Source organism: Centroberyx gerrardi, chromosome 11, assembly GCF_048128805.1.
Source record: "Centroberyx gerrardi isolate f3 chromosome 11, fCenGer3.hap1.cur.20231027, whole genome shotgun sequence".
Lineage (NCBI taxonomy): Eukaryota > Metazoa > Chordata > Actinopteri > Beryciformes > Berycidae > Centroberyx > Centroberyx gerrardi.
In genome coordinates this window covers 22,826,588-23,103,633 of record NC_136007.1, presented here as the reverse complement: position 1 = coordinate 23,103,633, position 277,046 = coordinate 22,826,588, and the positions used below count along the sequence as shown (strand labels likewise).

The following is a 277,046-nucleotide window of genomic DNA, read 5'->3' as shown; positions in this document are numbered from 1 at the left end:
GACTACCAGACAGCCTCCTAGTCTATTAGTGGAGCACAATCTGGTTTAGTCCATAAAAGATAAAAGGGAGGGCAACAAATGTGGCAGCCACGCAAACACAACCTACTATCTCTCTCTCTCTCTCTCTCTCTCTCTCTCTCTCTCTCTCTCTCTCTCTCTCTCTCTCTCTCTCTCTCTCTCTCTCACGCACGCACAGTCGTAGGTCTGATTCAATATATGGCTGCATCTGGTAAAGTGGCCCCAGGCTGACTCATGTGCTCTCTTCCTGGAAGCAGAACAATAAGGGCAGACAAAGGGACCAGCAGGGTGATTCATGGCCGATTTATCAATTCTCATCCAAAAGTACCAAGATGAGCCTACTGTACACACAATATAAGTGGTTGTCTAAAGCACTATGTACAGGTTGATAAAGTCATTAACATCTTCACTTTGATTGCCTTACTACTCTACAGCATGTTGTAGAAATGAGATGGGCACGATGGCTTTAAAGTGGACACAATTATTTACAGTCCTTTTACATGCCTTGTCTATAGCGCATTGCTATTATTGCACAACAGTCTGTTAAAAGTAATAAATATAGAACATCATATAAATAAAGATAATAAATAGGTAAATGAGACCTTACAGAAATAATCCAACCTTTGTGTTGGTGTTACAGTACAGTCACAACATAATCAAAGTAACACAGCTTAGCCAAACCAAGGGTTGATATAAAGTGGCTCTACGGTTGTAAGACTTTAAGGTTCTAGTGGAAGAAGAACAGAAGAACTTAAGGCCTCGCTGAGGAGAATTAGTGCCAGCAGCTTCTTCTCACATGCTGAGGAGCTGCTAAAAACCCATTATGGATGCCTTAACCACACTACAGCATACACACACTCTCACACACACCAGCAAGCACCTACCTTAAAAGAGAACAAACCCGGATGTCACTATCAAATGAAAAGCGTTCAAAAGCAAGTAAATGGAAGTCCAAGTTCAACGTAAATATGTTGCTACGAAAACAATATAGAAACCCAATGGAGGCCGATACTTTGGCACCCCACGCTTCAGATAATGGTGGGGCATCGGCCTGTAGGGGCCTGGAGGGAGAGCAGAAATGAGGGAAAGGAGCGGTGGGAGCTTTGAGGGAGCGCTGGGGCTTCTGAAGGAGAAGGCGAGAAGCTGCGGGGACGGGAGCGCCGGCCTTCACTCCGTCTTGCCCTCCGACTGCTTCTCCTGCTGCTTGCGCTTGGCGTAGCTCTGGGCCATGGAGTTGACAATGGAGCAGACAAAGAAGCATACCATGATGACCACAATCTTCTCGAAGAGCCACGACAGCCAGTTCTCCTCCTGCCAGGAACCACAGAGAGGACAGAGAGAGAGGAGAGAGGAGAGGAGCGCTCGGTCAGCAGGCTGAGGGCCACCACCCCCCGACAACACCCCCACAACCCGACTCCCCTCCGGTCCCACTCCTGATGCCGAAGGCTAGGTGGGGATCCAGCTCCATGTGCAGGACAGATAGAGATCAGGGGTAATAAAACACGCGGCAGCCCCCGCCGTCCTCCCTCCTAACGCCCCCACTGACCCCAGCCTGCAGCCTGCCTCCACCAAGTTAAATTGCCTCGCTTCTCTCCTGTAACTGCAGGAGGCTCAAGTTACAAGAAAAAAGGAACATTGTTCTAGAAATGCCTTAATCTCTCGTTGTGCAACTCAAAGTCTATCCTTTTCTTTTTTGTTTTTCTTCTCCCTTCTAGTAAGCGCATGAGAGAAGAGGTGAAAAAAGAAAACCGTTTTCAATGAATCACTTAGAGCGAGAGCGAGGGAGAGAGGGAGGGAGCGAGCAAAAGAGAGGAAAAAAAGCTTTCAAAGAGAGATAGGGCTACAGCTACAACTGGCTCTTTTTGTTCTAGACAGGGGGGTTTTGATGGATTGTCATTGGCGGGGGGCCCCCGCCCCGGTCTACAGTCAGTGCTGGGTTCAGGCGGGGCACCGAGCGCGAGTGTGTGTGTGTGTGTGACACAAGGGGAGTGACCACACTCACACACACACTCCCAATTGCTAAGATGGAGCATGAGTCAGCACGCCCCGCGCTACAGTAGTACAGTTCAATACGGCGAGCGGAGCCAGACCCCACACTGGCCCCTCTCCTCCCCCCCCCTCCCCCCTCCCCCCCCCTCCATCCCTCCCTCCCCTCCAGCCCGCCCAGTGCAGCGCTAGCCCACTCTGTCATTCTGCCACTGGCCCTAAACAAGCCTCTGTAATCTACAGTATCACTACAGATTATAGCATCAGAAAGATCTACTGGCACGGTACCAACACTAACTCCTCTAAAAACACTACGGCAAACAGGGAAACATATGAAATGAAACAAATAATACTAATCAAAATGTTGAATTAAAAGGAAGCGGCACAGGTAACGGGGGCTCGAAAATAGAACTGTGAGAGCGAGAAAAAAAATGGGTCAGAGATAAAAAAAAAAATTAAAAAAAAGGAAGACAGAGATAAAGAGAGGAAGGGGAAAAAAAGTAGAGGGAAAGAGAGGGAGCGAGGGTGAGGCAGAAGTGAGGGGGCCGCATTCTTCTGTTGGCGCTCACACGTGAATGAATAGAGGTTGTGAGAAAAAAAAAAAAAAAGGGGGGCTGTGAGGCCCCCTGTACTTACGGCTGGGATCCCCTCTCCGGAGCGATGGTGCAGCTTGGCCTTCTGGGCCTGCAAGTACTCCCTGAAGGGCTTCTGCAGTGCCGCACCCAGCACTGGAACAGCACTGCCTCCACCAACACACAGAGAGAGAGAGAGAGAGAGAGGGAAAAAGAGAGGGAGGGAGGGAGGGAGGAAAAGGAGGGAAAGAGGGAGGGAAGGAAGAAGAGAGAGAGAGAGGGAGGGAGGGAGGGGGGGAGGAGGAAAGGAGGGAGGTGGGATGGAGGGGAGGGGGGGGGGGGGGGGGGGGGGGGCGACACAAATCACGTCACATCATTGTTACTCACCAGCCCAAGGGCAGCAACAAAGGGAGGCATGCTGTCCTACCTCCTGTACAGTGTCGCTCTCCCCCTGCTCCCTCTCTCCGAGTTGAGAGAGACAGAGAGAGAGACAGAGAGAGAGACGAATGCGATCCCTTCTCTGCTCATCCCCACACACACACACACACTTTCACACACACACACACACACAGAAAAAAAAAGTACAGAATGTACCACAGCTATACTAAGTAGTGCGGCTCAAAAAAGGAAAGAGGAAAAAAAAAATTGAAAAAGAAGAAGAGAGGAAAAAAGTTGGCTTGTCCACATACGGCAGCAGCGGCGGCGGCGGCAGCGGCAGCAGTAGACACCCACATTCTCCCGCTCTGCTCTCTGTCTCTCCCTCTCTCACACATACACACACTCAGGCTCACACACATACTCGGCTCCCTCTGCCTCGCTCCCTCTCTCACACACACACATCGGTGAACCCGTTCAACTCCCCTGCAGTGCCTCCTCTGCCGCTGCAGCGAGGAGAAATGAATGACTTCTCAGAACTCTCACATTTATCACAGGCGGTTCCTGTAAGAACTGGTTTCAGCCAATTAATGAGGAAGTGAGTCGTACCCGAGCTGTGTCATCACTGGCTGAGATCTGGGGGGGATGGCCCACAGGGGGAGGGCGCTCCTGTAAGACGGCCCATATTAGGAAACCCTTTACAAGATTTAGCCACCAACTACAAGCATACTACTCACCCCCCCCCCCCCCCCCCCCTTCCACTCACACACACACACACACACACACAAAGAAAAAAAAAAAAGCGAGAGACTGAAGAGAGAGAATGCCCTAGAATAGCGAATCGGTGGCCCATCCCTAGGCTGGAGTTAGTGATTAATCACTAAACAAATACATACTAAAGAGCTTCACTTATGCTCTTTTGTGGCTATACACAGTCAATTACATCCCGTGAGCTATTGTTTCAAAGCATTCCTTATGCTCCACTTATACGTCTGTCTTTTGTTAATGGTGGGGAGGCATCATCAAAGCTCAGGGACACATCAAAGATCTTAAAAGCAGGTTTGCGTGGGCAGGGTAATGTCACATACTGTTGAGTTTATAGCTGATAACTTTCTCTTTAGGAGTCATTTCCGCACAGCACACACACACACACACACACACACACACACGTACGCACACCTATCTCATGGTGAGAAGAAGAAAAAAAAAGATTGTGTTAAATGAATGAGTTTACAACAGGGAAGCCTTTTTCTAATGATTAACTTCATACCAAGTAATGGATATCCTGCATGTGAATGGGCATAGAACAGACAGGAAGTCTAACAGGAGAAGAATGAGACGGATCGAGCTTTAAATTACACAATAGAAAATGGCCAAAAGACACACGTATCAAAAATCAACCGAGAACTTTTTTGGAGGGAAAGGAGCCTCTCCTATTCCCTTCCCCCACTCCACAAAATTCTGAAGATTTCCATACACAGAAACTCACCAAACTAATTTAAATACATAAACAGCATCAAAACCAGTTATTTATCTGCACAGGGAAGAGAAACATTTGAAACTATGCAAGAAATACACCAATTCAGCAGATTAAAGCAAACTGGCGAGAACAAAGAAGCAGAGAAGCAGTTTTCAGAAATGGCGGGCGAATCATCCCCTACACGATGAGCAATACTGAGTCATGAGCCTGGGCGAATCAACCAACAAAGAGGCACAAACCTAGCAGTCAAAAACACACTTTTAATACCTCAGGACCGTCTCCTGGTCTTTCTGCTAAAAAAACTGCTGATTTTGAACTTTTTGGGGATTTACTTTCACTTTCTGCAAAACTGTGAAAATGTTGGATTTGAGTATTTCTACTGTAATTGTGTGCATAATTTACCCGTAAGTACCTGAAAAACTGTGTTGAAGATGTATTTTGTGTGAAAGAAGTTCAGCAAGGATATCTGTCTTAGTTTGAGAGGAGCCTAACTTCCTGTTACCTGGAGTTTATGTGAGAAATCTGTGTGATTTGAGCATGCATGAAATATTTGTAATAAATGGTATTGTCTTGAGTAACTGCTGTTGTAAAAGTTGCTGTTACTGTTCAGTAAAAGTTTGGAAATTTAAAATTCTCTAATTTGTCTCTTTCTGGGTTGTGTTGGTGAGGGAGGGAAAAGCTAGTAGCAGAATTTTTTTACAGCCATAAGAAGCTGTTACTTGGTAAACAATTTGTCCGCACTATTTACCCAACAGCTACTGAACAAACCTTAACAACATGCATTTTGAAATCCTGTGCTTTATGGTAAACAGTAACAGAAAAATCTTCACTTTCGCCTTATTTTCCTAAATGAGACTCTGAAACATTGTGGCCCTCAGAAACAGAGAAATAAAACAATTTGAACAAAATAATTTACACTAATAATAATAATTTAACACTTTTTTGAAAATGAGAATGTCTGATTTTCACACTGTAAAGACTCTTGTCCAATTTCTGTATTAATCTTAAAGTCTCATTTATATTAAAAAGTGAGCTTGCTTCCATTCTATGCAAGCACATCATGGTATTGCTCACTAAAAATACTGCTGTAGAAGGGTTTGCATATTATTTGAGTCTTGTTCTTGATTAACAATTTAAAATGTACTCATGCCATCCTTGATAAAAAAATGTGCTTGTGATTACATTAAATCTACAGTTTTTGTGTTCAAATAGTTTTTTCTTCCATATAAATGTGACGGGAAAAGGGAGAGAAACTGACCTTGGATCCTAACATTGACTATGTGATATTTCAAAAGACAAATTATTTCATTTATTTCATAAGATAATCCTCCTTTTTTTTGTGGGTTTGCCTTCAAAAAACACAAATGTACATAATAAATCTATCATGAATTACAAAAACCTTGCAAGTTAATTACCCTGAACAGATCTATATAAAATGCATTCTTCTCACTTTCTTCTTTTAAAAATAAGAAAATGATGGGATAGTTAAAAAAAAATACTAATAATAACAAATAAAACGTAGGAGTCTTAAAATGTAGGTGGTTTTTCAGTCATAAAAATCATGCATGTGTGGATCCTATCAAACTTTATAACTGTTGTTCTCCAAGTGATTAAATTACTTCCAGAAGTTGTGCAAAAAAGCATAAAAGGATAAAACTTGCCTGGGTTATAAAAATGATGTGCCTGTTCTCAGTATATATGACTAATTATCCACATTATATCAGTACAGCATTATATTTGTATAGCTGTGAATATTCTTAAACATAGCCTCAGTGCGTGATAATTAATTTATTAGTGGCAGTCGTAGGTGACACACAGGCTCCTAGATATTTAGAGAAAATGATCTCAGCTCTATCAGCTGACACATTTCCATTCAGTCACTAATAATCAAATGCATTTCCTTCAATAAAATTAAATATATGAGCCAAAAATGAAGTCTCTGAAAGCTATATTAGATGCAGCAATTCCACTGTTATTGATTCATTTATCAGATGTAATTAACAATCTCTTAAAAACTATAGTGTTAGACATTAACAAAATTCAAGCAAAGGGTTTTTAAACAAAATCAACATGCAAAATCAAGAGCAAGTCCGTAACATTATTGGCTATATGTGGCAACTGGCAAGTTTAAACAGCAGCTCTGCACTCAAACAGCTATGGAGTTTTATTATTTGTTGGTACAGGTAGAAAACTGTGCTTGGATTCCTTGGGGATAAAGATAAAAGTTCAAAGTTGTTCAAATAAAACACAGAAAGCAGACAGTGAGTTGACATGTACTTCCCATACACACTTACTGTCTTTGTTCAACTTCTGTGCCATCCAAGCATGCAAAATTGCTTTTTTCTAAAAGGAGAATACCACTTCATTCAAGAAAATATGCTTCTTTTAGCCAAGGACAGTTTAATCAATATTTTTGAACATGAACAACTCTCCCCCAAAGCTACAGTAGAAACCACAGGACCAATGCTATCTTACGATCGTAGGTACCAGTCACTTTTTCCATTTTTCCAATTCATTCTCGATGGAATGGAATGAGTACATCTGTGCAACATCACAGATTTCCCAAAGAAAACTGTTGAACTATTTGCATATATTTGAGTAGTGAAATTGCAGGGGGTTGCCCTTTAGTGAACTATACACTAATTCTGCATGTAAGAAAAATGTAGGTGCATCAAACCAGTGAGGCACTGTATTTCAGTATGAGATTCTATTCTGAGGTAGTGAGGAGACCTGACTTGGTATTAGCTCAGTATCATCATCATCATATTATTATTATCATCAACACACACACACACACACACACACACACACACACACACACACACACACACACACACTCATGTTTTATGTCCACATAACAAAATAATGCTAAATATTGAGGATGCAGATATTTTTACATCTCCCCCTCCACAAAAGATTTGATCGTACCACAAACTGACAGTCAAATCCTCACTGAGCTTCCTAAGGATGAAGCATAAAGTATGAAAATATTCCCTGCATGCCAATCAAGGACTTTACGGGACTCTCCACACCTCGAGGTAGCAGACAGACATTGCTTGGGAAGAACAAAGATGTCTTGGTTAAATTTTGCAACCAACCAGGATATGGCACCTCCATGGAACAAGCTGCGCTTGCCATTGTCTGAAATGGTGCACTAATGTCTGCCCATTAACCAGGAAAATAGGCTACGTTGATAAGAAACCAGGAAAGACATGAGGAGGAGATCTGCTACAGCCAGACAAGGAGATATGGAGGGGAAACCCCACGCCTCTGTTTCCTGCACCAAGTAGCCTTCTCATTGCTGGGAGCGGCGCATGAATGAAAGGGTTAATTTGTGAGCGCCATCTCACTGTCTCATTTTTTAATGGGCTATCATTTCCTGCTGCTGTTCACACAGTATGGAGCACGTTTGGGCGTCCTGTGTTCGTTTGGTGAAGCCTGAATTCCACAAGCCTCGAGTCAGAGGCGACCTTTGACCTGTCTGCCCCTTCTGAAGGCTGCCAGCCGCAGCTCACCCTGCCACCTCTGACTGCACTCTAACACACACACACACACACACAGAATGCACACTTTCACGTGCTTTATGCTAATGCGCACTGAGGCACATGAAATCACAAATACAAACACACACGCGCGCACACACACACACCCTGACGACCTGGGCAGGAGATGATAGAGAACAAGGGCTCACATGACAGCCAAACCCCGGCCAGGTCCAACTGGTTACGACATCATCACAACAACTGGCTTAAGCAATCGCTAGTGTTACCCAATGCTCCACAGGGCCACAGTTCACACCTAACATAACAGCACTGACACTGCAAGACACACACACACACACACACACACACACACACACACTGGGGTTAGGCAGTGCTCTGACCTGAGGTACTGGAACACTGACCTCTATGCCATCCATGTGCAAAACATTGATGGTCTCACTCATTTCTTATAATCAACTCCTGGCTTGATAAAAAACAATTTGCTACGATGTTCACTTTTATTTACTGCTGGAATAATGGAATAATGGAATAATGGGAAGAAGCCAGTGTGAGCTGCAAACAGCCCCTGTGTGAATTTAGCAGTGAGGAAAATTCTCATTCACGTGCAAAGCCATGTAGAAAGGTAATATCTGTGTGTGTGTGTGTGTGTGTGTGTGTGTGTTCCTCCTCCAGTTGAACCGGACTCTTTCCCAATGACTTCACCACTAAAGCATGGAGCCCACTCCTGGACGGAGATCCCCCTGCCCAGGGTGTTTATCACATCCCTGCTCCACAGCCATCTGTGTCAGCCTGCGCACACACACACACACACAAACACACACACACACCCACACACGAGCTCGGACACATGCTATCCTCTTGGGTGCCTGCAGTGCTGCCAGGAAATCAGGGGCACCAATTATAGCAGTCTATTATTCCTCTCACTTCCCAGACGGCCACATAAAACAGCCCCCGCCCGACCCTCCAACCCCACCCCAGCCACCCCCCACCCAGGTCTAGGCCTGGCCTGCATGCCCACACGGACCCTCTCGGCCTGGGTGTGGAGGTGTGGGGCTGCTGGGTCACTGGGTGAGCAGGCCTGGACCTTTACACGGTGAGAAGGGGTGGGTCAGTGAGTCAGATGTGGCGACAGATCCAGACAAGCCACGCTGCTACTTATAGTAGAGCCAGAGCCACAGGCAGGCTGGAAATAGAGGAGGAAGAAGAAGAAGAAGAAGAAGAAGAAGAAGAGGGGTAGGGTGCTGCTGGCTATCCGGGGAATCTCCATCCATTCTGTGATGTCATGCAGGGAGGAATGGCAGCCGTATGGAATCTATGGTAACATGGGACGACCTCTAGCTCAATAACTACTGACCCTGGCCATAACATACCACGTCTATTTCTACTTCAATGTAAACTTTATTAGTCCCAAAACACAAGCTCACAACAGACAAAATATACAGAAAACATATAAGACATGTTGAATGGATAATGTGACTGAGGAGTTCATGGCATAAATAAGAACCCGAGTCTGTGTGAAGGTCTATTGTTCCCATAAACACGATGTATGTCACTAAATCAACTTGTAGGGTACAGTACAGTACAGTACACTGTGCAACTGTATGGAATGTGTGTGGTTCATATATGCTGTGACTGGTTGCTCTGACAACCACATAGGTTACTACGTACCCGTCAAAAGCCACAACATGCCGTCTGTCTTCCGCTACAAAAAAACACTGTGTTCTACTTATGCTGCCGTATAGGTGACTGCTCTACAAAACAACAAAGGAGAAATTCTGCATACATATGGCCAGTGAGGTAAATTCATGCAATTTTTTCTGAGTCATTTTGTGAATAACAGAAGCAAAATAGCAAAATAGTCAAAAGTTGTGATTGTTACTTTATCCACCTTGTGATCAATCCTAGTTATAGGCTTGCAATTCAGTTTGCACGATGTACAGATTGTGGTTAGGATGCAGCTAACAGACAAGTGAAAGTTCTTTACATCCCTTTGATGTTCGCACGTCAAGCTGCAACTGAGCTCGCTGCAAGTGTAGCAAACAAGTTTGCCAGAATTACTGCAAATAACAAAATACTACATTATCTCCCAATAAAAAAAAATGATACTGACTGTGAATGTGATTTAGGATCCCACTGCAGCCTAGTCATAAGATTTGCAATACAATAAATTCTGTTCACAGCAGTGAATCTTTGAGGTTCAAGAAAATGAAATAATAAGCAAATGATTTATGCATCTGGAAAAAAACAAATAAAACATGGCCTCCTCGTAATTAGGATTTATGGTTTATGGTGGATTTCAGGCCGAGGCCTAACACATATTATCTACGAAGGACAATGCTGAGCGCATTTACGGTAAGAATCATGAACGACGCTCATTACTCTCTCTCCTCCCTCTCCATCACTTGTCATTGTTGTGAATTGGCCTGATGGGGGACAATAGGTCTGTTTTGGCTGAGGTGTGGCGGTGGGAAGTGGGGGGATGGGGTTGGGGGGGGGGGGATGTTCGGATGGCTGCCCGGTGTTGTGGGAAGGGCCGGCGTCTGAGTCAGGACCTGTCTGGGATGACTCCTCTGGCAACACACACACACATACACAAACACACACTCTTGACAACTGTTGAAAGCAGGACATCATGCATTACAACGACGATGATGGGATTTACCAAACAATGCACTGCAGTGGACGATGCTGATTAAGAGCTGGAGGTCACATGGTGCTCCCCTGATAAATGAGCCCCTCTAGAAATGAATCAATGGCGTACTGTTTCCTAAAAAAAACATACAATACATACAAGTCGGTTGCCATCCCGATGAATAAATACATTAGTAACTTCATAACCTTGGCCCGAGCTCGTGGTGGAGTGATTTGATGAGCGAGCAGCATGTGTAGTATGGCACAGAGTGTGAGACTGGAGACCAAAACAAATGAATCAGGGATGAATAAAGCAGGAAGTCCTGGGATTCACACTGAACCCGAGAGGCACATAATATGACACCAGACCTGGAACACGCATCTGACCTCTCTCTCTGTGCCTCTCTCTGCCTCTCTCTCTCTCTCTCTCACACACACACACACACACATATACACATTTACTCATCAAAGCTATAATTACATTCAGATCGCTGTGTACCCCTTCAGAGTCCCTCAGTGTGCTATTAACCGCAGAAGTAGGCCTACAGTATACGATCTGGACAATAAGTCATCTTGAGCGATTGAATATTATTCTAAATGGCTGTGGTAAGACCTTTTGGCTTGGGGACAAACCTCTCTCTGACTGTTACTGCCCCTATATTTCTGTCAGTGCTCGGGGGCCAAGGTAATCAGAATGGGAGCGGGGGAGATGAGAAAACGGGACGCCCCGCCGGGCCTCGCGTTAAACTTAACGACGCCGTATAAAAAGGGAGTCGGCCACGATCTGCCACTCCATCCCTCACTCCCCCTGTCCTGCCCCACTCCCCTCTGATCCCGTCGTCCTAAATGAGGCGTCTGACTGCGTTCGGCCCGGCGGAGAGCGGGGCACGGGGGGAAAGGCCTGATCAATGCCATCTTTGTCGGAGGGCTTCTCAGGTGACCAGAGCTCCCTGTGACTAATAGAATCAAAAATACTCCCTTTTCCGCAGATTGGGTTAATGGGAAGAATTCGCTCATATGGCTCAAAGGGGGCTATTTATAGGAGCAGCGAGGTCGCCCCGGTGGAAATGGTTAAAGGAATACATCGACAAAAAAAACAAAAAACCTCCTCAATCAATTTACCATTGTGCAACAAGAAGATTGGTAGCGGTTTCACTCTGGTATGCTCAATATTTAGTCTGCTACAGTGCATTATGCTGACACTTGTGAGATGACATTAAGTAAGCTTGTACACACTGTGCTTCAGCATGCACTGCAGTACACTTCATAAATATTTAACACAGGCATATACAGTATATAGCTTCATTCCAAAATGAGATATCCACCATTTGAAAACACTGACACCTACTCTAGCAAAATGATTGCTGGTATTAAAGTTAAGTCCATTATGGGTAACTATTAAAGTTAGGAAGCATCTTAAGACCTTTACTTACAAAATGGGTATGTTTTTGAGGATAGAATCATCTGCATTTTTGAAATATTGATTGGGGAAATTTAGGAAGCACATTTTTTTTTCTACAATGGATATATGGAATATGGGATTAAACACTTCATGTCTACAGTATTCATTATATTTGTCCCGCTTATTTGTTACACAAAGAGACATTTGTTGATCAAAGCTTGTTTGTTCCAAGTTGGCACATTCCTTTTAACACAGTATGAAGTTAAGCGGTGACAGAGAGGACATAAAAATCCCTCCTTGCTATTTGACTTGGATTTGATTTCAAGAAGTAACATCAGGCCACCAAGTCACCTTCAACCCAGACAGCCCCACATTCAGTATGAAACAAAACTAGTTTCTATATGAGCCAGGCGCATGGCGCTCAAAATTCAGTGGAAACTAGCAGTGACAGACTTTGTGCTGGTAACGGACTCCTGCCTGGGAGATGGACTCACATGGAAATGGGTGCATTCTCATGGAGAGGTGCAGGGCGGACCCCCCCCCCACCGGGGCCCGTACCCCGCCGATACACCGGTTGCTACTGGATTACCTTTTCAGGGCTCGACTCTTCCTCTCTGCATCTCAATGGCTTTCTCCCCAAGAGCCTAACAGCACCGGCCCCTCCCTTGACACATCAGTCTGAGGGATTTCTCAAGCACAATACAAGACAGGGAGAGAGGCTGATTTGATGGGCCTCAATCAAGATGATGGATTACTGAGTACAGTCATTTAAAATACTGGTGTGAAGCCAGAAGGGAAGATACAATGAGATGAAACTGTAACAGGAGGGGAGGGGGGCCTTCAATGCATTCATTTTCCCTGTCTCTCTCTCACTTTGTCTCTTTTTCCACACTCTCTCACGCACATACACAGCTCTCAACTGATTTCTCAAGCTTTCCCCTCTCCCAGATAGGAACTACTGTAACCCCGATCCCCACCACATCCACCGCTGACAAGGTGCAGACACACCGGAGTCCTGCAGACGGTGAATCAGCACCTCGACACCCCGGCAACGCAACCGGCCTCATCATCGCCAGCGCTGTTCTCATCATCATCATGTTTTGTTTTGTTTTTTTATGTTCTCACTTATCATCTCATCTGGCTGCTGAATATGTGGCGTAAACCAGGCCGAGCCAACAAAACTCAGCCTAAACACAGCCACTCGCAACAGATCAAAGGAGGATGAGGGGTGGGGGGGTATCTGTGCGAGGAGGAATTTATATCCTATCAAGGCCCAGACAGCATGATGAACACAGGAAAGCTCTCTGTTCCATTACTGCATGCGATGTGTGTTCGGGGCTCTTCCTGCTGTATATCATCACCTTCGCTGACTGACGAAGCCCCGACCGAGATAAGAGCAGAGGAGGACAGGGAGGATCGGGCACACTCAATCCCGGATGACGTCAAGTTTATGACAGCTTCGCCCGGGAAAAGCCTGAGTGTATGTGTGTGTGTGTGAGAGAGAGTGAGAGTGAGAGTGAGAGTGAGAGATGAGTCTGCTTGCCCTGCAGGTATCACAGTAGCAGTAGAACCTGGCTCCGAAGTGTAACTAGGGTTCCCACACCCATTTAGACGATCAAAGGATTTTCAATTACTTTCAAGGTGTTGTTTGATGAAATTCAAATATTCAAAATTGGCATGTTTTGGGGTAAGACAGGACACTGGTCAAAATTAGACATCCACAGGTCTAATTTCCATTGTAAGGTTTTCCTCAGAATGTGAAGTGTTGATTGAGACAGTGAGGTCCAGAGAGCTGAGGCTTAATGGTGAATTTGGGTGCTATATTCTAATAAACAAAAATCAAGTACTTTCAAGGCTATCCGTTCATTTTCAAAAACCTTTAAGGCTTTATTTTATTTTCCCCAAATCCACAAACTTGCAAGGATTTTCAAGGCCCCTGTGTAACGCTTTTATTTATTATATTATTATTTATTATTATAATTTTTGACTTTAATAAGACAGTGAAACGCCTTGTCATATAACTGCTTCAGATCTTGATCAAAGAGCTGCTGGATATGAGTACGGTGAATTTTCCTCTAACCTAAACAATGACTGGACACGCATCACCATTCTTGAAGAGGAGACATCTGTACATTAGTCACAGGACGCAAGAAACCTAACAAGTCTCATCAGACACGCAACTCTGTCCGACCTGCTTATCAGCGTTTGTTATCAGCCCAAAAGGGATCTGCGGAGGGTTTTATTGTGGCTTTATGGCACTTCAAAGCCAATCTATCTTCATTTATATCCCGGCACTGCTGACAGAAGGCTATAGATTTAACCTTAAATGCTCTAAATCCTAGGAAAACAGGAGTGAAACCAAATTGCCAGAAATACAAGAATCTATTCCCACAATACACATACCCAGAGGTTCTACGTCAAGTTTAACATTTCTCACACCCTATCTTTTTTGGTCCAAATCCTAATGTATCCTCACAGACTGTAATTTCAAAAACAGTTAAAAAGGGAAGAACACTTCGGTTGATTGAACAGCTGTCAAAGCACATGGCTTCTTTTTCCACCAAACCTGATATTTATTTTTTTTGTCTAGCTCTCCAGAGGAACATCAGAGAGAGAGAGAGTTGTAAATTTATAATGGAAATTTGAAGTCACTCGTGTTCTCCTTGTTGTACTCGGGATGCAAAAAAGATCGTTTGCCTATTCTCTACATTTTATTTCCAGCTATTAAAAAAAGTCGGCCGTTTGTTGTTAACAGAGGTGATGAAAATGACTGCTGACAGTTTTAGGGCCTTGTGACGTTTAAGACTAAGACCCAAACTCTCCTATGAGACTGGATCTAGGTAACAGTTTTTTTTTCCATTCGTCATTCATAGAAAAACTGATTCCCTGAATAAAACTGCTGATGAATGAGTGAGAAATTTCAGTGAAAGTTCATATGATTAGTATTAATCCATGCCAATATCTAGGAAGCAGAAATATGCCCAAATATGCCCATATCTGGAAATAAGATCATTTGTACGATTCACAGAGGCGGAGGTAATATGAGCAATGATGTACAACTGTGATTACCACATAGCTATTTTTTAAAGTGCCACAGTGTTGCAATACACATTTTTTAACAAAATCTTAGGAGATCTTGGGAGACTCCCTGTTGAGTAAATGAGGAAATCATCCTTCATCGCCCGTTCTGAAAGACATTACAGGAATATTAACCCAACATTAAAGGATAACAAATTTTGAACATAAACTACTCTACACTATGAATTTTCCTCCTGACAATCACACTACAGCATCTGGTAGCCAGTATTTAAGTTTCTTTTTAATCTCTGTACCTTGATTAGCTCATGAGCTTTACATCTTCACGTCTATGATAGGAAATACAGGTACTAATCAAAAATACAATAACTTTAGAAATAGCTAAGAGGCACCTGCATACACACACACACACACACACACACACACACACACAGAGATTATTTTTGTTGTTGTTCTTATCGCTGAAAGTACATGTTTTCACTATTATTGAAACTTACGGGTTGGCTTTTTGCAAGAATATCTCATAAAAGGTCACGCTAGTATTTGAAAGTGGGGGATTTACCAGGTAAAATCACTCTCTTTAAGTTTTGAGCCAACGGTTTGCATCCTTCTGTTATGCAGAAGTTCAGAGGGACTCATATTGAAAGGCTGTATCTTGTGTGTGTGTGTGTGTCTGTGTGTGTGTGTGGGTGGTTTAATTAATTTATGAGCTTGTAATCCTTGTTACATCAAGAATAAGCCTCTACATGTTCAATAACTGGATGATGTTTCAGCGTTTTGCAATGATTCAGTATTTTATAGTTTGATATTTCATATTCTTCTGCTGCGAACACTTCAGCTCCTCAGTGCTGCCAAGTCACTGCCCTCTGAGAGGTTCCAGATACTGACTTCTGTGTCCTACTAATGTGCCAACCAGCTCACCTGACAAGCAAAGAGCAGGAAATGAATTGTGCAGTACTGTATTATGTCATGTGAGAATGAAATCACCAGGACCAAAGTCCAACGGTCACTTCATTCGCCAACAAAAGACAAGGCTATTCCCTCATTTCACAGGATAAGAGACTAAATCCAAAGCCAACCAAATGAAAACAAACTCAATCTAAATATTAAAATCCCATTTAACACAATTCATAGCATTACCAAATCCAAAAGGAAAAAAGTTCAATTCAAAGTGAGCCTTATTATAACAGTGATTTCAGGTGAAACCATCCAAAAACACTCCACTATAAAACATCTGCCATGTGCTGTTCATTTACTCAAAGGCATTTTGATAGCTAAAAAGTTATAAAATATGATAGCCAACACCAAATAGCAAATATATGATTTAAAAAAAATATATATATATAAGAGTTCAAGTTTTCTAAATGAATCATAAAACCTTTCTTGCAGACATGGCTCTAAATCTTGTAGTGTACTGAAACACTGTACTGAACCATTCTGAAAAGACATTATTTATTCTAAGAATCTGTTTATGCAACACCGAGAGATACTAAAATTTTGTTTTAAAAAGCTTGATATAAAATCTTTACAAATAAAAAAAGAGTAAAGGGTAAAGCAATTTCCTTTGCGCTTCCAACAAAGTCAAGGTTTTACACGCTTCGATAAGATTCCCAGAAAGCACAGAATACTGTTACATTTCACTGCTAACAATAGTTTAGAGGAAGTAATATTTTAGAGACAATCTTTAGAGAAGGTGTGAAAAGCCAAACAAGACACATAGAGAACTTGTAGGCTTGATTAGTATAACTGACATTTGGAAAATAAAAAAAAAAATTGAGAGGGCATGCAAAGGACAAGTGTGTGTGTGTGTGTGTGTGTGTGTGTGTGTGTGTGTGTGTGTGTATATGCAGTGGGTAGGGGGAGATGTATGTGAGTCAGTGAGTGGAGATTTATTTTCAGGTGACTACATGGTTAACATTGTGCGTCTGCGCTTAAGGGGTTAACTTTTTAAAGACTGTCGCCCATTCATAAGGTGTGTGATTGTGTGATTGTGAGTGAAAGGGAGAGACAGCGAGAGAGAGAGAGAGCGAGAGCGAGAGCGAGAGAGACAGAGTGAATCGACAGTGAAGGTGGAAGGGCCTCAGTCAGGAAGGAAGCGGACGGTTGACAGGTTGTAATGAGGGAAACTTCCCTTCGAGAACAACCAGGCTGTGAGTCACACTGAAACTTGTCAATAACCAATGATCTGTCGCCTTGTGTCTGCAGCTCAATGAACAGTGACAGGGAGAGAGCTTTCACAACCTGACACACACACACACACACACACACTTGAATACAATGAATAAAATGTAACTGTAATGATTTGTAAAGCTTGCACTAACTTGGCTTCATTGATCACAGATCTTTTTGAGTGTGAAACCTGCCTGAACCCATTTAATGTGGCCGGTGTTTAGACTGGATTTGAGTGTTGTCTTTAAAAAAAATTACATGGGAGAGGAAAGAGCAACTTTTTTTTGGTAGCCAGCTCTGACCAAAGCCTTCCAAAATTCGTTTTAGAAACAAAGGAAACGTGAAAAAAGAAAACATGGCAAGGAAGAGAGCTGATGCAATCTCATCGCCCGATTTCAGCACAGCAAGTGGATGTGTGTGTGTGTGTGCGCGCGCATGTGTGTGTGTGTACAGTACATAATAAGCAACGCTCCCACCAGCAGCAGGTGTGTCAGGGGCATTTTCCAGCTGCAACCCCTGGCACCTCTACAAGGACACCCATCAGCACCAAACAGCACCCAAAAAGCACCCAAAAGCACCCATCAGCACCCACGCCCAGCTCCGAGGCTCAGTCACCTTGATTCCATTATTCTCAAGCAGCCCAGAGGGTGTGTGTGTGTGTGTGTGTGTGTGTGTGTGGGCGTGGAATTTTACATTTTGTTTTGTCTTTTTACTGAAATGTGTTAGGCCTCACTGGTTTTGGGTAACATCTGCACCTTCAAAACCAGTAAACGGTGTCTGGTGGCTTCATGTGAACAACTTTTAATCCATCTTGCTCCGAAGTATTAAGTGACACCAAATAGTTTATTCAGCGCTACACTGATGCTACTGAGTCACGTACTGCACGCCCGCTGCAGCCTGTTTTTCCAGACGGGACTGCAAACACCGACACACAAATCAATACCCATCGCGGAAACTCTTGTCACCGGAAACTCAAATACTTCTTTCTTCCCTCCAACAGAGGAGACAGGCCAATAAGCGTAAGCGAGCTTGCCAGAGCGGTCTGACACTCGCGGGGCTGAGCGGGGCCTTTAAGTTTATGGGATGGAAAAAGGCCACATCATGTCGACCCACTCATAAAGACATCTTTTAAATACTCAGAAAGCAGCTCTCTCTTTTGGCCGGCGCTCCTCATGAGCTCGAGCAGCAAATAAGCGATTGGCTGGAAGGTGACGGCGGCACGGCGGGAGAGATGAAGCGAGGGGAGAGGGCAGGTTTCTGTGATAGACAAGAGTTCATCTTGTCCTGTGAAGCAGCCTGTACATGTCCGTGCCCATAGTCCTCCAGTGGAAAAATCCAAGCCATTAATCACCATGTAGGCCATTAAACCTGACTTGAGGAGCCAAAAGGAGAACAAAATGTGACGAAACACCCTGTTTTCAAGGTCTGGCAAAAAAAAAAAAAAAAAGGATTTCAAAGAGGATAACGCAACCAGTCATCCTCCAAAATCACCATGTTTAATTCAAAGCCGCTCCCTCGCTCCGTGTGACCTTCATCAGAGTCATAGAGAGAGGAAGAGGAGGAGGAAGGTTTTCCCACAAAGGGACATAAATTACCTCAATGCCACATTACCACCCAAAAGGTCTGTCAACCGTCAAGTTCTGAGTTAACCCTTTCATGTGTTCATACACCCCACAGGGTACTTTTGGTGAGCGCAAACACACAGGCACACACACACACACACACACACACACACACACACACACACACACGCACGCACAGAGACCCGATGAGGCTTACTCACCCGATGAGGGAGACCATCTGCTCCACTATGTGCCTGCTGAAGGTGACGATCACAAACAGTTTCTGTATGACAAAGACACACAGAGAGAGAGAGAGAGAGAGCGGATCAGCCACTGAACCACGAGGTCACTGTTGGGGTGCAGTGCAGGGCAATGCATGCATCATAGTTTGATCAGTCATTTGCCCCCCTCCACACCACACACACACACACACACACACACACACACACACACACCCATATGCCCAAACCCTGACTGGCAATTTTAGCCTAAAAGCAGCCATGAAGAGGCCCTTTTGTCATGGAGGGCTCGGAACAAAAAGTCTGGGCTCCATGACACATCACCAACACAGTCCACTATAGGTCAGTGGCTATCGTCAGAAGGGTGTGTGTGTGTGTGTGTGTGTGTGTGTGTGTGTGTGTGTAAAGGATGGCTGGATGGATGGATAGAGGGGTTGGGGAATCAAAGGAGATGTGTCACTGCTTCAGAGGGGGGCTGGAAGCCGGCTCCTGTCCAGTCTGATTCCTGCTTAGTCACTGGGCCAGAAGGGACAGACGGGCGACTGGCAGCCATTCCGGCTCAAATCAGCCCCGTGTCTTCCCGGAGGGGGGCAGCTAATTGAGGAGATTTTTCAAGGGCTATTACTTTACTTCTGAGTCGCTGGAGGTTACTGTATCATTTTGACAGATAAAAAATACTGTTTGATCCAGTAAAATGTAGGCTGTCCTCAACGTGCCGTTAGAAGGCTTTAATGGTCCCATATTATTCACTTTTCATCATTTTGTTTTCAAATATTCTAGAGCCCAGCATGAGAAAAATATTCTTCATGATGTTTTGCAAATAGATGTAGTTTAGTTAAAAGGGTATTTATTGAATGAATTTCATAATGCTGGACCCTGGTTGGTCGACAACACCGTCTCCTCTGATTCAAATGAGGTAAATCTGGAGGCTTTCCAGTTCAAATACTGCAAACTGGTCTGACTGGAAGGATGTTATCAGTTGTTTAATGAGGAGAGACAATCAGGACCAAGACCAGTTGTGATGACCTGACGGGAGTTAGTCTAGTAAAGAGTATGGATTTTGGAAAATTCAATCATTTAAAATTTAACACCTCAAGAAAAATCGAAATTAATTAACAATGACTACATCAAACAGCTTCAATAATATGCAGTATGTATATAAAGGAAAAAGAGGAACGTTTGAATTCCTCTAAATGATCAGTGCTTCACTCCATTGTTCTTTGTGAGGTTGTGTGATGTGTCACCCAGGTCACAGGTTAACAACTGTGTGCAGTTGTTAAGGCTGAGGACTTCCTCATAGGTTGAACTGGCTGAATACCAATATCATTTGGGCAGAACTAACATCAGGACAAAGACTCACAGTTATAAGTTGGCCACAGCGCAAAAATAACTCAACTTATTATTGGCATTTGCAACAACAACAAAGCTTGACATTTACTATTGTAGGCTGTCTGTGCCTCGCAGAGAATGAGATAGTTCAATAGGCAAATCAATGCTATGATACAGAGGAACACTTGATATTAGCTCAGTGTGTGTCTGATCACCCGGGACACAGGAGCGCTGCATTAACACACTGCGGGGTGATACAGCACGCAAATTCAAGTGTCAGCTGAGACAGGCATTAGCAATGTTCATGACATATTTTGTGGTTTTGTGTTTTCAATTAAATTCTGTGTAATATTACATAAATAAAGTACTTGAGTTGTTTTTGACCAATTTCGTTTTTTTACTCTTACTCATCCCTTCCCACTTCTTAACTTCTACTTCACCAAGACTTTATCCATGTAATGTTCCGTGTACCTGGATACTGATTTTGTGCATTGTGCCCACATCTCCTATGAATACACTCAATACTGATCTGCTGGTCTCTCAGCCCACATAGAGCGGACAGCTGGGCAAGATGGGGAGAGGGGCCGGCAAGATGGCCGACACAGGAAGGCTGACTAACCTGCTTTAAATCTGTCTGCTCGGAAACTGGCAGTGACATGGTTTTGACTCGCACATTTCAGTTAACTGATTGTGCCAAGTTTGCTTGCAGATAGTGCCGATAAGAGCTGCATCACAGTCATACCCATTTTCTCACACATGCAAACACACACACACACACACACACACACACACACAAAGGGAAGCATTAAATGACTTAGTTCTCAATAGTTTACGGAAATAGACCCTTCATAATTAAAGGCCAAGAAGTGAATTCATAAGGATGTGGAAGTCAGGACATCCCACTGTAAATCGCTGTTGTTTTCACTGAACTGACACTGCGTAAATACTAGATTAAAATGTCAGTAGGTGAAATGACAACACTGTAACTTCTGCCACACAAAACATTTCCCCAGGAAGCACATTTGGTGAAAATGTCACTCCAGCAATATATCTCACTTTCACCTTTGCCCCATGAAACTGCACTGCCGCTCACATATAAAATCTCTTCTGTGCTCAACAAAATGATCTATCACAAAAAAAGGGCCCAAATGTGTCTTTCCATGACACCCATTCAAAAATCATCCATCATCTTCAAGTGAACCAGTGCGTCACAAAGCAGGTGATATTAACCGTTCAATAGCAGACATTCAGAGGTGAAGCTTAATGAGCATAATGGGCTGAAGCAGCGCAGAATAAAAAGCTTCTCCTTGGAGACTGGTGAGAACACACCTGAACTGCAGGTACAAACCCGGATCAAAAACACGCTTTGAAGCATTGAGGCTGCTGCTTACGCCCACACACTTACACACACACACACACACACAAACACAAACACACACAAACACACACACACACACACAAGCCTCGAAATCCCCTTTTGTTCCCTCTCGGCCCATGAGGGAGAGAACGTCACCTGTTCTCCAATGCGCTTTATTCTATTATGTTCCCCTTCCCTGTTGTCTCCTCACACACCGCAGTAAATAAACAACTCTGAACACCAGCAAGATGGCCCGAATCATTTGAGCGTCCTGCATTAGATTCAGACCTAGCCTTGAGGAAAAATACACAAAAGCAGCTAGGAGGGACTGGGGCCCTCAGCCCCACCGGAGAGCCGGGTGCAGAAGTCTTTCTTTCCCTGGCTGTTGTATTGTCAGGGAGGGACACACCTCTGTCAGGGGGGGCCCCCTGGGACCCCTGGGTGTAATCTGGTCCTGTGCCACCCACGCTACACTCTCTCTTCACCCCCCTCCTTCCTCCATCACCTCCCACAGACAATGTTTATCTGCTCCAACTCGCACTCACTAAGTTAACCCCCCTCCTTTCTTTATTTTGGTCAATGCAGGACAACGCTCTCTGGGTAAAGCTGCGACTACGGGTGAGGCCGAATGGAAAATGTTTGTTTTTTTAGCCCTTCATCTTACTGTTACAATAGGCAAATTCCAGTAAGTCGGTCCCATGTCGTTACTCACTGACATACTGCAGATTCCAGGACACAAATTGAGGATATTCTAGGATTAGGAGAAGTTGTGGTGATGTTGATTCAAGCAATTTCTTGTTCTAGGGTTACAAAGTATCTCTGTGCAGAAACTATGATGGGGATCGAAGCTGAGTTCCATCAATCTCAAATTCACATATTTCTTTTTTACAGTGCCTTATTTATGCTTTTCCTAAATATTAAATCTACTGTAGTCTACCTAGGAGTCTAGTGTACTGTATACTGTACTGTAGCTGCTGCAGCTGCATTCACAAAATGGTTGACTCCCTCTACTTTGGCTGCACAAAATGGCCTCCTTAGTTCCAGTTGAGTACAGTACAGGGAGATGCTGTGCATGAGTTTCCTTCACTATCTAACATGCTGCTCATTCAAAACAATATGGGAGATAAGTGCAAACCCTCAAACTCTTGTGCAAATAACAGTTTTGCTCTTTTTCTGCAAAAACAGTCCAGGGAATAGAAAAGATGATGGAAAAATACAGACTATGGAGTTGTGCTTTACTGTACTCAGTGTCAACTGCTCTGACATTCTGATGAACAGTTAGATATTAAAACAAACCCTGTCATTATTTACATGAATATATAATCCTTAAAAGAAACTCACCTGAATGTGCATTTTGATGACTGCTTTCCCGATGAGCGTTGCACCAAAAAAGGTCCAGAAGGGAACCAGAAAGTGGCCACATGTTATTCCTGCCAGGTCAAACAGGGGATTGGGAATCTGGAAAAAGGTTTCAGATGATTAGACTTTAGATTGTATAAATTCAGATCAAGAAGAAAAAAAATCTATAATTTTATATAGAGGACAACATCACTGTGATGCAACATAAAAGTCCATGTAGCATTTTTGCTTTGGCAAAAATCCCTTACATATATATATATATATATATACATATATATATACAGTATATCTGTATTGTAACAGCGATATCTAACTCATATTGATAGTGCCACAAGAATATCTGAAACCAATCAAATGCATTTCATATTGTTTCATTTTTGGTGACATATTTTAAAATTCAGCATCGTCATTCCCTTTGAATGATAACATGATTGATGATATGACAAAAATGATTTAACTCATATCTCCTGGTAAGGGGGATAAGTGGATTTTATAGAATAAAGTGAATGTGTGATTTTACTCACAGAAGCACAAGCTAAAATCCCAAAGAATCCGACCCTCTGGATGAGTTTCTGCACTGCTAGTTTTGCTCTGGTGGCAAAGTCCTGAAAAAGAGCAAAAAGAAGGAAAATATATAACAAATTATTCATTAGAGACTTAGTGATGTTTAGCTCAAATGGATCACACTGTACTTCCATAATTTACTTTACATAATTAACTAAACATCCTTTATTTTCAGGACACTTCTAAAACCTTGCAGTGACTGATTTGATAATTTCACTACACAGCACAAGTTATAAAAATCAGTTCAATAACCTTTCTATTGGTTATTGTGCAGTTTATATCAGATATATATCCCACTATCACTCATAATAATTCTATTATTTGTTACTACTGGCCCTTAGATTCAAATTGTTCAAAATGATTACTGGTGGCTGGCATTTCATATGATAAATTATTTACAATTCATTTGTGATAAACATCAGATGGACAGAGAGAATTTGTTTTGATTAGATTAAACAATAAGGCTACTGAAAAATAACTAAGGGTCAATTAAACCTAAAAAATATATTTTTCTCAGTATTTCTGTGGCAGAGGAAATATCAGAGAGGTGTGTGAAATCAATTCATAAAACCTGCTGCAATGTTATCACTGAAGTGATTACAAAAGATGCAAGATTTGAGACCTATTACCACTAAAATTTAAAATTAAAAACGAATAAGGGAATTTAGGCTGATATTTGGTATTCCAAGAGCTGCTTTTAAGATTTCTCCATCATCTCTGACTGTTGATATTTAAGTTCATTTATCAAACAATGGAGGTGTGCTGTCATTAAATTTTTCCATTTCATATCTAAAAATACATTGTTGCACAAATGAAACGAATAATGAGTCAATAAGCAGTTTATACAGTCTCTCTATCTTTTAATGAGTGCAAAGGTGCAGCAGCCACAACAGGAGTATTTTCAGCATCCTAAATTTGCCCTCAACAAAAACTATTTCAACACAGCTTCAACCAATTATTTAGTAAGATGCCCACTGATAAACTAAATAATTAGACTCTCAGAAATTAGGATTAAAGCAGTCCAAACCGTTTACAACTTGAAAATATATTTATTTTAATGGATTGGACACTGGAGGGATTTTCACTTAGTAAAACTCCAAATCTGCGCTAAACCCATCCATGTGTATGTGCTTTTAAATTTAATCTGCAAAATTTCAAGACTTTAGCATGCAATTATCTATGCATTTGCACTTTATTAATTCAACTTGGTCCATTTTTAACTCAATAAAAGTGTAAAGTCTCTGTATACTGTGAGATGAAGAACATTTGGTATGGAAAAGCCTGACTGTTTGTGCATTTATCACACAGACCATCAAATCACCTGCTAATAAACCACTTCTTCAAGGAAAAAAAAAAAATTATTCAATTGATGGAATGAAAAAGGTGTGTTTTACAATTAAAGCAAGTGCTTTTCCAAATCCATGACCATCTTGTCAGCAAATAAATCTCTCCAAGTTCACTGCAAAAAATACACTGATTCACCTGACATGTAGCTAATCTAAATAATTTCAAGGCAAATTTCTAAACATGCTTTTTCATTCTGGGAAACTAATAAAGTAGCTTTAGTGTGCCTGTATCTTACCTCTGGTGCATAATTCCTTTGTCATTGGGAATGTGAGAACAAGACAAGAGACTTTGGTCATTCCAATGACTCACAAATTCTTACTTATTCTGCTGCTTTGCCCTATCCGGCCTGACAGCTCCACAAAAGCCTCTTTTCACAGCAATGACATGGATTTTTCCCCAATATACCTTTTCTGGGAAGAGGAGCCTTAATCTGTTTGGATCTTACCTAAACTAGTTCTGGGAACTCAGTGGGAATGCTATAGAGATTGATTCTCCTGATCTGCTGCTGGATGGTTCATACCGTTTGGATGATACATTCAATATCTAGGTAAATTATAAAATGATTACTTCCATACCATGTTTATTTTGTCATTCTTAAAATAAATTAATTGTTTTAACTGTGTGTGCGACTGGGTGGTAATCAGAACTCTAAAAATGACAATGGTAAAATAAATTCAAGGTAAGTGTATTTCTAAAACATTCACTGCATTGGTTATACTATATTTTGCAGGCCTTAATATGCCAAAAAAAATCTGATCTATTGGTAGTAAATAATGCAGACTTAACAGCCAAAACCCTGCACAGTGGCTTTTATTCTTTTAGTTTTTATTTTTACTCTATTCCTAATTTTTATTCTACAGAAAGTGTCATAAACAGCAAGAGGGATACACTTGCCTTGCAAAGTTAATAAAGTTACTGTGTTAATACCACTTCTTTTTGGTAAATTGTGAAGTTCTCAATTTATTTATCTTATTAAATATACTTCATATTTGATGAAGCATGTGTTTTATACAACTTAGGCGATGCTTTATTAAGGCAACCATTATATCTCTTTGGTATCTCTATACAAATAAATATACAGTACATCCTTGTAACAGACATATGCTCAAAAATATGATAATTTAATGCCCAAAATTATATTTCATCATCTTGTGGTGTAACATATCTACATATGACAGTGTACATAGACAATATGAAACAAGACATGTGGATAGATCTAGACAGAGTAGATGCTCTGCAGTAAAAAACATCCTTCACTACCTTTTAGATTACACTTCATCTCACATTTCTCATCATAATAGTTTTAATGCACATAACCTCATATGATTTAATGGTAACTCAAAATATGGGTCTCAATTATTAGTATATGAAGAGTTTCGTTCCAAAATGAGATACACAAAAAAAATTTTAAATGACACCCACTCTCCCATATTGACTGCTGGCATGAAAGTTTAGCACAGTTAAGTTAGGAGTCATCTTACGACACTTGCTTATAAAATAGTTAATTTTTTGAGGACAGAATCATTTATGTTGTTCAAATATTGCCTGATGAATGGTAGGTAGCAAGAGTTTTCAGAAATGGATATATAACGTTTTGGAATGAAACCCTTCATTTGTAATTGTCGGTGGTCAGTGGTCTGTATTCAATCATTCTTGTAAGTCTAAATACACTAAATGGATGTTTGCTGAATGTGCAGCAGATTTGCCCCATGAAAGCACATCGTTTTCATCTAAAACAATATCAAATCAGCAAGAAACTAATAAAAACCATATTTTGACTCATATGCACAGCCAAGAAAAATGACTTTTCTTTGTAAATTGCTGTGTATAAGGCCTCTGTTTCTGAAACATAATGGTAAATCAAAATGTGAGGTGTGGGAGTGGGGGGGTGGCAACACATGATCCTACCTAATATGGTCAACAAAACCAGTACAGTACTGACAACATTTTTTACGGGGTGCAACCCAGCAGACAGGAAATTTGAGAGACATGGGAGGTAGCCTAATAAGGAGGTGGGGGGGTGAGGGTGGGGGGGGTGGCCTCAATCTGATTGGTTCAAAATTTGAATTTCTCCCTCCAATGACGTCCAATCATGAAGGTTTCTCCCAGGACAAGCCTGCTAGTTTAATTCTAGCCTCGTGTCCTTGTGCATGTGTGTGTGCGTGCGTGTGCGTGTGTGTGCGCGTGTGTGTGTGTGTGTGTGTGTTTTCAGCTGGTGGGAGACTGGGCTGGTCGTCTGAGGGAAGGAATGTGTATGGTCGGTTTACAGCTGAACCGCTGAGGACTGTGTCTGCGCCGGCAACACCTGACAACCGCCGGTGTTTGCGGACCGGACCGGAGCCGCGGGGAGCCAATCGCAGCCCACGTCTCGCCCCGCGAATCCCATTCGCCGTCTGACATCGTGACACTCGCATTGTTTACATTAAGTGCAGTTAAGCTTTTGGCTCATTCAATGAGAGCGGGAATGAAAATATCACCGTGGCGTGAACAAAGGGTCCCAGAAGAGGTGAGGGGAGGGTGTAAAGGGTGTGTGTGTGTGTGTGTGTCTGTGTGTGTGTGTGTGTGTGTGAACTTGTGACACTGTGATTTACTATAGTTGGACTATGTACTTGGACTCTCCCTCTTTTCTGCATTTCTGGACCAGGGAAGCGTCTATCTTGGATGGCTGGGGTTCAGACATCCAGACTCTGTTGTTGGCGGCTTATGGAAAATCACCATCTTTGCCAGGCAGCTCGCCAAGGGCTGACTGCCACCCCCCCCCCCCACCCTCCTCCCCCCCCACCCCACCCCTCCCCCCCGCCCCCGTCACCGCCGGCCTGCAGGGCTGGGCTTAGCAGCAATTACATTTGGGAGATCTTGTCAAGGGTGCAGCGTCATTAAAACCATGGGAGCTTTGGTTCCAGGTTTGGCTGCTCGGCTCAGATGCTTTACTCAGCAGTCTGCGCAATGACCCCACATGGAGCCGACCTCTGTGGGAACAATACATACTTAGATTTGATCTTCTGTTTATGTGTTCAGATTTTTTTTTTTTTTACTTCTGGTGGTCAGATCAGCCAACTCCTCATTTGAATTAGCAAATCATCGCTGCCCTTCAGAAACCACATTTCTCATTTGTTCGTTTGTACACAGCATGTTTCATGAGCATGTTGTGTACATGTGCTACTTTCAAAAAAAAAAAGATGTAAGGTTTACAATGACAAAATGTACTGAACATGAAGGCGTACATAAGGCATGTCCTGTGTGTTTTTGGTTGAATAATAGTGAATATACTGTAGATAAATGAGTCTCAATATCTGGTTGGTCAGTCACAAGATTAGCGCTAATGGAATGATGTCACAATGATGATTAATTGAAGATAAGATTGAAATCTTATTAGGCACATGACCTGAAATGACATTCAGTCTATCAGCATGGGAGCATAATACGACAGCTTCATATTTAACATGATAGTTTGAATATCAACGGTTACCGTTGCCAGAGTGATGACAACAGTTAATGGAAAAATCCAGAGGAAAAACCGGAGAGATGACAGTTTTCTAACATGTGTAATGAGAGAGCAGCCCCACTGTAAATAGCATTAACAGGAAAATGGAAGTTTCTATATACAAAGTGGCACCTTGAGTTTGTGAATGTACACATTCAATGTCAGTTGACAGTTGACAGTCACTCCACTGATATAGGGAAGATATTATTTGAATGTAGGGGGTTTTGTGTCTTTTTTTTGCTCCTTTGTTTTCCATCTAAATGTATTATTGAATGTTATATCTGTTTATTTTTGATTGGTTGAAAACTTGCTTACAGCGCTGTCTCACAAAAAAAGGACATACTTGTCAGCGGACTTTCCCTATGAAAAAGTTGGCAAACCAAGAACTTTGTTTTCGGTAGGCTTTCATAGTGCTGATGGGGTACGGAGTTCAAACAGAGACAAAAAGCAGGCAGCGACAAAGCACTCTGCTCCATGTGGAAAATTAAAGTGTCAGACGAGGAAAAATCTATGCATAGCCTATATACAAGTCAACACCCACGCACATTTTTTTCTCTCCCTCTCCCTGTGTGTTTTTTTTTTTTTCTCAATGAAAGTCTTTCACACAGAAGACACACATCTCCGGAGCGGTCGCGAGCCCCCCGACACCAAGACGGCTAAAGTTCATCTCATTAACTCCTCACAGGCCCTCGCCCTCTCGCTCTCTCTCTGGCACAGGAAGCCGAGTGATTAAGGACTCCTGACGCAACCAGAGCTACGGTCCCTTTCTAGAAAAAAAAAAAAAAAAAAAATTCAAATCTATCCGGACACACACGCAAAAAAATGCACCCCTGAGTCCACGTTGACAAATTCTTTAACAAGCTGTGGTTAAAGGGAAGCTGGTTTTACTCTGACTCACCCCCCTCCTTTCAAACAGTTTACTGGAAATAAAGGGGGAGGAGGAGGGAGGGGGCACTTTCAGAGAAGTCACGTGACGGGGCCGGGCAAACCACAGCACAGAGAGCCTTTGAGTGCAGTAGGCCAGGGGGGGAAGGCAGGCATACGCCCAGCGCAGATGGCTCTGATTTGAGTTACAGGAGATACGATCCTGGGAGTTGGCAATCAAGAATTCACAGCCTGTTAACCCTTTCCGCGCCAGACGAAAAAATAAAAAATACACCGCAAGCCAGGAAATGACTTCATTATCAAGTTACAAGCAGTCATGGACTCCATCCATGCAGGATCCTCCGAGATGGTCTATGTCTAAACCGAGGACCCCGAGTGCTCTTGTGCCGAGCTAAAGATTTAAGTGTGTGGGGGGGGGGGGAGCTGATGTTCATGACATCAGCGTCTGGAGCCGTTAGAAAAGGCATGACTTCATTATTCTTGAATAGCCGTGTTGAATGAATGAGAAGAGAGGGGAAAAAAAAACAAAAACGAGTGCTCCGCCGCTGTGTATCACGTGCGCTTGTGGCAGGAAGTTGGCACGTGCTGGCTGAGAGAAATACCAGCGGGTTTAAGTCAAGCTGCTGGCACCTAGAAGCCCCTATGACTTGAGCCGAGGGGAGGACAAAGTCAGCATCTTAATCCAGCTCTGCTGCCAAAGGGGTGGGAGGCGGGGGGTGGGTAGGGTCACACCCTTAACGACAAAATTTTAACCACTTCCTGTCTGAACGATCCAAGACACCCCCCGTGACACAATTCCTCCAGTCCGATCCCAGTGGATTTCCAGTCTATTTCTACTTTGGGTATGTTCTGTCAATGAAAACAAAGATTTCAAATAAATCCACTGACTGACCTCCATGTCCGCTCTAGGAAACGTGGAAGGTGTAAAAGCAAAATCAGGTGCGAGGAAATCAGAGAGGTGTCGCGGGGTTTCCTCGCGCGAACCCCCAAGCGCATCCGAATGATGGTTAAAAAACACCGAAGAGAGGGAAAAAACGGTTCCGTATGCTGCAGCTCCGCGCCGGGCTGCGAGCAACCTGCCACCAGATGCTGTCCAATCACATAGAACGCACATACATACACAAGGCTGCCAGACCAGATATCATCAGAGAGAGAGAGGGAGAGAGAGGGAGAGAGAGAGAGAGAGAGAGAGGGGGGGGGGGGGGGGAGAGAAAGAGAGAGAGCAATGCACAGTGGGAGGCAAAGTGAGAAAGAATGAGAGCATAGGAAGGGAGGGATAGAGAAAGAAACAGAAAGTCAGAGAGAGAGAGAAAGAGAGAGAGAGAGAGAGAGAGAGAGAGAGAGAGATGCACATGCAGCGTCACTTCAGCGCTCCTTCCTTCAGGCGGATGCGAGATGAGCAGGCGATGCTCCTTCCACGTCACGCTGTTTGTTTGGAGAGGACACGCGCAGGATCTCTCCCTGCTCATCGAAGTGGAGATGAGCAGGGAGACAGAAGCCTCTCCTCCCCACGCCAGCCGCCTGTCCCGCTCCTCCGCACGCTCCGTCTGCTGTTTTCTCTGGGTTTTCGGTGGGAAGCGCCACTTTATCAGTAGGTCTGGTGATGTCAGAGCTCCCGACTCACACATGTGGTCTGAACACCCGGGCTGCGGGCGGTGCCAACCTATCCAGATGTCCGTGGCGTTAGTAATAGCGGACCTTTACAGTAGGTGCTGTGCCCCTACCCATTGTTAAACCAGTGCCACGGCTCCTTCTCGCACGATCGCCAACATTTTTCTGATTCGCCCCGACCTGCTGTATCCGTTTCAATGTCACACTCACCATGTCAAACGGTTGTTCCAGTTGGTGTATCGGCACGTCTGTTAAACTATACCGACCATGGGAGAGATTGCTTGATGCGCTATTTACCTTTGAATATTTCTCCCTTTTTTGCACACGCACCTCCGCAGGACCTAATGAATCATTCGTCAATATTGGCGCTTCTGGGGACCCATAGTCATCACTGCTCTCTCACGTTGAAATTTTGAAAACCTTACCTAAAGATCATTCATACACACCAAAAAAATATCCATCTTAAAAAGTGTGTAAACATTGTTTTTAGCCGATACCCACCTAATACAGAATTTTGACAGATGCAAAAAAGTGTTGTGGGGAGCAAGAGCGAATAGCGCGGTGTGTCTGTGATATCGGATCACCCATCTTTACTCGGGGGGCGGTAACAATTTTCTGATCGCAAAGCATTCGAAGCTGCCAAAGGCAAAATATGTGCCTTGATATCACTGACTGAGCTGTGGCTGGATGTGCAACACGTGAAAGTTTCAGCCCATAGAGAGCAGTGCAACGACGATTTTCTGCCCCTAGAAGCAGATGAAGGACTGAACTTGAAAAATTTTGAAATTAAGTACAGGATTAATGCTATTCACCATATAGAAGCCATACGACCGTGGTTACAGCTCATAAAACGTGATTTAGTGCTGATTTGCTCTTTAAGAAGTAACTTATTTCAGGGGCTGCGTTGTAAAATCTCTCTTTTTAAATTAAAAAACAAGGGGAAAAAAATCAGCCAATGAGTTGTCTCTCAGTTCTAACACATATGGCCTAGTGGACTGAGGCAATATTTTTTTTTATTTTGAGTCCAAGGACATTCTTTTCAAGTAATTTTGCCTTTTGTAATTACTGAATTATCAAAGACAGTGTGCTGAGAGTAGATCCTCATCTCAGCTGCTGTTGGAAGCTGACTGCTGCTAATCGCATATTGAGATGTGTCTGCTAAAAAGGTAAATATACCCTCTAATCACTCATTAACACCTTGATTTCTGACAAAAAAAAAACACCCAGGGAATAGATTCTTTAACAAATTTAATTCCAAAACAATCTGGTATGGTCAGTCTATTTGCAAATATAAGAATCAGTGAGTCCATCGCAAAGTTCAAAGCCATGTTTGGATGTGGACGTTTGACTACACTTGACGTGTCTAACTGTTTGACCTACATTGTTGGGAAAAGAAATGCATTCCTGAGGATGAGGACTGTGTCAGTAGAGACAGGTTAGATTAAGCCCCGACAAAACCACCCGCTTGTTCCTCTACATTCCTCCTCCGTTCATATTCTCAAGGCGGGTGGAAAAATAAATATTTACAATGAGCTGTTAGGCATTGTCGAAACATTTGCAGGGGTGTTTAATATGAGAATGCTATTTTCCAGGGAATTACAAAACTTGGGGGCCGGAAATGGTAGGAACATTTCCCTTGAGTGCATCATTGCTACTCACTTAGTCAGAGCGTTGTGAAAGCACTTGATTCCCGCTGTACTGTTGAGGCATTGAGGTGGGGCTTGGTGAGTGGTTAAAACACACACACACACACACACACACACAAATAGGGAATTTGACACACAAGATTTCACTTCAGGGTGTTTGCAACGGCTGATTGAGAAAAAAGCGTGAGAACTGTGATGCTAAATGACTGTTAGCGACGAAAATGAAAGCAATTACAAAGGAAACGGTGTGCGAGTGATGGAGCGATAAGGAAATGAGTGCAAAAGAGCAGATAGGTGAGCAGATAAGTGAAGTGAGTGGAAGTGGAAGGGGCTCAGGGGAGAGGCAGAGGATGATGAAGGTGAAGGATGAAGGGCAGAAGCTGACGGTGGGAGGAGTGTGTCACCTGTGCAGACTGGGCCTGGTCCAGCATCTCCTCAAACTCCTGGTAGTCCTCGTCGCCGGGATCGGCGCCGGACAGCCGGGCCGCCCGGGCCATGAAGTAGGGAGGCAGCTCTCCTATGGCTGTGCCGGCACCCTGATCACACACATACACACACACACACACACAGATAGATCGATCCTACAGGTTTACTACAGGTCATCTGTTAGTGTTTACAATATTACCTAACATAGATATCATCCTGCCTCTCCAATGTTACAAAAAACAGATGACAGAGAGAAAAGGCCCGAGATGGAGAGAGAGAGAGAGAGAGAGAGAGAGAGAGAGAGAGAGAGAGAACGAGAACGAGAAAGGTCAAGTCACAAGGCCAAGAGGGACACAAAATTTTACTTACATTTATATTTACTTACATTTAAACTCATTTTTATAGACTTGTTTTTATGTAATTATCGTTTTTGACCTTCCCTTTTTATGATTCTTGCCTTGCTTTTATATTTCTTACCTTGGTTTTATTGCTACTCCTGGTGATTTTATCTGTTTTTTTAATCCTCTGTAAAGCACTTTGTAGTTGTGTTTTGAAAAGTGCTGTATCATTAAAGATTCTTCTTCTTATAATTATCATAATTATTATACTAAGCATGTTACAGCGGGCCCTGGGGGGGTTTAACAGAACAACAATATCAATAACCACTACCCAAAGGAGCTTGCGGGGCTTGACGTCTGGGGTTGTACGATCAGAGCGCTTAATGGGAATAAAACGGAAAGGATTTAAGAGTAAGAAAATCCCACAGATTATTAGACGATGATGGATATATATAAAACACAAGGCTGGGGAAGGTGAAAAACCAGATGCCGCTTCTGAACAGCATATCAACACACCACAACACTAACTATGTGCTCAAATCTACTTTTAACATGTGGAATGCAGTATTTCTGGCAAATTTAGGATTTAGGATGTGCTAACAAGGAACCAAGATATCAATATCCAACAGCCGAAAGGCGCTTGTAGCCGCAAAGCGCGGAGCCTGTGTGATTGAGGGGAGCTTAACGGGAGGAAAACGGAAGTGATTTGAGGGGAATAAATCCTCAGCGCTTGGTCGGTTCACCAAGTTCATACCGCCAAAACACGAGGACGGGGGTGGGGGGTGGGTGGGGGGGGGGGGGGGGTGAGGGGGTGAGGGGGGGCTGAGGGCTACAGACTTAATTAACACAATGAAAACACCAGCCAAGAAATGTAGTGTTTTGGAGTTGCTCACAGCTCATTACGGTAATGTTTCCAGGCACAGGGAAGGGTCGGGGTGGAAGGGGGGGGTGTGATGGAAGATGTTGAAGATACTGTTCGTACAAGTTCAAATTAAAGGTGGCATTCGGATGATTTAAAGCCCCTCTCACCTCTCTAACAAGTTACCACGAGTAGAGAGAAATCAATCAGCCGTCATAGGGCACTACTTTGAAAATCGGGTGTCTAGGTCAGACACAAAAAAAAAAATCACAGCTTGAACCCTTCTCCCAGATGAACATACTTAGCTAATCGCGGTCACACTACTTGCATGTAGCTGGACGGTTTAGCCAGAAGATGATTAGTGGGTAGTTAGCAACCATGGCAGCGACAACAAGCCCAAACAACCGTTCTCTGGAGGCGGTGCTATCCCAAAACCTGGCAGACTGCATCTTTAATCTGGACACCCTGTTCCCTTATTAACACTGCAGTCTTTGATGAAATCTGCCAGTTTTCTCTCATAATGGAGACGTGCCTTAATCTCCCAGGCAGCTGCTCCATTCAATAGCTCTGCCTCTGTTTGCGAGCGTGCACGTGTGCGGGCGTGTGTGTGTGTGTGTGTGTGTGTGTGTGTGTGGCGGTGAAATTTGTCCACCTGCACTGTGGTGTTGTTTGAAGTGGACCACTTAAGGGGCCTGCAGTGGTGGATAGGGAGGCTTCAAGAGGGAACCGTGAAAGAGAAGAGGGAGAGAAGAAGTAAGAGAAAGGAGACAGAGGAGGTAGGGAGGGAGGGAGGGAGGGGGTCGGGGTTTGGTGGAGTGGGGTGTCATCACCACCCACCCGTCACTGCATATCCAGAGAGGAGGGGGTCGGGGGGGGGAGGGGGCAGGAGAAGGGGAATGCTGGGTTGGCGTGGGCGCTTTGAAGCCATGGGCGCAACAGGTGTCGCCAACTGTAGCGCTGACAAGCCTCAGCCGGGGCCGTGCCAGGCTGGGGTTATGGGTGTGTGTGTGTGTGTGGGGGGGGTGAAGCCAAGGGGATCGGGTGGCACATACACACACACGCACACACACGTCCCTTCCTCCACCTCAGAGGAAAGCGCCGCTGCTGGTGTGGCCACAGTTTGGCGCTCAAAACACACCACTGACCCGCAGCGCTGAGACTCAAAGTCACCCCAAAGTAAAAGCCAGCAAAAGCTGACATGCTGGTCCAATAAATCAAAACATGCAGGGCTTGATGTTGTGTGCACGGCCTGGGTGCGGGCATGCGAGTTGGAGGGCGGATGTATGTCTGTTGGCAGACGGTGTGTGTCTCATATGAGGAAAAAAAAAGGCGGCACAAGGATAGAAAGGTGAGGAAAATCCTCCAAAGTGAGGCTGTTTTGCTGGTTCTCTACAAAGCTGGCTAGAGTTAGGACTTGGGTTTAGGGTCAAGATTAGAATTAGGGTTGGTAAGGGTTAATTTCTGGCATGTAGTGGAGAGGGTTTAGATTAAGATTAGGGATTAGGGAATGAATATATCAATGGAAGGTCCTCACTAGTATTGTAATACAAACATGCGTGTATAATGGAATGATGGTCCAATAAATCAAACAAAACCTTTATTTTATGTGTACAGTATGTGTGCCTGTGTGCGAGTTTGAGTTTGTAGTGTGTGCATCTGTGCGTGTGCATGTGTGTGTGTGTGTGTGCGTGTGTGTGTGTATATGGTTAATGTGTTGCAAACAATAAGGAAGCAATGAGGCCAGGTGCTGGAAAGCCTGCCTGGTTCCTGTAAAGCCCTCAGCGGTGAAGAACTAGCCGAGCCGATCTGTATTTCCCCTCGCTTCAGCCCCTTCCAGCATGAGCACAGAACAGGGAAACAGATAACAAAGAACGATAACCCATATCATGTGTCAGTGACCAAGTTCTCTTTTCTCAAAGTTTGGCTGTTTGCAGTCCGCCTCAGTACTGCTTGCAAATTGGGAGGGAAACTCTGAGAAAAAAAATAAACTGAGACTGACTATAAGAATGGACAAGAAAGGAAAGTTGGAAAGAGGCTGATAGTGGAGTATTACCACTGAATCTGTGTGTGTGTGTGTGTGTGTGTGTGTGTGTGTGTGTGTGTGTGTGTGCGCGTGTGTGTATGACAGCTCTACAGTAGCACACACCATTGTCAGTGGTTTCATGGCAACTCTGAGACATGCCTGAGTCATTGATAAGCCACCAGTCACAGTCTGAGTGTAACTAGACACCCAGGTACAAGGTTGCTCTTTGTCTGAGCCCAAAGGACCAGCTAGAGCCCGAGGAACTTTGACATTATTTTAATATGTTATTTTTACAAGTTGCCATCACAATGCGTTGAAAACATGTCACTTCTGGCCCTTAAAAAAGGCTTAAAAGTTAAAGACTGAAAGTGTTTAATCTGTGTAAAAATACTACGGCTGCAGAGAAGAGAGACTACAAGTATCTTTTTCAGGTCCTCGGCAGCCACAAGACTGGTTAGAGGTGTGAAACCACCAACGCTACAGGGGGGGGGGAATTCATGGTAAGGCGCTGGGGTTTTCCGAAGTAACTGAATTGTCAATGAATACACTTGCAGCAATTTTAAATACACCCACGGTGTGAATACTGTCTTGTATCCAGTTTAAATGGAACGTTCTTCATGACCACTGGGGCCAGTGCAATGCAACATTTTGAGCAAGGCAGTATGAATAGATAGTGGCCTGTGATACGGATTCTCAAAATGGGGTGAAGGGTCAAAGAACGGAATAATAGTTTGACTGCAGAAGTTAGTACAATGAGAGAAAGTAAAGGAATGGGTCAAAGTTTTCACCTTTTCCACTGTTATCTCCCTACTGTATAGACTGTAAAAATTTCATAATTCATATGCGTATCTATTTTAGAATCCCTGGCATGAAAAGTTTGGAGAACCCCTGCCCTTGGAAAACTGGGTCTCTCAAAGCCTACAATTGTGGTGATTTTCATGTTTTGATTTTCATGTTGAAGGATTACATGTTCTTCTATGGGTTGAGAAAATTCTACAACCCCTTGGTCTAATGAAACCCTTTTAAAACCCCACTGGATAAACTCAAAAATGCATGGTGGTCAATATGAAAACAAGGCTGTTTTTCTTAGTTCCTGAGAAGCTGACATTTGGGAGATACAAGGTTTTCACCTGACAGTGAAAATATTTAAAAGCACACTTAAGTACAATACAGCTCCATTGTGGCGAGTGTGCAAGGACACTGTGACGAATGCTCATAAAGCCTAAAATCTGTGCAGATCACGCACCAGACTGCTCTTTAGCTATGAAGGCCTGTGCACAGCCAGTGTGTGGCGGACACTCACCCACATGCACGCCTCCAGGCGGACTTTGGAGATGATGGTCCACAGAGAGATGCTTCCCTGGAGGGCTGCGGACCCCGCCGCCCCGTCTGCCCCCGCAGCCTCCGCGCCCACCCCCGCTGCCTCGGAGCCCGGCGCCGGCACCCCCTCGTGGGGGCAGATGATTTGGTCCGGGTAGGGCGGCTCGGGGAAATCCACCGAGCCGCATTCGTAGGCCGCCAGGGTCACCGCCGCTATGTGTGGTCCCTGATGAAACGGAGTGAGAGACAGAGAGAGAGAGAAAGACAGAGACAAATAGAGAAAGAGGCACGTGAAGAGAGAAAGGAGGGAAAAACAAAGTGGGAGTCAGTGCACCTGTTGGAAGTAGTTTTGAGTCAGAGGAAGATCCCTACAGCATGGGCAGAAAGTGATATGATGACACCAGTGAGTCAAATACTGATCAATAACATGAAGACTAACGTTCTATATGTGGGCAAAGTATCTCGGCTATGTCATATCTACACACACACTATCTAGTTCCTCCAGCAGTGGAACTTTTCCTCTGCTCTTCACTGTAAATTAGATGCTTCATTAGCATGAGGGGGTGAATGTGTCCCATATCTCCCTTTCTGCATGATTCAAATAGGGCTTTTTGAGTCGAGGATCAGAGGAAAGGTTATGGAGGAACGTATAGGAGGAAAATGACAGAGGTGGAGTGTTATGCAAACGGCCGCTTCCTGCCATTTCACAACATACAGGAGAACAGAAGAACTTAATCAAAGTGTCAAGGGACAAGGACGGGAGGGCCTTGGGTGGAAAAAGATCAAAGATGAAACAAAAGCTGGGTGAGAGAAACCAGTGTGCGTGCATTCACACACCACACACACACACCACACACACCGAGATGCACCTGGTCAAAGACACATAAAGACAAAAGACTGTCAAGCTGAAAATATGTAGTGCTGTTCCAGTGACACAGAGGTTTGAAAGCCTGCTCCACCCCACCGCCCCGGGGGTTACATGCACACACACACACACACGACTGTAGACAGGTGTGCATCACTGCGTATGTGTGCCTACAGGAGGGCCATGCAATAATAATGAAGAATGGCAGAAAAAAAGTGTCTATCAGAAGACGACTCCTATCATAGGGAATTTATCAGTAACGTTGGGACTACTCTGCTTTTTTTTTTTTAATCCAAGTAGCCAGTGGGAATGATAGACAGATGAATGAGCATACATCAGGCCACTGTCTTTGATGGGGCCCTGTCTGGTTTACATTTCTGGCCCCTGTTTATTTAGTCTTTTTAATTATGCTTCCAGTGAGAAAACAGAGGAATAGAAGGAAGGAGGGGAGGTGCAGGGTGGATTTCTGGTGTGTGGTGAAAGTTTGTTGAGCTGCCAGCTTCGTGTTCATGACTCGGCAAGCCCCGACACAAGACATCCAGTATCCACAATGCCACAGTGTAGAGAGACTCCTCGGGCCACACACACACACACACACACACACACACACACACTATTACCCCCAATTACATACAAATACTGAAATGGACATATCAGCAGGGTAACTCTACCCTGCAACACACTACTGACAAGTCAATTACCAGTGTCAATCATTTTAAGACTCCTCTAATTGCACCTCTATTACATTAAACACAGCCAATTTATCATTCCCTTTCTCCCTTCCTCATAAATGTTCTGATAATTTATTATTAATAAGGCAGAATTTCTCTTTAACTCAACTATTTTGGAAGGTAATTTAATTTCCTATTGAAGTCACAGGTCATAACATGAGTGCTGGCTTGCTGAACAGAGTTGGGTTGGTACCTAATAGGTATTAAACATAAATGTACATCAATCAATTCCTAAGAAAACTAAGCTATTCACCTTATATACTATTTATATTTTTGTATGACCTACTGCACATTTTGTATTTTCTAAAAATTCCAATAAACAAAGTTGTGAAAAAAAAAAGAAAACTAAGCTATTCCTGCTGCACACTTGTCAGTTATCAAAGTTATTGTCTGAAAGGAACAAGGAAGCTATTTCTACATGTGGCCGCTGCTCAGTTTACACTGACTCATTATGTCTGAAAGGTTGATAGCATCGTCTGTGAGCAGAATATTTGATAGTTTCAAAGTGAACAGGATCCTATGAGGAGGAAAAGGTCAAGGACTTTGCATTACCTCATGCTACACACTTAATGATATAGGCGGATCTGAAACGGTGGACAGAGATGATCAAATAAGTCAATAACTCCAGCGAAACGCTCTAACCCCTTACAAACAAAGGCAGGTCCATACAGTGGGCCAATGTAAACGCATGCTGTGTACTCAGCCCGTTTCGCCGTGTGTTTACACTCGTGCGTGTGTGTGTGTGTAGGAGGGGTGCTCCCAGTGACGCACGTTCTATCGCTTCGAGTCACAGGGGCAGTTTGGCATTACGAAACGGAGCGCCAAAGCAATCTGGCAACCCCAGGGTGGGGCTGGCACTTCCGGAGCTGGGACAGGGCAGGACAGGACATGACAAGACAGGACAGGCTGGGGGGGGGGGGGGGCAGGACAGTAGTGTGTGTGTGAGGCAACAGGAAACAGCAATGTCTTCGTCTCTAGGACAAGTGCACTCCCTCTAGATGACACGAGATTTCTGTACAAATCACTAAACAGGCGGGGTCAGGGGTTTAAAGCTGGGGCTAGGCTACTGTGGTAGATTCATCAGTTTGAGTGAGATGCACTTATTTCTAGATTAATAACTTTAAAAAAAATCTGAGAGAAAATGTCTCTGTTGTCTAAATACATGTTTTCCCACAAAAGCAGGAAAAAAAATGAGAAAATCTTTGGTGACCCAGAAGGAAAAGGCAGGAAACTCCCAGGACTGACCTAGTCAGACTGGATACTCCCCAGCCTCATCTCCGCCCCGCCGACTCTCCACTGGGATCACACTGCCCTGACACACAAACACACACACACACACACACACACACACACACACACACACACACACACACACACACACACACACACACACACACACACACAAAGAGAGACTCCTCAAAGAGAGAATCTATGTGTGGCCAAGAAAGGCTATATTCCTCTGGCTCACGCCTTCCAACTCTAGCTCAGGTATGTTTACCAAACACACAGAGACAGCCTGCCAACAGAGAGCGCTGCGTGACTCTCAGTACCTGCTCTCTCTCTCTCGCTCTCTCTCACGCGCTCTCTCTCTCTCTCTCTTTTAGAGAGCTAATGCTGTGTCACTGCTTCTCACCTTACACAAAAGCCCAGTCCTCTCATGTTGTCCAGGTGACTCACCACTAATCTGCAGCCCGGCCCTCAACAGTCAGATAGCTGCCTCTGTCTCATTAGCTCGCTCTCTCATGCATGTGTACACACACACACACACACACACGCATGGACACACAAACACACATGTTCCATCTCTTAGGAAGGAGTGGTAGATTAACAGGAAATTAATTACAAAATACACACAGGGAAGGAAGTATTCGTCTCTTTAAGAAAACACATTGTCCCACCTCATGAAACTTTTACCATAAACAAGGTAATGGTCAGGGCCAAGGTGTGTGTGTGTGTGTGTGTGTGTGTGTGTATATACTGTATGTGTGTTGAGATAAATGTCCCACCTTCTTACTGTTTCTACTTTGAGATCTGCCTAGTGTTGATGATGCCAATAAAATCCTCCCCGGCGCTGACAGAGGCACGAGGCTCCGCTCTCCGGCCTGATGGGATCCACAATGGAGGCAACATAGCTAGCATTCCTGTGGCGGCGTGCGGAAACCAACGCCTGGCCTCCAAAACGAGTGGGATCCCCAGCCCCGGGGATGTGAACATCAACACAGACTCTGAGGAGACACACACTCTGGATCCAGGACTAAAGTATATGTGTGTGTCTGTTGACAATATATCACTGTAAGGAGCGGTAGGTTCACCTCAAAATGAACATTCAGTCATTATCTACTCATCCTCATGCCAGTCAAAACTCCACTGAGGTTTGTAGGACCATCGAACACACAGTGAGTAGCTCCATCTCACCTTCTCCCAAACTACTGAAGTTATGGGCAACATCTTTTTACAGCTCCAAAAAAATGCATAAAATGTCAATTAACTTCTCCAAACAGCTCATATAGCATAATCCATAAAGCACAAAAGTGTTTTGTAGCCAAATGAATGCACTGTGGGTCCAAAAGTCCAATATTTACCTCATTATTTGGAGCGATAATAGCTGAAGTTCAGGAGCAGGACCACACCTCAAACCTGCCTCTTCCTGTCATCTTCTCCAAAAGCCTACCTGCCTTTGTTCTCGTCTTCCACACCCCTCCCACCCTCCTTCCCTTTCTCTTGCTCCTCTCTCGCTCCTCTCTCTATCATTGGTCCTTGGGGAGTCCACCGCGCCCTTGAGCTACACCGCAGCCGACTCCAGGCCGAAAATCAGAATTTGCATTCAGTGATGGTGTGGTCCCTAGCTTGTGAACTCTATATTTTCCTCACTGACAATGCTCTGGTCACATGCTACTGTAAAACATAGAGATAATGAGGTAAATATTGGACTTTTGGACCCACAGTGCAAACGTTTGGCTACAAAACACTTGGATTATGCTGCACAAGCTGTTTGGAGAAATCTGATGGACATTTTGATGGACTTTTTTTGGGGCTGTGAAAAGATGGCCCTGTGAACTTCAATAGTTTGGGAGAAGGCTTAGATGGAACTAGGCTAACTCACTGTGTTTGGTGACCTGACGAGCTTCAATGGAGTTTCCACTGACTTGAGTAGTGAGTAGATAATGACTGAATTTTCATTTTGTGGTAAAGTATTCCTTTAATCTTTGTTCTAGACAAGACACAGGGAGTTAAGCACGGCAGTAAAGATGATCCTCCATATTAAAGCACACGCACTGACTGTGGAAATGGCACGAAGGAGTTTCCTCTCCGTGCCACAGCAGAACAAAGTGTGAGTCAGTGCGCCCACATAAGGAGGATGTGAAAGCTGGTTGGCCAACAGCCGCTGCTGAGAACCTGCTACTGACAAGGACTGTCAACCATCTTGTCCGGTCCACAGGATTCAGCACCATTGTTACAGTAGTCTAGGGTTGCTAAATTCTTGACACATAAAACAATACTTTCCTTTGTGTATGACCCTGTGCATAACTGTGGAATTCTTATTTGCATAAATTGGACAGACACACACGCATAGTGTGCGCAGTGTAGGCGTGATGATTTGCATTGCAGTGTAGCTTTTAGAAGCGCAAGGCGGGGGCATTTTTACATTTTTAATTATAGGATAACTGCTGGTTCATGCTTCACGCCGAATCAGACGCAATGGAGTGCGTGTGGTCAGAATGACGTCATTTGGCCACGCACCGTCTGAAATTTTAAACAACGTGAGCAGGATTGGCTGAACAAAGGCACAGGAACTAGTTGCCCGATTCCGGTGGGGTTTCTGTCTTGTTGGGTGGTGTGGAGAGCTGAATTTTCCCACAGCGCCACTGAAGTGCTGGAGTTTTCAGGCATGCGGTCGTCATGAGAAGCGCGAGCAGCATGGATGCCAAGGTATGCCGACAGCACGTCTGTGCTCATATGGAGCTCCAGCCCGTCTAGCCATACAGAAAGCATGAACCTAAGCCTTAAAGTAATGAAAAAGCTGATGAACAAGCAACAAGTGGCGGTGCATTGCAGTCTTGCAATAGGCTACATTTTAAATGCCTAAAGATCAAGGTAAAAAAGATCGGCAAGGGAATTTCCACCATCCCCTGATGCATTAGTTTAATTGCCCAACCCTAGTAGACATGGTCCATAATCGTCCCAACCACCACGGTCATGGCGAGGACTGCTCTTGTTAGTTTATGGTGGCAGAAGTAGTTGCTTCTGAAGCCCCAAACCAGACCGTAATGGCTCACCATAAACTGACCAGTGCTCAGTGACCACGGCCACAGGACGGTCCAGTCATTAACAGGTCGCTGTGGTTGTCAAGGGCCATTTAAACACATTAGACATGGTCCGGCTAGCATAACCTGTTAACCGCTCCTTACAGTGGGATATTGCTAGAGGCAAAGTAAGGCAAACATTGGAGGTTACTTCGTTATGAAGAAGCCCTGGTCAGGATCTCTGAGGGAGGTAGGAGAACGTTGGATTGAGGCCCATGGTGGAACAGAGCCGGGGGGGGGGGTTTAGAAGTGGGTGGTAATGTGCACACACACACACACACACACTCTGACTGCAAGATGCTGGAGGTTGGAGGGGCTAGTCCCAGTGATTTATCCATGTGGCTTCACCATATGACTTCATCTTCAGAAACCTCTCCCTGACTAGCAGACAGACGCACTCACTCTGACCCCCCACTGAGAGAGAGGGAGAGATGAACTATTCGCTCTTTTCATCCCAAAGCCTCTTAGTTTATAGGAAATGTGTCTCTATAGTTTATATGAAATGTGTACATACTTTTAGATACAGCAGCAAATTAAAGATTTTTTTTGCAAGGAGAGAAAGACAGTTTATTCACTTTGCTGCTACTTTACACTGTACACATGCTATGGTACAGTGTAGAACTCAGGGAAATTGTGTAAATATGATGCATTCATTTGCAATGATTTTACTGAGTAGGACTAAAATAACAGTTTTTGACATTATTATTGAGTGATACATTTCATTGATGAGTGATAAAACACATTTGTTGGAATAAGTTGCTTTATATTTACTACGGTTGAATGATTAATGTAATTCTACTTGTTAATAAGCTCATTTGTTCCTGTTAACCGTGTCTCAGATCATGATATGACCGGCAAAATATTTGCTCAAATGTGTATGAGGCAAATAAGAAATCTTTGAACCAAACATTTTTATGTAGTACCTTCATTTCAGTGTCTAAGGACACGAGAACACACAATGAAATTAACTTGCTCAATGATTCACTTATAGTAATATAATAATATTGTATATATATAATATTATTATTATTATTATTATTATTATTATTATTATTATATAATATAATATATATATAATATTGTGTATTAAAAAAATGCATTTTAGCGTTATGCAATTAATTGACTGCAAGATTTTTACATACAATATCAGAATACCATAATTTTTTACAGTGTTCCATAGCAACAAGGTGAATAGAGTGTCTTAAAAAACAACTTATGGTTACAGAGAAAGCAACAAAATGTGCCTACACTCTTTGCATGAATAATAGAAGCACAAATAAATCTATTTTTGATCTTCTTTGAGTGTATTTAATTTTAGCCAATTGAGGAAAGCTAACTGCCAGGGTAAAGTCAATGTAGACAGCAAAAGGAGGCTGATGCAGCTACAACTCAGACCCACCTCAGGGTGTGTGATAGTGTGACGGATATATCAAAAGAGTTGGGTGACCTTTATGGAAGAATCCCATTACATAGTTCTATGTCAAAACACCTAAACACCTGCAAACTGAACAAGCTTGGACAGCGCACCAGCCTCATATACGGACACTCTGCCTACACAAGCTCCCGCTCTCCTTACCCAGTGACGCCGTTAGGCTGGGAGCTGCTGATGTTCTCCATGCCAGTCTGCCAGCGCTGGTCTGGTTTGGTCTGGTCTGGTTTGGCTTGTTCTGGCAAGGTTGAGTGGTGCCATTCCAGACCGGCTACACACTAAGCCCACTCTGGTCTAGGATTTGCTTCCTGTGGGCTCTGTGTGTGTGCGTGTGTGTGTGTGTGTGTGCGTGTGTGTGTGTGTGTGTGTGTGAGGGAGTCTTGCACAGTGAACGGTTATTGTGCTTGGTATTAAGAGGACTCCTGGGGCCTCCAAGACACAGACAGACAGACGCATGCCTGGGATGGCTGAGGTGTGACAGTTAAGATTGAGACGCTATTAGAAACACCACACACACACACACACACACACACACTCCCATTTACACATCTCTCTGGCATTCATCTTTGACAGAGTTTGGTGTAGATTAGTAAGTCACAAGACATTTGGGCAGATCCATGTCTCCAACCTTATGAGGAAGAGAATGAATTAAAATGAAAGGAATTGTACCACTTGCTTTTTTTTTTGACAAAGGAAGTAAAACCCTTTTGTGCTATTTTGTATGTAAAGTTGACCAATTCCCCTCACAAGCAGCTGCGTCATACTAACTCGTAACTTACCAGCAGTGTGTAAACTTTCCAACCAACGTATCTTTATGGTATGTAAGTAATACTGCCTGTTCACTAGGGGGAGGATCAAACACTGGTGATAAAGCTCTGACACACTATCTAGATGTAGTTAAAAATGAATGGCTTCAAATTGAATTTAAGAGGTGTTGAAGTTAAAGCAAGGGATCCGTTACCGTCAGCCAGTGGTGAGTCAAGAGTAGATTTTCAGCTTTTCAAAGGGCTACTGAACTTGATCCCGATGTGTCACTCATGTTCCCGGTGACGCGCAAGGCATCAATTCTCACTTTGGTGAATAGAGGAACACTTATGCGATGCCCAAATCACCTTTGACACAGAAAGCGAACAGCAAAATCGTCAGTGTTAAAAACCAACGCTATGCCAGTGTTTATACAAGTCCACACCCATCAGAGTCAATTCAACACTTTCTGAAGAGCCGCCCCGGAGCCATATCAGCTATGAGTGGACAAACACATCTCCAATCCACACTTTGCAACTCCAAATAACTGTCGCTGAAAAATCAACACTGGAAAATTTGCTGAGTGCATTAACTTTACACACACACACATACAGTAGGTCACACAGACAGGCAGGACTGTGTGAGTCACGGCTCTAACAAAGAGACCAGGTTTCTGTCTATGTGAACGTGAAGGGGAACCATTGTTTGTTTCTGAGGCTGTAGAGAGGCTTGTCGCTGACGGTAAGCCTTGCTGCTGCTACAGCCACACAATGGACAGGTGAGCAGGGGGCAGGGCAGTGTCCTGCCACACACACACACACACACACACACACACCGATCCTTTGTCCGATATACTGCCACACTGTGACCGAGTTTCCCTCACTCTACTGTATGTGTGTAGACATACAACTCAACTCACCCACATGTTCTCAGAGTGTGAATGTGTGGGTGGACTGTACTTTACAATATAACGACATCTGTGCAAGTGAACTTTATGGGCTTGAACAGCAGTGTGTGTGTGTGTGTGTGTGTGTGTGTGTGTGTGTGTCCTGGAATGCCTGCGACTGTGATCGTAACAATAATCCAAGACCGAGGGGACAGTGTGTGGAAGCCACACTCTCAGACCTGCTCGGCGCTCACAGCGATAGTTGGCGCTAATTAAAGCTGTGCTGCTGGTAATTGCCAAGAGCCAAAACTTAATTTTAGGGGGTTTGCTGGGGAAAATCTGTATATTCTACACAAACCTCCTCTGCAACCTGTAATTTAGTCATCCTAAAAGAAACCAAATATAGAAAACTACAGAATGTTTCTTTATTTAGATGAGCCACTGGTTTATTTTTTGAAAGACAAGGGGTTGTAAATCATGAGTCATAAACAAGCTACAAACATGGCTTGATTTTTTCTAATCCTGCACGAATGGACAGCGTTTTTCCCCAGCGGCTCCTGGACATTTATGATCCCAGAAAGATACAGCATGTACACCTCTCACTTCTAAAACTGCTGAAAGCTGATGGAGAGAGGGGGGAAAGGAAAGACTACCCTGGTTGCTATTATGTAAACAGCAATGTGCACGGCTTCAATTATAATGACTTTAATTCTTTGTTGCTGTTGATTTAACGTTGAGCACAACAATTTTCAAGCTGCCCATAATGACTTAATGGCAACAGCCATTACTGAAAGTAATTTAATGGTGGATGACTCAGATGAGCTCTCTTCTAAAATATTTACAGCATTCCCCGGCTTTCAAGAGTCACACTCATCACTAACCCCTTCTCAGTTAAAAGGGGATTTATGGAGAGCAGTGACACTAGTTGTCACTAGAAAACAAATGCTTCAAAACTTGAGTGGGGATTAAAGCCATTCCAACTCATTATTGTGATCTTTGTGATCGCCATGGCTGATATATGCGCAGGTGCAGGACTCTGTGTGTGTGTGTATGTGTGTGTGGGGTTGTGTGTAGAGTGATCCTCGCCTCCACAGACTCTGTTGAAATGAGATCTCGCCATTGTTCCTGCATGATTTTTTTGTTTTCAGGGTCTGTATTGTAGCACCCACCCACTGCCTCCTCCCTCAGAGCGGTTGGATAAAAAACACTTGATGATGTGCCAGGAAGTGTGCTTTTTTTTTTCTCTACGCCTGAGTTGCAGGGTTTTATCTTTCTCCAGTAACCAGTCCTGTCCGTGTACAATGATCTTCCGCAGTCTCAGTGGGACGCAAAGAGGAGAGGAGACACAAGGGCAGCAATTGCCCATGTCAGGGAACAGGAGAGCTGCCACTTCTGTTCTGCTCTCATTGACCAGGATGGTCAGCACTTTACTGGCTCTCCACCTTCCTCTACTGGTGGCTCTGCAGTACTGCCACAACACAACATTAATTGCATTACACCCAACCACAATGAGTGTACGCTGTTTATAGGTGACATGCATTCAAGCATTCGCTGCATCGGCAGAGGAAAATGTGGCCACACACTTAACTGGAGGAAATGAAAGAATTAGCCTCAATCAAACAGTTAAATCCTTGAAAGGAGAAAGAAAAAAGGACAGATGCATGATGACACTTGGGGAGGGTCATGGAAAGTCATATGACAACACAGAGTCACATGATGTCATGTGAGTAGAGCGCTTTGTGTCAATGGAGTACTAGCGAGCCTTTACAGGGCCTGAATAGTGAATAACCTACTTCTATTCATGCCTTTCCACCTCTAACACAGAGGAGGAAATTACCAGAGGGCAGCTGATGCAGTATTACCAGAATATCTGGAGCATCATCCAATGTTACTGTTAGGTTTTTACGACTCACTGTGTACTGCTCTGTTGTGATTTCTTCTCAGTTTTTCATCTCTTTTCATTTATTCCAACTGCAGTAAAAAGCTGAAATACTGAGTGCATTGTCAAACAGTACTTATAAATAACCATGAATCAACTGCTTGGTAAGAGTTCAAGGCCGTCAAGCACTCTTCTATTTTCAAGAAGTTTATTTGCTAGAACGTCATGTTATGATCCTTCAGCTGTAGCCTTGAAATGAGAACAAAAACACTAATACTTGAATACAATGATACAAACTGATGCAATATTATACTGCATCAGTTTTCAACCAACCCCTGAACAAGACTCCTTAACAACAGAGTGGCTGATTCACACTCAAAGACTACTGGCACCCTCTGCTGACCGTTCATGGTGACGGCCTGGATTAGTCTACTCTAGATGACAACTGGGTCAGTTTACTGACAATTAAGAAATCAAGGAAGAAATCACTTAAAAAATACAAAGGGTATAATAATTTTCCATCAATGGCAGAGCTAGTATTATTATTGTTATGTGTAGTTGCCACAAAGCTTGATCTTTATTCCAGTATCCAGTATTTACTAATCCTTCGACCTTGGTGCCAGCCTGGTTTAGTTCAGTTTAGAGAAAAATAACAGCAATCTGACCCACTGTTAGATACAGTAGATTTCACCACTACCAGTGGCATATGTGTGATTTCTCCAATGGTGTACCTGTGTGCCACTTGCAGGGTAATTGTAGTTGTCAGTTGTAGTTTGACTGTCCACTGCTGACATAGGAGTCAGGCTGTACAGTTGGCCTCCTAAAGTCAAGAGCTGGTAAACACCCAGGCCCACTTAGGTCCTCACTTTCTAGGATATTACAAAGTCTTAAGGTGAGGATGGCAAAGAGTGGCAGAAAGCCCAAGGTGTTAGTGTTAGACATTGTGAGGACATCTTATCAAGTGTTTTGGACTTGCTTGTCCCAGTTATAAATCACTGACCCTGTCCTAGTTTCCTCAAAACAGGGCAACATGTCTGTTGACGTCACTCCAGTTATTTTTTTCTTTCATTGAATATAAAAAGACAACAGCCATCTATTGTCTTTTCGGTCTTGTATGCTACACCATCCAGAACATCCAGAAATCTACAAAAGCACTCAACAATCCCAATGGCCTCTTTAAACAGCCCTCTATAAAAAAGAAGATGCATAATTACACTTATGAGGTCAGTTTTGTGCCTCCTACCAGCCGTTCAGCTTAACAGTTGAGGATAGGAAGCAGATCCTAGATCAGAGAGGGTTCCCTCTATAAAGAAATAGAGTTCGACTGATACATTGGGCCAATATTATGTGGCCCGATATATATGGATATGAGCCAGTCAGTGTTGTCCACCTCCAAAATGATGGAGGTTTCTCCCTGACCACAGCTAGTGAATATGTTTATATTATTTTTATTTATATCTCAGATGTCTGACCAGAGAAATCATTCCAGTGTGGTGTGAGAGGATTTTACTCTACAGCTTCAGGGGTGGCAGTCTGTAAAACCTGCAATGAAACCTGCCATAAGCAACCTTAAGGAGCTGCTAACCCACCTACAAGAATTTCAATATCCTGGGTTTCAATGAGAGGTTTAATGTCTCATGGTCTAAATGCTGTTTCAGAAGCTTTTCACCCTGACAAGAATAAAATCCTTGGAGAAACACAGAATATTTGTAATTGTTTGGGCACAAAAACAATGAATATCACCACAACACATCGGCACATCAGCTATCAGTAGCTTCAATCTAAAAATATCTGCATCGGTATCGGCCTTCAAAAACCCATATCAGTCGAGCCCTATAAAGAACACACAACAGCCGCCCCGGCTCCATCACCACCCTTCATGAACCCAATGACATTACAACCTGCAGTAGCCGTCATGCTCACTAGATGGTGACATCCTACTTGAAAACCTTCAAAAAAAAGTAAGTTGGGCCAGAACATGGAGAGTAGAAAAAAACCCCTCCTCAGATTACATTTGGGAGCACCAGAGTTTGGCTTTCCACAGCACCAGAATGGAGGACACGCACTTAACAGTTTCCAGTTCAGCTCCACTGGGCAAGGGGACACGAGAGCGACTGCACAGACAGATGGACTCAGAGCAGTAAAGACAAGCAGATGTTTTGGGACCCTGATCGCCAGTACAGCCCCACCACCCCCCCCCCTCCTCCTCCCCACCTTCAATACTGAGCAGCAACACTCAGAAAGAGAGACAAGGAGCAAAGTAGAAAGCGAGAGAGAGGAAAGGAGGGAGGGAGGGAGAAGGCGAGGAGGAAGTAAGGCAGGGAGTGTAAGCAGAGGAGAGAGGCAGAAAAGGAGAATGAGTAAGGGAGGGAGGGAGTGAAAGAGAAAGTGAGAGTGAGCGACACAGTGGGGAGCAGGAGAGCTGGGAGGAGAAAAGAAAGAGAAAGAGAAGAGAGGAGGGGGCAGGGGGGAGTGTTTTTATCCTCATGTGCACTCAGTCAGAGGGGTCAGTGAGTGCGCTTGTTCCTGGACGGCCTGTCAAAACAGCGCAGCTACCACAGTGCCTATTCAACACCGCCCCGTTCTGACACGCACGCGCACAGACCCATACAAACACGCTCGCTCACACACACACGCACAAGTGCACGAGGAGCCTCCATAAGCTTTTAATAATGCTCTTATTAGAGCCTTAGCGACAAGCCAACAACAGCATCAACACTGCCTTTGAGACCTGCGTCAGTGCACCAGCATCCACCGCAATTACATTTCGGCTCAGTCATAAACATGCACAGGCAAGTAAGTAGCTCCGGTGTGAGCGTGCAGGCGACTTGTAATGGAGAGTCGCAGAGGGAAATGTTTTCTTACCAGGTAGAGGAGGAAGGTGTGCAGGCCGGTGCCCAGCCCCACCGAGGACAGAATGCCCAGGCCGACCCAGTAGGCGCTCCACAGCACCTTCTTCTCCATGTAGCGCACGTACTGTGGAGGCCAGAGAGAGGGACGGTCAACCACATGGCAGAGACACATGCACCGAGCGAGAGGAAAACAAGGGGGGAGAGAGAGAGAGAGAGAGAGAGAGAGAGAGAGAGAGAGAGAGAGAGAGAGAGAGAGAGAGAGAGAGGGAGGGAGGGAGGGAGGGGGAGAGAGACAACAGACAGAAAGATAAAGAGAGACGGCAGGGCCGGAGTGAGAGTAGGTACGAGAGTGAAAGTGTGCAAAACAAAGAGGACTTTAAAGGGTGGGAGAGGGCAAGTGAGTGGTAGAGAAAGAGAGAGAGAGGGAGAGAGATAGAGAGAGAGAGAGAGAGAGAGACAGAGCTTGTTGTTAAGGAGTTTAGAGGACGGAGCCGTAGGGTAGGAGTGTTCAGTACACTGACAGAAGAACAGCATCATTATTCTTTTTGGTGGCAGCCAGCTCTTACACAACTAGTAAAGTGAGGCAGGCCAAAATCTCTCTCTCTCTCTCTCTCTCTCTCTCTCTCTCTCCCTCTCCCCTCCTCTTCCTCTTTCTCCGCTACCACTATCACTCTATCACTCTCCTCACGCCAGGGCAGGTTGTTTTAAGGAGGAAGCATGGAGTGTGTAGATTACGGGAAGAAGGGAGGGAGGGTGGGTTTGCGGGGGCTGTTTCTGACGGAGGACTCCATTTCCCAGGGAACCCGGCAAAACAAAAACAGCACACACTGTTTCTCTCACTGCTGGCAGAGCGCTGGGAAGTGCAGTGCCAGCCATGGCCAATTGTTTTGTGTGGTTGCTGAGAACTGATTACGCAACTCAGGACTCGCCGTTTAAAGTTGAAAAAGAAAAAAACTATTTATGGCTGTAGGTTTCAAATACTATGGCTCATGGCAGGAAAAACACTGAGTAAAAAAATAGGGAGGGGTTCTTGTGAGATCTACAGGATAGTCTGCCGTGGTTTACACACAAGTAGTTTGCTCAGTTATCTGGGGACATCGGCAATTAGGGTAAAACTGAACTGTTCATAGGCTTCTGAAGACTAAGCCTTGTGAAAAGTTAATAATTAACCCCACTTATCCCTCTCAAGGGGAGTTTTCTGCGTACTATCATGATAGACGGTTGCACTACCAGTCGCACTGAATCAACACTGCTACGATAGGACTTAAGTATATAATCAGTGATGTGGTGGTAAATTAAAAGGTGGGTAAACTATGACCTCCAGTCGATGATCATCATAAGGCAAACAACCACCAATATAAACATTAATTTATGCCTTTTCCCCCCTTAAAAGACCCAAACGTCATATGACTTACATCAGTTTTACACTACTTCCAATAATGTTTACTATACAAGGACCTCATAAAGATTAATGTCAGGCTAAAAAGGTCGGTCAACTCTATACAATCATTTATATCTAAATATTTATTATACATGTATAGCATTCATTCACCTTCTGGTGTGTTCCTTCAATACGGTAGGCAATGGAGAGGAGGATCAACAGGACCAGTAAGCCAAATGCTGTCTGTCTTTGCTGCCAGAGCCTGGGTAGAGGAGAGGAGAGGAAGAAGAAAAGAGAATGATGGAGGCAAGGGGGCAGAAGGACAGACGAAAAAAAGATTAGAAGTATTGGAAGTATGAGCGTGGAAGTATTAGAAGAATGACTGGAGTGTGTTTAACTGGGTGTTTAAGCTAAGGATTTAACACTCCCCATCCTAGGGCTGGGCGATTAATCGAATTTTATTTTCGATTACGATTTTGGCTTCCCACGATTATGAAAACAAGAAAATCGAGATAAAACGATTTTTGTGCCTCATTCCGTTTAGCAATGTTGCTCTCGTTTTGTCTTGTGTTGTAAATCCAGCGCACCCCTTTCCTCCGCAACGGTGCGCTCCGCTCCGCCCCTCCTCCAAAGCCCAAACATGCTGTGGTATAGTTTCAGCTGGAGTCGGTAACAGAGAGCCGGCCGGCGCGTTTCTCCGTTTATTTTTAAACCTTCCTTGGTAGAAGATGACAGAAAGAGAGCCGTTGGTCGACAGGAAAGGTAAAAAAAAAAAATCATTGGTGTGGAAACACTGTACAGACCCACGGTGCGTGTTCAATTGCACTGAAGCACTGCGACATGGTTAAATTACCTAATTCCACTAACGTTACGTAAATACCACGAGGTAACGTTAAAGTCACCTACCGTTAAAGTCTGTAGGGCAGCGAAGACAAGTTACTGTCTACAAATCCCCGTTACTGACTGTGGTATGTTAAGTTTCACTTTTGTTTTCACACCGCGAGACCCCAAATTACAGACGTGATGTGATGCGACATCAGTCAGTCAGGTGCCTCTGTTACCTGACTAAGTGACTGACTGAAAGAATATAGAGATATAGTTTACCAATATGTTGAATATTTTGCAGTAGGTTGTGACAGTGCACTACAACATAGTCGGTGTTATTTATTTTTTATATATTATTTATTTTAGTTATTTATTTATCTCATTTTTTTAACTTTTATTTATTTATTTATTTGCATTTATTTCTTTGTTTTTCAGTTCAATTATATTTAAAGTTCAAAGAAATCCAATGGTTTTTTTTTAAAAGTTCAATAAATGCATGATGTTCCCAAAGTCAATGAGTAATCGTGTTAAATAATCGTGATCTCAATATCAATCAAAATAATCGTGATTATGATTTTTGCCATAATCGTGCAGCCCTACCCCATCCCCAAACTGTCCAAATCTTGTTCAACTTACCATTTACTGGATTGAATAAGGAGCTAATTAAATCGCTATACTGAATCAAGATCAAATGCTGAAACATATCTAAGTTCTATATGAAACTACATGCTTTGACAGTTATCTCCATGTCCTGTTGCACTTCAGTTATTTGTGAATATACTTTACTATCTCAAAGCCAGAGATGAGAAAGCAGAACTTGTTCTGCTTCCCTTTATTTTGTTTTTGTAGTAACAAAAAAAAAAAAGAAGAATGTGAGTAAGACACTACCAAGCACAATTATTTGACGAGTAAAAACAAAACATTTCCTGGTTGTCACAAAATATAGGTTATAGCAAACATCCTGAGTGTCCACAAAAGTCAGTCTCCTATTCATTGTCAATGGAGAAACTGGTTCCTGTGCATCTTTATCATACACTGGAAAACTGCTCCTCAGGTTTCTCACTTTGGGAATGGCTTATCTATCTTCACAGATTTAAACTGATCTCTCTAATGCTCTCTAGAACTATTTATGCGAATTCTCGAGTGGAATGGTATTCCACTTTTATTGTTTATAATCATCATATTTGAGCACAATTTGCATCTGAATACACATGAACAATCATGCTACAAAACAATAATGCATAATATACAGTGAGCTCAAAAAATATTTGGACTGTGACACATTTTTGAGGTTTTGCCTCTATACTCTTACTACTTTGGACATAAAACGACACAATCACTATGGTGTTTAAATGCAGACTGTGCTTTAATTTGAGGGTAGTCATACTGGACGGATTTTTACAGAACTACAGCCCTTAATGTGCATGCCCCCCCCTCCCCATTTCACAGTCAGTGTGTCTATTTCCATCTTAAGTAAAACAAGTATGGCGAGTAAGTATGTTGCTGTCCTATTACTTTCAAAGCTCACTGTGCATACGCTCTAAATTATAAACCACTTCTATCAACATACAGGATAAACTGGTAGACTAAGCCGTAGCGTATTAGCATGGCTCCCCCTGCGGTAGTAAAAACAGCATGTGTTTTGAGGGTGGGTGAACAGCAGCTTCTCTCAGGCTGAACACTGCTCGTGGTGCTTGTGGCTCACCACATCCTCTTGTAGTTTAGAAAATAAACATGTTGTCCTCACACAGCTAACCGCAAAGGCCTCCCCGAGCGTACACCCTGACCTTCTTCTGGGCCCCTCTATGTCAACAAAGACTATTAGGTGAGTATAAAGCATGTTGTGCAGCACAGGGCTGGGAGAGTTCGTCATCAAAGAAAACACTGACGTACTCTGGATCGACGCCGGTGCTTTACTGTGTGTGGGAGCGGTAACATCAGGTAACGTCATCAGTCAGCCAGGAATAACTGGGTTAAGCTGCAAAAGCAACAGAGTGCTGTGGCTGTGTCGTCACCTTGTCAGCTCTAACACCAGTGACAACGCAGGGCAATGGCAAACAGTGATAAACAAATCTTGTGGTGTCTCTTCTAAGTCGAGTTAGAGGTTTCATTAGGCCAACAACTGAAGACTAAACTATGAGGGAGGAGACGTCTGGTTTGATAGCAGTGAGACGATCAAGGTCACCTTCTGTCTGGCACTTTGTGTTTGTGTGTGTTTGTGTGTGTGTGTGTATGTGTGACAGAGACAGAGAGAGAAAGAAAGAATGAAAGAAAGAAAGAAAGAGAGAGAGAGATGAACTATGAAGCTATTTCTTCACAACCATCATCTTCCTGTGTTTGTTGAAGAATGATATGAAGAACTAACACCTTTTACTTCACACGTAAAACTATACACACACCAGATAAACACTGCATATCTGCTCTAGTGTAGCTTTGGCATCGTTAAACAACTTAAAGGGGAAGTTCAGAACAAAACGAAAATGCAGTCATTACCTACTCACACCCTTTTCAGTCAGTAGGACCACCAAACACAGAGTAAGTTATCCTCTGTAGTTCCATCTCAGCCTTCACCGAAACTATTCAAGGTTTTTAGAGCTCTAAAAAAATGTCCATCAAATATCTCCAGACAGCTTGTGCAGCATAATCCAAGTGTTTTGTAGCCAAACAATTACACTTTGGGTCAGAAAGTCTAATATTTACCTCATTCTCTCCTATAAGTCGCTTGCTAAATTACTCTGTGTTTGGTTTTCGTGCAAACTTCAGCAGAGTTTCGACTGACATGGGGGTGAGTAGTTAATAACTGAATTTTCATTCTGAGGTGAACTATTCCTTCACTGACCAATATATCAATTTCATTGCAACATGACATGCAGCCATTCAAGTGGACATGTTATTAAGAGGGAGAAAACTGTTCAATCCACAGAACCAGGCCAGTGTTTGGAAGTGTGGGGGAGTGGGGCGTCTCACCTCCATATCCACTCTTTGAGGGAGTTGAGCAGCTCCAGAATAAAGTAGTGCAGCGTGAGCAGAGGTTTCTTCCATAACACCAGGGTCTCTCGCTCCTCCCTGTCCCTCTGCTTCCTCTCATCCACAGACAGCACCGAGCCTGGCCACACAGCATGGATATTACATGCACACACACAGCCAGGCACACACAAAAACACACAGAGAAACATTATGGGAAAATTATCATACTGACATTATTTCGAAAGATGTTGCAATTGCAGCATCAGATGCAATAATTAGTATTTCAAGTACCATTCCTGGACTGAAGTACATTTCTCTCATTTTAAGATGTAGATACTGCATTCTTTCATATTCTTATATCAACATGAGTTCAATATGTTGCTCAGTACTAAGTTATATATGTTTATTACCCATCAGCTGTCCGTTGTGCTGTTCCTTGACCCCTAGACGCCTCTGAGGTAGATCGCCTTCTGCCCCGCTCTCTGCCATCGTTAACTAGGGAAGGAGGGCTGCCGAGAGAAGAGATAGGCCTTCAACGCACTTCAACGCACTTCGACACACTCTCCATACTCTCCACAAGCACACACACTGCTCACCAACACACAAACTGACACGAGCCCAACGCAAAAGCAAAAGTCTCACCCACACACCTCACACTCAAACACATACACATAAACTCACACACAGACCAGCGGGTAGTAAAGTGTTGCCCTAGTGCTGTGTGCTGCAGATTACTGGTAACCCAATCAGGGTTGTGCATGGCCTGATGATGCCCGCCTCTGCACTCTGCCTGCCACCGGCCTGCCAGCCCGTTGACTGCCTGCTGAGTACTTAAATTAGCCTCAATGTTGACACTAAGGGCACATGCGAGTCTTGTTAATTTTCCTATCTATACACTCAGGCCGAAGTCCACCTCCCTTGGTGGCGAGGAGAGTTACACAGTGGAAGGAACAGGTATCATAAATAAGGGGTGAAATTGATATGGACAGCACATGGCAATGCTCGCTGTAATAAGATCTTACTTTTTGGTTTTAGAGAGTAAAATCATGCACATTGTTTTCTTTGCATTTTGATTGTTTTATCATATTATCATACAGTACAGAAACTGCAGGAGGCTGGTGTGAGATACAAGAGAGAGATTCAAACTCATTCATACACACACACACACACACACACACACACACACAAGCACACGTGTGCGCGCACATATACGCACAAACGTACAGTACATGCATGTGCAGAGAGCGTGTCACTACAGAGCCTTGGGTCTCTCAGGAATCTGTCAGTGAGAAGTGAGATGGGGACTCTGACACGGAGGTATGCAGCTCACCATCTGGTGGAATTGTCAGTGTCTCACACACACACACACACACAAACACACTCAGAGCCTAATCCCTCTATCCTGTGCCCTAGCTCTGGGCCTCTGGCTCCAGTTTCCATACATCCAGGCCGGGCTGTCAGCCTACAGACACAGCACAGCACTGATTTTACAAGAGCCCATGATGGCTCTTTAGAACCTTTAGGAATTTACTAGATATATTCTGAGGCCTGCGAGGGGAAGCTGGCTCCGTGCCTCTCCCTTTGTGAGAAATGATAGCCACTTGAAAGGCAAGTGATGACTTGGAAGAGATCCAGATTGTTGCTGCAATAGAAGCGACATTTCCAAAATGTTTATCCGGCCAAAGTGGGCTAGGGATCTGAAAAGGTTGAAGACCACACTAGCTAGATACGCTCAGGTGTCAAGTGTTTTCCCCAAGGACGCACAGATGCATGCACATGCATGCATGCACGCACACACATAAACACACACACATACACACACAGAAGCACTGAACAATGAGGTTATGAGGATATGAGCAGACTGATTGAGGCTATGAGCAGACTGATTCGTGCAACTTAGTGCCACTCACTTGCAGAAAAATAAAAAGCTCTACTCAGACAATTAGGCTAAACTGCAAAGCATTTGGAGAGTTGCTCTAGATCTTCTCAGGGAACAACAAACAGAAAAGCTATTCATCGCACAATTTTTACCTTGATGTGCGCATGCTCAACAAAGAAAGCACTGTGCCCATGCTTCCTGCACAGTGGCATTTAATACTTCCTATTATTTTTCCTTTAGCACAGAGGAAAACAATGCATAGCGCAACAAAAGGGCTCGACAAAGTGCGTCAGTGTCTACTATCCTGTTTGCCTCACTAATGATGGACATTGGTGCCAAACAGGGAATTTGGTGCAAAACAGGAACCAACACCACCTAGAATACAAGTGTGTCCTTTACAATGAGCAACACCTGTTTTAATGTAATGTATTACTCTATACAATAAATGTCTAGTAATAGTGTCATAACAACAATAGTATGGCTTGTGGTAGATATACAGAAGCGCACAAGTGCTCCAGGACTCGATTGCGCAATCACTTCCTCCAAAACAACAGACTACACCAGACCTGTTGAGTAGCCAAGCTCGTGCTGGGAACAATAAGAAACTCAGCACAAGGCAAATAAACTGTAGGATGAGAAATTTAATAAGTTACAACAAATACTCAACTGTCAAGCAAACATCACCCCAGTGCATTGGAGAGAGATTAGAAGTTCATGAAGAGTAAAACAAAGCTGGGTTCTAAGTCAGCAGCCTGTTTTTTCAATGCATTATGCAGAGAAAGTAAACTCACCGTTCAGCTGGTGTTTAATCCACAACGTGCTCTGCGCTCAGATAAAACTCTGGTGGAGCCCCAGTGGCAATGTAGGGCAAAAGTATGCTACCCATGAACTGCATCATAACTTGAGTGCGGGGTGTGGTGATGGAGGGGGCCAGCGAGGGATAGCGCACTGAGAGAGGACTGTCGGGGGAGGGGAGAGCAGACTGACAGAGAGACACGGGCAGACAAGAGACGTAGGGAAATGACAGAAAGAGAGAGAGAGAGAGATCTCATCAGTTGCCTGCTCGAACCTCCAGAGAACCAGTCTAATTAAAAAAAGTCTATAAATAAGTGGATCATTTTCCTGGAGCGCACTTCTAACGCTTCTCAGTCCTCAGTAGGTTTCACATAGAAAGTGAGCGGCATTGGGGCAAAGAGAACTCGGCTTGTTCCAAAAGTGAGAGAGACACCCCAGGACATCGCGTTTTTCAGGTCAGAACTAGAGACTGAGGACTTCAACTATATCGCTGTGAGGAGTTTTAGTGTCACTGTGTTTATCGGGGGGTTAAAAAAAAAGGTTTTGAAGTGAGAAAAGTATTTCAGAACACATTTGGGCCATTGCTCTCCACCAGGTCACTCTATTCCCACCGATGGAATTTGTTTTCTGATAGGTGTGAGGCGCATAATGAGTGCCCGTAACACTACGTTTCCTGCAGTTCCTGCTGGGTGATGCCAGCTTGACGGCCTATTCTGTATGATCTGAACGCAATTCAGAGTTTCTGCGTCTCTGTCTCCTGGGATATTGGTAAGAAGAATCAGTAGGAGTAGATTTCAGGTTGACAGAGCCTTTTGTGTCATTTCTCTACATCATCTGAGGCTATTCATGACATTGCTGGTAGAAATATTCTTCAGCAAGTGGAAAACTCGCACATCCAAAAAGGTTTGTCCAGGTGGAGAAAAGCAGTAGACTCAACAATGAAAAAAACGTAATCAGAAGAAGGTCCAGTTGGACTGGAACTTTACTCTACAATTAAAAAAGGTGTTGCATTGCAAGTAGCAGAGTGCAGGAGTTTTTTTCATAGTAGAAATATTCCACCTTAAAGTACAAGACATTAGGGATGGGATGATGTATCGAAATTCAATATATCGCAATACAAAATTGTGACAATATGCATCGTGGGGCAGGAAAATGAAATGAATGAATGATATATTAGCTCCATTTTATTCTGCTGTAGTAATCACAAATGAGACGCTTGACCATCACAATTTCACAAGCTTTCCATCCAAATTCTATTATTTTTACTTTGTAATGACATTTTAAAATTATTTACATTTTAGCAAGCCAGTGCCATTGCTAGAAAGATCTGTCTCAGAAATAAACATAAGTCTGCACAGTCAGACTGATTGTTGTCATTGAACTTTTATTTATTGCATATCAAATTGTATCGTGAGATGAACATACCGTCCCATCACTACAAGGCACGGGTAACATTCTGTGTTCAGCACGGCCTCTGGCAGCAGAAGTCATAGCAGAGAAGTTAGATCAGTAACTCTCTGTCTCGACCTGTAATATAAGAGTGCTGAAAGGTCATTGAGTAATTTATGTGGGAGAGGCATCTGGATAAAAAGAAAGCAACTGTCGACCTGCAGACTGATGCAGCAGACAGTGATGGGTACTGAAGCTGCACTCTGCAATAAACTCTGCAGGACAGAGTGATAAATTCTCCCTGGCAGTTTAAGGACAGAAGCTGCAGCGTGTATGTGACGCCACAGAGGAGTCTAATGTCACCTGAGCCACACTTTTGTTATTTTCAAGGGCAAAACAAGACTTGCTATACCAAAAGCCAAGTTTAACTCTAACTTTTTAAATGAAGATATCAAAAATAGCTTTTTGGGTGGCCTAGTGGTTAGAGACACGATCCTTCAACATGAGGACCCAGATTTAAGCCGCCATATTGGCAAACATCCACCCGGCTGAAGTGTCCTTGAGCAAGACACTGAATCCCTACCGACTCCACGGACGCTGTTCTGTAGCTGACCCTGACCTTTGACCTTCATGTGGGGGGGGCATAAGAGAAGAGAATTTCCCATCAGGCATCAATAAAGTGTCACGTTATTATACCGTCATTCATGCACACTGTCACGACTATCAGGAGCAGCAGTCAAACAATTTTCAGTGTTGAAAAACTGTAAAGACAGACAATAACTATCAATGACCGAAGAGTCACAGCAATATCTCAACATTATAAGAGGAGGTTTATCATCATAAGTATATCAATTGCCTGATAACAATATCCAACACACTGAGGAAAAAACACAATGCTGTACCTTTTGTCACTGGAACAGTAGCTTCTTGGTTCTGCCCCACTGACAAAAGATATATATAGCCTACTTTCCTGAGAGAAAACCAAGAGGTCAAAGAAAACTATCCCGATATTATTTTCACAGTAAGCCTTAATGAAAGCAGACCTCTATATTTTTCCAATAATTCACTCATAACTCCCTGCTTCGTGCAATGAAAACAACATATACCTGCATATACCTGAGGCAATAACGTAAATTAATCATGTTCAAGTACATAACCTTGGCAAAAACAGCCATCCATAATTTAATTCAATACACAGCACATGCAAAGGAACAAGAAAAACTCCTCTGTCACTTCTCAGCCAACCGACTTTCAGCAGCTGTCTCAGCAGAGGCATGCCAGTTCACAGTCAGCAGACTATCTATAGGCTGGATCTTGGCAGCTCATATCCATGCTGTGCCAGGTCATGTCAGGCAACACTGTTAATTCATGCAATACTAATTTACATCAAGCCTACCTGCCGAACATGTGAGAGGAGGAAAAGTAGAGAGCTCTCACTCTGCCCCGATTTCTGGATACTGAAAATGTCATCATGAAACTGGCCTATCCGAGTCTGCTCTCAATATATAGAGGGCTTTCAGGTGACATGATGCACCCTCTGGTGGCCATGTTGGAAGTCCTCAGCTCTTGGTCAACAACAGCTCAGAACTGCTGATTGCATTTCTTAATTTAAGACTTGGTGGTCTCTACAGTATGGAATAGACATGGTTAATATCTGAGCTGTTTTTGACTGGAAACTGATCACTTCATCACTGATACAGCTGACTGACTTTGTATTGAGATGTCAGTTTGTTCGCTAACTAGCTAGCTAACCATTTTATGTGGTCAGCTCACCATCACTGTCTTATTAACACATCTGATTTGAGCAATAACATTACCTAGGCAATACCTACCTAGCATTAGTAGTAGTGGCTAGTAGTTGTGTAGATTAACATTGGTTGCTTCGCTGAATTAGCCTGCTAGCTAGTTAGCTAGCTAAGAAAAACAAAAGTACTGTAAATTTGTAAACAAATCTTCCTCCATTTCACTTTTAGGCTTACAGTATTACTGAATGGACCTACACCCACACCATGATTATCTTTTTCAGGTATCTATTTGCATAAAGCCAGTTCTCCAATGGCTATGGCACAAGCATGGTGTCTGGGAAATTTATGGTGCAAGTTCGAATCCAACCCAGAACATTTGTTGTGTGTCATCCCCCTCTCTCTCACAGTTTTTTCTGACTCTCTTAACTTTAAACAGTTTAATAAAGGGAAAGAAATTGCCAAAAAAAATAATCTTCAACAAAAAAAACATCTAAGGTTTACTGTACCAAATTACACCCAATAGCAGGAGGATTATGCTGCATTCCATTGGAAGTCGGAGGTCGGTAGTTCTGAGTTGGAACTACCGACCCCCGATCTAAATGCGTTCCAGTGCGTCTTCTCGGGAAACATGGACGCAACAGCCTTTGCCCATTAACGTTAACGGTAGCTATTTGACAGCTCTAGTTATGTTAGCAGGCGAGTTCATACAGCAAAGACTTCTATCTACTAACGAAGCACAAGTTAACTGAATTACGTTACAAATGGAAACTACAAAGTTGTTACAACACGTTTGCATAACACAAAAACTACATATCAAGTAAAATCAAGTTTTATTAAGTACGGATTGATGCTGTGACATCAGCTGTGTTTATGTCGGAGAACTCGTGCGAAAATAATTCCGACTGGGAACTCCGACTTGAACTACCGTTCCTTTGCACTTTTCCGTGTTGGAAGTCGTTTTTCTCCGAGTTCCGAGTACCATGGAATGCAACATTAATCCATGACTTGCAGTGACATCATTGTTGTGTTGGCACCGCCATATTGACTCCTGAACAGCATTCCATTATGACTACAGACTGTACAACAAGCATACATGAACAAGCAAACGTTTCACCTGACTGCAGAAGAAAAGGAAGATTTAAAAAAAGATTTAAGTTCTTGAAGGATGTGACCCATGATGTGACCCTTACCTTCTGCCTCCAACATGGCTGCCACCACTAAAGTCTGAAGATAAACTCCCAAATCTGCATTACTTGATAACATAGCGATGGTAGGCACATTCTCTCAGTAACTGTGTATGTTTTTAAGACTCAAACAAGGGAGTCAGTATGGCGGCGTCAATAAAACAGTGACGTCACTGCAAGAGACAGGAAGGTGAGACAGATTTTCACCATTGAGTGAGTATCTTCCTAAAAAAACGATCTTTGCTAGCAAGAGTCAGGTGCGAGACGCAGCGACGCCTATCTAGTTTTATTGGTACAAAACAATTAAACGAAAGAAAAACATGGCAGACTTAATATTTTATCAGTTTGTGTTTTCAGTTAATGACGTCATGAAGCAGCGTACACCCACATGCATGTAATTTCCCTCTTTGTTACCTTTACCTTCACTGTCGGGCTGTGTGTCTCTCTAACTCCGCAGCCTGAAGCAAACCAGGAAACAGACACAGACGGTTTTTCATGAATCCTGTCCTTCCGTTAACGCACATTTCGGGTGGCAGTTTGTTGTGCAGTAAACGAAGTAATAAAACACCTGCGTTTGACGGTGAAGGTAGGAGAAATGTTATTACGCAGCTGTCCATATTGCCCGTCTCTTACCTAACAGCCCGCTCCCTCCCTCCTCCCCCCGTGTGCCTCAAAGCCACAAGAAAAGGTCTGCTTGCTTTAGTGGCGTTGTATTGTACTGCTCCCCCTTTCTTTTATTTTTGTAGCCAATTTAATTCAGTGATTGATTAATTGATTGGTTGAGCAATCTCGTCAATTCTGTTTATTCATTCATTTAGTAACGAATTTATTTATTTACTCACTGACTTGTGCTGTTTATTTATTTGTTTGTTTATTCGTTTTACTCGTTTGTTTATATGGTTGTTTTTTTAATTAATTATTTTAATTTGAGTATGTTCATACATTCAAATTAAAATAGCATACATAATTTTAGCGCTTTTTCATACAACTATGAACTATTACATAAATATTACATACAACTATTAACTATTACATATATAAGTACTTTGCACAGAATGTTAAATTTATAGGTTATTTTGTTAATAGTAATATGCAATATTTTCTTTCGTGTATCGTGACGTCATCAGTAGGGGACCAAAAAAGAAGAAGAGAGGCAGATGAAGTTGCTAGCACGTTGGACCGGCAAGCAGGTATGAAACAAGTTTTATAAAACGGTTAATCTAAATTCTTCCACCAAATTGGCACTTGCGGGACGTGAAATGCAGTAACAAGTGTCTAATAACCTGTGAAATAATATCCTCTGTCCTGTAGCAGCGTCCTCGGGTAGGAAAGTGAGCGGTCTCGGTGCTAGCTAGCAAGCTAACTAGGCTAGTTTTACATACAAGTGACATCCTAAAACAGTATTATTAGATGAATTATTGAACTAGGAGATACCTGCCGTGTTTATAATGCCAGTAATAAGCCTAACTAGCTCGGTAATCTCTACCTGCGATTTTCAATGATGCTGAAGTCTTTAAACTTGTAACCAAGAAGTTAGGTTGTGAGACTTTGCTGTTTAGGCAACTGGGTTAATTAGACAGATAAGTTAGGAGCTGTAAAACAGAGATTCACACATATTTGCTCAGATCTAAAATCCCTGACATGGTGGAATGAAAATATGGGTACACTACGACCTCGAGTCAGAGATACTTATCAGGCAAGCAACCACCAATATAAACAGTTATACTTCCAGGAAAGCCTTTGTTCAAGATTCAAGATTCAAGATTAACTTTATTGTCCCACAAAGTGAAAAATTTGGCTTGGGCTTTCACCCATGCTGCAGCCGTAAAAGACAAAACATTCCACATACAAAAAACATACAAAGATGTTAGTAAATAAAAACATACAGCAAGGTTCCTAAAAGCACCTATAGACAAACAGAAGAAACAAACACATCAATAAAAGCAAAGATCTGCCCAAATCTCCAGTGTCCATCTTGGCCTTGTCCTTTTCTTATCTGTCGCTATTTAAAAGTTTTATTGACACAGGGATAAATTAATTTTTAAATCTATTTAACCTGCAACAAGGGACTCTGAACCTCCTCCCAGAGGGCAGTAGCTGATACTCAGTGTGTAGAACATGGGATGGGTCAGTAACTATCCTATTGGCTTGCCTTAGAGTAGCCTGTTCGTAAGTAAACTGCAAGGATGGATGCTGTCTTACCCCTATAGTCTTCCATGCAGTCTGCATCAATCGGACCAGTTTGGACTTTAGTTGCACGGAGAGGTTACCAAACCAAGCTGTGATGCCGTATCTGATAAGGCTCTCTAAGACTGCCTGATAAAAGACTAACATACATTTTTGATCAACACCATGAACTCTAAGTCGATGCAGGAAGTGCAGTCGTTGTTCTAATCTGCAACAAAGACTGTCCACATGGGTGTTCCAGCAGGTTAATGAGTTGTCAATAAAAACACCAAGGTATTTGTATGAGGAGACCTGTGAGATGGTTTCATCGTGGATGACCACAGGCCTGTGGTCGCCAACTCCCCTGGGGTCAAACACCATCTCCTCAGTCTTTTTAACATTCAAGACAAGGTGGTTATCATCACACCATTTTACAAACCTTTGTATCTCTGACTAGTAGTCAGATAGATCGCTATCCTTTTTCATTAAAGCTAAGATGGCAGTATCATCTGAGAATTTAATGATGTGATTGTTAGGGTTATAGCTTCTACACTCGTTAGTGTATAAGGTAAAAAAGGACAGGTGTACTGACACAACCCTGGGGGGCTCCCGTGCTCAAGGTTCTAGGTTCTGAGAGAGCACCATTAACACTGACCTGTTGTTTACGATTGGTTAAAAACAAGTGGTACCATCCAATAATGAGAGGGTGGACATTAAGGTCATTCAGCTTCTTAATTAATAGATGCGGCTGTACCGTATTAAATGCTGAACTAAAATCTACAAATAAAAGACGTACATATGAGGTAGGATCCTCTAATTGCTTAGATATAAAATATACCATGGCTACGGCCGCATCGTCCGTACCTCTATTACACCTATAGGCGAACTGAAAAGGATCTAGTGAGCAGCTGACTTCTGTTTTCAATAGGTTGATAATGATTTTCTCGAAACACTTCATAACTACTGAAGTCAAAGCAACTGGACGGTAGTCATTATTTTCCTTACAGCATGCTTTTTTTGTTTGTTTTTGTTATCTTATGTTAAAAACATATCTTTATATAACTTGCATTGTTACTACTTCCTATGACGTTTACCCTGAATTTTCCTCGTAAAGATTTATGCCAGGCTAAAAAGGAGGATAAAGTCTATTCAAATATTAAGATGAGTAAACTGAATTTAGGTGTAGTTTAGGAATTAAGGCAGGACTTTAATTTATTACAGACAATGTTAAGTCTCTGTCACAATCTCTTTTTGCCTATATCCAGTCAAACTGTATTAGCTGTATGTATTAGGTGACATCCCTCTGGTTCTGTTTTACAGGTTTAACAGAACATGGATTCCCTATACGGCCCGTTGGCTTTGGGCATCGTGGCAGGATTGGGCTGTGGACTTTGCCTCGGGTGGCACTTCCGGGCTCGCTTTGGCAAGTCATCCAAAAGCCTCATAACGGCGGTGGGGAATGGCACCGGCGACGCAAGCGTGATGGGAGAAGGAGGGGAGTTCAAGATGATTCTGGTGGTCCGAAACGACCTGAAGATGGGCAAAGGGAAGGTAGCCGCCCAGTGCTCCCACGCCGCCGTGTCGGCCTACAAGCAGCTCCACCGCAGGAACCCCGAGCTTCTCAAACAGTGGGAGTACTGCGGCCAGCCCAAGGTGGTGGTGAAGGCCCCCGACGAGGAGAGCTTGATTGATCTTCTGAGCCACGCCAAAGAGGTGGGGCTTCCTGTCAGTCTGATCCAGGATGCAGGGAGGACACAGATCGCACCGGGGTCACGCACCGTGCTGGGAGTGGGACCAGGCCCGGCTGATCTAGTGGACAGAGTCACGGGACACTTGAAGCTCTACTAGATTTAAATGCCATTTCTTTGTTGTAACTATCTGTAATTTAAACTAAGTTGGGCTGCAATGAGTTTGTATTTTTATATAAGAACATGAGCTATTAGACATTGATTTCATTAAAAGTCCAAAGTTGATTTTTGTGTTGTCATAATGTTTTTATGCATTTAAACATTACCATTAGAAATCAGCCAACCCTTACTTGGAACAGTGGTTTGTTTTGCATATTACTCACATATTTCTCCATGGTGATGAATCTTTCCTGGAGCTAAACATATCCAAAACAAAGGATATGATCATAGATTTCAGAACTCATGCTTCAATTTATGATACTACGATCATTAAAGACCAGGCTGTGGACTGTGTAGAAAGCTACAAGTATCTTGGGACAGTCATAGACTCTAAATTGACCTTCGAGAAGAATTGTGAGGCAGTGTGTAAAAAGGGACACCAGCGTTTGTTTTGTCTCAGAAAACTGTCCCGTTTTCACATTGATAAAACCATGACGACCCTCTTTTATCTGGCTTTTATTGAATCAATCTTGTCTTTTTCCCTTGTGTCATGGTTTGGTAACCTGTCTCTGCAAAACAAAAATTCTCTAAACCAAATTGTCAAGTGGGCTAGTAAGCCTATAGGTGAGTCTCAACTCAACCTATCAGTTCTTTACTCCACACAGCTGCAGCGTGAGGCGAGCTCTATTCTTCAAGACTGTTCCCATCCTTTACAGAGCGAATTCCAGCTCCTTCGCTCCGGCCGTCGGTCTGTGGCCCCGAGGTGGAGAACAAAACCATACAGAAATACTTTTGTACCTGCAGCCATTGCACTACTAAACAAAGCTAGCACGAGATGATGCACTTTGCCCATGCATGGCACTTTAAGCTTTTGAGGGAGTGTGTGTGTGTGTAGAAGCACTTTGTCATGACCTTCTTAGGAGTTTTTATATTTTAATACTATTTTGAAATTATTGTTTTAAGTCTTTCAATAGAATTGTATTGAGTTAATGTGATACACAATTGTGTCTAATGATAAAATGCAAGTACTAATTAAAATCCCACAAAATGAAATCTGAACAAATTAGGGGATATTGTTTGAGAATTAGTTTTTCATACTTGCAGGTGCGATGAACATCTATTTGATGATTGTGTGTTAGCAAATAGTTGATATCAATTTATGACTGTTGTGATATTTTTTGCATATTGCCCAGCATCACATATAGCATAAAGATACTAACTGGTAATGACTCAAACTCAGTCGATCAGACTCACTGAAGACCACTTGTTGCAGTTTGCTGCACTTCTGGATTTGTGCCATGAGATGGTGCCACTATAACATCAACATGGGTTCAGTGAATCTGAACTGCAGCTTCATGTATGTGTTAAACTGATAGTACTATAAATAATTAACATGTTGAGCAAGTAAATATAAAATGACAGCATATGTAAAAAAAGACAAGACCAGACTTTTCTTGACAAACAAGAAGCTTTTATTTTAAGTGGAAAACAAAACCGCCGTTTCATTCATTATGATCCTGATTATGCACAATCAACTATCTTTTAAGTGCACACTTCAATCTAAAGTAATTTTAGATAAGAATATAAGGTCAAGGGAGTTAATGATTGATTTCCTGTATACACGCAAGCCTTTGATAAAAACTCCAAATTACCACAGTCCTGTGATATTATTTCTGAATTAGATCAGAGTGGGTCAACTGAAAAGGAAAAATGGAAACCCTTAGCAGGACATCAGGGGTATTAGGTTTTTTAATTCTCTCCTGTACACTCAACAGTGACCTAAAACTCCACAATATCCAGCATGAACAAACCGCAGCACAAAGAGGGGGCGTGGGGCAGGTTAGTCAAATACATACAGGTCTGCAATCCCTCCTGAGATGGAATGGTCCCACACAAGAGCAATATTTAAAGCACATGGAAAGGTCATCTGAATGCAAATTTGTTTCCACACAGTCCAACTGAAGATTCCTGCATAGGCTTTGTTGGGAAGGATAAAAGATTTTTTTTGGAAATCGTGTATGTCGTGTTAAAATACTCTCTTGGGTTTTCTTGTCAAGAAGCAGCCCCCTCCCCAAGTGTGTAGGGACATGACTGGTATGACGTAGTGTTTCTGGTTTGTGGTCAAGGAAGCGGCAGTCTCATGTTCAAATATAGAAGAACATTGTAGCATTTCTTTTTTTGTTTCTGAATATACAATAATTAAATGCATTTTACAGTCGGACAGAAGAAGCTGCTCACACACATCAAAATGAAGAGGTTCTACATTAATTTCTTCTCACTACAGAGTGCAAATCAGATGCTTCACAACAGACCTTTTTTTTTTTTTCTTTTAAATTGAGAAGAGGACTTGCTCTTCCCACAAGCCCCCCATTGTACATAAACCATTTCCCATTCAAATAAAATAGACAAAAAATAATAATCTAGTAAATACGGAATGTGAAAAATTAATCCTTGTGATTCGATCTTTTTCTTTGACAATAGAAATAAAATGGAGTCCTTCATGACAGTTTCAAAGGAAGAAAAAAAAAGTAAAAAAACAAAAACAAACTGCTTGTCGGTATTATCCCCCCCAGTGGAGGGCAGAAAGACAATAATGGGCTGGTGAAGGACTGTGGGAGAGATGGATGGATGGTAGCTCCAGCCTGCACGTGGAGGAGAGAGGGGGGTGGGGGGGCGGGGCTTTACATGCCATAGCCAAAGCCTGGCTGGGCCGGCGGCGGCTGACCGTATCCTGCAGGCGCCTGGTACCCGTAGCCGTAGGCTTGCTGAGGGGCCACAGGTACGCTGGGGCCGGCTGTCAGCATCAGCTGGGGTGTGCCTGCAACACGCACAGAAAAACAAAAGGTTTAGACGTAAAATCAGCAGCACGGTCATTTTTCTTATCAGGGTTACGATCATGGCCTTGATGCTGAATTCCATGACTTTTCGTAACTAACTCGGATCGCTTCCATGACCTAAAAAAATGTTATTCCTTGCTGGTTTGTTAATGTTTTTCAGCTGAGAAAAATTCTTGCAGGGTGAACAGTCTGGTTTCCACTCAAGTTGGCCTTGCAGCTGAAAACCACCGTCTAATGCAATGAATGTGTTAAATAAGATGTGAAATCCATTCTGGTATATTCCTGTGTAGTGACCCATTTGTAAAATTCCCTGATATTCCCTGACTTCCCCAGAGAAATGTATCAAATTCCCTACCTTTCCCTGTCTGGAATACACCTATCTAAATTCCATGATATTCCAGATATTCTGAGCAGTGGGAAGCCTGTATAATCTAGGTGCCAAAAAGTGTCATATGAAGAAACACAGCTACTGCTGTGATGGGTATTAAGCAGTTCAGGGTGGCAAGCAGTTTTTCTTACCATAGACGATGGGTTGTGTCTCTGTTGCCTGCTCCTCCTCTTTCCTTACGGACTCTGAGGTTTCTAACTTATCTACCTGCAAGGCAAACAAATAAACAGATTCAGAATAAAGCCAGGACAGAATAACAAGTAAATGGCATGCTAAAGGAGTTCAAATCAACAGTTACTAGTAGTTGAGCTAATAAGTGATGGATGGGACCATTCCACACAGGAGGGGCGTGTCAACAACCAAGTGGCTTTTCTAACAGGTAGGAGGCTCCTGTGGGCCAAAACCCTCTGTCAGCACATTTCACCCAGTCAGACAAAGCCAGGCAAAATAAAACTGTTAATTGGCAGGAAATAAAAACAACCTGAGGTGATTGGTCAATTCAACCACCAGTTTTTACTTACGCTTTTCAGCGTTTACGGACATGGTATATACAGATCTATTTGTAGAAAGGCTCTCACTTAAATCTTACCCTAAAGGTCCATTTCTATTATTTAAAAATCTTATTATTTGTTTATTCATTTATTAGTATTAAATTAAATATATAAATATATATATATATATATATATAAAAATAAAAATATATATATATATATATACATAAAATATATATATATAAAATAAATAAAATAAAATGTTTGGTGGGGTTAGGGTTAGTGCGGGTTAGGGCGTTATCTATCTACAAATAAAAATACATAACAAAACAGAAAGATCTGTATGTAGTGATCAAACCCATTAATCTAAGGGATATTGTATTATAAATTATGGTATTCTTGTGAAATTACCCTTCCTGACTCTTTGATGCTTTAAAATCAGAGCACACAGGCCATTAAAAATAAAACCATTGTTTCCATTTGTTCTGGATATTAACTGTTTGGGTGATCTGACTGCAACAACAAAAGTTGCCGCTTCTTCTTCAGAAAACTTGAGTAGGTATGACAGATGCAGCAATAAGCAAAATGCATACGGTCCGGGTTATTTCTAAAGTTAAAATAAATGCTTGCTCAGCAGTGCACTTCCACATCCTGCAGATATTCATTTAATCAAGTAGGTTCAGCTCCATCCACACCTCTGGGTATAAACATTAGTTCTGTGATTCCAAGTTCTTTCCACACAATTTCAGCAACGCAGCCATTAAAAGGACAAACAGTCCCATGCTAGTTGTGTTACATAGCTGGCAACAGCGTGCATAACAAGAGGCAGAGGTACTGAGGCAGTGGGGGGGGGGGGGGGGAGGGCAGCCCAAGGTGCTCACTACAGTTGCACTAGCCTAGCTTCTCAGTGCTGCTACTGAATGGCAGGGGGTTCACACATGCTTGTTTCAAAAACCAGACATTTCAAAATGTGCATTTGCTGTTTTTTAAAAACACATACAGCCTCTCTGTGTTGTACAGTCAGTAGCTGTGAGAAAATGCACTTTTCAGCAACAGCACAGAAGACAATGACAATGTATTGTCATATCTTTGTCAATGGTTCTCTAGTGTTTCAGCTTCAGTAGCCAACACCTGGGCACAATTAATAATAACACTTCCATGGTTTAATAAGGTAAAAAATAAAATAATCACAATAAAATCTATTTGGAAAAGTGCATTTTCTTAAAAAAACCAAACTCCTGGCTCCAGGCTTTTTTACTTAGTTTTGTCTCTGTTGCAGTCTCCTACTGGTTTACAGTCCTTTTAGCAAGGTCAAACAAAGATGCTGTCTTAAATAATATTAAACGCCTGGTTTACACCTGGCACAAACATGCATCTAATATTCAGACTGTCTTGATATGATTTAGCTGGATTACAATCATATTTATTACTAACAGATTGCCGCACACAAGATTTCTCTCAGCAATCTCTTTTTGACAAGTTTGTTAGTATCCAAGCTTCTTGAGACCTGTTTGATTTGCATGTGCTTCCTGGTTGGATCAGCATGCTGAAGTTTAGTGTCATACTTGGTACATGTGTCTATATTGGATATGTAGATTGCATTTACACTTTGTTGTTAATGTGGCCCAATGTGTTTCTGACCACCTCCAGAGCTGGTTTGGGTGATCAGATGCGTATTCGATGCATTTACACACAGATTTGATGCATTTTTGCTTCATGTGAATACAATCTGATATCCCAAGATGCAGATTAATGCCAGGTGTAAAGAGGGGTCTTAGTCTCACTGTGGAGGAGTATCAAGTATTCTTTAGAGTGAACAGGATCACCAGGACTAGACACCAACAGCAGACTGCCACAGTTGGTTTAATCTCCTCAGACTAAAAGTTTCATAGTGACTGCACGTCTAGAATGTCGCAGAACAACTTCAGTGTCTCAGTTTGAAACTGGACACTACCCAGTGAGTGTGTAAAAGTAACTGTGTAATGTGTGGCAAAACTAAAACCATGCACACTCAAGACTGCAGTCTTCCAGGCTAAAATGATTCAAAAATCAAAAACAAGGAAGCAGAGGAATTTACTTTCACCTTTTCCTTAATTGCATCAACCTGGAAAAGAAGAGGCGTAGCTTAGAAAATAAAATTCAAAATCTTTTCCCCATAAAGAAAAATGGCATAGGTGGCAAACAGAGGCCACCAACAGAATGTATACCGATTATCTGCAGTAGAAAGAGAAATCAGTAGTCTTTTTGCTGACCAGTGTTTTTCTTGATTTACTTCCTGAAAATTTTGGCTTTGTGTTACTTCATTCTAAGGAAAGTCCTTGTATCTTCATATTGTGAAGACGGTTTAATTGCATCACACTTGAGTGTTTGCCAACATGCTGGCTGTTACAATTATTTGCAAAAAAAAAAAGGAAGGCAATGCAATATTAACAGAAAAGATGGCAGAGGACATCAACTCTCCATTGCACATCAGCACTACAGACACATACTTGGGCTGTGTGATGGTATTCAGATTTGGTCTGATCACTACTCTGATCCTCTTTGAATGGATACACGTAGTGTTGTACAGGGATATGGTTTGACCCGCTGCATTTATACCAAAACCAATTTATTCCACCCTGAGCAAGACTTAGCTGACCCACCTTGCTGAGGTACTCCCTCATGACCTGGATGAAGTATGGCATAGAAAAGTCCATGATGTTGTGCCTCCAGGCGGTCTCCAGCACCACGTCGGGCCTCAGCAGGTCATAGCAGGTGAACAGGCAGGCAGCAAAACACTCCTTCTTGTCCTCCTGTAGGAACCAGGACAGCAGCTCCTCTGCCAGTTCTGTGTCCTTGGACTCTGACGCGTACTGCATGGCATCCTGCAGGGGAGATACAGCATGGACAGGGTCAGGGATGGTGTAAGGTGGGGGAAAATGGGGAGTGATGGCTGCTACATGATCAAAATCTAAATGGTAGCAGCATGGTAAAATCAGGAGTAAATCTAAGCATTACATCAGAAAATAATAGTGAAATTTAATGGGGAAAAGCACCTTGTAGAGCTTGTCCTTCTTGCAGAGCTCCACACTCTGTTTCCAGCGGTTGTTGCCCTTGAAGAGGTATGCAGCGATTCTCCTGAACTCGATCAGCTCGTGCTTCTCCAAGCGCTGGGCCAGCGAGATGTTGTCAAAGTTATCATAGGCATCTATCGATGTCCTCAGTGCCTAAGATGAGTGAGGAGGGACAAACGGTGGATATTAAATCAAAGAGTAATTAAAGTTATGGAAGAAAATTCAATGAAACTGCTTTGTGAAGGGCTCTTACCTGATAGTCCTCCTCTGTGATGAAGAGGTTGTTAAGTGCTTCATTGACTGATTTGTTGTTGTGGTTCTGTACTGACCGCAGGTAGGGCTTGACCAGAGGCAGCTGTTTCACCTGTGGACACACATGCACATCGGTCATCTTAGTTCTAAACAGCAGAGACAATGCATCATATCATACAATTTATTAATTCAGAGACAGGCTGAGGTGTACCTTGTTGAAGAAGTTGACAGCGCGGGAGTGGTCCAGTCTGGGAGATAGCACTATGAGCAAGTCATTCAGTAACAAGGGCTTGAACTCCAAATAGAATTGGATGGCTTTATAGTACAGCTCCACATTGGCCACCTACACAGGGGGCAGAGGGAGAGGAAGATTCAGAAACTACATTCAGGAAGCATAAGCATAATAATAGGTTATTAGAATAAGAATAAGTACAGATTCTGTCCCACAGCACATTTGTGGCAATGATGAAGTTTGTTCTGAATACAAAAAGAAGAATGTGAAATTTTGCAGCTAAGGTGTGAAGATAAAATTTCACAACAATACAAGTTTTACTTTCCAATTAGAATTCATTATTAATTAGATACTGCTCAATAAAGAATAGACATGACAGATAATTTGTAGAAGTGCTGTATCAAGTGCTGTACACAGTGATTTAAAGCACAGAGGTCTAGAGGTCTGAAGTGTCTCACTCCTGACTAATCTGAATTTGCGTTGTGATGACGACATGGGAAAAAAATCCAAACGATGGTTGGTGAGAGACAGAGTAGACCAACTGTGAGTAAATGTGTAGTCACAACAAATCCAACTGTACCTTGGTGATGATGTCTTTGAACTGGCCCTCCTTCCAGGCGTCTGTGGGGTGGTTCATCATGGTGATGATGGCGTTGTCGAACTCCTCGTACTTGTCGTACAGGAAGACCAGCTCGGCCCACAGGTGGGCCTGCTCTGCCGCCCTCAGGACCTTTGGGATGTTGACTCTGGACCAGAAGAGCTCCAGATGCTCCCTCATCTTCTGGGGCTTGAACTTGGAGTAGAGGATGGCCAGCTCGGTGAACATGCCCATGTGAGCGCGCTCCAGGCCCAGGGCGGCCTCCAGCATGGTGATCAGCTCCTCAAAGTAACCGCGGTCCTGGGAGAGAAGAGAGGATTGGATGTTATGTATGTGTGTGAGATTTTATAGAAACTGTACAGTGTATAGTTTTGGTATTGTCAAACATGATTATGTGCATTACTGATATGGATTAGGGAACAAATTAAGGCAAAAACTGAGTTTAGTATTTCCATTCCTATTTATAAGGCAAATTAAATGTAAACACTGTACAATTCTGTGTGCTGTAGTGTACTGAAATAACTTGTAATAACATGTAGACATGCACAATGAAAATGCACAACTTAAATACACACTAGTATTCAGGCTGAGCTCCAGCAGATTTAACCACAGGCTGTTGGAAAACATCCAGCTGTTGTCTAGTCAGGCTACGTCCGAAAATTTGCTGTGTTACCACAGCATTTTAACACTGAATGGCAAAGCTTACAGATTACGTTACTTTTGAGTTCATGTTGCTCTTTTGCTTTTGAATCCAAAATGTGACCACACATCTGCCTTGAGATTTGCTGGTGGTGGCTTAATGGCGGCCACCATTATTATCATTATTATTATTATTATTATTTCACGATAAAATTACTGTTTATGTGACACCTAAGGGAGAAGAGGTCTTTATAAAAATTATAAACGAGACCTGCAATTTTGTACCCTCTTTTCACCCAGCCCAATGTGTGTGTGTGTCTCAATTTTTCCATCTTACTTGGTAGTAGTTAATGAGCTCCTCCAGCTCGTCGGCGTGCACCACGATGTGGAGGCCACACATCTGGGCCAGTCTGAACTCCTTTCCGTCCACGCAGGCAAAGCACACCTCCTTCCAGGTGCGGGTGCTGTTGGCCTTGCGGGCGCCGTCCACAGCGGCCTGGTACTCTCCCAGGTGCACCAGAGTTGAGGCCAGCCGGCCAAAGTTGGACACGTTGTTGTACAGCAACTTGGCTGCCTCATACATTTTCTCGTCATAGCAGCGGTCACCGACCTATGTTTTGAATAAAGACATGCTGTTAGATTTTTGACCAGACAACTAAGCTGCAGAGGGATTGTATGGGAGAGAGGCTTACCTGTTGGATGTGAGCATTGTTGGGTCCGTTGATGAATTCTTCCAGTTCAGCCAGGCGGTTGGTCTTGGCCAAGGCAAAGATCAGCTCTGTCTCCACGTAGGACTCGCGGGCCTTCTTACGAGCCATCTGTAGGAATTTCACCAAGTCCTCCCAATTACCTGAAACACGGTACATAGATAGTTGTATTACATTGTTGGGGTTTAACCTTTTTTTTTGTAGAAAAAGCGCTGCTTCAACTGTATTTTATGCTGCTAAAAAAAAAAAAAGGTCACACATTGTGTGCACTTTTTTCTCTTTAAGGACTAGCTGCAGTAGCTGCCACTATCAGCAAACAGAACATGGGTACAAACACTTCAGACACTACAAACACATCAGAAACACAGCCAATGTGCTCCATACTGACTCTTTATGATCAGAATGACAACTACTACCAGGTTTTTCTAGCGCTACTTTCTGCATTTTCATTCTTGTTGCTGATATCATAAATCATCATAAGTCATCTGCCTACATAGTGTCAAACCCTGCCTCCAGTTCATAGTGATTAATCAGCTCACAAAAAGTGAACCGATTGCCTTTAGAAAGACCTCTGCTCTGCTAAAAAGAAGGCAGGCTCAGCACTTTCTTGAAAGCAGATGCTTTCCATCCGCCTCATGGCCACTCCCCCACTTACTGTATTGTAATGTAAAAAAGGTACTGGCAGTTGAAAAAAGTGGAATAGTGTGATCACAGCCTTAGACAATAAGGAATAAACTCTCATCCTTCCCCACTGCTTTTTCTCCACCCCCTTTTTCAAGTTGTGCCAAACCAGTCTGTTCCCCCATCCTTACCACTCTGATCAGCAGCCTGTACCACCTCCATGTATGCAGAGGGGTCATCGGCCTTGATGTAGGAGTCAATGGCCTCCTTAACCAGGCCCTTCTGCAGCTGAGCCTTGGCCAGCTGGCTCCACACAGCCGGCTCATTGCAGCGCTCCGCAAACTCATAGGCCCGGTCCAGGTTGCTAATATGCTCAATCAGCACCTGGGAACCAAAAACAAGGGAGATCATAAAGTTATACTAAGGACTGCCTCAAAACAACACAAAAACAAAGAAAATGGCTGATTCAGAACTTCTATCGAGACGGTATTGGGCTAGTTGGTAAAGAGCAAATGGCTGACCTGCACAGCAGAGGTGTTGACGTCAAACTTCCTGAAGATGGCGAAGGCCTCCTCAAAGAGCTCGTTGCTGATGGCGATGTTAGCGATGTCAGGGGCGTCATAGTTGTCTAGCCTGTTGATGTACTCCATCACACGGGTGCGGTCGGCCTTGATTGCTGTCAGGATCAGCAGGTTCTGCAGATTTCTGTGGGACAGAGGAGAAGACCAAGAGCATTCAGCACATTTTGAAATGACACACTTAACATACTAAAAAAAGTATCTCATTCTCTTGGTCAAGAGACGTAGCTGCTGAGCACCTGTGTTCACTGAAGACGGAGTTGTCCAGCACAATCTTCTCCAGCAGTTCAATGAGCTCGTTGGGCAGGTCGGCGGTCATGAAGGCCTTGACTGTGACCGATACTTCCTCTGGGTCCTGGGTCTCTGACAGCGCTGTCTGGACCACCTGAGAACAGAGACGAGGAAACAGAAGGTTAGAGCGGCACCAGACAGGTGTACTGAGCCGAATGAACACTTGTCTGGTCTATCCTTTACCTGGTCGATAAGTGGTCGTCTGAAGGGGTTGGTCTCCAGCAGCACGCTGGCCCACAGCTCAGGGTCTTTGCGGCGAACCAGGTAGCGAGACAGGCTCTTGAACAGGGAGTTCTCATTGCAGACCTGGAGAACAAAACAGACAAATCACAATGCTTCCTGCTACACTGCGGCAATAGATCCAAAAAAAAAAAATAGAGGTAGAGAGGGATATAGGTAGAGGCAAACAGCGAGAGACACTTGGATATAGAGATAGAGACAGACTGGTACATCAATCCATCCTCACATTGATGAGTTCCTGGTCACACTGTCCTCTCTCGTAGGCCACACAGGCCAGGTGGGGGTCTCTCTTCTCGCAGTACTTTCCCACCACACGGCTGTCATAGTAGGGGTTCTCCCTCAGGAAGCGCTCGGGGTTGTTGTTGCTGTCGATGTAGATCTTGGCCAGGGCATTATGGGTAGCGGGCTCCTCACAGCCTTCATGGATGCGAGCCTCCAGCCAGGGCAGCAGCAGCTTCAGTCTATGAAACAGAGAGGGGAAAGGATGATGAGATTCTCTACGGCTGCTCAAACAGCTTCTCAGACCTGGGTTGAACAGAAGTCAAATTCTTAGTGTTTGTTTTATCCTTCTTGGAGCAACAGATGGATGAGGTTTCCCACCATGGGACCAGTGTTGGGCTTGGTACTCAGAAATAGTAAAAGATTACTCATTACTTGTTATTCGTTTCAAATGTAATGCTATTACTTCACTTACTATTGCCTAGAAACAATAATTCGTTATACGACTCGTTCTATTACTTTTTCATCACACCTACAAAACTGACAGTTTCATCCTCCTCTTCCTCTCTCAGCTTCAAAAATGAGGATGACTCAGTCACCTCTCCTGTGAATGATCAGGGAAACCAAATAATGTTCATCGCCAATGTTCTTGGCACCCTTTTGCTTGATGAAAATCAAAGTAGTGGGAATACTTCCAAACAGAGAAAGGAAACTTTTACTGCTATTTTTTTTTATCTAATCTAGGTTACTGTGAGAGAACGATGACTTCTGAGGAGAATTAATTTTCAATCTCATGTTTATAGGGGGTGATAACAAAAGTAATGACTTAGCTTTTTTGATCGGTAACTGTAATATTAATAAAACTGACATGGTAATTTGTTACATTACTTGTCAACTAATAATACGACTGTAGTGTGTTATTAAGCAAAGCACAAACTTCCCTACATTGCACCCTACAGTCCAATAGTGTCAGATAAATTGCCTGTCACAGAATAGTGTAATAAACTGACTTTCAAGTAGTCCAACTTTCTGGCACTCATTATCCTATTTGGCAAATTCCACCCATCTGGTGTGCCAAGCAAATTAAAAAAAAGAAAAGAATTTGTAAATTCTATTTCAGCCAGGTTGACACATCTGCGCTCCTGATGATGAACCATTTCTAAGTTCAGTTCAAACTCAGGAATGGAAACACAAAATTACTCGAGAGTCTATTTTGATTAAATATTTTTTTTTGCTGTAGTGTTTAGGGACATGAGGGTGGCAGGATGCAGCACCTGTTCCTCTTCTCCACCTCGGCGACCAGTTCATCAGTAGAGAACTGTCCCCTGACAACCAGGATCAGGCTCTTGATCACATCCTCCGAGCAATCCACGTCCAAGAGACCTCCGATCACCACGGGCAGACGGCTGGGGTTCACCTAGGACACACGCAAATCAATCTCATTAATGTTAGCTTTGTAACATCGTCTGCAATAGAAGGATGCAATGTAATTGTGATGATGCCCTAAAACTGTTCACCGTCGGGCCTTACTTTCTGGACATAGATCTCGATGTACTTCTGCAGGTTGTTGCGGTACAGGTAGAGGACCAGGTCGTGGACAAAGTCGAAACGGTCGCAGACGATGATCAGTGGTAGCTGGTCGGTGAGTTTGGCCTCCTGTCCATCACACACAGCGGAGGGAGAGAGGCCACAGTCAGCAAGACAGCACAACCAAGGAGGACACCTCCACACAAGTCACCAAACACCACAGTCAAACCTGATGTACAAGGATTGGTCTTTTACCACTGGAAAATTATGGGTATTCATGGTTTAAATATCCAAGACTTACAATTACTTACAATTACTGCCAAAGACAAAAAGGACCTGACTTTTATGTGGCTAAATTAGACTTATTTTGGAGAACTATGATGCAGGTTTGACTGTATTGTCGTAGGCCAGTGTAACTACTCGTGTACAATGGCAAAAGTAAATATATCAGAATCACTGAAAATGAAATTGAGATATCATTTTCCAGTTATATCAATCCTGCTCGAGTGATTCCAAAATGACACAATATCAAGAAAAACAAAAATAAAAGGTTTCTCAACTATGGCAAATGGAGAGACGTCACTTTTTTCAAGAGAGGCTAGAGGATGATTAAGTACTGCAAAATTAGTTTGTTTTACTGCAGGCTGAGCTGAGGAAGAGAGAGAGAGTGTAAAGAAGTAAAAGGAGACATAAATTCCCCATCATTCTGAGGCTAGAAGCCAAGTGCAGCTTTCTCACTCATGAGTATAGGCAGAGGACTCCCAGTGAAGGCTGTACCAAGGTAGGCCAGGCAGACACTAGACAGCACTGACCGCTCGAAACACTGACCACTAGTCCTCCGTACCACAATGCTCTGCTGCACTATGGGTGTTGCTGAGACACTGCTGCCATCCACACTCCTACAGGATTAACAAACTGGGATTGTGCACCTCACCGCCCTGCTTCAATATCGACCGGGAACATGCTGCAATGACTGGAGAAAGGCTCCTATTACGGGACTTCACACTACATACACGGACACCTGTAATGTCTAATAGCTCTCACATATGGATTACAAGACCCTTGCTTGTGGGCCCTACATTTACATTCACCATCGACTACAATCACACACAAAACATCTAATGAATGACTAGGACTAGTTCAAGCACTGAGAATATTGGGTGCACCCCAGTGGGTGTATGGCTTGTGGTGTATAAGCCCATACGCCTCCATACAAATCCCAGTTTTAATCCTGTGCCTAAAGTCAGGGGTAGGGATGAAAAGAAAATAGAGGGTGGGAAAGGTCCTGTGCTGAGGGGTGGGATAGATTTACCTGATACATGTCCTGCCATTCCAAAGACAAAAGGGGAAAAGCACAAAAGATAATATCTGCCATCAGGATGGTTGACGTGAACATTTTTAACCAATACAGGCAAATGAATGCTTGTTGGGAATGTGCTAGTGATATTATTATTATAGTGATAATATTAAAATCCGGAAATGAGGATTCCAAAACTGCAACACTAAAAGTTTTTGCTGCAAGCAAAATGTGATGTAAGGTAATTCTGGTAACTAAAATGTCACTATCATGGCTCAGATAAGATATAACACTCAGGAAAAAGCAACAACAGTAGCAGAGTACAGCTTCCCACACACAAATATGGGTTAACACAGCAAAGAGCACAATACAACAGAAAGAAGTGGATTGAAGAGGAGAGAGTGTGTGAGAAAAGAAAAATAAAGGACCAGGTAAAGGAGGAAAAGAGCTGTTAAAACTTTGTTTTCAGCGTGTGACCCTCTCCCTTCAGATCTCTCCAGCTGACCCTGCAGCCGTACCTTGAGGAAGTTCTTGACGCGCTCTGGGTCATAGCAGTTGCTCTCTCTACAGATCCTCTCCACCTCTTTGATCTGGCCCGTCTTGCAGGCGGCCTGGATGTACTTGAAGTGAACCTCAGGGTCCTGACTGAAGTTCACAATGGAGCCCAGGAAGTAGAACAGACCTGAGAGACAGAGACATTCAGTTATAGTCAGTTACAAAAGATGTGGATGAAATATACAAAATGACATGAAAATTACACAAAATAATACTAGCTAAACTAGCTTTTATCTCTTTGTAAAAATAAACCACACATTTGTGTATATGTATACTGCATCCTCCACCAATCTAATGATAAAAATATTTAATTGCTGAATCCATAATACAACCTGAAATATCACTGTCATTGCCATTAATGCAGTTTATGTCTTTCCCAAATAGTTTATTGAACGGTTAAGCTCCATTATCTAAGTAGTAGTAGTAGAGGAGCTGCAGCCATTCACCCCCAGGCATTTCTACACAATCAATTGATTGTCCTGCCTCTGCTGTGGCCTACTTGGCTAATTGATAGTAAGGGGACATCTAGTAACTACAGGGGCAGGAGGGAAAGGGGTGCGTCGGTGAAGCTGAATGACAAGTCACATGCCACTCTAATGTTTAGCCTGAGAACAGAAATATTTTGGGTGAATTGCCCTGTTGTACACACGTTATAAATAATGTTACAGTGGTTGTATTAGCTACTTTACAGTATTTCGTGCCTCTAAGTGTTTATTTATGTTAAGTCTTATGACCAAACATGCCTTAAGTGTCTATGAAATTCCAAAAAGACTTGTATTCAGTGGATTATTGTTTTTGTTTAACTAAAAAAAAAGACTTAAATAACAAATAAAGCAGTGCATGCCAGAACAGAGTTTGGGATCTCACCCTCAAAGCTCTTGAAGGACTCAAAGAGCTCTGTGAGAGACTGTGTGGACAGCTGTTCGTGGTACTTGGAGGCCACCTGGACACAGATCTGCAGGTTCTGGCGGATGTTGGCCGACAGCATGGCTCTGAGGCACTCCAGAGAGTCCTCCACTGACAGGGAGCCGAAGAAGTTCACCAGCCACTGGAGGGGGGAGGAATGGTGAAAGTTAGCCCAAGTCATAGGAGGTACACTATGCATATACAGTAAGTAACAAGCATGGAGTTTGAGTCACTGATTCAAATCCTTCTACAAGCTATGAAAACCCACTCTCCTCTTCCTCAACAACTGTTGTTAAGGTGCCCTCGAGCATGGCACCTGTACCAAAACAACTCCAGTAGCTGGCAAGTAGAAGACTGTTTTACTTGACTGCTTCCACGTGTAAATGCATGTAACCCTCTGCCTCTTCCTGCATTTCACTGTGTGAAAACCCCATAATTCCAACTTTTGGTTTCATTTCACGTCAACTGAAGGATTACATGGTCCTTTATGGGTTGAGAGAATTCTGCAACCTTCCAGCTTATGAAACCCTTTCAAAAGCCACTGGATAACCTCAAAAATGCAAGCTAAAAATAATCCTGTTTTTCTCAGTTCCTGAAAAGTTTACATTTTGGAGATAAAAGCTTTTCACCTGACAGTTTGCTCCCTCAGGCTACTGCTGTAAATAAGAATGTGCCCTGGCTAGATGTGGGTTTCAAAGTGAGAGAGTGAAGGAGAAGCACTGAGAGTACAAGAAAGTTTATCTGACCTGGTCTCCTGATAATATATAATATAGTAAGAGTTGCCTAATTTACAAAGGCCATTAAAGTCTTCTAGAGCGGCCTACCTCTGGGTTGAGAAGGTGTGTGTGCACCACAGCACGCTTGATGTCGTATAGGTCAGTGTAGTGCTCCAGCGCCCTCTGCAGGAGGCCAGCCTTCTCACACAGCTGGGCGATGTGGGCACGATCGTAGTTGGTGAACATTTGGTTGCCCAGGATAGCATCAGCAACCTACACCAACGAGATGAAGCATTAGAAAAAATAAAATGTTGATAAAATGTAGGCCAGATTTGTTGTTTGCATGTCTTTGAGTAAAGTATGTCTGGATGCGTCTACCTGTGGAGCATGCATGAGGTTCATCTCCAGCAGGCGAGTCTGCAGTGGTCCCTCTGAGGGTCTGTTGTTCTTCAGGGCATCCAGGAGGAAAGAGGTACACTGCTGGATCAGGTTGTACTCCATGAACACATCCACAATCTGGACAGACAGATACACAGACACACAGGAGAGAACTTAAAATCCTGAGAGGAAGAGAGAGTACGTGGATTTGTGGATACGGAATTGCTGCTATCCTGACAAAGACATTACTTGTCGAAGCTTTTCTTATGTACTGAATAAAGTACTACTGCACTCAAGCTATGAATACACGACAGCTACCTCCAATTTAAACTTTACACTCCTGCCACATACTCCTGGAGTTACACACCAGTTATGCACCAGTGACAGGATCAAACTTGACACAGATGCAATAAGACCACACACTGTTTTGAACCTGCTCAAAACCCAGTTACAACAAAAAGTGAAAATTTGTTATATATAACACATTTTAGGCAAGTAATGTTTCTTCTTCCAGTGATCCAAGGGAGCCTCATGCAGTGTGTTATATTCTTAAACCTGCTGTTATCTGCCAGTACAGCACTATTGGCAATGCAGAGTGCTGCGTCAGGAGTTGGAATTTGCAGTGCAGGGAGCTTGCAATGGCAGGCAGCAAGAGGTGCATTTCATTTGCACTACAGGCTATCTTAGGTGTATAGATGTTGGCATATGTTATGTTGACTCAGTCAAATAGTTTGTCTAAGTGCAGGAAAATCTTTGGTTCGATTCTGCTAGCTAATTGCAGATGGGAGAAGACAGTGCAGCTCATAGTATAGGCCACAATATTATCTTAATTTAGAAAATTACAGTCAGGCTTGATCCAAACCCCTAAAACTTTCTGTACGATCCCAATCTGCCGTATGCTTGTGGGGCTACAACCTTTTTGTGAACCCAAATCCAACTAAATTAAGTGAACGAAAACCTGATCACGTTCCGTCAGTTTAAGGCATAAATGTCAAGCTCTACCACAGAGGCCATTTCCACTCTTTAAGGATATGATAAAACAGAAGAAATTAGTCAAGTCATGTGGGATAAGTTGGAGGTATTTTGTTCAGAAAGGACCATGTATTCCTGATAGATCAGGAGAAATCCCTGCTCCCCTCCTCTGACCTGTGTGATGTCAGCCAGTGGCTCTTCATCCTGGACCAACATCTGGGCGAATTGCAGGCCCTGCTCTGGGTTGATCCGCATCACGTTCCTCAGCAGGAAGATCCAGTCTGGAGTGTAGCCCACCTGGAACCACAAAAATCACAAAAGGATACATCTACTATACAACCATGTGTTTTTTTGTAAGCGCAGAATTGCAGCATAGCATAATTGAGTCTGACAATGGAGACAAATACATTTCCTTTAAGACCCATAAATACTTAACGTATGGTATACTTCCATGACAGTATCATTAACACATAATCAGAGTTACAAACACATAATATTATCACACCCTTCCCATTTAAATGATCATAATGGATCCAGGGATTAGGGATGGCTTTGTATTTTGCTAATTATTTCCAGCAGGCTCCTCCTGCTGGAGGGGCCAAGTAGTTCATCATTTGGGAATTTCCAGATCTAAACAAGTGCATATACCATTTTAGATGGAAAGACAGGCATACCTTCTTGGCATACAGGACAATCTTGGGGAACTGGCCAGTCTCAGCAAAGCACTGGATGACCTTGTTGGGGACGTTGGCCCTCAGGTAGACACTGAGAGCCAAGGTGGGATCCACCGCCTTCACCAGGTCGCCCAGTTCCTCAGAACACTCCAACTGGAACGTAGGACAAGTAACATCAGCAGTAGAAACAATTCAGAAAATGGAAACTGGACTTTTAAATACAGATTACAGAATAAACACAGGATGTGCAAAATGTGGATCATCAGCTCTCTAGTTAACTATTCAGGCAACCACTCAATTCTCTAAGAAAGACACTTTGGCTGGAGGAGGAAACGCTACAAATGCCTTGCAGAACAGATGGTCTCACATCATCCGAGATAATAGGCAAGTCATGTAAACACACAGGCGGCTCAGGAAAAGCCTCTTCCTGCGAGAGGAGGTTGAGATGGCGATCTGGAATACCTTGTCCTCCTTCAGCCACTTCTCCAGAAGCTGCTTGCGTCCCTGCTGGAGGACGGGCCTGCACAGCTCCAGGGACTCAAACTTGTTGAGCTGGCCCTGGTCCAGCAGGATGCCAAAGTACTGCAGCAAGGGGGAGGTCTGGCCTGGCTGGGCCGGCACACTCTGGAAACGACGGATGGTGTCTGGGGTACGCAGGATACCCTGGAGGGGAGAGAGGAGGAATAAGGCAGAGGTCATAAGCTGTAGAAAAGTGGGTGGACATTTGATAGTACTGTGGAAGGCGGGAACACCCAGAAGCAACAAATTAAGTTGAATGAAGGAAACATAAAATGTTGGCCTTGGGATTGCTGTTTTAATAAGATCACAGTCAATTAAACTCCTGGGTTTCATTCTAGCCATCAAATCAGGGACTGATTTACACCTGGGACACCAGATGAATGCACTTAGTTGGTGGCATAGAAAACCAGCAGCACTCTGGGTCCTGAAATCGTTTAATTAATACAGATGGGAATGAGAAAACAGGAAGTAAATGAATGCACCAAACAACTTCTGACAACAGTCCTGCAACATTTGGAAGTCACAGTGATTAGAACAAAACGATGGAATACTTTAATTTTGTTTGGACTAGATTATATGCCGTTTTGGTGAGCTTTTTAAAACACAACTAATTGATGGACCCTGCAAAACTCCTGTTCCTGCTTTGCTGGCATTGGCTTACATTACATTGAAAGCTAAACTCTTAACTCACCACTACTTTGATTGTAAGTGACAATTTTATATTTAAACCCATATCAGTGTAACATTTTATTAAGCAACTAGCAACTTTTTATTACCTTGACTTGATAGTTTTGTCAGGCGCAATCTTGTGTGTACACAAGGCTGCATTCAAGAGCATAGAACTGTAGACAGAGATACTGTAGCTTCTAAAATGCTTATGGATAGAAAACCGGGCCTTTTAAAGCGCGGTTAATAGTGACATCGGTTAATCACTGCATCCCTACCCTGGATCATACAAAAAATGTGCATGATCTTAATCCTTTCGTAAAGCACTGAAATGTCATGACTAAGCTATCAGGGTGGTTACCTTTGGTGCATTGGCGGCAACCTTGGCAGCCTCGGAGTAGTTGCCCCCTGCAAACAGGTTGTTGAACTTGCGTGCAAAGAGCTCTTCAGCGCCAGCCAGATTGTTGCGGACGGCTATGCGCAGGGCCAGGTCTGGGTTCTGCAGCACATTGTTGATGTAGGGGATGATGTTTTCCTCCTCCACACAGACTGACAGCACCTGGGTTACAGGGATAGAAAAAAGTCAGAGACGTGCATTAGGTGGACTAAGGTGTGTGAAATCTTTGCATGAAGCATTTCAGCTTGTAGTCCGTTCAGTATTGTCTACTACTATTATTGTGTTTGGGTGTAGCGTCCACGATTTTTACACTCAAAGACATTTTCAAAAGTCTGTTCATGAGGTCAGGTTACAGCCATGTATTGCTTCCAAAAGCCTGGTTCCAGCAGGTAAGGCAATCTGCGGCATTACGTGTAAACAAAGGACACAGTCAAGTGTGTGTGGGGAGAGCAGTGGTGTTTGCTTTCCTCAGTGAGGCATGGAGCCCTTCACTCTTTTGTCCTTCCGTCACCAAACCAGACACATTATTTTTGAAAACTTCTCCCAGGGATGAACAACCAATCAGATAGGAGCAGGAAAACGATGGGGTCAAATGCCCTACCCCCTACCCCCCGATTGTCCAGCAAGACCTCTGAAAGGCTACCTTGAACTGCCTCCATCTGGAATATTGTCCCTAACAGGCAGCCAGTTCAGGATCTGTCAGAAGAAATCACTGTCAGCCGGAGAGTGCAATTCGGACTGAAGTGATGGATGCTTTTTTTTTTTTTTATAAACGTAGCTTAACTACATCTACACCACACAGGGATAAATCAACACATGCTGCGTTCACTCAGTGCGCCTGAAGTTGGCAGAGTGAGCAAGCTCAGCTGAATTCCACTGTGGGCACATTAGCATTAAACTCTATTAAACGCTGTCTGGCCCTGGGATGTGGCTGCTGAACGGCAAATGTATTATTACTGGGTCAGTGTAACACATGGCTTTTGTGAGTGGTCTGGCAACGGAGAGAGAGAAAGGAGAACAAGTCAAATGAAAGGGTGGGACAGAAGAAAGGGGAGGGGGACTAGAGAGAAAGACAGCGAGGGTTGGCCCGGCTATAAACAAGCCCAGCAGGTCAGTGCCCCAGCTGTTAACACGGGTGAGTACACCTCATTCTTCCAACCACTAAAGCGAGGTCACTTACCCACTATAATGTAGGCGGACTAATCAGGGGTGGTTGAGATAGGAAAAAAAGGGGAAGAAAAGAGGGGTAAAAATAGAGCCCTTAGTGGAGATGCTGTTTTCCACTCAGCGCTTGTGTGTGGTGGGGGGAGGCTGCAGCGAACTAAAGAGATGGAGGGGCTGGTATCGATATCAGTAATGTTACAGGCACAGAGAGCGAGAGAGGCAGGCAGGGGATGGATTCTGACTCGAGCCTGGCCTGACATTTTCAGCCTAATGGCCGATTTAAAAAAAACAAACATCCTCTGACAAGGCAAAAAGAGAAGGCCTCTGAAGACCCACTACATGACTGACAAAACACTGTATTGTCTACATATTTAGCTATAACCTTTTCTAAAATAGTCACTTGGAGCATTCAAAGTGCAATCAATGTCATTTAATTACATTGATCGGAGGTACAGGGGAAAAAGCACAAGCCTGCCAGAACAATTGCTCTCAACAAGAGAACACCGAGCCCCAGATGACAGATGAGCTGGAGTATCGAGTGGTACACTGGCCCAGAAACACACACACACACACACACACACACACACACACACAGAACAGTAAGACCATAGGGCAGACATCGCAGGTCTTTGCCATGCTGATGACGTGGAAGGGGAGGTGAGGGCTGTGATTGGAGGAGAGGGCCAGCACTAAGAGGATTGAGGGCGCCAGGCTGTGCCTCCCACTGCACATCACGTGCTGATGGGTAGTAGGCCTTTTTTTTCCCTCTCTCGCTCTGACACTTTCTCTTTTCCTTCTTCTCTCTCTCTGGTTTGTGGGGAGCAGTTCAGTGCTGCAGCTATTCTCAGGGATCCTTGCATTTCAAGGTCAGGCCAGGTCTAGCAGCTCAGTGCAGACACAGCATCCAAGACCCCGACGCTGAACCACACTCAAGCATAGGGTCCAAACTCCACAGCTCCCAGTAAGAAACTCGGCGACAACTACAGGTTAGGCAGCACATACACACAGCCAGCAGCCCTTTCTCACATATTCTTCACTATTCTGCTTGATTTTCCAGTCCAAGGAGCAAAACAGCCTCAAATTAGACTGTAAAATCACTTTCTAGTTTCCAGTCTAGTTAGTCTCTACAAATGTGGGCCCTGAGGAAGAGAAGGGAAAAATCAGATGTTCATGCTGCTCATCAAGTTAGACTGGTACCCAGTGCTGGGCTTGTGATTCACCCCCAAAATTTGCAATTGCATACTTTTACTCAATTATTTAACTCAATCACTTCAATGAACAGGGAAACCAAACAGCGTCAATGTCCAAGGTTCTTGTCATCCTTTTGCTTGATATCAAAAGGAGCAGGAATATTTCTACCCAGAGAAAGTCTGCTTTTCTGCCATTTCACATCTAAGCTAACTGTGGGTGAAAGGATGACAACCAATTATTAAGAAAACAAATTGTGGGGATGGTGGTAGGATAAAGACAATTAAACTTCACTCTGATCTCTCACTGATATTTTGATGGAGTGATAGCGTAGATTAACAGCATATTTTTTGATTGGTTGCTGTAATATTATTACTGAAATTGAAATAGAAATTCATCACACTACTTGTAACTGGGAAAAGTAATATTATAGTAATGCATTACTTAGTATCACGTTACCACCCAATACTGTTGGTAACTGACCCACTCAAGTAGAGCCACTGACAGGCCTAGACACTGGCCTATTATCACTGAGATCACTGCCTCTGTGTATCTGTCTGTGTACACACACACACACACACACACACACACACACACACACACACACACACACACTCCACTGCCCCAGCACGGCAGATCTGTCACTGCCTCAGATCGGCTTTCCTCTCTTCACTCAATTATTCATGTGGTGTGTGGCCTGGCTGGAACATTATTCATCAGCTGGCTGGATCCAGTTCTCCTCACTGGTGCAGCCTCACAACGGCAGCTAGACATAACCCTCTCCCCTCTCTCTGTGAAACACTACACCTTGGATTATTTATAATGCCTCCCAGCAAAGACTGAGCTTGCCTGATGATGATAGACAAACAAGGGGAGCAGTGTTGTTGTCATTACCCCATTCGACAAGTGATGTTTGACGTTGCGCTCATTTACATTCATCAGCCTGTCAGCTTATGCTGGAAAATGCGATTGGAGGTGACTGCAGGGGTGAATAAAGCAGTGGTCCTGTTCTGGGTCTTTGACATGGGTGATGTTAGGTGAGAAGGACAGCTGGTGTAATCAGCCGGTGCTGTATTCATCCCAGGCCTCCTCCACTGTCCCTTGAGAGTGTGTTAATGCTGGAGAACAAAGCTGTATTAAACCAGAGGGTTTCTAATCAGCAACACCCTGGGTTGAGCTACAGCTGAGGCCTCTGACTTCACAACTACCTCAGTGAGCCGTGAGTGTATGCTTTACAATGCGTTATGAATCACTACTTTGACATTAACAGGATTCGGCAGCCATGCTACACATCAATTTCATTCAATTTCCCTGAGCAGTGGGGATGGGCAAAGGTTGATATTTGTACCTGTCCCTTCCTGTTGACTCCGATGATGCCGGCGGTGGCCTCGTGTGGGGCGGTGACGAAGATGGTCTCGCCACTGATCCGGTTCATGTAGATGCAGGTGCCCGTCTCCAGGTCATACAGGTGAATGTAGCCGTATTTGGTGATAAGGAAAACTACATCCTGCTTGGAGCTTATCTGAGAAAAGAGGAGGAAGAATTACATACCACCTGCATGTGGTATAAAATGACCTCATTTAAACCTATATGGTCTATTATGCTTAAAAGCAGCAAATAACTAAATTATGAAAAGCTTCAATTCCAAGGACGTTCTGTCACAAGATCACCCTGAAGCTGAACTAGATCCGTTCCCCACCAAGGGCTAGTCACAGTGACCTTGTCTAACAGTGTAAAAGCCGTGAGGAGGCTAGAACAGGGGATGAGTAACAGGAAGGTCATCGGTTTGATCCTTGGGAGCAACAGTTCAAGAGAGTAGAGGAACGCAATGGTATCTGGATAGCTGACCCAACCAGCAAATGATTCATCATGAAGTCAGTGAAATCTATAAAGAGGGCAAGTACTGTCGCGTTCACCTGTGAAGACGTACATTTCTGCTGTGTATCGTTCAGCAAAGCCTGCTTTACAGCCTACACGCTGCCACTAACAAACCTATCGTGCATAGGCCTACATTATAAATGTGAATGCTTACTCTACGGAAAGAAATTGGTAATCTGTCAGCCAAGTTTACTAATTTCACAGTGTCTACGCCAACTGGTCAATTTAGGACCTTTTAGTGCTTAGTATGCTCCATACCTGCATGGCCACAGGGAAGTCGTTCTGGGCCTCTGGAGGGAAGAACACATCCACTGCTTTCTTTGGAAATGGCTGGTTGCCAGTTGGTGGGGTCCCCACTTCAATGATGTGCAACTGCGTCACAGAGAGAACACACATTAGTAAAGATCACAAAGTTAAGAGGTTTAACAAGGAGAATGCCTACTCCATTAAAATCTGTTTCCCCTATATGTAATTAACATCAATCACCTTCCCCCCCGCCTGGCCTCTGACAGCGAAGCAGAACAGAGTGGACTCCTCTGCGTTCCCCTCCATCTTGAACTGAGCGAAGCTGGCAGCATGGCCCTCGATGGGCTGAGAAACCTTCCTGTCTACGGAGTACAGCTGCATCGCTCCCACCACGCGGTTTTGCTGAAACAGGCAAAAACAATACATATAAATACGCATTACAAACAGGGGACTGGCTATGCTATAGGTAGAGCTACAGCTTTGTATACGTGTGCATGTTTACGTATGTATGCAAACAGGGCTATTTATATTCCCTGCAGTGTGAAAATGTGCCTTGCTAGACAGGTACAATTCTGTATCATAGAACGTTTGGAATTAACCCCAAAGACATGAGCAGCTAGTTACCTGGGCGGAGATACCGATAAGCAGGAGCCATTTCTGCTTGGCATCAGTGCGGTAGTTGATAATCTGGCAGCCTGCCAGGCTGGAGTGGCGGTCGAAGACTTTGACAGGCTGCGAGTCGCCTTCCATGCTCCAGTGGTAGACGGCGTTGTCAGTCACAAGTGCCACTGTGTTGAGGGAGATCCACTTCCAGAAGGTGACGTCGTCCGTCATGGTGTGCGCCTTCATCTTGCTCTTCATCTCAATGTTGAAGATCTGAAGGGTTTTGGCGGCTGTAGAGAAGGAAAGGGGCAGGAGCCGAGGCATGGAAGAACACATTATGGCTTCCGACTTCAGTGAGACAACACACACACACATAAATCAAGACAAATGCACATACACGTGGGAAAAGGTAAATACCAAATTCCACTTGAAAAGGGAGAGTCAAGTTTGAAATATTGGTAGTCATGGCTCAGAGATCATCAGGCAAGGATGCCATGACTGACAGATAGGGGGTGCCGTTCATGCTGTAGTCGGAATTGGCCTCATATCTGAAGGAGGCCCTGAAAATTGTGATTGTGAGAGAACTGACATAGGAAAGAAAAGGAAACGTAAATTAAATTACAGCCTCCAGTGAGGCTACAGGGACTGTCATTGTCGCATCTATATCACAAGCAATTAAGTATATGGTTACAAATTATTTTTTCCTTCCTACGCTTCTAGTAGCCAATCCAGTGGCTAAAACTGAGAGACAAAGGTGAGGGGTGCTCTGTGTGAGTGACTGACTGCATGTGTGCTTCTGTCTTTCCATAATAGTAATCTTAATGCCAAAGGAAACATCTGTACTCTGTAATAGTATCTGTAATGTATAGTCGTTTCATCCGACTACTCGGCCCACCCCATCAACTGAATAGCCTTTATAAAAGAGAGACAAAGCAGAGAAAGAAGAAGCAAATCACAAACAACTCACAAAAAGGCAAACACATCTGCATCCGGGTCAAATATATAAAGAGTAGATTAGGACAGCTAATAAGGTACTTGTGGGCACAATTACAGGGAAGGGGTAAATATCAAGCAGTGAAGGGGCTTTTAGGGACAAGCCTCAAAGAAAAGGTTTCAAATAATGATTATGGTAGATTTTTCACAACTGAGGTTAGACATGTTTTGGGGTTGTCTGGATAACAGACCAGTGACTAAATGTTTAGAAAAAGGTTCACTCACCTGCATTCTTTGTTTTATTAGTTGGGGTGAATTTAGTGAGCTAAAGCCTTATTAAGAAGCAGTGTGAATTCCCTGTTTGTTCATTATTCAGTATTCATCGACGAGGTGAGAAAAAGCAAAGACCAATGCATTAGCACAACCTTCAAAATAATTTTGCCATCACTAAGCCATGAGATCAGAGTACGATAAGCAGTGTAGCAAATGTACCATTTGCAGCAGCAGCCAAATTTAAAAGAGCAAGCAAATTCAGTTTTTGATTGAATCACGTTAAGCCGCTGGAGGTGTGTGTGCATTGGGTCCATCCTTCAGACACAGTTACATGAAAAAAGTTAAAACTTGATACTGTGTCACATGACGGGGTCAGGTGAGGAGCATCATATGGAAGATTGAGCAGGGAAGGGTCGACAGTAGGGAAGGAGGGGTCTACACTGACTAAATGCAGATTAGTGAGGAACAGATAGGTACTACTGGAGCTTTCTATACACCGTTTACCTCATCATTCCATCCACCACAGAGACAGAATTGATCACATAAAAATAATCACAACTAATCTTCCATAAACTCACAGTTCATGGCTGACGAGAATGTGCATTGCTCGGATTCTACTGAATTTGCTCTATAATGTTTAACCAGGCGGCATAATCTGCAGTGATGCAAGTCTTGTAATGCTCAGCCCTTCTGTATGCCCCCCCTCTGTATGTCACATGATGTGAGCTACAACTCTATAAAATTCAGCATGCAATTCACAGCTGCACATTGTACTATGTCCTCTGATTGCATCTCAGTCAGCGGGTGAAGCTGTGCCCTCATCATAGACACACTAGCCAGAAAAACGTCCCATCCTGTCCTTTCAGCATGCCAAGAATGTCTCTTTTGGATACATTAGAAGCACTTTGACTATGATTTAAGTAAATTCACAGCTACACACAAACACACCCTGACGCACCTTCTCATTTCTCCAACCATTCATGCTACCACCACCCCAAACATAACCCATAATACAAATGACATTACCTCCTGACATTATCTCCTCACTGTAAAACAACAACACTAACTGATGTCCACCTGGCATGTCTACATGACATCAATACGTTCGAGTCTGGATTGTTGGCGGTTCAGACAAATGACAAAAGCCAAATGAGCTGGGGTAAACCACGGGGTCACAGAGAACCGGTTAGGGTAGAAGATCTCAAATGTTTTAATGTCTAGGTATACATTAAGCCCCACAGACCCCTATTTGAATACGATTTTGACCCCTATATGGCAAGATTTTTGTTTTTGTTAATTATACATTCTAAGTGAGATCATTTCTAGTGAATACAATTATAGTGAAATTAAACTATTTCTCATTTGGCTGGGAACCCCCTGGAACCCTCTCAAGGACCGGTGGGGAGATATTTGGGCCTTTGAGAACCAATGATTTAGGGCGTAAAATTGTAACCAGAGGGAGATGGTCTGTCCAAAATCCTAGGAATGACATTTGATAGAGATTTACTCAAGCTGTTTGGCTCTTGAAATCCTGTTTTAATAGGTGGACAGGGACGAGGCCAAGAGTTGAACACACTTACACATATGCACACTTATTGGATCTGCTGGCCTAAAGCAATCAAAGCGCTCTTTAACTTTAAATGCTGATCAAATCTTAGCCAATCTAATTTTCACACCCCGACAGGCCAGTCTGATCTCTTCAGAGGGCATTATCCATAATCTCTCCACCACCAGTTCACTGCTCATCTGGGACTACTTATGATGCGATGACGTCCCATCGGGCACACGTGGAATCAAATCAATACTGCTAACATATGCCATCGGACTTCCCACACAGGTTACACATTAAGTCTACATCCTCTGATAGTAGGAGCAATCAGTAATATTCAGCCCTTGCAGTAATGACTACTGAATGGTAGAAATCTCACTTTTATAAAGAAATCCAATAGTTGGTCAAAGCTAGCTCAGAAAAACTAGTGTAGTATGAACTAACCAATATGAAACACAGCTGGAAAATAAAAGTGAAACGACGGGTTTGGGTAATTACAATTGCACACAGATGGAGGAAGACAAGGATTTCAAAATGGAAAATGAAAAAAATTGTGAATTAAAATGAAATCATAAATTTACCCACAGTATTTCCACCCCTAAAACAGGTTCTAAATCACTTGTACAACTAATAAAAATGATGGAATGCCAGCAAGCTATAAGGCTGTGAAAGCTAAATCCTGTTTACGCAGAAATATTTCCAATAGCCTCACTGTGAAAAAGTTTCAGATATCCGAAAAAAAAAAAAAAACTTACGGAAAATAATTAGAGCAAGGCTATTAACCTTATAGGCTCACTTCAAGAACATTTTACCTAATACTGAGCTGAAAAAATGTGACCAGTCCTACAATGGATGACAAGGTGATGACAGCTTTATTTGTATGCAACTGAAGAGTGATTGTGTGTGTCTACTAAAGCTTGTGTGCCTATCAAAATTGAACAGGGTAATTTCTGAGCTGAGCATTTTGCTCGTGAATAGTGATTTAAAAACAGGATTTATACTTCCACAATGAAGTAGTTAAATTTCAACTCACCGTCTGCATACACATAAGAAAGCAGTAAAGAAAAAAAAAGAACATACAAAAGACAAAAACAGACAAAAACAAAAACAACACAAAAGTCAAAGCAATTATGGCTGCTGGACAAAAAGGATCAAAATATGCTACTTTGACTAATTAGAGGACAAATGTTTGGGGAAAAACAGATACATGTTGGCCAATAAAAACTACTTTACAACGGAAAACTAAAGTAGCTGGATGTATGTGGACATAAACAGATGAGAATTGTTTCAAAATATTCTTAAGCACTAAATGGATAATGTTGCTATATTGTACAAACATGTCAAAATTGAATGATGGAGGCCCCTTAAAGGGGTTAGTTAAGATACAACATTGAAACAATATACTATAATTCTTCTTAGAGACTCAGTGTAGCAAGAGAGATGTGGCTGACACTGGTAGCATTGCCATACCTTTAAGTGCGATGACCTTGCTGGCGGGGTTCATGATGGCGCTGTCGGCGGAGATGGGCCTGCGGATGGGGGTGTTGGGGTCAGCCATGTCGATGATCACCACCTGGGCCTGCTCACCCACCTTCTCCCGGATACAGATGAACTTATCCGACTCCATGGTCAGGGTGCTGAAGCCTATGTTGGCCGGATTAATGCCCAGGTTTTGGAGCTAGGAGAGCAGAAAAGGGGGGGGCATGTTAAGTTTAACAGAAATAGGCTGCAAAAGCTCACAGTTAGACACCATTTGAAATCTATCTGAAAACAAATCTATGACAAGGGGGAGGTCAAACTCCTTGTGCCACAATGTCATCTCCATGCTGCTACTCCAGAACTAGTAGTTCTAGTTACCTCCGCCAAGGAGGTTATGTTTTCGGTGCCATTTGTTTGTTTGTTTGTTTGTCTGTTAGCAGGATTACAGAAAAACTACTGGCCCGATTTTCATGAAACTTCGTGGAAGGGTGTAGCATGGGCCAAGGAAGAACCCATTACATTTTGGAGCGGATCCGGATCCGACTCACGAACAAGCAATAATAGCACAAACCTTGGTGGAGGTCTGCGCTCTCCCAGTGCCCTTCTAGTTCATTTTAATTTCACTGCAAATTAGTGCAATATTTCCCAAGAGATGCCAAGGGAAACATGTGGCAAAAGAAAGGGGAGAAAAAGTCACAAACACTTGTCAGACAACTGAAAGACTTTGAGGTGTTGCGGTGACTATCTCTCATATCAGTCAGATGGTTCTTGAAAGCCACAATTACCTTGTCAACCTGATAGACAGTAATAAGAGTTTTGAACAACCAGAGGACTGAGCACGCCTGGTCCTGGCTGAACAACAACAGCGTCCAATGTGAGAGCTTTGACCGCCGGCTCAGCTGCTCCCCACAACCACAGCCAAGCCGGTGAGGTCACCGAGCCTGACACAGAGCAGCAGCCCTGTGGACACATGGAGCTGTGGACCGGCCATGATGGCTGGAGAGCTGGGCTGGGTGGAGAGCTAATTCAAGGCCAAGTTCTCAAAGCACTGGCCAAAGAGGAAACTACAACAGTCTTACAATAACATCGCAGTCTCATTGCAGTCCTTCTCAAAGCTCTGACTTCAGTATTTTCATGACTGCCAGCAGCTTATCAGGTGCAGTTTGTCAATACTACGTATAGCACTATGCCTACATTAAAAGGCAAGTTTGCCAATTTAAAACATGGGCCTTAAAAAACATCTATGATGAAGACATTGAGGTGAAGCTAAATAATGTGCAAGGGTTATTCCAATGTCACAGATCTTTTAGGCTGGAGCACCCAAAATATAAGTGTACAAGAGTTTATCAGTTGTGCCTAAGTTTCCCTGATCTTTGCAAATTTGTAATGGTGCAATAAGTTATGGGTACTTGTGGGATGGAATTTTGTTAAAATATATCATAAACTGTACGACATATTTTGTATTACCTAAAAAACCTAATAAAAAAAAGACTGAACAAAAAAAAAAAGTTTCCCTGACCTGCTGGTGACCTGGTAGGAGAAACAACATGATACACAGACACCCTGTCTTGCACCTAGTATGAGGGACATACAGAGGCTTAACCTGCACGAAAACAAAAGCCTGAGGCTGTGGGTGAGCAGCTTAGCAGCACATATCGCCAGTACAGCTCACTGCCAAGGCTGGCAACAGGGCATCCTGCCCGCCTCATACAAACCCTGACACAGCACTACCTGCTGAGGACGGCAGCATGGTGTGGCTGCACTGGCCAAGACAGTACTGGGCAGAAGTGTTGTCATGATACCAAAATTATGACTTTGGTACTAGTACAAGCCAAAGTATCATGGTTTAAATTATAAAATGAAACCGCTGCAAAAAAACTGAAACAATAAAAAAAATGTGCAACGCGCATTTAAACCTAGTGGTTTGAAATAAAATCATCACACAAATTAAATTTAAGACTTTTCCAGCCGTTGATGACACATTTGTGAGGTAAAAGTGAAGGAAATGAAACTACAAAGAGTATCCCACAGGACATATTTTTGCTGTTGCAACTTCCCCCTACTTTTGCAAGCTAGCAGCAATACACCACAGTCGTACAGATGACACGTACATTTATCTGAAGCCATCTGGAACATGATTTTCTGGTAAAATGTGAGGCAAACTTGAGGCAAATTGCTGTGTAAATAAACAAGGATTCTCATGCGTGTTAGTTTTATGTGGCCTGATGATAATAATTATGACACACTGCAAACAATGCAAAATAAAGTGAGGGTTTTCTAAAAACTCTAAAGTAGTTCTTGTCAAATCAGGTAATGCAGTACTTTTTAGTATCGTTACTCTGTGCAACACAAATTGTGCAGAGTAATGTTAACATTTGGACATGTCAAGTAGGCCGACTTGAGGACAAAACCAGCTCACCTGCAAGGAGAGACTTTCACACCTCATTTTAAAATCACAGGCTGACAAATTTATCTTTGAGTCTCCATTTTTATCTTTTACAACCCTCCAGAATAAAAATAAAAAATAAAAAATTGATTTGGCAGTGTTCTGCGTGTTGTTTGTTGTTGTTAATCTGCCACAGCAACACTCCTCCTCGAGTTACAATTGGGGACTATGGGAGAAGCATCGTCTGCTCGATCCAATAATCCAAAAACCAAATGCTTTCATATCTCATAGGACTGAGCTCATGGAAGCAGCAGCAGCACACACTGTCAGCTGCTATGAAGAGAAACAGGAAATGTCCAACAGTGGTTGGAAAGGAGAGAAGTACACTAGGCTATGCAGTGTTACTCTACGCAGAACATATCTATAGTACACAGTGCTTCCCCACTGCCATGGATAACTGATCATGATCAAATGACAGAGAAACAATAAAGACCAATTACCTTGAAACAATGAAGAAATGTTAAAATCTAGGCTACATTCTAATGTTCTGTGGAAAATATTAATGATCGCTGCCAAAAGTAGTTTTGTGAACACAAGCTGGCTCCCTGCCAAAGTGACTACTAGGCTTGCCAGCGACAGCCACAATTTACCCGCATGTTTTGTGCCTAGTGTTCATTTCAAGCCTTGCTAATGATAGAAGGGCTACAGTAGATGGCTGCTTTTCTGACAATATGAGTGGCTCCATTATCAACAATTTGCCATGGCTGACTCCTAATCAGCAAACACAAACCACAGTTCCAGGAAGTGCTCAACGAAACGGGAGCACCTTTTATCAATGATGGGACACACCCTCCCCCTCAGCCGAGCCCCACCCACATTCTTTCACTCATGTGTAACCTGGTTCCCTCTCAATGACATTGCTACAAATTACCTCATAGGACAAGTGTTACTACCAGTTTTGAGGAAAGAACTGAATACTGGCCTGTTGCAATATTTCACCTCAGTGTTCGTGTTTTTTTATTATTGAGGGTGACATCATACAGCAACGTCACTGCAGCTTCCATGCCTCTTATCACTGCTGCTGTCCAGTAAAAGGAGCCTTGTTTATCTAGGCAGCATTCATTAGTATTTATTCAAACACCAGACAAAGGGAGAAGCAGCCCCCAGAGAGAATATGATTCATCCCTGAGTAAAGCTGGTCTCAGTGACAACTGGCAATGGTTTGTTACATCAGCACACGAAAAGACACAGTCATACTAGAAATGCTGCCATCTTCCTAGAGATGACCTTGGATTTATTCAAATTAAAAGTGCACCAACATTCTGCCTTTGTACCAATATTAAAAGACCCTATTTTAGTGGCTAATATCTAAGATTGTATGAAAAGAGCTGTGCCAACTTCAGAATTTCTTCAAATCATCTTTCTAGTCTCTCTGTAACTCAGTGGCAAAGACTGAGGTGTCCTACGCCGGTGGTAGTAATCCTGCTAGACAGCAGGAGAGAGGAGGGTTATCCTCTCAGTCATTACACAATAGTTTTCTAGACAGATTTACATGCTCTCTCTCTCACTCTCTCTCTCCCCCATCTGCCGTCTATTCTGGGGTTCGGCAGGAAGCCCTTTCATTCACAATGAAAAACCCTCGTAAAACAGGAAAGAACAACAGGCTCACAGCTCGTCCTAATCACAATGAATATGTTACCTCTGTCCCCTGGAATAAATAAATAAATACTCAGACAGATGTTGCAAAGCTGGATGGCGGCCACACCACAGTTTGGTCTGTCAGACTGGTTTGCTATGACAACACTATGGTAAAACACTGCTGTGGGCTAACGCCGCTGTGACGTCAATGAGTAGGAATTTGGGTGAAAGCAGGTCAAACCAGCAGCGCTACAACCAACCTGGAAATTCACTCATTAGTCTTGCTTGTCCTGGCACTGCTGCTTTTAGCCTCATTGTTAGCACAAGCTCTGATGGACACATGCTAGCTCTAGGTCTTTGATTCCAGAGGCAGCTAAATAGCTGTATTAAATATGAAAGGCCAGCAAACACAATCAACAGGGAAGAGAGGTGAAGATCACAAGAGAGCCTTGACAGAGATGTGAGGGAGAGCATCAAGGTTACTGTAGCACGACCTACGAATTTATCTGGCGAGTGCGTCTTCATATGAGTTCAATGCCACAACAGCATCATGAAAGGGAGAGAGAGGAACAAAAATGATAAGAAGACGGCAGTTCAGAGAGGGAACGCCAAAGAAAAAGTAAGAGAAAAGGAGAGATGAAGAAATATGGTACAAAGAATGTAAACCGAGAAAGAATACAGTAGTAGAGAGGAGGAATAAGAGAATCAATGTACATGAGCACAGGGAGAGAGCGAGCATGGCTATTATCTACATAGGCTAAGCTGCTGAGAGCAGGCCAGCTCAGCCGGTGCAATGGGAGCAACAAACTGCCAACAAGAGGCATGGTGACTCACCATTAGGGCTCTCACATCATCCATTACTATCATCACTCCTATGACAAACCATTAACTCCACCCCTCTCCCTCCCTCCTTTCTAATCACTTTCAGAAGGCAAACGCTTCACTGCGTCTTCAATGACATGACATTATAGTAGGGCATGTCCCAAATTATTGTCTCCGCAAGGCAAATTTCTTGTAGCAGCAGCAGTGAGGGAAATTGCCATGCACATCAGTAAAAGGTTGTGTGTACCAAATTAAAACCTGCTGGGCTAATGTCAACCAACACACAAGACAGCTGGCTAGCTGCCCTGCAACGTTATCGAGACAGTGTCAGGAAATGACTGCCATATTCTGCTAGCTCGCCGGATATTATATTGAGGAATTACTGAGGTTACATCACCTCTGTGAAAGATAGCATAATGATCTACTACTGATATGCACAGGTAAGTTGACATTTCCCACACCTCCTCTGAGAAGGAGAGTCCTAGGCAACACAAGCAAAAACAGATTATCACAATTTATGAAATTCTGAAATTCCAATGGAGATAAAAAAATATTTAGTGGATACAATGTCCTATATTTCTTGGCTATCAGGAAAACTATAGTGACCAACGCAGGCACAGACTCACTACCCAGCTTAATCTGTCATTACTGGGCTGAGTGGAGTGAACCTTCACTCCAATTGCACCAAAGGAGCTACGATCATAAGACAGGAAGCTCTCCCTTTTATCAGCGCTGTTCACCATGTGAGCTAGTGCACTGTGGAAAACGGCCAAGAGTCATCAGCTCAAGTCCAAGCAAATCTCATCGCCTCATCAGGGGAATGAGAACTAATGGGAAAGTGAGGTAATGATCATCCCCCACATGGAGTTCACTCACTCACACATAATTTAACTTTGGAGTGGAAACGATATTTTCTCCCTCTGATGTGCTGAACCGTGGCAGACAGTAATCTAGCCCAGAAGACACCACGCTCTCTCACAAGGAAGCAATGTTAAACTGAAAGTAAAACATCCTATTCAAAACCTTGGGCTGACAGTAAGCAGCCACATCAATATGACACTGCAGCCTGGTCTATCTGTGCTTGTTGCTGCTAAACCTTTAAGAGATCAGGAATCAGCCCCCAGATTTCAACTATTCCTGCTGACCCCGAGGGAGCCCCATCTGTTGATTTGACCCATGTGCTCTTCCTTCGATGGAAAATGGCACCTTGCTCAGCAGAAAAAAGCCCTGTGTGTCCTGCACATGTAAAGTTCAAGGCAGGGCAGGGAAGGATGTGCTATGTAATGTGCTGAGGCTTGCAGCGCTTCGCTGCAGCGCTCCACAACAGGAAACCAGGAGCCCATTGTCTACAAGGGCTGAAACAACAGGCCGACTTGGTGCTGCCTCCTCCACTACCATGTGACACTGGGAGGGTGACATGTGACCAGTCCAGGGGTGAGGAGGAAGAGGGCTGCCCTGACGGTTAGATAAAGGGAAAGAGAAGGGCGAACAGAAGGAAGGAATGCATGCGTTTGTGGACTCCCTCCATCCTCACTCCAGTTCTGCTGAGGTGGTTTTGGGACTGGAGTTTCCTTTTTCTCCCTAAATGCATGCTTTATCGTACATTTGGGTGGCGTGGTGGAATGTCAAGTGTTCAGCAAATCTATATCCTCAGCAGCCTGTCACGAGATATCAGCAGGTCATTTACCAACAGAGTTCAAAGTGCGCTGTGCAAACCTTTTAAGGTGATGTTTAGAGAGCATGACACAATAAAAACTCCCTCCCAAGGTTTTAGCAGCATTTAACAAGGCAAATGGTAAGGAGGGAATGGTATATGCAATTATAACTGTTTAAATTTACTATCATATATGACTGAAAACAATAAATCTGGACCATGTGCATACAGTTGAAAGCCTCCTGGTGTAAGGCCCTGTTCAGACCAGAAGCGGAATAGACGCGTATCAGCTGCGTAGCCCGCTTCCTTACAATACAATGAAAACACGCTGTCGATGGTCATATTTGCATCTTATCACCACAGAATGATCAGTGACCAACCTACCAATGTCTTCACTGTTGTTGTTATTAATTAATGCATGTGCACTGATGCAAATTCTAAATGCAACGGTCAATGTAGGAAGGTGATCATATCTGGTTTTGAATTATCACTTGCCTTTTGAAAATTGGGTCTGTTATTTAATTGTCACAAAAAAATGAAAAGGATTTATTATTTACAACACAGAGGGGGAGAGTGAGAGACGTATAGGTGTGATAGGTCTGTTCAAAGATTGCCTAATTACAACACTCGCTGAGAAAAATCCTACATAAATAAACGGGGTTGCCTTGATGCGTGAGATTCTGTGGAGAAAGTCAAGAAGATGGATATAAAGTTAATCCCTGAAGTGGAAAAGCACAGTGAGCCGTCAGCATTGTTTCTGCAAAGACAACATTAAGGCTTGGGAAGTTGTTACACAATGTATGTACAGCCTATTTTCACAGGGTATTTCTCCTCTGTGTAGTGTGTACTCAGGGAGGTCTGCTGGAGAGGAGCTGCACTGACATACACTTCTGGTCTGAACAGCCCAGCTGCGACTGGCGCGCAGAAATCCCACTACATGTCCATTACACTTCTGGTCTGAACAGGGGATACATTACTGTTCTCATGCTCATCTCTTGGTGCAAAGTGTCCTAACATTGTCCCAACACTGCCAGGATTCCTACAATTCAAATGCCATCTTTTCAGAGCATTCAGGGAGCTCAACGAACATAACTCTTCCTCAGACCACAACTTCTTCAATTAAAAGCTACCCAGGCGGTTGTATAAACATGTGACTGGCAATAACTTGACACTCTTTCCCCTCATATCTGCCATCTGAACCCATTCGTAAATTCCTCTAATGTTTATGGCTCTGTTCCAATCAAAGCCGAGTGTTCTCTCTTTCTCTCTTTTGAAATGAACCACAACCAACAAATCTAATAAAAAAGTTAGATGGTGTGTGTGTGTGTGTGTTTCCCTGTGAATTTGGCCAGGAGGGCTAGAGGATGACTTGCTTTGTCAACATAACAGATCACTGTGCATAGTTACACAAACCAGTCACATATTGTAGAGAAAAGTTGATTAACAAATGTGTTTCACCATCTACAGAATTGTATATCAAATATTGTGTTGAATAAACCAACTATGATAAGCTAAAGCCATTAGTTTTTCCTTCTACAAATCTTCAACAGGACCTATCTGGCACCAGTAAGGACCCTGTCAAACCCTGTTCTGTTACTAAATACTATTTGCAAGGGAAGCCTTTGTCAACACAGAATAGCTATAATGTCGTCATTCCATAAACAGGATCCAAGACCCATTCTTTTCAAGATACTGAGATCCCACTACCAGGAAAACTATAGAAAGTGGTGTGTATGACAAACTATGAGTGTGTGTATGTTGTGTGAGAAAGATATGAGGCATGAAGAAATAGCCATTTTTATTGTACATCTGCGAGAAGAAAGTTCTTTAAAACTGGAGTCAATACTCAGCTGTATAAATGGATGATATATAAAAATGCAAGCTATGCAAGTGGACCGGATGAGTGAGAACACACAATTGCAGAGGGAGGGAGAGGGAGGGAGAGAGGGAGAGAGAGAGAGAGCAGACCAAGGGAAATGCTTGCTTTAATGCAGCCGTGGCCAATGTACAGCTGGCTCTGACTGGCCACAAGTCCAGAACAAATCAGAATCCTGTGTAAAATGTCAAAAAGGCATTTTGAGAATTGCTTGGGTCAACTTTATTTTGATATTACCCTGTGGTAACAATCACACACAAAGATGGCCAGCTTCATGGGGGAGATGTAAGCTATGGTGCTGCTTGCTATCTAGTTTTCAAGTCAACTTTATCAAAAGGAAGGGGAATGAAAGGGGTATGCCCAGAAAACAATGCAAATGACAGGTTTTTTTGAGAAAAATCTGTGCTTAGTTGGCAAATGGAGACCCAAGCTATAGCCTACCCCTGAAACCATTTACTAGCTGGTACTATTGCTGAAGCCTAACAGAGTCAAATCTCTTTAATAACAGGGCTACTGTTTTGATATCACATCTAATGATACAGTAAAGTTTTAAGCCTCTCAAAAAAGTAACTGGACATATTTGTATTTGTTCAAGCACATACAAGATTAAAATATAGGGTTACGCTGAAGTGTTGGCATGGTGAAAAAGAACTGCTTTAATGTATAGGCATAATGGCCTTTACTGTATATACAGAAGAAATAAAAATAGTGCCCCTATTGACATCATATTTGAGAAGTTGCAATACTGGGGCTGATCAAAATCACTGGGTTCAATCAGGATTAACTCATATGTGCTAAAGCAAGCTGGGTTGGCTGAACAAATATGCTATATCTGAACCATGTACAGGAGTCATGGACCTGAAGGTTTTGCTGGGCCTGCATGCTGCAGCTCCACAGCTGAGTGAGAAATCATGACACCACAAAGCAGACACCAGGAACCGACGTCAGGATGGACTCTCCAGGATCATGTGACCCTACTGTACCAGTGAGCAGAGGGAATTCTCTTCCTGCTGCCTGTTTCCTGGGTGATCCAGTGAGGAGGCACGCCAGCACCATATAGCACCTGACAGCCAGCAGGATTTATGGACAAACTCCACAGGATGGGTGGACATAAACCAGACAAGCTGACTGATACCTGCACCACAAGCCTCTGCCGTATAAATAAATGACCTACACGAAACCCTTGCCTCTTCATTTTCACATCACATTCATCCGCTCTAAACTGCTCCATCTGAAGGGCAATGTGGGGACAATATTCTGCATGATCTGCTCAAGTGGTTGCATGCTGTGAAACATGCATGAAACCGCATATGCAGGTCATGCATTAGTGATAGTAGCTGGAAATCCCTTGGGTGTTCATTAGTCTCACAATGACCTTGACAAGCCAATGACACAGAAATCAGGGAATACGCACAGTTTCACCCTGGAACTTCTTATCACTGAGAACTACAGTGTGCTACAGTAAGCACAAGAATCTGAATTAAATGCAACATAAGCTACTTTGTGATTATGAAAAAATGCACACACAGGAAAGGCTACCTCATGTCTATGTGAAATGCTATACATCTTACTCAAGAGCTACTATTGATGATACAATTTCACTATCAAGAGCAATAGAGCACACAAAGTAGTGGCTTGATTGCACAACAAGCCTCTCCCTGGGCTGCAGCTAAAATATTGCAGTGCAGTTCAGTTTCAATGCACAGAATTACCAACACAATAATTCACCACTTCTACCTTGCTCTATCTTTTCACTCCCACTCCTGCAATTAAGGGGACTTGACAAGGGACTCAAAAGCCATGATCCATAATCTTTGCATTGTAATTCCACACATAAAAGGCCTTTGCACAGCTTTGTCAAAATAAGCCTCCATACAATCTCTTGTGATATATATTAACTTATCAAATGCTGTCACATAATCTAAGATGGTAATAATGTAGAGTGCAGTGCTACTCTGAGACTCAAGTGAACCTGTGAGAGCGGAGGAAATGCTACAGGTCTCATTTGTATTGGCCTCACCACTAGACCCATCTGCAAATCTGACAAAATCTGAGAACAGCCTTCCACCAGCTTTGCACATGCAAAGTACTTTTTTAATCCTGGCCATTCTCAAAAGATCTGTACTTTGAGTGTTAGGGCAGCAGTGTTAAGGTAGAGGGATGGCATAGTAAGTAGGGAGATCAGAGCCCCCATTTCGTCAAGCATCCACGCTGCTGAAGTGTTGTTGATCAAGAGACGCTGAATCCCTTACAACTACAAGGGCGCTGTTCTGTAGCTGACCCTGACCTCTGACCTCCCTGTGAAGGGAGTCATGTGAAAGGACAATTTCCCTATATGGGTCAACAAAGTATCACATTATCATAATCCCTCCGTCATTATTATTATTATTATTAAATTCTGAGCACAGAACACAGACAGCCCCTTTCAGAAATGAGGGAAAAGTAGATAAACTTCAAACTGCCTAAATCATTGGAAGGATGTCTAGAATCAGGCCCAAAGCCTTCAGTCTTACCAAGCTGTGAGTGACAAAGCGTTTTGTGTTCAGACCAGGCTATTCACCGAAACAAATGCTTCATTATATTTAGAAAACAAATAAACCAAGTTGAATAAACAAATGATTTTCTTGAAGCCAAGAGGTAGGCAGATCGCATGTCTCATTTTGAAGCTCGACTGAAACACCAAAGACACTATGATTTATTCATTCGTTGAGAGATCTTGCAAGCCAGCACTCCTGATCCAATCCATAGGCTTTGAGGGGCATGAATGTTTTCCACTTCCTCAACCTGACCGACTGGCAATTTAATGAGGTTACAATAAAGGTGTGGCCATTGAAAACAAGAAACAAGCATTAGTCCAATATTTATAGTGAGGCTACATAATCAAGGCAAACCAAAAGTTGTCAATTGGAGTGTTACAGAAATATATTAGCGTTTTTACTGCCACGTCAAATCGAGGTTTTGCCTGAGACAGGAGAAACTGAAAATACGTTACTGCCAAGCATCAACCTAGTTTCCGCGGCTGCAAATGTTTCAGTCGCAATAGATTTCACACATTTCCTGAGCTAACCTTGGCTGAGTTATTTAACGTGGCTAGTCAGCTTGCTATCTGACAAGCCAACAAACCACCAGACCAGTGCTATAGCTTGCTTGCGAGATAGCCTTGTCGAGATAGCCGGTCGGTCACTTTAAAGTAACAGTGACACATATTTTAAGGTCATTTCGAAACCATAGGAATGAACCAACATAAGTTGAAATATATTCAATTTTGTATGTTGCTGTGCCATAAAGATATCAAGGCAGGTGGGAGATTTCTAAACTCGTTATTGTGGGGTAGCATTTTATTCTATGATGTACTAACACATTGGATATTTATAATTCAGCAGTTACAACTATCATCGCTATCGCAGCACGGAGGGTGAACATTAGTAGTATTGCAATCGATACTCCGGACAGACGAGTATTGTATTTCTGAGAAAGCTTGTTTTAAACACACAAGACGTTACACGTTACCATCATTGACTACGACGTTATAACAATATTTATTTGCACCGTGTTCATTCACTGCAGACTTTCATCATTTATACCCAGAACAAGGGTGGCTAGCTAACGTGTTAGCACGAAAGCTAGATGCTAACTCAGATAAACGTCATCCACAGTGGCTAGGTAGTTAGCTTAGCTCGCAATAGCTAACTTAGCCTAACTAGCGAACGCTAGCTTTTCCTTACACTAGAAAAGTCTGTAGAGTAGCTGGCAACGCCGTAGTTACAATTAAGTGATTGAGACGGAAACACACAGTTTACCAAGCAGTTTAACCATTCATTCATCAACATACCTGCAGGTGCTCCTGAAAGCGGATAGGCAGGATCTGAGCCATGGCGGTTCCTCTTACTCTCCTCCTGTTTCTTCTAACGCTAACAAACTACGGCTTCTTCTCTCGGATCCTAGCCGGACAGCCAGGGAACGGCTACTCTAAAGTCCAAATGAATTAATTCTTACTATTGCTTAAAACGTGTTGTCGGTGTGATGGTGATTTTATTCGTCCTTTAACTGTTTACTTGCGAGCTTCCCCTGGCTAATGGCTGGCTGCCGCTACACCGACTCCCTGGACCTGCAATGGCGGTGGAGGTTGGTCAGCAGAGAAAACATCCCGGAAATGGAAGTGCACTTACTGAGGCGGATGAATATCGACTCACACTTTTTAAAAAGTACACCCTCTCGTATACATTTACCATTTCATTCGGATATTTCCAGTTTTACATATTATCTTTAAAATTTCGACCAGGGACAATGTACTTCTGAACAAAAAGATAAAATGAGGGATGTGAAAAATGGGACTATTTCTTTCTCCTCGCCCTTTGATTTTTGCCACATCATTCGTCTTTGTGAATTAACGTCAGTTCTACGTATTGTACACTTGTTCCGCTCAGCCAATCAGAGCACTCTGCGCACAGGCCAGAAATTCAACTTTTTCAAGCCTTGAAGAAATAGCCTGTTCTCTATACAACAACTCTTATGCATTGAAATTAAGTCTTCTATGCTCCCAGTGGCTAATAATATGCTAATAATAAAGTGATACTTTGTTGACTCTACTAGGGAAGATCTCTTTTCACTTGCTCCTGTTTCTTTTGTTACAAATTACTTGATACATAAGTAATATATTGTGTATTCAGAATAGGGCAGTTTATGGAAGCAAACCTTTACCTTTTCTCATAAACGGTTGTGGCACTAATTGATAATTGATAATATCAATGTCAAACCTTTTGAATGTTAATAAACGTGTGTGCGTGTGTGAAAGGAGAAGGGGGGTTAAGAATGCCTGGGCAAGGCTGGCTTTGAAAGCCTGGACTGGGGAAGTGAGCAATTATCGCTTTCCCATGTGCTCAGTGGAATAATGCGTTTTAGTGGGCAACTTCCATATGTGTGTGTGAGTGGGTGTCTGTCTGTCTGTCTGTCTGTGTCTGTGTGTAAGAGGGTCTTTGGGTATGTGTTCAGGTCTGAGCAAATAAAAGAAAAAAACAATAATTCCACTACATGTAGCATTTGTTATCACTGTCCTGACAGGTGGCTAACAGGGCTAATTCTTCATGGGCTCGGGTGGAATCTGCACCACCCCTCTTTTTGTCCTAGACTGTATATTCAACCGCTCACAGCTTGCAAGCAAATCAAAATATGCTTACACAAATACTTCCTGAGAACTGAATCATCCCTCTTGCGCCAGGGTGTTTGAGTCAGAGTGCATTTTTTATTGGTCAACAGGGCTCCAGCCTGTCCATTAGCAATGGTTTAAACATCAGTTATGTTATAAGCCTATCCTTTCTTCAAATGATAGAAATGGGAGACAACAAATTAGATGCTGTAAAGAGACCTGTTATTTCAAATGATTCCTGACAATACCATAAATATGCCTGGTCTCAAATAACAACATTTCTGTCATGATAATCTGAGAAATCTTCATATTTTAGCAAATAAGCACCTGTCTGTAATAAATGATTGGTCCAAAAAATAGTATGTAGGTAATGTAGGTAGTTAGATGATGAAACAGCATCAGAACATGCCTCACACAGCCATAATTTTACTGAATCATGCATTTGTATCGTGTAGTTCATGTGGCCTTATGTGCTTTTACGCAGATAAATGCAATATTATCTCAATTTAAAGTGCGATAAAATAAAGCAAATAAATACCCCGGCTACTATTAGGTGATTATGGTTTTTAATAATGATGCCTTTCCAAAAGGTTTGTCAGCAGAATTTGTCTGTTCTTGTCAGTATCGTGCAATGTTATGACTCTGTTGGGTGGAGTGTGCGTCCCAGTGATCATTTCCCCTTTTTACGTCCACAATTTCTGTTGGCACAGGATGTAACATTATTGCTCAATTTAAAACTGCAGGTTGGGAAAGCTGTCCCTGCAACTTGACAGTGGAGCTGACCTCTTAGCAGGGATACCAATATCTGCTGAGCCAGCACCTGCCCATGGCTTCTGAAGAATGGAGTGGTCGTATTAGTAGATCATACACCATGTTGAGTGGGGAAAACTTTAGGGTTCCCAAACTTTTTCCTGTGAAAGGTTGGCCAAGCAGAGGCGCTTTAGACTTCAGACTCCTATTTCAAAAAGGTTTTGTCCCAAGAAATCCCATCCGAGAAGATTATTGTCGTTTGTCTGTACAGTAGGTGGGGAGATAACTGTGGGAAAAGTGAAACCTCTGACCAAAATAGTCCTTTTTATACATTCTTTCATTGTGCTAACCTCCACTGAAAAAAGTAAGAATAGAATTGGGATGAGCTCATTTTAAAGGAATTGGTTTGGAGATGACAGCCAAATCAACGCACCAGGTTAGTGCCTCCTTGAAAGGAAAATTCACTTGATCTAAAACAGAATGCAACCTATTTTTATCCACTGGATTGTTCAGTTCCTGGTTTTTGAACATGAACAAGTCTATCCCAAATTTTATTGAGGTGTAAAAGCTCAAAAACATTCTGGTAGTCCACAGCATCAGCCTCTCACCCATTGTCAGTGGAGCAGCTCCAAAGTGCGTCCGTTCATAACATCATAGGACTCATTCACACAAACTGCATATAGCTGTTGTCAGGCGAAAGCCCCATATGTCTCCAAAATGTCAACTTTTGAGGAACTAAGAGAACAGCCTTGTTTGTAGCTTGACAGCAATGCATTTTAAAGTTCATCGAATGGGTTGGCAAAAGGTTTCCTAAACCCAAGGGTTGTAGAATGTGATCAACCCATAGAGGACCATGTAATCCTTCAATTGAAGATAAAACAGGAAGATCAGAAAAATTGGTGTTATGAGGTTTCCATCCAGCAACAACGATCATGCATTTACACACAGAGAGCTTGTCCCTTTGTGGTTTCACATTGTATTTATCATACTTTCAAGAACATGCATGCAATGTTTTTAAATTTGGCTGAAAATGCATGGAAATTATGTTGAAATTCCCCATTCCTGAAAGATAATGCAATCTGCAGTTGTTTTTATTTTTCCTAGTTTCTGTGCTGTCATAGTAATGCATTGTAATTGTCCCAATGGTGTCAGCTTGGGAACTACTGGACACATCTGGATTGTGGTCCATCCAGCAGGATCCTCTTGCCTCTTGCTATACTCAAAAAAACAGACTGAAGCATTTCATAATCAGATGTTAAGGGGAAGTGTTGGGTGTAAGGGCAAATGCATGAAAATGGTCTATGAAGCATTCTTTCTTTATAAGCATGTAAAAGGCCATAATCATCTTAATGTGATCTTTATGATCTAGATTGATAAATATTTAGTTAAAATAATGTACCTTCCCTTAACTGTAAGGATTTGTTACCTGTTAAATCTTACCACAATTCATATAGAACTGGGGGATGCTACACATCTAAAATCTTCATTAGTATAACAGGAACATCTGTTCTTAGCACATAAAAACAACCCCATAAAACAATAATACATTTTGACTGCTAAACACAAGTGATGCAATAGCATTTTGGAGCAAACAATTATGAATGAATAATTGAGTAATTGTTTTTTTGCAATTCCAGAGCGTAGATTAAGAGGTTTCATAAGAGGCCAGTTACTGCTGAGGCTGGAGGAGGAAAACAGAGAACATTAACAGCAATTCCTCAATTCTTTCTCCCCGAGACTGAAGTTTATTCGCCCACCCTGGCACCCAATCTAATAAAAAAATATTATGGGTATCAACCAGGACAAAACCAACCATGTATTTTGTTTCCTGACCTACAGTTTCAGGAGCGAAGGGTGTAGTGGACGGCTCCCTGAATAGACCATTCACGCTGCCGTTGCCATGGATTCAGAGACCCAGGAAACACGAGACACAGTCGCTCACAGAGAAGCCATGTGTGTCATGATAAAAGAGTGGCCTTCGGACTCTGCTGCGAGGATGTCACAGGCTGAGATTAGCCTCAGGCTCCATGCAAACCAAGGGCAACGCTAGTCGCTCTGCAGCCTTTGCCCTTGTCATTTCCTATAGCCGTTCCAATACGATGCCTCCTCCTCCATTTACTGTAGCTCAGACGCTGCAGCACCAGGACGAGTCAAGTGAGGTCCAGCACGGATCAGGACAGCACCGAAACCGTGGCTGGTCTGCAGTATGTGTAGCAATTGAGATGAGATGAGGCTTACAAAAAGGTAACTGTCCCCTTTACGGATTTGTGACCGTTAGGAGTCTGTGCTTTGGCAAGGTTTTAGGCACAGATGGGAGCTCTGTGTCTTCCTGCGGCTGGGAGGATCTTGTCAATGATAAAAAACGGAGTGAGAGGGGCTGACACTGGGATCCGGAACTAGGATTGAGAAGTCCCATAGAAGCCCTATTGGCTTTTTGCCTGCTCTCTCTCTCTCTCTCTCCCTCTCTCTCCCTCTCTCTCTCTCTCTGTTTGTCTCTCTCTCTGTGTGTATGAGTCTCTCTCTCTTTCTCTCCCCACTCCGCTATAAGAGAGCACAGGTGGGGGAATGTCAACCTATTTTTGCAAAGCAAAGATCGTCACACACACATGCACACACACACACACACACACACACACACACACACACACACTCTTTTTCTTTTGTCTGTCTATGTTATTGGTCCTCCGTGGCTTTGACTTGCTATAAAGAGTAAATAAATAACCTCTTTAGTGGTATTGAGGTTGCTGCCCTTTATGTGATGTTCAGATTGTCCTAAAAAATAGTCTATGTGCCAAGTGAAAATGGAATACATGGTTCTCTAATGCTAAATGAAAAGGAGTCATAGAGCCAACATAATTATTGGACAAATTACCTCAATTCACCATTTTCATGCCCTTTTCACATTCCCCTTCAAAGACATGCTGTATATTGTAGCCTAACCCTTGAACAGTTCAGGTGAAGTTACTAATTGACTGTGTGTGGACATGTTAATGTAACTGGTACTCTTTGCTCCCTGCAAGCAGGAAGAGGAATAGTTAAGAGAGACACTGGTCACTGGACACGCACACCACTCTAATGGGCAACCAATAAAGTCAAATCATTATGGTCTAAAGACCTGGCTTGTGAATTTATGAAGTTTAGGCCTAACTTTCATTCTGTGTAACTGGTTAAAGTATCTTTGTACATTTGCATATCACTTAAATGTATGAACCAGCTACCTTCATTGTGCTGAAAAAATATCCCTCTGGACCTTTTTAATATAATGGTGATGTTTTTCTAATATGATGCTAGATTTAATTTTTTCAATGTTGGCTAATATTGCTTAGAAGAAAAGCCCAACCTTTTTCCATGAAATATCAAATTGCAGCCTTCATGTACAGTACGAAATATCAACTTGAGTGCAAAGGAATGGTCAATAAAAGTGGTAAATAGGACTGGTGGACTGGTGGTCATGTTGCCTAAATGCCTAGAAGTGACTTTTAGAGCATTGAAACATTGAAGCCATGTAAACAAATGATGGTTAAAGTGATGCCTACAACAACTTATGGCAAATAAATTAATTAAAACACCAATGACATGCCTGATATTTTCTCTTCTCACAAAGAAGCTTTGTACCCGTTGATTTCTAAAATAAAAACCCACCCACAAAAAACTACTGTTGTCACAGTGTTCATTTTATTGCACGACCTCCCAGATCAGAAAAGAGAGCTTACTAGGAGCACTTGAATGCAGCACAGACAATTTTGGCGCGTGTAGCTGTCCAAGGTTCTGGAAAAAAACTTCTGGCTACTAAGTTAGTTAGCAAATCAAATGTCCAGTTGTATCTAACGCTTGTTAACGACAAACAAGCAAATAACGGATATATAACGGTCAAAGAAAACAAATTACTTTAGTGCGGCTAGTTACGGCGAAGACAGAGATACTACTGACAGAAATTAGCTAACGCTAGGCTAGCTAATGTTCGTTACGTTAATTGACGTTAGCTTGCTTGTTAGCTAACTTGGCTTGTTAGATACGTTACGCAAGACAACTGAGTCAGTAATGTAAGTTATCTTAGCTCACCAAAACTCTTTCGAGCTGACTTCGCTATTACCTTTTGAAGAAATTAGTAGTTAAGTAATACGAATCAGGATTATATCAGTTTATAAAGACGTGTGCTTCTTTAACTTATGTGATGCATTTCTTCATGTATTTAGCAACTACTAGATTGGGTGAACTAGCTTTTCTCTGCAACTAACATGAGGAGAAATGAAAACCAGCCACCTAGGCCAACAGCAGGTTTGTTAAAAAGTTGTTTTTTTTTTGCCATCTACTCAACTCATTTCTTCATCTTCATGTTAACTCACATTATAACCTTTTCCATTTCCATAATGCAATTAACTATGGTATCAGTCTTTTGTCTCCTAATAATTATACTCGACTTATGGCGGTTGGGGTATTTCATGTTCTATAATAAAACATTCTTGCCATACTTCATTGCCTGACCTGATGTACTGACTGATCTGATATGTTCAGGATCTTAGTGGGGAGCAGGACTGAAAGATTGGCACACATTGTCATGTGTTTCTCTGCTGTCTCCATCAGGCTGCCTCTCTGTGCCTCTCTTTAACCAGAAGAAAAGAAACAGAATGCCTCTGACATCTACTCCCTCAGAGAATGAATTCTTTTCCCGCAATGAATACATGCCAACCACCAGCTCAGCTTCATCTAACCATGCAGCAGGTGAAATATTCAGTCAAGCTAGCCTATATCTATTTCAGTCACTAGGTGGCAGTGCACACAAAGCAAAAAATAAGTAATAAAGTAATTGTGCCAGTAATTGTTTGAGATCACTTTACCATATAAAGTGACCTCCAACAGAGCTTCTGTACTACTTGAAATTTTAACAGCTTAGACCATGCTAAAATCAAGGACAATATTGTACGTCAGTAACAAACACAAAGAAGACAGTGAGAGTAGATCTGGCAGATATGTAATGTGTGGTTTGTGGAAAATACTATATAATTTGAAGCTTGTTTTCAATATTTGGTTCTAATTTTCGTTTTTAGTGGTGTCAGCTTCAAACTTTGCTTGGGTCTTTGCTTATCAGTGTTCATGATGCACTTGAAAAGGTCTGCATTGATATGCCATTCAAAAGTGAATTGATGTATTTTTCATGTTTTCACCAATCTCCTCTCAAACTCAAAAGACATGTCCACTGAACAAGTTTACCAATCTGGATGTTATTAGAGCTTGTTTCATGACAATATACAGTATATATCTAATATGGTGGCATATAACCTGTATTTATAAATGTACTTGTTGTTGTTTTTGTTCCCTGTGAGATAGTACATACTAGAGACATTGAACTTTGCACAGTGATAGTTTTGCTGTTACGAGGTCCATGACCCTATTTGGCCTGATGGGCCTGATTTTGCCTATTTTTAAGGGTCAAATAAAAACTTTAAAAGGTCTTAATTTTCAAACTATCAGGAAATTTGACCTACATTCACCTAACTGATCAAATATCCAGATCAGTTTGCTCTACAAATAAGCTTCTGGGACTGTAAAGTCCACCTTGATGAATTCTTTGTTGTGTGACTTCTCTTTGTCAAAAACACATTTTAACGTTTTCCTGTGAATTTTCAGGAAGCAGCTGTTGATCTAGTTTGACACGAACTGCATTACAGTTTGTCCAGTCATCTTTGCACAAAGGTTTATCAGGGTCCAGACACCATGTTTCTCAAGCCGTTTTCAAATCAACTTGTAGGAAAAACCACAAATGCAAAACATTGATATTGCTGTATCTAGCAGACCAAGTGTTGAAATGAGATACACATGCTCCACATCACAGTACTATTTTAAATTTGGTTATGAGTGGTGCATGTGGGCCTCCCCTATCATGTATTTGCTTATAATTCAAAGACAATATAAACTATACGCCATGAAACCTGGTGGAACATGTCTATTTTGCGCATACATACCAAATTTCAATCTAAACAGATTTGGCCAGAGACACTTTCTGTGTATAGCCAATGTGTAAAGCAAATACAAAGATGGATGTGGATGTGAATAACAGGCCATCAAGTCGGTGCTATGCAGTGTCATGTGAAGATGGTTTGAAATAACACCTTGAGAGGCTCTGTATTTCTCTACAGACAGTAGAACCATTACCCGCTATTCTTAAGTACCTTCCCTTCTGAGAATGTACCTTTCCTCAGGTACATATGGATGTTACCAGGCCTCAGGTCCCCCTGCCAGTGCCAGCGCACCTCAGAGCCACCAGTGGAACAGGCAGGGAAACCCACAGTCTAATCAGCCCCAACAGTATGGCAGCAACAGACCTGCCCCTGGACCCGCCCCTACAATGAGAGCCTATACACCTCTACCACATCCATACAAAGCTGGAAACACAAGGTATGTTGGATTGACTGACTAACAGTATGGCAGTTACTGTTTTGACCCATTTGTCACGATTCATGTCAACATATGAAAAATAAGGTTTTTCAAGGTATGTGACAGTGTCCAAAATGAACTTTTTGGCTCAACTGCCAAGGGCTGGTAAACTAAAAAAAAACGACCTGCCAAGATAATTTTTTACTGGGCAAAATGATAATAGTAATAACAGACACACACACACACACACTCTGTTGAATGTTTTGCACATTTTGATGTTAATCCTAAAATAACATTAGGCAAGCAGCCAAGAAACAGGAGGAAAAGTTTACAGAAGTATGGACGCCACCGCTTTCTATAGAACCAGTGTGACAGGAAGCCAATCAGGAGCCTGTTTGATACAGAGCTGTTGTTGTGCCTTGATTTGATTTTCTCACGGTGAGAGTGTCCAGTGGCTAGCAGGGACAGAGTTTAAGAATAGGCAAAGACTATATATAACCGAGACATTCAAATGTTATTGTCTCAAAAAGTTACCGCCCTTATTGATTTATGAGTTAAATGTTTACTGACATCTGGTGCTTGGACCCTGATATGTGAAAATAGGAGATTTATGTTCATTTTCAGTTCTCAGATGGGACAACCCAACAACCCAGTGAGACAACAGGACTCCAGGACCAATGTGAACTCCAGACAGAGCACTTATCAAGCCCCCTACAACAGTGGGAGTACACAAAGCAAGCCTGCACCCCATAGTGGTTTCTCTCAAATGGGTCAGCAGTCAACTTACAGACAGGCCAATCCTCCGAAGCACCAGTATTCCCAACAGGCTAGGCCTCCGCCCCCGCCTCTCCCACCACCCAGCAGGCCTTCTGCTCCTGCAGCCCAGCCACAAAACACCTCCTGGAAATTTACATGCACTAACAACTCTGGGCCACAGAGAAACAGCAGCACCTTTCACACTCAGATTGTGCCCCAAACTCAAGCTCAGGTGAGAAAATTGACTACTATTTTAATTCAACCGATGGTCGAGAATGTATAGAACTTTACGGAAATTGTACAATTATTTACAAATGTAATAGTAGAATTATTTATGATATGGTTAGTGATCAGTGCAGCATTTTTTTCTTTGTTTATTGAGCTTAACAGACACCACCGGCATTTCAGGTCAAGCCGGTCATTGAAAACTCACTGAGGATCCTGACTGCAGTTATTGATGGCATGAGACACTGGAGCCAGTTCAAAGACAAAGCCCCGTTCTTATTTGAGATATTTGGTCAGTTGTTTATGAGTTTCCGTGTCTAATATGTACTCTTTCGTATCGTTACACGCTATTATTCTGACGGACTGTGCTCTTCCCTCAGCTACTCTGGACTCTGCGGTCACGTTGGGTTCTCACGGAGCCAAGAACTTCCTCATGAGAGATGGGAAGGAGGTTGTGCAGTGTGTCTTCTATGAAAATGTGAGTAAGGAAAAAACACTTCCCCTTAAGAAGGAAATTCGAATGAAGCAGGCTGTATGTGTCTTGAGTTTATCAGAGGACAGCATGAAATTGCTCTCTCTAACTTTCTCTAAACTTCCTCAACTTCCTCAGTGGTCCAGTGTGTTGTTGCAATCACAACACGGTAAAAGAGATGAGTTTCTCCATGTGGGTTAGACGATGTATCGGGCCTACATGGCCTTTAATTAAGAAATAGGATAGCGGTCAGTCGGTGTTGTGCAATTTGTTTGACTACGCATTTATTGTATAATTACTATTGTAAATACTGCACTGGTTGTCTATGGGAAGCCCTTAACCTGAATTGAATGCTACATTTTGATCGGATTCCACACAAATGCATAAATATGTTATCATTATTGGGGGTTTCAATTAAAATGTTTAGTGTCCCATGATCTAAATGCTGTTTCAGAGGCTTTTCAACCCCTGTAAGTATGGGGGAAACACTGAATACTTGGAATTTTTGTTATGAAAGTTTTTTGTTGTTGTGAAGTTGTGAAAATTAAAAATATTGAATACTGGCACAAAATATCAGCTATCAGTAGTTTCAATCAAAAAAAATATTAGTATTTGAATCTGCCTGCAAAAACCCATATTGGTCAAACCCTATTTTCCATGTCTTCTTGCTATCCTGTATGTGACCAAGTTCTGCCTCTCGTCCAACAGGAGCAGGAACTGCCCCGTCTGATCCGTGGGCAGGTTCACCGCTGCGTGGGCAACTATGACCGCAGCAGAGATATCCTTTCATGTGTGTCAGTCAGGCCCGGCCTGCCCTCGGAGCAGAGGAACGCCCAGGAGGCTGTCAAAGCCTGCGATGTAGAGATGAGGGCTCTGGTCAAATCACTCAGCGAAGACTGAACATGAATGGCTGTCTTGAGCAGTAAGGAGATGAATAGGGAAGTGTTACACTACAGTATTGGATCATAATTGTTATGGGTATAAGTCCCAATAGTTTTAAAGAGCATGTTCAAGTTATGAATACAATTTCTGACCTGTAAGGGGCGCCATTGTCATGAGTTTGCTGTATACAACAAAGTACGCTTGTGCTTTACAGTTCAAATTCAATTTTTTTGAGTTGCATGTTCTGGCTCAGAAGTTCATGTATTTATTTGTGAAAATTAAAAAAATGCTAACAGAAGAAGACCTTGTTAATGTACTCAACTAAAAAAAAGGTGTCTCTTTTCGTCAGTTATGAAATATTTTATTACAAAGAAAATTCACAGAACAGCAAACATTGTTAAGAGGTTAATTCAGGTAAAGCAAACACGTTGATGAGGTAATATCTCAAAATATATCTTTGAAAAACGGGGCAGTTTAGGATGACATGTGAGATCACGTACAGTTAGTTTATTTACAGTCAAACATCACAATGGAAAAACCAATACTTCTACTCTACGAAAACAGAGCTTCACCAGTGCTGAGACTTGACACACAATGGTTCAACAAATAGGGGAATAAGTCCAGTGCAGTAATGCCAGTCATTCCCACAGTCAAGCACAGTATGAGGTCCAATACAATACCAACATTTCTTTCCTCACCTGCTTTCAAAACATATGGTAACATAATCACAGTAATTTTCAATGTCAGGACATTTCATTATGGTAACCTAAATTTTGGCAATATTTAACGTTCAACCCTTTTGCAAAATCCAACCCATTATTCAAGACTTATACGCACATAAACACTCACTAGAAAAGGGAGTCTAGATTGATGAAATTGGCAGTGTACAGGGACAGTATGTGGGGAAGTACACATTTTGTCCTTGGAACATGACAGGAATGGTGCCAACTCTTAAAAGGAGACGTGGGTTGACGAAAACACACTAACACATTAGCTTATCTGAAGAGCTAATTATTTTTAGCCATGTTTCACACATAATGTGAATAATGTGTCAGCTGAACAGAGATAACCAAAGGCGAAGTTCAATTTGTACAGCTCCCAGCTCTGCCACTCAAATTCTAAATCACATAAGACAGGGATGCCAAGAATTAATCCGTTAGCTGGATGTCACAACCTTTTAATATAGCGATTCGAGTGATTTACCTCTTCTGGATAATTGGCAAAACGTGTCAGGGCATAATTGAACATAAGTACATTGCTTTCTTTCATTCCTTCTCTCTGCCATTACCTTCAAGGATTAGAAGACATTCAAGTCTTTTTTCTTCCAGAACATTTTCTCAAGTTCATGAGATCATACTGCACCAAGTACAGGAGAAACACTTTACCACTGACAGGAAAAAATATAATGGAAAATTATATGAAAACACTTTACACTATAAGATCCACAGTTTTTCAGCAGAAGAAGATGATAACCTGATAATCGTATTAAACACTTGTCTTGGTTATGTTAAAAGGCACAAGTTGGTATGGTAAGATCACATTTAAAATCTAGATCAATTGTTCTACCATTAGCAAAGCCCAACTTATCATGCATTTTTGACAATATTCCTATATCTCCCTGCCTTTCGCTTGATTCAATTTTGTCCTGAATTAGAGTGTTTAGTATTATGTGTTGTAGACACCAAAAGAAAAATTGCTTAGGTTTAACAAGCGAATCATATCACACTAAGAAATCTGGGGGAAAGATTGACAAAAGGATGCATTATCCCAACATTACATTTATGACAACATTGCCCTGAAACCTCTACTTTTGACAACTACCATATCTGTTATGATTCACTTCCTTGTTAGGAGAAAGATGTCCATTTGTCTTCCAGGCAGGTCGGATGCTGTGTGTATGGTCCTTTTCTTCTTTATAGTAACTGATGACACTGGTGCCTTTGAATGCTAATACTTCTTCTGGACTCCAGATGGTTCACTGCCTGGTCAAAAGACTCCAAGAGAGAAAGGTCTGAATATCCAAAATCCTTCAAAATTCCAAAGTCCCCATTTTAATGTGTTATTTTATATCCAACTTCATACCTCAAACCTCAGCTCTTTGAAATCCAGATCATATTTACAGTCCAAACGCCGCAGCACAGTACATAGTCACTAGTTGCTACTGCTTGAGAAAAGAGACGCATGGGTCTGGATCCATTAACGTCCTCAATCTGTGGCCATGCCAAGTGTCTCTCTTGGTCTCTAATGTTCTTCAGAGCCACTAGCTGAACCACATATTTGATGGGTCAGTTCATACTGCCACATAATCTCATGCTTCCCACTCTCCTTATGCAGACAACGTCCTGTCTGTTTTGGAATGTTACATATGTCGACCGCTCTTTTTACCCACAAAAAAACCTTTGATATTTAGTAAGTAGTTGTTACGCATTTTCAATGTCTAAACTTTGCAATAGTGATAGGAATGTTTGTATTAATTTCGTTTAATCATGTGAAATAAGGGTGATGTCATCAGTCCTTGCATCCTCTGACTGTATCATTTCCAGAACAGATATGTTGTAAAATGTCAAACTGTGGAAAATATTCCTAAAATCATAATAATGATGGATTCGAGGGGGGGGGGGAAATCACACAGCAATTGTGTTATTATTGTAACATAAAACATTCCATTCAAATGAATTGAATTAATCAGATAAAAGATGCAGGAAGACAGTGTATGTTGTTCAGTAATCACTGAGTGGGTCTTCTCAAACAGCATCACCTTTAAAAAATGGGATGCAGGCGTCTCTCCATGACATCAAGCACGGATTAGAAAGAGTCGTCAGGGAGGAAATACTAGGGATCAATTCAATGCACTATAAGAGAGTGGGCAAAGGGGTGGGGGACAGCTGCTCCTTTGGTGCATATTTGGCAAAAAAGGGCAAGAAGAGAGTGAGCATAACTCCTACAATAGCCAGCATGTAGCCCCAGCCGATCTGGCACTCGCCGGCGTAGTAGATGTCCGAGTCCCCGCAGAAGGACCTGACCAGGGTGGAGTTTAGGCCGAAGGGGTACACCAGCAGACCAGAACCCATGATGAACACTGCAGGGGAAGACAGAAGAGGAACTGGGTCAGATAAAAAAGAAACTGTAGCCTACAGTACATTCACACAGGCTGTTGGAGGAAAGGGTTAATGATGAGGATGATAATGTGGAAGCTCAACTCTACCTAAAATATATCCAGCTTCTCCTACAAGTACGCCTCTCTTTCAAACGTCCTCATGTCTTGGTCTGCATGCAGTTTTCCTGGTATCTTTACTGAAAAGCCACTTGGTGGCAGTAGAGGTTTTGCAGGAAAAGCTAACAGTCTGACCCAGAGTCAAGTGTGTAATTTAGATACTTCACCAATGCTACCTCCATTTGCACTCTGAATATATTCCAGGCTTGTGATTTATTGCCCTATGATACATATATGAAAATAAATCACAACCTTGACAGTTTCTCAAGTCAATTCACAATTGCGGAACAGGGCTTTTCATGTATTGAAAAACATAGGCGCTTGATGACCTGTAATTGACAGAGCCTTCTAATGCAAAATGAATCATGTCTCCCTAAATCCATTAGCACTCCTCATTCCAAAACTCAAGGGCTTGGGGGAAAAAAAACAAAAACAGAAGCTCGCTCGGCACTTCTGCGGCGATCAGCTTTCCCAGACAGTATCCTCTGTGCCCATGCAGTCAGACAGTGGCTCACTTTTACAAATTGAGTCAAGTCTGCCTGCCGTGCTGCCAAGCAGTTATCGACTGCGCTACAGAGTATCAATGCTGCTCTTAGTCATTCTGAGTGCCGGTTGGATTTCCATTACAATGCCAGGTGTCATAGTTGTTTTAGGTTTGGGGAGGTGGGGTTACTGGAAGAGCTTGAACTTGTGGTAGCGAGTAGTTGTCTGGAAAACACAACAAACATATCTTTTGTTACGCTGTATTGATTCCAGGAGACATCAGCTTTCCTACTTTCAAGGGCAGCGCTGCGTGGTCGATGGAACGTTAACGCTCAAGCGAGAGATACAACGCAATAGCTGAACAAGTATCAAATCAATGGTCTGTGTAGGCAGTGAAGGAGAGGAGGGGTGCAGGAAGCTTTCTTTGATGTTCTGGTTGGACGCTGGGGGCTTTGGGATAGACTGCAGAGAAGAGAGGAGCAGAATGAGGTGTGGAGAGTGGTATCTCCAGAGTGGGGATCGTCTAGACTAGCCTGCCCTAGAGTCTCTCGATGGAGTTCACTGAAGTTATGTCTGACTCTCAGTGTTGTGTATCCCAGCCCAGTGCCCAGCCCTCCCAGCTCTCTGTTTTATCTGCAGGGGCCCGGCGCCTCAAAGCTCACTGGCTAACGACACTTTAATGACCTTCTTTATCAAACTATCGCTTTTGTGGAAGGCGCACAAAGACACAGGCGTGCGCTTGCCATCCGTGGCAAATGATGGCATTTAAAGCAAATCTTGACACACACCTCCCTGAATGGATAAATAATGAACAACACAGCAGACTCCAAAATAATCAATACAGAAATTAAATCAAAGCAGTGGTCTCTAACAAGTGGCAGGTAAGCGATGTGAGGGCTGGATTTTATCAACGAGAGCAGGAGGGGATGCAGGGTAGTTGTTGTCTGGATCAGATAAGCTGCAGCTCAGGTTCACTGGATCTCTGCAAGTCCTTAATGGGAGCAGAACTGTTGAAAAATAGTAAAAATCAACCTCATATCAGAGCTGAAAACTCCATATGGATCAATTGTATTCTTTCTATCTTAATGTAAAACAATGAGAGGGATTAAACCAATGGAAGTGCATTCACACGTCTGAATGACCTAATGCGTGATGGCATGCATTGCATACCATACATTCATAGCATACATTTGCATAATGAGGTCTCTGCTCTTCAAGTTTACATGTGGTCAACCTTTATGTAAGGTAAAGTAAAACGTGAAACTGCGCCCTAGTTTTCTATACAGGGCCCACTATGGGCGGGGACGGACAAGCTCAGTTTCGTGAAAACACAGCCCAGCGGTCTAATCCTATGGGGAATGGACAGTGCGATGAAAGGTGCTGATATGACACCATGCAGGGAGACTGAAACCTCAAAGCATTCATTACTCCTGCAACCAGGAGAGCAGCGTGTGTCTATGCGTGTGCACTCGCATTTGACATGGCATACTGAATGCTTCATGTTTTATTGACATCACTGGGTAAGATAATAAAGGGGTGACCATGCAGGTGTTTATTCAGGATGGTGATAACCGGGGAGAGCTGCTGAGATCACATGGAATATCCAGTAAGGCAGCTGGCATTATTGTTAATGAACTGCAAACACCAACTGAGCCACCATTGAAACTTGAAGACCTCCAACTTGAAAAAATTCACCTAGCATTACCTAAACCAACAGGGGTAATTGTGTCTCAGCACCCAGGACTGTCCAGGCGATGCAGATTCATCAGGACAGGGAGGTGTTAAAACCACTGTTGGGTGACAGGTACGGCACTAATCAACTCTGTTAGACACCAGGAATTGCCATTAAAATGCAATTACAGGGATTTTAAAGAGCCATCTACACAATAGCCACCGGGCAGTAAAAAGCATTCAGTGCCTCCATCATTTCCCTCCTGCCTCCTAATAGACACAGCTTGCAAGCCCCAATCAACAGCTTGCATTGTGGGAGTTCAGATAGGGAGAAAAGTAGTCTCGCTTGGCCAGACCTTTCTCCACAGCGAGGAGGAAAGTAGAGAGGTGTGGAGAGAGTGAGTGCTGTCAACCCCAATCAGGTGGGACTGCTGAGTGCTGCTGAGTGCATGAGGCTATCATAATGGCTCAGAGATGATGGGGCAGTGAATAATGGAGAGACCTCAAGTTAGCTGGCCGCTAATATGTCCCAGACTCATATCCCACACACACAAGTCCCAAAGAAGGGGTTACAATCTGTCAAGGGGTGTGTTCATTCACAGGAAAGACGGCAATAACAATGACAACATACAGCAGTTTCTCAGATATTTAAATTTCATTGACTAGTACCATACTTTATTATATTATAAAAGCAAAATATATGAACACGTGTTAACAAGCAGAAATGGTTATTTTTGCCTTTTGTTGCCCCAGTACATATGTAAATATGGATAAAGTATGGAAAACCCCTCTAGTCAAATGGAGACAAATGCAGAAGGGACAATAGCAATATCAGTTTTTGCTGCTTCTCTGTCTGTGTGCATGCAACCACTGCACAATCAACGTGAAGTGGTAAATGCCAGTAAAACACCCTCAAAACAAACAGGGCCAATCAATTTACCAATATCATGCTGTTTTAGCACGTTCTGTGTGATTGCAGTCAGGCTGCATGATCCTGAGCTTCTCAAATTCATCTTTCATTCGTATTTTCAGCATTTGACATCCTTGAAGTCTGCGAACCTTGAAAAAAACATCCTTGCATTACTCACAGCTGGTGATTATTTCTTACGACTGACAACTTGTTTGAATGCACACTTCAGCAGCTTTGAAGTGCACTCAGACCTCTGATTCGGGGAGTAAAATATCGATTTGGAAAGGCGTAGCAGCCAGGAGCATTTCAAGAGCACTAGATTTCATTGTTCATCAGATTCGGCCTGTTTTCACAGGTAGCTGCAAGGCTGTGGATGCTTTGTGTACGATGATGAATAGCGAATGCCCTTGTGTGTTTGTTTCTCTCGTCTTTGCGTGGACGTTTTCGTGTGTCTGCGTCACAGGGAGGGGTGGAAGCAGCAAAATGAAATAAACCGGAGGAGAAAGCGTCACGCCACCTGCCAAAGTCTCAGCGCAGGTTTAACTAAATTAACCTTGAATCCCTTTGTCTTCTCCCCTGACTGCTCACCTCTCTGTGATCTAGCGAGAGATGGAAAGTCGCTCCCAGCGAGGGAGAAACAGAGGTTCAGAGCAGTGAGGATGAGAGAGAGATTGAATGGGGTTATGTGGCGGGACGGTGCGTGTGATGACCCGGCGTCCATGCGTAACGGTGCATCGTTTCATCGCTGAAATCATATAGGGTTGGCCAAGGTCTTCAGGCACACACACCACACACACAGATCATAAGGTTGCTCATGTTTCCATATCAATGCCTTGCGATGTGCCTCCTCTTTTCTACGTGTGGTTTCCTCCACCATTGGACCATATATTTATATGTATTAGTGCTTGATTTTTGTATTGATAATATTTTAGAATTGCCTCTCTTGTTTTTATTGAGGTTACTTTGGGTGGTATCTCTGTGTATTCTATTTTTATCTGCCTAGTAGTGTCCTAATGATTATTGATTATTATTGATGTATTTAAGGGAGTCGACATTTTGCTTTATACCTTGATAAAGACAGTGTTGCTCGAAACATTGTTTTTTTAAGACAATAAAGAATTGTTCATCGGAGCTATGGGAGTGCAGCTACTATTTTTCACTTTGAATCTTTGTTCCTGCCCCCCACTAATACTGGTGTGCGTTTCAATCTATTTTCAATATCAATGCCTGAAATCAACTGTAGGAGTCTAGTAAAACAATGGTGAATCTTCTTGGTGGGGAATATCAAAAATCCGGTATAGTCTCAGTCATATCCTAGTCCTCGTATCTATCTGGTGTTCCTGCATTTCCTCCATCCCCCCTAGAAGTTGCTAATTAAAGCTCCCATCCTGGGAGCCTCAAGGCCCCGTTCATTACAATGCCAAGACTTCTGCCTTGGATCAAACTCTATTACCACCCCACGCTGACTGCCGTAACTCTGTTAGCAATGGGGAGAGTTGAATTAGATTGAACTGGAAATGGGTGGCTCCCCTACATGCAGCTCTGTCTAATTCCTGCTTTGCCATGGTATGGTGTCATCAGTCTGTTTTGTTCCCTCTGGCTAACCATTATATATCCCCACTGCGCTGATTATTGTCACCCAGGCGCAGACAGTAAGACGCCTGTCTAGATGAGTACCGCACAGTAAAGGCAGGTGTACGGTAGCATTGTATTGTTGAGTGTATTGAAGCCGAGTGATTCACTGTCTAAACAATAGGGTGTGGGTAAACCTTGGTATGGATCATAGGGTGAATTTACGTTGTAGAAGTGTTAGCTTGGCTCTCTAACATGCTGTCTTTGTGCATTCCTCCAGGCAGGGCAGAAACTGTAAAGCATTTAATAACAACAGGCCAGCAAGAGAAAAGACACTGACATTGAAAAATAAGAAAGGACGGGTTATGCAATATACATTCAAGCCTTGCAGCCAGGGAGGGGAAGCTAGAATGTATTAGAATAGACTAATGTTGTGCTGCTTATCTTCTCTGACCTACAAGCCAGCCAGAGACCACCAGCTCCACCGGGAGAGAGCAGTAAGACATGTAAGATACAAAAACTCAGAGACGAGGCACAGACCCACAGTGGGCCTTAGGGTGTTACCGGCATCATCCGGGTGTCATCAGCACCCGGCGTTGACGCTCACCCCTGAAAGCAACTTTCCATTTGGCCGCTGTCCAAATTGGGACATTATCTGCTGCTACTGTTCACTTCAAAGGCAGATGAAAGAACCCACACATTATACTGTGGCCATGTTGTTCCTTCGATTACACAGACAGACGCCTTACATAACCACATACCTGTTTGATGTCACATTACCTGAATAACAAAGACATCCACACAGCAGCCAGAAGAGAAAAAACACAATTTTTCACTTCTACCAAGGCTAATGCCTGCCTTTTTCTGTAAAGTTGGGGGCGAATGCAAAACAACAACAGCGGATGTGTATAATAAATCTTGATTTGCCGACACAATGCTCATTTGTTTGTGTTGCCAGCGATGTTTGGCAGTGATGAAACACAGTGACATGAAACATATGCTGGGAAATGCTGAGAAATATTGCTTAATTACAGATGCAGGCCCAAAGCTATACATCAAAACTACTGTTTTTCTAAGGGTGCCTTCCTTCGCCGTATTCTTTATCCTCTTGTCTCCCTTCCCCCTTTCATTCCATAAGCAAATGTTGTGCATGAATAGGACAGGTAAGTTGATTTCTGTCTTGTCCAGTGTAGACAATAGTAACCCATATTTAACCAGACAAGCTGATGTAAATAGGAAGCTTATTTACAGCAACAGCCTGGGGGAGTGAAGAGGGAGTCCATAGTACACACACGTACACAGATACATGCATATACACACACATACACACACACACACACACACACACACACATACACACACCACTGCCCAGGTCAGTTGGGGATGTATTCACCTACCAATTAACAAGAAAATCGGAAAGAAGTTTGTGGTTTAAACTGCGTTATTAAATCAATCTGTGTTTTTGCTGATGTGTGCTATTGGAAATGTGAGAGTGTGTGTGTGTGTGTCCGATAATGAAAGCAGAATAAAGGGCAGTGGAGAAGTGTGGCGTGTCTCTAGGAAATTGGCTTTTCACCGGCCGCACACAGTGGAGTATTTCCATTTCCCTCTTTATCTACAGGCAGACGGTGATAGCGATGGATAACTTTTTGTCTGTCTCTCTCTCTCACACACACACACACACACACACATACACAAACACACACTTTTCTCCTCGGTGTCTGAGTGCAGGAGGAGGCCGAGCGTCCGCCGTCTGATTTAAAACACGGATGTGACCGTGCATTAAGGAGCGATAAGGGCATGACAGATGAATCTCAGACAGCGGCCGACTGTTTCGGCCTAGGAGGAACGCCGATCATCTTGAAACGGAAACGCGGCCAAAACACAAGTGGCACGGACAGCGCTGTATTTGGACGGCAACAGATGGCCCACCAAAGTCTTCCGCTATGCGATGTGTTGCACATCCAAATGTACCATGAGTTTCTTCCTTCATTGCGACCCCTCGGTGTGCTCCGGGAGAGGAACGGCGGTGTGGAAGATGAAAGTTTGTGAGTTGTCGGGATTTGAGCTGTGCCAGCAATGCGTCTCCAGGTAGTCAGCTGGGACCTGGCGGAGCGTGGGCATAAACAGCAGGGACTCCATCCTAATGTGATGAGCTGTGCTGTAGTCTGCACACAGCCATGTTGATAATTAAGCTCAGTGTGCCTCTGGGAAATTATGCTAATGACGCTTCTCCGACTACCTACATTTCTTGAAACGTTTGGCTAGAGGTGATCACGTACGCAGCGCCAACTAAAACACGACTCCGTAATAAGTGTGTCTGAAAAAAAATTAAGAGAGAAAAAGGGATGGGGAGAGGGAACAGAGGAAGAAAGAGATGAGTTTTAAGCCATACGAGATTCAGGGAAACATTTTGGTAGAGCTATCTGTCATTGTTCATGTATTTTGCCTCCATTTTCATCAACGATTATTGTGCAAAGAAGAATGCAAGAGAGCTCTATTTTTGGGGCCATAGGATAGGAAATTGTCTTTTGTGGAGAAATGGTGCCACACCAAGGTCTACAGGAAGGGTACAGGGATGAAGGAGAAGAAATGAGTCTGTCCTGGTCCAGTCAGGAAGGACATGAGACAGAGACACAGTTATCCTCCACAGAATTATACTGAGAGAGACAGGGAGAAAAAGAAAGCGGCGAGAAATACGCAATACAGTTGAAGGTGAAGGAGAAGGAGTGTTCGGCGTCTCAGCGAGGAGACGTGAAGATCAGCAGCCGGTGATGAGCAATAGCCGCTTCTATTCACTAAAAAGATTAAACGAGCAAATAACATCACCGGGGAAGAAAAAAAATTCAATTTGTTGGGTCCAGCCTGCTTTTTAGGCAGCACAAAGAGGCGAGGCGGACAAAGGGAGCGTGCTCAGAATGGCTACGACACCTGTTCTAAACTGCGGGGGGAATAGCTTGTCGGAACCTTGTTAGAGGAGAAGATCACACCGGATTCAATGGACTGGTCCTCTGCTGGCTAAATGGAGGCAAAAACCTGTTGACCTTGAGAGCCCGGCAAAGAGAGATAAAAGAGTGAGAGGGGGAAGGAAGAGGGACAGAGAAGAGAGAGCCAATGAGGAAATAAAATACAGGGAGTTAGGAGAGATTAGCGGGGCGGTAAAATAGCTTCTACTATCTATAGAGTGAGCGGGCCTGGCCATGCAGTGGTCAATCAGAGCTCAGTAATAGGCCTGTTTATCACTGAGTCATTCAGACGGCGCTCCGCTCATACAGATTACTGCATGGGTGGTGAAGGCCACAGTCCAGAGCTTACTTGGGCATGGAAATCTTCTGTATATTCACGTAGATGAATATACCGAAGTTGGACTTGTATAAACTTTAGATTGGATTAGATGATCAGGTGAAACTTTAATGATTCCCTGTGGAGAAATTGGATGGTTGCAGCAGCAGAGAGAAGGAGATAGATAAGAACAGAGCAAATACAGAGTATTGGAGATAAGACAACAAGCAATTACAACAAGAGAATATATTGTGAATACTCCAACAGAGAAAGAAATACAAATACAGCGCCATCGTTGACAGACTTACAGGTCAATTTAAAGCATTGTGCAAGCATGACCAAAGTAAACAATCCTTACAGCGTCAAAATAAACTTGTGTTAAACTCACGTTTAGTGCTGTATCAAAAACTCAGATAATCAATTTGAGAGTGAACGTGTCTTCAATCCAATGACATAACATACACAAATCAAGAAGTGGGGTGACACTGTTCCAACAAGGGTGTGCCTTCATCCAGTTATAGATTGAGGCAAGAGAGACAAGAGAGAAGGAAAGAACAAAGCAATGAAGCGATGACTGGAATGAAGAAAGAAAGAAAGAACAACAAGCAGGCTTATTTGGACACCGCCTTTCCAGCCTCAAAACAAAGGCCGCCTCAAGTATCCGTCTCCCAGCTCCCAGAGCATGCTGAGCCATCTGAACTCACGCTTATGAGTGTGAATCTCCGTCCTGGGAGCACTGTAGCGAAGACACATGAATCTCCACGCTGCATCCAATCTATCATCTTAATTACTTCCATTTCCATATCTCCGTCCCTTTTTTTTATGTTGCAAATTAATTTACACCTCAGACAAATTGCTTGTCCTTGACTTGCTTATCCCTTGTGCGGCAACCCACGGCGCACGCGGGGTTGTGTCGGTGCACACCCCGAACCAAAACCAATCTGTCACTCAATCCATCCATCCCGCCTCGTAGATTGAATTAGCAGAGGAGACAAAGTACTTCACGTGCGCGGATGGGAAAATAAATAATAATAATACATGGGAGAAGACGGCGAGGAGATCGAAGACATCAATCAACTGTGAGGAGTTTGTCTTAGCGTGATAGCGGTTGATTTCAGTGTGTGTTGTGAGGAATGAGGAAGCAGCGGTTTGAACGATGAAACCTGAACATCTGTCCCTGTGCTGCATGTGACTGGCTGGCGAAGGTGATGTGTGTGTGTGTGTGTGTATGTGTGTGTATACCCCTGTGTATTTGACATTAACCCCGTGATTGTGTTGACAGCCCTTGGCCCTGAGGCTAAGCCCTTAAGCCAGATGTCTCCTGGGTTCAGTAGCTGCCCCGGGTCCAAGAGGGAATGTCAGCTGCGAACGTCAGTGCAGCCCGACTACTCTACTATGTGCTTGGTGTATCCAGCCATGTTGTGGCATTACTGTTCAAATCTTCATCCAGTGTACCATACATACAGTCAGTGTGCCACCCGTTCAGCTCAATTCAATAAACTGTATACGTCCCCTCAAGGTAATTTTCATGCCAGGTGTAAAAACATATGTTTAAAAACACATGAAAACAACACAGCAGATGTGGTGGATGTGGTCGAATAAACACACATTTAGACATAAAAACAGTAACCACACCAACAAATTTGATATAATATACCCTAGGACTCATAACTCACCACAAAATACCACAGGTGTAATGAAAAGTGCAAAACGCATGCATTCACGGGGAGTGCTAAGGACAGCGTACTTATTTTTCAATTGACTGCCACGCATTTTTCATTTTTTTCAAATTGCAGAATGTATTTTGAATGGCTTTTCCAAGTCCGAGGGTTTTGAAGCTCACTCAGCACATAGAGGACCCTGTAATTCAAGTGAGAAAATGAAATGGAAAACACTGCAACTGGAATTACGGCGGTTCCGACAGGACAACGGCGAAATTCTGCTGTCGTTTCACCAACGTTGTGTAAATGGACTTTGCATCCTTAGACATTTTAAAAAGCTGTCCCTTTGGCAGTGTGTTTATGAGGCGGTGGAATGGAGAAACGGAGTGGATCAGTGTGAATGTGATGGGCTCAAGGCTAATGCAGACAAAAGAAGGAGATGAGGAGCTAGGCACCTGAGCACAGTAACTAAAGATGAGCTCCCGTTAATCAGTGTGCATGTGTGTCTGTGCTTTTGTGATTGTTCAAATCATCCATAGCTGTGCTTAGCTTCTTTTTAGGCAGAGTGGAGCACTTTCAATAGTTGAGAAAACAACCACTCACAAGGAAGAAGAGGCGGGGTTTGATGCTACACAGGTGGTTGACAGTTTATGAAAACAACAACCAGAATGAAAATGGAGAGAGCACCGGTAGAAAGAGTTGGTAGGAGTTGTGACTCTGACCATGAAAAGTCAGTATGGAGCACACTGGCTGTATTGTGGGAGTTTCTGCTGAGTGTCTGAGAGTTAAGCAGGCAGTATATTTGCTGCGGAAATGAATTTCAGCAGGTTCTTACGCAGAAAAGGACACGTTTACAGAAAAAACACAGCTCTGCATTGGCTTCAGGCTTCAGTGTGCACAGGCTTGCTGACTAAACTCAAATTCCTCACATCCTCCACTGTGTGACCGTCTGCAATCGGTCCAAAATATCATGTCTGCTTGTGTTGCCTTGTGGAAAAGCTTCTCCTTTCCTCTTCCGGTTCATTGTCTTTGTTTACATCTTGTGCTAAACTCGCCGTGCTGGATCCTGCTTTGATTTAGCAGATGAACATACCATTGCCTTTTTCCTCTTTGTTTCCTTTGTTCACCGCTATTTCCAGTTTGCGTTTGCACATTGCAAGACCTGCATTTCATTATCAGCGCAAAATGCAGTTGAGACAGCACTTTTTCTATAGAAAAGAGTAATAGTGGGAACATTATAGCGCTTATAGCACCTTAAAGGGTTCTGCTATGGTAGAAAGAAAGAAAGGGGGTGGGGGGGGGACAACGTAATGAATTCCTCCAGGAGACAAGGAGCCCCGCTGGGCTGCTGTAATGAAGCTCTGCCCTGCCGTCACTCCCTGACCCACTGGCATTAAGGGAAAATGGAAACCATTACCTTCAGCCTTCACCTCAATGGCCTGCCTAGTGGGGGACCTGGGGTGGGCGTAGTGTGTGTGTGTGTGTGTGTGTGTGTGTGTGTGTGTGTGTGTGTGTGTGAGGGCAGGGCAGGGGATCCAGACCAGACAGGATTCATATATAAATAACATCTCTGTCAAGACATTGACAGGCTATAGTCTATAGCAGGTGTTTGTGCGTGTTTGTGTGTGTGTGTCCTGTAAATAATGCCAGAGATGCTTAGAGAGCCTTAACAATGTAGTCTGTGTGTGACTTTTGTGGACTTTTAATGAGAACTTTCGCCTAGAGACAATTCGGTTCAGACACACACACGCACACAGATGCACACACACACGCGCACACACACACACACACACACACACACACACACACGCAGGATAGAGAGAGAAAACAGGGTTTTAAAGAAGATTGGATGTTCCCTCTCAGCCACATTCCAGATGAAGTCTCTAAAACCGCCAAGGGCTCTAAACAGCTTCTTTTACATAGAGAAGTGTGTTTGTGTGTATGTGTGTGTGTGTGTGTGTGTCTGTGTGTGTGTGTCAGTACGCCTCTGCTACACTCAGCCTTGGTTGAATGCATCTTGTTGTTGGGAGTGGAGCATCTTTCTTTATTGTGGATTTCCAACAGAGTAAACAAACCATGCTCCTCGGGTGTGTGTGTGTGTGCGTGTGTGTGTATATGTGATTTCCACTGCAGTCCGTTTTGTCACATTTCTCAGTTGCATCTGGAAGCCATTGTTCAGAAGTGTTGAAATACACGGCGCCCCGAGGGAGCGAGAACAAAGGGAAGCTTTTGTCTTAATTCTCTGCAAATGATATTTTGCAGGCCGCCTTTGTAACGGATGTGTCGGCTTTAGAGGCGGGGTCCTCCACTGCTGGCTGCTGTGTCAAATTGGACCGCCAGTGGCTTGTGATCATTTGATCAGCAGATCTCTGGGATCAAGCTCATTACAAGAGATGTAGCACCGGAGCGGCCGGCTACAGCTACCGGTTAGAGATGAACCCTCTAGATAAGATGGCTTTCTTTGCTCTACTTTATCTTCCTCACTGTTCTTCCCTTTCCTCCTTGTCCACTGCCTATCCACTTCTCCTGTATTCTCCTCTTCCTTCCCTCTTCACCAAAATCATCCATGTGTTGCTCCAGTGCTCCATGCTAACGCTTTAGCATATAATATGATAAGTGATAGTAGGCGACTAGAATTATCCAAAGTAAGAAGACTGACCTTTAGGTAATAAAATGCTGTCAGTAGTTTTTATTATGTAGCCTGTAAAAATAAAATATCATCAACTTAATGTAGCTGATGTAGACGGGTTTAATTCTGGAACTATTCCAGGTGAGCAACCATGTATTCATCTGCTGTGCAGTGATTTTTAGCTGTAGCCTACACAGTCTCCCATTACCCACCACCATGTTAACTTCCTGTGGAAACAGGGAAATATATTTTGTATAAATTTTACCAATCTCCTGCACAAAACTGCCAGACGTAGCTGGATATCATTTCAGATTACTTACTCTTTATCTTTAGAGCTGCGACAATTTCTCGTTTTCTCACTTTTGAGATAATGCTAGTCGCCTACTATCACTCAACATAGTGTATGCTAAGTGTTAGCATGGAGCACCGGAGTAAACAATCTACCTTCTTCCCTCTGCCATCTTCCATCCATCTCTGCATATGTGAGTTCACAGATGATGGGCATAGTGTGACACACAGGTGCACACACACACAGGTGCACACACACACACACACACCCACACACACACAGGCACACATCCTAATGACATCTCGTCAAGTGCTGCCCATGCTAATGGAGTGTCGGGGGACGTCAGCAGTTCCCCTCAACCTCCTCCCTCCCTTCTCTCTGGACAAACAGGTAAATGAGCCCTGCTGAGGCATCCAGATACTTGGTTGTCCCTAGCAACATCAGGACATTAAACACAACCCCCCCCATCCCCCTCCCCATCCCTAAGCCACCCACCCCTATTCCCCAACCTTTTCTCCCAAGATGAAGGGAAAACTGAAACTTGGTCTGATGGAAGGAGAAAAAAGGGAGACCAGAAAAGGAAATAAAGGTAACACTTTATTTTACAGCCCGCTAATTAGGGTGTAACTAGTTTGTAATTATGGGGTACTAATAAAATAACAATGCTGTAGTTACAGGGTAACAAAACAAGTAGTCTGGGAATTAAGTAAGTATCAATTTTGTAATTATGAGAGATTTATAAGGTAGTTATGGTGTAACTATTTTCATAATTACTGCATAGGGGTTAGGGTTAGGGTTAGGGTTATAGCATACACAAAAAATATGGAACTTCAACACACAGTCTCAATTGAACATAGAAGAACTTGATTGAATGTAATATGCAGCACCGACATTTGTCTTGTCCCCCCTAATTACGTTTTTGCACCCTGTAATCATTTTTTAAGTATGCGGTAATTACAAAAATAGTTACACCATAACTACCTAAATCTCTCATAATTACAAAATTGTTACCCCTTAACTTACTAGTTACATGCTAATGTTAATTAGCGGGCTGTAAAATAAAGCGTTACCGAAATAAATAAATGAAGATGTCTGAAGTTTCTTGTTGCTTCTTTATTCTAATGAGACAATCAGAAAATCTAGCCTCGGCCTTTCTATGCTGAGAAATGGCTTCCATCTCTCCTTCATTCGATCACACGCTTTCAGATGTGTGTAAACGAAGGCCTAGGTAACAAAGACGATCAGAGAGGCATTCAAGACCACCGAGACACAAGGGGAAAGAGCGCTGATGCGATCAAAGCATTTCCTTGGTTACAGCAGCCTGTATGGAAACAGTCGGGCCAGCGGTGGGCGAGCCTCTCACACACCGGCCTGTGTGTAGCTATGCGACATTTGGCCCTACAGCTTCTTGGTAACCAGGGTCTGCCTGACTCTCCTTTATTTAATGCTGCATCCTCTCTCTCTCTCTCTCTCTCTCTCTCTCTCTCTCTCACACACACACACACACACACACACAGACTTACTCACATGCAGGGTGGCAGTGGTCAGGGTCAAAGGGTGACCCCTGTTCATTCAGGGGTGATTCTGGGCCTTAATCACACACACTGATGGATGTGTGTGTGTGTGTGTGTGTGTGTGTGTGTAGGGGAGGGGGGACTTGTTTCTCTCTCTGAGCATCTATCATACCAACACTGACAGCCTGAGAGACATAAGAGAAAGTGTCTAGAAACCTAGAAATTGGTGGCAACTCAAGCAATGCTGCCTTAGAAGTACAGAGGAGAAGAAGTTATTGTATATCACTATTAGTATGTGTTCTATGCATTAATCTCTTCAGGTAAAATAAATAACAGTCAGTGGTCATGTTATGCTTAGACTCATTGCTCAACTTTTCTTTCAAGCAACTTGCAACTACAGACATTAGAGAAGATGTAGAGAATATATTTGTATATAGGGAGTAAAGGTCAAAATGAAAATACTCAAGTAAAACACCTGAAAGCATCTCAAGGACAGGATTTGAGTAAAGGCACTTTGTTTACTTTTATCCCCATGCCTTAAATGCTTATATTGTGAATGTTTACAGGCCAGGCCACATAGTTAATGTGTAATGTCTGAATTATTATGAAAATTGAAACACCTATTACAGATTCAGTATCTAAAACATCTTGCTGATTCTTGTCTAGTGTTTCAGAGAACTTAATGGTGTTGTAAATCATCTATAGTGTCAACACAGCTACAATTCAGTTTGCATCTAATATAATTGCAAACAAAAGGATCAGTGTGCCTAGTTGCCCTCCTTTGGCTTTCCCTGCATGGTTTCAAAACCAATTTCTGGAGTTTTGAAGCACTCTCTTCCAACAGAGATCTGTTTGGTTTGACTTAATTGAATCCCCCCCTCTTCTCCCCCCCCCCCACACACACACACATTGATTGTCCTTCAATCAGAGCAATCATAACTCCCTGACAGACCGAGTGGACTCACTGTGGGAGGATGTGAGCACAGCATGTGTAACGGCTGTGTGACAGCAGGCTCTGTGTCCTTATTGCAGAGAAAAGTTTCCTACCGGCATCGAGAGACAATAAAGTCTATTTAAAGATGCTAGTGATTACAGCTGGCTGACCACTATGAGACCAGCTCCTGATCTGCTGGATCCAGTGTGTGTGTGTGTGTGTGTGCATGGCAGAGTTTGCCCTACTATTGAATAGGTGGAGTGGGACACCCTGCGTTAAGTAGCTGCTAACCCACCTAAAATAATTACAGTAGTATAGAGTGTCCCATGATGGTCTAAATGCTGTTTAAGGGGCTTTTCCACCTTGACAAGAACAAAATCCTAGGGAATAAACACCGGTGTATGTGTGTGCTTGGGTGCTGCCATGCACCGGCAAGCTTATTTGGCGTGGAGAGGGGTCCAATTTTGTGATTTACACCTCCTCTTGTTAAGGGTGGCCCGCTGAGAGATTTGTCAGGCGGAGGAGAGGAACTCGTCATCAGGGCGCTGAGACATGAGGTCAGAGAGATGAACTGGGTGGGCGGAGGGCGAGTGCTGAGGTCGAAACAGTGAGGCTCAAACACGCATCCTGGCTGCAGAACGTCACGTCAGCATGTCAGCATCATATAGATCTACCCTTCATTTGCCTTCAATTGGCTAAAAATGGTCCGCTTGGTTTGTGTATGTTTTGGTTGAGCACAGACTGCTGTCCACTGGTTGCCGTTGGTCCTGGCAAGTCGGGTGACTCGCTGAGGTGCTACAGCGCTACCGGGGGGAGCGACTATTAAGTGTTATCACTGGAGAACGGCGAGGCAGGCAGGCAGGCCAGACTAAATAGAGCTGTTATCTCCCCCAGAAGCTGGTGTGTGTGTGTGTGTGTGTGTGTGTGTGTGCAGGCCTCAGCGCACTGGCATATTGGACAGCAGCTGTAGAGAGCCAAAGACATATTTCTAACCACATATTTTTAGGCAAGCATAGCTACATAGACATACACACACACACATATACACATACAGACACGCTCCAGTATAAAGGAAAACAGTTGCAGTCATTAAATAACACTCTCAAGTTATAAATGATGTTATAAATGCAGGAGACCTACTACCCAGGTACACACAAGCAAACACACACACACACATACACAGCTGTATCTTCCCTCATAAATAGTCTCTCTTACGCTCTTGGCACTTGGGTGCAAAAACGGAATAATCTGGAATAGAGCTAGTCACCGGGAGGCTTTTTAACATTGTGCTTTGTTTTGGAGCCGCAGACACACTCACCCAAAGGGAGGAGCAGGGCCACTTGCCTGTCACGCAGTCTGCGGGAAGATGAATAGGCAGAAGACAAAGCCAGGTGGAAAACCCTGACTGGTCACCTTTTAATAACAAGGACTCCTGGCCTTAAAACAGCACTTAACATCTCCACTGTGTGCATACATTCCCTCATCCCAAAAGCATCTCACGCACGTCTGCAAAACACCCTGGGTGAGGGTGGTGACATGGCAAACGCAGACCGAGCCACATGCGGGGTTTTCATTATTAAATGGCCCTGTGACCACACACACACACACACACACACACACACACACACACACACACAAAACACCAAATTTACTGCAAATCATCCTCTCTGCTGCAAATCATCCCCGTGCCATTTTCAAATCCTCTTCATCACCCTCTCCCCAACCCCCTGTCCCCTCCCCCCCCCCCACACACACACACACATTATCCCCAATTTGGCTATAACCAACACACATAAACACTGTGCTGCATTCCCTTGTGTCAAATTACCATGATAACTGGGGTGTTTATCACATAGCACAATGACTGGTTAACATCTTCAGTGGCCGTTCTATTAACAGATTTATCGCTAAGCAACAGTGGAAAAACCCCACCCCCCGATCACACATACACACACACACACATGAAGACACACACACACACACACACACACACTCTTTCACGTTCCCTGTCCCCTTTAAAAGTAATGGGGCTGTGTCTAATTTGGAGGGTGTTTGACAGACAGCATTTTAATGACCCAGAGCCTGGGTGAGGACTAAAGCTGACAGAAGCATCTACAGGCCTTCTATCATGTCAGGAAGAAAGACTTCAAGCAGTCACATAAACATGGTGGCTATGGGGGGAGGGAGGTTGCTATTATCATACCATTAAATCCAAGGGCTGTGAATAAGCAGCTCACACAGTTAAGTGTGTAGGGTTAAAAAAAAAAACCCAGAAAAAAAGCGAAGACAAAGCTTTACGATGGCATACTGAATCCAAGGCAAGCCCCCCGACTTCTCCCTGTCTTCGCCATAATGCTATACTGCAGCACTCTGGGAGTACTGAGTAGCATGTAATGAGAATAACCATGCAGCTTTAGTCATGAAATGCCTAATTAGCCATTAGCATGCACTGAAAGGCAGCTATGAGACCATCACTGTCTCTTCTCCACAATCCCCCACTGAGCTTACACAATACAGGACGTACTCAGAGGATCCTGACGACGGGGCGAGCTGTCAGCCTATCAGATGTCTACTTCCACAGTTCAGGTCCCAGCTAAGAGACCGCGATCGGGTTTCCGTTCCATCGCGCATGGTCCAATACACCCACAAGTGCTGCAGCCTCCTGTTCTAATTTTGTGGGTTAATTAAACTGCGACTGTCTGCTGTTTACAAGAATGTAGCCATATGCAGTCCAGATTACCCCCGTCGAGTCTTACATTTCGTATTCAGAAGAATGGGCTTTAACTGCATGCGCGCACACACACACATATACACACAAACACACAAACACACACACGCTCTATTTTAATGTGTATTGTGTTCCCTGTCATTAGCAATTTTCTCTGTCTATTTCATGATAATTAGGCGGCTCGATTTGGTGCCCGTCTTGGCTAATGAGAGGTGATGTGCTGAGACTGAGCATGTGCAGAAAAAGGCTTATAATTAGTAAAGACAACACAAATCTACTAAGTAATAATAATAATGTGATGCTCTATCGATCCCCACAAGGGTAATCCACAGGGAGGTCACAGGTCAAGGTCAGATACAGAACAGCACCCATGCAGCTGGTAGGGATTCAGTGCCTTGCTCAAGGACTCTTCAGCAGGGTGGGTGCTGTCTGGCATGAGGGTTTGAGCCCAGGGCTTGTGGTTGAAGGACAGTCTCACACAGTTCAACTGGTGTGTGGGTGTGTGTATGTGTGGGTTATACACATTTCACAGCTGCATTTGTGGTGGTGCATTGACGTGTTTGGCTTGTACTGTGTGTGTGATTGGTTTATTGATGTCTGGGTTGGGTGACCACTGAGTGTGTGTTTAGCCTGTAATGACCGTATACCACTGCAGGATCAGAACCAGACAGAGGCACTGCAGCACTCATCTTGGCAGTGAAAGACCCCATCATTGATCGAACAGTCAACTAAATATGCAGACCTGCACCCACAGATCTGGACGGCAGAGTATGATGTATGTGTGAACTAAATATCACCATAAAACCTCCGCATCACCAGCCGCCGTGAAAGACCGGCCACTGACAGCCTCGCTGCATTCCCCTGTGTGAGCCAAAACAACTGAGCTCTGTCATAACTTCTTTATACTTCTGCGACATTCACCCTGTTAGCGTTGCAGACGGATTCCCTTCTTTTGATCGACAACTGTGGCAACCGCTGCACGTTCTGCAGTTGAAATGTTCTGTCGGTGTATGTAACCGATGCAGAAAGCCTCTGCAGGCTGCCCACCCGCCCCCCCCCCCCCCCCTCCGTGTCCAGCCCAACAAAGAGACGCCCAAAATGCAGAACCATGAATCAGACATTATCCTCCCTCACTAAATAAATATGACCAGGGTGCCCGGTGTGAGCCAGCGCCTGCCTGTGTTTCTGTCAGCGTGCGCTACCATCGCCCACATCACCGCCCATGCACAACCCGTGCCCACCCAATGTGCCATCTGCCTTGGCAGTAAACTGAGCCAGACCAGACCAGACCATTGCTCCAAAGGGGGGGGTGGAGGAGGGTGGAGTGGTGGTGGTGGTGGTGGTGGTGGTGGAGGGGGGGTGCTCCAGATGCTCCTCTCTCCAGCTGCAGCCTGTTGGCAATGTCACGGCACGCCCCTGGATTAATGAGCCCCCCCCCCCCTTCCTCTGCCTTTTCCTTGGGCCGCTCTCCCACTATCTGTATGGTTCCTGCCAAGCCCATTATCCATGCACGGTTTAAGTCAAAATGCCACACGCTCGCTAACTGATCGATGGGGTCTTAAACGGTGGGGAGCCATTCAACCAAAGGGGTGGGGGTGTGTATGCATGTGTGTGTGTGTTTGTGTGTGTGTGTGTGTGTGTGTGTGTGTGTGTGACAGACAGTGTCACACAGCCCGTGTTCCCGCTCCCATCCCCATCTCTCCCAACCGTCTGTATGGATTTACGTGGCCGGCCTGTGGGCCAGGGCCCATCGATTACAAACAGCCAACCAATCACGCTGACAGGCAGCCAGGTCGGGAGCGCACCTTGGCTTTTAATAGTCCTGCCCGCAACACGCATGTTCACGTGTAAAGTCGAGCACGGACACTAAAACACTGCAGCAAACATGCACTGACACTCAGCAGGCAGCCGCTGTAACCTTGTGTATCTACATAATGAGACAGACAAAGACATAAACAGACCAAGACACACACAAACTCTTGCAGTCACAACACACACACACACACACACACACACACACAGACCAAAACAATGCTTTTTCCATTTAAGCCTAAGCTTTCTAGTGCCTTGTCCTGTGTCTCTCTTCAACTGGTGGGCTGAGTAGCAGCATGAAAAATACCAGGAGAGGAAATGCAAATGACCTTGTCTCATCTCAAAGCAAACAGTGGGAGATTAAATTAAGGCTCCCTGCGACTTGGGAAGTGCTCCTTTTCCTGTCTTGCTGGTTGTGTGAGAGTGTGTGTGCATGTGTGTGTGTGTGTGTGTTTGTGTGTCTAGCTAGCCAAGGCTGTGCGAAGTCAATGCCTTTCTATCCTTGAATCTTGTTAAACTGTTTACCCTCTGTAATATTTGAATCTTATGTGAATAATAGTTTAATTTGGTGAATCCAAATAAAACTTTAGAAATATGCAGCTATGCGTTTTTGTTTTGTGTGTGTGTGTGTGTGTGTGTGTGTGTATGTGTGTGTGCATGACTGTGTATGTGCACAGCCCTCCTGTGTTGCTCTTCTGCTGTCTGTGGATCCAGCTCTTTGTTTGGCCCGCTCCATTGTCACGACCATTAATAGGAATCCAAGGCCGTTTAATAATTCACACTGCAGTAGGCGGCTACGGTAAACAGGCAACAACACAAGCTCCTACTGAAATCCCATTAACTGCCAATGAATTATTCCCATCTTACATCTGTCCCAGCTCTTACACACACACACACACACACACACACACACACACACACACGCACACACACACACACAAAACACATATGCACATGCATCACGCTTCCTCATAATCTTCCTAATGGCCCAACCCTAAGCAGGCTAAACCTGGAGGCTTGTCGCGGCTCTGAGGCACTTTCCATTATTAGAGCAGTGAAATGGAGACCCCATTGGCCTCTGGGATGGGCTGCTAAGCCCAGGGATATTATGATAATGGCAGTGCTATAGGGAGTAAATGCCACGGCTGCTGATGTGCACCCTGTTACCTTGCTGTTTGGATACAATAACAGCGGATTGGCTTCAGGTTAGGCTTGCTGCATCTTGATCTAAGCATTTTCTCTATGCTTATTTGCCTTAATGTGTGACTCCGTTGTTGCATCTGACAACCTTGTTTCTCATGCTTTGTTCCTCCCATTGCTTCGTCATTGGAAGTGAGGCAACACAGAGGAGTCCGGTGGGCATCTGAAGTAGAGGCTGGATGAGGTAGGTGTATGGAAAGAGATTAGTGCCAGCAGAAATTGTATTTGCATATATTTGAATTTGTCATGCTCATGTTGAACCATTGATTTAAAAAATGAAAATGAAAATGAAATGAGTTCACAAATTAAATTTGTCAGGCACATTTTGAAATTGAATGTAATGGCTTGAAATTGAATGTGGTTATTATTCAATCTAACATTTATAATTTCAAATTCAGTTTTCTCAGTTCAGTCAGGTTTCACATTTCACATCTGGGGACGTAGGAAATGTAAATAAGCAAAGATTCAATCCAACACTATCAGAGAGCATACTGGTACAGCTAGTTTTCCACTAGCCTGAGTTCCCAATTGAAAGGTAGCTAATGGAAGTGCAGAAATGAGACAAAAACTTTAACTGTCTAGTGAAAACTAGCTGTAATAGCACCAGTGCCTTAAATATTCAATTTATTCATTTAAAAAAATCATTTTTTAAATCAACGGTTCAATATGAGCAGTACAAATTCAAATTAATGCAACTCAGATACAATCTCTGCTGGCACTAATCTCTTTCCATATAGGTGGTCCAATGATCTTATGCATGGTGAAAGACAGAGAGGACTTCCAGCGATTCTGAGGCAGAGAAGTTAACTGGACAAAGCTTCTAGCTTTCTGGAAGCCTGGTTTCTGCTTGATGAGCTTTACCTGCTCTATTAAAACAAAGACATGCAGTTGCTTTTAACAATCCTCTTCACCCACTGTACTGCGGGATATTATTGTTCTATAAAGCACGGCCCTTTCTCAGTGTTTAAACAAGACATGAACCCACACAGCAGCCTCCAACAACCAGGAGGGAGCGGCTCTTTGTCTGGCTGCCTGCACCCAGCTAGTTACACACACACACACACACACAGAGAAATGCTCTTCTCGCAGACAGAGGAGAGAGTCCCTATTTGTCAGCTGCTGAGATTATACCTTTCACCATCAGCAGCACAAGGATGATGTGAAAGCTATATGGATTTCTGTTATCAAACATGTAACGGTTCGGATGCCCCTGGTTACTCATGTGGAAAACTGGAAATGTTTGGAGATCCGTTCGGTCCCCTTTTAATCTCTTAAAGGTAAACTGAGACACTCCCAAATCCCATTGGGAGTGCTGCCCGGCGGTACATAGAGCACTTCGGCTAAACCTTATTCATTTTCAGTAACAGCTAATAGGGAATGAGCTATTAAGAAGTTGCTGCTCAGCACTGGAATTGAAAGCGCTTTATACAGTAAGCAGCTGCCTCCGGAGCCAAGACGTGTCAAGTGCATACCGTCCATTTAACTAACTGCTTCAATTGAGATAATGGAGCAGCGGTGGAGGAACAAGTAACGGCCACCATCGCCGTGTTGCTCGCAATTCAGACCCCACAGTTGTACTGCAACAACAACAAACCTGTTTTCCCTCGCCCTTACTAAACATTTTGAATCATACTAGCTGTTACTGTCTCGCCTCAGCGGCTCCCTGAGCTCGTCTCCCCTGTCTTTGCTATTCTACTGTGTTTGATAGCCCACGGATTAAATCTTAATTGACCTTGCAGGGCCAGGCTGGTTTGGAAACTCCACGGCAGCCTCCTCTACAAGGATTAGGCAGCAGAGAAAAGCACATACATACCACACACACACACACACACACACACAGCCAAAACGAGCATTCTGGCTTCTTAAGAGTACTCAAACATCCTGAGAAAAACGAACACGGTCTGGTTATATGATGCTTGAAATGTGGTTATCTTGCCAACCAAAGCCGTTAACATTAGAATGGAGCTGTAAAGAAGCCACAAGCAGCGTCATTTAAACGAACACGTCTGCCGGTCCTGCTCGGTCGCTTGAGGGTTTCGGTGACCCGGTCACGGCGTAACCTTTCCCTTCTGTTACAGTTCACAAATCTCTCTGCACTCAGCCCCGGGGCTGTTAGGCATTCGTCAACAAGATTGCCACGTTATGAAAGAGCCAGATTTTAGAGCAAACATGGGAAGGCGCGAGCTGCCCTACTGGCAACCTCCACCCGCGGACGGCTGCAGCAGCACATTAGCAGACATCTTTTATTAGCGCTATTAGAGCGCAAGATGTGTTTTTCATATCCAGGCCGTGTTAATGCGAGGTTAGATGGATGATGATGATGCTCGGCGTGGAGATCTCGCGTCTGATTTGCAGAGGTTGACAATGAGGGCTTCATTAGCATAATGAATCTTCAGCGCCTCTTCGATGAGCTGATGACAGAGGAGAAAACAACAAGTGTCTCATCTTCCACAGATAAATAAGACGGATGGGAAATGAGACAGTCCAGTAAATGACTCCTGCAGCACTTGCGTTTTCTGCTCTTTCTTGGGTTTCTAGTTTAACAAATCGTAACAAATCTGACGGAAGCCTTAAGGCCCCCGCTTGCGGCCACCCTATCTCGCCTAAAGCCTTCCGTCTAAGATGACAAAGCCCCGTCTCTCTCTCCACCCATATCCTTACGCAGCCCTCCCCAGCTCCAAACAGCCTACCCTCCAGCTTTATTGCCAGAGAGCGACTCTGGCTAGATGAGATCCCCACACAGCTTAACATCTGGGCGCTTCGCCGCTGATGCCCTCATAAATAAAAGATAACTCCTGCCTACCGCGCGCAGTCGCACTGGTATAAATCATGTATATGGATTTCCACTTGCCTTTCACTCTCTCTTTCTCTTACAATCTCTCTCCCCTTTCCTTCTTTCTGCCCCCTTTTCCGTAATTCTTCCTCCCTTCTCTCTCTTTCTCTTGTTCTCTCCTTCTTTACAACCCAGCATGAAGTCCAGAAGACAAAGGAAGATGGCAGGTAATTAAAGTCAGTGATAGGAATCGTCCTATATCCATCGGAGCTCCATAACGGCGAAGAAAGTGGAAGAACCACCTTGTTTCTCTAATTCAAAATCATTATGGCTCTGACCATTGGTATTTGTGCTTGATGCACATCAATGCATTTTGCTATACCCCCAAAATAAAGTCTGAAATGGTACAAAAATAACTGTGGACAGATGTTGTGACATATGGATCGAGCCTTAAATATTTACCCAGGGTATTCACCAAGTCAGCACAGCAGATCTAACACCAAGTAAAGAATTAAATTCCAAAACAGGATGTGTGCAGGTTTCAGAGAACCACATTTAAGCCTTTTTAAGACCTTATTGATGCTACCTGGAATTTAATTTAAGACCATTTTAAAAAACAAAATGAAGAAACAAAGCAAAAACAGACAGAGAGAAAGTTCTGGAGCTATAAATGGGCAGCATAAGAAAAAGGACAAGAGGAAATGAACTGGTAAAAGACATGAAGTCCAATTGTGTTTAGTAAAAATAACCCAGTTCTGTAATAATCTACAAGTGGACATGTAGTGCAACCTCTCATTGCATGGTGAAAGAATAAGACCTCTAATAACTGGAATTAATACATTTTAATCGTTTTTAAGACCTTCAATTTAGATTATTTATTTCAATACTTTTTCAAACTCTTTAAGGACCTGTGGTCAGCCTGCACAATGAGATCTCCACCATTTGGAAAAGCGTGGCACCAACCCTGACAAAATGATTGCTGGCATGAAAATGAAACTCAATATTGAGTATTACTGAAGTTGTGCATCTTGAGCTCTTCACTTAAAAACAGCAACGTTTTAGAAAATGCAGCAAACATCAGATTTTTTTTTCCAAAATGGACATGTAGTACTTTGGTATGAAACCTTTCCACTGAAGCACATGGAGCTGTTATGAAGCTCAACTTTGAATAGTGTGGCTTTGCCAACAAGATCATAGCTTTATTACTGCTGTGTGATACGTTATCGATGCCTGTAAGGGAAATTCTCTTCACGCTTGTCCCCCCATCACATTATTGTAGGCATGGAGGCACTGTATGTCATGTCATGAAGCATACAGACAGCGTATAAATGACGGCCCAGTAGGATTCAATCTGACCAGCAGATACATTGCAGGAGCGAAGGTGGAACACAGATTGTCACGGCTAATCAATAGAGAGCCATGGACGACTTTCTGTCTCAAGGGTTGTTGGGAGAGGAGCTACTGTACGGCCTGGTGACGGGTGAACAGTCAAATGATTCGCTGATATATTTAATCCCTGAGGACAGGAAGCCCAAATCAGCTTCAAACAAAAAAAAAAACCTAATTATGTCAAGTCTCCTCTGGCTGATGATAAAGGATAATTACTTTTTTATTCCCCCCGCTCAGGCCGAATACGTTCCCTCAGATGTGGAGACGTAACCTTTAACGAACACCGCGTGATTGATGAGGCGGCTCATTTCCCCCCTCCAAATGATTACTGATCACTGTTTCCCCCTCCTTAGACACACACACACACACACACACACACACACAAATGCTTCATCATCCCTCTCAACCGGCTACAAACAAGTCTGTGTGTGCGACACTTGAAAGGGGAAAGCGTCTCATTTCGGGACTTTCATTACTCATATCATCTGATACTTACATCTCCAGTGCATGGGGACGGAATACAATTACAGAGAAAGAGAGGGGGCGCTGCTTTATCTGTCCCGGGAATGAGACGCATTCACATCCACAATGGCCGCTTCTGACAACAGTGTCAGCCGCAGACAATACTCTGCCATATCTATCTGTCTTCGGCGGAGAGATACTCGGACAGTGCGAGACGATGATGAATGAGACGTCGCCGCGCGCCTGATACATATTTCTCATTTCCAGAACAAACAATACAGACATCTGAAATGAATATCGCCAGCTGAAAGAACACGGGCGACACCGCTCACTTGGCAGGCAGGGGGGAAATAGACAATTTGTACATAAGAGGACACTTGCTCTAATTCCTTACTTGTCAGCTGTAGCGTAGCGAGCGCTCCTGAACTCGAGGCAACACTTACACCCTCTACAGGCACAGAGGTTACCTTCCAGACCGCCTTACCTAGAAGATCTTCATTTCGGCTTAAGGAACCCTATTAACTCATATGTCCGGCTTGACACTAAGTGAAATGAGACAGCTCCCCCCCTCATCCTACGGGACTAGAGAGCAAGTGTACAGCACATGTCCATATCTGGTGTTTGCGCCTCTGTCTTGACACTTGATAAATGCGGTGCTCCGCTCTAAACCTGGTTACTACCGGGGTTGTCCAATGATAGGAGCTATTGGCTGTTTAATACCGCCGAAATCCGATTATGTGTTTCGGGGTTGCGTTCGCCAGCCGACAGAGATGGATGGAGATTATAAACTGAGGCACGGGCGAGCCGAACGTTTTTAAAAGGTTAGGGGAGACATAAAAATAGCAAGGCAGGGATCTGCGGTTAAATATCCGGGCGACCAAGGTCAGCGAAGTCAAGGTGGAGGAGGCGATACAAGGAGCCGAGGAGGTTATTGGCCCTTAATCCCATGACACTGACGACCTCTCTGGGAGACACCGACTCTGACAGAACCGATGTAATTCATCCTCTCTCCGGTATTTTCCTGGTCACTGTAAATTATCGCCAGAAAAGAGGAAAAAGGGGGAAGGAGGAGGACAAAGAGAGTGAGAGAGATTGATAGCATGATGTCCAGTGGAAATATCCCTGACTTCCAGTGCCGTGTATCCAAAGTAGTCGTATAAAGGGAGGTAATTCAATCTGGACGGCAAGGTCATTAACCAAAGTTCCCCATGGTAAGTCGGGGTCCGGGTCCAGGTGGTTAAGAGAGCTATGAAAGCACACCAGTAAACACGGAAGTCTATCGGGGATCAATACCAGGTAGTCAAAAGCTAATCATGACCACGTCGACCTCCCGTTAAAACCGAGGAGCGGTGAACATTTTCACTGCTTTGTCAATTGTTTTAGTGTGAACGTTACACCGGCACACATTCCCCCCCAACCAGGCAGTGTGATACAACAGTATCAGCTTCTCAAAAGTACCAGCGGACTCTGTTTCCCCGCCTCATTCAACTGAATGTTTGCCAACACAGTTTACTCAGGCTTTCTGGGAAACGGGTCCAATCCAATAATCACATTCCTCCTCCCGTTTTGTCTTTCAGCTTAGTCTCTCTCCTCCGTTTCTGGAAGGGTCCATTCAGAGACCAGGGACCATTCTACCTTGTCCTGAATGGCTTCAAACCAGCGTCTCCACTCCTCAATGGCTGAGAACAGGCTGGCCTGGGCTTTCTCTGGGAAACACAATTAGCCATGGAGCGTCCGGGCCCGGCCTCCTCACATTCAGGCTCTGTTTGATGGCCGGCCAGCCCCATGACTTCATCCACACACCCCTATCAGCCTATTGCAATGCAAAACAGCGGCTTCTTCTTCTGCCCTGCACCATCCCACATCGCTCCCTAAAAGAAGTCCCCCTCTTTAGCCCTGCTTTGTCCCACAGTTACTAATGCGTGTAATTTTTGTGCGAATGAGGAACAGAGACTGTGAGCAAACACACCTCTTTCGGCTCACTCGCTACTATAGGATTTGGCCCATATGGCGGGAGGGAGATTTGTAATTGTGGCCCATTGGGGAAACAGTGGGAAAGACAAGGCCTGGAGAGAGCGAGATGGGAGGGCTTAAGGGTTTGTGGCACTCGTTTTAAAATGGAAAGCCACAGCAAAAACACAAATTCATGATTCACAACTCGGTAAAGCGCTGCCAGATTTTGTTTTCGTGAGAACATCCCTCAAGAATGTAAATACCCACACTCCATCTCTCCAAACTCAAGACAGAGGACACAGTACGCTCCAAGACTGCGCAATAAATGAAAAAGCTGAAAGGGAAAATGCCTCATTCTTTAACATCCAGCTGTGTTGAAGATTCATAATCTTCAACCAGTTTCCATGTTAAAAAAAAACGGCACTGACCATCCTTTGTTGTCTAACTTCCACGCTTGATTCGAAATGCTACTTCAGGCTCAACGGCAGAGTGGGGAGGACTGGAATATAAAGCCAGCATGCCTTCAGTGAGGGGCTGAGACAGCTTTATATGATTAAAATTGACTGGCACACGGTGCAGGCCTCCACACCCACCCATAACAGATATTGAAGACCCCCCTGGGAGGGCGAGCAGCCAGAGGCCTCCCTCAGTGAATGAGACAGGTTTGTAAAGAGCAGGAGGCTGCCGCCACAATCAATTCCCTTCCATTCAGCCCATGTGTGTGTGTGTGTGTGCATGTGTGTGTGGGTGGGTGTTTGTGTGTGTTCCTTCTTCTTACCAGAGCAACAGTCACCAATTCCAATTCCGTTAGCTCCTTAAAAACCACTCAAGCCCTCCTCGCCATACCTCCCACTCCCTCCTTGAGTGGTGTGGAAATAAATATTTATCACATCAGAGGAAAGAGAGAGAGACAGACGGACAGAGAGACAGGCAGAGCAAAGTAAGGAGAGAGAGAGAGAGAGACAGAGAGACACTTGTGGTTACGAAACAGCTTCCCGCTTGGGAGAGGACAAAAACTGATGGAAATGGAGCAGACAAAAAAACAATGAGGAGCCAGCAAAGGAGGATGCTGTGTGTGGAGAATGAAAATAGCAGCTAAACCCTCAGACTGAACCGACGATGGGGGGGCGTCCAACTGGGCAACATGTCGCTGTGGTCAACTCCCCTCGCTTGTATGCTGGGAAAAACACTGGGACACTCTTTGTTTTTCTCTCCCGTAAAGAATTTCGCAACGTTGTGTGCAATTTCACAACTCACATTCCTCTCTTCCCTCAAGTCCAAAAGAGGAATTCGAATACTGCCTTCCAAAGAGGCTATCATGATACTATCTGCTATATTTAATAGTGTCTCTGCAAGGAAGAAAATTGACATACCTATAAAATGCTGCGCAACACCATAGTAATACTCAAAACTGTTGCAAATTTCGAGGACATAAGTTTATGGGTAAGGAATCCATTTGGAATTCAATCTGAGAAGAGAATAGTCTGGCAAAGCCGCAGAAACAGACCATGGCAGGTCCACAGGATCCACTTCATGCTGTCGTAAAAGCGATTTCCCTGGCCACAGAACCAGATACCAAGCTCAGACACTAGACAGTCCTCAGTCCTTTCAGCAGGAGACTGAGGAGCAAGCACACTTCACCTTGACTGGTCAACAATCCTGACCTTTGACCCCAAAGAGGTCGAGGGTCATGCGGGTGCGAGCGGCTCGTGGGAAGTGGGTTAACCTCGGTGCAGATCCCAGAATAGCGCTTTATTTCAACGACTCATTTAGACATACACAAGCTCATGCAAACAGACACAAACTCATCAATTTCAACATCAATTTCTGAAATTTGATTAGCTGAATTTAGATCTTTGTGTTTGCCCGTCCCTTCAGGGTCCATAACCACGGCAGGCTTTTATGTTAATAGGCACTCTTCCCTTTCTGTTCTTTAATAGAGGCTTTAATAATGCAAGAGTATTCTATACAATTCTGTTAAATTTTATTGTGCAAATCACAGCCTGGGGCTTTTTCTTTTTCCATACACACAGCTCTTAGCCTTGATAGGTCTTTGGCAGTTGTTTCCATAATTCTGTGGTGGCTCTAGATAAAAACCATTATCTCCCCGCATTTGATCCACCTCAATCCTCTCTCAATATTATATTTCCTAATTAAGGAAGGTATGGGGAGAGCGAAGAGTCTTCCCTCGAGTCCTGTTCCTGACTCAATTTCTTCCCTCCACCATCATTTTCCTTTCCCTCGACCTCCATTCCTTCTCTCCCCCCCTCTCTTCTCCATCTCTTCCTCTGTCTCGTTGCCTCTCTGTTCCATTCCATCCACATCAGTCTCCCTTTCCCTTCTCCTTTGATTCTCTATTTGTCTCTCTTTCCTGCTCTTTATCACTCTGCCAACCAGCCATCCATCTTTTTTGTGTCTGTCTGTCTCTTCTCTCTCTCTCCCTCTCTCTCTCTCTCTCTCCCTCTCTCCCTCTCTCTCTCTCTTTCAGGGGGCAGTGGGGCTCAGACAGAACAGGAGAGGATGATTTCCCAGGAAGTCATAAATCCCAGAGAGAGCAGTGGAGGTGACATGAGTAGCGGGAAAGACAGAGTGAGTCAGAGAGAGAGGAAAAAGCAAAGAGCATCGAGGGACATAGAAGAAAGAGGGAGGGAGAGGGGAAGAGATGGAGAGAGAGAGAGAGAGAGAGAGAGAGAGAGAGAGAAAGGGAGAGAGAAAACCCCAAAGTTCAATTTGCAGTAATTCTGTTATCTGGGGAGGCAGGCAGGCAGGGGCAGGTCATGGCTTCAGATACAATGGGTCCCTTTAGTCCTGTGTTCCCCCCGTCCAACACCTCAGTCTTACGGCTCGCGACTGTTTGGTTGCTTGTGTGTGTGTGTGTGTGTGTTCATTTGTGTATTTGTGTGTGTGTATATGAGGATTCCCCTGGCCGGTGCAGTAATCCTTCAGAGCTCAGATCGTGTCAACAGTAAGGAAGCGCTGTGACATGTGGCAGCCATTAGCAATAAGGAGACCCTGTAGCCCTCTAACAATGTGTCGTCTATTGGAGGAGAGGGAGCGCAGGTGTTCGCAACACTACACCTCCCACACTATCAGACCCCATCAGGGACGCCTCGGCTGGGATCGGCTGTCAAACGACGCCATTCGCAGATTTCTTCAATCAGGGTGTACTTAAAAGCTGGCGCTCTAATGCCTTTTTTTCCGTTATGGGGCAACGGGGATGAATGAAACCGGTGAAAAAGTACAGATGCAAGTTCCATAATACACCGATCGTGGGTGGAAATGTCACCGCTGCTGTCGTTGTCTACATTGTCTACCAGGAACTCAGCGACTGCCTGCAAAAGCAATCCTGAAAATTGTGTTTTCACCATTTTCGAAAACCGCGTTCCTCCAGCTGATTGTTTCAACCTTCATTAAGCCAGGCAGCCAACACAAAGGTGTGACCTTCAATTACTCCCCATCACAGATAAATACACCGTCTTTAGCAGCAGAGATAGAGGGTGAGAGAGGCAGAGAGACACAACGAATTCACTGTGAGATACAAAAGATGCAAAAGCTCAAATCACACACACAAATCAGTTTAATGCCTTAATACTTAGCGCGGGCTTTAATGAGCGCCGCATAAAACCACTTATATATTAACCAGAAACTTCTCATTACAAGAAGGCCTGGGCTGCAAAGTAAACAAATTAATAATGAATGTGTATGTGATGAGGGATTAAATATTTAACCCCAGTGGCGGGTTCTGTATTTTTGAGCTGTTTTTGAGAGAGTTTGCGTCTATATTTGGGATACAGCGTGGGTGCTGCCCTGCGCCCACCCACCCACCTACACATACACATAGACACACACTTTGATTCCAGGGGTGGGGAGGTGGGCACGGCGTTCTCCCTAGGGAGGGTTCACTGAGCCTGGGTTAAAAAAACAGCGATCCTCCATTGGGCTGGAAGGGCCTGGGCAATGTGTCGGAAAAACAGCCCACTGTGGAGAGGGGATTATTGAAATCTTCTCAGGCGGGGCTGTTTTAAATAGGAAAGGGAGTGGTATTGCTGCTGCTGCTGTGTCTGTGTGTGTGTGTGTGTGTCCCTGTGTGCACGTGTCATGGACAAGCATGAGCGGCGCTGTTGATGACACCTCCATGAGTGAGTAAATCTGCTGGTTTCCCTCCTCACACCACTGCTACTATAGTTTTACTAGGAAGTGGAGGGATAACAGCTGCTCCACTTCCCTCTTTCTCTCTCCCTCTCTCTCTCTCTGTCTCTCACACACACACACACACACGCACAAGGGGTGGGGGGGCGAAAAAGTTGAAAATGAGGGTGTGCAAGCTGTGACGGTGAACATTAATGGGGACAGCAGCTGTGGAATTAATGTGGCACATCTGGGAGGACGGAGCGGAGAGGAGAGAGCGGCCCTGAGAGGAAGCGATGAGGGAGAGATAGAAGTAGAGAGAGAGAGAGAGAGGGAGGGATGGAGGAAGTATGCTTGACTTCCCTTGCAATAAGCCTCCCCCGTCAGTCTCACTCAGTGCCATCTCAGGTCTTCTAATGTTTGGCTGGAGCATGGGATTTTTAAAAACCCTCTTGTCCTTGTGTCACCTGTTGAAGAGGCCTTTATCTTTGACCTTTATTTATCTAAGAAAGGTTGACTGAGCGCACTTGTTCTTTTGCAACAACGCCCTGCTTCCCATTCATTCTTTCACACACATTCCCACCTGGGAGTTGCCCATTGCAGCCTTAGTCCTTGGCTGTTGGCCACTGAGCGGCTGCACTGGCCCATTCCTAGCCAGTCCAGGGATCAGTGACATTTACATTTTACATTTTAGGCATTTAGATGACGCTCTGATCCATAGCAACTTACAATGAGTGGGACTGTATAATAAGCTTCGGTCACCAAAATTACAATCAACCAAAAGACCTGACAATATTCCTATATGACCATAGACTGACCATGTAATGCTAGGAATAGAATAACAGTTAATGAGAGAGATAGAACAAATGCACATTTTAAAGGAGCAATTAAAGTGAGTCGAAAGGTGAAATCATTCAGTGGGGAGAAAGTGACGTTGAGGTATTTCTTGAAAATAACCGTTGGGTTACCGCTGTCGACCTGACTAAGAGAACACGACTGGAGATTTAGATGGGAGGAAATAGGAGTAACAGGTTCACAGCCAATTCCTCCTCACAGGTTTCAGCCATTTCACCTCCATTCCTCTTCTCAAGTTATATCCTGGGAGCTCCATCAAACAGGCAGCCAGAGGGCAACCTTAAAAGTTGCCTCAGCCTCGCGTCTGTCTCGCTATTCCCCTCTTCCCTCTCTGCCGGCTGTCTGTCTTCCTCTCCATCCTAACACCTTCATTGAGGGTCCTTAAAAGCAAGAGATGGGAAATATCTGCTTGCCTCGAACAGACACCCCCTCTCTATATCTTTACTTGACTTTACTTGGTGTTCAAAGGCACACACACACACACACACACACACACACAGGCTTCAACAGACCACTAGGTGGAATAAATAGGAGAGAGCTGTCTACCTGCCTGTGTCTGAACTGGGGATTTGTTAAAGCATGCGTGCGTGTATGTGAGTGTGTGGGTGTGTGAGTGTGTGTGTGGGTGTGGGTGTGGGTGTGTGTGTGTCAGTATGTGTGTGTGTGTGTGTGTGTGTATGTGTGTGTGTGTGTGCGCCTGTATCAGATTCAGATCCCACCACCTTCCCCATCACCCATCCAAGCCACGTCTACTGTATTGGAAGAGCTCAGTAATGAGCCATCACAGCCTTGGAGATCCACTTCACCTATAGGAGCTCAGTGTCAACTAGTAGAGAGAGAGAGAGAGAGAGAGAAAGAAAGAGAGAAAGTGGAGAAGAAGGGAGGAGAAAAGGCAGGAAGAAAACTGCCACCACTCTCCAGATACCTTTTCAAAACAAAACATATGGCAGGTTGCTGTTCATCAGCACCATGATAAATGGATATGCCTCTTTACTGGATGCTCACCATGCTCAGTATTCATCTCAGCACCCTTTACGGCGGATGTGTTTAGCATCGCCAGAGGAAGCTCAGAGCCTGATTGCCAAGCCCCACCCTTCTCACTCTGAGGCTGAACATGGTGGAAACAAAAAGTCTGACTGCAGACTGCAACATTTTCATATAAGTAAATGTCTGTTTTGCTGACTGATATAATACAATAGTGATTCAACCTATACCCAATTCATGAAAGCTTTTGTATTTGCCATTCTAAATACCGGGTGTCGGGTAGGTCTTTCTCTGGAAAAACCCTCTGGTGCACAGGAATGTATGTGTTTTATGTTTCCAGTAGCACAACAGCAGTTTGTTTGGAATGAATAGAAGAAGAACTGGGTAGTTAGCATGAGCAGTGATAGCCACCATGGTTGAATAGACATAGAAAAGAGCGCCACCTACCGAAACTCCAACTTCATCAACAGAAAATCAGCAATCAGAATGCAGAAACACCACTTATCATGAAAGATGGAAAGGATTGAGGATCTTGCAGATTACCACTATAAGGAATACTATAATACTAAGTAAAGTGTTTGATCAGTTTACCTTTGTGCCAGATTAAGACCAGTAATGTAACACTTCACCAATCCCCATAGAGAAATTATCTTTTCTCTTGCTCCCCTCCACATGGAGGTCAAAGGTCAGGGTCAGCTAGAGAACAGCAGCTGGTAGGGATTCAGTGTCTTGCTCAAAGACACTTCAGCCGGGTGAATGTTTCTCAGAACGGGGGTTTGAACCCAGACTGTCTGGTTGGAGGATGTGTGCAGACTTTGTCTACAGTGCATGATAATTCTTTAGCACAATGTGTATGTGAAGTGGAAAAAAACAGCTAGTTTTTTATCGTCTGCAAAGCAACGCAGCACACTAAACACTTAACACAGACGTGAAAAAGCTACCGATGTTCTCGTTGCGCAACATTAAGTTGATCAAAGGGCTCACTTCCCACTACCTCGGGGTATATCTTTAACATAGAGCGCAGAGGAGGGAGAAGAGCTGAGGATTTACGAAGATTAAAACTTGGAGTCTCTGACAGTCTCCTACTTCCTATTAGAGAGAAATATTAACACTAAGTATCAAATAAGTTATGACCTGTCTGCGAGGCACAATTAAAAGTGAGATGAAGATGTAGGCCAATGAACCTTACTAATATTCTTAGAGTTTTTCTTTAATTGGCCGATTAATTGTCTGTCACACATGGCCTGGCTAGAGGCTACTGTGAAGGGGAGGGAGTAAAAACAGCCAAGAGACCAATGAAGTGAGCTGTATGTGAAGCTGGCATCCACCCTCGCACAGAGCTGAGGATAGAAATGGATGAACTCTCTCTCTCTCTCTCTCTCTCTCTCTCTCTCTCCTCTCCTCAGATATATTGCGACATCAATCCCCCACAGCGGAAGCCACACTAGGAAGATGAATAAATTAATCTGGAATAAATGGCCTCCTGCTTGACACATAATCACAGATTAGGCCAGGTCGGCTGGGAGTGATGGTCTGAGCCAAGCTGGTGGACTGTGAGGGGGTATGTGTTGCGGGGGGGGGGGGGTTCACCCACATTAACCCCTGCCTAGCGCAGGAGGTGCTGGGCTTAGTCAGAGACAGACAGAAGATGAAGAGTGGAGCTCTGTGGTGATTTAAGCAGATCTGCAGGCTTGTCCCTGAGGTGTGATTCAAACCGTGGGAGGCGGCAGCTAACGATGCCACTAATGAGAGGTTCATTACAGGAGCAGCCCTTTGGTCCCGGCCATGTTACCTCCTGACTCTGTTATGGATAACTTCTGTTGGAAAGGCATTGATAAAGCTCGGCGAGGTAAAATACTCCAATACAATAAATCTTTTTACACGCACACAAAGCTACTGTACACACCATACAGATGCATTTCTTTAACCCTTAACTAACACCACGACCACCAAATCCAATCGATCTTCACCACGCTACATCACCTCTCCAAACAACCAGAAGCATCACAACATCCACCGCTGCACCCCTGTCTGATTTTCTGCTGAGCGAAACACAATTAAGGTGAGCGGAGAGATTCGTCATGTTGATTTATCCCCACCTCACCTAATGAAATTTTCGCACGTTCCCTTTTGAGCAAGTGGCTGAGGAGGGAAAAATGAGCAATTGAAGATGGGACGACCCCTCCACCCCCCTTTCTTCCATTTAGATGAATGAATTGTCTCTCTTTCCCTTTCATTTTTCTCAATTAAGTGTTTGCCATTTGGAATGCTTCCCGGCTTCATGATCATTAAAACCTTTGCATGTCAGAGGAGGTCGAGGAGGAGGAGGAAGGGGGGCGGAAAGCACGCTTAATTCAATTTCACAGCCGTCAGCGCTACCTGCCCTCATCAAGACACAGAGAGAGAGAAGAAGAGAGAGAGGATGTGAGGGAGAGACGGTTAAAAGAGAGAGAGATAAAGAATGACAATAAACAGACAATCCATCTGAGTGGGCCTGCCATAACGCAAAACCAGGGCAAAAAAATCAATGTCATTTAGTCTAGGGTTGAGTCTTAAAATCTTGTTTTTCTTAAAGGGATAATTTCATATGCTCCAATCCAAATCAACTTGTTTCAAAAAATTGTCTTAAATCAAGTGACTGTGGAGTGATCCACTTTATTTCAAGGAAACAAACAAAATTACCTTGCCCAATACCCCACTGGCAGAGTTGTTCACTTGTTTCAAGAAAAACAAGTGTTAAGACTCAATACCAGACTAAATAACTTGTTTTTTTGCAGTGTTGAAAAAGATGGATTTTGCGGAGAGATCTGAAAGAGTTGTGACTCAGAGTCTGTTGAGTTTCTTTATCTTACTTCTGACCCAGCGCCGGCCACTGCACAAACCCCTGACCCGGCACGCTTCAGCAGTTAACATGATATATTCAGCTGTCGATAACAGGCACGCAGGGGGAGAAAATCAATGCTGATATAATACACTCACATTAACATGGGGCCGAACAGCAAGGCCACAGCAACTTCCCCTCTGGAAATGTCATCTTCCTTCATGGTTAGCACGTAGCTAGTTTACGCATAGACAGAAACAGAGGGGAGCTCCAAGCCAGAGGCGAGGGGAAGGGAAGGGATTCTCAGCATTAATGTTAGGACGTCCACTTTCTGTCACCTCCGACTCAGTCTGTCATCACTTACACTGAGAAAAGTGACATATCTTTCTGTTTCTGTAGAGTGACAGAAAGAGTGACTTGGTACAGTGTCAGAAAATGCTAATAGGTCAGGAATTATGCTGCATAGTTGTGACATCAATGACAAAACAGTAGCTAACAACCTAATGTTAGCAGTTTTTTTCTAAAAGACCATACACTCTTATAACTTGCATCAGTTTGATGCTACTTAGATATGTGATGTTTACTATGAATTTACACCATAAAGATTTGGGCTAAAAAGATGGTTAAACTTCACTACATCCCTGCTTACATCACACTATGCGAGCTTTCGCTAGCCGTAGTTAGCCAGTTAGCATTTTAGTGGTTTAAGACTAAAAGTGGATTTTAATGATAACGCATTTGTTCTCTCAAAAGTAACCACAAAATAAGACAAAGATGTCACATTTATTATTGGAATACAGGAAAAGTTATGACAGCTTCAGTAGGAAGAGACAGATGGTATGTGGTGTCTGTTTTCCCACCGTTTCTATCTATAGTGTTCCAGGTGTCATTCAGGATAGCGGGGACTATCTTCCTCTCAATCCCTTCCCACTCAAGCCCACAAGACCGCCATATTACCATATTAGCAACCTTCTGAATTAAAGTGGTAATTTGCGATCCCTGTTTTTTTTTTATTGTGGCAACATCTTTGGTGCTAAGCACTCATTGCTGTGGTGTTTTTGCACTGTCGCAGCACCGTCAGCGACATCTTTTTCCTTGGATTTTCTGTTGATGAAGTTTGTAGGTGGCGCTCTTTTCTTTGTCTGTTCAGCCATGGTGGCTGTCACTGCTCATGCTAAATACCCAGTTCTTCTAATTACTCGCAAAACGCATCACTTCCTGTGCAGCAGAAGATGTTTTGCAGGAATGGCCTACCTGACACCAGGTGTTTAGAACAGCAAATGTAAAAGCTTTCATCAACTGGGTGTAGGTTGAATCACAGAGAGTAACAAGTGACAACTGATAGAGTCACATGAAAATGGCACAGATTATTACGTAGTTTACTCAAATATCTTCCACTCTAGCTCTAGTATTTCATCTCTCTTTCATAGTAACCATCAGCAAATGGCAGGGAGTGAGACAGGCGCTAGGCTGAGGGACTAGAATAGTGGCTTGTAAATCCCTGAAGGTTTCATTTAGAGGGAATGCTAATTCCTATCGACCGTCCAGTCAAGCTGGGAAATAAGTGATTACAGTTCGTCACTGCTGCCTTCCCAATACCATCACAGGAGGAGAGGAGAAACACTCCTGGCTTAATCAGATTCATGGGTGCTTTACCTCTGTGGTTCCCAAAGTAGGGGACCCTCAGTCAACATCATATCAAATGAGAGTCCATGGCCCCCTTTCTACACCTTCTACACTAAATTACAGCTTGAAGTCAAAATCCACTTCTGTCCACTAAATCCCTAGGGACAAAGTGGAGCAATGACTGATTACTGACAATTATTATTATTTGGTCAATGTGATAAATTATTAGAGTAACTTAAAGGAGACATTGGTCCTGAATGCTACCTTGATGTGATTTCTTTAGCTAAAAAACTGGGCTTTATTTGGCTTCCAAATACATTTCAAGCAATTTTTGCTTGATCTTTGCTCTCCATTATAATGACAAAAACGACAAACCTCAAACTACAACTACAAATCTGGAGTCACACAGACTAATCTATGGCAAATGTCCACACCTTACCAAACCCAACTGACACCCATGTAACGGACACTGAACCGAGCTGAACAGCGGGCTGTTTTCTTTGCTTAAGATTGAAACCGCACGTCCTCAAGCCAATCTCGGGTTGGGGTTGAGCTGTGTTTGTGAGAAGTGTAAATGAAGAGGGGGTGGGAGGGTATCAACTTGCCTCCGCAGGGACAGAAAGAGTTTCAGACGGTGACAACATAATGTGTCTGCCCCTCTTCTCGCCGGGACCGACGCGCGGTATTGACCACAGTCACCCCTGCCAACGTGAACCCATTGATTTATACTTTCACTCTTCTCCATCTCCACGACTCTCTCCATCCCCCCGCCCTCCCCGGGTGACTATACGGCTGCACTGGGCTGTCCAGGACGTGTGTCGACTCTTAATGCACGTCACAACACACACACACACACACACACACACACACACACTCACGCTCGCACAGACTCGACAGTCTCCCCACCAGGTTTGATTAATTTGGCTCGTAACGCATGTGAGCAGAGCTATCACCGGCATCCAGATGTTCCACAGCCCTTTTGTCTGTGTCCCCACACACACACAAACACACACACACACACTTTCTCTCGCATACACACTGCCTGGTACACACCTGCTTTCATCCCCCCCACCACCACCTCAAGTAGTCAGGGATGTTATGCGGCGTGTAGCATGCTGTTGTTTTGATTATTTCTCCTTTGCTTTTCTGCGCTCTCTGCAAGCTGTGACTATCTGCTCTGCATCAGAAGAAAGAAACCCGGGCTTCTGTTTCATGGAGACCGCAGAGATTGCATCAATGACTTAAGGGCAGTTATCAAAGGAAAGAGCTGTTGTGTAAATATGACACACACACACACACACACACACACTTAAGCACGACCAATCACTCACACACTCACCAACCACAGACCCTGACACTAACGCTAACAAGTAAGCAAGACATCTCAAGGAGCAGAGGGGGACTCCTGAATCCAATTTCCCCGCTCCCTTCCCCCCCGTGTGGCAGAATAAAACAAGTGGTGGTGACAGTGAGGGGCGACAGGGTTTATAAGTCTCCACCTCACCTCTGGACCTGCTCTTATCTCCACCATCGCAGCAGCGCCACCATACCCTCCTCCAATCCCCATCCCCCGCTTCCCATCCATCCCCCAGCTTTTACCCTCCTCTCCTAAACCAAGGTACAGCGCTAGACGCAGGAGCGAGAAAGGGAAAGGGAACAGGAGACGGGGTGCAGGGGAGGGAGAGCGTTGGAAAGAACGAGGACAGAATGAGGGGATGATAGATTGCAGCCATTGCGAAGGCAGAGGAAGGGGAGATAAGAGAGATGATAGCCACCCTATAGAGGGGGGCGGCATAGGAAAGACAAAGGTATGTACTGTAGTAGTGGATCTAGTGTGTCATAGAAACAAGCTTAAAGTGGTAATCTGTAAGTTTTGCATTTATTTTTTTTTTTTTTGGTGCTTAGTGCTCATGGTGTTTCTGCACTGCACTTCCCAGAGATGACCTGTCAATCAAACAGTGTGTCCAGTACTGTGGCGTCTTTTTCTTTGGATTTTCTGTGGATGCAGTTTGAGTTTCTGTAGGTGGCGCTCTTTTCTCTGTCTGTTCAGCCATGGTGGCTATCACTGCTCATGCTAACTACCCAGTTCTTCTTCTGTTTATTCCAAACAAACCGCCGTTGTGTGTAGAACAGCAAATGTAAAAGCTTTTATGAACTGGATACAGGTTGAATCAATGTTGTATCATATGAATTGGTGTTAGAGAGTAGCAAAACGGCACATATGGAAAAAACTCCATATGCACACATGTAAGCATAGTATGCAGGTACACACACATACGCTCATACATGCACACACACACACAGACACACACACACGCACACACAGAAACCAAGAGAAGCACATGCATGCTTACATACACACCCTCACACACATACACACATACACACACACACACACACACACACATGAACACACCCTCGGGATATTTGTATTTCTGAAGCATATGTGCCCCTGTGTTTACCAGTTGGTGTTAATACGGCTCTGTATCTCAATAAGCAGCTTCAGTCTGTTCTCTGATCATCTGAGGGAAACACACAGGATTAACAAACCCCACTGTGTGTGTGTGTGTGTGTGTGTGTGCGCATATCTATTTGTGTATGTGTGCGGGCGTGCTTTTCTTAAATATAGACTCAACACCAGGGCACAGTCCCCTTCCATCTGTTTTTATTCTAATAAGAAAGAGAGAGAGAGAGAGAGAGAGAGAGAGAGAGAGAGAGAGAGAGAGAGTTGACATCTTGGAGAGTAACGTTCTTAAAAAGTTGTATTGTTTTGTGTGCATTTGCATACGGATGCAGACAATCCTTAGTCTTGTTGAACCATTCAAGGAATCCTCAGCATTTACATCCATGACAGCAATCAGAAAGAATCACTTAATACACACTTGTGATATGTATGGGCTGAAAAAGGAGAACATGATATCACTATTAGGCATGTACGCAGGCTCTCTCTCTCTCTCTCACACACACACACACACACACACACACACACACTAACCCCTGGGAAGCTGTGTGAAGAGCAGCTCTGGGAGAAGTCATTTTGAGTGAAGATGGAATAGAGGGAATAGAGTCACGCTAACCCGGAATCATGCATCCATCTGTCGTACAGTTGGTGCTGGTCATGCTGAACCAAAACCAGATCTGTTCCCAGTTCTGTTAATGGATTATCACCAGTCATTAGCATGGCGGTTGCCTAAAGGGTTAAAAAAAAAAAGGGGGCTTAAGACTGTAGGGTTGCTGGCTCCAGATCAGGAAGGACGGTCAGGGTGAGGAGGATAAAGAAAGACCGTGGTTGTACTGGGCAGCTCCCAGGTGTGAAGGTGTGTGACTATATGAGGGGGAAGCGGCTCATTTAAAAAAATAAAATAAGAAAAGTGTGTTCAGTCCCTGGATACCATGAATAAATTAAGGTTAAAAAAAGAAGGCGACGGTGCCATTTCCGCTATGGGAGGAAAGGCAAGCCGCAAGCCTCCTCTTTTAGCTTCCTTTCCAATGTGAGTCTCTCCCTCTCTCTTTTTTACTGCAGATAAATCCACCTGTATTGTGCGTATGTGTGTGTTATGTGTGTGTGTGTGTGTGTGTGTGTGTGTGGTGGAGAGATCTGTAATTGGCACGTAGTAAACGGGTTGTTTTTGAAGCCAAGTGTACGCCATGCTGAGTTGCGGGGAAAATAGGGCCATCATTACAGAGATGATAACCGAATGTAGACACAAGAGTGTGTGTGTGTGTGTGTGTGTGTGTGTGTGTGTTCACTTATCCTAATAGAATGTGTGTTTTTGCTGGCTGGATTTTGTGCAGCCAACACTAGGGGCCAAACAAAGGAGAGCTGTTTATCCATCTCCACTTTACAGACACTCCACGGCTGCACAAAGAGCCCCACAATGGAAACTCGCATTCAAACACACACACACACACACACACACACAGAATACTGATGCGGTTGTTATGTGGTTCATAGCCTCGCCGCTCTGTTTGACAGGGAGTTTGTGTGACTGGCTTTGACTGTACGTGACAGAGGGTATTGGCGTCACTGCGGTCGCCCGATGGCACGGGATGGGGACGGTGTGTGTGTGTGTGTGTGTGTGTGTGTGTGTGTGGAAGGTGTAGATTCAGACCGACAGGTTGTGTGTGGTATGAAGTGGATGTGACATGTTATGTAGCCGTGGGTGAGCGTGTCATGTTGTATGTGATATGGGAGGCTGTAGAGGAACTGAGCACAGGTGACAGCGTTTACTTGTGTGTTCATCCAAATGGAGATATAGATAGATGTGTGTGTGTGTGTGTGTGTGTGTGTGTGTGTGTGCGTGTGTGTGCGTGTGCGTGTGTGTGTGTGTGTGTGTGTGTGTATGGGGGGGTACTCCTAGGTGTCTTTCTGTATTGTCTGGGTGTGCGTGGTTTTGTATGAGACAGACTGTGACAGGGGAAGCAGGGGTTTAGGCTCCCTGCAGTGTGTGTGTGTGTGTGTGTGTGTGTGTGGGTGTGTGTGTATGTGTAACGTCCCAGGTGAGGGAAAGGGCCCGGCGAGACTATGGATGCACTATGGACACACACACACACACACATACATATACATACATATACACACACAAAATGAAGAAGCTTTGCCGCCTCATTACTCCTTTCAGGATACATTTCAAACACACACACACACACACACACACACACATACACAAAACCCACAAACCACATCTTGGGTCCTATTATTTACACTAAACCACAACCTCACGCTTAATGGAGGCCTTCACAAGCAGGAAAGACACTCAACACACATGAGAGAAATCCCACTGAAACCTCCTGCCGACTGACTGACAACAGTGGGTAGATCACTGCTGGCGGCGTGCGTGTGTGTGTGTGTGTTCGTGCGTGCGTGAGCGAGTGTCCGTATCCGAGTAAAATGAAGTCGAGCGAAGCTGTAAAGTAGAATAAGCAAGAATAAAGCTTTCTGATCAATAAGACAGAGCGTGGTTGGACATGGGGAGCGAGCTGACAGACAGGCCGAGGGTGTAAGTTGATTATGTGTGAACCCAGGGATTATCCGTCCTGTATGGTGAAGCCTTGTCGCCCGGATACAGCTGACGGACAACAGAGAGGATGATGAGAGAGAGGAGGAGAGAGCCGATACACTGATTGATCTGCAGAGACTCAGGGATTCATATCGAGGAGAGGGAGCGTGTTTCTTCATTCTCTCTGCTATCTCTTCTTCCACTTTCTGTCCGTCCTCCTTGTCATTAGGCGCTCTCTCCACTTGTATTTCTCTCCCCCGTCTCGATTTCTTTGCCGCTCTCTATTTTGTCCCTCTCTCTCTCTTTCTCTCTCTCTATTTCTCTCTCTCTCTCCTCCTTCCATCCCTCCCTCCCCAGGCTGGTATGGGCAGCAGGGAGGTTCAGATTTCAGATTGCTGGCATGACAGTGACATCACCGCTGTGCCAAGCCTACTGTGCCCAGGATCATCACAAACACACACAGAGAGAGAGAGAGAGAGAGAGAGAGAGAGAGGGAGGGAGAGGGAGGGAGGGAGAGAGAGGGAGAGAGAGGGAGAGAGAGAGAGAGAGAGAGAGAGAGAGAGAGAGAGAGAGAGAAATGATACTGGCAGTATCACACTGATTGTGTATGCACAAACGCAAAAACGGAATGCACACAGGGAGACTAAGTCTGTTTGAATTATTAGTGCACGTGTGTGTGTGTGTGTGCGTGTGTGTGTGATGCATGACCCAGCATGGGACTGTGTTTGCCAGTCATATCCCAGGGAGCACAGCAGTCCCAAACCTGCCAGCATCGCCTGACATCTTTATCCGGGCAGCCTGCCTGCCTCGCCCAGACCAGCCACACATCTAAGTCACCTTGATCAGGGAGGGATCGCATATCATTTCCTCATCGCACATACACACACAACTTCATACACACATACACAGCGTCACACACATCCAAAATAATCCCCAGAGACTGAGAGTCATCCCTTCATTCTCAATATGACTCATCTGTTTATTTTATTCAAAAAGACAACTGGACTTGTAGACAAAACATTATTTACAATTACAATGTATTACACTCAGTAACACTGTATTACTCTCAGTTACACTGTATGTGAAGCTGCACTCAGCAACAAGCGAAATATTATATAGTTTGAATTTTTGAAAGTTTGAAGGACTTCATTACCTGGAAATCATGTAATGTGACATCAGTAAACTGCGCACTTGTTCAATTTCTTCTTCTTTGTGGCTAGTAGGGGAGGAGATGATGAAAGTCATCTTTTCGCAGCAGGTTCAGCTACTCTTGGGCTGATATTTGCTAATATTGAATATCGCAATATTTTCGAATATCGCGCAAATCTACAGCGCCTCGATTAGGGAATGGACGCTCTTCTCTGCTGCAGCCCCAATTTGTGACTTGGGGTGATAAGGAGTGTATTTTACCTAAAAACCTAGTATAGTGCAGCTTTAAACCATGTGCAGTCTATCAAATGTACTAATGTTCCCATTCTATGCACTCTCACAGCTGTGGAGAACACTGTGGAAGCCATAATCATAATGCTTTGTATGTTCACTTCTATATACAGTTAGGTATGTTAGCTGGTGACTTCTGACAACTTGAAAAGATCAAGTCAGGTCGAGAGACATTCCAGATGAATTCATTACAGGGAAATATAATACCCATATATTATTATAGCTTAGTACTGCCCTTACATAAGGACGTATACACTAAGTAAGTTAGTTACCAGCTCCTGAAGCAGCACAGCACAACAGCTGCAGCTCTGCTTAAAACACTTTGTTGCCTGGCTTTGTTGTCAGCCTGACTGTGTGTAGACAAGCAGATAAATGGAGAGGTGGCTATGCAAGGTACTGATTAAAAAGCTGCAGGGGAGGCCACGGCGTATTATTATTTATCAGCTCCTTATGGCTCCTCTCACACACCTGGGCTCCCAGTACAAGTATGATAGCGCTGCGGGCATACACACAGATGCACACACGCAGATGCGCACACACACACACAGCAAAGAGAACAGAAAGCGAGAGCAAGTATAAGTGCATTCCTACACTGATACACTTCTGCAGCAGCCAGGAACATAAGGGCTGAAACACATAGCATTCCCATAGAATTAGGACTGTGATATATATACATGAGACTAAAAGTCAACTTTCAAAAGTAAAAGTCTATAAAAGAGAAATATTTTTCACTTAGACCAACTTTACTGCTATTAATCCGTGATCTCTGGCCCACTGAGCAAACTGTCCCTATAGCAAATCAAGGCTATATGAAGCGGTGAGCCTGGGTAGGATTCCCACCATAGAAAAAAGACGTTAATTACACTGGATCCCTCTAATAGAGTCACGGCGCACCAATTAAAGACAACAGAGACACAGCACGGATGTACAGAGCTCATTACTCACGCAAACACACGGTTCTCACGGGACAAGGAGATTAATGGCACTCCTCTTATAGCACATACATGGTGTGTGTATGACACAAAGCAAAATGCACGCAACAACCGCAGGGAAAACACAAGCATGGGAGCCACACAGTGTAACACAGGGATGAGATGGATGGGAAATAGATGCGCGCTATATAGGAGAGGAGAGAAAAGAGAAATCCTCAGTCCCACACCTTTGCATCGAAAACATGAAACCTCCTTGAACAGAGGATGCCACGAATTACACTTATTTTCCCTCAGTCCTGCGCTAGGCCCTCGTTGCAGCGCGGGACGCCAGACACATTTCAATTTCAGAGAATTTCAAAGATTCTCGGGGGCGTCTGCACACGCGAGGCGGGGGGGCGGAGAGGGAGCGGGGGGTGGGGGTTGGAAGGAAGATGAAGAGGCAACAGAGGGAGGGAGCCAGGGAGGAGAGGACGGAACAAAAGAAAGAGTTGAAAGCAAGAACTAAAGCACAGAGGGTGAGAGGGAGGCATATTCTTCAGTAAAAATTGCTTGCTTGTATCATTTCCTTGTTACAGCTCTCTTTGAGGCACAAATAAGGCATTGTGGTGATAATTGCATCCACGCTCCGCTGTCAGGTCTTACTTGGCGGGGGGGGGGGGGGGGGGGGGGAAGGCCGCTCCGGTTCTTTTCTAAGGCACAAGAGGAGCACATCTCTCTGGTGCGTTCTCTCATTCTTCCTCGCTCTGTGAAATAGCGGCCGACGTCCGGCCCGGCCATTGTGCAGAGAGACACTCTTGTCCAATCGTCAAAAACGGAGCAGAAATCACGGCCGATTCCTCTCTGACAGAGAAAACATCCCTGTGCTCGGACTGAAGGCCTATCTCTCCGCCGAGGCCATTTTGTTTGTCTGAGAGGTTGTGACAGGCTGTAATTCCACTTCAAAACGCACAACCTGAAAGTGCTACACCACCTTTTACAGCAAACTTTTCTTTTTTCTTATTTCACACATGGCTATTAATATTTCTCTCAGGATCAGATGAAAAACATGTCTTTCCTCAGTCCCACAAAGTGCTCATTGTCCTCTCATGAGGGTCTTTGCCCCGTCCATGCCCCATTCAGACTGGGTTAAACAGCCTGGCTATTAAAGGCAAAATGGAGATGATGGAGGGATTAGGCCCTTAGCGTCCCTTCTATTACCCATTATAAGTCTTATCTGCACTGCTAAACCACAGGGACACAGGGACAACGCAGCCCCTGTGCCTGCAGATTGATGACTTGCTGTCTAGAATTCTTACATCCGTAAATCTGTAAATCTGTCAAAAGCCATCATGGTGCTAATTCCCTTGTAGCCATCATGGAGGAATGTTTTATTACCATAATGGGGGCGCCCTATCTTTAATTTGATCTTTTATATCCTTTATTACCTTTTTGTTCGTATCCTTTATTAATAAAACACCAACCTGCACTTCTATTCTTTGCTGCTGCAATGTCCCAATTTCCCCTCAGGGATCAATAAAGCTCATTTTATCTTGCGAAGCTGGCAGACAAACATATGTGATTTTACTCTCCTTATCAGAATATCTTCATAATGTGGTTTAGTAATGTCACCGCAGTGCATGCTGTGTTGTTTTTGTGTTTTTCTGTGCATGTGTGTGTGTGTTTGGAAATACAAATTGGGGAAAAAGTTGATGAGGCGAATACTGTGTGTCCACGCAGATGTGTGTGTCTCAGTGTGTGTGTGCCCTCCACTGTGTGTGTGAATGTGTGGTGACAGATTGAGGGTGCTGGGCCACTGTGGCCACTGTGGACACTGATGACGCCTCCTGTTCCTGTTGCTTCTGCTGAATTTGAGATACGGCCTGGCCTTCCCCAGGCAACAAGAAAAGGAGAGGGGAGGCAGGGATTTAAAAAAATATATTATATTCACCCTCCTCTCTCTCTTCCTCTCTCTATTTTGCCTTGTTTGTCTCTCTCATTTGTCTCCACACATGAGACAACTTGGATCAAATAGATGTCTCCTGCCTGAAAAGCTTTGCTTCCAGGCATTAAATTGCATCTCTGTGACAGAGAGAAAGCGGAGCAATTTGCTGCCAGTTTCCACACTTCATATCTCACTATGGGAGCTGCTAAGCAGGTATGGGACTTCACAGCGACTACAGCTTTTTTTTCTAAATGTACATTCTCTGAGAAACGCTAAGCAAAGTATAGAACAGAATAACTACTGCTCTTCTTACTCTCACAGTCAGTTGCTATTACAGCTGATTCAGCGGCCACTCTGATCACCCAAGACCAATAATTGTCTGCTTTTGTATATTGAAGTCTCAGCGGGTTAAGATGTACATAAAGTTCTGGAAACATTATTGGTTCAGGATCCAGTTCATGACTTCTGCTGCATGCCATCCCCATCTTTCATCTCCCTCTTGACTTTATTCAATCTAACAAAGCAGAAATTCCACAGAAGCGATCTTAAAAAGGCTCAGAAGATAAGTGCTGTACAATAGCATTAGACTGATGAGAGCAGAATGACAGCCTGCTTTTCTCGAACTCTACCAGAAATATACTTTCTCTCCATACTTTCTATCTCTCTGACGTGCTTTGGTTAGAAGCGGAGAACCAGGGGAATTCCAGCCATGATGAAAGAGTACGGCTAACTCCACAGTAAACAGGGCTAGACTAAACCAAGACAGCCAGGAGACTACAGGAAATCATTAATGCATCAAAGGCTGTCGAAAGAATACAGTTTGAAAGTCTTTAAGTGTAAACATGGCAGATGGCGAGCATCTCATCCTTGGACGGCCGATTCAGCCTCGCTGACACAGTGTTAGCCCCTACTGAGGTTGTTTGTATCTGCCTGTCAGTGAGAAGGGATAATGGGGAAAATAGCTGGACGGATTATGAGATTAAGCTTCGCGGTCCTGACAACAGGGACGGTGATTAATAGACATTCAAAGCCTCCAACCCTCCGTCACAAAAAATATTAATCATCGCCGTGATTATCATCCTCATCCTCCTTAGGGTTCGACCGATATTGGTTTTTGAAGGCTGATGCCAATATTTTTTGGATCGAAGCTGCCGATAGCTCATATGTTGTGCTGATATTCAGTATCTTTAAATATGGCCATCTTCATTTCAAAAAAGAATTAAAGTATTCAGTGTTTCTCTAGAATTTTCTTCTTGGCAGAATGGAAAAGCCTCTGAAACAGCATTTAGACCATGGGACACTAAAACTCTAACAATGATAATAAAACATGCATGCTTGTGTGGAATCCAATCAAAATGTCACATTAGATTCAATTCAATATTTCCCATAGATGACCAGCGTAATATTGATCAACTATACAATAGATATGTAATCAAACAAACTGCATCATATCCATCATATTGGAGGTGGGTGGTGCTGACAGTCCGGTATCCAATTTTTAATAAAAGACCAATATTGGTCTGACTGTCATCCTCATCATCATCATCATCATCATCATCATTATCACCACCAACAATGCAAAACCTATAGAACATCTGAGAACTGTAACTATAACGAGGCCTTTGGACTTTCAAGAGAGAGAACCCCAAAAACACAAGACAGTGTTTTGTCTGTCAAGCAAAGAAAACCGATCTATTTCCCAGTGACAACTGAGCCTCCCTTTTCCACAAAGACAAGACAATTAAACACACAATAAAGGGTGCGGTGGAGGAATGCGGCGTGTCAGGGTGATGCCGTCTTATTCACGGTTCACTTCCTGGCTGGCAGCCTCATCTTGACCCCCGAGTGACACGCCCGGCGGTGAACGAAGAAGAAGAAGAAGAAGAGGGGGAGTGGGGAGGCAGGGAGACCGGAGCACCTACTACAGGCTTTAATCTTTTCTATCCCAGCCGGGCTGCTCACCCCATTCGTCTTTCTTCCCAGTGTGTCTGTTTGTCTGAGGTGAACTCTTTAAACTGTAATCGGAGAGAGGCGAGCGAGGTGAGAGATGCATTGGAGAGAGAGAGAGAGAGCGAGAGAAGAAGAAAGATAGAGACAGACTAACAGAGATCTCTCTCCTATCCTCTCTATCTTCAGTGCGTGTAGTTCTTTGCTGTAACAGATTAGATCACAAGCTTGAGAGCATCCATCCCATCAGCAGATCAATCAACATGAGCCGCGTGAGCGCCCCAACGCACACAGGACATATCAATTAGGAGGCAAGTGTGTGTGTGTGTGTGCGTAGGTGTGTGTTCTATGCCGTTGCACAGACCTGATTAACCCAGCTGTCATGGAAAAAAACACCTGCAAAAACGCATTTCTGCACTTGGTGTTTTGTTTATTTTATTCGAGTTGAAAGTTTAAGTGGTCATATGCAAATGAATGGAAACACCACATGAAAAAGGACTTTTACTTTGAAGCAACTGCAGTATGTAAGTGAGTTTCATGACCTTTAGGCCCTTGAGACCTGAAATTATCCAACCCAGTGCAAGATTTTAAAAATACACAGCCGTCATTGAGAAAATCAGCATTTTTTTTCTTCATACTTACTGCAGATAAATAGTTTTCTTCAGACAAAAGGCATAATCTGCTTCCTAACTCATCAGTCCTACTCACACATCATGTTTATATCAATACAACAACTTCACACACACACCTATACTGCCATACAGATGGATGTCCGCTGTTTGCTCAAGTGGCATGGAAGAAGTGGATCAGCCGGGGAAAACACCAAACACATGACGACAGATTTCATTATAAAGGTGATCGATGAAATCAATAGATCATGTGTGTGTGTGTGTGTGTGTGTGTGTGTGCATAGATGTGGACAGGACCAGAATAATATGCGAGTCTGGTCCTGATGGGGGGATAAAGAACTGTCCACAACTGAGTGATTTTACGACACCTTTAAGAGTGTGTGTGTGTGTGTGTGTGTGTGTGTGTGTGTGTGTGTGTAGGGGCTGCTTTGCTGGAGGTTTCACCCAGAATACTGATATGAGCTCTAGCTTCACGGTGAGATACGATACCTGCTTACAAATAACCTCAGAGAGCAATGCACAAATCATATCCACTTCCTCCGCTTAGCTAGAAAAACACATTATCAGGACTTGGAAGAAAGATGTGTGTGTGTGTGTGTGTGTGTGTGTGTGTGTGTGTGTGTGTGTGTGTGTGTGTGTAGTACATATGAGACATGAGAGAACATTGCTTGTGTATGTGTGTCCACCCATCCCTCTGCCTACCTGCCTCTTCGTGTATAGAGAAAGTATCGACGTTGGTGAGAGAAAGAGTGTGTATCTGATTTTAAAGAGGCACCATGCTGACTGTATGTGTGTATGTGTGTGTGTTTGTGTGTGTGTGTCAAGGGGGATAACATGCACCTGTGGGCACCTTCTTTATTTTGTCAAATACAGAGTGGTTCGAGTCAGTCTCATGGCTCAGAAGTGTACCTCATCAAACACACACACACACACACACACACACACACACACACACACGTTCTCAGCCAGATAGCTTTTATAATCTCAATAAGTGCCAGCCATCTTTCACTGGTGTAATTTAGTCTGAAGTCTGAGTGGACAGACAGACCTGTCTCGCATACACATACCGACTGGAAAATCCATCTCTCAGACACTGAGAGCAGCTGTATGTGTGTCAAAGCTCCTCCGACCCCACTCCAATGAATGAATAGCGCATTATGTAGTTACACCAGGCAGTGTTTAAGCTCCACACCGAAACACACACAAGCAAGGGATGGAGCTGGCTTGCCTAAGTCTGGCAGTCGGGTCAACACGAGCATCAAATGAAAAGAAACCACAGTGATAAATGAACACACATCCATTAAGTGTATAAGATACCAGGAGCAGCAATTGTATTAAAAGACATCAAAGTGATGAATCAATAAAAGTCCTTTATCGTCCTAAGGGGAGTGGACTGGAGTGGACTCTCCTTTGAAAAAATGATGTGTTTGAGACACAGAAAGTCCCGTCTTCCATCAGTTGTGCTTTTGAAAAAGCTCATGCAGACTTCAGCCTTGATCATCTACCTTGCTGTATTGATTTATCTCCTCTGCCAGCCAGTGGGTTTGTGCAAGATGAGATGCGTTTTTTGGAATTTGGAAGATTTTTCATACAGCTTGCCTCAATTCCCATATCACAGGAGTTAGGCAGGTTTTCACACGTTTTTTCCTGCAGCTTTGGTTTTGCTTCAGCTCCCAAATCACTTGACTGGTAAGTTTGTACCACATCAGGAGATGATGAACTTTATCCTAATTGGCTTCGATGTTGCTCTGTGATTGGCAAGTGTGTCCACTTGCTCGACGCCATGCTGACCGGATCTAATTGGTATCTGCTCTTGCCCAGCTGACTCTAAAGTACACAGTCAGTCATCAGCCGTCGTGCTGCCATTGTTCTCGCTGTGGTCATGTGAGGCGATATTGCCTCTACCGCTCCCTCTGCCTTTGCTGCACACGCTTCCTAGAAAGTCTTGAATCGCTGCTGTTCTTCCCTGTTCTTTCTTCTTTAACCTGCTCCTTTGGAATTCCTCAGTAAAGCTTCTGACGGTAGGAAACTGTAAAGCTGAGAATGTTAATGCTCTGAGGCAGACTGGACAATCGTCTGAAACATCCTTCTCACCATTGTTTCCCCAGTTGTTAATATGATTCCATATATGCCACAGGAGGCCACAGTAGCATGACCAGCACACACACATATACATTCACGCACGCACACACACACACACACACACACACACACACACAAGCACACACACACACACACACTCTTCAGATGCAGTGTTTTTAATTCACTTAGGAGAGCAAACACATTCATTTACCTCATGCAAATGAGACAGTCATAAACCGTAGCAATGCAAATATGATTGAGAGGCACTGACTAATCAATCATAGTGTGTGTGCATGTGGGTGTGTGTGTGAGTGTGTGTGTGTGTGTGTGTGTGTGTGTGTGACAGATACAGAAGAACCAGCGGTCTCAACCCGTTACATTATGTAGAAAAACAAATTCAAAAAGACACACGGCACAAACAAAAACTGTGATGAGAAAGCTGCCCAAGCCCTCACTCATAGCTACGCCCTCAAAAAGAGCTTTTCAACAGCGGATCAATCACCGCATAAGTGGGAATAGGATAAAACGGCATAAGACAAATGAAACTGAAAAGAAAGAACACTCAAACACGCACACACATACACACACACACACACACACACACACACACACACACAAATGCACTTCCAAGTGTGTGTTCACGGCTGAGGGACCAGTATGGAGGACTAAAGCAGCCGTAGCAGCTGCAATCCAACAGCAACAGACACAACAATGAGTCATCCTGGCTGTTGTTCTCATCAACCAGGCACTGGTGGGAATTCCTGGGATTCACACACATAAACACACACATCCACACATCCACACACACACACACGCAACCTCATAACTCTTACATGGACAGCCTGAAGCAATTTTCAGCAAGTAGAGGTATATTTCTGTGGCCTGACTGGAACCAGAGAGTGTCTAGATATATTTAGAGATTCCGCAAAAACTAGTCAAACATGCAGTGAACACAGCTGAGCGTTAACCCTGGTGCTCTGGCCTCAGTTCCTGTTCAGACACTGCAGACATCGCCATGACAACACACCTCCAGCCAGAGATGCTGTTTCATTCAAAAAAGGCATGATTTTTAGCTCAAATTGTTCCCGACGCTTTCAGCTTGTCGGACAAATCACCCGCATTCATTTTGAGAGAATAGTATAATTACCGTAAACTATCGGCGAGAAGATCAGCCTCCACCGGCTTCTACACTGCATTTTACCTCGTGTGCCACTGGGTCGGACATTGTGAAAATATTGCTTTACAACACGAAGGTCGATTGCGTTACAGCACAAAACAAGAATAGGGCGCCGCTCTTATAGCACAAACAGAGCTAAAACTTTCAGAGTTCAATGGCAGATGGTGAAAGGCTGCTGGAAAAAAAATCATTATCCTCTTCAGGAAAGAGAGAAAGAAAACAAACGCCTCCTCTCATTGTGACAGAAAGCAACAGGGTTTATGGGAAATTTGGTCTTAATTTTGACATCAGCACCTAGTAATCTCGTTTGTTGTTTACAGTAATTATACCAAGGTCTCCCAATTAATTTGACAATGACATATTGATGTTTAAATATGCCACATGAAGCACCTTTAACATGAGTCACTTGAGGAATATTGTGCACGTTTCCCCTGAACGGCGGTACACAGAGAGCAGGTTCTGCTCTGCACTGAAGCTGCTGCACGCTGCCAGAGAAAGGAAGTAGCCCTTGAGTGCAGGATCTGGCTTCCACCTCATCATCTCTGCTGTAACTTGCAAAATGAAAAAGCAGAGAGGCCTTCAGAGGTGGAGGACTCATGTAATATGCATAGGCTGTAGTTCTTTGAGTGTGTGTGTGTGTGTGTGTGTGTGTGTGTGTGTGTGTGTGTGTGTGTGTTTGCCAGGGCTTTCATGGGAGGGGATGACGGGAGAGTAGGAAGGGAAGGGAGACAGAAAAGGAATAAGAAAACACCAGTACACACTTTGGACCCTGTGACGGTTTTTCTCCATTTCACAGAAGAGAAAAGGACTCAAGTCGGTCCACCAGAACAAATATGAAAAAGATCAAAAATAAAGTGCTGCAATTCCTCCCTTCTGAAATCTCCGCTGATTCCAAGAGGACGGAAAAGATTTGCAGTTTCACCCTTCAATCTCCTTTTATCCCTTCATCTTCCTTCTCCCCTCCGTCAGCATGTCATCTGTTGCTCACTAGTGTGACACAACTCAGAAATGCGGAACCACACGCTAGGACAGTTTCTGTGTGTGTGTGTGTGTGTGTGTGTGTGTGTATGTGTGTGTGTGTGTGTGTGTGTGTGTGTTTAACATCCAGCATCACTCAGATACAGTTCAATACAGTTAGAAGACGAGGGGCATTGATTAATACTGTAAAGAACATTAATATCGGGGGAAAGAAAAAACTCTTTCTGGAACGCACTGGTGTTCTTGCCTCTTCACTTTTTATGTGGGAGAAAATATCAAAGCGCAGACATGCTTTCAAAAGGCAACATTAAAGATAGATAAAAAAAAATCAGTAGTCGGATCTGAGATGCTCGCCTCCACACAAAGCCTATGAGAGCGCTCTGCAGTATATGAAAAAAAGATGAATTGGACAGCATGAAAGTTCATTCTTAATTACAGTCCAGCTCTAATTGACTGATAGACCAATTAGTTGTGTGGGTAATGTATCAGTGAGTGAGCAGAGTGCCGCCATGCCCATAATTAAACAACAGATTTGACCAATGAGTGAGCACAGGATACACAAGTACACACACACAGGCTTTGATTCATATGTACATTAGGCCTCATTTATCCATTTGGTTACATTCATAACAATGAAAGATGCTGTAATACATATTCAATGCATGCAACAAATGCATGTCGCATGTTTGTAAATGCTTTGTCTAGGTCACAGATGAAATGGTTCTGTAGTGTTTCTGTAATTAGTATGAATGATTTCATGAGTTTTTTTTTTTTTTTTTTTTTGCAAAACTACAACACAAACCCAAAGAAAATGTTCCGACTGCTGGGTGTGGATGCTGGGGGCAGCGATGATGAGATGTGACCGAGCACATTACTGTCAACAGCAAGAGCAAAATGTAGCTCTGATCACACATAAAAGTGACACTCACACACATACTAACACACACACACACACACACACAGACGCACACGCAGAGACAAAAATATGCATGAACACACACTTCTGGCTGACTGACAGGACGCATCCATGATTAATGTCCGTCGTCACAGTGCGCTGTGAGTCACAGGTGAAGGGGTTACAATGTCATCGCACTCTGCAACTAAACTAGGTCACATTCTGTCAACACACACACACACACACACAAACAGACACACAGACGGACTGAAAGACGCACAGCCACACACAAATACACACAGAGCACAGCAGGCTCTCATGTGCAGCAGCTAAATCGGGTCTTCTCCCAGCGCTTCTCTCTGATGTCTTGGTAGATCTGTGAAATTCGATGGTGAACAAGTTCTAGTCTCCCAGCGAAATGTACTTTGAGGTGTATGAGAGCCTGGAGCCAGCCAACTCATGATGAAATAGAAAGAAATATCACTGATCGACAGAAAAAACAAGCAAGAAAAGTTTCTGGTTAAGACTGTGGTAAAGATGTGCGTGGGGAATAGAGCGAGAGGGAAGAAAAGAGCAGGATTATAAAGGATTAAAGGCAGTTTTTGGCAGAGCAGGTGGCATTTCAGACGGTGTTTTCAGTCGGAGCGGAGGGATGGCGACCCGAAATGAAAGAGTAACACCCTTGACCGAGGCCCTTGACCCGAAATTGCTCCTCTAACACACGAAAATTTGGAAAACTAGACATGAACGGCTACTTTTCCCGCCCGGAGGCATGTTTGGAGGGCGAAGACAGAAAGGGAGTTCAAAGATGGAGGAGAAAACGTTGTGTCAGTGATGTCTTCTCTCTCCAAGAAAAGTTGTCTCTCTGTCTGAGACTTTCTCTATAAGGTAAAGATGCAGAATACTAATGGTGATTAAAAAAAAAAAAAAGATGGTCCAATCCATCCTTCCGCACCCACTGATGAAAGAAAAAACAGCCTAAGTGTAATTTAATTGTTGGACAGATTCCTGCGGCTGCAGCTCTATCCCAGCCTGATATGGAAAATGCATTCGTCTGTATCGGCGTTGTGATTGACAGCTGGCACAGGTACCATATGGGCTCCGACGGCGACAGCAGCACTGAAATAACACAGCAGGTGCTTTGATCAAAGCACAGTTCCTATTTTCATCACCATGCTTGGGAGGACATCTGCATAGCAGCTTTGCCCAGGGGAACGCTGACACAGCAGGCTGGGCTTCCTCGGCATCAGCACAATGGAACTGGATGTGTGTGTGTGTGTGTGTGTGTGTGTGTGTGTGTGTGTGTGTGTGAGGCACAGGAATACGCACTCCCTTTCCCAACCAGCCTGAGTCGGGATGAAACCACTGAAGGACTGTCTCTGATTGGGATGTAGATAACAAGGTAGTGTTTTAAAAGTTGCCCTTGCAGTGGGGGGAGAATCTTCAAAGGAGAATCTTCATCGGATACATTTGGGGTTGGATGGAGTTTAGCTGGATGCCAATTAGAAACCTTTTTCAGCCAAAAGTTTGTGGGAGTTCACTGAGCAAAAGAAAACGCTCCTTTATGGAGTGATTTTCACTTGCCGTGCTGTGACTGCAAAGTGTCTAATGCAATGCCAGCCGAATTGCCACGGTTTTGATTCAAAATCAATATCATGACTGAAACCAAGTAGCGTTTATTTTGTTTTACATCTTTTTCGCACATTGAAAAACCTTTATCCAACAGCAATACTGTACTCAACACTCAAAGTAATACCAGATTCCCCTTGTGGCTCCCCTGTTTATTGATGAATCCCATGTCTCTTCTTCGTCTTTCTCTATATACATGCAACAAGGCACACAGTACACGCTCCTGATGGTGCAACACAACCGCCTTCGCCTGTACAGGTAAATAACGTCGGTGCTCATATTCCTTTCAACAGCAGAAAAATACAGCTTCAGGCATATTATGCGCGTTTCAAGTACCTACTCCGAGAAACTCGATCAAAGAACCATTCTCACGCTAAGGCGCTGGAGTGTTTTTTTTTTTTTTTTTTCCTGAACTGGAAAAGTAGTCACTAGTGCCCACATCAACGAAGAGACAAAACAGCAGGCAATCGACGCAGCAAATAAAATCTTCAGCGCGTTACCGCTCGAGCACATAAAGTAAACGATCTCCGTATGTTAATGAGGCTATAAACGGCGCGGGAAAACATCGGAGACGGGGCTGGTGCGCGCGGCAACGGCGCGGCGAAGGGTCCGCCCGAGCGCCGTTCCATCACAAAGCCCCGGCGTCGTCCTCGGCTCGGCACTCTCCGTGAATGGCTCGGCGTTAAGATAAACTGAAATCACTGGGGAGCGCGGCGTGCGTGAAGGGCAAAGCTAAAGTGCTTTAGAACTGGACTGCCAGAGCATTAGCGCAGGACGCTGCGCTGAAATGAAAATAAAATTGATTGGAATGAATAAAATACAAGTGTGTGTGTGTGTGTGGGGGGGGGGGTGTTCATGTATGCAATTGTGTGTGTGTCTGCATGTGCTTGTGTGCATATTTAGTGTCTGTAATATGCGTGTTTATGTATTTATTACACATAAATACATAAATACCCATATTATGCACACTAGCAATGTGTGTAATATGTGTTTTTATGTGTGTGCACGTTGGTGTCTATACATGTGTGTGTATGTAAGTTTGGGCACTATGAAGTGTGTGTGTGCATGTGTGTGCATGTCTCACTCTCTTTTTTCTCACTGTCTCCCAAAAAACAACACACACACACACACACACACACACACACCAAAGAGCCGTCCTCTCCAGTGGATCCCGACCACTAAGAAAAACAGGCTGATAAAATATGCATGGTAGGAGAAAAACCTCACTGCCTTAGCACATAAAAATGTGCTGCCTCCCTCCTCCGGAGTGTAAAACATTGATGGTGGCAGCGCTGCGCGTCGGAGGAGCCGAGCCACTGGATGGAGCGCCGTGCTGAACCAGTGGAGGGTGAGCAAGTTCACAGTCTAATTCTGGACCTCACCCATGGGACCGCCGGGCTGAGAAAGGAAAGAGCTGGGCAGTTTTACCTCGAAAAAGCCTCTCCTTGTTCGGCTTTGTGTGTGTGTGTGTGTGTGTGTGTGAGTGTGAGTGAGAGATGAGTGAGAAAGGGGGAGAGAGAGAGAGAGAGAGAGGAGGGGAGCTCTCAGATAAGCCTGGAGTGTGGCTTCCAGTGTGGAGCTAACACTGCAACACACGTGCGTGTAGACACACACACACACACACACACATGCAGATTTGTATTGCTGTACTTGTGAGAACCTTAATTGACTACATTCATTCCCTAATCCCATCCTAAACTGTGTCCACTACATGCCTAACCCTAAACTAAACTTAACCTTGATCCTTTACCCTAACCTAAACCTAATCCTAAATCTAATCTGAACCCTAAAATAGCTCCTTAAAGAAGTGACAATTGGTAAAATGTCCTCACTTCGCAGGATTTCCCTCATCTTTCTATCCTCATGAGGACTATCGGTCCTCATAAGGATACAAGAATACAAGAACGCACACACACACACACACACACACACACACAGTACGTCTGCTTCGGCTGTCAGAGATAGGGAGTATGGGGATCAAAACAGCCATCAGTCGAAACAGCAAAGGGAAAGTTGACGAGCAGCGTCTCGTCAGCAGTTCATTCCTTCCTATCTAACAGCGCTGGAAAACACACACCCTCAAGAAAACACTGATAATATGCACAGCATGAAGAAAACCATTGTTCTTAATCTACTTGTTTCAGCGTTTATCGGCCCACTTTGATAGCACTCTCTCAACACACACACACACACACACACACGCACACTCCCACGAAGCATGGCTGGGAAAACAAACACACTCCTCTGAACTGCCTTCCTCTGGGCTTTGTGTGCTCTCTCTGAAACCTCCGTCTATCTAGACAAGAGTCAACCTGGAAATGGAACAAAGGACTGGCTCCTCGCTCTGCATTGTTATTTAGCATCGTCTGTCGCTACGCTAGACACTGAGCTCCATTCCAGAGAATAGGATTACACACACACACACACACACACACAGGCACACACACACAGGCACAATAAACTCAGCAATCTTGCTATGCCACAGTTCAGACTCTTTCTCATCTTTCCAAAGCGCCATTGATCGGATTCTGGAGTCAGACAGAGAAGTATGGGGGTCTGGCGGTAAGCAATAAGCGCCACTTTAAACACACCATTAACCATGCCCTGTGAAAGTCCCGGCTTTGTCAATAAAGATTTAACCTGCCCAATGAATTCAGCTTCTAATTACGCTTAGTTAAATGCCACTTCCCGGGATGTAAATCAGCTGCTCAATATTCTCAAGGATAGCGGCTATGTAATTGCTGCTGACGCTAAATAAATGAGAGGAGAAAAATAACCGATAAGGGTTTGTTGATCAGTTAAAAACAGCTGACGTGCAAGACAAACTCTTGGGGAAGATGAGGTGGTCAACAAAACTTGAGGCTTATTAACTCTAAAACTTCCTCAACAGCGCTGGACAGAGTTTCAGAAAAGTCCAAAGGCAGAAACGTGGGGAACTTCTCCAAATTTCAAAAGTCCAAAAAGCTTGATGTTTAACAAGCGGTTGATTTGGTTTGTTAGAGGAGCTTGTTGAGCGCTTGGCTGTCCGCACACAGTAATACAGGGTTAAATCTCACGTGTCATTAGTAAATCCTACTCTATCTCTATTACAAACAGTGCAAGTATGCAGTACATGTAAGTGATGGTGTTGTCAAGTACTGCGGTGGTAAATGTTAGGTCGCACCCACGAGACAAACACATGTAAGGAAATAGGCAGTCCACCTCCGACCAAGTCTCTCATATCAAAACAGGACAATGCGTCACATTTGTACGCACTGCGATTAAAATGGTCCAGTGCGCCAGGCAAGAGGGGGTGAAGGCTGGTACCAGCTAGTGACAAGTGCTGTGGTGTATTATGGGCTTTTTAAAGCCGACGCGCTGCTAAGACCATGCTTTGTTTATGGGGCTGCTCCTCTGTTTGAATGAAAGCGGCAGCCTGATAAGTCACATGTAGCCCTGAACCAATGACCTGTGTTAAGGAGCTGTAATTGTCTTTTTTACAGCAGGCTCTAAATCTATCCTTGCCTTCCCTTCGCCGGTTCACCCCTCCGATTGCCGTACCGCCTCCGGTTGCCTAGCAGCAGCTGTCCTCGGGGTTGTTTTTTTTTTGACTGATGGGCAACAAAGTCAGCTCCTTTTTACAGCTGCGGTAATAGGCAGCGCTATCAGTGTGTGCTGCAGAATGGTTCGGGTGGTAAAAAGGTTGGAGAGGGGAGAATGTCTTGTACCTGAGAGGCGCAGGGAAATACAAGAGCTTTAAATAAGGAGTTTTGAAGGGGCGTACGACTTCAGAAGTTCAAGAATTCAAGATTTAGAAACCAGAGTGTGTGTGTCTGTGTTGTCTGTGTGTGTGTGTGTGTGTGTGTGTGTGTGTGTGCCTGTACTAACCTGCAGCCATCTGCATGTATCCAGCCAGGGTGCAGATCCTCCTCTCACATCCTCCACTGGGCAGGAAGATGGTGATGATGGCCAACAGGGAGCTGACCGCCAGCAGAGCGCAACCTCCTGAACACAGCACCGCACTGGTCTGGAAAACGCACACACACACACACACACACACACAAAGAGCAATTTTGTTATAGCTTTATGTATTCTCTTTCAGCACCACCCTTACAGTTATACATATTCACAACTAGGAGCTGGCACAGTACAACCACAGTCTTCTGCTGTCGGCCACAGAGCAACTCCAGTGTCAAATATGTGCTAGAGCATCATTCTTTGTACAAAAGTTGTCCCGTCAAAGTGGAGTAATACTCAGTGTAAGGATTCATGATTTCACTGCTGTATTTGAGAACATAAACCTGCCTGTGAAGTTGTCAAGATGTAAAAAACTGCATGTCAACAGCAAGTGGAATCCAGTGGTTGGTGGCTGCTGTTGTTCGGCAAGTTGCTGGGCTCACAGTCAATCCTCCTAACTGGTTAATGGCTTTCTCAGTTGGAAACAGCAGTCCATAGCCAAACAACAGGGCACTGTCCCCATTCATTACATCTTTGCTTAATCACACACACATGCTGAGAGCAGGAGGAGGAAAACACCAGCTAGGAGCAAGAGACAGGCCAACAAAGACAGGAGGAGAGCAGAAACACACACACTGTGGGCTGAATCACACCTGTTCTGATGTACTATGTTTGTACAAAATGATACAATTCGTGCAAGTATGCAGTCCAAGCCCATGACCATAAACTTCTTTTCTCCCAAACAGTCTACATATTAAATTCTTCAGCTGTGAGGAAGTTTGGTTCTGTTCTTTCTGCAATTTCCTGTCTCAGTGTTTTGACTTGCCATTCACTCTGATCAGTGTGCCACATTGTCCCGTGGCTCCGCTCTTACAAAGAGACTCGCAGGAATGTGTGCATTCCTGACTGAGTGGCAGGTAAGTATGAATGCGTTAGCCTGAGGGAGGCGGTGCATGTGTGTGTGTGTGTGTGTGTGTGTGTGTGTGTGTGTGTGTGTGGTGGAGGTCCAGGTGAATTCCCACAGCCTGTCTGTCTTCATGGTGTTGTTTGATCTGCATGCCTCGTCGTTACCCCTTCACAATGATGTGTGGCAGCTTTGATAAAGCTGCCACACATCCCCCTTGACACATTTAAACCTGTCCGTCTTGAGCAGGCGCAACACACACACACACACACAAAACAGTACATGTCACATAAATGATTAGCATGCAGGCGGTGGCGATCAGAGAGAAATGTCTAACATGCACGAGGGAATTACAGCCCTAATACAAGTGTCATTATGCATGTCCCTGATGTGACTGACGTGAATGGAGGGAGGATGAAAGCCGAGCGATTTCCTTGCCTGACAGAAGATTTAATTAGCTTGTTCTGGGCGTTTGGCAGAAAGCGAGAGGGGAATAGGAAAATATTGAAGTGCGGTGATGAACGTGGCACTGATGATGACGATTCTTTTGACCTTTATTTATCCAGGTCTGCTGAGCACGTACGCTCTTCTCCACATACATTTACACATATTCACACCTCGGCCGGTTAAGTGCCTTGCACAAGGGCACCTTGACTAGTTATTAAACAAGAGAGCGTGTGCAGAAGAGGCTCCTTCAAGGCACATTGACTCTTCATTTTATTGCGAATCGTTTATTGAGCAAATTTATAGGTTTAATTTGATTTCTTTCATGATTCAAATGTCACCATAATTCAATCCATAATTCAGCACAAATGATCATTTCAGTTTCAGTGCCTGGTCACATGTGTTTCCTTTATGATGAGTCAGGAGCTAATTAATGCATTGACTTGACTGGTCAGCCTCAGTCTGCTCAGTCAACAGACAAAATACCTTTTATACACAACAAAGTGAGCTCCTACCTGGACATTATCAATCAAAATGTTTGTTTCATCTTGCTCTTTTGCAAAATTAATTTATTTTTCTGAAAAAAAAAAAAAAGTGGTGTTGATGAGGAGTAGTTACTGAGTGTCATTAGAACTTTGAGGATGAACACAAAAAAGCCACGCTCCTTTCCACTGTGGTCCTCAGCTGTGGCATTGGTCCAGAAAAATGTGGATATCACTGAATTGTTGTCGGTGCAAAGAACTTAAAGGAACAATCCCATTGACTTTATTTATATGTACATGTAATTGTTTGTGAAATCTATTCCGTTTGATTACTAAATGGTACAATAGGGATGGGGCTCTGTTGGAGCAGAAACATGGGGGGGGGGATATATTGTGTTTATCCAACTGTATCTGTGATTTATTGCATTTTGTATGACTTTAAATACCAATAAAAAGACCTTGAGCAAAAAAAAAAAAAAGGAATAATCCACTGTAAAACATTTTAACACTGTTTAAAATCAGCTATTGGTGATGTAGCATCCATTTCTTGGCCCATTTTGTTGTTTGGTGGTGTGGTTATTTATTATTATTGGTATTTTTCTCAATCCCACAGATAATTGGCCAAACACAGACAACATGATATTTCCAGTGCAGCTACAATGGAGTTTGATAGCCGAAATGTTTTCAGCTATCTGAAACATCAATGGTGCGCACCATTGACACACGGTTTTGGTGTCAGTCCCTCGGAGCAAGGGCTTCTTTCTTCTTTCTAGACTCACACTCTTTTCAACAATCATGTTCACCAATCATACAGGGAGAAATCCATCGTAGAAGAGGCAGAGAGACCAATTTCTCCACTGACAGCAGCCTCAATAGACCAGAATACAATGCAGCCACAAGACATGCTGTGTTTTGAGTAAAGGGGTGTGTCTGCAATCATCGACATGTATAACCCACAGCTGAATGATCACACTTTCAAGTTATTTCAATGCCCATACGCCCAACTTTGATTGAAAACGACAAATTCAGGCCCATTCTCTGGGGGTTGTTGAAAGGCATTCTGGGAAATGTAGGAAATCACTAATTGAAGTAGTAGATGAGACCGGTTGAGGGAAAGTGGAAAATAAATGGCAAAATCATCACAGAATAACTCCTGGAATGCACCGGATATCACAGACCGATGATATCTAACAGTGTAAGAGTATCTGAGGGTGGATTTTTCTTTTAAGATACCACAGCAGGGAAATAGGGAGCAAAAGGAGAAGAAGATGTTGACAGTAAGAACACTCATCTCTGATACTCGGGCTTCTGCTACAGCTACTTGTTTTGCTTGTTTTGATCCCCCGCAAACTACAAGAGGACAGAGGAGAGACAGTGGAAGCCTTGAAGATATGGAAAAGCCATTAACTTCTGCGGGCTTTGTTCTCCTTTCTCTCTCGCTGAAATGATATTCATGTATGCATAGGAATGTCTCCCTTTTCCCCGCTGCTTGATCTTGGCTTGCCTCGTGGGCTCCCAGTGTGCAGCCTACCTCCCACCCCGCTGTTCTCAATTCACTGTGACACATTAAAGGTACATTGTGCCTCATATAGGGGAGAGAGGGCTGGAGAGGGGGAGGGCAGCCACGTTCGGTTATATAAGCCCTCCATGCACCCTCACTTAACAAAATAAGACACATTATGATGATGTGGTCAACTGCATTAGGCCCAATAATGATGTTTAGCATAGCATATGACTGAAAAAACAAAAAAAATACAACATTATTGTAAATCTCAATATTTCCTTGCGGCAAGCTGTAAAACCAGCTGTTGTTTGTGCATTCTGTCCCTTTTTCAGTCCCCTAATTATCTGCAAGCAGTAATAGATTTATTCACATGACATTTTCAATGTGCCATTTAAACACAGCCCCAGAGACTAATAAAGGCTATCAGAGTGCTACACAGCTATTTTTACAGAAAACAACCAACATTTCAATTAATGGTGCCCCAATTAATCAACTCCCAACATTTTGTGTGTGTGTGTGTGTGTGTGTGTGTGTGTGTGTGTGTGTGTGTGCGTGTTTTGTGTACCACTGATGAAACAAACTCATAATCATTAGGACTTTTACTTACAGACAAGCTAGAAAAATTAACGAGGCCTTTTTCCATGACTGTACTTGTGTTGCTCTGAGCACAAGTTAATTTAGTAGAAAATTAGCTCCTAACAGCACTGGTCCTTTCAGAGATGCTTCCTAAATAGATTGTAATTATGTGTGAATAACTGGTCGGGCCACTGCAACTGCCAGAGGCGGAGAGGAAAGGGAGTTTGAAAGAGTGAACATTTTCCTTTTGACAGAGAGACACAGAGAAAGAGGCAGATGATACTTTCCTACTTGTCTTTATCTCTTGCTCTTTCTCTCTCCTGTTTTCTGCCTCTGTCTTTCTCAGAAAAAATCTTGATTTGGAAGGCAATCCTCAGGAAATTCTGTCTTACTGTAAGCTGAGTCACAAAGAGAGACTACTTTTACAAGAGCGGTGCCAACAGGACTACCATAAGGTGCACTTGACCCATGCCATTTAATCCTGCAATACAAGTAAATGGCCTCCAGCAGCCAGTAATATGGCTATACAAATGTTACAGTGCTGATAAAACTAAAGGCTACAGGCGCTGATACACATGCTGCAAGGCTACCTGTCTCTGTCATAAAGAAGCTTTATTGGTTCCCACAATAAACGGATAACATCCCGGGCCTATTGGAGACCAATAACAGCATCGATACAAAAAAAACCATCCAGCTGCCTTGAGTAATAAAGGGAGCATCTGATGGGGACTCTTTGATTTCCAATTACATTAAGGAAGTCGGGGATTACACTCTATGGGCCAATGAAATTTCATTGTCTCCTGAATTGGGAGTTACACGACAGAGATGGCATGGCATGTCTCATTAAACTCTCCCATCCCGGACCGACCGGCTAAATGTTTCAGTGCGGGGCCGCGGGAAGTGAAGGCTTTCTGCCTCCTCACGCTGCTGTGGAAGTGGCAGGAGTGGGAGACAGTTACATTAATGCTCAGTGCCAACCCTTGACAGGAATAACCCCACCACTTCACGATCTAATGCCTTGCCTTTATAGAGGACAAGAGGTGAAGTGAGAGCGCCGCGGATCCGCCGATAAGCAGACCTGATGCTCAATGCGTGTGTGTGTGTGTGTGTGTGTGTGTGGGTACACTGTTATTGCATGCGTACAGGTATGGCAGCTGCACGCAACTGCTGTCTCATCCTCTCTGCGGTTTTAGTGTCCGACGCTTGGCTCACCCGCCCCCATCGCTAATCAGCATTCAGCCACGTAAGAGCCCAGCGGTCACACTAAGCATCAGCCTGGACATGTTCTGCTGCTAGAAGCCCATTAGCACTGTAACACCGCTTCCCAGAGCATCACTTTGCCACGAGAGGGGTCTCTGGTCCTGCTGCTATGACACACACACACACACACACACACACACAGGGGGATCAGCTGAGATTTCCCCCATCAAGTCCTCTCTCTAAGCTGTTACTCTTCCCCAGTACTTTCTCTCGCTCTCTCTCTCTCTCTCTCTCTCTCTTTCTTTCTCCTGGCTTGTCATGTAACTTCATCATTTTTAGAGGAATCCTTATAATCCTGCCAGAGCACTAATACAAAAGCACCCCCACCTCTAAATTAATGTGTTGAATAATACATCCGTCTCCTCATTGATCTTCACTGGGTGGAGACGAGGGAAAGAGAGCGTCGTGCGTATGGGCGTGTGAATGTGTGTGTGTGTGTGTGTGTGTGTCTGACAGTCCTCTGAATGGCTGACAAAGCTGTGTATGCAGAGTGAATGCGAGATGGAGAGGAGATGAGGGAGAGAGGGGAGCGGAGATTAATCACCTGACAAGTGGATGGAGTGTCCATTTGTGCCTTGGGGACGGGCCGCAGATAGGATGTGACATTCAGGAGCACTTAGGAGGACATGGGAGCATTCCCTATTCCCTCTGCCCTCCCGAACACACACACACAGGGATGCACACACACGGCGTCACTCACTGTTATCATAAAAACACTTGTATAGCTTTATAGGTGTAATTGTTACTAGGTTATAAGCGGTTTTACCCAATGACACCAAGAAGCATTATGTTCTCAGACCGAAGGAAAACTACTTGTTGATTCATTCTTTATCAGTTCAGTTCTTTTATTAGTTTGTTTTGTCATTATACTCTTTAAAACTTGGATATGGGATGCATTTTTACTATATATTAATGTTATGGGTAGCAGTGATGATAGTTTACATTAGTGGTTTTAACCCATTTGACCCAGGGACCCAACCAGGCTCAAAAGAAATCATTCAACCCCATTCATAAGCAATAAATAGAAAAAGGGTTTTTTTTTTAAATCCTGTTAGTGGATAGATAAAAAATTCCTGCACACAATCTATACTTGCAATACTTTATTTCAGTGCCAGAAGACCTTGATCTGGCAAACAAGAAATAAAGTATTGCAAGTATTGAGAGTGTGCGGGAATTCTTTATCTATTCACAGTCAGTTGATTTTTCCTACGCGTCTTTCACATTTAAAGGTGTGCAAAAACCTTTTTTCTATCTTGTTAGTAGGAAATCTGGGCATGGTGGGCTGGACACAGTCTATATTCTTGGTGATCTGGTCTGATATGAAACAGTCTCATATCATTTCCTGGCTGGAGCCTGGCCCTGTTATTTGTTCTTCAGGTGTACAACAGTGGAGAATCCACTCTCACAGAGATATGTGGCCGCAAATGGCAAAAGACATTTTATTGCCTCTGGTGTCAGCTGTGGAAACTCTTTTACAACCTATCCAGGACTGGGTCTCATATCTGCCTCTGTGAACAGTGTCTGTGGATAACTCAATCAACGATCCTCTTCTGCCAGTTAAACTCGACCCCGCTGCTATATTGTCACTGAAAGGAAGCAGAATCCATTTGGTGTCACAGCGCCAGCGGTCAGACTGAGAAAAGTACCTTTCAAATTGAATCAGAAGCTTCTTCAAATGTCTACAGATGATGTCTTTGATGTCAACTATGTCCGAGTGCTCCCCCATTGATGGAAACACTGCCAAGTTATCCTCCTCCACCCGCTCTATTCAACTCTTTATTTTTTTCATTAAAGCCAGTTTCCATACAGTTGAAGGACATTGGCATCTCTCCCCTGCATTGAGTTGTTCGACCTGTTTAGCTCGACCAAAATATCTGTGAGGCAGGCCAACGTAGTTAACCTCTCTTTGCCACAGAAGGCATCAGCCAGATCACGGTGGCTTTGCCGCAGTAGAAAGTTATGGATTTCCGAACGCAATTCGAACACGAAGGTCCACACTCTCTCACTCATCTCACCATCTCAGCCGTCTCAGCTCTGAGTGGGAGAAAAGAAAAGTCTGCTCGCTTCCCAAGCTTTCACATAGTGACGAAAAGAGGTGAGTATTTAATGCCTTTTTCTTCAAGGATCACAACCTTAACAACAGTATGAAATACATTGCTGAGCTCAACACGTAAAGCTGGTTCATGCTTTACATGGAAACAGATGCACACAGTCAAAATGACGGAGTTGTGGGTAAAACAACTGGACACTTTGAAGCTGTATGCAGGTCGGGCACCACCCGAATGTCATCAAGTACTTTGAAGACCTCTGCTCCTGTTGCGAAGGTTACCCCCATTCTCTTCATAACACACACACACCGGCAGTTGTACATCGTACATAATATCCATATTCTTGTCAATTTGAATGATAAATCCCTCTGCTGATTTCAGTTTTCTCTGCCATTTCCTCAATTCGTCGCCCTATTGTGGAGTCAGACACAGAGATGCATTTTACTTTGTTTGCTCATTCCTTCATGCCATCGTTAGGAAGACGTGCCAAGCATATAAAACAAAGTGGTGCCTCTTCTCCTGCTTTGTCTGCGGCAAATGTAAATCCGTCCCTGAAGCTGTTTCTTCTGGAGCTTTCCCTGTGACAGGGCCGTCTGATGTGGATGGTTCATCTGACTATCAGGAATCGGTCCATTGTAGCATTGGTTTGCTAGCTAGGTCTCCTGTTAACTGGCTAACTGAAGTTCAGTCAGGCTGCCAAAAGCATCTACTTCTAATACCAAAACTTTCCAGCAATTTATCACTTCTAGTACAACTTTATATTACAACTTCCTGATCTATTTTTTAATAGTTAATCTGATTGTCTCCAATTGTGCGGTGGTGGGGGTGAGGGGCATGTGGTCGTGTGCCAGCATCGGCCGAAGGACAGTATTTTAGCAAAAATATTATTTTTATCAAAGTAATGAAATAAAACGGAATCATTTAAAAACATCTGGCCAGGGCCCCCCTGGGGTCCGCCGACCCCCTGTTAAAAACTTCTGGTCTAAGGGAGTGAAATGTTTGCTGTTCTTTTGCACTTGAGCACATTTTTTTGCACCAATGTCTGAATAAAACAATTTCTGTATTAATCTCAGCATATGGACTGACCTCCTGAGGCTATTTTGCCCGGACCTCATGGTGTGAGAGTCACATTACACCTGATCCTTGTTCTATTCTTCAACCAGCCAGGATAAACTTTCTACTATGAGGTCGAGGGTCTTTACTGCTATGTTCATATTAATGCTGCCAACACAAGCTGTCATCCTGTGTGGATCATGAATGTTGACAGTTATTATATTACCATACCTCAGAATGTTTGGTATCACTACTACTGTATGGATTTTGTATCACAATACTACGAAGTAATCGTGCAATCCCATTAGTTTACAGCATGCAAAGTCAACATGTTAAGTAAAATCTACACAGACTGGGAACTGTTATGAACAGTCATCTGTTAAATTCTCTCCTCTTCTATTCTACTTGTGGGTAATTACCCCTATGATTCAGTGTCATTTCTGATGGTGAACACTGATTGGGTTTCAGAGGTTCGGCTACAGATTTCCCAACGATTAGAATGGGACTTTCCTCTAATCTTCGTCCAAAAAAAGTCATACAGTAACACTAGACAGCCCCTCATTGTCATATGAAATCCAGGGTTTTCTTCCAGTGCCCCAGACGAAGCGCTCCCTGCTGCGAAGCAATGCTTTAATGTGGTGTTGAGTATTCAGTGTCATGTTAAATGAAAACATGGTGGGAATCTCCAGTACCATCAGAGTGTCTTTCTCACACACACACACACACACTGACAGAAGGATGAACTGGGAGGAATGTCATGAACTGGCCCAGGAAACACCCCCAAACATATACAGAGACAAGGAACACACATGCATATACAGTACGGACTCACACAGTGCACCTTTTCTATGCATGCACTGTATGCGGTGTGAGGGGATGTTTGCTTTAGTTCAAAGTTCATCCCACAAAGCCAGAGCCAGCCACAGAGCAGGAAATTGGTCCGGAGTCACCAGAGGCCACAGGAGCGCTGCAACCTGTTGTTTCTGTTGCAACGTGATCTCATAAAATGTCATGAAATGAGCACGAAGTCTGAAACGCAGATTTATGTTCCTCCACCACAAACTGGATTCTGCGACAATAACACGACTTGGACACGGCATTTTCACCTAGAGGTTGGCTGACGGTTAAGTTTAGGCAACTAAAATAACTTGGTTACACATACAGAGGTGTGGGTTTCATGGTCTGTTTCTCCCAGGTCCACAGCTCTCCCAGTTCACCTGGCCTGGCTCCAGTCTGGCCAGCGCTGCAGGCAGCTGCCTCCCTGCCAGGGCCACTAACCACCACCTGCTGCACCACCTGGAGACCACATGGACTTCACTCCTGGGCTCCGGGGTGATGAATAAACCCAAAGTATTGTTGATCAATGAGCCGAAGCTGCACTATGAACTGTCACTATGAACTACTCTCTAACTCTGCGGTCACACGCCTAGAAGCCGCATCGGTACGCTACTGTGGTTCCTTTTTAAATGCTCACATCCTGTTCAAATGTTACCAGCATCTGTGGTTCTGAATGTGGACAGCTGATGATGCACATGTGCAAATTTGCTTTTGCACATCCTGCACATATGCCCTTGATCTGGACTGTGTATTTGTGTGAATTGGATAACTGTAAACACCTTTATAACTGTACAATTTTTGAGAGCAAGATAAGAATGATGCTTCTCCACGTTAACTTTATTTATTGTATCACTATCTACTCTCTGTTTTTTGCTATTTCTATCTATAATTAGTCTTCATTTGCTGATTTTTGAGTGAGATTCTGCTGCTGCATTGATGCAATTTCGCCACAGGGATCATTACAGTTTCATTTTATTTTAACTCTTTGCAGATTTGAACTAATTGCAAGCTGTGATGATGCAGTGACAAGAGGGACATACAGTATAGCAACACTAGCATGTGCATGGCTGTTGATCAGTGATGTTCAAAGTTAAAAAGTTAAGCTGTAGCAAACATTTCCACCAGCTGACCTTTTTTAGCTGACACTATCTGACCTTTTTCTGGTCACAGAAAATGAATGGACTTCCAGTGAGAGATTCCTCAAGTTGCTGGCAGTGTGAGCGCACAGCGAAAGCTATTAACTTCTTCTATAATATTCTTCATTTTCTAAAAGAAATATAGAAGAGAGAAGAGTTTTAGTCTAAAAATAGACATCGTAAGAATATGAAGTGCCTCAGGAATCAACCCGCCAAAGAGCTTCAGTGAAGTTCTAGTCCCAGCTCTGTTGGAGAGAGACGTGAACCACGTTTCTAGTTCCACATCCACTGTGGCACGGGAAAAGGGAATAGATGAACGCTCGCATCATCCCAAAGGAGAGACGTCTTTATGAAAAACCTCAGGTATAGAAGCACAAACAGTGGCTCTTATGTAAGGGATTAATACGGATGGCTATAGGCCCCAGAGGAAACCAGCTTCTATTTTAGGCATATTTTCTGAGGAAAACGTCTCCCCAAACCTCTTCAAAACTACACAGAGCAACGCAGCCCCACAGTCCCGTTCAAATAAAAAGAAATATTGTCAAAAGCATCACAGCATTTCCTGTTAAAAAAAGAAAAAAGCAAGCAAAGGAAAAGTTAAGAAAGCCCAGAGAGGAGTGAAGTCCCTCCATCATTCATCAATGATGATGATGATCAGGGGTTATGCACTGCGTTCCCTTTATAGGTTAATCAAGAACTGTATGACAGTGATCAAGTGTCCATCTGGCAGCGCTGAACACACACACACACACACACACACACACACACACACACACTAACAGGGTCTTGGGTCCCATATTAGCAGGCTGCAGCCTCATCAGCCACAAAAGCCCTTGCTCTCCCTCATCTCCTCTCTCTCTCTCTTCCATCCCTCCCTTCTCCTCCCCCCTCTGCTCTCAATTAAATGGTAGTTAATATCCCGGAGGGTAGGGGGGGTGGGGGTGGGGGGCAGGCACAGGGTCAGGTACAGAGGATAAAATAACTGCCTCTGCTCAAAAACATCTAACTAATACCTCCTCCCTCTTCTCTCTCTCTCTCTCTCTCTCTCTCTCTTCCCTCTCCCCCTCCGCCGCGCTGTGGTTCATAATAGATCACAATAGCGGATCGGATCAGATGGGAGGATCAAATAGCTGGTTTGAAGTGTATGGGATCTCTCTCGCAGCCCGGTTTAATGATGACATCCTCAGAGCCGGGCCAGAGGTTTATTCAGAGCTTATAATGGGCTGATGGTGGTGGGAGAGGGGGGCAGTCAAAAGAGAGGGACCCCAGGCAAAGTTTCTCCTTTCTCTTCTCCCTCAACAGATGCTGTAATTGAATTATAGAGCAACTGATACTTTTGTGTCCAACCCCCCCCAACCTCCTTCTGATTCTCTTCAAAAGACACCAGGCATTGGAATGTGTCTTGTTTTGTCTCTGGCTCTGAGGCAGATGCTAATAAGAGATGGAAGACAAGCAGATAGCGTTCGCATTTGTTTTGATGAGTTCAGAGGGAGAGAGAAATTGGGTGGAAATGGGCTGATCACTGTAAATCGGCACAAGCGCTCATTAGACTAAACCTATGTTTGGCATGCTAACAAACAGCAGAGCGTAATTGGGATACAAAAGAGGCCCAAATCCAGAAATTACGGTTGATCTTTTTTACATCAAACACTCACAGCACTGCAGGAGAGAGAGCTGGGAGGGGAGAGAGCGCGAGATGAGAGGACGAGCAAGTGTGAGAGAAATGTAGAGGAAAATGTGGGAGAGAGGGAGGGGCACTTTGCCTTCTCAGAGTGAAGGAGGAATAGTGTTTTCTCTCAGGTTGGCTCAATAATACGATACAACCCACATACAGAGAGGCTGATAGCAGACGCTCTGCTCCGACTGTAGGTGTCTTATCCGTAACTGTTTAGCTACGCTGAAGCTCACCTTCTAAGCCCTCTTAGGTAAACAAAATGCCTTTGCCCAGCCTCTGTGTATATACGGTGTAAACAGAAAAAAACATCATCAATGGCTTAAGGCTGCTGTTCACATACTTGAATTGCCTGAGCTGAAGTGAAAAATCAAACATTAATTTACTTCAAAAGCACATTCGAACTGGGTTTTACTGGAGAAGGTCCCGCAATGCAGTTCTGAATTCCAGAGGATCATTTGTACAGGACAAGGATTTGTGATTTCCCTCAAATTACCACTCGTAGATGCAAAACGCCATGATCTACACATACGTTTATGTATTGGCTACCAAAAACATAACACATTAGGGCTGCAACCAACGCTTATTTTCATTATCGATTAAACGATCCATTATTTTTTCCATTGACAGATTCATCATTTAGTCTCTAAAATGTCACAAATAATGACAAATGCTCATCACAAATTACCAGAGTCCAAAGTGATTCTTAAAATTGCTTACTTAGTCTGACCAGCAGCCAAAAAAACCCCCAAAGTATTCATTTTATAATGATATGAAACAGAGAAAAGCAGCAAATCTTATCATCTGTGAAGCTGTAACCAGCGAATGTTTGGTATTTGTACTTGATAAATGACTAAAATGATTAATCGATTATCAGAATTATAATTTTCTTTCAATCAACTAATCAATTAATCGACTAATCTTTTCAGATCTATAACATATTATTATTATATCATGGAGATGACTGGATCAAACTGGATGCTATTATCAGATGACTTCTAAGTTTACTGAAAAACAGTATAGGTAATTTACTCAGTTTAGAAAAAAAAAAAGATTAATTAATTATTATCATTATTATTAAAAAAATGTAATTACAGATGCCGTTGGTAATAAACACAATTACAGAACCTCCCCCAGTAAAAAAAAAACCCAATCCAGTTTCATAGGGCCGAAGTCTCACAGACATAAAACTTTCAGGATGCAAATGTGTCCCGGCACAGCCTGCTCCACCTGTGATGGAGATGTGGAGGGTAAAGAGAGTGTGTGTGGGCTCCACAGCGGAGGCCGTCCTTCAGCATCCCTCTCACACACTCCAGCCAAACTCACACAGCCCAGCGAGCTCTTGCATTTATGCATGATCTGCACTACCGCTGGTCCCAAGTGCACATTTCATAATTCATGTATACTGTACCGTAGCAACTGGAAACGCTACTATATCTGCCTCCACCACTCTGCTTGATTCCCTGTTACATTCACACACAGCAAACCCTTTGTCCTCAAAATACCAAAACATGTAGCGATAAGTAAGTTTAAAGAAAAGTTTCAAATGACTGAAATATGGTCTTCTGTTTAAAAGAGACAATCAAACCCAACTGCACACTTTCCAATCACTTCTACTATTTATTCTCAAGATGGAGCACTGGTCGTATTTGACCATCTAAGCCTTTGCTGCTAAAAAAGTCCCACTGAGGCATGGTCTTTGAGATTAGAGAGTCTGTTCTGACATGAATCAGGAGGAAGGTAGATCCGCGCGGGGCTGAATCTAACGTGTTGCCAGGTTTGGAGCACGGTTGCATCAGTCTGATGGTAGAATAATGTCCTTATGTTAGAAAGTCTGTCTGCTGCATGTTAAGAGTCTGGCCCGGAGAGGCAGAGGGTGGGAATGATGTAACCGGACAGCCGCATGCTGCGCTGCTGCAGCTCACATGATGACAGTTTATCATTAAGCAGTAGGTCACTAATTAACCTCAGTTACCTAATGCACTGTGCTTAGCTGTGCATTCGCTGGTGAATATTAAGTGAGTTTATCTTGTGTTTAACCAGTAATTGCGCTTTCGCTGATTTGATTTCATTAACATATAGTATAAGCTTAGTATAAGTCCTGTGGGTCTGTTTCATTCACAATTGAAAAGTTTTAAACTGGCGAACCCAGACTTCAATCTGTGATGTGACACTGATGTGCAGATAAGCGCTGCTCCATTGACAATGAATGGGAGAGCGACTTTGTGGGCCGGCGATGTTTGTCTAAACATTTACATCCAAATGACTTGTAGATTATATTACTGCTCTCAATTATGAACGGGAAAATGAGGCCATATCCTCCCGGGTGCTGTCACATTCATTTTCTCTTTCCTTCATTCTTCCTCTGCGGAGCCGTCCACTAACACAGCATCAAACTCCTCAGTCTGACAGAACAGCAAATTCACTTTTTTATTCTGGAACATTTTTGTTTCCTCTGTCAACTAATTTTAGGGGGAAATTTGCGGCATTGTTTGGGCAATCTCATTAAATGATAAAAAAAATACTTCCTGTTGTGCGTTCATAAAACTGAAAACACACTGAACACATTTCTAACAGTTTATTTAAGAAAGAGACCAAGCTGATGGCCAAGGTTTGAAACTTATTAATGATAAAAAATTTCCATTAAAGCTAAAAATACAGAATGTAAATTATAGGCATATATTGATTTAAATGAATTATAATTACACTACATTTAAAGGACATACATGTTAATCACCAATAACACGTAAAAACTAAAGACTCCAATGTGTGAGTGAGTTGCAATAAACGATTCCCAATAAATGCAGGCGTTTTCTACCCACTGTTTCAACTAGAGAGGAAGAAAATCTTTGCTTCTACTAGGACTGTCTCAAAACTCCCCACAAAAAGATCAGAAAATGAGATTCGATATTGTAATTCCCTGCTGCGCACCAGGAGGCTTATTTTGCCCCCGTAATTAAACTTTTGGGGGCTCTTTGCTAATTTGGGAGGGGATTTTTGCCCCCAAGCAACTGCTAATTATTTAATTTCTCACACTGCTCTCTCGCTTCTGGCCATGGAGGTAAGTAAACGATCCTTGAATATAGACCAAACTGTCCGAGAGCTAAGAAGCAACATATTTCAAAGCTGAAATTCAGCAGTATTCCACTTTAAATAACCCTAAATAAGTCTGCACACATGGGACTTGTGGATTTTCTGCTCTGAAGCGGCGCAACTCGCTGGGGGATTCAGCGAAGTTGAAGTTTTGTGTTTGGGAGCTTCGGCTACATCCCCCAAGAGCTTTACGCCTTGATGTTCCAAGGTATGTGGGAGACGAAAAAGTGGAGCAGTAAAACTATATCTAGACGCGCCGCAAAATCACAAAGAAATGAGACGCCACGCGAGTATCTCTCCTCCTCTTAAAGAAAACAACAGGATGTTAGCTTTAAGACGTGTATTGGTGGCGGATTTACCGTATTAAAGCGGTGGAAGTGTTCTTTCCTGGCGCGGCAAGCTCCATTACCCGCGACCCCTGTGCTTTGACTACTGATGGAGACCGGCTCGCGCGGCTACAAGCAGCTTCTATGCATCAAGCCAAGTGAGCCATCATTTATGGTAAAAAATGGAGGAAGGCTCCCTGTTAAATCAATACATAAACTACCCGCGGGATCCACAATGAAGGCGGTGGAAGTGACAGGCCGCTTAACAAATGGACGGCGGCCTCCCAGAGCCCGCTGACTCAGCATGTTCCCCCCCACGAAGGAAACAGCGCTCCCCCCCCCCCCCCTTCTCCTATTAGTCAGACAGCTAGCTGTGTCTACCTGGGAATTGCTGATCAGAGGGTCTTAAATATCACAAAAGCAAAGAGTATAATTCATAAGAGAGATCGGCGCTCGCGGCTTTCAACGCGTTTCCGGCTGCCGGGAATTCAGCCAACAGTTGAATAAACATTCCCGGTCGGTATATCTCCGTGGCTTTGGCGGTGCCGCATCATCAGCCGCGCGTCTTTTGCTGTGTCAAGTGCCGCGCCGCCGCTGGGCGTATCAAAAGTCAGATCCGGGAGAAAACGATCATATACTGCAGGTAACATCCATCCATCAAGCCTGACGAGAACATAAATCCCTGTCCGTCTCGGCCGGACCGATTTCCTCTCTATCTCACCTCTAGATGGTTATAAAATGCAGATCAACACGCTTCCCCTCTCTCCTCCTCTTCATCGCTCTCTAAGCCACCTGTTCTATCCATCATCCGGACAGCTGTTCCTCCGCGCGCTCAATTCCTCTCCCTTATGCGGCGCTGACCTCTCGACCCCCCCGCGCCTGCCGACACACTCCCCCAAAGCCAGCCGCCCGCACACACCCCCAAATCCCACATCTTGGAGTCTGTGACAAAAGCCTGAGCCTCACTCAATCACATGAACTGAATAGGATTTAGATTGGATTGACCTGAGGTGGCTGCGGACCAGGTAGGCTGCACCCCAGACCTGTATCGCACAAACTAGGGTTCAACAGATTTTTGAGGGCCAGTAGCAATATCTGTACATTTTGCCATTTTCGTACTTTCAACAAACACATTTTCGTATAGAAATGCATTCATGGCAGGGTGGAAAAGCCTCTGAAATAACATTTAGACCATCATGGGACACTATAACTCTCTTCTGAAACCCAATATTCAGGTTAAGGGCTTCCCATAGACAACCAGTGTATTGACTAATTCTACAATGAAAATGTCAAACAAACTGCATCGCCTCCATCATATCAGAGGTGGACGACACTGCTATTCAATTTTTAATAAAAGGTCAGTATCAGCCTGATGTATCAGCACACTGTTATATCCGTCTAAACCAAAACAAAAAGCTGGATTCAACATGACAAACCGGATTCAACTGGATTTACATACCTGCTTCTTAGCCCGGCCAAGAGAAAAGGCGAACATTCTGGCTTGTAAAAGAGTCTAATCAGAATTAGGATGCCATCCAAACGGCCCGTTCCTCCCTAAATCTATCATTGTAAAACGCTCCTCTGTATACACGCTGCCTACCATTAATTTTTGTCAGCAGTCGGAAGGTGGCCTTGAAGTAAACATGCGCTGTATGATAATAAGTCAGCGCACCACATTTCACGCAAGGTTTGCCGTCAAAGGACCCAACATCTATCTCCCCTCCCCAGTTCCAGGGCCTTCTGCCACGGTACACCGTACTTTCTGTAATGAGTCTATTTATGGCACCTGCTAAGTCAAGGTGAGCAGACAGCCAAACACAAAACACCCCTCCGCATTAGGCTGAACTCGGGGGGGGCCAAGGATATGTTTGTCTCATAAAGCAGGAGCTGTATGCTTTGCCGGGGCGGATGATGTGTTGCTCCGCTCCAAAACAGTCTCCTGAAAAACAACTAGGAGGAAGAGATGGTAGTAAAACATGACTCTTGACCTCCTCGCATCTCCCTTGTTCTCTCTCTCTCTCTCTCTCTCTCTCTCTCTCTCTCATCCACCCTGCTCTCCATGTGCTTTCTTCTGTTTTTTTGTACGGTCAGAGCAGGAAGAACAAGAGGCTGGGGTAAAGGTCAGAGGAAAGCAGAGAGGATATACGCCGCGGCCGGTAGCCGTGAGGTTACAGGTGGAATTCACTTTACAATAGAAGCTGATAAGAGAATGCAGCTGGGTTTATTGCTGTGTGGGGATGGAGGATGAGTCCTTTGTACTGCGGACAGGGGAATAGCAGTGATATTATAGCTTGTATTGTGTCTCGTTTTTTTGGGAGATAACAATAGAGGCATTTTTTATTTTAATGACTCGCTGGATCTACCTCTTTTTTTTGTCTTCCTGTCTCTCTATTCCCCAACGTCCCTCAGCCGTCCCTCACTCAACCCCTAATTACCGTATTAGTGCTGACATGGACAGCCACTGTACATCACATCACTGTCTCTTTTGATCACACGCGGGTGTGTGTGTGTGAGAACATGTGTTTGTGTGTGTGTGTGTGTGTGAACATGTGTGTGCATGTGGTACATCACATCACTTTGAGTCTTTTCATCGCACGGTGTGCATGTGAATGTGGTGTGTATGTGTGTACGTGTGGGTACATCACATCACTTTGTCTCGTCTAATCACACTTGTCTGTGTGTGTGTGTGTGTGTGTGTGTGTGTGTGTGTGTGTGTGTAGGTGTGTGTGGTGAACGTGCCTACGTAACAAGTACATGAAGCTCTAAACAGAATGAGGTCAGCAGGAGAATGCAGCCAGACAAGACACTCCCCCCCCCCCCCCCCCCTCTCTCTCTCCCAGCATCTCTTTACTGGGCCAGTCTTGCCTTTGTCTCTCATACATACTGGGCAGCCCATTCCCCACGGGAGAGGCAGGAATACAACACGTGCATTAGACTCCATAACATCATTCATAGTAGGCAGACACACTTCCACACAAATGGTTTTCACCACAGAGGTTCCCCCATTAGCATTAAAGGGGAGAGGCTATGAGAGAGAAAGAGAGAGAGAGAGAGAGAGAGAGAGAGAGAGAGAGGTAGAGTCTGAACAGAGGTTTAGTGCTATAGTAAATCTAAGGGCCAGCTCAAGCCTGCACCAAGGACGAAGTGATGGCTTTGGACTGGATTTTGCAGTCCTCTGCTAGTCCTGCTGTTTTTCTGTGGGAATGCACTGTTGAGCCGGTGTATATCTCAGTAAGTGACAGGGAATCCATTGACTCCTGGGTCATTGTAATGAGGAACAGGGGGTGGGGGTGGGGGATCTTGTTGGACCTTTTGACTCCGGGGGCGGAGGCCGACTCACAGGACGGCCCTTCATTTCTCTTTTTGTTGTTCAGAAAGATAAAGGCCGGAGCTTATCCATCATTTTATTATAAGGCAGCGGGGCTCACTGGTGACTCCCCGGGCGAAGCCGCTCTCTACAGAAGGCACATGATCACATGATCTGGATGACAGGGGTGCATATCATACATAGTGAAAAAAATAAATATTTCATTACAGCGCATTGACTCTATTCTGCTGTGATCTCCATGCCATCTCCAGCGCAGTCATTTTCCTGTTTTTCAGGATTTCAGGTTGTGCTGTGGAATTTTCAACAAGCACAAACGGAAAAATAAAAAGGAGCTAAAAATATTGCATGATTTGGTAATCTTAAAGTTTGTCAATGTATAGTTACAATCAGTAAAATGTATCTTACCTGATAAAATTGTTATTTTGATCTAATGAAGATCAATATTAAATCACTGTCAATAAAAGGTGAGTAAAGGGAGTTCCAGTTACTTATTACCCCCAATTTGCTGTTTCTGTTTAAGAGTCAGATATAATAACAAATCTAGTTATTGTGATTTTTTTCTGGTTAGTTACTGTAATTGGCTTGATAGTCATTACTGATAGTCATATTACTCACTGGCTTATTGTAATGACTTTTAAGTCTAAATACAACAGCGTGATGTCTTTAGTAACTTATTTGTATTCCCCACATGATTTTGTTTAAGTTGGTTTTGCTGCAAAATTGAAATGTTCATTTGTTTCCGTTGGCTACCTGCTCTGCACTGCAGCGCAACACAAGGAGTGTAAACTGTGACACATAAATTAGTAACAATCTTAGATCAGGTAATTATTTTACTCCTATAGTGTACTGCCTGTATATGCACAGAAAATGTGGTTCGAATAGTATTATTCTACAATCTGAGGGAATATATTACATTACATTATATTACACCTGCCTTAATGTGTCCTTTCACGGTTTAGAATATAACATGAAATGTAGCTAAAAGGCAGTTCAATGTAAAATAAAGATGAGAACTGTACCTTTAAGTGTTGTAATTGCTGAGTGTTTGAAGTAGATTTTCATGTAAAATAACAGTTTCACATCAACGGACACAAACAATATACTGTAATTTAGCGAGAATGTGATTTTTTCACAGTGTAGCTTTCTCTACATATTGAAATGAATAAAAGAGGGCAAAGACAAAAGCTGTCTGCACCAGCCACAAAAGGATCATGAGTGAATTCCATTAAAGGAGTTATCTATCTGCTCAAAACTAGTTCTGGCTCACTGGGTGGTGAAATGACATTTAGAGAGTCTTGCAGGGTTTATGTAGAAGTAAGTGTTGTTCATAAGTAGCTGGCAATTAGTCGCTGTAAAAAAGGACATCTCAAATAACTTTTATGACTCATCTTCTTGGCGAGCGCACATGGAAGAGACAGCATGGAGCGATTGTTTTGCGTATTGTGTCGTAGGATTTCAATGCGAGACGATCACATGCCTTTCCAAAGCCCTGAATCTCAGCCTTGTCATGCTGCCATGTGCTGGAAACACAGACAAAAGATGACGATGGACTCAGACATTTTCCAATCAGTGTTCTTGGAGCCCGGCCACGACTCATTTAGGCTACAACACGACCTTGACATTCAGTGGGCATGTATGAGAGGCACAAACACACACACACACACACACACACCGCCAGGGAAATAGCAAACAGTCAAAAACACACAAACACACTATTTCCTGTGTCGGAGCTGCTGGCTAGCTGCTGCAAGAGGCCGAGCTAATCCAGCTCCAGTGTTTAGTGCTGTGGAGCGGCTGGAAGCACATAAGCTGTTAACAAGTTAAAGTGAAAATGTTTTCTGGCAGGCGAGCGGCACCCTCCTCCTCCTTCACACTTTACCTAGCAGCAGGTCACAGTACACCACCTCCACTAACACGTCCAACCTGGCAACTCACCGCCGCGGCACAAACACACACACACACTGTGCATACACACACACACTGTACATACACACACACACGCTTGCGCTGACGCGTGCACGCACACAAACATGCTCACGCACTATGCTAAGTCTGCTCTGGTGGAAAATTACACAACCCGGCAGCACGATATGAAGAAATAACCAGAAGTAATACAAGGAATAATTTATGTCCAAACCACTCTATGGCAGAAACTGTTTTCAGTAGCTTCACTTGTAAAACTGTTTTGCTATTGCAATAAGCTTAATGGGTGCTGGGCGGTGCTGCGCTGCACTGATCGACTGCAATGGCTGTTTTCCTGTTCTTTCTCTAGGGAAACCACTTTTATGGATCATGGATTAGCCCATGTTTGTTAGCTACCCTCCTCTACCTCTTGCTGGAGTCGTGTGTGTGTGTGTGTGTGTGTGTGTGTGTGTGTGTGTGTGTGCCTAAGTGGCAGCGGCGGTCTTGCCAGCCATGGCTGCAGCCTGGCGGTGGCCCACAACACTGGGCCCTCCGAGTGCCAGCAGTGCTGGATGGCAGCGCGGACCGAGCAAAAGCTTTTGACAATATGGAGAGAGAACAGAAAGCCACACACAAACTGAAGCACAAGTAGGCCAGCCTCCCAGGCAGCCCTCCTCCTCTCCTCTCCTCTCCTCTCCTCTCCTCTGTCCTGTCCTGTCCTGTCCTTCCCTGGTTCACTCACACATCATCCGCAGGGCTCAGCATGAGTTTTCAGCTGTACACACTTCCTCTCTGATGGAGAACACAGATCTTCTACTCCCACACAAACACACAGCAGAACACATACTGATGACTGCTGGGGCGTGTGGATGTGTGTGTGTGTGTGTGTGTGTGTGTGTGCGGGTACACGCATAGACACCGACGTGTCATATATGCGTATATGTTGCCTATGTAAGCATATCCAAGTTTGTGTTTGTGTGTGCAGCTTGTTGACAAGTTGAGTCGTCTGAAAATGGAAGGCATCAGCAAAACGATCTGCACATCAGTGAGGAGTGGTGGGGTAATAAAGTGGCTTTGATGAAATCTTAATGGCCCCTTCACCTTTATTAATGGCTATGGGAGCAGGATCCTGCGCTTGGGTTCACTGCCGTAATAACACATGTAGCTCTGTGCAGGAAAGCTCCTCCATCAGCCTCTCGCTCACTAACGGACTGGCTAAGTGGTTGGCTGACTAAGTGACTGCATGGAGCTGGCTCATAACTGTAAGACTGACTAACTGACTTCCTGATAACTGGCTAACTAGTGAAATGGCTTTAGTCAAATGAGCCTAAAACAGGAGGCATAATAAAATCTACACTGCTTCAGTTCAGTAGAGGACGTTGCCGTTGAAGGTGTTTGAATATAAATGAGACTACAGCTGTAATACAGAGATTCCAATCTGTTTTGTTTCGTTCGCTGTACTGCATATCTGTATCTGCAGTTTCATCACCTGCACTTGCCTGTAGAAAGAAAGCCAAGCGTTGCATTCTTCCCTCAGCACAGATCCTAGTGCTACAATCACACAAGCAGCCACTTATTAATATCTCCCTTTCAAATGCTAATTCCCCTTCATACATAAATCATAACTCCAGAGGTAGCTGGTATACTGTAGCAGGGTTTTTTTTTTTAGAGATTGTTGGTGGAGGGTGGAGGGTGGATGGGTCCAAAAAGCCTGCTAGCTGCAATAAAGAATGAAAAGATCCCACAACTTGCATGAATACTAAGCAGCCCACATACAAGTCTTGTGAAGGGGCGAAATGCTTTGCTGCGATAGTAAGAGTTTCTAACAAGCTACCAAACTCTGTTTGACTGGGCCTTAACCAGTTATAATGGAGTCTTTCACATAGCAACTAAAGTTCCTGATTTGGTTAAATTAGTCAACTTTTTCATGTCAAGGACCCTCAAATAGATCCACATCAGACCATCAACCCCTATTTGATAAGATTTTTCCTGAAGACATTTGTTGTTGAATATGACTCGGTACAGAACAGTATCACTGTCTGTACTGCAGGTGGAGAGGTAACAGTGTGGAGGGTGAAACCTCTGATCTGAATACTCATTCGCATACATTCCCTCATTGGGTTAACTTCAAAGCAGTGAAATAAAAGCAAGATCACTGCTAGTAGGGACCCCTGTTCAGTCAGCAGCCTGCCAGCCTGATGCCACTGCCACAATCACCTCAGCAACTTTGATGTGTGCCTGGCACGCTGTGCTGCAGATGCTGTGCTGTATGATACACCTCCAGATCACTGAGGGAGCGCTTTTGATTGAAATGCACAGCGTTTTCCCAAATGTCTGTTCCTTTACACTCAGGGGGGGAAGTCGGTGCCACAGTAATTATCTAGTACTGTCATTCAACTTACTGTGACACATATGTTATATTCAGCATGTACATGACTGACTCCAGTGTTGCATGGATGGGTGTCAGTAAATCTATGGCAAAGTCCCTGAGTCTAATATCAATGACAGCAACATTTCCAAAGCCGATTAAAACTGAAATTCACAACTAAAATTCTGTGGACAAATGGAGTAATAGCTGATTACTGATGAGATATTATCATAATTTGGTCAATGTGATAAGTTATTAGAGGTAGGACACCACCATCAGCTTAAAAAGAGCCTTTGAACTGCATTGAAAAACATACCCATCATAACAAGGCATTTAATTCTAGTACTGAATCTTAAAATCTCATTTTTTATAGGACAAATAACAAAATCTGGCAAAAGGATGACATAATTTCACTTGTTACCAATGTAAGTCAACTTGTTTCAAGAATTTTCTGAAATCAGGTGCCATGTTTTTGATGCAGTGCAGTGATTTGCAGTGACACTGGCACTTGTTTCTTGAAAATTTTCTTAAACTCCATTAGAAACAATGGAACTACCTCGCCCATCTGGGTAGATTTTCCCGCTTGAGATCTGAAGACTGAATGTGAAACTGAATGACTTGATAAGATGGACATTTTCCCTTATGCAAGTCATGGCCTCCGAATAGATTTCTTTCAATTTGGCTTGATCTTTCCTTAATTACAAAAACTACTGTCCTATTTGGACTCAAGCACGGCCACAGTGCCTTATATCTACCTCGCCCTACCCCACATGACGCCCCATGCTTCCACCCAGATGTGACGGACACTGGGGTTGCTGTTTGTACCTGCCAGGAGCTGGAGGGGATCTCGGCGAATTTGCCCAGTCCCCCGAAGGTGTAGCATCTGTACATGTGATCCAGAGACTCCGAGCAGTGCCACAGCAAGCCGAAGCTCACGGAGTCCTTGTTGTGGCTGTGGCTGTGGCTGTTGCCGCTCCTCAGCTGGTCCTTGACAATCCAGGCTGGAGAGATGAAGCTGAAGCTGCACACGGCGACCAGAGCGGAGGAGAGCAGCACCCAGAAGCAGCCCACACAGCTGAACATCCTGGCGGCGTGGGGCAAAAAGCCCGGAGAGAGACCCAGATCGATCCCGAGCCCGGCTTCTTCTGCTTTCTTCTCCCGCTCCAGGAGCGAATGCATTGGAGCTCGCGCCTTCAAGAGGAAGACTTCAACTTCAGCTCCCGACGAGCACTACATCCGCAAAAACAGGCAAACAGTCAACAATTTGATATCCGCAGCGGCAGCCCTGTGTGCGTATGTGTGCGCGTGTGTCCAGATCATCAGGTCTGGAAAAATGAAAAACACTGAAATAACGTCCCAAACACATCAGCAGCTGGAATTATTCTAATAAAAATAAAGTATATCTAATCAAGTCATCCGCGCGTCCACTCAGGCTGAAAAAATGCCCAAATGTGACACATACGCGCAAGATACTTGTCACACCCAGAACTGGGATGCGCAGTTGTCATTCCAGCGCAGTTTATTCCGATAACAGTGTAACATGTCCTGCACCGGCTGGTCCCGCTGCCCTCCGCTGTACGGCTGCAGGTACTTGGTTTGCCTCAACACGGACAGGAACGCACTTTGCGTTTTAGAAAGAGTGCGTCTGCTCCAACGTCAAGCCAGACACAATTAAAAGCAGAATTTCCGGACAGAACTTTCAAAATAAAATGCCTGATTGACGATCGCGCTGCAAAAGTGTTTTTGAGTCAGCAAAACAAATAAATAAATTGATTTCACTACAATTCAATTCACTGGGAATGATCAGACTGACAATTCCAGTTATAGCGCTATCCCAATGTACAATGCTGACGGTTATTCAGTTCTATACTAAATCAACACCAGCAAAAATGTTCCCTGTGACAAAATCTTTTCCAATGTCGGCTAAGGCAAGGTCACACTACAAGATTTTAACACTGAATCTAAAGTGACTGGACCATCCCATAAATCAGGGCTGTGGGCGGGCAATCAGGACAGTCGGCCCAGGCTCAAGGATGGAGACTTTGGCCCTCCTGACAACTCCACACAAGTTCATACAAATTCATTTCAAACACATTTGATTAAGGTCCAGTTCACATGAGCGTTTGTGATCAGTCAAAAAACTGACATTATCCCATGTATTTAAATGAGACATAGCCTATGCGTTGACATGGATTGAGTGCAAGTGCATCAAAATATCACAATCCAGTCCATCAGTGAAGTGGAAACTAGTAGCCTATAGTTGAACTTTTGACAGAGTGCAGGTAGGCCTAATGGAGTTCATCAGCCAATGGAATTTCTAGCCAATTGGAGCTTAGGTCAAGGGGAAGAAAACAGATGAATCACCTTTAGGACCTCCCACTTGAGTCAATAGTCAACTTTTAAGACGCCCTGGTGTAGTAATAGTGACGCTTTTACTTTGAAGGCAAAATCGCCCCTTTTCCGGTATAGTCCGGGTTATCTGTAGTTAGCTTGACAGCATACCTCTGGCCGCGCCGGCCCCTCTCCAGACCGCGGCACAGGGAATTTAGCTAAGCAAAAAGCCTCAAAGACTTATCGCTTTCATAAAGACGGCGGCAAAACTATTTTAATAAAAACAGTGAAAATGTTCAATAAATGTTTTTTTTAACTCCTGCTATATGTTATTTTTCCGCCAAGTCAGTAGCTAAATAAAAGGGTTGCCAAGCGACACATACCAATATGAATGGTGATTTTAGGTTAGCGAATTAATATTTGTATTACGCGGTCACAGGTGTGTATCAATCGGTTATTTTAACAACTGCTTCGAATGTGTCTCATCCAATCAGAACTGAGGACCGGCACTATCGGTTTCAAAGTGTAGCACTAGCTAATCAGGTGGGCGTAGTCTCTCAGGTGGGGTGTTGTTGGAAGTTCTCACATTAACACCATGCCCCGTTCATGATTTGAAGAAAGCAATATCTGAAACGCTTATTATCTTTATTAAGTTAATGTCAGGAGTAGAGGGGACACACGTGTACCAGGTTGTATCCAGGTTTCATCAAGTGAAATTCAAGACTTTTGAACAGCCTACCTTTTTAATATCACTTAGAACAAAATATATTAATATTGTGGCAATTGACAGACGTGAAAATGACAACTGTAGACGTATAATAAGCACGTAGTATGAATCGGCTATGCTGATTTCTTACCAGAGATAGGCTACAGCACAAGGTAGCCGCAATATTCCTAAGACCTCTAAAATGAATTCAAGACTTTAAAATGCTTTATGTAAGTTAACTGTATAAGGCCGCTTTTAAGCCCTTGAGTTTAGATAATGTTATGGCTTTTTCAGGACCTGTAGACACCTAGGTATATGCCAGAGTAGACCCAGTTTCAGTTTTATTTTTATGTTGCTAATTCATCATCACTGTGCTCTTTCCTCTCTGGTGTCCCGGTTCATATAGTCAACATTGCCCCCGCCTGGTCAAAAATCATGATAGTCCAACCAAGCCCTATATGCAGTACAACAGGAAGGAATCTGAAAGCATATTCATCTATCACATCTTAAAATAAATCTTATCATCTGAAAACGACAAAATAAAGTAATTGGCTCTAAACATGACATGTTTACTGTATATAGTGCATAAAAAACATAGTAGCCACAGCCTTCAATTGGCTGAAACTGCAGCACTATACCAATAAAGCTCCAGCTCTGTCAAACAAAAAACAAATGAGGACAGACACAAACAACACGCATTTCATAATATATGTATTTAAATCAAACACAATTTAAATATATTATAGATTAAGTACACGTACATGTCAGAAAACATTAGTGGTACATAGTACCAAAAGTCTTTCTGGTTCTTTTCCACATCTCAGTAAGGCTCAAATGAAATAAAACTGTTATATTCACTGAGTACACTTTCCAGTTGAACAGTCGTCATTGAAATTGTCTTCAATGATGCATACAAAAAAAGACAACGATCACCATAAAAAAAGGACTAACGTTAATATATGGGGTAAACCAGAAATCTACATATATATTTATATATATATACAGTATATATATACAGTATATATATATAGAACATTTAGGACATGGAGTCTGGAGTTTCCATTACAGCTGTAGCACTTCAGTTCATTAGGGAGTATTTCTTCTTCTACGCTCTGTAAAGTCTAGACAAGGTGCCAGGAGGTTGCTACAGGCGGTTGGCCAGACCGGGAAGTGAATCAGGTCCTTTCCAGTTTCACTATCACATTTCCAGACGTTCTACAGTACATAAATGGCCAAGGTAAGACCAGCTGACAAAAAAAAATACTCCAGGGAGGCTGAGGAAAGCGTGTGCATATGCAAAAAACTGTACAAACGCCCCGAACTGGTGATTTTCATCCGCTTAAACCCAACTTGGCTGGCCCTTTGGAGGAGAATTTCATCTAAAAACAAGGAATGGGTATAAAAGGAGAGGATGAGGAGGGAAGGAGAGGATGTGCGATGAGGGAGCGAGGATAACTCAAGTCTTTGTGGAGTCTTCTGTAGGTCCCAAATAAGATCCTTTGTTTTAGACAGCATGGCTACAGCAGTGCAGTTATGGTGCTGACTGGACATGCTGCTCCTTAACGTCGGCCTTCTCTTCGCATCACACCGAGTCTTTTCTTCCCGAGGAGTGAGTTGTGGAGGTCTGACGCCACTCTGCAGACCCTCGGCTTCGCTTCTGCCGTTCACACGTGTACCTTCATAGTGTTATGGAGCTGGAAGGTTGGAACGATGATGTACTTCAAGTTTTCCATTAGTCCACGCGTGCACAATCACTCGCCCATGCACACGGCCAGCCAGCCACACACACACACACACACACACACACACACACACACATACAGTGATGAGGGAGGTGATAAAACGCCTTGTTCTTTCCTCAGAGTAATGCAGTTCATTGCAGGCCGAGCCCGGTGTACAGTCCATCACCGGCTTGGCCAGCGTCTGGAGGGAGCGACAGTCCTTTGGTTCCTCAGCAGGGTCATAACTGCAAGCAGACAGAGCGAACACTTTCAGAAGAGTTGTGACAGCCATTCCACAGCTGTTAACACACGTCACCAGGCCTGCACCCATATCAAGATTTCATAGTATACGAGTATCTTGGCCAAAAGTATCTCTATATACGATATTATCCCGATAATTATTAATAAGATGAAAACCTTAACATCAGTACTGTAATATGCTTCAATTACTTAAAAATGAGTTTACCATGTCAACAGCAAGACATTTCTCTTTTTCAAACACGTTTTAATGTAAGACTGTAGAACATATGTAAAATATTTATGGAAAATAGTGACTTGTTGCGTTTGCTATTCAGCTTCCCAACAAGGTGCCGGTTATCGCGGTGGTCACGGTAATAAAAATGAGCGGCGGTGTAATAACCGTTATTGTTTTTTACGGTGATATATAGTAATACCGGTTATAGTCCCGTCCCTACACGTCACTGCACAGGGAACAGACTACTACTGTTGGTCCGGGATGTTTGTCTCTACCTTGGTGGCCTTGCCGGGGCTGTCGTGGTTTGCCTGGTGGACGACATCGTTGACGATCATCTTGGCAATTTTCCACGCCATCTCCTCCTGGGCCTTAAAAGCAACAACGACAGCATGAGCCATAACCTTAATTCAAAGACTCGTAATTATATTCTTTAAAAGATCATTTTTGAGGCCTTTCTGCTTTATTAAATCATAGGCGATGGAGAGAGAGAGAGAGAGAGAGAGAGAGAGAAAGGAAAGAGGGGAGGGCATGTGAATAATGACAAGCTGAATTTGAATGAGCATTTATGAGCATTTTATCATCTTGTTGTCTCACCTCATCTGAGTTGCCTTGGACCCATTTCTTCATGGCTAGAGAGAACATGGAACCTGAGGGAGAGAGTGGAGAGAGAAGGCTGAGTGAGCAGAAGGAACCACATTAGTAAGCACAAATCATAAAGTGCAGTCTGCAATCTATAGCTTGTACCTGGAACTATATGCACTGCTCCAACTACAGGCTAATCCCACTCGCTCCATAAAAGCACTCTCAAGATGGAGTCAAGTCGAGTTAATCCTCACATATTTAAGTACTCGCTGCTTTTTTAGACTCTGCTGTGAGATATGCATAATATTTCCTTTGTTGGCATGCAGTATAAATTAGTATATATTAGATATTAGTGAGAGTCTCACTAGCTATTTGGGCCGTGGAGTCTAGTTGAAAATGAACAATGTTTAGTCTCTGACATTCCAGGTATTCTATTCTAGTCCTAGAGAAAGCGCTCTAGGACATAATAAATAATGGATTTTTTTATATTGTTATCCTTCCCTAAGATCTAAGAGTAGTGGATACTGTTTTTTTTTTTTTTTTTTGGCGGGGAAACTTCTTAAATATTTTAGAAGGCTGTGAGCTATTGGGAGAATAGAAGCAGCTACAGGATGAGACTATATTCATAGGGATTGAGTGGATGTTCTTCACTGAAATGAGAAAGAGACAGAAGAGGGGGACAAGGGAAAGGGGGCGAAGGGAAAGACTATGAGAGACTAGTGAGACAGACAGGCAGAAAAGGGGAGAGACAACTGTGTGTGCATCGTACCTTTGGATTTCTTCACATCCGGCTCTGGCTCGGCCTCCCTGATAAACTGGCCCAGCTCATTCACCTTCCCAAACGTCATCCTTCTGAGCAGAGGAGAGGAGAGTCATAAAGACAGCAGATAGAGCAAATGGGACAGTACTGAGCCTCAGGCAGCCACCGGCCATACACACACCCTATCTGTGTGTGTGTGTGTGTGTGTGTGTGTGTGTGTCACCATTCGAGAACTGCCATCTCAATGAAGGAAAGACACACACAGAGTACAGCAATGTCTTTGAAAAAGATGATTTTCTACAATTAGTTTTGTATAGCACTTGTCAAAACACACTTACAAAGCACTTAACAAGGGAGTAAACAAAAACAAAACAGATAAAATCAAGCGTAAATACAAAAGCCAATGTAGGTAAAGCAAGAAACGTGAAAGCAAAGCAGGCAACATAAAAGTAAAACATAAAGTGGGAAGTCAAGGACAATTACTAAAAGATCATTACATAAAAGGAAGTCTATGAAAGTGAGTTTTAAGAGGCGATTTAAAAGATGATACACATTTAGTCAGCCTACGCTCTTCCTGAAGGTCGTTCCAAAGTGTAGGAGCTGATGGCAATGGCTGATTTTCAGTCTGTTTACCCATTTTACAGTATAGACGCAGTAGAGAGGCAAGACTCACCCAGCATATGGCCGCTGGTACAAAGACTCTGGGTCCAGGCTGGCAACATCTACCGTTATCGCCTCATCAAAGTTTTTCAGGATCTTCACCACTGCCTTTTTGGTACCTTGCTGTAGTGAAGATAAGATACTGAAGGTTTAGCGGCATTAGAGGTAACATCATCATTTGTTTTAGCCTGTAGAGACTACCAAATGACAGCAATGACCCTTCGGCACAAACAAAAATCTGTTTTTAAGTGATCTAACGAGACGGGACAGGTCTAAATGTCAGCGGACAGAGGTGTATCCCTGGAGGGGCTGAAGACGCGGGTCGAGGGCAGGGTCACCTGAGTTTGCGAGCCCTCGTTGGAATTTGAACTTGAACGCTCGTTGTCCGCCGGCCCGCCCTGACCCGGAGTGCTGGCATTCACAAACTCGTCCGCCCGCACCGAGTTGATGAGGTCGCTCAGGTATTTGTAGTAAAGGTTACTGGACAGGAAGCCGGGCATGTAGACCTGGAGGAAGGCAAAATGAAATGAAAAACAAGACCCCACATACGTATTCTTCTGAACCCAAGTTACAAAGGTCTGTTACTGCGCTTTGTGTGCTGACATTAGTGTTCATCATCATTCTTTACTTTGGGCAGGAGCATTTTATCAGTAGTGTAATGATACAGTTTGTCAGTGATTTACAATACAAAAGCCTCAACAGGATCATATAAAGTTCAAAGGAACGGTTCAAGCAGAAAATACAGAAATTACCAATGAACAGACACAACTGTACCTACCTTATGCCATTGAACCATAAACCTAAAATATCAATTTCCTTAAACAATGTTTAAAGGGGAAAATAACTGGATTCATATTCCTATGTACTAGGGCACTGTAAGGCTGAACATTCCCTATTGTCTCACATAGTTAAAAACCTGAGCAAAGTTTCCCATAATCTGTAATAAGACACGGTTGCTCCATAGATTTCCACAGAGAATCAATTAGAAGTGACAGAAAAGCAGAAACCAGAGGGATTTTCTGGGGATCAGGGCAAGATTTATGACTCTAAATTAATGGCACGGCGATAGCAGAAAACACATTAGGGTGTAAAACCTCCAACAAACACTATGGGTCCACAAATTCTGTCTCCAATTAAGAAAAGAGGCATTCCAGCTCCAATATCTTGTTGATATCAGAGAAAATAGTCTTGTTGCTCTTCTCTTCAGCTTTAAGAGAGAACTTCATGTTCACAAATATTGTTTTGAGTGGCTCTGCCCTTTATGTCCAATTTCAATTCTAGTATTTTGTCTTTTTCGATGAATAAAGGTTAATAAAGTGAACTGGATTGGATGGTGTGTAGCTATCAGTGTATCTGACCTTCTCCATAGTTGTCCAGGCCTGTCGGAGGGGAGTGGTGAAACAGTCGGGGAGCGGCCCTCCCTCTCGGCAGATGTTGGACTCTATCTCCATCCGCACAGAGTCGCCAAAGCCCAGAGGGTTGGTGGCCTGGAGTGAGAAATACCTGGAGGGGACACAGAGCAATGAACAAGCAGTGTATACACATAACTGGAGTTAGGATGGCTATACTTCTATTTTGATTTTGTCACTTGCTTTAAGAAAAGTAATATTTTAAGACTCAATACTAGACTAAGTGACTTTTAGATCATGGCACCCTCAACTTTCAGCTCAAAACTCTTTCCTTTAACAAAATCCACTGAGGTGTCTCAGAGGACAGAAACATGTCCTACTTGTCGTAGAGGATCATGGCGTCATTCTGGGCCTCCTGGCCGTCGTACTGGCCCTTCTTCGCTGCTAGTTGGTCCTGGAAGTTGTCTGCTGCCAGCCAGAACTGGAGCACATTCACCGCCTCCTCCTTCTCCATGTACTGGGCAAATACAGATACAGATCACACAGGGCATTAAAATGAGATTCACTGTACATTATTCACTAACTCCTCAAACAGTAATCGCATCTTTATTACATTGTTTACTGTGCCAAATGTTGACTTTGACACAGCGTTAATGACTTCTGTGTCATATGTCGATATGTCAATAGGTTGGGTGATTTTACTGCGGGGCAATCACATTTATTTCTTATTATACTTTATTATAAAGTTTTGTTATGTTGTTTTTTGTGTCCCCAATTTGTTGCTGCTTTGACAATTTAATTTTCCTCCGTGATAAATAAATAAACTAACAGTCAGCATTTCCCACAGATTCTTATTTTTTTGTGGTAGTGGCAAGACAAGGGTTAGAGTCAAGCAGTGGCAAGAACTGAAGAGACACAAGAAGAGATTTTAATGTGTTATCCTATCCTAGTTATCAGTTTGGGAAATGTGTTCATGATGGGCCGCCATAAATAAATGTATGTTTTGGGAACTGCTGGACCCACTAACCTCAGAGAAGTAGAAAAGAGCCGACTCGCAGAACAAGATGTCCGCCAGGAACACAGAGCCGCTAGTCAACACTTCAATCTGGTATTTACAGAAATGATGGCTCCGCAGGAATTCACTAAAGTGCCTGGGAATTAAAGAGCAAGTGGGAGAACAGAGATAACTACACAGCTCCTGTAGACATCAAGGCGGTAAGATGACAAAGGACAGCAGTTGCACTTTAATCTTGGTATGGAAACATGGGGATGGGGGAACCTCGCTGTTGGAGCATTAACTCCTCTAGAAAATGAATAGACAGAAACTCACTGTTGCTCCAAGATGCTGAAGACTACTGACTGTGCAATGACAAAGCAGTTTGGGTCCACTAGCCCATCCTCTCCACAAATCTTAGCTGCACAGAGGAGAGACAGAAATATTCAGTGTATCATTTAAGAGGATGACTTTCAGTTTCTGTCACACCATTGTCTCAGTAATGACTGCAACCAGAGCGCAGATTAAATAGTATGGAAGTACACACATAACATAGTTACTTTATATTGTTACCTTATCTTTAATCAATTAAATCAGTCCATTAAGCCCCAAGAAAAAGCTTTAACCAGTTGGGCTTCGGTGAACATGCAGCAACATGTATTTTGTTTCTTAGAACAGAGAGTCCACAAAATGAATTATTGTAATGCTAATGGAAGATCCATATTTTACCAACGATATCGTTTCTGATCTGTTCGGTGATGGGGATGGGCCTCGCAGCGTCTGGAGAGATGTACTTGGTGAAGATGTTCACTGCATCTCTCTCTATACCTGAAGCACACAGAGACAAAGTGCTGATCATCCAGTGATCCTGCAAGACACTAGTAGAGCCAGTCATGCTGTCATTCATACAGTTATCTCTCGGTGCCAGCTGAGGCTGCCAAAGTGAAAAGTTACATAGTGCAGCTTTAACAGTCAATTCCAAGACCTATTAACATGTGTCTTGGGTGACTGGATTGTAATCGGATAGCATTTCACCACATAAAAATACAGGTGTAAATGCACCAAAGACCATCATGGATTGTAATCTGATCACCCAAATCCAGATAAAAGACACATGTTAATTCCAGGTGTAAAGAGCATTCCCAATTTTTCAGTGTAATGAAAACGACCTCCTGAATTCAACACTTCTTGAATGAAGTAAACAGTGGTAGCCCGCTGAGGAGGCATATACAAATACAAAAAAAAAAAAAAAAGATAAAAGACTGGCTCTGTCCAGCTGACTCACTCTTCATAAGTTTGTCAGAGAGGTCTCTCAGGGCGTTGTTCGACTGCAGCTTGAAGGGCGTCCCTGTCCTGGAGGGCGGCTGCCTGCTGGGGGTTTCTGCTCGGGGCGTGCCGGGTCTCTGGCCTGCCTCCGTGCTGAAGGAGTCCCGGTGCTGCAACTGCGCCGTGGGGCCCTCGCTGCTACCGTCCTGGGGGATCGGGGTGAAGGCCCCGGGCGCGTGGCGGAGGACCTCTGGGGGCTCCGCGCCGTCCGGGGAGGCGGGGACGGGCTCGGCCAGGGAGCTGTGTTTGACCGAGTTGAGGCTGTGCGCTCGCACCCGCGACCAGCTGGTGGAGCGGAAGCTCTCAGCCTCCAGCCAGAAGCGAACCAGGTGGTCGGAGCCCTGCAGCTCCATGAACTGGATGTAGTAGGGCGTCGCCACGTTGTCCCGAAGGATCTGGTCCACCGTCTTGGACAGCCGAGAGCGGGTCTCTTGGGACAGGTAGTTCACACTGGACCGCCCTGGAACACAAACACACACAAATAAAAAAATTATAATAAAAATAAAAAGTAGAGGTCAACTTAGCAGGGTATCTACATGTTTCAGAAAGCGAAATTTAAGACTTTTTAAGACCATTTTATTACTGCCTGGAATTACATTTAAGAAGAACTTCACAACCAAAATAACGAAACAAAAAGCTGCCAACAGCCTATTCCGAGTTGAACAGAACTTGTGAAACTTCTGAAACTACTAAAAGGAAGTTAAAATGATGGACAGAAGGAAATTACTTGCTTACGGACATGATGTCCAATTCTGTATGTTGAAGCTGATGAAATGAAAACAAGCTATGTTTTGAATACTGTATCAACGCTCAATGAATCATTATTAATACCTTTTCAGACTTTTCAAGGGTACATGGATAAGGTTTAGTAGAAATTGTGTTTGAAAGGCTGAGACCACTGAAGCACTCACAAATATGTATATATATATATGTGTATTTAGCAATCAAACGGTTGTACTCTACATGAGAGTAACCGCAGGACTACCATTGTGAGAGCCACAACAGAAATTTTAGCAAAACCCCTGCGTTTAGATGACAATGGTTTTCACACTGCTTTAAGTCTCAGATTACTCTCAATTTTGAATTTCAAATAACAGGATGTGCAACACATTTACTTTCACTCACGCCATTTTTCATCTCCGCTGAATGAAACCAGATGCCGACTAGGAGGAATGTAAAATGTCTGTAGATGGGAGCTGGGACATTACGTGAAAGATAAAGACTGAATTTTCTGTGTTCCATTTCCCTGTCCCATTATGACAGAAAATGTGTTTTTTTAATTTTTGCTGTATGTTTGTTTTAAAATCTGTTTTTGGAATTTATTGCTGTGTATCTGTCTAAAGGTGTCCTTACACTATGCGATTTCACAGATGATTTGGCCCAGATAAGGACTGACATATTTTCAGAATCATGCCTAGACAGCATCTGACAGTGTGTGTCTTGGCATTCATGCGTATATAATGTGAAATGGTCAGAAACTGGCATTCGTAGCAACCTTTGACAGTCAAATCGCACCTGACTCAAAGTCTAACAATGCCAGAGTATTGAAGCGGGAGCATGCGATGTTCTGCAATCAGATTCCTGCAGTGGTGTGCTATTGTACAACTTCACAATGCCTAATAAGGTGTGCTCAGCTTGGCGCTTTGAGAAGGTGTGGCAGTCACGTCACATTTCACATAGTTTTAGTCTGTGGCTTCTATCAGGAAGCTGAACTGCTGGCACAAAAAATTTAGGCACAGGGCTGACAAGACAGATGACAAACTGGGCTACGGAGCAATCTAAGCCAGAGAAAAGAAAGCTAGGCTAAAATACAGCCTAAAAACACAGAGCGAAAAATCACTTTAATATTCCAGTAGTATTCCTATAGGGACTTAGCTTAGTCTATGGTACTGTACAGTGCATTTAGAGTGACAGAAAACAAACAACCAATCAAACAGCACATTCATTGATAACGTCTACAAACATGACACTTGCTGGATCATGCATCAGAACGCACCAGCTGTAGTTAGACTGGAGCCTGGGTGGAGGCTTCATTGTGTTGTGTGATCATTGAAGACAAGATAGTGCTTCAAGTGCTGTCACAGAGTGTGAGATGCTTATCAATCACTCTCTTCCACTTTCTAGAGGATCACACAGTCTAAGGCCACTTTAATACTGCAGGAGTCACGACAACCAGGCAGCATGTGTGTCTCAATCGGATCATCAAGAGCGCCTGCCTCATTTGTATAGTCTTTCAGAGCCAATCTAAGTCTGTTATGCTTCTCCCACGTGTGATCCATCTACCCTACACGCTTTCAACCTCTACTGACTGAGACCCAGTAAATCACATGATCATGTTTACATTTTAACATTATGGTTCTCACCGCTAGTCAACTTCTACTTCGATCAGGTCGATGACTTGTAAAAATAAACTGTTGACTTGTACTAGCTGTGAGTGCTGTGTGGCTGTGGTATCAGCTCCAGGGCATGCTGCCTTGGCTGCCTATTAGCCGATACAGAAATTGACCCTTGCTGCCTCTTGAAGTCGTCCTTCTCCCTCCCTGCCTCTCCATGGTGTAAAAGCTGCTGCCCTCAAAGCGGTGGAGCGCGTCATTCAGAATTCCCATCCAGGCCTCAATGCTGCAGCACAGGTTCCTCCAGCCCAGTCTGACTCAGCCCCGGCATTCTCTGAGGACCTGCTCCTACAGGCCCTGTCACCGCTGTCATTCAACAACCCAGTAGTACTCCGCAGTCACCGCCTCACATCACGGCATTCATGAAATTCATTTGTCCGGCTAAAATATACAGAATCTAAGAAGATAGACTGCGAGGACGAAGGCGTCATTCTGAGAGGCTTTTGAAGGTTTAGGTGCTGGTCAAAAGGCCAATTGATGCATGAAGCGGTGCAAGTGCCTCGCAGGATTAACCAAGGAGTGTTTCCCGCTTGCACAAGCCAGTTGGCAGTTTAAGCCATTTCAGTGGCTGAAGAACCAGCGTTCGCTAATGTAGTCGTGTCACACTCAAGCAAGGGCACGGCACATTAATAGGAGAGACTTCTGAGAAAGCTCGTTCACCTTAACATAATTCCCATGAAATAGGGAGATACTTTCCACATTCTGTATACTTCCTCATATTTTCTCATTTGTTGTTATTTTCTTTGCCTCAGTATGTTGTGCTATAGTTATTTTGCACACCCTGCATACATGCTGTAATTCAGATATTTTCATACTTTTACTTAATATAATTCTCCTTAATACCTTTTAGTGTTGTCATTGTCAGTAGCATTATGTTTGATACCACCTCATTTGCTCTATTCTTGATTTGCTGCTGCAGCAACCCAGCTTCATTAAAGTTTCATCTAATCTAGGCCAAAAATAAATTTGCCGTCTGTAAATTTACTGTTATCAATGAAGACAATATATAGCACATGAATGCAGGCTCTGTACCGAGATCGCCAAAGTGAGCAGCCTCCATGTGGCTCGGCTGCTTCTTGAGGATGGCGGTGCGACCGCGGGCGAAGGAGTCCATGTTGGCGGAGATGGCGTTGATGGCCACATGGCTGGGCCCGGCAGCTTCCTGGATGGCATGGTGGTTCCTCAGTCCTAGTGATGGAGAGTGCGGGCTGACTGGAGCTGGAGCTGCGGGAGAGAGGATCGATTAGGCAATAAAGAAGAAAAATAAAGAAGAATTCAATGACCTCTAAAAGCAAGTCCTGGGTAGCCTGAATGTACGGCATCGGTGATACTTGTATGAAAAGGTCTTTTGACTGAAGTGGAGGTCCTTTGAAAGAGCTCCTAATTAGTGTACAGAGGCCCTAGGGGTGTGAGAGGGGTTAGAGAAGACAGACTGCTCAGTGTTTGTTTGAGTGTGTATGTGCTTCACTTAGTAGCTAGAGGTCACATTGAAAACTTAGGTCCTCGTGACAATCTAACCAGCTATGTTTAAACTTAGCAAACAGTCTACCATACAGTCTTCTTAAGCAAATCTGGGTTATTTCTATGAATCACTGACTCAAGCAAACCCAATTCTAATTGAGGTCACACACAGATACCGTCAGATATCGCTGTCTGTGGTGTTTTCAAATCAGTTGAAACAACTCCTTCAAACAAAGGCTTCCTCTATTCAACAACACTGTGTGTCACATTCATAACCCTACAGAGGTAATGCTGTACCCACCTCTATTGACTTTAGCATCTGCCACTCTCTCAGGTTCTTTGCTTTTAGCTGTGGGGGGAAAAAGGAGAGCAGCGTTGTAATTGGAGAATGTTAGAGCATTTTGATTCACAATACGGGGGGGGGGTGTTAGTGAGCAGAATATCATGAGGCATGGGAATGATGTGGTGTCTCTGTAAAGGTTAGGAAAAAAATATCTAGTTACATAATGACATAGGAACTCAAATGATACAAGTGATCGTGGATATCTAAGCTATGCAAACAAATAATTTACTGCAGGCCTACTTCCTCCCTGCTGCTGACAGATGAGGAGATAATCATTTTGTTTTGTGGAATAGTAAGCAGGACTGAGAGCATTTAGAGTCGTTGGTAAGACTTGTGACCTGGAGTTTAAAGAGATGTTCCTTTAGCCAAGCGGAGTTGACTCGCTGACAGCTTACTCACAGCCCCAGTTTATTCACAGAGCTTGATTTACACCTCAAAATCTAAGAGAGTTTGCTGATTGTCTATACAATATCTACATATCATCAGGTATCATCAACTTGAGGCAGTTGTGTGGCCGACTGAAAGAGTGAGCTAACCTTACGTGGGGAAAAAAATGCAAAATCATTAAATACTGCAATTATTAGACACCACTCCCAAACTCTGTGGCTAACAGGCTCATAGCAACTGGAAAATTAAATCTGTAGACTACAGTGGAATGGAGTGCATACCGGCAGACACTCTGGCTACCATTCATTCATTAAAGTGACTCAACACTCATATCTTTGGATTAGGCTATTACCACAAAGAACAGTTAGGCCAAAGTATAAGCTTCAAGCACTGATATCACATAATGCATTGTGAGCCTTGGATGAATGGTACAGAAGAAGCTCTATGAGAGAAGCATCTCTAACAGAGCTGTTAGTGAATGAATGGGAGAGAGTCAGGTGGCATTGATAGTAGACTGTCACAGAAAAGAGCCAAAACTTCTAAAAAGCTTGATCTCCACAAGCTTTGTTGTGCAGCCCACGGAGCTTGGTACAAAAACAACAGATGTCCCTGTTCTAAAAATATATTTCTAGGACCAACCAAGTCTGCCACAATGGATTTTCCAGTTATAAAGAACAAAAGGGATTCAGACTTCTTAACAAGATACACAGAGTATAAACCAGCTCATTCAGATAGACAGCATAGCAGCTTTGAATCAGTGAACTACCACAAGTGTCATTGGCAGTGCAAACTATACTTGTGAACATGAACAACTCCAAAAGCAGGAATTCAGAGAATCAAAACTCAATGCAATGCCATCAAGACACACTTTCTGAAGATGCTCCAGTGACATTGAATGGAGGCTGACTTTATGGACAACTAGAATGTTTACACTTTAAGGCCAAGATGAGATCTATGTAACAATAGCGCTGACAGTTCAGAAAAAATGATCCCATATTCCCAGAAAAATCACCCTGAGTTGTGTCACAGTGAGTGTACTTACATGCACACTATTATGCTGATAATATTGAGACTATTGTACTATTCTGGGCAAGACTTGAAAGTCTGCTGTACTGTATGCAGATGGAATTCTAATCCACTGCTCCATCATCTAAATGAACATCTAATTATGAATAAAAGAAAGAAGTATTATTTGCATGTACCAACTTTGCCAGTAGGTTTCAACTGTTCCTATTCCATGGAATTAATGATTTGGTAAAATGTTAAGAAAAGCAAAGAAAACTGACATTGTCTCTGAAGGACTCTCATGACTCGGTGCTCATTACCAGTATTCTCCTGTGAGTCCTGCAAGTGGCATCACAGACTACAGCCTTATAATTACGCTCTGCAATGGACCTGATACGTCAGCTGCCTTGGCCACTGTAGCCTACAGGACAAATAATTAGTCTCACTCTTGCACTCATGTATAACTTCCAGTCAGTTTAGACAGAGAAGGTATTGTGCTGATCTCCAGAATAAGCATTGGTGGTCTCAAGTTTAAATCCAGCTCATAAACACTGCCTCTCCCATCTGTCCTGTCATGTCCAGCTGTATACTATCTATCAAAAAGAAATGTTATGTTAGAAAAAAAAAAAGTCAATCTATCTACCTATGGTAAATAAGCTGGCTCTGTGAAAACGCTGCTTGTAATCTGACTGGGATGGTGTTGTAAACAAATGTAAGTATTAATTAATCTCCAAATAATGGACAGGACAGCACAGGCTAGGCAGACACAGCTGGTGCTGCCTAGGGGTATATTAGTGTATTCTGAAACACCAGCCTATTTGTGAATTTAGCAGTAAAGGAACACACTGTTACAGACCTACTGGGGGCTTGATCTACTGTTAAAATGGCAAATAATTTCTTCATCATAAATTCCTTACCTACGGTTTATATATCATGTATTCTAATTTTACCACAAACAATAGTAGCAATAGCCTAAAATCTGAGGGGGTAACCCAAACCGATGGCTGGTTATGCTGTAGTTATTGATAAGCAACGCAGCTTGCTGCAAGTCAATTAGCTCATACTACCTGTATGATCGTGATGATGAATTTCTATACAAACCCTTGACGACGCTTCTTAATGAGCGCTAGGTCCATTGTCTTTATGCCAGCTAAGGACTTAAACTGAAACTGGCAAAACCATAATCCACTCCCGCTAAATTTATCATATTCTTCTGTGCATTACGGCAATGTAAAAACGCCCAACGGACGCTAGCTGCCATTCTACAGCTCAACACTTGAGTCAAGTGTCGTCTAATCACATTAAAGATCATAGAAAGTGCTGGTTCAGTCTCTTATCCAACTGGTGTTTGACACACTTATTAGTGTACACAAATGCAATGTGTCCAATGGGAATAATTATGAATTTCGCTTTAGAGTGGATTTTAGTAGTAATAGCTAACGTTAGCTAAGGCAGGGAAGGATGGAGAGGCCACCGCTAAGCTAACCTGTCACTGACGTTAGCAGCGGCAGCAGGAAAACACATTTCCTCTGTATTAGTGCGCCCTTGGCTTTGCCGATTTGCTAGTGTCGGCATTCTCAACTGGAGTAAATCTTTTCTAGCATTACTCTTTCCTCAACCTGACTCTCTGTACTGCTAGCAAACGTTGACGTTACACCCTTACGAGGGAGCTTCCTCACCTTTCCTCTTGAAAAACGACATGACGATTTTCACTCTCTAAATGTTTCCTCAGCTCAGTGACACCATTCCGTGGATTCGCGAGTCCCTTCATTCAAATGCATCAGTTATATACACTTCTAAGGCAAAAATGGTTGATTTGCAGCCGAGTGAGGGCTGTCAAATTACAATTTTGCCCAAATCCAGAAGCAGTTCAGCGGCCATATTGTCAATAAACGTCTCACTTCCGGACCGATGCGGCAGCAGCATTGTGGGAAATGATGCGTTACCTGCTCCAGTCAGAAGAGGGCACGAGCTTCACTAGGGAAATCAATACAGCTGATAATCAAGACATATGTAAACACGTCTTGTAAGTTAAGAAAAATATAATTAACTTAACTAACGCAACTTCCAGCTACACAAACCACTCACTTATTTTTATTTTATTGTTATTGTAGATTTACATGCTGCTCAGATGTTTTCAGTGTATATTGCCCACACTCTATAAAGTTTGTGGTTCAATGAAAAAAAAAATCATGCTCAGGGCAAAAAGCTTTTCATTATACCAATGACAAGTCAAGCAGGATTTTACCCTCAAAATATATTTAATAAAATCAGCAGTACAACCAATCTCAGTTTAAACCACATTTTCTACTTCTGTTCTAAAAGATCCAAAATATGGGTTTTTGAGATTATTTTTTTGTGCTGTAAGTTGTGCATTTTTGGAAATTGTGTCATTTTTGCAGAATAGGTTAGAGTTAGGGCTGCAGAGTGACAACCTATGAAGTTAGTTTTGATGGAATTCTGCTTTAATGGGAACAAATGTGTCAGCCAGGGTTCATACTGCTTTCTGAAAGATAAACAAATAAAAATGTGGCATTGTCACCAGAGCTTAATGTAGTTGTTCACAAGTCACACATGCTACCTATATTAGACTAACCAGTGTACCTGATATTTCTCTGTCCCCAGAAACAACTGTTTGGCACAAAGAACTTTCTATCATTGGAGAGTAGCAGGTGTCTAGTTCATGGAAGAATAGATGCTGCTACAATGACTACTTCACTCAGTCTGACTCCATGAACTGTGACAACCCTCCTGCTCTGCTTGCTGGTGCTGTGCATGTTTGTCTGTCCTGCAGGAGCCTGGTGGGCGGGGTCGTCATCAGTGCCAATGGAGTGCACCTGTACTCCTTGGGTTTAAAAAGCCATCTGACCATCAGTTGCTCTCTCCCTCCTCACCTATGCACATCTTTTGTTCCGTTCTTTTGGTTTGATGTAGTTTGTTTACCCCTTAGTTTTAGTTAATAAATAATTGTTTTAACTTTTACTTTGGCGTATGGCTCCATCTCTGTTACTTCCGTGAGCCGGGTTGTAACATATGGGGGCTCGTCCGGGATGATTTGCTGCCTGTAACATATGGGGGCTCGTCCGGGAGAACAGCCAAGACAATCACAAAACACTAAAACACTTCAGAGAAATTCAACAGTTTTTATGAAATGAAATGTAGTGATTTCACATCAAGAAACACGATTTAGGTGCAAAGATTAATACAAATGATGCAAACTGTGAAGCATTTTAGGCAGTTGTAAAATTAAGTCCTTAAGTCCTACAATTTATAATATATTGAACCTAATATAGATCACATACTGTATGTTCATTCCTTGTCGATTCAGATAATCAAGAAATGCTGCTAACAAGATTATGTTTTATTTTTCAGTCTCGTCCAATCACGTGTGTCTCCTTGGGCCTGTCGATGCGGTAGACAAACTCAGCAGGCATGAAGTAGCCCAGGTACTCCACACTGTCAGGAGTGGTGTCGATGTAGTAGTGGCCGCCTTCTCCGTGATGGCTAAAGCAGTGGGTGTGCTCCACCCGCAGGTCCAAGCCCTGGAAACACAGCAAACAAGTGGACAGATGAGTAGAAGTCAGCCTACTATGGCAGAAACTACACTTATCTCATCTACCTTACTGACATGACTATATACAGTGTGGGAGGGCGGAGTTATCTAATTACATTTACTCAAGTTACTGTAATTGAGTAGCTTTTTTGTGCACTTTTTGAGTATTTTGAGTACATTTTAAGTAAGGTTTTTACTGAAGTATTGTAATTCACTACATTTTAAATCACATCCATTACAGAGTACAGATTTTGTAGCTTCTCCATAAGCATCAGAAACTGGAACATTGTAAATTGACAAATTGTGGAGCCCAAAGAAGAGAAGAGCAATACTTTGTTTGTGCGCTTTATTTTGTAATTTCCAAATTTTCCAATTAAAAGAAGTGAGTCTGAACTCTGTACTCTCATCTTTTAAGAAAGAAAATCACATCTAACAACGTTCTCTTTTCTAAGAAGTACCTCAGTAACTTTCACTCTGAGTACATTTTAAATGAGCTACTTTCTACTTTTACTTAAGTAGATTTTGAGACCAGTACTTTCACCTCTACTTAAGTACAATATCAGCAAAGCAACAATACTTCTACTTGAGTAGGACATTCTAGTACTCTTTCCACCACTGACAGCGTGTGATCTTTACTCACAGGGTCTCTGGATACGAGCACAGACTGGCAGATGAGCGGGGCGCTGACCTCGAAGTGTTGGAGCCAGTTGTTGACGTCGTCGTTTGTGTCGAGGGGGCAGACTGAGAACTCTCTTGGCTGTGGATAAGCGGCCACAAGGAAACAAATACAATGTATGAAGCCTGACAGTCACAATCAGTCATGCATCCCATTGTGCATTATCAGCATCTATTATTTACCATGATATGGATTTTAGCTTTCCCCTTCTGGATGATGAAGGTGCCTCCCAGAGCCAGGCTTTTATCAGGGTAGTGACCCTCGAGAGTCTTCCTCAAAGACCCAACAAGACTGTCCTCTCCTGTTCTCTTCTTGGCCCGCACCTCTATGACCTGTCAGGGAGGCAGGAGGGGGAGAAATAAAGCTTTCAGCGTTGACTACTCAACCGGTACAGAGTCACTTTCCTTTTGTTAATGTTTATTAGATGTGAGAGGGGGTCTGAGTTCATTCACAACAACTTGATCATTAACTTACAATCCTGCAAATTATGTTCTTTACATTAAAATATAACCAGAGAAGTTCATTATTTGCTAAATAAATAATGACAATGCATTTATGAAAGAACCTAAACGCACACAACATACTACATTCTCGAGGCAAAAAAAAAATCCAGTTCTGATTTGCCAGATTTTGTTTGATCAAATAAGACTATTACTATTTACCTTTCCAGGCTTGCCTTCACAAGCATACAGATTGCCCAGCAGTCCAAAGTTGCAGCCAGAGAATTTATCGCTGAATCTCTCCTGCAGACACTGGCCATCAGCTGGATTGATGGAGGAGAAGTAGCTGCTGTTCACCGCGGGCCTTCCCTCCGCTTCGGTCAGAACCAGAGGCATCAGCTGTGGACGACAATATTCACTGTACTAACTACTGTGTTACAAAACGTGTCCCCTCAGTTTATAATGATAACATGATACTTTATTGATCCCTGTAGGGAAATCCCCTGCTCGCTTTCCCCCTTCACAGGGAGGTCAGGGGTCAGGTCAGCTACAGAGCAGCAGCCTACAGCTGGTCGGTGATTCAGTGTTGCTCAAGGTCTTTTTAAAGTATAACTCTGGCCTATTTCCCCATCATTTTCCATCATACCAATTGATTTTCACCAAAAGACATGCTTTAGGTGCTTTTGAGGTTGATTTCTGGAGCTTCCATTGGCCCATTAGGACTGTACTGGAGAGCTGCGCATCCAGTGGCAAGCAAGACGCAAGTAGCTCTATAGTGAAGCAATTGATTACGTTTTGGTCAGAATCAATTGGTGTGATGGAAAATGATGGGAAAAGAACCCGCACACCCCGTGTGCAGGTTCTCAACTGATAATCGGCACTTAACCCAGCACCCACTGTCGATGTGCGTATAGTTAGTTGTTGGCAGAGTTATGCTCTAACCACTAGGCCACCCTACTGCAAAAACGTCACTTGTAGGTTTGATTGCTTGAAATCAGAACTTTTGCTGGAAAAGGAGACAAACCTCTGCATTCATCCCAACGATTCTGAAGGGCGCAGCTGCTGCACCGAGGATGAAAGCTCCTGGCAGCTCCACCTCCTTTGACACGGTGTTCATGTTGTATTCCTGGGAGGAGGGGGGGGGGGGGGAATAATAGTCCCGTTCACTATGAGTCATTTCACAATACCTCCATGCATTATTTCCACATTGCACTGTGTGATAGAACAAACTACCTTGTCCTTTTGAACCAAGGGGACCAAGTAAGGCACGCCGCCAACATCAGTAATGCGAGGCTTGCCACACAAGCCTGCAGTATGTGGAGAGAAGACATTACTATCAGTGATTGTAAGAAACATTACAAGTACAGTATATGACAAAAAAATCGGCTGCAATGTAGCCTACAATGTTCAGCACAATATTTAATATTCAGTGCTAAGATCAACATACTGCAAAACATGCATTTCACATAGACTTATATGTTCAGGGATATGTTTCAACACACTAGAAACACTTTCTTCCTATGCAGTGCTGACAACAGTAAATCTGCAAGTAGCCTATAACTCCAAATGCATTTTAATGAATGTCATCTACATGTACGAGTCCATTTTGGGGCACGTTTTTGTATATATTTAAACATATTTCTAAACATATTGTGGAGTATAAGTGAAATGTACTTTTGCAGTATGGTAACGTTGTAAACAGGGACGACACTTTACCTTTGACAGGAAACTGGAACGGCTGTTTGGTGAGATCTGGACAGTCGACAACACTGACCTGAGCCTCAGCAAAATTGTCCTTCAGTCCTGCTTGTAACACTGCAACGAGCAATAACATGTTTATTACTCTCTGCATGACGCCACATTCAGGTGAGTAGCTTTTTATTATAAGACAACAGCGGTCTCTGCAAATTTGCCCGTGTATCACAATAACACAAGTCCTTACCGCTGCACAGCTCCTCTAACGTTGGGACATGCAACTGGACCTTTTCAGTTTTGCTGATTTCTGCCATGCTGTGGTTCAAAGCGTATGTACCAGGACCTGGAATGCCAATGGTGTCCACCTAGAAAAGGGAAACTCAGTTGGTATAACTATATCCAAAGAGAATGGACTTTACTATCAAGATAGTTCCCGTCCCGTCCCAGCCTATGGAAACCCTTGTTCACTAGAGAGGAGCAGGAAATCATCTCGCGCATGCGTACAACTGCCTAAAATTAGGATAAATTGCTGCGATCACATCATATGGGACATAACCTCAATTTTCAGGTGTTTAGTAATACTTGGGAACTTGGGGTTTGGAGATGGACCCTGGTTTTTCTGCCTTCCTTAATTCTGAACGTCACGTCATTTTATTCAAGAACCGCCATGAATAAATACTACAAGAGACAGCAGAATTGAACACTAGACTTTACACATTACGCTGTTTGGGGAAACCAACTAAGCCTCCCCCAGAAAAAAAGATATTCTAGCAAATGTGACTCCCATTGACAAAGAAGGGGGTTTAATCTGCCTAACGCGGTTTAAGTGAAGTCGGAAGTAAACAGGCGTGAAACCTCTCGCTTCATCTCGAGACTTTGTTCCTCCTCCTTGGTAGCAGAGCGCTGATTGGTCAGATGATCATTGGTCGCGCATGTGATGTATAAACACTTCCTGGTTGATACGGTACCACATGTGTTGTGTGGACTTGTCGCATTTCGATGTTTTGGCGCAACATGAGTTCATTTATACAAATGATACGCCGATATTTGTTAGATATTTAGTTCTGAGTATCATTTTGCGTCTTCAGTTCACTTTTTAATGAGGAGAATCGAGACATTTGCAGAGGGTTTTCGCAGAAGTGGGATCTAGGGAATCCAACACGCCTATCTACTACGATGATTTCTTGCCAGAACCCCTCAGTGATTTAATCACTGTTATCGTTTGCTTGGTGATGGAAGGAATTCATAATTCCTCATTTTGGACTGAGTCAGATGGAGCCACAGTGAATTCATGCCACATCGTCCTGGAGAATTCCCCTCCGGATTTTGTGGAGAAAATATCGAGGTATTTGGACTCTTCCCTGGGACAGAATAGGCAGGACAAGGTGTCAGGTGACCCCAATGAAGCGGACAGGTAAGGATGCCACTCAAATGGCACGATGATCCAGCTATTCCTATACTAAATAGTTCAATTTCTAAATGTATAATTGTGCCTCTGCAGCGATTCAGGGGACAGCCTGTTCATAACTCAAAACCCAGTGCCTGAGGCAGTGAGGTCAGTCAAGAGACGTCACTCCAGCTTCAGGTCAGGCCCCACATCTCCCACATCTCCCACAGAAGGAGAAGAAAGTGAAGATGGCAGTGCATCCTTTGTTTACCGAAGCAAATCAGTCCTTTCATCTGCAGCACAATCGTCCAAGAGCAGGAAAGGGAGCAGAGGACAGAAACACAGACTGCCAAAGTACTCTTTCCCTTTCCTGCAAAGGATCCAGGATGATAAACGCCTGTCTAGCAAGGCGAGGAAGCGCAGAGGCAGCCAGTTAACTGTCCAGCAGAATGCAGGTCTTCATGTAAGGTCACCCTCCTCTATTTCATTAAAATGACTGTTCAGCATATAGGCTAGTTCAACATATTTCTAGCATATACTTTCTAATATGATTTACTAGTAAAGTCTTTACTGTTAACAGATTTCTGCAATGGGATCCTTCTTTAAATGCGTCGAAACGCTGTGGAAGGACAACAAAACAGGAGCTGCTCCGGAGCCATCTTTACCAACGATTGACACAGATAAGGAGACGATATCTCCATTGTCAGAGTAAGTTTATTTTGAGGCATAATGGTATTCTTACTTGAATTTATCTGCATAATAATGAAGCATATCTGTGCTTTTACAGAGAGGATGAAAGATCAGACGATGAGGACATCAAAGTGGTGGTAAGCAGGATATTTGTACCAGGAATCTTGCAGCAGGTGTCTTATTTAGCACACAAAGCACTTGTTTTGAATGTGAACTTGGACATCATTCGGTGCTATCTGTCATTTTTATGTCATCTTACAGGAAAAGAAACTGTTCGTGACACCATCTAAAGCAAAGTCCCCACAGCCTTGGTACACTCCATCATCCAAAGAGAAGAGAGACGGCATCAATGCCAACCAGGTGAAACGCCAGAGGAGGGAGAAAGTTGTCAGACGAGTGACTTCCCGAGGAACTCCGCGGAAGACACCAGAGAAGTCAACTCCAAAGATAACGAGGGCGTCCAGACTGACGGGAGTACGGCTGTGCCCAGAAACAGAGAGCACTGTTGACGGAGGCTCTTCTCATAGAGGTTCGGTCACCAGAGAGACGAGTGATGAACGTATGACAAGTGACATTATGAACCAAACTGAAACACCAAGAAGACATTTGACCCGAAAGAGAAATCGCAGCGGCAGAGAAAACGGGGGGAATCTTTCTCTCCAAACAACAGGGGAGGAAGACCTGTGTAACGTCAGCGTTGCTTCAACTTCGACTAGTTGTGGGCCATACAGGCTACAGAGAATCTCAGTGGAATATATCCAACAGGACAGAGACGAGGCCCGGGCTGATGTTTGCCACGCGGACGATCCCCAGACAGGACAGCCAGAGGACGAACCTGCAGTCAGAGAAACCTGTGATCCCCTGTTAAGTTTTCCAGACCTCATAAGTGACAATATTGACAGGGCATGCGATGAAGTCAGGGGAAAGAAGAGGAAAAAGAAGAAGAAAATGGAGAAAGGAGACGGTGGAGGTATGGAAGAAGGAATGGAGCTGCCTTCTAGCCAGGAAGGGCCAGAGGGTCAGGATGCTGGCACTTGTGTGAGTGTAGGAATCGCAGAGGTAGAACAGACTCCCGGCCTTTCTTCGGCACCGCAGTTGGGCGACGAGGTGGAACTTAGTGAAAAAAATAGGAGGAAGGACTCGTCTCATGACATTAAAATATTGAGACAGGAGGAGAGGAGTGTAGAAGAAGATGGCGTAACGGAAAGAGACAATTCCCAGTTAAAAGAAAAGAAGAAAAAGAGCAAAAAGAATAAGTCTGGAGTTGATGTTACTATGAGGGAAGGACTAGAGGAAGGCACATCAGAGAGTTTATATTCAGAACAGGTGGATGAATCTCACAGCCGAGCCTCAGCACAGGTGTCTGAAATAGTCTCATGTGATGAAATAGCTGCGGTATCCCAGAGGCAAGAGGATGAGGATGGCAACTTGGAGCCAAATGTGAGAGCGGAGGAGGGTTCAGTCTTGTCAGACAGCTGTAAGACGAATGATGGCAGAGAGAGGAGGAAGAAGAAGGGGAAAAGAGTCAGTGAGAACGATGAGGACGTTGTTGAGTTGTCCTCCGACGCAGCTGCCAGACCTCCGAATGAAGATGCTGAGATACAGAAGAAAAGGAAAAAAGAAAGATATGTAATTGTAGAGGAACAGGAAGAAGAGGTAGCATCGGATTTGAATCTAGATCCACCGCTGCGGTTAACAGGACAGTTAGAGGGATCGGGTAGCTCCACCCCAACACTGAGGCCTGGGCTAGGCCCGTGTTTAGAAAGTACTGAGGTTTCTCAAGGAACATCAGACTCCACTGATGCCAAAAACAGTCAACATAGCTCAGGGAGTTCTGCTCCCCAGCTTGAAGATGTAACGGAGCCAAGAAAAAAGCGCAAAAAGAAGCAGCGGTCGTCCTCTAATGATGAGACTGAAGCTGGACAAGAAGAGGAGAATGTGGACATAACCTCTTCTAATGATGCTGAAACTCTGACAGATAGTATAGTACTGTCAGCGAAAAAGAAGAAGAAGAAGAAAGAGAAGAGGGACGAGGGGGCAGATATCTCCAACACTCCTGAAGAAACCCAAATGAACCCAAAGGTTAAAAAGGCCGATAAAAGCCAGAAAACAAGCGAGCGCTCCGCAGACCAAGATGCGGAACTGGGAACCAAGAAGAAAAAGAAGAAAATGACTGAAATGTCGGCCGGGGATATCTCAGTAGACGCTGTGGCACAAAGTGATGATTCAGTGTCTGTGCGGAAAAAGAAAAAGAAGGGGGCCGCTTCCTTCCTTGTTGATGACACAATGGAAAAGGATGCTAAAACACACCGGGAAACAAGCGCCCCCTCTCAATCTGTAGCCGGTTTTGACATGAGTAGACAAAAACGCAGAAAGAAACTTGGTGTCAGCGCTTGTGATTTTGAGACAGAGCCAGTGGAAAACATTGAAAATTTGGAGGAGTCTCTCATCGGGTCTAATGATATGATCAGGAAAAGGAAAAGAAAGAAAAAGACCTCCACTTCACAGGACAGTGTAGTGAAAGATCATGAGGAGGATTTTGAGGAACCAAACGAAAGGTGTCAGAGCTCTGGGCCTCAAATCACTGTCACCTGGGTAGAGGGAAAGAAGAAACGCAAGAAAAACGATAGGGAGTTAGAAACCCCCATGGTCAGAAGGGACAGTGCTGCTGATCTGGGACGTTCTCTCTCTGACGAGGCCGTGGTATTGGAAAAGAAAAAGAAAAAAAAGAAATGTAAAGATCCCCACGCTGCGATACAAGAGAGTGCGCCATCTACGGTGGAAGATGTTGAATCGGACAGATCAGTTTCACCAAAGAAAAAAAGCAGGCAGTCATCCAGTCACAGTGCTGAAATACCTCATGACGGCAGTACTTCTGAGAAAGTGTTTAAGAAAACGCTGGTGAAAAATGTTCCAAACATGTGCGAGGCTGAACATGCCTCCGAATTTTTATCTAAGAATCCTGTGTTAAATGCTATGAAAAAGAAAAAGGAGAAAAAGAAGAAATGTGCTGATGATAACTTACCAGATGGGACATTGTCTGAGTCTGTTGAAATAGAGCCCCATATCAGGAAGAAGAAGAAAAATAAGAAAGAGAAGGAGAGGAACAAGCCATCAGCTGCCCCAAAAGTTATGTCCAGCGGTCCCATGTTATCAGAGAGTAGTTCACCACGCTTTGAAATGTTGTCTTCCTCAGACCACATGGAGAAGAAACCCATAAAGGGCAAGAGGAGACTTCATTATCCAGATCAGGACTTCCTCGCCACAGACTGACTCATGGATGGCATGAGTTTTATATATAAATCTGAGCTGTTTGGTTTTTACAGATTTTGTTTTAATATATTTTGTTTTGTATCAAAGCATTTTTACTGTCATGGTTCTCAACCTTTTTGGTGTTGGGACAAACTTCGGGGCAGCAGCAGCACACCATAACAAACCAAAATCATGATTCCTTCAGAATGCCAATCAAACTTTTTTTTTAATAAAAGCTCCAGAATATACAGATATTTCAATAATTTGGAAGAAAAAAAGGACCATAAGCTCATTAAATTAAAACTGAATCAAATGAATGTAATCGTTTTGTTTGTGAACACTCTTGACGCTTGAGAAAAATCTCAGAGAACACCTGAGTTCACTAAGAGCCTGTGGGTTTTAAGCACCTTGTCAACTAATCTGACTTTTGTTTGAATCTTAACACCTAGCCTGCCACCTAATGGCCATTTGAAAGACAAGTCATAATAAATTGTCATTACTACATGGTAGGGGAAAATTATTATTTTTCTTTTCTGTTCTTAGCTTTGCCTCATTTTAAACATGTTTACTGGTGGCTATTCATGGTTAATGTGCCACTCTGCCTCAAGATGCTCTGAGACCAGACCTTCATGAGAAATGCTACAGACGTTTTCACTTGATGATACTTAATAAATGAACAGTTTATTAATATTGTCATTGCTTATTTTATGATAGAAAGTGGCAGGCAGATATTGTGCAATGCTTTGTAATGGACATCATTATAGGACAACATAATGACTAAACAATTTAAATGAGGAAATGGTTTTGTTCTTGTTTTGACTGAAAGAAAGAATAATGTCAAAATGTACAAAACACACTGTAAACAGATACATGAAGGATGCACCCAGGCCTGTGTGTGTGTAGGGAGGGGATAGGGGATGCTGGTTGGGATTATTATTTCAATAAGGGATAATGACTCTTACCTGGATCCACCTCATCAGTATAATTCATGAAAAGAGCGAGTGTCCCTAATATTTTGTATATTCGGTGTACATGTACAATAATGTGGCATCTTGCATAGCCATTGTGGCTCCCATTATATAGTTGTTAGGATCCACTGCTATTGGTTAAAACTGACTTTTTCAAGACATATTGTGAAATTGACAGGGGGGGAGGGTGCTACAGTTATGTTTTAAATTACTTCATATCCCCCCTTAAATATATTCTTTGTCACTTTGATACTTTGTTACTCAAACGTTGCAACACGGCTTTATTTTGAAAGGTATGGCCGGAAGTCATTATAAAATTCTGTCTAGCTTCACACCGTAAAAACTGTTTGTCAAGCCCGGTTTTATTTTGAAACATGTCACCGGAAAGACACTATTTGTCCCATTTTTGCGGGCTTGACCCTGTAGACAAGTGGAGGACCCTTGCTAACCCAGCCCTCTGAAGGAATTTTCCCCGCCACTCGTGCACTGCCATGCACAAGTCAGCGCGGTTACGCACGGTGACTGACCACAACAAGCCAGCGGCCACGTTACGTAAGCGCACTGCCACGGCAGGCTTTTAAGAAACCACAACAGTGTGGCTTTACAGCTCCGGCTGGAAACTTTTCCTGCGCCTTGTTCCCGACTCCCGAAGCCTCCGAGACCTCTGTGTGTTTTAATTCCACCTCCGCACAGATTGTCACCCCGACATGTCTTCATACAACACCCTCTGTTTCAATGAGGCGAGGAGAGTGGCTATTTTCGGGGGGACGCATGGAAACGAGATGTCAGGCGTGACGCTCGTAAACCTATGGGTGAAGAACGGCGCCGAGATCCAGAGGAAGGGGGTCGAGACGAAGCCCTTCATCACCAACCCCAAAGCCGTGGAGAAATGCACCAGATACGTGGACACGGATCTGAACCGAGCCTTCACCCCGGAAAACCTCAGGTAAACAGACCGTACAGTGTCGCTGCTGGATGGTATTCCTATCTGTAGTCATGCGCATTAGACATGGCACAGAGGGGGTTCCCAAACTTTTTCATGCCAAGGACCCCCCAGAATAGATTCACGTTAGATCACGGACCCCCATTTGATAAGATTTTGTCCCAAGGAGCCCAGTCTGAGAAGATTTGTGTTGTTAGAAATGACTTGGAACAGAATTACTCCTGTTTGTACTGTAGGTGGGGAGGTAGCCTAACAGTAGGGAGAGTGAAACCTCTGGTCTGAAGAGTCGTTTATAGGCTATGCATTCTCTTATTGGCCTAACTTCTAATGAATTAAATGACAGTGAAATTGAGCTAGTTATTTTTGCTGTGGACCCCCTGGGGACCCCCTCAAGGATCCTTGGGGATCCCCTGGACCCAGTTTGGGACCCGCTGGCCCTAAGTCACAGAAATGTGTTTGGAAAAAATGTGATGGCTATACAAATTATGTAGCATTATGGACTAATGCCATTCAGATATTCCAAGTTTTGTGTTCTACCAAACTCCCTTTAGGAGACAAATAAGAAATATAATATGGGGGTCCGGGTAGATGTGCAGTAGGTTAGTTTAACTGTGGGTCCCATGTTTATAGAGAACATATTGTTTACCTGTGATATAGACATAGTATAACATAAGGCATCTTTTACAAAGAAAAAACAAGTGTATCAATCCAAACACACATTTTAGAAGGATACAATACAAATATCAGAGCAAACCTTAGTCCTATAGGAATATTATACTGATACCATGAAGTGCAATAAGGTTACTATAAACTCCCTATTGAATACTATAATTCCCTATAGTAATATTATAAGAATATTATAGTGATTTTTCGTTTGGGATTTTTTTTTTTTTTTTTTTTTTTACAGTAGAACACTGGATATGTCACATGGACATTATTCCAACATGTTATTGTTATTATTAGAGATACTGTATATTATCACCAGCCTGTGTCCTCGGTTCTTAGACCCACAACGGTGGAGCAGTGTGTCCCCTCTTAGACTTCCAGCTGACTGTTAGCCAGCTGGAAAAACGTGAGCGAAACGTGACTGAGCTGCAAATGATTTCAGACTGTTTTTTTTTCTTTTTTCTTTCATGTGCACTATAGCGGAAAATGAAGTCTTACGCAAACCCTGGCTCATATCTCCAGTGTGCATGAACTGACAGCAGCCTATTCACTTCTATAGCTGAATATTAACGCTTGTCTCCCCGAACAAAAATCACCATCATATTCCTATAATAACATTATTCATACAGCGACTGATACTGTCTGTGGTATTCAGTAGTACCACAGACACGAGACACAGTCTATAGTGACCTTATCATAACTTATGCTATGTTTTTCAATTTCTTATGGTATCACTACAATATTCCTATAGGGAATATGTGTGAATAGCGAGGTTATAGTGACTTTATTGTTCTTAAAGATAGAAGATAGATCTAAAGATAGATCTTCCCAAGGCTCTTCAGCCTACAAACTGTTTACCCTCTCTGTAGGCAACATATAAGAAGATTAACCACTTGAAGACTGTTTCTAAAAACAGCCCAGAGTGTCTTAAATAGACTGACTACCGATCCTTCCACATATTTTTTGTGTGTGTTTGTGTAATTGAGTTGTAGGCTTACTTGATAAGCTCCTGGCCACTATTCATTTGTTTCATTTTAAGTTGGTATGTTGGATTCCACTTTGACAGCTGTAGCCCACAGTACGCTTCTGTATTGTGGGCCTGGTAATCCAGACAATGCCGGATATTTGGTGAAAATGGGGTTCTAAAGAGCAGGTGTGAGGGAAGTGGGACAATATGCTTAGTAGAGGTGCTATTCTACAGTAGTTTGGAGAATGTCCTGGACTAGTGGTTATTTTCAAATGCTCAAAAAGAGCCAAGAGGGGAAAAAAGGGCAGCTCTCACTGTCTATTGATAATGTATACAATGTCTGTATGGGCAAAAGCAAGTTAAGCCTGCGGACGAAACAGACTTCTCAAGGATCCTTTCATTCAGACATGTAAGGCTTTGAGAAAGTGGATCAAATGTCTTCTTAATGCTCAAAAGTAGGCCACTATCCCACAGTATTTCCCTACATTAGCTTGGTTGGCATAATGGCTGCTATAACTTTCTATATGACTGAATTGGTGGAATGATGGAAATCACCAAGATATCGTTTGCAATCAGAATTATTCAGCTTTCATCCACATGCAAAAACTTGGTGAATAGGCCAGTGTCAGTAAATAAGAATCAGACGTTCACAACAGAAACAGGAAATTCCTGTCTTCAGCTTTTGAAGCAGTTGTGCCTATTCTATATTAACCCACAGTTGGTGTGTTTTAACTTGAAGGCTGTTGATCATAGTGATTTTTTCCACTAGGGTGAACAGTCAGGTGAAAGTGTTGGTGTTGAAGGCTGTCTATGAAGAAGAATAGACAACTTTGTGACAATAATTAACATGTTTAGTAGCTCTTTGTTCCTTCAGCTGAACTGTGTGATTAGCTGTGGATGTGCCAGTATCAAGCGTGAAGTATGATTACTGAACTGTGTGTGTACTGTGCGCTGCAGCGGCCCGGCTGGAGACGACCTGCCCTACGAGGTGCAGAGGGCCCAGGAGATCAACCGGATGTTCGGGCCTAAAGGAAGCCCAGACGCCTACGACGTCATCTTCGACCTCCACAACACCACGTCCAATATGGGCTGCACTCTGATACTGGAAAGCTCCAAAGACCACTTCAACCTGCAGATGATGAACTACATCAAGGTTGCAGCCTTAAAGAGAAAATTCTACTCTTGACTGAACGTTTTCACTATTTAGCACAAACAGGAGCCGTCAACATCCAATGTTAGCTGCCCTGAGAATCCACCATCACTATTTGCAGAAAGACAAAATTATTTGCTGAGAAATATGACACCAGATCCTGGAATGAAATATTCCCCCTGGATCCCTACCTTGAGATTGTATATGCGTTACAGGAATGATTTTTAGACTAACTTTTCAGAATGAAAGTAAGTGAATGGAGGTGACTGGGGGTCTCTAGTATCAGTTGTTGACAGTTCATGAACTCCTAGAGAGGTATGTGTGCTGGAAAGTGAATGTTCTACCAAAATTAGGCCTCTTTGGAGAAGCTCAATGACCTGTGTACATAACATAATGATCTATTTACCTTTACGTATTGGACAGGTAATTCAGTCATTTAAAGGATCAACCATCCAAACATTATTTTTGACTTAAGATGTGCCTGACTCTCTGGTCACAATGTCCTCTGAGTTACTTATCACTGATGACACCCTCTTGATCTGTTTCATATCAGGCCATGAAAGGTGTCCTCAAAGGCATTATGTGCAGCATTTTAACATCAGTTAATCCAAACCACATTTATTTTGAGATATTAGTTTAATTACCGTAAACAAACAAGACTATCGCCAAGGAGATTGGCAGCCTCTCCCTGCCTCTGCACTGCATTTTACACTGCCAGCAGGATGGATTTTAGGGAAATGTGCTGGATTGCCTCACAGCACAAAGGCAGATTGCTTTATGGCAAAAAAAAAGGAATCGTTTTAACTTTGCAAGTAATGCACAATTTTATTCCAGTTTCACTATTCTAATTGTGTAGTTTCTACTTAACGTTAGCTTACCTGCCTGTGCTGAATGTGTATTAGCTGTTATCAAGGGCTGCTATCGGCTCTTATCCTTCTTGCTCTTCAAAACAAACGCATGCAGAGACACGCCAAGGAGGGGGAGGAGTCCTCTTTGCGACATGAAGCTGTAGGGTTTATGGGAAATGTGGTCTTAATATCGAGAAACACAAAATGCTACGCATAGCACCTTTAACCCTATTTGACCTTCTATAGAAACACCTAGAGGAGTCAAATGCAGAGGTAACTGTCAATTACTAAAGATAGAAGACTGAGTCCAGACATCGCCCACCTACCCCTCAATATACTGTCATCAAGAACCAGGTGCTCAGTGTCTCATATCTTGGTACTATGTCAGATAACAAACTGAACTTTGAGTTCTCTGACTGATTTTGTAAGAAGGGCCAGCAATCATTCTTCTGTTAAGAAACGGTCTCAGGTTGAAAAGTCCCTAATGACTTTAGCCTTTATCTTGGTGTTAATCAAAAACACTGTTGGCACAATAGTGAAGGTAAGCAGTAAGATCTTGGGAGGCCATCTGAGACATTTGTCTGGTGTTTTCCAACAGATAGGTGGTGAAGAGTCCATCCAGGCTGACTAGACCCACCTCCTTCACTAGTTCAGACAAATAGGCACAAACAATCAAATTAGAGCCAAGTTGGACTTCCATGTCCCAGTGATGATGAGGAGGAGGGTGATGATGATGATGATGATGATGATGATGATGATGAAGGCAGTGATCACAATGCTGTTGCTGAGGATTAGGGTTATGTTGGAGATTATGATGTTGAGGCTGCTGAAAATGTTATTGTGCCTTGTGCGGAGTATAGTTGTGTTGTATTTTCTGGTTTATATTGGCAGTGCTGGTTGTCCACCAAACTAAACTTCATTACATTCATACACAGGGTCATTGTATTTTGTATGTGTAATTTTTGTGAATGGTTTGTGTGTGCTTTGCTGCAAATTATTTTTTTCATTCTGTCAAGCAGAACCTTAAATCACAATTATCTCTTCTTTTATCATAATAGCAGTGTAAGTAATGGAAATGTAAACTGTGTTAGATACGGGTTAAAAAGACAGGTTCAGACATTTGGCTAATGTGTAGCATGTGACTCTAAAGCCATGTAGTCACAGCTGCCATTATTCAAACATCAGAGTCACCATGGTGCAGTTCATAGATTCGCTTGATGAACCTTAGCATTTCTCCATCACAGACCTCTTCTGTTGAGGTGTGTTTGTGTGGTTTTTGTCTGTAGCTGAAGTCGTCTGTGTTTTGTGTTGCAGAAAGCCATTGCTCCAGCCAGTTGTCCTGTTCTGTTGAATGAACACCCTCTTCTGAAATATTCCACTTCACGGTCTGTAGCCAAGCACCCTGTTGGTGAGTCCAGCCAAACTGCTCCGAGGGACAATGTTCAGCTAATAATACCCAAGCCGTGACATTTTACACCTCTCCAAGGTGTCACAGTCAATTAGTTGAAAATAGTTTTACATGCGCAAATATGCCTTTTGATTGTTTTTATCCCAGGTCTGGAAGTGGGTCCTCAGCCTCAAGGCGTTCTGAGGAGCAACATCTTTGAAGCGATGAGAGTAATACTGAAACACGCGCTGGACTTCATTGAGCTGTTTAATGAAGGTAGGAGAGAATGTGATAACTCGCATACCATAGCAGCTTAAAACACTAGGCTGTAACATACCAGCTCTATATGGCATTCAGCAGCAGGCCAAGTAATAAGATTGCAAAGGATTACGCCAAACCAGTTAAATTCAAGCATACATGACCGCTGAAGTGGTTCAGGCTCCTTTATGTGTAGTGGAAAGTATTATTGTTGCAGGAGATTTTAAAGGATACAAAACTCTCCGCAGAATCTTCAAGGACAGTCAAGTTATGTTTTTGCGTTTCCAGATGACTGATACGTCACGCGATTAGTAATGTCTTATGTCCAACAAAAACCAGTTGTTTACAGGCATCGTCAGTCCGCTAGCCCGCTGCCTGTCTGTCAGCATCACAGTGACGAGAGACATTTTGTGACATGATTGCTCATGGGTGGCTGAGTCATCCAGATGTACCTACACACAGCTCTCCCTGGCGTAGATACATTTCTAAAATTATCTGCATCTGGCTCATCGTGTCTTCGCTCTACCCCCTTTCCCAAGGCACAGAACAGCGTTTGCAACATTTAGGTATAAGGCAGCTTTTCCTTCCCCTTTTTTTTACGTAAACAAGCGGTCCGTGCCAAGTGTGAGTCGCAGTCTGCCTGTTCCCCTGACTGGCCTGCCGCTGAATGGCATGCTTGTTGGAAGTTGGTTAGTTTCCATGTCATTAGAGTCTGGCTGCCAATGGTGTGGTAATCTTCTGTCCTGGGGCCACACTGGTGCTGATGAATGCTCTGGCATGGTGATGAACCGGTTTTCCTGCTCTGGAGCTGAACGGCATGAAAAAACGTGTTTAGTTGTATCAGATGCCGTTGTTACAGTAGAAAATGACTTCCTCAGTGGAATAACCATTACATACATTCAGTGGGAAAACTGCTGCGACAACTGGGACATCGGTTCTTTTTTGCTGTGTGTAACCTCTTGCATATCAATACAGCTCAATGGGATTGCGGTTATGTGACAGTCCTAAAGCGATTCATTTCAGCATGGACTCTGTTACTCTATGCTTAACTTAATGTCCAGGCTCTGAGCTTGTTTACCAGCCAAAAGCTATTACCCTTCCAGTGCAGTTCCTCTGGTTGAATAGAGCCACTTTGGCAGTGTGGCACCTTCCAACTACTTATTCTACAAACTTTAACAAAGTACTGCAGTGCAAAATTCATTAAAGATTCATTATTATATGTTAAAGCATGCAGTTAAGGCTTGCCAGAGTTTCTCAAGAATTTGGTGGTTGATGAATCACAAACTTACCAAGTATTACCTTAAAATGACACAGCAACAGTCTCTTAAAATGATTTTAATATACTTGAAGTTTATTTGTTCCAATACTTCTATTAAATAGAGTCAGTACCTTACAGCATCTGCACATCTGTCTCATATTCATTTTACTTGTGCAGCAAAAAATAACTAGTTTCTTTTCACTGTCCTAATATTTTATAGTGTATAGTTTTTCATTCATAGATGGCATCATTGTTCCCCGCACAATGACAGCTATTAATCATTTGTTGAGGACGTTTTACTTCTTTTAAAATTCAGTTTTGTCCTTTACGTATGCTAATATATTGTCGGTATCTGGGATTTTCTCCTTTATTTAACTGTAACTGAAAGCTACTGAAATTCTTCCTGCGCCAATAGAAGTGCCATGGATTTGGAACCAAACCGACCTTTTGAAAATGCATTGCAGAATGTTAAAATGCATGGGTGTCGATGATGAAATCAACCACTTTTTGGAATACACGTTTTTAGCAGGACGCTTGCTTACAATATGCAGTATATACAGTAACAGAGATGTTATCTGTGTGTTGTTTAGGCATGGAGTTCCCTCCCTGTACAGTGGATGTGTTCAAGGTCTCAGAGAGGATGGACTACCCCAGGGACACCAATGGAAACATCATTGCCATGGTGCACCCCAATCTGCAGGTGAAAACCAGCACAGGAATCTTTAAAGTCTGGATTATGTCAGCCTTCTCTTTTTTGGCCGTACAGTTTACACTTTTGATTTTGTAAATACGTGATTGAATACGAAAAAGGAAATGAGAAGTCTTTGATGGATGTGAGGAGTCAGTGTTGTTTCCGCAAAAGCCCTCTTCAGCCTTTTCTTTGTTGTTGTTTGTTGTTGTTGTTGTTCCAGGACTGTGACTGGGAGCCGCTGAACCCTGGCGACCCTATGTTCCAGACGTTTGATGGAAAGACCATCCGCTACGAAGGCACCGGCACCGTCTATCCCACTTTTATTAATGAGGCCGCCTATTATGAAAAACAGCAGGCATTTGTAACCACGAGGCGAGAAACCTTGGTGGCTAGCGGCATCAGAAAAGCATAAAGCGCGGTTTCATACTGCGTTAGCAACAGCGATGGCGTGTTCATGGAAGCCACAGCAACAATCTCTATAGATTTTGCACTTTGTTGCTCTGTTAGTAAATGACAGGCATTTCTTTCTTAATGATTAGAGATCAATATCTTCTACTATGCTGATTTAGTTTTTTATGCATTTACTATCAGAAAATCAATTAACTATGCAAAGAACATTTGTGGAGGTTTTGCAATGGGTCATACTGTGAAAGTCTTTGATCTGAAGACTTGTGTATTGTTGTGATAAGTATTTATGCTACTATTGTTATTTGCAAATGTACTTACCTTAAATCGACTAAGTTTTTGTAACATGCTTAATTATGGATGGCTTATGAATCATTACAGTACTTTTCAGAGCCAGATGCCATTCTGAGGTACACTATACTATCCACTATATTTGCTATTACTGCTCAGGAAGGCCATTTAGGATCATAACCTGCAACTTTTGGCCCTTATAGTTCTTTCTCTTCTTATGAAAATATATTTGTAAAATCTTTAGGAGGGTGTTTGTGGCCTTGGACTGCAATAACACAACCTCTTGATGCTACCTACCTGTAACATGACTCCAACGGTTGCATTTATGGTGCTGTCCTATTGTTGCCTTAACAGAGATTTCAATGACAATTGCACGGCAAATTTGGAGAGGAATTTGCAGAATATATATATGGGATAACCAGAGAATATTTTAATATGAGATAATATACGTTCTACAGTATTTCCGTGAACAATTGGGATGCAATTTGAAACATGTTTTTTAATGATGTACTTGTTGTTATTTTGATATACTTGTGTATATGTTTGGGTTTAATGAGTGATGGCATATGACATGTTGAATCGTGGAAAGCATATGTACTTTCTAATCTTGTCACGTCTTTGACGTCGTCGTCTCTTGAAATGTATCGCTGTGATCTTACAGTAATTCAGTTTGCTTTGAGTATTACTTTTGGTAGCATTCTTTTTATTATTGGTACATTTCAACGTCCTTGAAGTCCTGTGGAAATTATACAATCAATAAATATAGTACTATGCATTACTCACTAAATATTTGCATTGTTTTCAGACGCACCCTATATATTCTATTGATTTGAATTACCAACTGTACAGCCACAAGGGGGCATCACACAACCACTGATCAATCTCCCCTCCAACCATTACTCAGACAGCACTGTGTTAGCCTTGGTGTCTCGGTGTCTTGGTGTACCCTCCTGGTGCAATGAATACCAGTACAATACAGCCAGCATTCAGTCATTTAAGCATTAACAACCCTGTTTCTGTTTGTTACAATAGCACTGAACTGACCACATAAAGTGAAATTACACTCCCGCCCATACACACAAATCTATTGTATAGTCCGAATATACTTTCCAACTTTTTAATATTGAAGAAAATACTTCTATGCCAGAAAACGCATCACTTTTACTTGACATATACAAACGTAGCACTTTTATGCTAGACATATAATGGAGGGATGTTCACATGTTAAGTAACACATTTATTGAAAATCCTGACCAAAACCTATAACTTATTAAAAATATGAAAGCATGCATGTACCCACACATATTCTCAAAATGCAGTCTAATTTACAGTCGGAACACGTCAATCGTGAGTATATCGACAAGAAAAATCCACCAAGTATGAACATTTAATAGAATATGTTATCCCACCTTTGGTCTGTTTAGGAAATGTGAGTTTTGGATCAAAATGGTTCTTCTACTGTAACGTAATGAATGAAAGCATTTTGGTAATGGGTGGGATTATGTAAGTAATGAAGAGCCTCTGCCCACTACAGTGTCTGTGCACGGCCCTGTATACAATTTCACAATCACTATCAGTTGACTGAACATAGAGTTAAGCTAACACATCATCAAAATCTTTAAGTTTTGACAGGTTTGAAATCATAAAATTAGCTTCATCAGCGTCATTTTCACTAAGTAGAACAAGCAGGAAGTCTTTAAATCAGAGATTGCAGATTAAATGGCCGGCCTCATGTGAGGCAGCTGTATTTCTGCATTCCACAAGCTTATCAGGCTCTTGTAGATTAGTCAGAGAGTCCATATATTCCCTGCTATATCATCTCAGGCTTGTGATTTGTAATTCTGTTTCATGACTGCCTGGATGGTCATAGCCCTTTCTCCTCTATTCATTACAGTAACCCAATCAGGGCTCTCAGCTCTGCAGTGACTGCTGATCAATGATTCCCCCCCGGCCAGAGAAAGCTTTTAGGAGAATGATCTTTCAGTCCTGGGCAAGGATCCAAACGGGCACTCGAAAATACCAGGCGGCCATCTCCACCTCCACCCCCTCACCCCTCTTTCTCTCTGTCTGTCTGGAGTGATAACGTTCTACTGTCTTGTATAACATTACAACTTAATTTTACTGGAATTCTCCTGTTTGGCTGCTTACCAAGTTTTTAGCTGAATGCAGCTATGTGGATCCTACTGAGATTGGGATGATCAGGTTTTAGTAAAAACCTCCTTTGTGTAAGAGAGATGTTTTTGTGCAATAAAAATGATAAATCCTGATCATGTTAATTTTCATGACAAAAAATGCCATAACTAATACATGTAAATTGAAGTGTGTATCTGTTGAGCAAAAACTGAGTGGGTGTAAAGAGATGAAGTCTTGTGAAGTTTCTCACCAAAGATGATTCTGCATCAAACCCAGTGATCAAACGGCATCAATCGATAAAGGCATGAGAGCCAGGTTGCATTTATCCAAGTCATGGCATGTGCATGCACACACTATGCATGCACACATGCATGCAAAAAATGCATACACACACACACACACACACACACACACACACACACACATCTATACACCTACACGCATGCACAGAATCACTGAAGTGTGAATGTGTGTGTTTGTGGTGCCAGTAAACCGTTTCCTCTGAGGCCTGATAGCAAGCGGCCTGATAAACACGAGCACACTCAGGCCTCTTCCCCTCCTTAATGTCTAACCACCGAAACCAGCAGCTAGAGGGAAGGAGAATGGTGTCAAAGGGAAAAGAAAAACAAGCTGTATTCACGGTGCCTGCCTTTCACAGTGTGTTCCTATGTTACACTTGCGCTATCTGGCAAATCACTACTAGTATCTTCTGCAAATGAGCATCAATGCTGTCAAAACAATAAATGACATAATAATAATAACAGAGACCCACTAATGGACCTGCATTAGTCTAGCCGGGCAGCTGACCCCAGAGGGCTCCATGAGTCTGGGTTTCAACAGACACATCCCTCATTGTCTGTCTCTGGCATTCGGGGCGAGTGTTGCAACTCTTCCTCCTCCCTGGATATCATGATACTCATATCAAGTGTGTTCTGTGGCCCCTGAAGATGTGAACAAAGGGGTGAAAAAATGGGATCTGCCATTGTACAGATTGAATGGAGTGAACCATGACCATGACGTTAAGAAAATGTGCTAGTTTCTGCTTTCGTTAAAAATAAAGATTGGTGTGTTTCTTCAATGCGTAGGAGCAGTTGTCTTTGCTGAGGAAGATGCTTTGAATGGGAGATGATGTGACCTTTTCTGTGAATTCTAGCTTGTCACAAATAAGGCAAAACTTGTAGATCAGTAGGGAGGTTAGCAAAGTTTCCCATAGCTCTGTAAATTATCCAGTTGCAAAACGCAGCTCCTGTGTGATTGATTCCAATTCTAACACATTTACTCCTGCCTTTCTCTCAAGTTATCATTAGACAGACACTCGTCTCGGGATGCTAATTTCTGTTTTCAGCTGATAGTTATTGCTCTGTGTTACTTGAACCACTGTGGTATGGATGAAAGAGGAACATTGAAGCAAAATCTAGGTAGGCAATATTGGTGCCATGACATAAAGTAACTTCTATAACTCAAGAACTAGCAAACAGTTCAGCCTACTCTTGACTTTACACTGTTAGTTTATTATGTATGTTCCACCTGTTTCTAACCTCCTTGTCTATGCTGCCTGTTAACATGTACTTTTGTACACCCAGGGAGATTAAAACTGACATGTAAGGTATGTATGCCTGTGCAAAATATAATTAGCCACTGCACAGTCAGAGTATCAGTGTCAATAAGACACTGAGCGACACACCTAGGCTCGTCTCACTTCAGTGCTGTTTTTGTAATGATAATTGCCTGTCAAATCTGTTTTCTTTAGCCATACTGTATTGTATTTTGAAGCATCTAAAAAGTTACTCAAGCTGAGTTCCAAACTACACAAGCAAACACAGAGCTTATTGCTGGCAAGAAAGTAAAACATAATATTGAAACCGTAAACAAATACTGAGTTACAAAAATCAAGATTTATACCAGCTATATCTTGCATCCTCTTCTGAGTCAATATGTCGTTTTCCATGCTTTGGACGAAAATATTTTGCCTATGCCTGTGCCTCTTGAAATCTATGAAATGATTAGGGAAAGGGTGATGGTACTGGTGAGTTATAGTCACCCTAATGTACAGGGGCAGTAGGATGATAGCTGTGGGCATCACTGCCTGTGCTTCAACGCTGAGTCAGTCACTGTGCCAAACATTTGCCACACTTTCACAGAAGTGCTGTGAAACAAGATGCCACTGTGCTGTAAGACCACTGACTTCAGCTAGAGAGGCCTGCTGAGCTGCACATAAATTAAACACAAAGTTTATACTGTTTTGCTCTTGAATTCCTCCTTGCTGTAATGTGGGCTACAACCTGTGAATATGAAGTATCACTTAGCCTAGTTTTCCTGGCTACTATATTGGACTAATAATGTGTAAATATAGGCCTAATCATCTGGAACCAATAATAAATGTCAGTATTTCATTACCAAAAGTATTGTTATCTAACCCACAATAATCTTTTTTTTTAATTTTAATTTTAAATTTTTTTTTTTTTTTTTTAAAGACCACCATTTTATAAGTCTATTGCATGCATTTAATTTTATGTGTCAAAAATCATCTTTAAAAATGCAGCAACATAGTGTGCAGGCTATACATCAGACAGCAGGTAAAGCCAGACAGACACTGCACCGCCTCCAGAAACATCACCCTGAAAACTTTGACTGGCGCATCAATTGCTTCACGTCACTAGTTGTTGTTGCCTTTAAGTACTGTCGGAAATATTAGAATAACTATTGGGCGGACATGAACGACCCAAATATGACTGGGAAAGTGGGAATTTTCTGATACTCGAGTATCAGAAAATGTGATGTTAAAAGACAACAATGTATGGTAAAAAGTTTTATATTATATTATATGACGTTATTTCTGCATTCTATGTAAATAATTAGTACTGTTATATGTTTATATATTCATGCTGGGTTTACTTTTTTTTTTGTCATATATTTTTGTGCATAGGTTGGTAGGCCTACTTGACTAATAAATTAATTAAAACATCAGTTACACATTTGATTCAGCACTACAGTCCAAAGTAGCTCAGTGCTTGATTTCAAAAATAAAACAGCCACCAGAAACTCCATTTGTTACAGGAGTCACGTTGTTACTAAAGCCAAACGCACCGGCAAGTAGTGTATTTAGAGCTGACGAGAGCACGTGAAGGCAGCACACGACACCGGAAGCCTCGAAACTTTTTTCAGCCTAGTGGGAAACTTGTTATCCGCATCATCACGCACGGTGTACTGCTAGGCGGACGAGTTGAACGTGTGGGAGGTTGAAGATGATCAGAAAGTGGTCAAGTTAAGCTCGACAGACATTTCTTTATTGTGAACCTGAAAGCGCGAGGAGGACACATATGCAACAGACACACCACTGACTGCCGGTGAAGAGACAGAGCTCCAGCAGCTGCATTTCAGAAGACGGAGGGACAGTGTTGCGTTACAAGGCTGCAGTTGGCGAAGAGCCTGGTATTGAACGACGATATGTGGGAACAGGAGGAATTTGCAAAACACTGGAGGAATGAATTTCCCGACGGGGAAGTGCCCGAAATGGACTTGAACTCGGTGGAGGACATCGAGACGGAGCTGGAGAAATGTAAATCCAACCTGAAGAGGCTACAGAAGGCTCTGTCGGAGGAGAAATTCAAGGTAATCTACCTGCAGACCACCGTGGCTCGGCAGAAACGAAGTTACGACCAGGAAAGGTTTGACGGTAAAGATGAAAACTTTAACGCGGACACTGTCGGCTTTTCCAAGATGGGGAATATTAGGAAAACGCCGCGGGGAGGCGATGAGGGTGACAGGGAGACGACCAGGGTGTCTGGAGGCGGGAAGCTCCAGCCGCCAGGTAACCCAGGCGGGGTCACCGGCTCCGTCGCCCGGGACAAGAGCAGGTTCAGCGGAAGGACAGGTAAGCCAGTCCCGCCGCGGAAGCCCGGCTCGCAGATGGTGGGCACGACCCCAACCGTTGTCTCTCACCCGGACGATAACGGGGAGACCAGCGACCACGACTACGACGATGTGGAGTTGAATGAGAATTTCGTCAGGAGTAACTTGGTGGCACCCAAGACCATCCGCAGCGAGAGCCAGAGGTCGACGGCTCCCCACCGGGACGTCCTGAGGCCCTTCCGGCAGAGCAGGGACCTGGACTCCGGCGACGACGGCAGGATGTCCCCGTCCTTCATGCAGGTTCACCGCAGAACCTCCCGTGGCTCTGGGTGCAGCACTCCTGATAGGAGAAGTGACGGCTACCTGAGCTCAGACCATGAAGACTCCTCCTCTGCAGGTAATACGATTAAGAAATACTACTAATAGTAATATCAACAATAACACGTTTAACAATAAGATAAAAAGATCCAATTATTATTATTAATTCGTTTATTATATTGTAAGAGTAAAATCAAAACAGAAAGAAGTAGTACTACTTGTACTAGTGCTTGACAAGAAGGCATACAAACAAGAATAGTATACACCAGCGAAAAAAAATCACCTGGCTATATTATTACTATAGTTAGCGATTTGTAGTTTGTCTTTGGTATTCAATAGTGAGTCTATAGTGACCGTATCCAGTTAATTGTATTAATTGTCACATCACGTCACGTCTGTAATGTGGAGATGTACACAGCAGACCAGCAGCATTGAACTCAATCCACAGTCTCCCGATGTGTAAACACAAGTGAAACATAACATTCCACAGTCAGTAACGGGGATTTGCAGACAGTAACTCGTCTTCGCTGCCCTACAAACTTTAACGTAGGTGACGTCATCTTGTGGCATTTAAGTTAGTGGAATTAGGTAATTTAACCATGTCCAATGCTTCAGTGCATAGAACTGAACACGCGTGCCGTGGATCTGTACAGGATCGGTGCTGTTTAAACTCCTACGGTGTAACTATGATAACCCTATAAGTATTTCCATAGGGACTCACTAGTGAGTTTACTTGAACTAATGGTAGTTTTTGGTGTTTTTTATATCTCCTGGTATCACTATAATATTCATATAAGGACTTATTGTGTGTGAGTTTATAGTGACCATATACTACCACAATCACCTTTGGTCTTGAGTCTAGACTGTGGGACAGTCAGGAAAGGGTCTGAATGAAGATTTAAGGCTAGGTTCTGGCTCAAAGGAGACTATGACACCTTTAGTGTAGCTGGGGGCCAGACCTAAGGGAACTATGTCTGCAGGGTAGCTGAGGGTCTAATATAGCTAAGGCTAATTTCATTTATTTATTTTTTAAGTGAGCCAAACTTCTATATATTGGGCTTGGTATAGGTCGTCCTTTTTTGGGGGAAAGTTGTCCAGCATCATGACTGGCTGTCAATTGACCAATCAAAGCCCATATTCCCACTGCAAGTCTCTCTGCTTCGAGTGGCAGAAAAATCAAACCAGAGAAATGACTGAGCCTACTTTCAAGATGTCCTGGTCCTCAGCTGTCTGAACCCTGTGCCTTCAGTCCCAGGAGAGAAGTTGGCTATAAACAAGTATGTGAAGAAAATATGTAAAAAATGAAAACTAAGTCTGCAGGAAGCAGGGTCCACAGTTGCAGCATAATGTAGTGACTTCCTCAAACAAATGTGGCAATATTGACTGAGGTTGTTTACATAGTCATGAGTCAAGAGTGAATGATGGGCTATCACATGAATAGAGGAAAATTTGAGGAGAAGATCTAAAAAAACATTTTCATGACTCATCTCTGTACCCCAGTCTGTTCTGTCCCTTTGCGTGCAGTTCTAGACCAGCAAGAGGAACATGTGTTTGTTATATAGCCAAGGGAAAACCCAAAGGATAGTATTAAATGTCGGGTTCACCTCAGGGTTGTATGGCTCTGGCTTTCTGTTGATGGTATGAAATGACACCCCCGTTGAAGTGGTCAGTTGGAGATTGATTGGTCTAAATTTTGTAATGTGGTTTTGGAAATTGACAGGATGCCACAGTGCCACTACTATACCATTTGGGGCGAGAACCCCAAAATGGCCAAGTAATTTAGAGGGGATAGGAGTGTGAGACCATCAGGCCTGCTGCTTCCTCTCAGTAATGATCAGGTACCAGTGTCATTCATACTGACACTCAGGATTTTTCTTAATGTAGAATTGGCAAGGTCTGCCCCCTTTTCACTGCTCCACACATTCTATGAGATGTTGAAATAATTGTAGCAAGAGTGGAAAGTCATACTAATATTTAAAGTCTGTCATTGGGACACACAGCTTTGTTCAAATGGCAGCAGTTTAGCAAGGAGATGTGTGGGGAAATGTGTGGGAAATGGCTCTAAAAGAGTCGTTGCATATGACTCAATGTGAGAGTTTCATACATCACAAGAGCTGGTCTTGTGTCTTTTGAAGTTGTGTATAGTAAGATGCCAGGATTTGATAAATCAAGTAGTTTGCAGGTGCCTTCCCAGTTTGCTTATTACAACACACTGATAGGTCTTCGGAGTTCCTCTCCACCACTTTAGGTGATGTGATTTCCCAGAAACCTGTGGGTCAGTAAGTACAAGCACTTACTGTAGGAAGTCGCTTAATTTATTCCATCTTTGTTGTCTAAAAGGATATTGATGTTTTGGTCTGACAACTGGGATAATCAGAGGAAAGACTTGATTGTGGATAAAGACAATGGCACATGTGGAGAGGAGGTGAGAGGACCTCTAGAGGCATTTTTGGGGCCTCTGCCCACTTGGCTGTGAGGTCGGAGTTTTTCAATTGAAGTAACAGCGGTAGTCTGGTTCCTGGTCATTTGGCATTGTGGGAAATGGAGTCCTCCTCCTCCCACACACACATACACACCAACGGTGGGTTCATGCCAGGGGTCTTGCTCATGCTGATGCCTTTGTGTAACCGGTGTTTGCTGGGAAGAGGTCATCTGCCAGGTCATGTGAGTCTGAGGGCATAGGTCCAGCTTCTTTGTATGGTTCCTGATTCACCACTGACTCACAACTGAACTTGGTTCTTCATTAATCCACTGTTATTGTAAGGCTGTTAACTTCAGCTGAATTGTCTGTTGATGATTTTGTTGGTCCAAGAATCTGCTCAGTAACAAAATGAGTTTAGTTGAACAAAATAGTTTTCATCACCATTTGGCAGGCATGTAGCAGACCTCCCTCAGAGGACCATTATGAGTGATGGGCAGACTCCAGCTATCAGCTATGCTAGCTATTTAAAGAATTTTGATAGGGAAATATCTGTGCTTTTTATTGAATGCAAGACAGAATGTAGGACTAGGTCTAGTTTTAATGCCTGGCCTATTTTTAGCTTACAGCAACTTTGATCTGCGTAGAGAGGCTCGCAGTGAAGTTGGCTGAGTCACTGTTTAAACGGCGATAAAGCTTGGGCTGACAAAGTTAATCTAATAGTTTACTTTGAGTTAATCTCCTCAATTAAGGAGCCGTTTGCTCTCAAGTCGCTTTGCTGACAGCCTGGCCCAGCTGAGAGGACTGTTTCCTGTTCCTCTTGCCTATAACCCACATCTCTGTTAAGCATCAGTTCACTCAGAAAGTAGCCAGGCGAGACAAAAGCACTTTCCTGCCCTGAATTCACTGACACTCGGATGTGTGACGGGTTTCATTATAAAATTCCATATATCCATTTTTGAAAGAAAAAAAAAGTGAGGCTACCTGAAATTCATCAATCAATATTTCAAACACTCAGGCAACAGAACTATTTTGTAAGCAAAGATCTGACTCATAACATGAATAGTAACTCATAATATGATTTATACTGTAGGCTGCTACAGTAGTGCCTTATTCTGGGGAAAGCCCGCTACTGTAATGGCCACAACTGTAGGCAGGTAGGCTTGGCAGGGCATACTGCACCATCCTACTGATAGGCTTTATTGTTATGTATTTGTGTATTGTAGGCTTAATGAAAAGCATGTGATGAATATTTTTATTTAGGCTGCTGCAAGTGCAGCTTTGATAACTAGGTATGAGAAGAAAAGGATCCCAGTTCTGTCAGCGTGTCCTTGGATTGGAAGACTGGAGAACAAACCTGTCTTTGTCACCTTAGTAGAGAGCGATTCTTCCAATATGACACACATATTTCTTCTCTTCTTTCCCCTGGCCCTTTCTCCGCTCAGAGAAGCAGGGCTTGTCCAGGCCCGTCCTGTAAAGCATGTGTGGTGGGGGAACTGTGAGCCAGTCACAGTGTTTCCATTTTGTACAGTCTGTGGTGTAAATGTCAGCACAGTGGATTTGGTTTATGTGTGTATTTTGCAGGTTAACATAGGGGATAAACCAGTGTATTACAGCTTTGAGGCTCTGAGGCCTCAGTACATGTCTTTTTTGTGTGGTGTGTTTGTATCTATGGTTTGTACGCATGTATGGTTTGGATGCAGTAAGACCTGACAGCTTGACAGCTCAGGCAGTGCAGTGTCCTTCTGCGAGGCAGGAGCTTTTTTACACCGTGGCAGACTGTCCTCTGAGAGACTGTGGGAGAGGGGCTGAATATCCCCACACATCTGAGCAAATCTCCCCCAACACTCTGGCCTGTTTAGGCAGCACTCCTGTGGAGCACATGTGGACAAATGGCTGCTTTTGTGGAATGTCTGCTTCTTATTTGCCTCCTTAGCCCATAAACCTAAAGGGGAACACCAGCCATTTACATTTTTGTTTCAAGTATTATTCAGAAGATACTAGAACACAATTGAAGAGACACAGCTGCCTGCTCATGCTTGTGCATTCATTGAGCGTGTACAGAACCACCAGGTGGGCGCATCATCACAGTATAAAGTCACGTTATGGTATGATATATTGTTTTCCTCATAAGAGATTCAGAATGTGACAGGACATTTATTTAGATTGCAAATTTTGTTGCAATTATATACTCTATTGATACCGTGGCCACCTAGTGGTTTTTCTGCCTGCGTGTTCTCCATGAATTGAAGCATAAGCAGGGGGCAGTGTTTCCTATCCCAGCATGCATTGGGCGGAATACCATGGACAGGTCGCCAGTCCATCATAGGGCTAAGACAGATAGACAGACACACTCACATTCACACCTATGGGCAATCGTGAGTCTATAATCCACCTGACTTCCACCTGAAGTGGCCTGTGGAGTTGTCTGATCTGTCAATGGGCCGACTCTCCAGACAAATCTGATATCTCTATGAATTAAGGCATTCAAAGAATCTGTGGCTTTAAAATCTCAAACTGCAATACCATTTACAGTCCGACTTGTCCTTGTGTTACCTAGGTGATGAATCTATCATCGTGGCAGTGCAGGGAAGCAGACAGGATGTCTGTGTGACAGGAGGTGTGGGTTTTGCAGCATCACAGCTTGTTGTTTGCAAGATGGATGCAGAAGCAAATATTTGTATGTATGCAGAAGCCCTCACATTATCTGTATGTCAGAGGTGTGAAATGGAAGACCAGGACTTTGAAAAAGCTTGACACTAAACGGGGCTAACACTTTTACACAGTATTCAAGTCCTGACTCGATACTCATTTATTCAGAACAGACTACAACCAATGCTAACTCCCACCTTATCAGCCATTCATTTCTATTTGTTTACTGCTGCGGTTACATGAGCCATATTTTTCATTCTGAATGAAATCAATCCTATTTAAGATATCCACGGAAGAATTTACATGAGCGCTAAATAGAATGATTGCATAAGATAACCAAATAACCAAATCCAGCACTCTAACATGGGCTCACGTCTTTAAATGATGGACCTGCGTCGGTATAGTTACATGTTATGTAGTGTGAGAAGTACCCCATTCCGACCACGGCCTAGTTTTGTTGATTCAGATTCCTACGGAAACTAGTAGATGTCACTTACCTCAGATGGGTGAGCATGCGCAGGAAGAGTATAGATATTCCAACCAAAGAAAGTGATTGAATGAGCGTTTACATGGCAAATTTGTATCCATTGAATGGATTATAAAAGGGTTAAACCACCCCTCTCAAACAGAATGAAATTGAGTTTGGAATGGGCTGGTTTACTCTGATTGAGGTAGTTACATGAGGCATTTTTATTCTGGAATTAAAGGCTCCATGTAAACTCAGCTACTTACTTGCTTGTGCTACTCACTTACAGAGTGCCTTAGTGTTGCCTGGTGCTCTTGTATGTGGACACAAACTCAGACCCAGAGTTTGTGATGTACTTGTTATATCTCTTGTTTTTATCTGTTTTGTATCCTTTGTTATATGATATGATTGACACTTGTAACATCGTATTTGTTAGAAGCACACATAAGGTTGACTTGAGGACTTGACTTGATACACCAAAGTGGCTTTAATAAAAGGTCTGAAAGATTGCTGTTGACCTTTGGGCTTGAAAGGGGATTTTTAACCACAGCAAGATTTCCCTCTCAGTGCAATCCCAGGTTCAAATGGCACACACTGTAGCTAATACCGCATTCAGTCTTAGTCTACAGTGATGTAATCTCTCAACAAGTCCTATGATGCTGTGCTTCCCCGTGTCCTCCTGTCGTTTGCTGACGTCAACAGCCACAATGTAAGCCTTAACTGAGACTGAGACTGTGATGAGTAAGGAAAGTGATGTGTCAGGGCACCATGTGTATTGTGTCAGACGATGATGATGATGATGATGATGATTAGACATGGTGTGACAGGTCCCAAAGTGTGACCGTTTGGTTTCATTGTGCAACTTATTTCTGTCTGTGTCACTTTTTTTGTTCCAACCAGTGAGGTGTAATGTAGAAAATTATTGAAAAAATTGATTTCTGATTTTGATATTTTTTGACAACATATTTTAACATTCATTTCTCTGTGTGAAGCAGTCTCCAGACCAAAATATTGATGCCACAAAGTTACATTAATGGCTGTTAGTGACCACCAGTGTCACCAGTGGATAAAGTCAGTCTGAAGCCCTGACTGCGATATGAAATCCTGTAGGCCCAAGGCCACTGTATGAAAGTCAAGCTTTGCTACCTGTTTTGCCATCAGCTTACTGTTTATAGGACTTTGGCACACTGCCCTAGCTTTTCTTGTCTATGTGTGTGTGTGTGTGTGTGTGTGTGTCCATTCCTAGAGTCAATAGAGGCGTGGACCTCCCCAGGGGTTCAGGATTAGGGACTGAGGTATGCTGTTGGAAAGGTTTTCACATTAGTAGAAGCAGGGAAAGGCTGGAGACTTACTGGAGGTGACAGGCAGCCAGACACGCGCCTACCCTCCATCCCTTCAAAAAACAGCCCCTGCTACTGATCAGCATGACCTTCCCATCTTGCTTTGCAACAGTGTTGAGTTGGATAACCCCCCCCGCCCTGAGTCAACCCAGACCCATCTCATAAACAATTCCAGACAAACAAACCTGCTAGCTATCTCACCCACTGTGCATTTCCTTTCAGAGAAAAACTTTCTATGCCTTGGAGCTAGGATTTTCCACGGGGGAATATGGCGTACGGGAAATGCAAAATCATGCTTCATGTGAAATACCTTCACTTCCTATCTAATGGAGATGAGCAGCTGCAAGAAGCAGGGGCTGCTGAGAGTAGTGGTTTTCCTGTCAGTTAACTGATTGTTAAAGCTCTGCCACCGCCCAGCTTAATGAACAACCCACTCATGTGTCTTAGGTGGAAGAGATGTCAGTAGTGCCACCTGTATCTCACTGTTCTGGCCTAGTTACCAGAGAAATTAGGGGAAAACACAGTAGCCCAGGCTCTTAGAATATGGAAAACACTGATTAAATCAGGCTGCAGAGTCAAAAATAAATAGCCTTACCATATGACTCTTATTGCTCCTGGCTCCCCAATGGAGGAATGGCCTTCCCTCTCTACGCAGAACAGCAGAGTCGCTCACTATCTTCCATCGAAGACTGAAAACTCATCAAGAGGTACCTCACGTCACCCTCTTCCCTCTGAATGATTTCCCCTCTCTGCTCACGCTACTTGCTTGGAAAAAAAGGCTTTCTATTTTTTTCCTTAGCTCATATTCAATTTCCCCCCCTAGCAGTGGCTGTCATGTTATCATTCTTTGGCCACAGGAATATTGTAAAGGCACTGTGGCCCTGATCATTGCACTTCATATTTTGTTTGATTACAATGTGGGTGACCAAGGAATTGAAGATTATTTTGCTGTTGCACTCATTGTGAATCACTCTGGAAAAGAGTGTGAGCTAAATGCCTAAAATGTTAAATATCATTATTTCCTGAGCTGTGTGAAGTCAAGTCATCTGTGTTTCTGTCTCCCACCTTCATAAAATTATTTGGATATAGATGCAATTTGCATGCAGGCACAGGCACACACACGCACACACAGCTAAACCCCTTGTATTGTTGACATTTTATTAACTTCCTCTGTCTCTGAGATCAGAGAAAATACCAGCCCACTGATGATTGGCTGGCTGCTAGGGCTGCCATGGAGACCCCAGTGTGGTGCGTGTGGTCAGGATTTGGGGTGTGTGTGTGTGTGTGTGTGTGTGTGTGTGTGTGTGTGTGTGTGTGTGTACGTACATGTGGGCCCAGGGAGCTCTACATTCTTCTGTGTCACACTATCAGTGGATGTGCATGATCGTATCTCAATTAACTGCTCCCTAATGACTTTCCATCTACTCCCACTGGTGTTGGAGGTTGATCAATATGCAATAATTCCATGAAACACCCCCTAAAACTGTATTAAGAGCTGGACGCCAAGTATCGATATTTGCAGATTCATGCCTGTAGGGCTGCAAGCCTCTTTTTATCCTGGTTTACGTTTTTTTATTTTTTTTATTTTCCAAACTAATTTGGGGAATTTTGACAAACTATAGAGACAAGGCTTTGCATCACGATGGAGTCGGCAGCAGCACAATTTCATATGCAGCACGAGCCCCTCTGGTCTGACGGTGGCCCTGCAAGACAAAGGTCAAACTTGATCAACTGCCTGCCGATTCCCATGAGCCAGTGGGAGATGCTGCATTCATAGAATTATTTGCTGATGTTCCTGTCATGTAGGTGCTCATTCAGTAGCACAATTTTTAGCATTTTGTTCCAGCTTTGAAAGTGTGAGCACAAAACCTCAGTTATACTCCAGCGAAGTGTTATACGTCAGTTATAGGGTAATTAGAGGTGAGAGCTGGGTGTGTATGAGACACAGAGAAATCATCAGTGTTGTCACCACCCCCACAAACACAATGACAGTAACGACTACAACAGTAACCCTGTCATATGCCGTAGTTCTGCGCCAGAAGGAGACACGATGCTCTGTATTAAATTTGTTGATGGTGGTGATGAAGTGTTTAGGTTGATGAGGATAGTAACAACCTCAGTCATGTTGCCGACGTGTTGATATATGGCAACATCTCAGAATTATGATGGCGTCAAATTGATTCACTAATGTCCTATTCGTTTTCTCATTTAAGGGTGCATTCACACCAAATATGTTTGGAGCAGTTCAGTCAAACCCCAGAGCATTTACTCCTTTCGTTCGAGTGAGAACAATGCCATTTGAACTCGGGTGGCACCAAATACCCGCACCAGCACCTGAAAATGCAGGTCTCAGTCCCCTTTCAAGCAAACTGCGGTGTGTTTTGTTAGCAGTGAGAATGTAATCCGAAACAACCCCAAAACATTATGCTTCTATGAAAACGGTGTTCGTTGTTCGATAGTTGTTCCATGCGGTTTTAAGGCTATAAGGAGACGGATGTTGACATCTGATAGCCAGAGATTGTCTGTGCATGGAAAGCCTCGTGTAACCAGATGAAGTGAGGGCAAACCGCAGCCTGGACAAACCGCAGCCTGGCTACTTCTTCATGTGTTTTTAACTGGTATGAAAATCAGAGATGGTCATTTACGGCAAAGAGCACAGACATGTCCCTCATGCTGAGCTAAAGTTACAGGGACACCCCGGCGCTAAAACCTCTAACCTCGTGGAATGACGGGGTACAAAAACGTCCAATAAACGAGTTGCTATCGCACCGTTAGTCTCAGTCTTGTTCTGTCCCTGAATGGAGGGCTTGTGTTCTCCCTGCTGGTGTGTGAAGTTCCCATGGTGACAGTGTTATCATGTCAGATGGCAGCCATGTCCAGACCAGGAGAAACGCTTTTATGGGCTGTCCTGGACCATCACCTCTTGATTAAAGGCTGCAACACGCTTGGCTCAGACTCAGTGCCTTTTAGCATTTAAAGCTGTCACAGCAGGACCTGGCCTCATCATCTGACTTCCTCTTTGCCTTGAACACACAGGAATTATGCAAAACCTCTCTATTTCTCTCTTGCCAGCCCGTCTCTCTTGTTCCGTCTTGGTCTCTTTGTCAACAAGGCTATTTTTATTGCTGACACTGGGGAGTTATGAACCACTGGCCTTCAGCGGAGTATATAATGGTTTTAAAACACCTGTACTAAGAGCATTAATGTACTCTCAGTTCTCTGTCCCGGTGTGCTCTGGTGGATATCCGCACAATATCCTTTGCTGCGCTCATCAGTTTCACTTCCCGTCATGGCTAGGTGGAAGTAGGAACAGACAGGCGAGTTTAGGAGTTTATACTGAGACACTGGCAACGGGAAGGCTTGCTTAGCGGTCATCGGGCCACGTCTACGTCCACTTTAGAGAAAGGGAAGAAGTGTTTGAGTTTCAGGTGACAGGAGCCTCTTCTATGGGTATTGAGTGTCAGTGTGCACAGTCACACCTGGAAACACTAGCTACAGCGAGCGCGCAGGTCTAGGGTTAGAAGTGTAAGCATAGCATTATACTGACTGCATGAGATCACTTTGTACCTAGCAGCAAGTGGTGTCTGTCTTCCATTGAGCACAAGCTGTTTGCACAATGTCAAGGGACACCACTATAGGTGTGTAAGTGCTGTTGTTTTGGCACAATACCATGATTGCTTTCTAGTAAGCAGGACTTGGCTAATGAACTGAGATCACTGTAAGCAAGTGCTGCTGGCTCTCAAGATTTGGTTTGAGGCCACTCTAGGTCTGCAACTTCTCTACACATTGCCTTCATATTACTGGATTGGTTGTTCATGGCACCACATGAATAAGGAACTGCAGCATTAAACTTTTCAGGCTCTTCTGAAGACACTACATGAGGTTAATGCTTAGAAAATATATTTTTTATCAAGGGGGGTCTTAGTGTAGAAAAAACATGCTTGCTTTATATCTTTAGGCAGAACGGCATGTAAAGAAGGTAAAAACAATATTCCATTTTCATCATAGTTTGAAAACTGAGACCTCCATCACTGTATTTCCAGCTAAATGTCAATCTCACATCTCCTCTTTCACTTTGAGACTTTGAGTCTCACCATGAGAACTTAAACTACAAGGAGTTGATCAAAACTATGGAATGCTGCTCTGTTTTGCTTCCCAACGCAGCTTTGCCTCTATTACTCTGACATACCGTCAGACTAATGGTTCATCTGAAGATAGTCATACAGTGGTCCTGTATACTCAAACATTTATATGACATAATGTCAGTGAGAGCCCACCCCACCTGCAGTAGATCCAGAGGGATTGTGGGATGCTAGTGAGATGGGCACAGCACCCTCATGTGGACATCTGTAACAAAAATGCTAGACTGCTGCTGTGGTGTGTGTTTGTTCCTTCTTTGTGTGATATGTCCATGTGCACTGACATGGGTGTGTGTTATGTATGTGTTTTTCCCCTTTGACGTAAGTAGCCGACTCAATGTCAGTCTACCACTCAATCAAAAGAATGCTGAAGACATGCATGTTAAGACCTTAAAAGAACACACTGAGTTTTTGGGAGATTGGCCCATTCAGTTTATCCTTTGAGTGAAAAGAACATACACACCAAAATCTCCCATGTGTTCCCCAGTTGGCTTTGCTGCTCCATGCTCCATGCCAACACTTTAGCATACACTATGTTAAGTGATAGCAGGTGACTAGCATTATTTCAAAAGTGAGAAAATGAGAACTTGTTGCAGTTATTTTTAATGATATGTGGCTCAGTCTGGCAGTTTTGTGTAGGAGGTTGGTAAAAGTTATACGAAACATGATCTAAAAAACAATGTACTGTTTTGAACTTTCCATGTTTACATAGTCAGTGAAGGTGGTGGTTATGGGAGACAAAAATAAACCTTGGCTAACCACATTTTATTACTAAAGGGTCAGTCTTCTTACTTTGGATAAGATACTACTATCACTTATCATAGAGTATGCTCAAGTGTTAGCATGGAGCACTGGAGCAACACATGGATGATTTTGGTGTCTATGTTCTCATCACGTAATGGGTAAGCTAACCAACGGGCCAGTGTCTCAAAAAACTTGGTCCGTTCCTTTAAAAAATGGGCTTGGTTGGATCACAAATTCTCCATCACTCATCATCACTCCCTTCATTTCCTCTTTTAGCCATATTGCATTTCTATTCCCTGCCTCCACTTTAGTACAATCACAACTCTTTACTTTAGCTTGTGCAACTGTGTTGGCAGAAAGTAAACACTAGAGTGCAGTAGTTCATTATTTCGACATCGGCCTGCTTTGTTTATTGTATCATTGTCATATTCCCCTTCCACATGAATGCAACTATTCTCAGTACCAAGAGTCCACATCTAGTAATGACGTGTGTGTGTGTGTGTGTGTCTCTGTAACTCCGGACCTGATGGTGGCTTTGCAATACATCTGCATAACTGAGGTACTCAGTGATTGATTGATATTTCTCTTTAATCAATTTGCGAGGTGGTTTGCTGAGTGCGTACACACAATGCCAAAAGTACAGACATGCACAGACACCCACAGTTTGTTACGAAGAAGCCTATCTCCTCTCTGGGTATGTTTCAAAATGTCAGACAAGCTCCCTGTGCAAGTCTTTGTGAGTCTTTGTGTAAGAGAGAAAAATGGAGATTGTCTGTGCATGAAAACAAACACTAATGATGAGCAAACAGCATAAATATCACATGAGATGTTGCACGGTGTGCGTGCACGTGTGTGCGTGAGTGTACGTTTGTATGCGTGTGTATGTGCGTGTGTGTGTGTGTGTGCTCCTTATCTGGTGTCTGCTCAATCACAGCACGATTCAGATGATTTCCACATTGACCTCAATAGATCAAAGTGAATTCAGCTGGCATGGAATGAATTCTCTCTCTCTCTCTCTCTCTCTCTCTCTCTCTCTCTCTCTCTCTCTCTCTCTCTCTCTCTCTCTCTCTCTCTCTCTCTCTCTCTCTCTCTCTCTCTCTCTCTCTCTCTCTCTCTCTCTCTCTCTCTCTCTCTCTCGTTCTTCCTCTCTCTCTCCTCTGTCTTTTTCCATCTCACAAACAGGCACAGGATTGTATTTGAGGAAGTTTTATGTGTGTGTTATCATAACTCAGAGGCCAGTTTAATATAGAAACATAGAGCAGACACACACAGATTCATATACACACACTCACACACACAAACGCACAGCGGTAGGCCAGACAGGGTCGTTCCACATAATTGGATGGTGAAGGAGCTATGGGGAGATGCAGGGCAAATGAGGTGAGAAGGGATTTCGGCTGCCAGAGCACAAGCTGTTACACACACACAAACTCAAGCCGCCTCTCATGGTCGTCTCATATTTGCAGTAGCTGTGTGAATCGGATAAACAGGCCTGGTGGGGAGAACCGAGTGGTCAGGGAGATGTCTGAACAATCGAAGTCACATTAATGCTGCTCTTATGGTAATAAGACACACACACACACGCACACACACACACACACACACACACACACACAGTACCAGTGGCACTACTGTAGGAATACTCCTCTGTCATGCTGGATGACAGAGGAAGAGAGGGAAAAGGAATGGGAGAAACGAAGGTGAAGAAGGCGAGTTGGATGAAAGACTGTGGAGATTATTTAATGATGGATAGAGATAGATGATCTACAGTATATGTTGTGTGTGTGTGTGTGTGTGTGCATGTACAACTGCTAAAAAAACAGCACTCTTTGTTAATTGTTTATTTTCACACTGATAAAACATTTAAGTGACAGCGACAAAATACAGTGATTAAAAACAACACAGAAGAGAGACAAATTACTCATTTGTGCAGTCGAGATAAAAACAAACCCCAAGGGGCTTATCAAACCATTTCACTTCAAAACAAAAGAAGCTAACAAACAACAACAAAAAAAAGATTTCAGCCTATCCCGTTTAACAAGCATTCATCACTTGTACACTCCAGGCTTTTTAATAATGCATAATCATTGCTCATCCCCGCTGCCTTCTCCCCCAACCCCCAAAACAAAGCCAGCAGCCCGACACGCAGAAAGACACACAGCTAGAGAATCACTCCGACCGTCTCTAAGGAGTGTGTTTACGCTTTGGAGAGTCCCGCAGAGGGGGATGTGCTCAGGTGGCGATACAGTTCAAGGTACGATACCGCGACACGATATTTGGGCCACATCAGAACAGAAGTTACATTTGAATCACATTAGTCTACGATGGAGTGTGTTTAGGTTTGGTGATTTGTGTCTTCCTCAATATTAGAAATTCAATGGATAAGGTGGCTGTTGATTTGCTACCTTAGTAAGACTGCACCATTAATCATGTATAATTGTATATCGTAATTTTAGTTTCCGTCTTTAATAGTCGAAAAATATTTGCAATATTGAATGCCAAAGTTGCAGCAAAATCATTTTCCTTAAATCACCAAGATGAATATTCATGATTAATAATCATGAAAAACAATCAAGATCATTCTAGTAAAATCATTTGGATTATGATTTTTGCCACAGTCATGCAGCCTTATACCTTGGTGTATTGTATTGACTGTGGCTTTTCATTGCCTGGGTGTAGCAGCTTTTAGTCCTGACAGAAATTGCATTTCATGAAGGAGACACACGGCAGCAGCACAGTATGAATAAGCTTTGCATTAAATTATTACTAGCAAATACCTATTTTATAGCTACAGTCAGCTAAAACATTAGCTTAACTGTGCAAGCTCAACTCTGAGCATCCTCTGCATTGATCAGAACTAACCTCTACCATGTTAACAAAGCCTAATAAGGGTGATAGTCCGGATGTGGGTCTAATACCCATTGTAGCAGTCACATCCTCCATCCTCCATCCATCTTCCTCTTTGACAGAAATAATTTATTTTAGTCTAATTTATTTGTCTTCTTTCGACTTTATTTTTTTTCTTTTTTTTGCTTCAGCGATCCATTAGGCTTGCTGGAGCCACTGATGTGGAAACACAGCTGTCTACTTCCTGTGTATGCAACCCCACTTACACACACACACACACACACACACACACACACACACACAGACATACCAGTAGCGCTGGAGTAAATTTTGAAGTGCGGGGGGTGGGGGTGGGGTCGTCCAGGAGCAAGTTGTTAAAAGGGTCTGATCAGGCTTTTAACCATTTACAGTACACTTTATGCTCGTCTACCAGATTGGGTTCCAGTGCCAAGCCAGGGGGAGCTGAGGGAGCTGTAGCCCAGAAAGCAGAGGGGGAGGCTGGGGGCAGAGTGGCACCACACCAACCCCCCACTCCGCCCCCCACACTCTCGGTGGGCGCTGCCCCGGAGAGATGGGGCGGGGTGGTGGCTGGAAAATTAGTGCTATCAACAGACAACCCCCGCACCCCCCTCTCTGTAGGGCCTGGGGTAGGGTCGAAATGTCGAAAGAGGTGGCTGTGGGGTTGATGGTGGGGGGGGTGGGGTGGTATCTGGGTAGAGTAGAAATATGGGTGGTGACATGGTGATTGGCTGGTGGGCTGTTGCTCCGCCTAATTACACACACACACAAACAAACCAACACACACAAACACACACACACACACACACACACACACACACACACACACACACACACACAGGTCACTGCCACTCGGCCTCCCTCGGCCTTCCACCAGACATGACAGGAAATCTTTACCCATCTAAACTGGGATTGGCACCAAAAACAAATAATGTGCGACATTTTCATATTTTCACAGATTGATACAACACAATAGTGATTCAACCCTGCTGTTCTAAACACCCGGTGTCAGTTTTAGCAACAGAGATGCTGCCAAAAAAAATTAAAATTATCAAAATGTCTTAAAAACAAATTAGAAATAATTTTTCACCATGTAGTGACAGGTTTTATTGAGCTGCATGTCCTCTCTTAGATGAATATAGAAGTACAATATGCAAACCATGTTTTTCATTTTGGTTGTATTTACTTTACTCGGTACAATTGGACTTTGTGTCCGTTAACAAATAATTTGTTAACGGACACAACTTTCATTCGTTCTTTTCAAATCTGGAATAAGCTGATTTTTCCAGCTTGGTTTATTCATTTGGTATTTAAATTCAACTCCAGGTCACATTAAAAATGTCTCAAAATGTCTGGAAATGTCTTAAATTTGGCTCTCTGAAACCTGCAGATCCCCTTCAGCATTATGTAGTACAATGATCCAGTAATGCCCTTCATTCAAATTGTATTCTTTCACAGCGGGAACACACACATGATCAAACACAAGCATTGATTTTCGGCTTTTTTGCGGTGTTGTAGCTCATATTGACTGCTGTACTCGCTGATGCTGTATTGCCTCGTGTTTTATTTGTGTGTACTCCCAAACACTTACACACACACACACACACACACACACACACACACACACACATGATTCATTGCAAGTGTGGATGAGAGGAGACTGTATGAGGAGAGTGGTTTATTTGGACTCAACCTGACACAGTGCAACTTCTCTCCAGGGGAAACCATTTTCCATTTGGAGACTTTTTAAAAGATGACAGCCTGAAGTCTAGATCTGATCTGACTCCATCCAGCCTCTATGTGTGGGTCTATACAGACAACCGTGCACACACACACACACACACACACACACACACACACACACACACACACACACACACACACACACAGAGCGGAGGACTGTTGCAGAATGCTGACCTTTATGGAGAATGAGCCATCACTGCTGTGTTTGGGGCTGTGCTGGGGGTGTGGAGTTTTCTCAGGGGCTCCAAACTTTTAAACTTTTAAGCTTTTGAACTTTTGAATGGCAGTGTATCTCCTTTTTATCGTTTATTTTGTAATTGTGTTTCTTCTTCACGTTCACTTTTATCTGTTTACATCTGTGTTTAGTTGCATGTCTGTTCGTTTTCTAGTTGTATCCATTTATCCCCTGTATTACCTTTTATTCCTTTTTTTGTTATTTTTTATTTATTTATGTTTATTACTCTACTGTTTTATTTATTTGATTGTGGTAAATTCTGCATCATTGTTTTTTGGGGTTTTTATTGTATGTAAAGCACTTTGTAAACTTTGCTTTTAGAAAAGTGCTATACAAATAAAGTTATTGTTGTTATTATTATTATTATTATTATTATTATTATTTAGCGTCTCGTTCTTTTGTAAAGAGCCAGACAGTTCCCCCCCAACGTTTACAGACTGATGCTACCTTCAAGGCTAAAGGCAACAGATCTTACCTGGGCTAATTGTTCTGTCTGTCTGCCTTTGTGTGTGTGTGTGTGTGTGTGTGTGTGTGTGTGTGTGTGTGTGTGTGTGTGTCACACAGCGCTGTAGAAACAGTTGGTAATGGCCCTTTTTACCACACAGTTTGACTGCTCATTAATATTTGATAGAGGCAGGTTTGTGACGCTCCAGGAAGGCTAACATGCAGCTCAATGTGTTTTTATGTATTTCGTCTGTATGTGTGTTGTGTGTGTGTGTGTGTGTGTGTGTGTGTGCGTGTGTGTGTATGTGTGTGCTCGCATGGTACGTGTGTATTTTCTTTGTTTGGCTCTGCCCCTTGAATGATGATGGGCATTTAGGAGGGGGAGGCTGGCTCTGCTCTCAAAACCCTGAGAGACGTGTAGACACACAAATGCACACATGGACAGAGGTGGAGCTGTGATATGATGTGTGTGTGTGTGTGAGTGTGTGAGAGAGAGAGACACCCTATTGTCCCAGATTTAAGACAAAGGATGTTGAAGGCTGTACAGTAGATTAATCCATTTTTGATGAAGTGCCACTTAACAGTCCTATGCTATGTTTCTCTCTGCCTGTTTGGCTTTCCCTCTGTGTGTGTGTGTGTGTTTGTCGTGCCAGTGTGATTTTCCCCTTCATAATGACACATTTATATTCATTAGTATGACTGATATTCATTAACACATACTGGCCTACATCAAATGCCTGGACACACACACACACACACACAGACATGACCTCTGGCTAGATGAACTCTCTGGGTGCCCTGCCCTCGTGTGTGTGTGTATGTGTGTGTCTATGTGTGTGTGTGTGTGTGTGTGTGTGTGTGTGTGTATGTATGTGTGTGTCTGTGTGCGTGCGTGCTTCCTCCAGCTGGCACATAAGAGCTGTGTAGCCAGACAAAGAGCGGTGCTCGGGGCCCAGTGCTCTGCCTGAGGAGGGGGGGGGGGATCCTCCTGTCAGCCTTTGTGTCCTAATTGAAGTTTTTCTGCTTCTCAACTCCCCCCTCCTCCCTCCTCCTTCCCTCCCCCATGCTGGTTAGAGGAGGGGGGATGAAGGGCTAGAAGAAGGAGGAGCGGACTTGACAGGGGTTGGAGGGGAGGGTTTCATATTGGGCTTTGTTGCCGGCGGCATGATGCTCGTCTCTGATTGCACATGCATTCATAAACACAGAGGTGGTTGGGTCTGATGAAAAGGCAGGGTGCTGTAGAAACAGTAGTGTTGAATGGTGCTGCTGTGAACAGGGGGTAGGAGAGCTAATATGCTCATTAAAACACGACAGGGAAATAGATGCAAAATGAACAAAGCACCCTATAAAGTGCTTTATCACATTATTACACTGAATTTTGCATGGTTTGCTTGCTTTATTAACTTAACAGTAGGTAATGTTGTAACTTTAACTTTGTGTTAGTGTGTGTCTGTGTGTATGTTATGGTTTTAAAGGTTGGCTCATCTCATAGTTTGATTTTTGTAACTTTGGTATGAAATTGTGATAGTGGTAGTTACATGTTAAGGTTTCATGCATTTTTTTCAGGTTTATCATGCAACCGGAAAGAGGCACAACAGTCATTTCTTTTGTTGAAACCCTGTATTTGGTTTTTTTTTATTGCATACCATTAACATATAAAATCCATGAAACATCTAAAAGTGAATTTACAGAAGGAGAATGACAACCATGCACTTAGCAACTAGAACCTGACTGTAGTCCGCTGTACCAGTGCACTCTGTATTTCATCAGTGTTCAGTGAATGATGCTCTGTCAGACCACCTTTCAACGGCTCCTGCACACACACACACACACACACACACGGGTGTCTGAGGGTCTCTTTCATGTGCTTCCAAAATGTGTGTGTCTGTGTGAAGAAGGGGGGGTGGCATAACCAGTTGCCACGGGAACAGAGGAGGGGAGTAGTTTTAAAATATGATATCTGAACCCCATCTCTCTCTCTCTCTCTCTCTCTCTCTCTCTCTCTCTCTCAGTCTGAATGATTGACTCTGTTTCACATCACGAACACACAGTAGCTCATTGTTCTGTCGGTGGCGATCAAGCGGTAGTGATCCTGCGCTGATCATCTAGTATATCTACTACTACTACTATCACACAGCAGAGGCCAGGGAGCCGATCTAGCAGAGATATTAGTGCATCTACTCAGAAACACATTAGTACACACTGAGGATTACAGCCAACAGTGTTCACAGCACTAATGCAGCCGAGACAGAGAGAGATGGAGATTTTGAGTTTAAAAATTCACTTTTTGAAAAGGTACTTTACGTAATAGAGGTCATGTAAAACAATTATTTATGCAATCCAGAAAATACACCAAGCAGCCTCTCCCCAATAAGAGACACACAGAGAAAGAGTGAAAATAAGTTGACTCTTCCATGCTAAAAATGTATGCATTCATGATACTGTAAGACAAAAGCGTCCACCAAATGGCATATGTGAAGAGAAAGAGAGAGAGAGCTAGACAGAAAGGAAAAAAAGAGAGAGAGAGAATCGGCCACTGAATTCACATTTGACACAAGCCTCAGTCATTATGTAGCGCTTCTGAATTCCCCTCTGCTCAAAGACAGTGAGAGAGAGACATATGAGAGGAGTGGAAGAGAGAGAGAGTGAGGCTGAGGAGCCATTCGCGCAGACGAGAGAGAGACAGAGAGAGGAGGGGTGGATGGGAGTGAGCGAGCGAGCCAAAGAGAGAGAGAAAAAAGAGGGAGGGAGTGCTTCTCTCTTCCCCTAGCAACGGTCGGCGGTGGTCGTCTCCAGCCTGTTGTTTTCTCTCTCTCTCTCTCTCCTTGCCTGCGCTGCCGTTATATACACACACACACTCTCTCACACACTCACTCATATACTCATCCGTCGGCTCTCTCGCTCGCTCGCTTGCTCGCTCGCTCGCTCGCTCGTCTGCCTGTTGGACCCCAGGGTGTCTTTTTTTTTTTTTTTTTTTTTTTTAATTCTTTTTATTCCTGGGAGATGAAGGCTGTTTTTCAGGGATAACGGAGGAAGAGGCAACGCAAAGCAACGAGAGGCGAAGAGGGAAAGAGAGAGATAGAGAGGGAGAGTGTGAGAGAGTGAAGGAAGGAAGGAAGGGAGAGAAAAGGAGGATGGAGCCCCTCAGTACCCGTGGCCTGCCCCGACTCTCCTGGATAGACACCCTCTACAGCAGTACGTATCCCTCCTTCCATCCATCCATCCATCCATCCATCCATCCATCCATCTGTGTACCCACTCCTCTCCATGCATTGCTTTCTATTTATCTATCCAGTCGTTTTACCCAACACCCCCTTCCCCATCTCCTGGACTGTCTGTTCGCGTTACAACCGGAGCTACACACACACACACACTCAACACACAGAGCGCACTTCCAATTAGTGTGCATCACTGTGGCTGTCCATAACAAGACGGTCAACCCACAACACCCCTCTTCTTCCTCTCTTCCTTCCCTAATGGTGATATTAACTCATGTCTACTGTTTTTGCTCGCTTGTTGGCACAGAAGCAGGGAAAGCTCAGAGAAATATGGATACCATAGAGCGCCGGAGTGTGGGTCATTCTTATAACGCGGAGCGAGAAATCCCCGTTCCTTCCTATCCAGGACACAAGCTGTCTGATGTTGAATTTTTAATCTGTTTAATCTGTTCATTGTTTGTCTTCGTGCTGCGCTGAAGACACGGTCCGTCGTGTCATACTGTCTGTTTGGTCTTGTCCGGTGATGATGCGGATTAATGATAGTACCGGTGAGAAACAACATATGTAGCCACAGTTCACTCTGCCTTCCCTCCTGCATTCTCTAGAGCGGAGCCAGACCTTGTTTTTATAAGAGCAGGTTATTACATAAAGGGGAGTTGGAGGATTGAAAAAAGTGTGTATTTGCCTCCCATACACAATATGAGAGGTGGTGTGTGTTTTCATGTTGCTTTTAGCACTAACTCAGAGCAAGGAATGTGTATCGTCTTGTAGCTAACACACACACACACACACACACACACACACACACACACACACACACACACACACACACACACACACAGCATCGGATTCAGCTGTGACTCCCTGTGTGTGTGTGTGTGTCCGTGTCCCAGTGAGATGCTGGGAGTGCTGGATAGGTTTCTGGTGTATGACAGACAGCCTGTTGGGATTTGCTCTGCTGTGTCACCATTGTTACCAGGACTTAATCCACAGAGAGGGAATGAATGGAGAGAGGAAGGGGAAGAGGGGGCGGCGGAGGGGATTTTAGTGGTAAAGAGACTAAAAGAACAAAGTAAGCGTATTGTCAGACCAAAACGGTTTGGCGGGAAAATGTCATTTAACTCAGGTCATCCGCCATGCCTGCTTTTGATAACTTCATCAGAGAGGCTGAGAGACCATCAGATGCACATATATACACACACACACACACACACACTGAAGGCAGGTGCACATGGGTGATTACATGGTTACATTATCATAACAGTTATATGCTGCCGTCAATCTATTCATTTGGTTAATAATGAACTATAAATATAAGCTTTTATGCTTTTAATATTAGTTTGGACATAATGTCTGACATTGTTGCTCGCCACTCTATTATCTTTTGGCTGAATGATGTGTGAAAATGAATACTTGTATTTCATGATAAACATATTTTTATGGCGTGGCAGTATACAGAGTGTGTATTGTAACAACAAAGCTATGAATAATTTGCATGATGGTGATTATACGTATCTTTCCCTCTCAGAAAGAGTTTCAAGCATCAAGGTTCATTTCTGGTGTCTGACTGTGGCGTTTACATGTTTTGAAAGTCCTGTAGTGTAGCAAGGAGTTTTCGGGGCTTTTCATAAAGCACCATCATTTATCAGTCGCTCTGAATGTGTGATATCACTGGAATATCTCAAAACTGAATTCTCAGCACACGAGTTAGCCCACTTTTATAAATGGATCAGGTCAACGTGGCTGTATGATAATGAATTTGGAGCACCAGGGACTGTATAGTTAGTCTATTCAGTATTTAAATTATTTTTTGGTGCTGCTGTGGACAGAATAGATCTGAACCCAATATTCCTTCACACATTTGATTTGTTGCGTGTGAGGCTGGACCGCGTACAAAGGAGTATGGGAGGAGTATTAACATAACAACAGGCTCAGTTGACTCAGATCAGATAGTGGACTGAGATCCAGGCTATACCAGGTTACTTTTATTGTGAGCTCTTCTGAAGGAAAGGCCACAGTCCTTCTATTCACCTGTCATCTCGTCATCCCACCGTCCTTTATCCTTCTCTCATACTGTGTGCATCTGTGTGTGTGTGTGTGTGCATATCTTTAATCTTTAAAGCAAATCCTGGTACATCTATGGTTGGTGAATGTGAAATGACCCCATCCCTCCACTCTGAAAAACAACAAAAACAATTGCCACCTCTGAGACCTATTTGAGGGCTGCCGTTGTCTACACTTAATAATTACCAATACATTGTATCTGATGTGAACATTCCTTCTAACTTATGCCGATGATGAACGGTAACATAGAAATCACTCTTACATGTTAATGGCGAGGGTTGAGCTGACTAAACCCACAACATTACAACAGTTAACACTCAAAATCAACAAAATCAACATCATTATTATTAAAGTGATAACCTGTAATAATACAGACACTCAGTGTAGACTGTGGTTTCTTATATTTCTTCTACCTTCTTATATTTATTCCAAACAAACTGCTGTTGTTGCTTCCGTGAACGTAAAACGCATCACTTCCTGTGTGGCAGGAAAAAGAAAAGAGGGAAAACGGGACAATCACTATTGTATGGGATCAATTGGTGATAGAGTAGCGAAATGGAAAAGTTAGGGATTATTACTTTAACATCAGTAGACTCAGCAGTTCAGACGCTGAACTGCACTAATATAATGAGATGTTAAATGGACGGTCGACCCTGAAACAGCCCATTCAGGAGTTCAGAGACTATAAAGCATCAGCACACACTAGACCTAACGATGGAAGAGGAACTATACCAAAATGTGAGTTGTGTATGACGACCCAGTCCCACCCTAGCCACACCATAGTACTTCAGTCTTAAAGGAACCTCAGTTATGAGATACATTTCCATACACAAGGCCGTACTTGGTTTCCTTCCTCTTCAGCCACTGAAGCTGCCTTAATGGCCCGACGTTAAGCCTTGACCACACATCCTTAACTCCCCGAGTAAACTGGGAGCGGATGCTGTCACAAAGCCACAAAGCACCCCACTTCCCCAGGGGGCCCTACTCTGGCTGTCCAGCCTCGCTCTTCAGGGCCACAGCCGCTTAGTTCAATGTATGTTATCATCTTCATTTTGTTTGTCTATTCCACTGCATCTCAGTGGCGATGATGGACCACTCCTGCTTTGTTCTCTGGTCTTGCTGAATGAATAGAGTATGGCATCCACAATGTCCAGGTTAGGAGTCTGATTCCCACTGGGGCCGCCCCGTCTGTAAGGCACTTGGTCTAAAATTGTCCACTAAATGGTGTGAATCAGTGTTGTTCGCTTCATGTCCAATGGCAACTTGATACACGGGGTTCATCATTCTGACAGGCAACGAATTGATAGCTGCCCATTTGTCTCAGTTGCTGCTGTCAGGTACCTCAGCGCTTGGCTTATGTCACTGAGTGTATCAACCTTGGTTTTCCACTCACTTTGCATCCTGACAGGGTATGCACCCTCTGGGGACAGACGTCTGGAAATAGCCCTCTTGTCGTTCTTGTTTACCTTGAGAGTTATATGAGTGAGTACCCCCAATATAAAAAGATCATTCTTCCATGTAAAAAGAAGAAACCAGATTTAACTGTGAGTAAGGCTTTCATTTCTGACCATTTTTAAAAGATATTATGTCAGATAATGGAATTATCTTATGTCAACCTCAGAATATACTCATCTCTTTATTTTGTAGGACAGATGCAAAACGTGAAGGTTGAAAACACAGAGATGGGCATGTGCATAAAATCCGCATTATGCTTAAGTGAAGGTGGAGGCTCACATGTGCACACACTGACAAAGTACACAAAAACACACACACACACTCACAAATAAAATCACCAACCCAAACCTCTCATTCATCATCCTGTGCGCCATCTGTCCTGTCAGCAGCGTAAGTGGTAGACTCCTAGACAGCTATTAGTGTATGTGTGTGTGTGTGTGAGTGTGTCTGAGTTACACATACTCAAACACATCCCCCTCATGTTCTCTCTCTTCCTCCACCTTTCCAACCTCTTCCTCTACCTTTTATTCTCCCTCTTTGTTTTTGTCTAAATAGCCCATCGTTCACTCTGTGTAGTGTGATTCTCATGCGATACACATGATTTCATCAATTTTGTTGTAATCTGCAGCAGGGTAAGACATTTTTTTAAGCAAAATTTTGGTGGTGTCATTTTCCACACTCTCTGTATCTAACTATCTACTACCCCTCTGTACTACCCCTCGCACTGGAAGGAATCCACATTCAAGGGCATTTTCGCCCACGAGCCCCCATTAATTTCTGACCCTGATCTGCAGTACGATCGACCGCTGATTGCCGCCTTCAGAGTCTGAGCATCGGCCTTCCGACTCCGGCGCTGTAACCTCCAAACTCAACAGCATCAGCCGATGTCTTCAGAGAATTAGCCTGACTCTCCTCTGGCTCGCTTCAGTGTCACGTGGCGCTAAAGCAACATCAAAGGAGAGCCAGATTATGTAAGAGCCAGAATATAGGCATTTTGGCATGGCAGAAAAGAGGATGCACGCGCACACGCAGAGACGAGCGCATGCACATATGTCAAAGCATTTTCCCTAATCCGAGTCACAGCGAGGGTGCGTTGAATTTTGTGCAGCCATCAGAGAGCAGGAGAAAAGCTACCCACATGTAGTGTAGTGTCTGTGTGTTGGGAGTACTCATCAAAATACCGCTGTTTGAGCCTGTTTGTGGCCTGTTTTCCAGAGTGTAAGGGGTTAATATGTGCTGTATAATCCCAGCTTTCTGCTGCCGGTATTTTCAGATGGGGATAAGGAATAACATGTTTTTTGGAGGGAACTAATCTGCTGTATGCTGTGTGTGCTGGTTAGGGGCTGATGCCATACAACTAGTATGCTCTAATCAACTGTGAGCGGTAAAGTAGAGGTTTTGGAGTCGACGCACATGAGAGACGTTAGAGAGTTTTGGAGTTGCTTTTGTGTGACCGCAGTACGTTAAAGGGGTTGTGAGATATTTAGTACCAAATCCCTTGATGTCAGTACGCCATTTTTTCTCAGCAAAATAGATTACCACCAAAAAAAAGTTGCATATAGTTTTTAGAAATGTATCTGACAGTCTTATCCAGAGCGACTTTCATGATACCTGTGACTTTCTGGGTACAGGACGGTCTCTCTAACCTTTTAGGCCACCCTGCTGCCCCATTGCAAACCTATGGAGATAGCAACAGATGGTAACGTTTTTCGCGATGTGCATCCAAATTTTGCCAGACAGTAGCACTCACATCAGCAAGCTGGCACTGGAGGTTTTGTTATGGATGTTGCTGGCTGTCAAAAGTTTGGTCTGGTTCCTTCTTACAGAACATAAACCATAATGGATGGAGCCTATTTAACTGCTGGCTAGCTACTCCTGGCTGACTTCGGACCAGTCCCAGGTTCTGTCTTTAAGTGTTTAATGTTAGTAGTCGGTGCTTGGCTGTCACATGGCCTGCTTCAGCAAACAGGGACACAGCAAAGTGATTCTGGATAGCTTCCCAGTAGAAAGTTGTAGGGGAGTTTAATACAACTAGGGGATGTCCCATTTATCACACCCTACAAAATCTATCTTAAGCCCGAGACCGCCCATCTCTCTCGCTCTCTCTCGTCTCTCTCTCTCCGCTCTCTCTCTCCTCTCTCTCTCTCTCCCTCTCTCTCTCTCTCTCTCTCTCTCTCTCCCTCTCTCTCTCTCTCTCTTCTCTCTCTCTCTCTCTCCTCTCTCTCTCTGTGTGTGTTTGTATAGCTGATGGTTCTACCCCTCAGTGCCAACAGAAGCGGGTCCAGATCAATGTGATCCGATAGTGTTTCCAAACACATCAATTGTGGCCCTAACCTACAGAGGAGAACACAGCACAACACAAGCCAACACATCTACTTGAACCCTGGTTCACAGTAAGGACTAGGCACCATTTGTAAACCCGGTACACTGTCCAGCTTTAGGGATCAGTGGGCATCAGTGCCACGTTTTCACTGCTGATACCAACACCAAGCACTAAACTTAAGTATTGTTTGATACCGAGTACCAATCCAGTCCGTTAACTGGATTGTTAAAATGTTTGATGTATAATTATTTTCTCCATTAACAAGATCCAACAGCCGTTGATGTATGGAAAAAGGCAGGAAATCTTCATTTTTCTGTTTCACAACTCATACAGTGACTGCGTTTTGGCTTTGTAGAGAGGTTATAATACTGATTTACTGCCTTATTGTATAGGATAGGTAAAGCCTGATATCCAATGCCATTAATAATCAGTGCCACCATAAAATAGCCACTATCTCTATCCAATAATGTGCATGTGAAAATTAGGTTTTGTTTTGTTGGAATCAAATTGTGAATTGGTTTATTTACTGCATCGAATAATCTGGCCTGCATGTTAAACCTTGATTCATTGCCTTACACCGTACAAATTCCTCCATTATCCAAACCGGTTGATTCAACTCTCCCTCTCCGTCTCTGTAGCTATAGAAACAGACATTTAAATCTGTCATCCGAGCCCAGAAAAAAGAGCAGCTATGTTTGCAAGGCATGGATGAGAGAGAGAGAGAGAGAGAGAGAGAGAGAGAGAGAGAGGGAGAGAGAGAGAGAGAGAGAGAGGGAGAGAGAGGAGAGGGAG

The 277,046-nt window shown here is 43.5% G+C and overlaps 10 protein-coding genes across 13 annotated transcripts in view; 5 read left to right on the top strand and 5 right to left on the bottom strand.

The window, feature by feature from the left end:
* Positions 1-306: 306 nt before the first annotated feature.
* On the bottom strand, positions 307-59,167 carry LOC139910880 (vacuole membrane protein 1-like). Of its 2 annotated transcripts, XM_071898332.2 has the most exons (12): positions 59,055-59,167; positions 56,795-56,893; positions 56,385-56,523; positions 52,764-52,854; positions 51,225-51,335; positions 37,505-37,747; positions 32,960-33,091; positions 23,543-23,623; positions 23,001-23,117; positions 18,956-19,017; positions 2,641-2,743; positions 1,045-1,329 (listed from the first exon to the last, which is right to left on the bottom strand). In XM_071898332.2, the coding sequence occupies exons 2-12, from the start codon at positions 56,871-56,873 to the stop codon at positions 1,186-1,188; spliced, it is 1,302 nt and encodes a 433-aa protein (XP_071754433.1). In that variant the 5' UTR covers positions 56,874-56,893; positions 59,055-59,167; the 3' UTR covers positions 1,045-1,185. The 2 variants fall into 2 exon arrangements, with proteins under 2 accessions (XP_078142862.1, XP_071754433.1); XM_078286736.1 differs by lacking the exon at positions 18,956-19,017 and having other exon boundaries at positions 307-1,329.
* Positions 59,168-63,943: 4,776 nt separating this feature from the next.
* Positions 63,944-67,515, top strand: ptrh2 (peptidyl-tRNA hydrolase 2). Its single transcript, XM_071898383.2, has 3 exons — positions 63,944-63,962; positions 64,504-64,566; positions 66,863-67,515. The coding sequence occupies exon 3, from the start codon at positions 66,875-66,877 to the stop codon at positions 67,388-67,390; it is 516 nt and encodes a 171-aa protein (XP_071754484.1). The 5' UTR covers positions 63,944-63,962; positions 64,504-64,566; positions 66,863-66,874; the 3' UTR covers positions 67,391-67,515.
* Positions 67,516-69,120: 1,605 nt separating this feature from the next.
* Positions 69,121-108,953, bottom strand: cltca (clathrin, heavy chain a (Hc)). The gene is made up of 30 exons (XM_071898389.2): positions 108,664-108,953; positions 96,447-96,654; positions 92,243-92,511; positions 91,859-92,020; positions 91,631-91,744; positions 90,843-91,016; positions 87,107-87,304; positions 86,023-86,223; positions 85,561-85,713; positions 85,061-85,183; positions 83,915-84,052; positions 83,645-83,809; positions 82,782-82,962; positions 81,878-82,041; positions 80,066-80,191; positions 79,810-79,952; positions 78,543-78,777; positions 78,260-78,382; positions 78,025-78,170; positions 77,729-77,912; positions 77,399-77,591; positions 76,572-76,729; positions 76,217-76,489; positions 75,223-75,540; positions 74,622-74,753; positions 74,412-74,522; positions 74,141-74,311; positions 73,748-73,969; positions 70,746-70,821; positions 69,121-70,207 (listed from the first exon to the last, which is right to left on the bottom strand). Exons 1-30 carry the CDS (start codon positions 108,703-108,705, stop codon positions 70,071-70,073), a joined length of 5,040 nt encoding a protein of 1,679 aa, XP_071754490.1. The 5' UTR covers positions 108,706-108,953; the 3' UTR covers positions 69,121-70,070.
* Positions 108,954-114,965: 6,012 nt separating this feature from the next.
* On the top strand, positions 114,966-119,455 carry spata22 (spermatogenesis associated 22). Its single transcript, XM_071898391.2, has 7 exons — positions 114,966-115,005; positions 115,312-115,449; positions 116,928-117,123; positions 117,727-118,090; positions 118,249-118,375; positions 118,464-118,561; positions 119,264-119,455. Exons 1-7 carry the CDS (start codon positions 114,966-114,968, stop codon positions 119,453-119,455), a joined length of 1,155 nt encoding a protein of 384 aa, XP_071754492.2.
* Positions 119,456-122,289: 2,834 nt separating this feature from the next.
* Positions 122,290-207,005, bottom strand: lhfpl7 (LHFPL tetraspan subfamily member 7). Its single transcript, XM_071898302.1, has 3 exons — positions 206,652-207,005; positions 182,825-182,963; positions 122,290-122,516 (listed from the first exon to the last, which is right to left on the bottom strand). The coding sequence occupies exons 1-3, from the start codon at positions 207,003-207,005 to the stop codon at positions 122,290-122,292; spliced, it is 720 nt and encodes a 239-aa protein (XP_071754403.1).
* A 2,553-nt stretch (positions 207,006-209,558) lies between these two features.
* On the bottom strand, positions 209,559-224,192 carry akap10 (A kinase (PRKA) anchor protein 10). Of its 2 annotated transcripts, none has more exons than XM_071898341.2 (15): positions 223,999-224,192; positions 220,886-220,933; positions 220,156-220,347; positions 216,690-217,190; positions 216,134-216,232; positions 215,741-215,825; positions 215,438-215,561; positions 214,791-214,927; positions 214,420-214,564; positions 213,400-213,567; positions 213,075-213,184; positions 212,411-212,493; positions 211,654-211,706; positions 211,335-211,427; positions 209,559-210,829 (listed from the first exon to the last, which is right to left on the bottom strand). In XM_071898341.2, exons 1-15 carry the CDS (start codon positions 224,018-224,020, stop codon positions 210,824-210,826), a joined length of 1,866 nt encoding a protein of 621 aa, XP_071754442.1. In that variant the 5' UTR covers positions 224,021-224,192; the 3' UTR covers positions 209,559-210,823. The 2 variants fall into 2 exon arrangements, with proteins under 2 accessions (XP_071754442.1, XP_071754443.1); XM_071898342.2 differs by having other exon boundaries at positions 212,411-212,490.
* Positions 224,193-225,322: 1,130 nt separating this feature from the next.
* Positions 225,323-229,089, bottom strand: bkgd (beta-keto-L-gulonate decarboxylase). Its single transcript, XM_071898374.2, has 8 exons — positions 228,931-229,089; positions 228,705-228,803; positions 228,222-228,295; positions 228,013-228,114; positions 227,211-227,387; positions 226,731-226,880; positions 226,513-226,629; positions 225,323-225,861 (listed from the first exon to the last, which is right to left on the bottom strand). The coding sequence occupies exons 1-8, from the start codon at positions 228,995-228,997 to the stop codon at positions 225,688-225,690; spliced, it is 960 nt and encodes a 319-aa protein (XP_071754475.2). The 5' UTR covers positions 228,998-229,089; the 3' UTR covers positions 225,323-225,687.
* A 561-nt stretch (positions 229,090-229,650) lies between these two features.
* LOC144541748 (uncharacterized) lies at positions 229,651-234,710 on the top strand. The gene is made up of 5 exons (XM_078286614.1): positions 229,651-230,097; positions 230,185-230,533; positions 230,651-230,778; positions 230,858-230,897; positions 231,022-234,710. Exons 1-5 carry the CDS (start codon positions 229,916-229,918, stop codon positions 234,031-234,033), a joined length of 3,711 nt encoding a protein of 1,236 aa, XP_078142740.1. The 5' UTR covers positions 229,651-229,915; the 3' UTR covers positions 234,034-234,710.
* Positions 234,711-235,383: 673 nt separating this feature from the next.
* Positions 235,384-243,733, top strand: aspa (aspartoacylase). The gene is made up of 6 exons (XM_071898360.2): positions 235,384-235,926; positions 238,514-238,709; positions 240,869-240,962; positions 241,110-241,217; positions 243,048-243,157; positions 243,369-243,733. The coding sequence occupies exons 1-6, from the start codon at positions 235,688-235,690 to the stop codon at positions 243,558-243,560; spliced, it is 939 nt and encodes a 312-aa protein (XP_071754461.1). The 5' UTR covers positions 235,384-235,687; the 3' UTR covers positions 243,561-243,733.
* A 5,456-nt stretch (positions 243,734-249,189) lies between these two features.
* The window catches only part of abr (ABR activator of RhoGEF and GTPase), a 137,245-nt gene continuing 109,388 nt past the window's right edge, over positions 249,190-277,046 (top strand). The window contains exon 1 of one of the 2 annotated variants that reach the window (XM_071898318.2): positions 249,190-250,226. In XM_071898318.2, coding sequence (XP_071754419.1) covers positions 249,425-250,226 — 802 coding nt within the window. In that variant the 5' untranslated portion in view covers positions 249,190-249,424. Of the gene's footprint in view, positions 250,227-270,328; positions 270,390-277,046 lie in introns of those variants that run through there. The other variant, XM_071898320.2, reaches the window with a different exon arrangement.

What these genes read in the sequence shown, in the direction of transcription:
- LOC139910880 (XM_078286736.1), bottom strand. Translation starts at nt 56,873, where the DNA reads ATGGCAGAGAGCGGGGCAGAAGGCGATCTACCTCAGAGGCGTCTAGGG. An exon ending in GCACAACGGACAGCTGATGG is followed by an intron (nt 56,524 to 56,794) that starts GTAATAAACATA and finishes CTGTGTGGCCAG; the next exon opens with GCTCGGTGCTGTCTGTGGAT. An exon ending in CCGGAGAGGGGATCCCAGCC is followed by an intron (nt 1,330 to 2,640) that starts GTAAGTACAGGG and finishes GGTTCCTGGCAG; the next exon opens with GAGGAGAACTGGCTGTCGTG.
- ptrh2 (XM_071898383.2), top strand. Translation starts at nt 66,875, where the DNA reads ATGGATTCCCTATACGGCCCGTTGGCTTTGGGCATCGTGGCAGGATTG.
- cltca (XM_071898389.2), bottom strand. Translation starts at nt 108,705, where the DNA reads ATGGCTCAGATCCTGCCTATCCGCTTTCAGGAGCACCTGCAG. An exon ending in TTATCGGTATCTCCGCCCAG is followed by an intron (nt 92,021 to 92,242) that starts GTAACTAGCTGC and finishes TGCCTGTTTCAG; the next exon opens with CAAAACCGCGTGGTGGGAGC. An exon ending in TCACAGAGGAGGACTATCAG is followed by an intron (nt 74,312 to 74,411) that starts GTAAGAGCCCTT and finishes CACTCATCTTAG; the next exon opens with GCACTGAGGACATCGATAGA.
- spata22 (XM_071898391.2), top strand. Translation starts at nt 114,966, where the DNA reads ATGAGGAGAAATGAAAACCAGCCACCTAGGCCAACAGCAG. An exon ending in GCCACCTAGGCCAACAGCAG is followed by an intron (nt 115,006 to 115,311) that starts GTTTGTTAAAAA and finishes TGTCTCCATCAG; the next exon opens with GCTGCCTCTCTGTGCCTCTC. An exon ending in TGCCCCAAACTCAAGCTCAG is followed by an intron (nt 118,091 to 118,248) that starts GTGAGAAAATTG and finishes TGAGCTTAACAG; the next exon opens with ACACCACCGGCATTTCAGGT.
- lhfpl7 (XM_071898302.1), bottom strand. Translation starts at nt 207,005, where the DNA reads ATGCATTCGCTCCTGGAGCGGGAGAAGAAAGCAGAAGAAGCCGGGCTC. An exon ending in TCCCCTCCAGCTCCTGGCAG is followed by an intron (nt 182,964 to 206,651) that starts GTACAAACAGCA and finishes TGCGTTTTCCAG; the next exon opens with ACCAGTGCGGTGCTGTGTTC. An exon ending in ATACATGCAGATGGCTGCAG is followed by an intron (nt 122,517 to 182,824) that starts GTTAGTACAGGC and finishes CTTCCCCTGCAG; the next exon opens with TGTTCATCATGGGTTCTGGT.
- akap10 (XM_071898341.2), bottom strand. Translation starts at nt 224,020, where the DNA reads ATGTCGTTTTTCAAGAGGAAAG. An exon ending in CTCTTTTCTACTTCTCTGAG is followed by an intron (nt 214,928 to 215,437) that starts GTTAGTGGGTCC and finishes GTATTTGCCCAG; the next exon opens with TACATGGAGAAGGAGGAGGC. An exon ending in TCCAAGGCAACTCAGATGAG is followed by an intron (nt 211,428 to 211,653) that starts GTGAGACAACAA and finishes GTTGCTTTTAAG; the next exon opens with GCCCAGGAGGAGATGGCGTG.
- bkgd (XM_071898374.2), bottom strand. Translation starts at nt 228,997, where the DNA reads ATGGCAGAAATCAGCAAAACTGAAAAGGTCCAGTTGCATGTCCCAACG. An exon ending in GTTAGAGGAGCTGTGCAGCG is followed by an intron (nt 228,804 to 228,930) that starts GTAAGGACTTGT and finishes TGCTCGTTGCAG; the next exon opens with TGTTACAAGCAGGACTGAAG. An exon ending in AAGCTAAAATCCATATCATG is followed by an intron (nt 226,630 to 226,730) that starts GTAAATAATAGA and finishes GCTTATCCACAG; the next exon opens with CCAAGAGAGTTCTCAGTCTG.
- LOC144541748 (XM_078286614.1), top strand. Translation starts at nt 229,916, where the DNA reads ATGGAAGGAATTCATAATTCCTCATTTTGGACTGAGTCAGATGGAGCC. An exon ending in AGCAGAATGCAGGTCTTCAT is followed by an intron (nt 230,534 to 230,650) that starts GTAAGGTCACCC and finishes TACTGTTAACAG; the next exon opens with ATTTCTGCAATGGGATCCTT. An exon ending in ACGATATCTCCATTGTCAGA is followed by an intron (nt 230,779 to 230,857) that starts GTAAGTTTATTT and finishes GTGCTTTTACAG; the next exon opens with AGAGGATGAAAGATCAGACG.
- aspa (XM_071898360.2), top strand. Translation starts at nt 235,688, where the DNA reads ATGTCTTCATACAACACCCTCTGTTTCAATGAGGCGAGGAGAGTGGCT. An exon ending in AGATGATGAACTACATCAAG is followed by an intron (nt 238,710 to 240,868) that starts GTTGCAGCCTTA and finishes TTTGTGTTGCAG; the next exon opens with AAAGCCATTGCTCCAGCCAG. An exon ending in CATTGAGCTGTTTAATGAAG is followed by an intron (nt 241,218 to 243,047) that starts GTAGGAGAGAAT and finishes TGTGTTGTTTAG; the next exon opens with GCATGGAGTTCCCTCCCTGT.